This window comes from Lynx canadensis, chromosome A1 (assembly GCF_007474595.2).
Source record: "Lynx canadensis isolate LIC74 chromosome A1, mLynCan4.pri.v2, whole genome shotgun sequence".
Lineage (NCBI taxonomy): Eukaryota > Metazoa > Chordata > Mammalia > Carnivora > Felidae > Lynx > Lynx canadensis.
This window is the reverse complement of record NC_044303.2, coordinates 210,198,452-210,486,809: the sequence shown is the minus strand read 5'-3', so window position 1 is coordinate 210,486,809 and position 288,358 is coordinate 210,198,452. Positions and strand designations below refer to the sequence as shown.

Below are 288,358 nucleotides of genomic sequence, written 5' to 3'. Positions count from 1 at the left end.
TTAAAAGTGTCAGTGTAGGGGTTACCTGGCTGGCTCAGTCAGAAGAGCATGTGACTTTGATCTCAGGGGTATGAGTTTGAACCCCACATTGGGTGTAGAGATTACTAAAAAATAAATAAATAAATCTAAAAATAAATAAATAAAAAGTGTCAGGGTAAAGGAGTAAGAAGGGCTTGAATTATCTTACTGAATTCATTGAAGAAGTGAATCCGAATATTTAAGAATAATTTCAATTCATTACGTATTTTTTAAAGAAGCAATCGAATTATTTTTAAAGGGTTCCCATTGGGGGTGCCTGGGTGGCTCAATTGGTTAAGTGTCTGACTTCAGCTCAGGTCATGATCTCACGATTTGTGAGTTCAAGTCCCACATCAGGCTCTGCACTGGTGGTGTGAAGCTTCCTTGGGATTCTCTCTCTCTCCCCCTCTCTCTCTCTGCTCCTTCCTCCCTTGTGCACATGCTCTCTCTCTCTCTCTCTCTCTCTCTCTCTCAAATAAATAAACTTTAAAAATTCTTTTAAATAAAAATAAAGGGTTCCCACTGAAAAAAAGAAGCATGCCCTTTTTTGAACAGAAACCACCCTCATACAACAGTAACCTTTAGCAAGATATTTCAGAAGTGTTTTGACAATGCAAAAGAAAAGTTCCTAATGAAGCTATAGTTATGTCACAAAAATTATGAAATTGCATTATCCATTCAAATCTACTTTAATGTCCCAAGCCCTAACTTTGAAATTTAAACATTTGAAATGGTATGTGTGTATGTATATGCCCTAAACCCTACCAGCAAAAGTGACCTAGCACTTAGCACAGTGTGGCAACAATAGTTATAGATGTAGAGTGAGTGCCCACTAAATTTCCTTGTATTAATTGATGGATTTATGTAGCTAATGAGTGAGATCCAGCCACCTCAAGAAGAGTGGTATCAGCCTGGCTGGCAATCACTTCAAAATTCATTAACCTTCCAGCTCATTTCACTTGACTTGACTGGTTTTCTTTTATGCCCTAGATGTGTGAGCCCATAACAATTTTCAAAACTAATATGTGGGATACACCATAAGACGTAGCCCACATCCCCACCCCAGCCTGCCTAATAAATGGAAATACTAAAGCATGACAGATAATAGTGAATGAAGTAGGGATGCTGAATTCTAAAGATAAATCCCTGGCACAGGTATCATCAAATTCTTATTACTGATCGTCTTTTTGCAATACTTCATGCGGGTCGGCCTGTACCTGGTTGGCTTCTTGTCAGGCTATTCTTGACTCTTCTTTACTCTAACTACATATATGTAGTTTCCATCTCAAAAGCTAAGATAAATTGTGCTATAATGTAAAGCATTGCATGAGACACGAGTGCATTTGACATGGTTTTAATGATAAAACTGACCTCAACAGATATATGGGGACAACAGATGGCACCCACTATTGAAGGGTGAGGATAAACAAACTTATGTAGACTAGAAAGTGCAAAGCATTTCAGCACTTGAATAGCCTTTGATCCTGAGAATGCTACCAACTGTGAAGGGAGGTATATTAAAACACAGTATGTAGGCACACACCTGTTAATTTCGGAGAATGCAATAGCCTTGACTTACATAAGCCACCCATCAAGAAAGGGAACACCCAAGAAATGAGTCATGGGCCTTTTCTTGACTCTTTGGCTGTATTGGTCAAGTGTGTTGTTTAACACACACACACACACACACACACACACACCCCAATAATAAAAAGTAATCATTTGCTTTTTTCACAAAAGACTATTGTCAGGACATAGATATGAAATTTGAGGAATCTCTAGCAATCATACTATGAATACCATCAATACCTGGAGAAGATATGATGACCATGCCCACAATGTTCTCTCCAAATGACTTCTACAATCTAGTCTTCCCAGTAGGATGAGGCAAAATGATGCACTTGACCCTAACTATAAGGAGGCTTGGGAATAGTCTAGTCTCCAAGAAGAGTTGTGACAGCAATTCTTCTGGTAGCATTAGATAATGACTAGTCCTACAGTCCTCTAATTGTATGTTTAGCTCCTCAGAAAATGAAAAATATGTTTTTAGATCTGACAAGCTTAATAAAAGATGTCTGTAAATCAGATTGGAATGTTTAGTTCACACATTAAATACATATGTTGATTTATTCAAAAACTCTTTACATACCTACAATTGTGCCAGCCATTCTGCTAGGTGATAGGGGCAGAAAGTGGAATAAAAAGATGATAAGACTGAATTCCTCCCTGCATAGGAATTTACAATCATATAAGGGGAAAACAAGGGAAGAAAAAATGGGGGGAAAGTTCACATTGTCCTCCCTGTCACTCTTCAATATATATATTTTATATTTTTTATTTTATTATCATTATTTTAAGTTTATTTATTTATTTTGAGAGAGAGAGAGAGTGCAGGGGAGGGGCAAGAGAGAAGGAAAAAGAGAGAATCCCAAGCGGGTTCCACACTGTCAATGCAGAGCCTGACTTGGGGCTCGAAACCACAAACCGCGAGATCATGACCTGAGCCGAAGTCAAGAGTCGTTTGGTTAACTGACTGAGCCACCCAGCTGCCTCTTATTATTTTTTTTTATTTTAGAGAGAGAGACAGAGAGACAGAGAGAGACACAGAGACAGAGAGAGAATTACAAGCAGGCTCCATGCTCAGCATGGAGCTGGATGCAGGGCTGGATCCCACAATCCTAGGATGACGATTCTAGCCAAAATCAAGAATCAGACACTCAACCCACTGAGTCACCCAGTCGCCCCTGTATATTTTTATTTTTATTTTTATGTTTATGTTTATGTTTATGTTTATTTTTATGTTTATGTTTATTTTTGTTTTTATTTTTATCAAATACACATGGTTGATTCTTTGAACAAGTAGTTCTTCAAGGTTTTCCCTTTCACTTTCCATTTAATAAAGGCAAATGAGTCATTCTTCCAGAAGGCTCATGGAAAAGGCAGCACAGATTTCTGGGGTTTTTTTTTAAGTTTTTATTTTAATTCCAGTATAGTTGACATACAGTGTTATATTGGTTTCAGGTGTAAAATATAGTGATTTAACAATTTTATACAGTGTTCGGCGTTCACCATGATAAGTGCACTCTTCATCCCCTTCACCTGTACACCCATCCCCCACCCACCTCCCCTCCCCAAACCATCCGTTTGTTCTCTGTAGTTAAGAGTCTGTTTCTTCGTTTCTCTCTCTCTCTCTCTTTTTCCCTTGCTCATTTTTGTTTCTTACATTCCACATATGAGTGCAATCATATGGTATTTGTCTTTCTGACTTACACTCTCTTACACTTACACTCTCTAGCTCCATCCATGTTGTTACAAATGGCAAGACTTCATTCCTTTTTATGGCTGAATAATATTCTATTATGTATATATTATATATATCCCTATATATATAATATATTCCAATATATATAATACAATCTATTCATATATAATATATGTAATATATTCCTATATAATATATTCCAAAATATATAATATATATTATATATATTACAATATATTTACAATATTCCAATATGTATAATATAAAATACATATATATTTATCTATCTATAGATATATAGATATATATCACATCTTCTTCATTTATTCATCTATCAGTGGACACTTGGGCTGCTTCCATAATTTAATATTGTAAATAATGCCGCAATAAACATAGGAGTGCATGTGTTCCTTTGAATTACAGATTTTGTATTTTGGGGGTGAATACCCAGTAGTGCAATTACTGGATGATAGGCTAATTCTATTTTTAACTTTTTGAGGAACCTCCATACTGTTTTCCACAGTGGCTGTGCATTCCCACCAACAGGAGACAGCACAGATTTCTAAAATAGGGTTGGTATGGAAAGACATGTTCTGTTTATAGACTCCTGAATAGGAGGGTTTGCTTGGGAATACCATCTGGTCTAGATTTCACTAATAGAAAGAAGAAAGAAACATTAATTTGCACCATACCAAACAGCAGAATCTTTTTTTGTTTTCTCGACATCATCTGGAAGGCACTGATAATCACACAGGTGGAAAATCCCCATGTGATAATCAAGAATTGGCTGCAAATGTATCGACATGTTCCCATAGATGACTGTGATTTTTCCTGATTCTCCTGACTCACCTAAAAAGATCATAATTCAGGAAATAAATTAAGGGTCAATCTTAATGGTCTAAGTGGGAAACTTGTTTTGGATGTCTGCATTGATAATGTGCCCTTTGTCAGTAGTAAAAGTATTAGTATTTTTAAGTATTAGAACTATGCACATATCTTGAGAAGATGATTTGTAAGTGTACATATTTCAATGTTTATAGTATATGTAAAGATGCTATTACAGGGGCGCCTGGGTGGCGCAGTCGGTTAAGCGTCCGACTTCAGCCAGGTCACGATCTCGCGGTCCGTGAGTTCGAGCCCCGCGTCGGGCTCTGGGCTGATGGCTCAGAGCCTGGAGCCTGTTTCTGATTCTGTGTCTCCCTCTCTCTGCCCCTCGCCCGTTCATGCTCTGTCTCTCTCTGTCCCAAAAATAAATAAACGTTGAAAAAAAAATTAAAAAAAAAAAGATGCTATTACAGTTATTCATTTTGTTTTTTCCCTAGCTTTATTGGTATACTTGACGAATAATTGATTTTATTTAAATCAAATGCATTCCATCAACCTGCCTTCTTCACAACAAATACTGTTCTGGGCATTTTGCAAACATCAATCCATTGTATTGTTCTAACAACTCTTTGAATTAGGTATACTTAGGCCTAATTTATTACTCAAAATCTCAGGTTCTGTCTTCTGGGATACGATATAAGATTAGAACTTCTTCAAAAGACTTCTATCCTACTTCACCTAACAGAATGATCCAAAACTTTACTAGCAACCACCAAACAAGAAAAGGGGTTTAAGCTAGTGCTACAAACCTTAACATCAGGTGTTCAAAGAAAGAGAAGATTCTGGAGTTGAGCAGAGAAGTGGCTTAGCTCCTAACACCACCTCCACCACCCAGACATTGTAATGAATTTGAAGAATTCTCACTAATCTCAAGTCTCGAGAAAAGCAAACTGGATAACCACCCTGTCTTTCTCTCTCCTCTTCCTCCTTTGTTCTTCTTCCTCTTCTTCGTCCTTCTTTTCACAAAGCAGTAATGGAGAGGCACCTGGGTGGCTCAGTCAGTTGAGCATCTGATGCTTGATTTCAGCTCGGGTCATGATCCCAGGATCATGGGATCCAACCCAGTGTTGGGCTCCGTGCTGAGTGTGGACCCTGCTTGGGATTCTCTCTTTCTCTTCCTCTGCCGTTCTCCCTTGCTCACGTCCACTCTCCCTCTTTAAAATAAAAATTTTTTTAATGTTTTTTTAAAAAAAGCAGTAATGGAAATTGGCAAAGAAAAAGACAGAATGCTCAAACCCAAAGAAAACCTAATTCAAGGAACAGAAGGAAACTCCCTGAACTTGCATCACTGTATAAAAACTGAATAAGAATATAAACTAAAGAAACCAAGAAATGAATCAAGAAACCAAGAAAGATCAAAATAAAATAAAAAGAGGGCTTGTGAATCGAAGGGAAAATTTTTTTTAATGTTTATTTATTTTTGAGAGACAGAGAGCAAGCACAAGGTGGGGGTGGGGCAGAGAGAGAGAGAGAGGGAAACATAGAATCTGAAGCAGGTTCCAGGCTCTGAGCTATCAGCACAGAGCCAGATGCGGGGCTCGAACCCACGAACTGTTGAGATCATGACCTGAGCCAAAGTCAGATGCTTAACCAACTGAACCACCCAGGTGCCCCGAAGGGAAAACTGAAGACTAAAATAATATAATTAAAAAGCAAATAAATATATAAAAAAAGAATAGTGTCTACTAAAAATTTGAATTGCTGAAATAGAGGAAAACCCTGAGATAATTACAATATATATTGATGAAAATGAAAAGAAGTGGACACAGAGAGAAACTGAGATGGAAAATAAAGACAATCAAATATAAGGATAATTGTTGTCTCTTATTTAGAGAACCAATATAGAATCCATGAAAATACGCCACTCAGATCTCCTACCTTGGGGAGTGTGACTTTCACTATTTTTCCTTCTATGATAAATGTAGACAAAAGCATGGTTATATTTGTTTTGCCTGTGACCTTGTTGTCATCAATATAAATTAAATATGTTCATACAAATTCCAATTAATGCAGACTTGTGAAATATCTTTAGTGCTCATTACAACTTCAAAATTATGGTAGTTATTAGTCCCATCACTAGATCTGATTGTTTAATATGTAATAAAGAAGGACATATATTTCTATATCACAAAATTTTTAAAATATTTTGATTATTGAATATGTTGGACTCCTTTGCCATCCTATGTGTTATACTTTTAAGCTTCTTTAAAATTTTTTTTACTATTTTTGAGAGAGAGAGACAGAGGGTGAGCAGGGGGTGGGGGAGGGGCAGAGAGAGAAGGAGACACAGAACTCTGAGATCATGACCTGAGCTGAAGCCGGATGCTTAACCTACTGAGCCACCCAGACACCCCTACTTTAAGCTTTCTTAAACAGTTATTTATTTTTGAGAGAGAGTGAGAGAGCAGGGGAGGGACAGAGAGAGAGGGAGACAGAGGATCTAACAGGAGAGAGCCTGATGCCGGGCTTGAAATGTGAGATCACGACCTGAGCCAAAGTCGGATGTTTAACCAACTGAGCTACCCAGGTGCCCCTGGACTTTAGGCTTTCTAAAAAACATTTTTCTGAAAAGGGGTCCATAGTCTTCACCAAACTGCCAAAGGGGTCTACAACACAAAAAGTACTCCTACAGTCATATCCCAGAAGCCTGCAGCCCCTACAACATCGCATAACACATGGAAAGGATCCATGTAAGTGAAGGATCCTGAAACTGAATCTTCATTAGTTTTACAATAAATTGATCACTGGTGTAGCTGAATCAGCCATTTTCAACCAAAGGATTAAAACCTGAGTGTTGGGGCACCTGAGTGGCTGTTGGTTGAGCATCTGACTCTTGATTTTGGCTCAGGTCATGATCTTGCAGTTTGTGGGATCGAGCCCCGAGCTGGGCTCTGCACTGATATTGCGGAGCCTGCCTGGGATTCTCTCTCTCTCTCTCTCTCCCTCTCTCTCTGCCCTTCCTGCATGCTTTCTCTCTCTCTCTAAATAAATTAAAAAACTAAAAAACAAAAAACAAATTAAAAAAAAACACTCTCATGTGATAATGTCAGAGTAACAAGATAGTGCTCCTGAAACCATGGCAAAGTCATACTGTCACTAAAATGCCTCTGCAGACTTCTTTGCGAGAGAGAAATAATCTGTCTTGCTTAAGCTACTGTAATTTGGTGTCTCTTTTGTACAGCAATCCAATCTGTTTCCTAACTGACATATTACATTTGCAAATATGACTCCCAAGAGATAAAATTATTCCCCACAACTGGCAATAAAAAGGCAGACGAAGAAGACAGGAGGAGCAGAGTTTGGGGCCAGAAAGGACCTTACCAACAATAGCAACCTAAAATGTGACTCAACCCACAGAAACCTAATAAATGGTAGAACTGGGCAGAGTTATATATTCAGTATTAGTTATTTTCCTTCACAGTATCTAATCTCCTAAAAATATCTAATGTCTTACAAATACGAATATTCAAGTGAAAAATTTTTTCATGTTAACAATGTCCAGTGAAAAGCATTCCTAAATTTTTTAACTTTTTCCACCAAAAGAGAAATGAAGAAGGTTCCCAATATATGTTTGGCTGTGTAACAAAAGTAACACCACCATCCCTTTCTCTAAATTCTCCAAAATCTTCATTTTATAGTGATGCTTTAAGAGAGGAAACAACTTCAGGGCACCTGGGTGGCTCAGTCGGTTGGGCGTCTGACTTTGGCTCAGGTCATGATCTCACAGTTTGAGAGTTCGAGCCCCGCGTCAGGGTCAGTGCTGACAGCTCAGAGCCTGGAGCCTGCTTCGGATTCTGTGCCTCCCTCTCTCTGCCCCTTCCCTGCTCATGCTCTGTCTCTATCTTTCAATAATGAATAAACGTTAAAAAAATTTTTTTAATAAAAATAAATAAATAAAAAGAGAGGAAAAAACTTCACAGAAAATCAGGGGTTTTTAGATGAAAAATCAGGGCCTGAACTGATACATTGCCTAAACTTGTTTGATAATTGCTTTTGGAATTTGAACTCTAGGTATTCCCTCCCTTTAATGAAAAAGCAATATACACATCAAGTTGACTTTGTACTTGTGCTTTGACCCTTGTTAATGTTGCCTGTGAGTATTAATTGCAAATTATGTGGCTTATCCATTAACGTTCTCAACTCATAAGAAACAAATGCCTACATTTTGGGAAGCTATGCATCAAAGATGGTTTCTCAAAGAGGAATTAACTTAAAAAAAAACACTGCTTTTCCCCAAAATACTAACTTTCCAAATGGATTATTTTTCCCCCAATAGCTGTCAAGGAACATATGTGGAGTGTTCAAGTTTGCAAACAGCCCCACAGTGTTTACTTGCCTAAAAATGAAGATCCCCAAGAATCACACAAAGAAGGCATGGTGGTCCTTCCGCCTGAAATGTATCTACAGTCTTCTCGGCTTGGAAATCTCCTCCTAATCTCTCAGTGCCTGTTAGTTCATGCACCTTCAATGGCGCCAGCTAGAGTTAGCAGCTTTGTCTTCTGTTTCCATAGCATGTAAGTTAGGTCCCTATGTTAGCACTTGCTACCTACTACTTGACTCTGATTACATGGCTGTCTCCTCAACCAGATTATGAGTTCCTCAAGGTTCAGGCCAGAGTTGTCAGTTCTCTCAGTGATGCAGAGATAAAATGGGTGTGGAATCAATAAGACAGAAACCAGGGAGAACAAAGTTTGACAGGGAAAGTAGGAGGCAGAGTCCAGAGTAACTCCTCAAGCCAACTTTCACCGGCAGTGGCTTTTTCCTTCCAATGTATTCAGTCTCAATGCAGAAGATGAAATGAGTAGGGCTCATGGCCAAAGAACCTTACTCACTGTAGTAAAATAATTTTCTTATAAGAAAATCAAGGTAATTTAAGGTTTACCTCCAACTGTGCGTTTAACTGAGGCTGACTCATCACACAGTGTATAACCAGCACAAGTGCTCAAAAGTGAAAGCTAGGTCCCAAGTCTTCTCTTCTAGCAATTGCCTTCCACCATTTTGCTTTGCTTTTCCCACATTTGTTCTTTGTTCGCACTACCTACCCTATACCCATCTCAGTTTATCACACCAGAACTTCCTGACTTTTTCTGCTGGAAATCACTGGGAGGGAATTTGAGTCCATTTTCAGGCTTCATAATGCAGCTTTAAGGCTTCAGGGTTGTAGTTGGGGTTGGAGATGGAAGAAAGAACCCTCAGGCAAAGACTCAGGCACTGGCAACTGGAAGTTCAGGAAAGCACACTGAATTTTACAGGGACACGTTTAGGACACTGACAGCATGTACTACACATTGTCTACTATGGGTTCAACTAATACCTTTTTTTTTTTTTTTTGTATAGGAGGAAATGCAGCCATTTTATGCTAGTTCCTTATTAGGACTATTACATGTAATTAGACTATTACATAGATGATAATGGGATAAACAACAGTCTTGGCCCTACCCCATATTATTCTGATCCCAAAATGAGCCAGAGGGTGGAGGGGCAGCCAGAGTATACCTATATTTCTTGTCTTTAGGATTACCGTCTTTATAAATTTGATTACTCTAGGTACCTCACATTAATTGATTCATACAGTTTTTGTCCTTTTGCGACTGGCTTACTTCACTTAACATAATGCCTTCAAGGTTCATTCATGTTGCAGCATGTATCAGAATTTCCTTCCTTTTTAAGGCTGAATGTATATACTACAGTTTATTCATCTGTTGATGGGCATATAGGCTGCTTCCACCTCCTGGATTGTAAATAATGCTACTATAAACATGGGTGTATAAATATCTCTTCAAGTCTGCTTTCAAGTCTTTTGAGTATGTACCTAAAAGTGGAATTGATGGATCACAATTCTATTTTTAATTTTTTGATGAACTGCCATACAGTTTTCTATAGCAGCTGCACCATTTTATGTGCCCACCAACAGTTCAAAGGTGTTTCGATATTTCCGTATCCTTGCCCACATTCATATTTCTGTTTGTTTTTCTGTAGTAGCCATCCTAATGAATGTGAGGTGGTATAGTTATCCTAAACAGAAAAGGAAGTTGATCATTAAAAACTGTTTGAGGCAGTGGAGCAGCAAACTCTGAACTGGTCTTCCAGAATGATTCCGGGAACACCATAAACCAATTCACGAGGGGAGCTATTACATTTGTCACAATCACAAGAGAGGGAATCAAAAGGCTGTTATTGGAACTACTGAGTTCAATAATAAACTACTGCTATTGTGGTATCAGTTAACTATGCCTACAACAATGATGCTTAACAAACAACCACAAATTTTCATTACCCTTACGACAGTAGGTATTTATTTAGCCCATGAGCTAGCTTGTGGTTGGCTGATGCAGGCTGTGCTTGTTAGGGGCAGCTTGATTGAGGCAGCTCTGTGCCATGTGTCTCTCATCCACCTCCTGGGACCAATGGGCTTATGGAGCATGTTCATTTCATGGTGCTGTCAGAAGAATGAGTGGAACATAAAGAAAAAGTGCCAAAACTAAAAGACAGATGTCAACAACAATGCAATGCAAGGCAATAAATATTAGTACAGCACATTAACAAATGGGCTTGTGTAATCAGGTAAAACCCACTATAGCACATGCAAATATTATGTCCAGAAAATACTCTTTATTTTAAAAGAAACAACTTCCAAGCTTTGCACAGTGGGAGTATCGTAGCCAATGAGTTTCATCCAAGGCACGATTATTGCTAATTTAAAAGAAACAACTTCCAAATTCCAGATACTGGTGAAGTTGATCAATATCTTTTTTTTTTTTAATGTTTGTTCATTTATTTATTTGGGGGGGAGGGGAAGAGAGAGAGAATCCCAAGCAGGCTCCACACTGTCAGCACAGAGCCGGACGCTAGACTCAATCTTATGACCTTGAGATCAGGACATGAGCCAATATCAAGAGTTGGACTCTCAAAGAACTGAATCACCCAAGCGCCCCGATTAAGATCTTCTAAAACTTTGTAACAGGGACTCTCCTCTGCAGCACATTCCACATTTCCATTTCTGTCCTTCTTTTTTTTATTTTTATTTTTTTATTCTTTAAGCAAGCTCTGTGTGCCCAAGGCAGGACTCAAACTCACGACCCTGAGATCAAGACCTGAGCTGAGATCAAGAGTCAGTGCTCAATTGATTGAGCCACCCAGGTGCCCCCCATCCCTTCTTGTACAGTGACATTTTCACATTGATGTCATAAAACAGATTCCAGCCTATTTTAGAATATAACCATTTGATCAATACAGGAATGTTCATTTCAATAGCAAGATTCTTCTAGGCAGGGAATGAACGACAGCAGGAACACCTCATAGTAAGACAAAACAACACCCAAAAACCCTGTTGTGTCTGGTACTGAAGATCTAGTAGGTGCTCTGAGATTCAACATTTTATCTTCAAGAAACTACAAATAGGATGGTTTCCAGAGAGAGTCCCTTTGTTACTGAATTTTCTTCCCGACCCAATTTTGCAGAAACCTGGTGGCATGACCTTCAGGGCATGGAAACATGCTGCTTATAAATCTGGTTTTTAATATATTTTAATGTAATGATTACTGCTCTTTTGTGAATGTTAAAATTATGTTCTTTTAAGTCAGACTTTAGGGAACACCAACATTATTAGTTTTCTATATAGAGTAAGGGCTATAACATTCCAACTATATTTAACTTAAAAACAATTTGCCTCTAGACATAATGGTAAACTCTGTTAGCTAAAACAAGCAGAGCAGTCAACCAGATATTCTAGAGTCTCATCTCTCTCATCCATGAACTTTTGCTCATGTTGTTCATCCTCAGCAGAATTCCATATGAATGTCTCTTTGCCCGACCACAAGCTAAATATTTTTAAAGGCAGCTCAAAGTCTGCAGAAGTGTGTGTGTGTGTGTGTGCACATGTGTGTATGCGTACATGGATGGATGCATGATCAAGCACTCAAAAACACAGATATCCAAAGAAGCTAGCCCCAGTGAAGGTAACTTTATGGAAAACATTTTAAAAATTTCATGAAATGTGACGGTGGGAATACCAGACCTGTACAAAACTAGCACTGGGGAGTTGAAAGTTACCTGGAACCAAGGCTATACTCTCTACTTCTCAGGAGCCATGTGACCTACTCTTTGGTCCTCTTTCTCCACCAGAATCTTTTACTCACCAGAACATAGTCATGAACTTCATGGCTTGGCTTCTCAGCTTCAGCGACCACTGCTGGCTAAAATGTCCCTCTGTGTACCTTAGTTCCAGGCTCTGAGAGAGGGATTGCGATTAGGTCAACACTGTGACCTGTGATGAGCCCTCTTTGGGCCCTCTAGAATAATCAGTTAGATCCAAGAAGACATATCACAAACATGGTCACACAGGCATCGTGGGCAAGATGGGGAAAGACACATACATATAGTGTGCCCTCTGTGTATATATGGTTATTACTTGTAAGGCACATTATAGCTTCACAGTGTTACATTTTAAAATTTACCCTTTGTCTTCATCAAAATTCAACCAGAAAACAGAAAACATATTTACATATTTATAATAGAGGGAATTTAACAACTAATAGAGGGAAAATTGATAACACAGATTATAGGAGAGCTGACAGTAACAAAATGGGAGACAGTGAGGCAATCCAGAGATTTGTAAGAGCAGAGAGCTACAAGCACCCCAAGGCTTGAGAGACAAAAGGAAGAGGAACTGGTGCTACTGGGATCCACGATCAGACTTCCCCAACAACAGCTAGAAGCTAGAAGCTAGAATCATGCTAAATACAGGGAGTTGAGGTCATGCAAGAGGCTGGAGATGCTGCTGAGGTAGAGAGAGGGAGAGACATACTCTGGCCTTTCCCTCCCTCCCACTTTTTAGTCTTCTCCTGTATCTGCCATTGGCCTGACCCTCCTGAGATGGAAACCTGCTCCATTAGACAGCTTGGGCTGCCGTAAGAAAATACCATAGACTGGGTGGCTTAAACAGCAGAAATGTATTTATCAGAGTTCTGGGAGCTGAAAAGTCCAGGCTCAAGGTGCTAGCATGGTGAGTTTCTGGTGAGGATTCTCTTTCTGGCTTACAGAAGGCTGTGTTCTTGCTGTGCCCTCAGAGAGGAGAGGAAGAGGGAGAGAGAGGGAGGGAGAGGGAGGGGAGAGAGGGAGGGAGGGGGAGAAGGAGTAGAGAGGGAGAGATTTCTTCCTCTTTTTATAAGGCTACAGCCCTCTTGGATTAGGGCCCCACACTTATGCCCTCATTTCTTATCTCCTAAGGAACCTCTCTGTAGATGCGGTCATCTTGGGGGTTGAGGAGCTTCAATGTATGAATCTGGCAGGACACAGTTTAGGGCAGAGCACTTGGGAAATGCAGCTTCTTGCCACTCCTACTGGACTGTGATACAGAAAACACAAGAAACAGATCTGAGAATATTCTTTCCAGTACTGCAAGATACATACCATCACTCCTACTTTACAAATTAAGGACAAGTTCAATAAACTTGTCCGAAGTCACAAATCAGTAAATGACAGCAGAAGATTCAAATCTTGGTCTTGTAGTTCTGAATCCATCCAATAATAACTTCCATTGAGCCCTCAACATATATTTCAACTATCCTGAGCTCACCTTTCTCTGAATTTTTATACCACTTTTATTCTTTGCAATTCATCAGAGGTTACTATCTTGTTTTCCTCCCATCATTCCTGTGAGGAATATTCCATTATGCTACATCTCTCCAAATGAGCCAGAAGTACCTTAAAATCAGGGATCACATAGCTCTTCAAACAGTGCCCATCCCCTTGTCTAGGCACACAGTAGGTGCTGAATCGCTGAGTGATTTTTCTCCCACAACATTCGCTACAGTACTGTTGAGGAAGATCCTATTACTTCATGTTAATAATTTCGTATTAATAAAATCTTTCATCTAGTTTCCAAAATGCCACAGTTCTCTGCTCACGAGGAAAAATTTTCTGTGACTCAAGGAAATCGTCTGTATAAAGATTGTTTATTCGTTTAGATGCAATCCCATACAATGGCCTATTGGTGTGAATCAGGATCTTTAAACATTTCCAATTTCCCTCTTAACTGAGTTACCCGTCAAGGTTATCTTTTATCTTCTCCATTATTCATCCTTATTGTGAAACCGCCATCCTCTTTTGTCATGACTGTCCTGCAAATATCCGGCTTGGTCGCTATTGATCAGCAGTATGTCGTACCACCCTTTGCAGATAAAACCTACAGAAAAATCACACATTTCCTTGCAAAAGCTCTTGAGGAAAAATGATAGAGATTTCTTTGATTGTCACCATCTGCGTGGTGCACTATGCAATGTATTTTGAAATCACTCGGAATATTATAAGCAGAGTGAGACATAAAACAAGACTAAATTTTATAGTAGTTGCTCAAACTATCAAAACCACGTTACCTTTCAGTTGACTTTGCCTGAGTAATGGAAGTGGTCACAAATAGTAAACAATTTTTCCTTCAGATGTCCACCCCCTCAGTCACCAGCACTTCTTTCCCCACATTACTTCTTCTGGCATGGCCCCATAAACTCTTCACTTCTTCGAGAACTCCAGGGCTACAGCCTCACCACGTTCTCCCCATCCGCTACCACAAACAAACCCCACTCCTTCCTACCCTGACTGCTTTCCTTGTCCCAAACGTTCTTTTCCTGCATCTTTATTCAAGCTGCTGAACATTCTTGGAGAAAATAACATAATCCAGCTAAATGATTTCTGTGCTTTTGCCTTTTGGGGGGGACGAGAGGGGGCAGAGGTTGTTTTGTCTTTGGCTTTTGTTCTTGTTTTGAGGAGGATGAGGGCTGTACCTTCTCGTAAGTTTTAGGGAAGGTTGACGGTTCCTGTCTAACCCAAACCACACTTAATATTAAAATTTCTTTCATTAAAAAATTTAACTTACACCTGCGGTTTAAAAATTCAAGCGACATGAAAAGATACAGAGGACAAAATAAGTCGCCCTCCAGCTCCTCCAAACTCCAATAGGTGCCCAGGTTTTCCCTCCTAGGAGGTTTTCATTTTTCTCTGCCTCCTTTGCAGAATCGTATCATACTAGTCAAGATAGGCTGGGTTATGCTGTGGTAGCAAATTTAACCCAGTATCTCAGTAGCTATATTTTTGGTTTTGTACCAAACTACATGTTTAAGCTACATCACCTTGTGGTGCTGCCATCCTAGCATTTGGCTTCCAGAAGGAGAGAGCTGGAAGGTTACACAGGAGCTTTTCTCTCCTGTTGGGCTCACACTGGCCAGAGCTAATCACATGGTCCACTTAACCGCAAAGAGCAATCTTCTGTGTGCCCAGGAAGCAGAAGAGAAGCAGCTTGTGGCAAGCACTAATAATCTCTATCGCATAAGTACTTACAATGTGCTTTTTACACAAATAGGAGCACATACTAGATACACTTTTCCACACTTTGGCTTTGCTTTGTTTTTTTCACTTACAACATATGTCACATGTGATAGTTTCCTATGTTTGGCCATACTGTCATTTCTTTGCCTAGTATGTAGGTTGTTTGTCATCTTTTTTCACTGCAAACAGTAGCTTTAATCACTATCCAAGTTAAGAGTTACATTAATAATAACTGGCATGCATAGAGACCTCACTATATGCAAGGCACTATCCAAAGCCTAGTGCATGGTTTAATTTATTTAACACTGTCAGCATCCTTATGTGAGACATGATATAGTTCACAGGTGCCTCATGCACAGTGGCAGAACCTGGCCTTACACCCAGGCAGTTGACCCTAGAGCCTATCAAATTCACATACGTGTTTGCATCTATAAGCACAAATTTCTGTAGTATAAATTTCTGTAAGTGAAATCTGTGGATCATAAACTGTTTACATTTTAAATTCTGCCAGGTATTTCCAGAAGTACTAGATACTTTTTGTAGACCCTTTCAATTCCACCCTGTTCTGAAGTAATCCATCCTTCTACAAGCTTCTTGCAGATGCAATCTGACAGCACCTTTTCTTGGCATTCTCCACACTCATGCATGGGAAACCCAGAACCACAGGGAGGTTTAAGGACTTTACCCTTGACCAATGACAGCCAACTGATAAATGCTTCTCTCTTTTTTTCCCCAGGTGGAAACTTCTGTGACACATTTCCTGCAACTCCTCAGATTTCATGGAACTCAGTGGCAGTCTTCTAAAGCAGCGACCAACTGGGTAGCACATCTTTGCACTGGCCTTCCTTCTTCTCTTTTGGCTCTCCTGTCCCTCCCTCTTGCTTCCTGAGATCACTTCCAAATACAATATCTGCTGCAATGCACTTGTCTCAACTCTTCTTTCTTTTTTATTTAGTGTAGTAAATGCAGTGGCTCACCCCCCCCCCCCGAGCTCCCCTCTCTCTTCCTCTCTGCTGCCACTGGGAAAGTTGACTGCTGGTGTTCACAGCTGAGTACCTTTCACGGTGTTGCCCTGACCAGAGGGAGCTGCTTCACCCATGCTGGCAACCCTTCCCACAGCCTAACAATTGACTGGTAGATTTGGGGGCAAAACAGCCTTGCGTCAATCTGAGACATCTCTGAAGGTCAAACTCAGCTTCAGAGATTTCCATGGGATTTGCCAAACCCTTCTACTTCTCCCTCTGCTCACTCCTGCCCTCCTCACTCCCTTACTTGTGGTGTTCTCGAGAACCATACCCAGTAAACCCTCTGCATTTCAATATCTACCTCAGAGTATATTTCCCAGCAAACACAATCTAAGATATTAAACCCAGACCACTGGTACCAGGAGTAGTCGTAGAAGACAGGTGCTTAGGATGGGATTTGGCAACTGGATCGATCAGAGACAGCGATAAGACCCCACTGCAATTCCTGAGACTCTCAGTTGTGAAAGATTGAGGTGAAGTGTGGGTGAAGTAAAGTGTTGGAATATGCCATAAGGATGATACTTAATGGTGGTAATGTTAATTATAATGATTGCGGTGGTAGCCTGAAATGTTTTTATTTGAAAGGTTTTGTAGGGACTTCTCTATTCTCGAATTCTTTATTGTTGGAGGCACTAGATATTGCATTTTCTCTGGACTGTGGTATTACTTCTGATTCACTATGTTGGCTGAGGGATGGGGCGGGGGGAACAGTTTCAGAGGCATATAGAATGACTGGTCTATCAGCACAGCAACTGACACAACTGTCCCCTCTAATGAAGGGACCCATCTTATGGCATATGCGGTATGTCAGTGGGCACATGAGCACTAGATTCATTAGTTTTAGCACATACCTCTTTACTCCAAAGCATCTAGCTTATTAGATGGTTAAATAAACTTTTATAGGCTCGAGTAACTCTCCAATTCAAGGCCAATATTTTGGGAAGGGGGGTGGGGGAGAGCACAGTGCCTGAAATGTAGTGAAAGCTTTAAATTAGAGCTCTATAAATAGTGCTATGTCCCCAGTGGTTGGAATACATAGATCCAGAAAACAAGAAGTGAGATTAATCTCTTTCACTACCATGATCAGTGACATATTTTCAGATTCTGTGCTTTCCTTCTCTGAAACTCTACATTTTGTCAGATTAGATTCTCATTCTCAAGAGAACACTTCTGCTGGAGAACACAGTAAGAATTTCACTGAGCTAGAAATTCTGATTACCAACCAGTCTCTCTGGGCTCCCCATGCCAGTGGGCCAGCAGTCAAAGAAAGAGGTTACTCTACTGTTAGAGAAAATAAACCCTGATTACCAGGAGAAGATAGGCAGGATAATGTTTGGGATTCGTGAGGGCATCTCTTGGTGTTACCTAGAAATAATTATGAACAGGTGATTGCAGCAGCCATAGTCCTCAGTGGGTGATCATGACTCCAACCTCTCGGAGTGAAGGCCTGAGTCACCTGCATCCCCTAACCCAGTCAAGCAAACTGAACTAGCTGAAGATATACAAATGGCCAATAAAACATAGAAAGATGCTCAACATCACTAATCATTAGAGAGATTCAAATCAAAGCCACAGTGAGAGAATTTTCACCCATTAGGATGACTATTTAAAAAAATGGAAAATAACAAGTGTTGGCACAGGATATGGAGAAATTTGAACCCTATGCCTTGCTGATAGGAATTTAAAATTGTGCAGCCACTGTGAAAACAGTGTGGTGGTTTCTCAAAAATTAAACACAGAATTACCATATGACCTAGCAATTCTATTCCCATATATATAAACAAAAGAAAGTAGAAACTTGGGGGCACCTGGGTGACTTAGTCAGTTAGGCATCTGACTCTGGATCTCAGCTCGGGTCTTGAGCTCAGGGATGTGATTTCAAGCCCCACATTTAGTTCCATGCTGGGTGTGAAACCTACTTAAAATTTTTTTTAAAGTAGGGACTTGAACAGATACACCAATGTTAATAGTAGCATTGTTCACAATAGCTGAAATGTGGAAAAACTCACATGTTCATTAACAGATAGATGAATAAACACAATTGTGTGTGTGTGTGTGTGTGTGTGTGTGTGTGTTATAATGGAATATCATTTAGCCCTAAAAAGGAATGAAATTTTAATACATGCTACATCATGGATGAACCTACAAAGGATTATGCTATGTGAAATAAGCCAGACACAAAAGGACAAATATTATATGATTTCACTTACATGAGGTACTTAGAATAAGCAGGTCCATAGAGACAGAAAGGATAAATAGAGGTTATCAGAAGCTAAGAACAGGGGGAAACGGGGACTTATCATTTCAATGATATGAAGCTTCTGTTTGGGATGATAAAAAAAAGTTCTGGAAATAGAAAAGCAGTAATGGGTGCACAACATTGTGAATATACTTAATGCCACCAAATTTGCACTTCAAAATAATTACAATGGTGACTTTTATGTTATGTATGTTTTATCACAATAAAAAATACCCAAAAAAAAGTTTTAAAAAGGAATACATGTAGATAAAAATTCCAGTATACTGATGCTTTATCTATTTGTTATCAAGGATGCAACTAGATAGAAATTTAGAAAAAACAAAAACAATTTACTGTTTTCCATTTTTGTTCAAAATTGAATGGCATAGTCTTCTAGAATATCAGTTGGAATATAGATAAAAGGATTCCACTTACCTTGTTTATCTCTTCATGTGAACACACTCTGTGCTATTAGAATAAGCAATTGTACAGTTCAAGTAGGAAGAGATAGAAACATTAGTCACTGAACCAGTGTGTATTTTATTACTCACTAATCCAGCTATGGAAATTATACATGCCAAATAAATATTTATTTTACCAGTTTTGCACCTTTTAAGGCACTGGCAGTCTTTCAAGAAATTTCCATGGGTAGTTAGTTTTCTTCTGTATTCACATGCTATACGGCAAGTTCTTAGTCTAACTGCATAATTATATTTCCTAGGAATCCCCTCAGAGATTGATAAAAATGATAAACTAACCATTGATGCAAGGTCTGCCATTTTTCTTTTGTGTAATTCCACAGGAAATTTCAGAGACAAAACTGCCATATAACCTGTAATAGAAAATATAATAGTAGAAAATACAAATGCAGTCATAAATTGGTGTAGAAAATGCATAACTAGGTGAGGTGGAAGGACTGATAAGCAATATAAAAATCATGCTTTTATTTTTATTACTTAACTGAAATAGTCACAGTGACACATTCATTGCTTTTGTAATACATGAAAGTCATTGTTTCTGTATTTAGAATTAGTAATATAGGGTCTGGAATTTTGGCTATTATTTCCCCTGAGATTCCATAAGCCTCTCCAAAATGCTGATGTAGTTAATATTTCACTAATGTGATATTTACTTCTTTCACAATTATAACTCTAATACATCCCCTCTTCTAGCATGTTGCTTTGTTGTCTTATTCTGTGAATTTTTCTTTAAAATTACTGCCATCCTTGACTTTTCTGTGACTACACCATCTTTTCTTTGGATTTAACCTTTTTACATAAAAGACATAGAGTATAAAATTAAAGTGTTTCAAATGAATTCTCTAAACAATAGCTTAAGAGTAAAACATATTGATTGATATCCCTAAGGCTCTGAATGCTCAAGCCTAGGAAACCTGGTTCTACATTTGAGGTTTCATGCTAACCGAGAGTCAGCTGTTTATCCTCAAGTCTGCTGATGCCAGTTGTACTAATTATAATTATATAATTCAACTAAATATTACATAAAATGAGAAATGCGAGTGCAAGTGAGTTAGACTCTAATTCTATGAAAACTAAGTCAAATGCTTAAAAATGCTTAAAAAGTGAGTTGCTAAAAAAAATTATCGAATTACATGCAAGTGAGGCAATTGTAAAAAAAAAAAAAAAATCTTTAGTTGTAAAAACCCAGAAAGATTCTGCACTCAGACTGTTCTGCAATGTCTTTATATTCTATTTCCAAGATAATGAAATAGGAACTATAAAATTGAAGATACTGCAAATGAATGTGATTTGTGCAAAAAAAAAAAAAAAAAAAAAAGGAAAAATTCAAAACTTCTAATCAGGAACCAAAAATCAAAGAAAAGAACTTAGTTCCACTGAAGATTTGGTGAATGAATGCACAAAATACAAACCTTAGTTTTAAGAGATGTTATGTATCTTTTGGTATTATTTTCTTCTCCCTTCAGCCACTTTTTAAAAAAATTGAAATATATTTGATACGTAACACTGTGTAAATTTAAGGTGTACATCATGTTAATTTGATACATCTGTATATTGTAATATGATTGCCATTGTAGCACCTCCATCACATCACATAATTACCGTTTCTTTTTAGTAGTTGGAATAATTAAAATCTAGTCTTAGCAAATTTGATGGTTATAATACAGTATTGTCTATACTCACCACACTGTGTGTTAGGTCTCTAGGGCTCATTTACTACTCATTGCATTGACCACTTTTTTGATTAACCGACTAATTACCAGCAACTAATGTGTCATCAAAGAGTGTTCAAGCTATTAAACTATAATCTAGAAGGGCTCTGTTTTCATGGCATTTTAATATTCCTAAAATGTGTCATTAGAAGCTGAAATGTTTTACTAGTACAAGACTTCTGTTATTTGGTTTATAAAATATGAGAATATGGTTGAGTATAGAATAACAGTGCCTAATATCTTAATATGTTGCATTTATAAAATGTTGGTATGGGCTGATACGATTTATGAAATAAATTTCTATTTATTTGCCTTTTACAGTTTTAAATTTCCATTTAAAAAACAGGAGGAGTTGTTTGCTTTCTTGTTTTGTTCTAGTGTGAATTTTTGTTATTGTTATTGTTTTAGTAAAAAATGGGGGAGCGAAGTACAAATGTTAATAGTTCATTTTTCAGACTTTCCAGGAATTAGAAAGCATAAATAGCAACAAAAGAACCTTTCAAAAATATATTTTATGAGGTATAATAAAAATACTTTTATTAAGAATAATTAATATACAATGAACACCACATATGTAAAGTGTACCATCTGATGAATATTGATATATGAATACCCCCATGACATATGAATACATCATCCCCAAAAGTTCCTCCCTCCACTTTGTGATCCAATCCCCTCTACTACCCATCCCCATCCCCAAGCAACCCCAATTTCCTTTTTATCATTATAAATTAGGGGTTTTTTTCTAGAATTTTATACAAACAGATTCCTACAATAAGTACTATTTTTGTAGGGTTTCTTTCACTAGGAATAATTACTTTGCGACTAATCCATGTTGTAGCATGTATCAATAGTTTGTTCCTTTCTATTGCTGAGTAATATTCCATTGTGTAGATGGACAACAATTTGTTTATCCGTTCACCTCTTGATAAAATTTTCGACTGTTAACAGTTTGAGACTATTACCAAAAAGTCATTATGAACATTTATGTACAAATCTTTATGTGAAAATATGCGTTCATTTCTCTTGGGAGTAGGATGGCTGTATCACATAGTAAGTATGTACTTAATTTTTTAAGAAACTGCCAACAGTTTCCAAAGTGGTTGTGCCAATTTTCATTCCCACCATCAGTGTATCAAAGTTCCTATTGCCCCACCTCCTCTCTAATAGTTGGTGTCAAATTTGGTACCTTCAATCTTTTTAACTTTAAGTATTCTAGTGGGTGTAACTTGCACAAGGACAAACTTGTAAGTGGCATAAATGGCAAAGCTGGGATTTGAACTCAGGCAGCCTGGATCCAGGAAGCAAGTTCTTATCCAGCACACATCCTACTCTCTCCATAATTGCCCTATAGCTTAAGAGACTTGTTTGCTAATTTGGGTATGTAATCACATTACATAATATTATTTCTGTGGGAAGATGTATTCTGAACTCCTGCCTTTTCTTTTTAGCAAATTTCTAGGCTACAACCTGTTTGTAAGTTAGCAACTACCCACAGATTAATACACTTCCTTAAATAAATATGGAATTTCTGAGCACATTTTAATAGTAAAATATTTAATAAGTACACATGAATAAAAACTCATCAGTGATGCTCAGGCCCAGCCATTTATAGACAATCTGGGTGTTTTCCTTCTCACTAGATTATTTTTGGAGAGGAAGGAATAATAAGAATATGAAAGCACATTTAACAAAACAAAACAAAAACCCCATAATCCAAACGGGGTCAAAAAGTGAGGCTCTTAGGTAATCAGTGAAAGAGAAAAAGGAGGAAGACAATATATTAGCCCATTTTAGGGAGACTTAGAACTATCCTGTTATTAATGTGCTCACTTGGAGCATGTGTCAAGTTATCTCACTTATGTAATTGTCTCTTTCTTATTACCTTTCCTCAAAAACTAAATGAGCATCTGGGGCACCTGGGTGGCGCAGTCGGTTAGGCGTCCGACTTCAGCCAGGTCACGATCTCGCGGTCCGTGAGTTCGAGCCCCGCGTCGGGCTCTGGGCTGATGGCTCAGAGCCTGGAGCCTGTTTCTGATTCTGTGTCTCCCTCTCTCTCGGCCCCTCCCCCGTTCATGCTCTGTCTCTCTCTGTCCCAAAAATAAATAAACGTTGAAAAAAAAAAAAAAAAAAAACCAAAAAAAAACTAAATGAGCATCTGTTAAGACTCTTGGTTACAAATAACAGAAGCCCAACCTAACACAAAAAGGGAATTTATCAGCTCATTTAACTTAGAAGACTCTGGCTGAATCTACGAACTCAAGATGATGACTCAATTCCACCTTGCTCCATCTTTCAGTTCTATTTTCTCCCATGTTGACTTGGGTCCTTTTCAAGAGGTGTCAAAGTTGGCCGCCAGCAACCCCTGAAGAGAGAGCACACTATTCTCTAAAGAGCTCCAATAACAGCTCCAAAACAACATTCTCAGATGTTAAGATTGGTCCATGATAGGTCTTGTAGCCATCCCTATTCCAGTAACTCTGCATAGTAGCATAGAATACTCCATTTTGGTCCCCATTTACAAAATCAAGGTGATATTACCAAAAGAAGAAGAAAAACATTCTGGGCAGGCAAAAATTACCCACTATTAAATTTCTTTTTTCCCATTATTCCTTGTTATCTTTCCCCTCATTTTCCTTTCTGGGAAAGGACTTGAACCAATCCTCTATGAACTTTTTCAAGAGGGGCTCACTGTTAACTCAATAGTAATAAACAAAAAGTAAGTTCTCTGTTATTATGGATTGAACTGTATGCCCCCAAATTCATATGTTGAAGTCCTAACCTCCAGTATCTCAGAACGTGATCTAATTTGGAGACAGAGTCTTTGCAGAGCTTAATCAAGTTAAAATGAGGTCATTAGAGTGGGCCTCAATCCAATATGACCGCTGTTCTTATACAAAGGAGAAATTTGGAAATGCACACATGCAGGGAAAAGGCAACATATACTTGGGGGAGGGAGACAAGGCAGGGAGTTGAGATAAGAAAAGAATATTTAGGTAGATGTAAATTATCAGTAGTACTTTGGTTCTTGGCTTGGTGACTATCCATCATCCCACCTTTTTGTGGGAGGAGTGGTAAGTAAAAGTAAATGTAAAAAATAAAACTTGGGGCACCTGGGTGGCTCAGTCACTTAAGCATATGACTCTTGATCTCGGCTCAGGTCATGATCTCATAGTTTGTGAAATCAAGCCCCATATTGGGCTCAGTACTGACAGTGTGGAGCCTGCTCGAGATTCTCTCTCTCCCTCTCTCTCTCTCTGTGCCTCCCTTGTTCATGCACTCTCTCTCAAAATAAATAAACCTTAAAAATAAATAAATAAATAAATAAATAAATAAATGTAAAATAAAGAAAATAAAGGGGCACCTGGGAGGCTCGGTTGGTTAAGTATTCGACTTTGGCTCAGGTCGTGATCTCACGGTTCATGAGTTCAAGCCCAGCATCAGGCTCTGTGCTTAGAGCTCAGAGCCTAGAGCCTGCTTTGAATTCTGTGTCTCCCTCTCTCTCTGCCCTATCCCGCTTGCGCTCTGTCTCTCAAAAACGAATAAATATTAAAAAAAAAAGAAAGAAAATAAAGAAGGATCACTTATGGATCAATGATGACAACATATTATGATTAATTCAATTCAATTTACCTGTCATCCAAATAAAATCTATTATGTAGGTAGAAATCAATAAAACAATAAGATCAATGACTTTCAAGGAAAAAAAGTAAAAGTTAAGAGGGAAAAGGGAAAAAGTATCCCCCCCCCCAAATTCATTACTTTTGGGGGTTTCTTTATGTATTTTTTTTTCTTCATTGCAGACTAGAGAAAATTTCTTCATGCACCAGTTACTGGAAACGAGTGACCTAGACTAATCCCCCCAGAGTCCCAAAAGTGTTAGAATCTCATCACTCAATTTCACATACTGTCTTTGGAATTGGGGCAGAAGGTTTTGGTGGGTTTTTTTGTTTTTTGTTTTTCTGTCTTGTCTGAGTCCGTATTCTTAAAAATGAAAATTCCAGTGACCATAAGTATTAATGCTATTGTACCTTAGAAACACATGGCTCAAGATGTATGTTAGCAGAAAACAGTCTGAAGATGTCACTCAACAAAAACATTTCCAGAAGCTTAGCACTTAATTGGTCTTATTAGCACCATCTGCTCATCAGTGTTGCTTGTGGAAAAGTGTTTTCATCAGAGAGCAACAAGTTGAAAACAAGGCAGATCACCACACTTTGTTTTGAATTTGACACCACATTTTGCCTGCCTTTTATCACAGTTTTAAATCGTCAAATTAAGTGAGTGAGTGAATCATAGCACTTGCATCACTTGTTAGACCCTGGTTTTCTGATTCTTCAGGAACACACTCATGTCCAGAAGTCCTCTTCTCCCCAGAACTGCCTCCATCAGATTGCTTAGCCAAACATTTGGAGAAATCTTTTAGTAGTAGTTTCAAGCAAATTTTTCACACGCTCCATTTGTTCATTCTTAAAATCTGGCTGTTCTAACGCATCAGGCATAGAGAGAAGATCATGCTGAAATTAAAATCAGACGCTGGGTGAAGTATGAACAAAAAATTACTCCTATTATAAAAGCGTTTTGACAACTAAGTGCTAATGATAAGAGAGTTCACTGGATTTCCTGCCTTCAATGTTTACTTTAATATTATTAATCTAACCATCTTTTGTTTTAAAGATATTTCTATAATAAAGTAAAAATATTCTAATCATTACCATGCTTATTTCAGAATTTGACTTAAAAAGTGGAAGTTAATATTAAGTTTTTACTTCTTTAGATTTATACATCACTTTTTACATGGATAAATGCAAAAAAAAAATGATAATTTGCCAAAGTGGCAATTTAGCCAAAGCAAACATAACACTCTTAAGGAAGAGAATGTAAATAGCAGCTTTCTTTCTTAGCCATCTCAGCTGTTGGTATAACTGTTTATATTACACTAAATTAATACTTTTTATTGAAGAACAGAATGATAAACAAGAAAAATAAAACTATCCTCAGAGCTCTATTCAAGACATAAAAGACTCTCCCAGGGAAAATAGCAAAAATTAGTTGTACAAAGATGTAAATTTAAGTTTATTCTTTTTTCATAATAAAAACACACATATACACACACACACACCCATCCTGGAGTTTAGAATGCACTTTGGCATCAATCAGTTTTTTTTAAATTCGCATCTTGCTTTTATTTCATATTACAATGACTTATTTCCAACTCATTAAAATTCTTTGAAAACATTTTTATTACTTTAATTATGTGGATAATATTATTACTTATTTTTACATATTTTATATTTCTATTTCTATATACTTATTATTGTTATGTGGATAACATTATTTCCCATATTATTACTTATATAGATTTTTTTTCTTTTTTATTATGTAAATAACACTGAGAAGAAACTCTTTGGATGAAAGCTTTGCCAGCATTTCTGGGTTCCTTAATAAAGCTTCTAGTTAGGAGTGTAACAGATCCTAGGAATGAAAACATATGAACAATCTAAAGCCCTCTGAACATGTTTGTAGATTACTTTCCTGAAAAGTTGACCATCCTTATTAACATTTACTAGTTAATTTTTAAAAAGAGGTAGAAGTAGTTAATATATTATTTTAAATTTGTTTTTATGATCAAGAAAATGAATTCTTTCAAATGTCAGTCATTTGTAATTGTTCCTTTGTGAAAATTTTCATTTCCCTGTCCATTTATTGATAAATCCTCATGTCTTAATAGTTTTTAGGAGATCTCCAATGTACCGACCTTATCCCTTTTTGTTATTTTTCCATTTATTTGCCTTCCGATTCGATTTATACACTTTGCAAAATACAGATCTTTCAAAAGCTCTTTTTTAAAAATCTCTTCACCTTTTCTTTCTTATTTTCGCTCATTGCTTTTATACTTAGAAATGCCTACATCTTATCTCTTTTTACGCCATTCACCTGTGGGTGGTCGCCGCCCAGAGACTTCTCAAGGTCTCAAAATCCCTACGTGCAGAGTGAACCTCTTGGCCCAGGGACTGGCTGCTCCCCAACAACAGCCATTGTTTCACCGGGTTTCCTGAGCACCAGGGGCCTGGGGGGTCGGCAGCGAACAAAGCAAATGCAAATCTCCACCATCCCGGAGCTTCCATCCCCTTCCTGAGGCATCACTTTTTCCCCAATGCCTGGCTTTTTTTGTCACCATAATTTTACTAGTGTGCCATTGCCTGGATGTGTTCCCCTCTTCTGCAACAACCCAAATGTGATACCTCCTCCAAGGGCCAGCTCTCCCAAGACGTTCTTCCTTGAGGAGCCACCCACGTGACAATCCCCTCAGCTTGCAGGCCCTTGGGCTCTTATGTTCTAATCTCCACAAAGAGTTCCTTTGTAACTGTTCTCCACTGGTACCATTAACGTAGCCTAACAAAGCCACCATAATGATGTGTCCTTAGGTGCCACTTTACTTAAGTGTTATGGTTTGTTGTGTGTATGTGTGTTTTAACTTTTACATCTCATTCTAAACCATGCCAAGTGTATTTTGGTTTACAGTACTGGTTTAGAAACAATACTGATTCTTTTTCAATGTTAATCCACTGTTAAAGGCCCAGTGAGAATAACATTCCCTTGCCAATGACTTGTGATAGTTCTTTTATCATGTACTAAATTCTTTCTTAGATCCTGGGTTGATTGCCTACTTCCTATTCTGTTTCAGTGATCTTTCTATTTTGCATCAGAACAACATTATAGCTTAGCTTTATCATATTATTTTGGATACAAAGTAATATGGACTGTTTACCTTACATCTCATGCTGTGGGTATTCCTAGGTATATTATGTTTTTTATTGTTCTTCTGAATGAAATTTTTTTCTGTTCTGTTTTCTGACTTGTTTTTACTGGTGTATTGGAAGGGTTTTTAAAATACGTGTTTATCTCAAATCTGAGCTTTTCATTTTCAATAATTATTAGTTGATTTTGTAGAGTTTGCTGATATCTAATCATAATGTCTGTAAATAATGAAAATTCTCTTTCCTAAAGTTATGTCGTATTGACAGAAATTCCAGAGTAATATTAATTAATAATGTTAATAGTGGGTATTCTTGTCACAGAAAAACTAAAATAATGGCTAAGGAAAAACTATGGTCAACTTTCTATTAACAGTAAAGTTGAAAACAAATCACCCTTAATTATCCTAGCTTAAATTAACTGCTTCGCAAATTTACTGTGGATAAGGTACATCGAGATCCTGGGGACATGTTCATTTCTCCAGGAAGGGGACAACATCTGACTAACACTTCCAAGGTGGCTTCAAAAGGAAAGCAACTTCAGATCTAGATTGCACTTGAGAGGAGAAAGGCCAGAAGGAAGTTAGGTGAGTGAGTCTCTGAATTCCCATACTTCCTTTCCTTAAAAGCAGTTTCTGGAATGGTGGCCAGTGGACTCATCTCTTTTCCAAATGACTATAACAGAGAGCTGAAGGTGAGCATCACTTAAGCATCCCTTAAGGCAAGTGTTTTTATAGACTGATAAAACCAAAGGAACTTAGTATAATGGCTAAAAGTTGCTTTGTTTTCAACCTATAAAATGTAGATAATTATATCTCCCTCTTAAGGTTGTGTGCTAATTGTAGGAGGTACATGTACAATAAACAGCAACCATTATTATTATAAAGCACACATTAAAATTTTGTAAATAAATGTCAAGCTGTCTCAAGAGATTTTCTTTATTTTCTATTTCTATAACAATTTGGCATCTCTTATCAAACACCTTATTAGTTTTACTCCACATTGCAGCAAACCCCCTGAAAAGGGTTTGCATTGCTAGAACTTCATTATAACTAGACAAAAATAGTATAGTGCATTTGTCAGCCTTGTACACAGGAAATACATAAATATTTTAAGCCAATCACATTCACACATTTTAGGTCGCATCACTTGAAAGGGCACTTGGGTGGCTCAGTTGGTTAAGCACCCAACTTCGGCTCAGGTCATAATCTCATGGTTCATGGATTCAAGCCCCTGCATTGGGCTCTGTGCTGACCAGGTGGAGCCTGTTTGGGATTCTCTCTCTCTCCCTTTCTCTGTCCCACACTCACTCCCACGCACTCTCTCTCAAAATAAATAAATAAACTAAAAATAAATAAAAATAAAATTTGTCACTGAAAATATGTAATTTGCTAATCTGGAAAGAATTTCTAATTCATGACACTACAGTACATTTCATCTCATTTAAGTTTTAAGCAAAATTACATCATAAGCAAAGAAAATAAATATTTAAAATGTACATGTAAATTACTGAAATGAAACTTAGTTATGGTAATACATTTATTAAGAAAATCTAATATATATTAAACTTCATCTTATTATCTATGTAGTATGACTGCCAAAAAACGTCTATTGTGAATCTATTCATAAGAGAAAACAGTCATAGTAATCCAAATTGAGGAACAGTCTGCAAAACAACTGGCCTAGAACCTTCTATCAGATAGTGTCATGAAAGATGAAAAAGGCTGAGTAAGTGTTCTAGATTAAATGAAACTAAAAACACTTAACAACTAAATGCAATGTAGGATCTATGATTGGATTCTGAAGCAGAATTAAAAATGATTTATACTGAATATTATTGGAATATCCAAATAATAATAATATTGGGAGAACTTGAAAATAGACTGCATGTTAGATGATAATAATGGATTTAAATTAAATTTGTTAAGTGTAATTATTTGGTTGTTATTGTGTAGAATATCCTTATTCTTTTTTTTTAACGTTTATTCATTTTTGAGAGACAGAGATAGAGTGTGAGTGGGACAGGTGCAGAGAGAGAGGGAGACACAGAATCCAAAGCAGGCTCCAAGCTGTTAGCACAGAGCCTGATGTGGGGCTTGAACCCACAAACCATGAGGTCATGACCTGAGCTGAAGTCGGACGCTTAACCAACTGAGCCACCCAGGTGCCCCAGAATATCCTCATTCTCCAGCATCACTTGCTGAAGAATCAAGACATGGGCAGCTAACTTTTAAAATAAAGAAAAAGGGGCACCTGGGTGGCTCAGTCAGTTAAGCATCTGACTCCTGGTTTGGGCTCAGGTCATGATCTCATGGTTTGTGGGATCAAGCCCCGTGTCAGGCTCCGTGCTGACTACGGAGACTGCTTAAGATTCTCCCTCTCTCTCTCTCTCTCTCTGCCCCTCTCCCTTGCTCATGCTCTCTCTCTCTTTCTGTCTCCAAAATAAAGTAAAATAAGGGGCACCTGGTGGCTTAGTCAGTTAAACTCTGACTTCAGCTCAGGTCATGATCTCATAGTTCGTGAGTTCAAACCCCACATTGAGCTCTCTCCTGTCAGCAAAGCAGAGAGCCCTGTGCTCTCTGTCCCCCTCTGTCCCTGCCTCTCCTCTGCTTGCATTCTCTCTCTCAAAAATACATAAACATTTAAATAAAGAAAAAATATATAAATATCTAGGGAGAAACAAATACGGCAAAATGTTAATTTTGGAACCTACATTAATTGTGTATCATTGTTTGTTGTACTATTCTTTCAACTTTTCTATAGGTTCAAAAAATTTTTTAATGTAAAATTGAGAGTAAGAAAAGCTAAGCTACCTAACTTAAAAAGTGTCTTGTATCTAACGAAAAGTGGGCACTCCCTCCTCCTTTCTTGCCCATGCCCTCCTACCTGCATGTCCCCGAATGATACCAGTTTTCTGTTGGCTAAATTGTCCAGTCATTGCTTGGGGTTTCTGGTGTCATGCAGAAACCACTCACACAATAAATCCACTGCAGCCATTGACGTGTTCTCTTTCATAAGATGGCATTCATTCTCAAGTGCACATGATTTATTTAGTTCAGACCATCTGCATGCATACTTTTGCTTGTCTTTGACTATTCAAAGAATGTGTATGTTACCCTAATTAAAATTAAAATTTTATAAAACTCATGGGGAGGGCCTTTATTAAAAAAAATTTTTTTTTCTTCCTCAGTTTTCTACCTGTAATTTAAGAAACTCCACCTGCTTCCCAGGATTGCTGTGAGGATTGAGTGAACAAATGGATGAAAACACTCACCCAAGAGTCTGGTAATCAGTAAATGCATTGACATACAATAAATTGAGGCAATTATTATAACCTTAACCTTAATTTATGAAGCAGTCTTATCTGTTGTTTATAAGGAAAATAGCTACGTACTATACATGAGAATTCACAACAAAGTTCGAAATTTTCATTTCTGGTGATACAAAGTATAGAAAGTCTTATAAAATATTCTGCTCCGAGCAAAATAACTTCTACCATAGATTTTACCTGGGCAATAGAGAGATGGTATTACGGGAATTTACAGGTGAAATTAAAGTACCATAACTCATTATATCTACAGTCTTTAATCCTAAAATTTTATTTTTTTAATCATTTTTTAAAGTTTATTATTTTTGAGAGAGAGACAGAATGCAAGTGGGTGAGGGGCAGAGAAGAGGGAGACTTGAACTAACCTGTAGTTGGACACTTAACCGACTGAGCCATCCAAGTGCCCCAATCCTAAAATCTTTCTTAGCAAAGTTCTACCTCTGGTCTGTAGGGGAAGTATGCAATGATTCTTTTTTTTTCTTCCATTCCTCCAGCACTGGTAGATTCAAATACTAGATGCTCAATACACATTTCCAGATTGAAGTAAAGATGGGAAAAAAATGGAATGTTTGTATGTTTACAGAAATGACAGTGGAGAGAGAAGGGGGGTGGGAAATGATAATGTAGGAAAGAGAGAGAAGAACTACAACAGGTGCATTTTAATAAACAAGAGAAGATGAGATTGGCCTTAAAAAGGAGCCCATACTATTCATCCAAAAGTAACACTTGACGAGTGAGGATATGAGAGGTGATGCTGAAGGTTTGAAGGGAGACAAGAAGGTATGCAGCTGTCATGTAAGAGAGTGGGGAAGTAAGTGAATGGACTAGGAGAATACAAGACATCTCTCAGAAACCATTAAGGGCCCAATGAGGTTAACTATCAGAGATTTCAAATGAAACCAAAAGTAGGCAATAGCAGGCCTAACCAGGTTGAGCTTTTGTGAAGGCGATATGATGAGGTAAGAGAGAGGGGCACGGGATTTGAAGATGAACAAAAGTTAGTGATTATAGTGCTTGATTATGGAATTTACACTGGGCAAGGAAGGAAAAGTGGTCAACAGGAAGAGGGGAGACGGCTAACAAATAGTAACGTCAATGGACCCAACCATGGTTCTGGTTTGACCCAAGCCTTCTTAGAGTTACAGTCCAGAGAGAGGAGTTAGAAACGTGATTGTCAGAGAATAGTATGCAGGGAACTGAGATGATGAAGCTGTTACAATTATTGGTAATGATAAAGTCTAGGATATAATTATGGAGATGAAGTTCTAAGGTAGAATGGAAGTCAGGATTATTGGAAGAGAGGTGTGAAGGAACTAAGTAACCAGAGTGTTGGAAGGATCACCTATGTGTTTATTAACATTACCAAGAACTAAGATAGAAGTAGCCTGCAGTGGGTCAGGAGATAAACCAAGAGAACAAGCACAGTAACCCAGAGAGCCAGTAGATGGAAGCAAAAGGGAGATAGTGGGGACAGTCTGATGATATGAAAGTCACAGCTGACTATTTTTTTATGGAGGAGGGAATAAGAATATTCTGAAAATGGTGACAAGGAGCAGGGAAAACACATACTCCCACCCCAACCTCAACCTTATGGAAGAAAACAACATCTCACCACTTGATGGTGAAGTAGTAGGCTCCAGAGAGAGCCAGGTTTTGATTAGAGCAAGGAAGTGAGGGGGACTTTTGGAAAAGGATTATTGATGATGGACCACAAGTTCCAAAGGAACTTGGTGTCATCTTGGTGTTAAAGGTTTCAGGAGTCACGGAGAAGTGGGAGAAAGGAATCTGAACGGTGTAAGGATTAGAATGGGAAATGAGTGGGAAGGAGAACTGTGGCTACTTTGCAGTTTTAATATGAAATGAATTTTAGTGGGCTCAAGGCAGATAAGGTAGTGAGCTGTGATCAGGGAGTGGTGGGTTTCCAGGGTGTTCTGGACCCTACAGATGGAGGCAAAGACACCTAGGAAGGGGCAGTCTTGCTGCAAGCACAAGGAGTGCCTTCTTGGTCTCTGAACTCAGTTTACATTTAGTGTCCTTGGAATGCATTATATCTATAAAATGGCTTGGAGACAATGCTAGGTGCTCAATAAATATTCACTGAATGAATGAATAAAATGTGAATGACAGCTTCCTCTCCAATGCCTTAGAGGTATTAGCATGTTTACACCATCAGATATTTCAGTGCATTCCTCGAAGCTACTCCTCGGTTCTTTAACACCATGAGGATCTCTTTCTCTCTTTCTGTTGGATTTGGAGATTTGGGGGCAGGTGAATAGCCCTTAATTTTACTATGCAGATGTCTCCTTTTAAGTAAAACATAATTCCGGAAGGAGAGGAGGAAAGGGAGGGGAAATTTTGTGACTTCCCAGTTCTTCTTTTGAGAAAGATATTAGTCACCGTTCTTTCTGCTTTATTTGTCCATCAGCAGCCCTTGGTCAGAAGCCTAAGAACCAAGCCATCTGTCGAGTTTTCACTCCTCAGGGAAGATGCATTATTTACGCTGCCTCCTATGTCTTTGCTTTCTGAGTTCCTGAGTGTGGGAACAAGCCCATTAGCCAGAATTTCCCAGAACACCAGGTCATGGGAAATCCTTGTGCAGAAGGTAGTGACCTGCAGCACTCCAGATGCTGGGAGGAGTCTTCCTAGTGGTCTCAGCATAATCCTGCACTGCTTAATCCCCTCTCACAGACCCAACCTCTTTCCTGTCCACCACCTACCTTCCAGCCCCTTCCCTACCCACCTCCACTAACCCTAGCCCAATCTGTACAAGGTGAATAATAATTCAAATGGCCATTTTTGTAATCATGTTACTAATGTTGCCTAAAGACCAGGTGGCAACGTACAGTTATTGCTATCATTACATATATATCAGATGCACTTTGAAATAAGATTAATGTGATTACAATACTAAGCTTTGAGTTTAAACTGCCTTAAGGGCATGTCGTGTCAAACATTATTAGAAATAACAATAATAAAAATATGCAGGCCAAAACTGTCTTAACAATTAATATCTTTTGCTGTTTCCCAAGTGTTTTTCTTTATTTCCTTTAAGTATAGCATTGTCAAATAATTGTAATAAAGTGGCTGTCCTTCAGTAAGAGTGATATTGCTATTATTAACAATGTTTGAGGTGTTTATTCATAACTAAGAAGAACTGAATTTGCATATAGCTCTGCTGCCCCAATTAACCCACCATATTCATTTCCAATAAGTATTTATTGAGCACCTACTTTGTGTCAATTACAATTGTATTTTTGCCTTACGTATATTTACCTGAGAATCATGTTAGATCATGAATTTTCCAGTCCTTTTTTCCCTTTCCAAAATATGACTTATTATAAAATTCTCATGTTCCCATAACACTACTAAGTGAAATGATAAATATAATGTACATAAAATAAATTTTGAAGAAAACCAGTGTTTGGTACATTTTAGTGCATTTCTCATTAATATTTAACTCTCAATGGTCACTGCCTAATCTAATCTTCACTTGCCCAGACTTGATTAGAATGCTCTTCTTAAACTCATCTTTTATAGATTAATTTTTTCTGCTATTTGATTTACATGTCTGGTTTTGCCAATCATTAGCCTAAATGATTAAAAAACTCTTGAATAAATAATAACTAATCAGATAGCTATTTCAATTAATTCACTTTTAAGTTCTCCAAAATCATTTAAAGAATTATGACAGGGGCGCCTGGGTGGCGCAGTCGGTTAAGCGTCCGACTTCAGCCAGGTCACGATCTCGCGGTCCGTGAGTTCGAGCCCCGCGTCGGGCTCTGGGCTGATGGCTCAGAGCCTGGAGCCTGTTTCCGGTTCTGTGTCTCCCTCTCTCTCTGCCCCTCCCCCGTTCATGCTCTGTCTCTCTCTGTCCCAAAAATAAATAAACGTTGAAAAAAAAAAAAATAAAGAATTATGACAAGTTTCTCAGATCATACACACATACATATGTAGCTGGAAAAAAAACAAAAAACACCAGTATAGTTTAGGTTGAGTTTGTTTTCCATTATAAAGTCTGGGATGAAGAAAGAATTGATATTCTAACTATTTTGAAATAGTTAGACTAAGTTTTAAGTTAAAAATTTTAAAGCCAGTAACACAGACGGGATTTTTTTTCATTTTTGAGTGGAAAGGAGATTAAAATCTTCACTGTTGTTTAACTGAAAAAAAAATTCCAGTGAGTCCTAATACTATTATTGGCATTTCTTTTCCAAAGGTAAGGCTTTCATTTATTTATTTGTTTGTTTTTTCTTACAACACATTGTTTTATTGCAACATTTTCCTCAGTTTGGAAAACTATGCCCCCTGATTAGATACTTGATAAGACAATATTACACGCTCTTGTCTGTTTCTTTCATATGTCAAGAAAGGGTGATATTGTTAAAACAGTTATTAAAGTTGGAGAGTATTCCACTGCACTAATTATTTTGAAGCAACAGCAATTTCCAGTGAAATGAAGTTCAACTTCCTCATAAAATGCTAATGTATATCTGTTAAGGTATTACAATGTCAGATGAACCAATACCTATTTCTTCAATATTGGTCAGATAGATAGAACTTTTAAATGTTTAAAATACCATAGTTAAATATAAACTCTATTTCTGAAATAGAAATTCAATTTTTACAAAGTAAACATTTAAATACCATTAGGTACATTGGCAGGTATATTAGTGTTCAAGTTTATTATACTGAAATTGATACAAAAGAAACATTCCTTTGTTTGAAATAACTCTAATGAGACAAAGTTGAAAGCAAATACTTCCCAATTACAATAATTTCAAAATAATAATCTTTGAAAGTCTAGCATTAGTCTCCAGAAAAGTTTAAGTTCATTCTCATCATCTTGCATTATGTACAACTTAAAAACAGTAACTTTGTACTACGTAGGTGTTAGGTTGACATTTCCACTTATTATTACCTGTTTGTATTAGGCACGTTCTTTTAAGCCACTTCAAGTATTTTTGGAACAAAGCAAAGCATAAAATAAACAAACGCATTACATATATGGCTGGCATTTTGTTTTCCAACATGTCTAAATACCTTGTGTGATCTCCAGAGTTGAGGATAAAAACAAACACTATATAGTACCATTTACCACAGTCTTTCATGTGAGTTGCAAGAAGCTGAAATAATACTTTGTTTTGTATTTTAATGAACTGAGGTAAGATACTAGAGTATTGCAATAAACAAACTTACAAGTAGGCTCTGAAAATAACCAAAGTTATTAGATTACAGAATGTTACAAGTTTGACATCACTTTTATTTTATTATTCCTTATGGCAATACAAGCTTTACAAACAAACACTTCTAGTTCTTACAAAGACATCCTCAACTAGGGCATGACTGACCAAAATACCCAAAAAGAAAGCCAACTCTTTCTCCAGGTCTTCTCCCACATACCCACTCCCATCCCACCCCACCCACCACTATCCCCAGAAGCAATTCTGATTGTAACCTCTCCCTCCCCCTCTACCCCACTCTGAATGCATTCTGCAACCACTAAAACCCAAAGGATAATTTCAAAACCAAGGAAGATATGATTGGTTGCCTATCTATTGTAATTTCCCCATTCTTTATACTTTACATATCAACTTAAAGGACCTTGAGTTTTTTCTAGCAGCAGCATATTCAATTCAAAGAAGGTAGACTCTCCCTCCAGACCACAGCACGAACCACAGTTGATATAAACCAGGAGTGTAATTCCATTCTTCTTTGTTAATGTTTGGAGTGACCCAGTTCTAGTGAGTTCTGGTCAATGAGACAGGAGGGGAAATCTGCTAGGTACACTTTTGGGAAGGATTTTGCTCAAGGTAAGGTGATCTCTTCTTTCTTCCTTGAATGTTTGAAGATGCAGCCATCATGTGCCAATGTGGTTAAGTCTGGAACAACATGCCAGCATTCTAGGGATGGCAGAGAAGAGTGAGCCTGGATCATTGAACTCCATATCTGGAACCTCCATCTGTAGCTTTCTTGTTTGGTTAGATAATTGAATGTCCTTATGAGTTATGTAATTGATGTTTGGCTACTCCGTTACTCGCAGCAGAAAGTGATCTTAACTGATATTCTGAAAATTAAAAGATGATACCTTCCCTGTTTCACTTATCTTTAAGCACTGTCTAAAGGCTTTTAATGATACCCCTTTTTAAAGAGAAATGTTTTCATCTCCCATTCTTATTCCTCTCTTATGTTGTACACCTATTCTCATTTCTGAGAAGATTTTATTACTATAAAGTAAGCCATATGAAATTATAAAGAATTAAGTACCCACAAAGTCCCCATTTTAAATACCCTTTCCATACATATCATTGTGATGTGCCAACTTTTAAAGTACTCAATCTCCTCCCAAATCCCATCAACATTAGAATGTGTTTTCAGGAAGGGATATTAGTTATATCTTTAGTATGATGCCGGATGCCCTTATGAAGGGATTTTTCAATGTGTATACACAGATCACCTGCATCAGAATTACCTGCAGGCTTGTTAAAAATGCAGACTCTTCAGTCTCATCCCAGAACTGATGAAACTGGGACCCAGAATATGTACTATAACAAGCTCCTCTATTGAAGATTGAGAGCCACAGGCTAAGGTAAATTTTTTTGAATAGAGTTGGGTTGAAGTAAAGGAGATTTTGAGATGAGATGCCTGAGACCCTTATATATACTGAAGAAGTGAGCCAGCTATGGGCTTTCTTGGACATTGGCCATGTTATAATGCTTCCTTTGCAATGAACATGTGAACTTCTATATTTTCATCAGGAGAGCATGGCATAGTAAGGCTTCCCTCTTCTAATGAAATAATTTATATAAATAAGACAGAAATAACATAGTTCATGGACTACTAGTTGGTTTTTTTTTTGTTTTTTTTTGTTTTTTTGGCTTACATTGATTCATTTCTGATAGAAAATCTTTGGTAGAAGCTTTCTCTCAATGCTCCATTAAAACAAAACCATTCAGTTGATGACATTTTAGTGGATTAAATAAAAATGAATCATACACAAACCAAATTTTTTCACATTAACATATTTTGGAAGATGTCACATGGTAAAAAGGAAACAAAAGTAGGAATGCAGTGAAGTCCAGGTTATTAAGCTGAATACAAAAGTGGTTATTAGGGCTAGATAATTACAAAGGTTCTAAAGCTAATTGCAAAGAATACAAATTACATTGAGAATCATTTTATTTATTTATATTTGTTTATACTCTATTTCATTCTACAAATATTATTATTATTTTAAATTTATTTATTTATTTGTTTATTTTGAGAGAGAGAGAGAGCATGGGGAGGGCAGAGAGAGAAGGAGAGAGAGAGAATCTGCTGTTAGCGCAGAGCCCAAGTCAGGGCTCAAACTCATGAACTGTGAGATCATGACTTAAGCCAAAATCAAGGGTTGGACATTGAGCCACCCAGGTGCCCCTACAAATACTATCCAAGGCAGAAAAGGGCTTTAGATTTTAAAAGTCTGCCATTTTGCGATGCAAATAGGAGATAAATTTATTATTTATGAGTTAGTGTTTCTACAGATAAGGAAGACATTTATAGGTGCTTTCTTTCACCAAAAAAAGCACGGTATAAATAATTATTCATGAAATACTCTATTACTTAGTGTTTCTCATCAACAGAACAACGAGAAAAGTATGGTTCTCTTCCATGTAAGCTAATCAAAGAAATTTACATTTTACAGATAGATAGCATATGCCTTTAAAATGGTTATACCTGTGTGGCAAATCTCTCCTGCAAATAGTCTCATTGAAGAGCTGTCCTATGCTTTCAAGAGCTCCAGAGCAGGTGATCTGGAGAGTAGAGTATCTCTGTGCACTCTTCAAGGGTTCCCTGTTGCCACCCATGCCCATAGCTGCTTCTCACCATCTCTGTGGTTTCTAGCCTCTGCTACTTCTGTAAGTACGGCCTTCACTCTCTACTCTTCTCTTTTCTGTTCTTTTCTTTTGTTAATCCCCTGCTTCATGGGTTCAACAAACAGAAGTTGGCATGAAGGCTTTTATAGGCAGGTTTAATCAATCAGAGCAATCTGGTGGGTTTTGCTTTGTCTGTTCGTTTGTTGATTGGTGTGATCAACCCATCCATCATGATGCAGAAGGCTTAAGCTTTGGTTTGACACTTTTCTCTGCAATGTTTCTTTTGTTTAATAATGGGTTCTGAGTTGGTCTTGAAGATTCAGGGTCATTGAAGGATGGATGTTGGGTAGGCAAGGATTTACAGGAATTTTATCAGGATAAAAAGATAATTCCAGATATACTGTTGTGCTTAAAATAGAATCGCACAAGTCCTAATGAAAAAGCTAAAATTTGAACACTTTCCCAATATGAATTGGCCCTGGGATATATACAAAAGCAATGCACAAAGTATCAGTAAGAAGCATGACAGGCATACAGTATAAACCCAAATCATCTTTTTCTTCCTGAATCAGTGTCAGAAAGTAATTCTTCATTGATTAGTAAAGACCAATAACAAGAATAAAAGACGGGTTTTTTTTAAATCAGTTCATTAAAAATATAGGTCAGCTTATCTCTGTAATTTGGTAAAATCAGCTAAAATTGGACTTGAGTTTATCACAACAATTAGCTAAGGGGCACGAACAGAGGCATTCACTGAGGTATTATACAATTCTTAGAAAAAGAAAGCCAGCAATGATACTCTGGACACTATAAAAAGAATGAAAGTGAGGAAATATTTCTTTAAAAATACTGTAGCATGGTCTTAAAGAGATGTAGCCCTAAAAGATAGTGCAACACTCGTTAGATGAATTAAGAGTGTTTCCAAAATTGAGGTGCCTGTGTGGCTCGGTCAGTTAAGCATCTGACTCTTGATTTCAGCACAGGTCATGATCTCCTGGTTTGTGAGATGGAGCCTCCACGTTGGGCTCTGTGCTGACAGCTCAGAGCCTGCTTGGGATTCTCTCTCTCCCTCTCTCTCTCTGTTCCTCCCCTGTTCTCTCTCTCTCTCTCTCAATAAATAAATAAATAAATAAATGTAAAAAAAGTTTCCAAAATAATCAGATAACAATTCTGACTTGGTAGTATATGATAAAAATTATATAATAATGGACTCTTAAATAGTTTTCCTCTGGTCACTGAAGAAAAAACCTAAATCAAGTATTATTAAATTGAATCAAGTGTACACAAAAACTCCTTTGTCATATGGCTTATTATTACCTTACAGGGATTTTAAATCAAACCCCAAGACAATTAAAACAATTTATAGGGGCGCCTGGGTGGTGCAGTCGGTTAAGCGTCCGACTTCAGCCAGGTCACGATCTAGCAGTCCGTGAGTTCGAGCCCCGCGTCAGGCTCTGAGCTGATGGCTCGGAGCCTGGAGCCTGTTTCCGATTCTGTGTCTCCCTCTCTCTCTGCCCCTCCCCCGTTCATGCTCTGTCTTTCTCTGTCCCAAAAATAAATAAACGTTGAAAAAAAAAAAACAATTTACAAATAACAGCCACAACCACTAAGTCAGGCTATAAGGAAGCCCTTCTTCCCAATATCAGCATTATAATAGGGAACATTTTTATTTTTAAAAAGAACACTGTGATTATATAATATTATGTCACAGACACTACTAGCATGGATGTTAATGTCAGTATATACCTAAAAGTAGTAATTTTGAAGATTAAATATGATTTCAGATCAGTACCTTATTGATCATGTGTCCCCATCAGCTTAACAAGCATTTGGTCAATTTGTTGCCAAGTGGTTTAATTAGGAGTGTTACTTATATGGGCCAGATGCTAAATAAAAGACAAAACAAGATAATCATTTTGCACATTCCAATCAAACCTTCATGTATAAAGCAACTTAGTTGAATGGATTTGTCAAACCTATATTTGCGTTACTAACATCTTTGAATAATTAAAATGTAAGCATCTCCAATTGAATTACATTTATAAATACATAATTCCACCTGGATTTTTGCAAGTACTGTCCAGCTGGTACTTGTTTTCTTACATCCCACAGCTAATCCAGTCTTCAATCCTGTCAGCTCTACCTTCAGAATATATCCAGACCCTGACCCCTCTGACACCACCTCCACTAATCCAAACACCTTTGCCTCTCACCTAGATTACCAGATAACTTCCCAATTGGTCTCCCTGCTTCCACCTCTGTCCCCTAAACAAAGCAGACCCAGTGATCCTTCTAAAATGTAAATCATACCATGTTACACCTCTGCTCATAACTCTACACTGGCACCTCATCTCACTGAGGATAAATCTAAAGACCTCCAAGCTCCAAGCAATTCTGCCCCTGGCTATGAATCCAACCTCATTCTTACCATTTTTTCTTCTTGCAAACTTCCATCCACACTCTTTGCCTTTCTCTAAGCATCTCGGGGCCTTTGCACTCACTGTTCTCCTGCCTGTGTCATTCTTCTTGGATATCTGTGTGGTTCACTCCCCCTCTTCATTGAAGATACTGCTCAAATGTTATCTCCTCTCAGGAGCCTTCTCTCACCACCGACCTAAAAGAGCACTTGTTTCTTTCTCCTCCCCCTTCTGATCTGCTCCTTCCTTCATAGCAATTATCACCCCCAACATATATTTATGTGATGGTTGATTCATTTTGTATCTCTCCCTCTGGTGTGATATCAGTTCCGGGAGAACAGGGATTTGTTGTCCGGTTCATTCTTTCACAAACTCTACTCTTCCAGAAACAACATAGCCTTCTTGCTATTCCTGGAACATGCCAAGCTCTTACTTATTTTTACTCTTATTATCCTCTGCTTCGGAAACTCTTCTCCAGACCCTCACATGGCTCACATCTCATTTCATTCACATTTCTCCTCAAATGCTATCTCCACAGACAGAACTTGCCCTGACCATTTGCCATCATTCTCCATCCTCTTAATTTTTCTTCACAATACCTATCACATTTGTATATTCAATATTTATTTGCTCTTTAATTCATTGACTGTTTTTACCCACATAGAATATAAACTTTCGTGTTCACCACTGCATCCCTAGCAATCAAAATGATTTCTCAGTGGGGCGCCTAGGTGGCTCAGTCGGTTAAGTGTCCGACTTTGGCTCAGGTCATGATCTCGTGGTTTGCAGGTTCAAGCCCAGCGTTGGACTCTGTGCTGACAGCTGAGAGCCTGGATCCTGCTTCAGATTCTGTGTCTCCCTCTGTCTCTGCCCCCTCCCACACTCATGCTCTGTCTCTATCTCAAAAAAAAAACTTTTTTAAAATGGTTTCTCAGAAAAAAAATTTAAAAAAAAAAAAAAAAAGTAAAGGGGCGCCTGGGTGGCGCAGTCGGTTAAGCGTCCGACTTCAGCCAGGTCACGATCTCGCGCTCCGTGAGTTCGAGCCCCGCGTCAGGCTCTGGGCTGATGGCTCGGAGCCTGGAGCCTGTTTCCGATTCTGTGTCTCCCTCTCTCTCTCTGCCCCTCCCCCGTTCATGCTCTGTCTCTCTCTGTCCCAAAAATAAATAAACGTTGAAAAAAAAATTTTTTTTTAAATGGTTTCTCAGTAAATATTTGCTAGGTGTTCAATAAATATTTGCTAAGTGAATGAATGAATAACAAATAACTATGAGAAATACTTTGATAATATTTTTTGAATTACAGGCATAATGTATATTTAAATATTTATAAATGCTCAACATGAACATCTGTTATAGATTTATTTTACTTTGAACTACAAAAAATTAGAATAAACTTTCATTTGCATATAACTAAAGCAATTGAAAAGTAAAATATAAATATATTTAACAGTATAGAAAAACAATGGTCATGGGGCGCCTGGGTGGCGCAGTCGGTTGAGCGTCCGACTTCAGCCAGGTCACGATCTCGCGCTCCGTGAGTTCGAGCCCCGCGTCAGGCTCTGGGCTGATGGCTCGGAGCCTGGAGCCTGTTTCCGATTCTGTGTCTCCCTCTCTCTCTGCCCCTCCCCCGTTCATGCTCTGTCTCTCTCTGTCCCAAAGATAAATAAACGTTGAAAAAAAAAAAATTTTATAAAAAAAAAAAAAGAAAAACAATGGTCATCATTATGCCTGTTGGTCCCAGGCTAGTCCAAAGACAAACTGCAAAGCAGACGGAGTTCTTCACCCTCTTCTGTTTCTTCTCCAAGAACTTGCCTTCCTGCCCTCTGCTCAGCCCACTGCTCATAGGCCCCTTCTTCTCTGCATTTATCAGCTGAACCTCTTTTTACAAGTACATGTTGTACTGAAAATTTAACAACTAACCAATAATTGTCAATGACCAGAAAATTAGTCTTACTGACACTTCTCCTACTATTTAATCATTTAACTACTTTTCTTGGAGGGTGCCTTAGGCCCATCAAAGTATATGTTTTTATTTTATTTTATTTTTTTAATTTTTTTTAATGTTTATTTATTTTTGACAGAGAGAGAGAGACAGAGCATGAGCAGGGGAGGGGGCAGAGAGAGAGGGAGACACAGAATCCGAAGCAGGCTCCAGGCTCTGAGCTGTCGGCACAGAGCCCGACGCGGGGCTCGAACTCACAGACCGTGAGATCATGACCTGAGCCGAAGTCGGATGCTCAACCTACTGAGCCACACAGGTGCCCCAAAGTATATGTTTTTAAATGCAATTACCAGCCTAGGGCTGCCTGGCTGGCTTAGTTTGTAGAGTATGTGACTCTTGATCTCTGGGTTGTGAGTTCGAGCCCCACAATGGGTGTAGACATTACTTAAAAAAATAAATAAACCTTAAAAAAATAAAAAACTATTAGCCTTAAGAAAAAAATATATTAATTCAAGCAAAATGTATTGCTGTGGTCAACTTGTGCACAGTATAGACAGGCTAACATCCCCTAAAGAGTAGAGTAGCTCATAAGTTAAATGAACAAATGATTAGGTTCATTTGTCAATGTAGATAAAATTTGTCAATTTATTGAGATTATTAAACCTTTATTGCTATTGTCCCTATATAAAGAAAAATGATAACTGCTGTGTACTGCTTTAAATTTCAATTTCTTTCCAGATTATGTTATCTCTTTTGATCGTCATGACCCTATAATAGAAGCAAGGCAAGTATTACACCTAGAGGTGGATTTACTGTGAAAGGTGAATTCCAGGACCCCTTATCTGCATGAAGTTTCTTGGCAGAAGCCCTAGCTATAGGATTCTGGTTTCTGTATTTTTTTTTTCTTTTCTTTTTCTTTTTTCTTTTCCTTTTTTTTTTTTTTTTTAAGAGACAGAGAGTGAGAGCATGAGTAGGGAAAAGGGGCAGAGAGAGAGAGAGAGAGAGAATCTCAAGCAGGCTCTGTGCTCAGCGCTGAGACTGATGCAGGGCCCAATCCCACAACCCTGGGATCAGGATCTGAGAAGAAGTCAAGAGTTGGACGCTCAACCGATTGAGCCACCCAGACACCCCTGTATTATTTTTCTTTACACCTTTACATGATCTCTGGGTAATTGCCATTTTTTAGGGATCTGTCCTTGACCACCTGTACCAAACCACACAATATTCCAAGAGTCCCCCAAAGAATGAAGATACATTAGTGAAGAGGGTATAGGAAAAGCTTTTAGGCTGAAGGAACAGTGTAGTGGGTGCCAAGGGCAAGAGATTTCCTGAACTAATAGTCAGTATTGAGAGTGAGGGTCACATGCTGAAATTCAAAGAGTGGACAGGGGTCAGATCAAGGGCTGAGAAGCAAAGTTTAAGATCGGGGACTTTAAGTGCTTTAAGCTTGTATATCTAAAAGATAATTCTAGCTTCAATGTGGAAAATAAATTTTAAGCCCAATTCTAAATTTGATTAAACACATGAAATGACTTCAAAGATTAGCAGAAAGTGAATCCAGGGATTGTGGTTAGAATGTATTGTTTTGTATTTTCATTTCTTTTTCTGCTCAAAACCAGTACATTTTCTTTATTTTAAAAATGGAATTATTTCAGGTTTTTCCTACCTATTTTAAATCTCTAGAGATAAAGAGAAATTTAATCATGATTTTTTAAACTCAATATAAAATATACACAAACAAAAATGGAAACCTAAGGCATGTGGAAAAATCAAAGAAATATGAATTAAAACTACAATATACTTCTCTTATACTTAATAAACTAACAAAAATAATTGTTAATAACACTCAAACTATTATAGTTGGAATGGAATAAAAACACAAAACAATTTTAGTGGTATTGTCCATTTGGATAAAAATATAGCACTAGGTAACTAGAGCTATACAAATGTTTACATCCTTTGATCCAATCATCCCACTTTTGTAATTTTTTTCAATGACAACTTAAAAGAAGGAAAAAGCTTGTCATTAAACAGTATTCATGGAGGTGTTATCTAAAACGGCAGCAGTTGACAGTGACTATTAATGTCCTAAGGTATTGAGACACAGACTTCATGATGTTTATCAGGATTTAAAACATTGGCAGGGTCTAGATTTTTGTATGCTTTTCTGGGGCTGGGGGCTTCAGAGTAGGATGCTTTCCTTGGGCAGACTAGAGTCTGTGTGAATGTTCTAGATATCTGGGAAAGGTTGAATAATGTGAAAACTGTCACTTATTGTACGTGAGCTATCTCTGATGAGAGTTACTCTCTGGTTACAGTGTTGTTAGGTCATAACATTGTAATGAAAGTTTGATGGGTAGACTTTTGTAAAAGTACTTTTGGGAGGTTAGAGGATAAGTCAATCAAATGAATCACCCTGACATACCTCAGAAACTGGTGGAGCTGACAATCTGAGGAAAAGTATCTATTTGATAATTCTTTGTATTCTTATACTTTAAAATTCTATAATCAAATATTAAGAGTAATAAAAATATAGATTTGGTAACTTTATGTCTGAAGTAATACACATAGGCAAAATCACAGGGCAAATAACTCAGAAAAACATGCTTATATTTGTTGATATAAACAAGAGGTTAAATTAATATACGAAGTTCTTAGAAATAATTTAAAAAAAAGAAATAAGGGGCGCCTGGGTGGCGCAGTCGGTTAAGCGTCCGACTTCAGCCAGGTCACGATCTCGCGGTCCGTGAGTTCGAGCCCCGCGTCGGGCTCTGGGCTGATGGCTCAGAGCCTGGAGCCTGTTTCTGATTCTGTGTCTCCCTCTCTCTCTGCCCCTCCCCCGTTCATGCTCTGTCTCTCTCTGTCCCAAAAATAAATAAAAACGTGGAAAAAAAAATTAAAAAAAAAAAAAGAAAAGAAATAATTCAGATAGGTGGTTGCCATAATAGAACAATATGCAAATGACATGAAAAATGTCAGATGAAATGCAAATGAACATATAAACACAAGAAAAGATTCAGCTTAATTAATAATACAAAACACAAAAAAGCTAATAAGAAAAAAAACCTTTCCAGATTATAGAAGTTTACAAGGGCTTATAATACTCGTTGACATGGAGAGTGTTGAGAAACGGACATTCTCTTATAATAGATGGGATTGTAAATCTATTTCTGGAGGGCAGTTTGAAAATACACACGAAACTTTTAAAATGGATATATATATTTTTTTGCTCCGGCAATTGCACTTCTAGAAGTTTATTTTAAGGAGAAAACCCAAAAAGGACCCAAGATTATATATAAGGATATTCTCTATAATGTTATTATATGCTATAAAAAACTGAAAGCAATTTAATTGTCCTCCAACAGGGGTTGATTGAACAACTTACTGTTCAACCATACTATCCAGTCATAAAATAATGACATAAGATGTACACAACATAGTATTTCATTAGAAAGCAGTGTACAAAGCAGTATGCTTATAGGATGTCCAGTTATGTAAATTTATGGTATATGTGTGTCTGTGTCAGTGTGTATACATTATAAGATGACTAGAAAATTGTTCAACAAAATTTTAGTAGTGCTTATCTCTGAATGGTGAGATTTCAGGTGATTTCACCTTCTTCTCTTGTGCCTTTGTGCATTGTTTTGCTTTTTTTTTTTAATTTTTTTAATGTTTCTATTTATTTTTGAGACAGAGAGAGACAGAGCATGAGCTGGGGAAGGGCAGAGAGAGAGAGGGAGACACAGAATCTGAAGCAGGCTCCAGGCTCTGAGCTGTCAGCACAGAGCCAGACACGGGGCTCGAACTCACAGACTGTGAGATCATGACCCCAGCTGAAGTCGGATGCTTAACCCACTGCACCACCCAGGTGCCCCTGTTTTGCTTTTTAAAAGAATGGTCATGGGGGCACCTGGGGTTGAGTGTCTGACTTCAACTCATGTCATGATCTCCTGGAATGTGAGTTTGAGCCCCCGGATGGGCTCTGTGCTGACAGCTCGGAACCTGAAACCTGCTTCAGATTCTGTGTCTCCCTCTCTCTCTGCCCCTTCCCCTGCTCACACTCTTTCTCTCTGTCTCTCTCAAAAATAAATAAACATTAAAAAAATTGTTTTTATAAATAAAAGAATGATCATGTATTAAAATTAAAGGCAGAAAAATATAAACTTATTCTCATTTGAAAAAATACACTTCACATTTTATTTTTCACAAACTTTAACTCTATTTAGAAAAGTATTCAAAGAAACCCACTTGATTCATATCATTGGCAGTTATACAAAAATTAAATACTCAAACTGGTTCCTTGTACTTTTCAGTATCATAATGTCAATGCAGTTCTTTTCAAATATCTTCCTTTTTTCATTATTTATATTTTTAAAAATCTCCATTAGAAGGAGTTAACACTTGAAACAAGAGAATTGTCTTCTCTAGGCTATAATTTACAGCCCCTTGCTCTCCTCCCCAATACACACAGCCACCCATCCAGCCAAACACAGAACCACGTTCAGCCAGCGAGGCACACGCGGGGCCACAGGCTGAGCTGAGCCTGGACCACACGGATGGCCAGTGGACACTCCCATTTTCCCGGAAAGGTGTGCGGGCAGGGGGGGAGGGTTGCCGGGGGGGGGGGGGGGGATTTTCTTACAAATACAACTTATTCAGTCCCATATTGAATAAGAGAACTTCACTATCACCGGTGAAATCAATAGAATAGTTAAAATAAACAGACTTGTGAATCTAAGGTGAGAATTTGAAATTGGTGTCCTCTTTCTTTCCCAAATGGCACCTCGCTAGGAGGAATGGTTTAATCCGAGGCTTCCCGCTCGGGTAAGTGGCGTGGCAGTTTTTCCTCCTTATTACTAATTAGATAATTCTGTGATGACACCCAGACCGAGTTACTGCGTCTCCTTTCAGGAATACAAGCATTCATCTGACACTGTTCCTGAATTGCCCAGAACTATCAACAGCTAATAAATAGAAAGGCTTGCTCTGGACCTCGTCCCTCAGGTGTGTAGACGCTCAGGGCTGGGAGGGCACGTGGGATGTGCTCAAATAGTATAAATAGAATCAGCAGTTAAACTCAACACCCGAAATATTTTAGACTCCCGAGGAGCTGGAGTGTACAGTTGGAGGAAAACTGTAGGTCTTGGATTTACCAGCACAGCCCCGGTTTCGTGCAAATGTATTCTTTTCAGTGAAGGTTACTCATTAAATGTGTGATTACATTACCTGCAATTTGATTTTTGTGACTTTTAATGCTTGAAACAAATAGAAAAATATCTACGTGCCCAGATTTTTGGTAACTCGCTGAATTCAGTCCAAAGGAAAAGTCCAGGTTTCGACAAGGAACAAGGGGAAATGTAGATGTGACAGAGTGATACTTTTATTCAGCACCTATCTGGGACTTTACTTTTCACTGGGAAAAAAAAGCCAATGAACTTTCGTTGTGGGAAGTAATTTTCTCAAAGATACAAACTTGGAGAGATTACTGTAGTGTCGGGAGCCCAGATCTGACAACTAAATCCATGCTTCAGCCACAGCAGCATCCTGCCTCTAAGTGAAAAGACCTCAGCAGTTACTTAGGTTATCTCCCTTGTTTTAAGTTGAAACGTTTAACCACAAAGATACATTTAAAGTGGTCACATTACTAGTTCCTGGTAGAGCCAAAATAAAAATGTAGACATGGGATTTAGGTTGCTGTCCCACAATAGTATGTTGTGATTGTATCAGTTTTTCTTTTGCTTTTAACCAAAACAGAATTGAAGATATGTGAAGCGTTTTTTCAAATCTTTTCTTTAACCAATTAAAGCCTTAAGAATATTAGTAACTTTTTTCCTAGAGCATATAATAAACAATAACTAATAATGTGGTAGTACATATACAATTTCTGTGATAATTTGGGTGTAAGTAGCTGTATTATAGCCTGGGTCTTTATTTTATGTGATGATGATTTGCATATTAGGACTTACACAGCTTATTTTTGCCTTGCCATAAATTCTCCATGACTTGGGCTAATAATTTGCAAATAGTTTACATATCAGTGAAATTGATACAATCTTATAGTACTATAGTCATAGCATATTCATTTCTTAGTAAGGCCAAGGTTGTTTCTTGGTTTATAATTGTAGTAACATGGAAAGTATCAGAAAAATCTGTGAAAAGTTAACTGGTAATCTTTATTTTTTGGTAGAGGAGAGAAATTACAGAGGGGAAAGCATTTTTAAATTCTCAAGTGGCACCCAGGGAATTTTTTAAAATATTATTTTTTCATTGCAAAATATTTACATCAGTTCTATGAGCTAGATAGTATTTTAAAAATACAAAAACTGGGTTATTTTGGGTAATTTGCCTAATAGAATCAAAACTTGAGAGACTTCAATAATCACAAACATTTATTTAAAATTGATTATATGCCAGGCATAGTGCTAAAATTTTGCAAGTGTCATCTCCTTTAATTCTTACCCTTAGCCATATTCATTGGCCACAATTATAATGTCTTGTTTATAGATGAGGGAACAAAAGTTTAGAGAGTTAAGTGAGTTACTAGGAAATGGTAATCCCAAGTCTTATCAATTAATTACTTAAATCTAAATGTTTAAGGTGTGTGCTTGATGAAATTCTCTATTTCATGTAGAAATTTCAAATTAACAATAAAGGTTAGATATAAAAATATAACATTTAAGGATGTAATATTTGCTTCTGTTTTATGAAAGTAGGCTAAAAATTGACCCATTTTTACAATATTGCTTTTCTTCTTTCATATACATAACTGCCGCCTAAAAATTTTTTTTAAATCTTATTTTACCTGAATAAATTACTTTATGTTTGCATAAGTTACTTTTAAAAGATAAGGTTTAAGTTGTTAAAATTATTGAAAAGATAAAGGTAAATGTTAACATGTGTTGACTTATATAATAAACATTATATAACAAAAACCCATAAGCTCTAAGAATATGTGGTTAAGAGACTGGTTCTGCTTTAACCAGGTGGGCCTATGTGGTTTAGTTAGGAAACAAACTTTAAACAATGTCTGTTTACTCCCTTTCCAAAATGTCTGCATAATTATTTCAGTTTGGAATTAGGTAATGTGGTTTTCCACAGAAAAGTACTTTAAAATTAAAGACAGTAATAGAGGTTTATGATAAAAGGGTTTCATGATTGAAAACATTAGATTTAACAAAACTTAATAGATTTCTTTATGAAGGAACTTTTCAGAACATTCAATATGTTGATATGCAGAATTTTCAAGAGGGAAATATGGCCAAAGAATTCTTTATCTCTGGATCATTTTGCAAAACTAATGTTCTGTGAAATAATTTGGGTAATAGTGGTATAGTGACTCAGTGTAATTAACCTAATAGTAAAATAGATTTGGTACAGACAACATCATATTATCAACCTGTTCACAAAAAAAGTTAGTGACTTGCCAAAATGTGTAATTTGGTAAGTCTTATCCCAATTTACAGTCCATGGGGTTTCTCCCAAATTTTTATTCCAAGCTATAGGATATTCCTTGCCCTGACAGTGTAGGAGAAGGGGGAAAAAATCCAGAAACATTTAATTTTTAATTAAAATATGATCATTTGTGGGTCATTCATTCAGCAAATATTTATAGAGTGCTAGCGAAGCACTGTGTTGCTAATGCAACTATAAGAGTAGTTGGAGGAAAAGGTACATTTTTAAAAAGAGTAGAATATATTCTTAATATATTAAGAATATATTAACATATTAATATATATATGTTAAGTCCTGCACAAATTACAAAGGAACCACTGAAGGAAGTCTCTGACTTGTCACTTATTATAAAAGTCTGCTTAACTTATACCACTAGGACAAATTTTCTACTTAAAATTTAGATTATATTTGATCATTAATCCAAGAAATGTTGGATTTGGGGCCTATAATTGTAAATATTATAACTTAACTTTTCCATATTCTTTCTTTTAAAAAGTTTTTCTACTTTTTTAAGCTTTGAAATCCTTAATCACAAATTTGGTATAAATCTCTCATATTCTCTTCACAATTTATACTGCTTGATTTTTAATTCTACCTGTTTAAAATAGGTAGAATTATGAATGAGACACTAAATAAATTTTTGGAAATGTCCAGTCAATTTTCACAGTACTAGTTGTTGAATAATTTCCCATCCCCACTGATTTGCTTTCCAAGAGAGCTTACATAGGATGGATATTGAATACCTTTTGGGCATCTATTGAGATGATCATATGTATTTTCTGATTTAACTGATTGATATGATATATTAATGTTGTATTAATAGGTTCACATCTTTGCAGTCCTGTTATGAATATAATTGTTATGATGGATTCTTCAAATTACTATTGAATTAAGATTTTTGGTATTTAATTGAAATTTTCTTCAGTTTCTGTTTTAAGAATTTTTTGGTTATATTTCAGCCTCAGGATCCTATTAGTCTAATAAAAATAAACTGGGTCATTTTCAATCACTTTTGAGTTTGGAATAAAAAATAAAGCATGGAAACTCTCCATTTCATGAAAGTTTAATAAAATGATCTGTCTGTACTCAGCAATATTTCAGTATTTTAGAGTAATTCTTTAATAACATTAAAAGTATGTATCTTTGTTTAGTTGTTCTTGGTCAGTAATAAAAAGTTTGGGTTAAAGAAAAGAAAGTATGGAAAAGAAGATCAATTACTTTTAAGGTCACCTTTCAGAGATAACTTTTTGGTATACTTCTTTCTAAGCAATTTTTAAATTATAGAATTGGAAGTGTATATATGTATGTGTGTGTATATATACACACTATGATTTTTACAGTCTATTATGTGCTTATTCTCCTATAATGTTCTTTAAAGACATTTAATATAATATATAAATTAATATATATGCTTATATATTAATATATATATTAATATATGCTTATATTAATATATGCTTATATATTAATTTATATATTAAAAACTATAAATTAATATATATATTTTTTAAGACATTCAACGGGAAGACATTTAAATTTTTCTTTGATATTTTAAGCAGTGTTGTTTCAGTATTTGTTTAAAAAAAATTGTTCACATCCTGAGTTCTATTAACTTAACCAAGTAATCTATAATTTTTCAAAATTAATTATTTTAACATTTAAAAATTTAAATTTCATCTGTAATTTATTTTAGTGAATATAATATGGGAATCTAGTTTATTTTTCATTCATTTATTCAGTTATGCATTCAGTGAATATTTATCAAGCATGTATTCTTGCTTGATAAACCAGACATGGTCCCAACTGTAGTGGAACTTACAGTTTAGATGGTAAAGACAGACATAAATCAAATAATCACCCCAAAGAATGTATAAATGCAAAGTGATGTACAAGCCCTGAAGGAAAGGAATTGTGGAGTCCTTGGTAGCAGGAAGCATAGTATTGTTCTAAGCACTGGGAAGAGAGCCAGTGTCTGGAGCATGAAATGCAAGGTAGAGATTAGTGTGAGATGAGATTAGAGAGGTGGGCAAGGACACACTATGCAGAGCCTTGCGCCATGTTAAGACTTTTTATCTTTATCTTAAGAGTAATGAGAACCATTTAAGGGTTTTAAGCAGGAGGTTTACATGATCAAATTTATGTTTTCAAAAGATCACTGTGGCTGCAGGAGAAAAAACTGGAGGGAGACTTTGTGTGTGCCAGAAGCCAGTAAGGAAGCTGTTGTAGTAATCGGTGAGAAATGATGGCAGCTAATTCTGGCTACCAGTGATAACTCACGACTAAGTTGTCACTGGAGACAGACAAGTGGACAGATTCAATAGATAATTTGAAGACAAAATGAACAGGATTTGGTGATTGAATTAACAGGGTACTGGGGACATGAAGGAGAGAGGTGTTAAGATTTCTAGGTTTCTGGTTTGAACAAAACTGGATTTACAAGAATCCATTTGCCAGCATCATTTGTTAAATATTCTATCCCTCCCCTTTGGGTTATGACATACTGGAATTTCTTCCAAATATCTGTAAATTCTATGACAATTGTGTTGCAATTACTTTAGTTTTATAATATGTTTTAATATTTAGAGAGACAAGTTTTCTTTACCAATAACTCTTTTTTTGAAGTAAGCTCTATGCCCAAAGTAGAGGCTCTGGGTGGGGCTCAAACTCACAACCCCAAGGTCAAGAGTCACATGCTCTACTGACTGAGCCAGCCAGATGCTCCAATAACTCTTCTTTTATAAAATGTCTTTGTTTCCATCTATTATTCCATATGAATTTTAGAATCATTTTTTCAAGTTCTAAAAAAAAAACCTATAAATTAAGGACAATTCTTGGGGCGCCTGGGTGGCTTAGTCGGTTAAGCGTCCGACTTCAGCTCAGGTCACGATCTCGCGGTCCGTGAGTTCGAGCCCCGCGTCAGGCTCTGGGCTGATGGCTTAGAGCCTGGAGCTAGCTTCCGATTCTGTGTCTCCCTCTCTCTCTGCCCCTCCCCCGTTCATGCTCTGTCTCTCTCTGTCTCAAAAATAAATAAACGTTAAAAAAATTAAAAAAAAAATTAAGGACAATTCTCTTCTTCCAAATTTTTTATAGCTCTCAGTACAAAACTTTCATACATTTTTTATATAGATGTCACATATTTCTTGTTAAGATTATTCTAAGTGTTTTGTTGTTACTGTTGTCATTGTGCTGTTCTAAATGCAATGAGTTTATTTTAATGCAGTTAAGTGGCTAGATTATAGAAACTTGAAGAGAGTTATACTGATGCTCTTTCAAATCTAAAAATTTTGATAATAAAAGGGACCCAACTTTATCCGAACCTGTCTTAGCCATCTTGGGCTGTTGTAACAAAATACCACAGACTGGGTGGGTTAAACAACAAATCTTTATTTGTCACAGTTCTGGAGGCTGGAAAGTCCAAGGCATGGTACCAGCAATTTGGTTCTTGGTAAGGGCTCTCTTCCTGCCTGGCAATGGCTGCCTTCTTGCTGTATCCTCACATGGCAGAGGAGTCTTTGGTGTCTCTTCCTCTTCTGTAAGGGACTAATCCTGTCATGTGGGCTGTACCTTCATAACTTCATCTAAACCTAATTACCTTTCAAAGGCTCTATCTCCTAACAGCATAATATTGGGAAGTAGTGCTTCAATACATGAATTTTAGGGGAGGGCATAAATGTTCAGCCAGTAACAGAGCCCAAACATGAGCTAACATGGTTATAATTCCTGTTTGGTATCGCAAGCAAGGTACATGACTAAACTGAACTTGCGACTGCATAGAAAAAGTAAAAGAACTGATGAGTTGGTGAAGGAGCTATAATTATTAATATTCAAGTGAGAACATGGGGAGTGGGTGGTTATTACATGGAGTGTGCATTCATGTCCCATATCAGAACTGCCTTGTGCTAAATGGAATCACAGAATTTGAAGAATTGCCAAGCTATTTGGTAGAAATAAAGTCAGGATTTCTAAAGAAATTCACAAATTTTCATAAGCATGAATTATGCTTTAAGTTTTTGCAGCTGACTTTAGAATGATGTGTTTGAATGTTTTAAGCATCTGCCTTGTCAAAATGGCTCTAATTAAGAGGAACTGATTGAGCTGAAGGCAAACTATACCTACCAAGAACCTATAGTATTCCCAGGATATTGAAGATGAATCTATACATCACTCATTACTATGCCAGAATTTCTGGCTCTGTGGCCAAATTCTGCCACATATGAGTTTTCCAACTCTGTTAATGTATGTTATATTCTCTTTCCTAAAACCATGGAAATTGAATCTGAGGGCCGCTTTCAGTAATGTAAACTTGGAGTGAAATATGAGATGTGCCCTGCTTACATAGAGTCCTTGTTTTGTTTTTCATTTAACAGCTTTACTGAGATAGAATTCAGATACCATCCAATTCACTCATTTAAAGTGTATAATCAGGTGGTTTTTAGTGTATTTACAGATACACTCAAACATTACTAGAGTCGGTCTTAGAAGATTTTCATTACCACAGAAAGGAACCCGGTACCTTTAGCTATCACCCCTCCCATGCACTCACCACCCATACTCCCCGCTTTAAACAACTGCTAATTTACTTTATATCTCTGTAGATTTCTCCATTCTGGACTTCATATGGACAGAATCATATCATATGAGGTCTTTTGTGATGGGCTTAGCGTAATGATTTCAGGATCCATTCATGTTGCAGCATGTGTCGGTACTTCATTCCTTTTTATGGCCAGATAATGTACCATTGTAGGAATATACATTTTGTTTACACATTTGTCAGTTGGTGGACATTTAGGTTGTTGGCACTTTTTGGTGATTCTGAATAATGCCATTGTAACCATTTGTTTACAAATTTCCGCGTGGACATACATTTTCATTTTTCTTGGGTATATACCTAGGAGTAGAATTGTTGGGTCATATGGTAACTAGATGATTTAATTATTTCAGGAGCTGCCAGACTGTTTCCTAAAGTGGCTATCCTCTTTTATATTCCTACCAGCAGTGTATGAGCGTTCTAATATTTTTACATCTTTACCAATACTTGTTATCTGATTTTTTTGTTCTAGTCAAACTAGTGGGTGTGAGTATTGTGATTTTGATTTGCATGTTTCTGGTGACTAATGATGTTGAACATCTTTATACATGCTTATATGTATGTAAATGGCCATTTGTATTTCTTCTCTGGAGAAATATGTACTTAGATCTTTTGTTCATTTTTAAGTTGGGCTATTTGTTATTTTACTATTGATTTGTAAGTTTTCTTTATATATTCTAGATATAGATCCCTAGATAAGGATCACATATATGATTTACAAATTTTCTTCCCATTCTGTGGGGTTTTCTTCATTTTCTTTCTTGTGTCCTTTGTAGCACAAGAGTTTTTAATTTTGAAATCCAGTTTATTTCTTTTTTATTTTTGGTTGCTTGAGCTTTTGGTGTCATATCTGTGTATCATTTCCCATGTTTTTTTCTAAGAATTTAATAGTTTTTGCTCTTATGTTTAGGTTATTGATCCATTTGGAATTAATTTTTGCATATGGTATGAAGAGTTAGGGTTCAGCTTCATTCTTTTGTATGTGGCCATCCAGATGTCACAGTACCAGTACCAGATGTCACAGTACCAGTACCAGATGTCACAGATCTTCATTCTTTTTTTTTTTAACTTTTATTTATTTTGAAAGGGAGAGAGAGAGAGAGAAAGTAAGAGAGAGAGAGAGAGAGCATGCTCAAGTGGGGAAGGGGCAGAGAGAGAGGGAAAGAGAAAGAATCCCAAGCAGGTTTCCCACTGTCAGCGTGGAGCCCTATGTAGGGTTTGAACTCACGAACTGTGAGATCATAACCTGAGGTGAAATCAAGAATCAGATTAACTGACTGAGCCACCCAGGTGCCCCCAACAGCCCTTCATTCTTGAGCAGAGGTTGGTCTGTTGTATAATAATATCTTCATCGATTTTTCAAAATTGATTGAAGACTAGTAATTGGCCCATAACTGTGCACCTTTTTATGAATAAAACTGATTAAGCTATTTGGACACTATGAAACCAAATACTTTTGAACAGTTTAATGACTAGAATTCTATTGTTGTTATGATTTAAAATGTATGTGGCCCATAGACATAGATTTCTGACAGTTATGGTTCACTATTGAAAAACATGGATATCTCTGGAATATGTTATGTTTTGCATAGTTTTTGTTCCATGCTATGTTAGTTTCTGTCTTACTAGTAGGTGACAGGAATAACGAAAACTGTGATATTATCCTTGACTTTAAAAAAAATTTTTTAGTGCTTATTTATTTTTGAGAGAGAGAGAGAGATAAAGAGAGAGAAAGAGCATGCACACAAGTGGGGGAGGGGCAGAGAGAGAGAGGGAGACACAGAATCTGAATCAGTCTCCAGGCTCCGAGCTGTCAACAAGAGCCCAACGTGGGCCTCGAACTCACGAGCCGCTGAGAGATCATGACCTGAGCCGAAGTCTGAACCGAAGTCAGATGCTTAACCGACTGGGCCACCCAGGTGCTCCTACCCTTGACTTTTAAAGGAATCAAAATGTGGGAGGGGGCGGCGCTCCTGGGTGGCTCAGTCGGTTAAGCATCCGACTTTGGCTCAGGTTATGATCTCGTAGTCAGAGTTCAAGCCCCGCGTTGGGCTCTGTGCTGGCAGCCCAGAGCCTGGAACCTGTGCCTCCCTCTCTCTCTCTCTCTCTCTCTGCCCCTTCCCCGCTCACACTCTGTCTCTCTGTCTCAAAAATAAATAACAATTAAAAAAAAATGTGTGGGAACATTACAAACCAATGGTGACTGGATAGATATTATGAGAGGGTTAGTGGTAAGATAAATGGGGGTTAAAAAGGAATGATTTAAGTGAAGCAGCAAGAACAGTCAGGTAGGAGTGTGGATTGGATTGGAGTGGCACCTTGGGACTAATATGGACAGAAACTCCTTGGAAAGTTTGAAAGCTATAACTAAACATTCTAGATCTGGGTTTGTAAGTATTACGTAATGTTAAGAATTTGCTGCTTAAAAATAAAATGTCATTAACCTTTTCTATTATTCTTTTAGGAAATCCACCTGTTCTACTACTCTCCCATTTTCAAGTAAAAAGTAAGAGACGGGTGCCTGGGTGGCTCAGTCAGTTAAGTGTACGATTTTGGCTCAGGTCGTCATCTCACAGCCTTGAGTTCGAGCCCCGTGTCCAGCTCTATGCTGACAGCTCAGAGCTTGGAGCCTGCTTTGCATTGTGTCTCCCTCTGTCTCTCTGCGCGTCCCCTGCTCATGCTGTGTCTTTCTCTCTTTCTCAAAAATGAACACACATTAAAAAAAAAATTTTTTTTTAAAGTAAGAGAGACAGTAATTGAATAACTTCTAGAATTAGATAAAGTAACATTTTATAGGTTATTGATTTTAGAGCCAAGCTTTTGTTATAATATTTAACTAAATGTCTTGTAAATAAAAAGGGTTCTTTTCAGATATTTTAGGGGGAAAGTACTAGATTATTAAACCATAGCAAACTTTGGTAGCTTGCTTTTTCCTTAGTGCTCCTTATAATTCTTTGGCTCTTTCTCATTTTATAACTCTCCCTGGCTTCCACTCTGTGGCTTCAACTATCATCTATGTGAAGATGACTCTCATATCTTTATCTCTAGCTCTGTCTCCTAAGTATTATACATGTTTTCAACTGCCTACCAGATATGTCTAACAGGGAGTGTAATAGGCAAGTCAAATTTAACTGACCCCAAACTGACTTATTTGTACTTTTCTCTGCCCTCAGCCTACACTTTCTCCTGTAGGTCTATTTCATTTAATAACACGAGAGTCCATCTAGAGAACTAAACCTGAATTATCGGTAATATTTGAGCCCTCCCCTCCCCACTTTCTCTTACCTTACATCTTCATTGATTCAACAAGTCCTAGATTCTACTTTATCTTTTAAATTTACCTCCTCCTTTCCACTTAAACAACTAACTACATTAGCTCACTTAAACAACTACATTAGCTTTCTTTTTGATTCATATTTCTCCAGCCTCATTCACATTCCAGCCTTCCTTCATTCAGTTGCCTAAGCTTCTTTCTGTTTCAATTGAAATTACAAAATATAGCTATATCAAGAGTCCAGATGAGAAAGTATTGTGTCAGAGTATGAATACACAGTATGAATAAAAATATGGATACATGTTTTTAAATTGCATGAAACTTCTGGGTTCACCACACTTTCACTAAGTATTATCTTTGGGTTTTTTTCCTAATGTAGTAGGTACTTCTTTTTAATGTGAATTTGCAGAGTTATTCTAAAATGCAAATTTTATATTATCTTGGATGTAAGATTCTTTGTTTACCTGTTAAGTGTGAGGCAAAACCCAATTTATGCTAGAGTAGCAGATCCCATCCTCCTTTCAAAATCTGCATTCTAACCAAACCAATTTTCAGATTATAAGATATAAGGAACTTTCATGCATCTGTCCTTTTCTGTTTTCCTTTTTTTCTTTAGAATGGTTGATTTCCATCCTTCCTGTCTTTCCCTGCCTGGAAAGATTGTTTATCCTTCACTAACGTTCAAAGTTGACCTATCCTGTGAAGCTTTTCTCAAGACTTCAGGTATCTTTGGTACTTTCAAAGCACTTTTTATTTATTTATTTCTTATTTGCATAGCATTTTTGATACAACTCTTGGTCATTTATCTCACTCTTTTAAATGTACTTGATTTAGTCCTCCTCTGGGCTGAGTTCTAAGAGACAGGTTACTCATTTGTATTCACTGTTTACAGTACATAGGTGCTGGGCACATGCTTGTTGAATGATCTATAGTTTATAATAATAAAAATGTTGTGCATTCATAAGTGAAGAACAACTTATCCCCCAATTTTGGATAAATAAATTCAAAATTTAAGACATTGTATATCAACTATACTTCAGTTAAAAAAAAAAGTAAAAATCTTTATTTATATGGTGAGACTGATAGTATCCTGTGATGGAACCTGGGCTCCTGAGCAGAATTGAGAGTCAGGGAGAGTGAACAGAAGGGAGAACTACAGACCCTTTACAGGACTATGTGACCTTGCTTGCTTGCCCTGATTGCCCCAGCAGCTCTACAAGCATCCACCCATCCACTCACTGCTCTGGACTTGCCCAGAACTTATTAACACCTGACAATCCAAGGCTAATAGACATGCCTCCTGGTAGTCTATTTCATTTTAATTAAAACTAAATCTAAAGAAAAGAAGCACATTATCTTCTGATACTCTTAGAATACAATAATATTCTAAAAATATAGAGAGGGGCACTTGGGTAACTCAGTTGGTTAAGCGTTCGACTCTTGGTTTTGGCTCAGGTCATGATCTCATGGTTCGTGGGATTGAGTGCTGTGTCAGGCTCTGCACTGACAGCATGGAGCCTGCTTGGGATTCTTCCTCTCCCTTTCCCTCTGCCGCTCCCCAACTTGTGCTTGCTCTCTCTCAAAAGTAAATAAACTTTAAAAAAATAGAGAGAATTAGAGACTCATTTATTCAGAGGTCATACTTTTATTATATTGAACATAATAATTACATCATAGAATAGTTTCAAATCAGTTTTCTGGTGAGCATTTCTTAAAGAGCCAGATTTCACAACTCTGCTGTTTTCACAGCAGTGTTGTAGGTACAATTAAAGCTCACAAGATTTCATGTAAGTACAAGATTATACGTGAAATCTTTATCAATTCTAGGCTCCTAGAATAGATATTCCAACATTTTTACAGGAAGCCTGTAAGATGTGAATAACGTTTTCAAATTAAAAATACTTTTGTATATATGAAGTATTATCAAGTATTACTATAGCTCTTCTAAATTCATAATGAAAGTTATTTCCCCTTCAATCAAGCGGAAGTTACATAGTTTTCATGGACATGATCATGAAGAACCATCTGAATATATTTGAGAAAGGTACTGTATGTTGATGGTAGAATTAGAAAGCCAATACTGAGAAAGTGGTACCAGAGAGGTGCTTTAGAAGATACAAAATTCAACAGTGTAAGACAGAAAGAAGCTAATAAATTAGAAACAGGACTATCAAAGCAACTTGGACTCTGGTGCTGTTTTTTCAAAGGGAAAATAAAACATTTCAAAAGTGTAAATAAAGAGCAGTATTGAAAACAGTATTCACATGTGGGTATAAATCTCTGACTAAAATTTTGTATTTAATTTTTTAGGGAGAGCAAAATCCTTTACTAAACCTGATTTTGTTCACTGGAAGTTGCTTTCTTGCTTTTACTAATCTGTCATCATTCTCTACTCTGGAGTAGGACAAGTAATGAACTATTTTCTTTCCTTGCTTTGTTTGGTTTTATTATTATAATCAGAGACTTAGACTATTGAATAAAAGCTATATAAAAAGGAAAAACTTATACTACATATTTTAATTTTATAATGTTGACTTTGGTGACAAAGTTAATAGTTTTTATTGGAACTTGATGAATTAGCCCATTATTCTCATCAATAAAGAAATGGTTCATGGCAAAGCTACTGCCACCTATTAATGTAATTTTGAAAAGATCCTTATAGTATTTTTTCATGGGTGGGAACATTAACAAAATTTAAAATATAATTAGAAAAGGTCAGGCTGTTTATATAATTCTAATAGCCTATATTTATCACAACTTGTGTATAAAAGCAGCACATACTTAGAAGTAATACCGATTGAATTGCTTTTTTTGGCATCAAAATGCTTCTAAGGCTGCCATCAGATGAATTTTATTTCTTGGATATCATTGCCACGATTAACTGATTCGATACCAGATGCCAATACGTATGTCAGTATATTGTAATGTAGCATTATAAAAGAACTGACCTATAAAGTGTACAACCTACCTGCTAGTGCTCAATAGTAAATGATTTGCTTCTAAGTACCATTTCCTTGGATTCAATGGGTTACATATTAAATTTCTGCTTATATATTTTAATGAGATTAAATCTTTCAACAAAAATTTTGTCTAGTTCATAATTGAATATATGCTCCATGTCTTCTGGAGTTAGTATTCAAGAAGTACACGTTTGGAATGATACACACATAAGTCAATGTACCTATAACTAAAATTTGCCTGGGGGTGCCTGGGTGGCTTAGTCGGTTGAGCATCCGACTTCGGCTCAGAGCATGATCCAGCCATGGAACTCCATGGAGCCATGGAACTCCAGTCCATGAGTTCCAGCCCCGCATTGGGCTGTGGGCTGGCAGCTCAGAGCCTGGAGTCTGCTTCTGATTCTGGGTCTCCCTCTCTCTCTGCCCCTCGCCCCCTCATGCTCTGTCTCTCTCTCTCTCTCAAAAATGAATAAATGTTAAAAAAAAAATTCAAAATTTGCCTGAATCCATTGTTCTTCTGTGCTTCGGACAGAATGTTTCCACAAACCTTGCAATTAGTAAGCGGCTAACCTAGCATTATTTAATTATTTGACTAAAATTGTTTGGGTTTTTAAGTTTTTTACTTTGATCCAGTTAGCTAACACCCAGCTTTTACAATTTTATTTCAAATAATCACTGTATCAGGCATTTTGAGGTTCTTAGAAAATACTAAATAAGCTGACAGTACAAGTAACCATTTAGCAACTATATTCCTCCAAACTTCTGTCACAAAACAGATACCACTTTTTGTTGTTTTTATAAAGGGTAGTGGAAACAATTCTATTTCCTAAAGTGAAAAACTATCTCATTATATTATTTTGCTGTAATCATTTTTTTAAAAAAATTTATTCCTTGCTTCTTCGATTTTCAAAGCAAATCTAATGTAAGGTCAATCTGCTTATCAGCACCAACTTTACAATTTTAAAATGTGTCTAGTTAGAGCCTAATTTCAGCTTTAGATAAAAATGGATTTATTAAGAAATGGTTCACTGTTACATCTGGCTTGTAATTCATTGTGGCCCTAAGGTAATGTTTTCTATGGTTTTCCATCTTAGGTTATAATACGGAGACATTTCCACTTTCATATTTCTACTTGAATTTCCTCTGCTTAATTGCTTTGTTCTGATCCACATTAGTTTCATCACCTGTATTAGAAAGAAAATCAGTATCTTACTGTTGAATAAGTATTTTACTTATTCAACTTTCAATACCTGGTTTTTAAAGAATTCTCTTTTATGCCACACATTCCTCCCTGGGTTGTCCTTAATTGAAGCAGAAGTGTTTTCTTTCAGTTGGCTTCATGCAAGGTAATTTTGACAGTTAAAATCGTCACCCTATCCATATCTCGTAGCCTTTCTATCCTTTTACTTGGCTTTGCCTAGACTAAACTAAAAAAGAGAACAGCTGCCAAACAGTCAAACAAACAAACAGGAAGTCATGTGGTCTTTCTTTGTAATCCTACCTTTCAGGACTGACTTGGCTCCCTCTGCTGGTTAGTAATATAATTGCTTTCTTAGTTCAACAGGATATGTATTGCATTTGGTGACATATTTGGTGAGATACAAGCTGTGGTTCAGTAATCAAATTAGAGATTCTTATGTTATTTTTCTGAATTTTGTGTTAAGGTTTTAACCAGACTAGGTCTTAAGTATCTATAATTGAAGGGAGCTGGCATCATATGTTTGGAAAAAAAACTTTTATTAATGCTCTTAGATTTGTGAATACTGAAACTTATGCTGAAATCCAGCGAAACAGTGATGTTTAAATTTTATCGAAATGTTTAAATCCTATTAAGAAATATCAGTGTAACATAATCCTTATTTTCTGATAGTTACTTTTCACCTTATTTATACAGCATATTGCCTCCTTTCAAATCTATACATAATTCTCTTAAAATTTCCCTTTGAATTCTGTACAGAATTTTAAGTACATTTATTTAAATTTTTTTAAATGTTTATTTGAGAGAGAGAGAGACAGAGCACAAGCGGGGGAGGGACAGAGAGTGAGAGCGAGAGAGCTAGAGCGAGACAGAATTGGAAGTAGGCTCTAGGCTCTGAGATGTCAGCACAGAGCCTGATATGGGGCTCAAACCCAGGAACTAGGAAATCATGACCTAAGCCAAAGTCAGACACTTAACTGACTAAGCCACCCAGGTGCCCCTAAGTACATTTATTTAAATATATAGTGAATTGGATGGCAAATTAAGGTTAACTATTTGATAAATTATTTACTTGAAGGTGCCTGGGTGGCTTAGTCGGTTGAGCATCCAACTCTTGATTTTGGCTTAGGTCATGATCCCAGGGTCATGGGATCAGCCCTGCTTTAGGCTGCAAAGTGAGCATGCAGCCTGCTTAAGATTTTCTCTCCCTCTGCCCGTCTCCCCCACTTGTGCTCTCTGTCTCTAAAATAAAATTAAATATATATATATATATATATATATATATATATATATATATATATATATATGGGAGCGCCTGAGTGGCTCAGTTGGTTAAGCAGGTGACTTCAGCTCAGGTCATGATCTCGTGGTTCGTGGGTTCGAGCCCTGCATCGGGCTCTGTGCTGACAGCTCCGGAGCCTGGAGCCTGCTTCAGATTCTGTGTCTCCCTCTCTCTCTCCCCTCCCCTGCTCGTTCTCTGTCCCTCTGTGTCTCTCAAAAATAAATAAACGTTAAAAAATATATATATGTACTTGGGCTAGAGAGAAAAGCCTTCAGTTTGGTTATTTTTTGGAGGGAAGAGGAGTTTCTACCATTTTCAGAGAATAACTTGTTCTTATAATTGCTCTGTGAAGGTCAGCTTTCTTTGCATTCCTATGGCTACTTAAGAAACACTTGTTTTAAGATCGAAGAGAAGGTAGGAAGAAATAGAAATATCTTTTGCCTTATTTTATTTTGCTGTATTGGGCATTTGAGATTAGAAAATGTACTACAACCAATAAGGAAGAAAATAGTTATAGATCTAAACACACCAATCTACTAGGAAATTGATTCCTTCTTACAACGTCAACCATATTTAACATTTCTTTTTTTAAGTTTATTTATTTAGAGAGAGATAGAGACAGTGCCAGTGGGGTAGGGGCAGAGAGAGGAAGAGAGAGAGAATCCCAAGCAGGTTCCTCACTGTCAGCACATAGCCTGATGCAGGGCTCAACCTCACAAACCATGAGATTGTGACCTGAGCCGATACCAAGAGTCGGATGTAACTGAGCCACCTGGGCACCCCTAACATTTCTACATGGTATATTACCTACCCTTTACCTTAAGATCACCTTTCTGAAACCTCTCGTAAGATACCCTAGCACCTCCTTTAAAATTCCTCACTACATAGGCAATCAGAACTGTCTGGCATTCTTTTTCATTTTCTAAGGAGGCAAAGTAAAGGACAACCTGAACTGTAGGTTTTTTTAAAAATGTACTTTTTTCGGCCTATAACCCACAATAAGAAATATATTTTACATGGCAACTCAGCACATGCACACACAAAAATGGAATGAATGCTTATTTAAAAATACAGACTTTACCATGTGTGATGGTACTCTTAGATTCTGTTTTCTCTCTTTTAAATAAAAAATGCTAGTCACAACTCACTAAATTTCATGACCTATAATGGTACGTGACCCAGTTTTAAAACACTGGTCTAATGGAGATGCTTTTAAAAGAGCATCGTAAGCACTCCCTTCATACTTATTTTAGATACTGAGTTTTTAATGGATTTTGTATTCTCCCTTCCTAAAGTAATTTTTAATCTGTTATTCCAGGTTGGTTTAGGATTAAAATGCATGTGTAGTTTAATTATCTGGCTCACATTCAGCATACGTATTGGTTCCATTAAGATTAGGCCTTCATGAAGATGTGATGACCCTAAATAATGAAATCATATTTCAGACATGCATTTTTTAAGGGCCTTACCCTATGCAATGCACATTACAAAACTGCAATGTAGTAAAATTAGTTACTTTTATTTGGAGTATGAAGTATAGATACACAACAATATAAATATAGGAAAGTCATAGGATTATAAGTGGATGGCATGAATAATAAAATCTATGAATTTAAAGAAAATCCGTAGGTAAGAAGGATTAACGAATGACAGGACAAAACTTGTTCTTGAGAGGCCAAGATGAAGAAAGTCACTGGGAAAGACCATTAATTTCTATTATCTTAACAAAAATGGATAAAATATGTTAAATAACCTTCATAGATACTCTTACAAATTTGATTGAGGTATTTACTTTGAAAACTTGAAATAGGAACATATTTACAGACTATTGTTTGATATTTTTTAGCTCACCCTCAAATAAACATCTATTACAAACTTCACTAAAGTTTCTTAAGATCTAAATCACCCTAAAAGTAACTTATTTATCCTAAATATGAAATAATTTTGATAGTGTGAAATAGTCTACAAAACACATACACACTACATGTTCTTTACTTTTCTTTTAAAAAATGATTTTCTAAAATTTTTCATTTCTATCATTTTATGGCAAATAGTACTTATCTTGAAGATGTTTTCCAAAAAATAACAATTCATAATTTCTCAGTTGTACCAATTCCTGCTGATATTAATATTTAATAGTTAAAATCCATTTAAAATATTTTATTAAATCTTATACAATTTATTGACCAAGAATACATATGAGAATATCCAAGAATATAAAATGAATAAATAAAATTAATGCAACTCAGTACTTAAAGCAAGGGGACAATATTAGGTCAGATTAAGGGTTTACTGGGCTATCTACAAACTATTGACAAACCAAGGATATAACAATGAAATATAAAGCCAACTGATTTTGGACATAAAGATTTAAAAATGTAAAAGCAAAATAAATGAATGGTGATGATCAAAATAATTAAGGAAAAAAAACAAAACCAAGAAACAAGACAAATCAAGAAAACTCTAAGATTAGATTAAGAGATTCTACACACGATCTTAACTTGGATACTTAAATTTAGGCAAGCAAAACACTAACTGATTTAATAGAAAAATATTCTGATATGCATTGAAACAATTTCTTTAATTCTGTGGTCTGGAAAAAAATTAATATAAACTACATACAACTTAAAACCCTTAAAGGTAGAGACCTTTTTTTATTCACTAATGTACATAAGAGGTGCTTATCATAAAGCTAATTAGCACCTAGTAAGTCTTTAATACATGAGGGAAGAAAGTGAAAAATAACATATCTGAAATTGTAAATTAAATGCTACAATAATGCCAAGACTTTTGTTTCCTAGACATGCAAAATTATAACTTTACCAGTAACATTTAAGAAAGTATATAGGAAGATAATTGTGCTTCATTAAGCAAATTGAAATACTATTTTGAAACTGAGTGAAAAACATATTCTGAGCCATCTGTATATTACTTAAAGCTGTTCTTAAAATTAATGGGTAAACTTACAATGAACAGACTGTTGGATTTACCAAACAATATATAATTATTTGTATTAATGGTTATAAAGACTGTCTTTTCTTCTCCAAAAATTCAACACATGAAATATTATTTGGGATATCATGGCCAAAATCTTATTGTATAGTTTCTAGTTTACTGGTGTACTTACTTATTTTAAAAGGCCTATTTAAAAAAAATTTTTTTTAATGTTTATTTATTATTGAGAGACAGAGACAGAGAGCGTGAGCAGGGGAGGGGTAGAGAGAGGGGGAAACACAGAATCGGAAGTAGGCTCCAGGCTCTGAGCTGTCAGCACAGAGCCCGACGCGGGGCTCAAACTCACAAACTGCGAGATCATGACCCGAGCTGAAGTTGGTCACTTAACCAACTGAGCCACCCAGGCACCCCATTAAAAGGTCTATTATCCCAGGCAATAATAGGAAATAAAAATCCTCAATTTTTTTCAGTTTTGAAAAATCATAAGTTATTGGTATATCCAGTGCTAGCATAAGGTAAATGTAATGAACAGCAAACTAAAAGGTGAATTAAAATATCCACTCTATCCATGACCTAAGCTTTCAATGAATCTTTTCTTCAGAAGGAAACTGTAAAAATAAATCTCCCTAGCATTTGCTTTGCTTGACAGCATAAATGAATAGCAAGCAAAGCAGCCATATGAGGTCCTTTATACAAAGCCTCAGAAACATGCACTTTTTGAATCACCGTGCATGGCACACATTTTGTGCCCAATCAATATTTGGTGAATGAACTTTTCCAGTAGTGCTGGATTTGGCCAACCAAATTCTCACAGACTTTAATTTAGCAAGTATTTTGCAAGAAAGAGGGCAGACAGGATAAAGAAGTAGTTTGTGATTCAGGAAGAGAGCAAAGCTAATTGGCTCAGTATGAGTATGATCATGTGATCTACCAATCGCCTGTCCTCCAGCAAGCCCATTTACAGAAACCTAAAAACAATTATCACTAGTTTGTGGGCTTCTGGTGTTGTGGAGGGTGAATGTGTAAAGTAGTGCCCTTCTCTAGAACTCTGTAATAAACTTGGTTGTTCCCTAGATTTTTTTTTCAGTTTTCACAAATTTTTCATAAAGTTATCTGTAGCATGTAAGTGTATCTATAAAGGGCCAGAGTACAGAAATTGGTGTGTGTGCATGTGGGGGGTGGAGGTCAGGGCCCTTATAATTGTCATTTATTCATTAACCAAATATTAAGCATCTACTGGTGTGTCAGGCATTGGTCTAGACATCATTTTCTCCACAAAACACCAGTGGAGAAAAACAAAACTTCTTGCCCTCCTGGAGTTTAACATTCTACTGGGGAAAAACAGGTAATAAGATAAACACGTAAGATCTGTAGAATGCCTGCCTGAAGGATAAAGTGGGAAAGGGGGACAGGGGACTCGCAGTTTCCAGAGCGGCCACGGAGGCCCCGAGATGACATCTGAGCAAAATCCTGAAGGTGAGGGAGCAAGCCCTACGTATACTTGGGGGAACGAGACTGGCACGGCGAATAGCAAGGGCAGAAGTCCTGCTGGCAAGGGGGTCAGAGCAGCCTCTCCCCCACCCCATCGCGCGCGGAATTTAGGCCACGGTCAAGACTGGCTTTTCCGCTGAGCTAGATGCAATGCCATTGCGGGGTCTACAGGAAAGGAGTAACAAGAACTGATTTAGTCTCCCGAGTGATTTTTGAGGCAAATGGAATAGCCCAGAGGCAGAATTTCCCTTTAAGCGTATTGGAACATATACGAATACATAAGCAATTCACGTATAATCTAAGTTCATTAAAATAGAACACAAATTTCGTCCCGCCTGAGTAAAATTCGCTTACCTACTGCACTTTCTACTTGAACGAAAGCTCCCCCTTAATTTACACAAACGTAACAGAACTGCGGAACGATAAAGTTTGTTACAACAGGGGACCACAAGCATGGCACTGTACACAATCACACTGGGCTCCAGCCTCGTGCAGTACCTCACTGTTTCAAGTGTAAAGAGGAAAACGGCGTTGGAAACTGGCTGGCCCCAGCCCCCCCACCCCCGGTCGCCCACGACCCGCCCGCAGCCCGAGTCTGGGCTGGCGGCTCTCCCCGCGCGCCCGGCTCCACCCACACCTCGAGGGGGGCGCGGACCCGCGCGCTCCGGGCCCGCGGCCGGCCAGCTCCTCGTTCGCACAGCGTCGCCTACAGGCCTTTCTCCCGACAGTTAGGCAAGAACCAAGACCACCGCCAACAAAAAGACCAGAAAAAGACCAAGTATTTCCAGAAACCAAAGCATCACAACACGATTCCAATTCAATCCGGCCGGGAATCTTCTTCACCTCCAAGGGCTGCGTCCTTACTCCGCAGAAATAATGCAGAGACGGGCGTAGAGTCCGGCTCTCCAGAGGAGAGGTGTACGATACATCCATCCACCAGACTGCAGAGACACCATTTAAAAAATGCACCGTCGCCGTCGAAACGCGTGCGTCCTCTACCTGGTCGCCCCGAGCTCGGCTTCCTAAGCTAAAGACCACCAGCTGGGTTAGCGAGCCTGGCCTGCGAGCCGGTCCGGGCCTGAGCGCCCCTCACGCACAAGACCACCACCGAACTCGGGCCCCGCTCCGGTCGGCCTCCAGGAAAATAAAGACCGGGGAAAGCCGGCCCGTCCGTGCCGCAGCGAAAACGCCGCTCCGCAGGATCGATAATTAAAGGCAACATCCGCAGTCGCTCTGAGGAGGAGAAGGGCGCAAAGGACAGCGGCCGCCGCCTGCTGCCGGCCCCGGCCAGCCCGGGCGCGGGGTGGTGCGGCGCGGCGCGGTGCGGCACGGCCGAGGACGCGAGCCCAAGTGGCGGCGGCAGCGGCGGTGGCGGAAGTGGAGTGGGGAAGAGGGGGTGGTTGTTAGTGTTTGGCGCCGGCGGAGGGAGTCATTCCTGCAGCTGCACTTCCGGTCGGCATTTTGTTCTGAGAGGGAGAGACGGAACGAGAGAGAGACACACACAGGGCTCCTTCCCCCCCCGCCCTCCCCCCCCTCCCTCCGTCGGTACCGACTCACCCGACACCACCAAGCCGCAGGGAGGGACGCCCCCGCCGACAGGAGGATTGGTTCCCGGGCCGGCGGCGATGCCCCCCCGGTAGCTCGGGCCCCTGGTCGGGTGTTTGTGAGTGTTTCTATGTGGGAGAAGGAGGAGGAGGAGGAAGAAGAAGCAGCGATTTGTCTTCTCGGCTGGTCTCCCCCCGGCTCTACATGTTCCCCGCACTGAGGAGACGGAAGAGGAGCCGTAGCCACCCCCCCTCCCGGCCCGGATTATAGTCTCTCGCCACAGCGGCCTCGGCCTCCCCTTGGATTCAGACGCCGATTCGCCCAGGTAAATTCCTGCTCTTTATTTCGGCGGCGGCGGCGGCGGCGGCGGCGCCAGGTCCTCAGCGTCTCTCCTCCTCGCTCCCCTCCCCGCCGTTTCCTTAGCGGCCCCAGGTCTCCTCCACGGGCGAGTCTAGAGTTCGCTCCTCTCCGGTGGCAGCCGCCCTGGGTGGCGGTGGTTTTGTACTCTCTCCCGGCCGGCTCCGGTGGCGGGGACTGGGCTCCTGCCGGGCGGCCGGGGAGGCGTAGGCCCGGCGGAGAGTGCAGGCCGCGGGCCAGCGGAATCTACTTGAGCTCGGGGATTAGGAGAGCTCCGGGCTGAGCGGAGCTACTGCTGGTCGGTGACAGGCCTCGCCAGGGAGAAGAGCCGTAGCTAGTGAGGAGGCGGAAACAATACAACTAACAGCAAATGTGCCCTGTTCGTCCCCATATTTACAACTTTCCTGGTCCCGGAGTGGGGAACGTCCCAGTGAAACAAACAACCCCCCTTCTTCCCCCTGTGACCCCATGAAGGGAGGAAGTAGTTTCAGTTAGTGAGACAAATGTAAATACTCAGACACGGATCCAGTGGCAATTCGTGTCCTGTGTAAAACTTGTTTGGACATTAGAAAGTTAATAAAGACTCATTTTCATTTTTAAAGAATTAAATTGCCCACATGAATATTTAATGTAGAAAACCATAGTGTGGTAGACACTGCATATGCCCCCCCCCCAAGAGTTTTTATGTTGTTGTTTGACAGTGTGTGTTGCACATGGACTTTTTATTCAAAGGCAAGTGTAAAGTACTTGACAGGTTTACCCTGCCACTTTAGATTTGTGTGCGTTATGTAAGGACAATTTTAAACGACTGTATATACAATTCTCAGGTACTTCCTGATCTAAGTGTGTAGAAGCATACAAAGAATATTATCTGTTTTGAGAATTGTACCGAGGTATAGGTAAAACCAATTTTCTTTAAAAGCATAGAAATTAAGTTATGCTTAGAATCCCAGGGAGGTTAAAAAAAAAAATGTAGAAGGTGCCATCCTTTCATGTCAGGGCAGATCTTCTTGAGGTCCCAGGATTGTCATTGGCTGTTTGTGCCCATGATGTTTGACTGTGTAATGAGAGAGGTGTCATTTTAATAGGTCAAATGTATCTGTAAATGCTAGAGAAAAATATCAGTTCTGCCTTAACAAATTCTAGTTCATGAGTAAGTTAAGTGTTCAGAGCTTGTTTATGGAGGCGTTGGTCAGATAGGTTGGCATAAGGGAAGAACAATCCATTTAAAAGTCCTCAGCCATACAAATTGCCTAGAAAACTAAATGTTCCTGGTGTTAGACTATTTTGATACTTTGTCTCATATTCAGGGAAGGAAAACTTTCACTGCTTAGAATGAAGCAACACTGATCAACAAAGTCCCTTGTTTTACTAATGGGGGTTACATTGGTTAGAATTTTTTGTGTCTTGTTAAATTATAGTCATTGTAGAATAAGTAACTTTTCTGAAGGTTATTTTTGAGTTTAGCCCTCTGCTTAAAATAAACTGTTCCACATTTCCCGCAAACGTACGGATAAATGTTAAAAAGAGTGAAGTTAATATAGCTGTCACGTACTAGGCATGTTTTTAATGCTATAAATCCGTGTAGTAGTCAGTAGCGTGTCCGTGATTTGTATTGGTCAGGGAGCAGTTTGAATTTTAAAAAGCCTGAAGCTCCTGCTGAGCCCCAATCCCGGCCTCCCTCCCTCCCACTAATCTCCCATTCCTGTCTTTGTGCTGCCTGCTCCTGTTAGACACTGTTTGCTACAGGGCCTCAGGCCTACACTGGGTGGGGGGGGGGGCATGCCAATGGGGGCTTGTTGGGGAGAGGGAATACAGAAGGGAGGAACACTTCATATCTTAAACAGAGGGTTTGGGGGCCAGCGGCGGGGGGCGGGGGGGTGTGGATAAGGTTTTCAGTGTAAATGTTTGAAAGGCCCTTATATGAACCTGTGATGCCTTTACAACTTTTATTTAAATAAAATACGGAGACATATGTCAAAGGATGAACATATTTCTACTAAAGGTAATGGAAAAGAGGAGTTCTGCTTGTTTAGTTTTCATCAACAGAAGCAACTTATTTTTAGCGTTTTATAGTTAAGGGGAGCCTTCTTACACAGATGTTTGAATCAGTGTGTTAGATATGTTTATGTGATTGATTTTTTTCCTGTGACTTTGGAATTAAAATGAATTAGTTCTTACCAGATCTTATTTTACCAATTCCACATATTTAGTGTTCTGTAAGTAATATAGGTTGTGTGATATCTTTCATTAAAGTAGTATAAACATTTTAAAGTAAGTTGAAAATATTTGTTGTTTGGTCCAAACCAATTAAATAAGTTATTTTTAAAGGAAAAAACATTGTAAAGCTCGAACAAAACCTAAACTTGAACTTAAAATTTTTTGACAATTTAGTTGGAAGGAATAATAATTTGTATTTCCCTGGAGATTATGAATACTCTGCTCTACCTCCCCTGTATTGGTTGGGATAGTCGCTAGTGGCTATTTCTGTATTTCTGTTATTATCATTATTTTTTAATTTAGTGAAAGAAGACACTATAAGTGTTCCAGTAGGCTTCTAATGTTAGTTATATTATTTGGAGAAGTAATTCCTAGTATTTATTCAACAGTGTGGTTTATTGTTTCTCTCGAGTCTGTTGAATTACAAATAACTTATAATAATTACTTGAAAAGAAAGCACTTCTAAAGTGGTGAAAGTCTAGTGAATCAAATTAACATTGAATATTAAATAATTATTTTTAGTGTTTTGAGAAGAGTACATAGGATGCTGCTTCTTGAAAGTCATTCAACAATTTGTTTACTGAAGTTATTGGAAAGCATTTTGAACCTGTGCTAGGGATCTTTATACTGCCCTCTTTAAGAAGTAAAAAGTTACATTTGAAGAAAGAAAGACTGTCTATTTGAGATTATTTTTGAGGATGAAAAGTGAAAGTTTTCACTTAGGATGATAGTAAACCAGGTTTTAGTTTTCTGCAGAGTGATCATTATTAAATTTCAAAAATACTGTGAGCAAAGTTATACCAATTCAGATATGTAATCCTCTTTATTGGGTGCCAGACTACCTAACTCAAACATGTGTTTTTTAAGACTTCCTATATTAATTTCATATTTAATTCTTTGGTACCAATCTCTCATCAGACTGCTGTAGAAACATTTGAACCCATCTATTTCATATTTTGACCTGCTCTATATTGATGTAAAAATTAATGATAGAGTAAATAAAAACTAGAGAGTTTGAATTTTATATGATTTTATTTAACTTTCTCCACCCCATTGCTTATTAGGACAAGGATCATTTATGAGTAATTCTGGAATTTTAAAATAAGATTTTAGTGTTATGTGAAGTGATTGGGAAGAATGAGGTAAATAAAAATTCCTTTTTGAGAAATGTAACTTCAGTGTTGTTGATCACATTTATTTGCTATAAAGTGAATAGGAAATTACTGACTAGGAACTTTATGGAAACCTGGTAGTGAACTGTTTAGTTGAAGATGTTTACTTTAATATCCTGAACATATTAAATTGACTTTGCTGGTAATTTATGGTATTATATAGCCTTTAAAAATCATTTTAAAATATACTTTTTTAGCAAAGAGCAGTTGTTCTTTATAATTGCTCTTTGAATTTTTGAAATGGTTCTTTTTCAAGGTGACCTGAGTTCATTTTTAAATATTCCCATTTCTCTGTGAGAGAAGTGTTCGGCATCATTTCCATTTTTTGATGAAAATCTTGATACTTAGAGGCCATGTGATTTGTGTAGGTTCATGTAGTGAGTGAGAATAAGGGATTCCCTTACTCTTACAAGTTTGTTTATTAGATTATGTTGTTTTAACAAAAGTGTGCGCTCTGGTCACAAAGCTAGGTATTGCTATTGCTCAGTGTTGGCACTGATACCTTATGTGGCTTTTTCAATTATCTGAGTCCAGGGTGATTTTTCCTCTTCTTTTAGGGGAGCTATGATACCTGTCTCTTGGTTGTATTTTCCAGGTATGAAACTAGTACTTTTAAATTAGAAAGCCTGACCTTGTGGGTATGTTTGGTGTTTGAATGACTGAATTTATTTACATTATGTTTCTCCTAAAGAGTGTAAGTCAATTAACCATAGTTGTAGTAAACAATTCATAATTACTCCTGAAAGTTTTTTTTATAGCGTGGAATTTTAGTGTTTTCTAATTGGTTTAAAAGCAATTTTAAAAAGCAATTATCATTGTAATTTTAAAAAGTATTTTATGTGCTTAGAATTTTTTGCCCAGGTAGATAGTAAAAAGTGATTATAGATATTTGTGTTGTACATTGTTTTGTTTGGTGTAAATCTAGAGTGCATTTTAATTGAGTTTTGTCAGATTGCCTTGTTTTAAGGCATATTTCTTTTTATTTCCAAAGTGATATTTTTAGGAGAGATTATTTCTTAATGCAACATTGCCAGCTAGATAAGATTTTGAGGGCTTATCATTTGCCAGAAATTGTGTTAAGTATGACTCTATAATATTACTTCATTTAAAATAATGAGCTCAGGAAATAGAAACTGTTATCCACAATTTATAGATGAAGTAATGGGGCTGGAAAGGTTAGAAAATTGCCCATTGTCTTATAATTAGTAAATGGTCAGTCTGATTTATATTTTTTTCTCAAGAATTTAGGATTCCACATTTCTAGTTTTAGTAAAATCTTCATATTTTTTGGTTAGTTAATTCACTACTTATAAGTCATATATGCAAGGAACTTGTGTAGTTGGGGCAAAGAACTAAAATATAATGCAGACTGTATATCCTATATAATATTTGAAATCAGATCTTTACCATCTTATATTTGTTAGGCAGTCTGTAATTTTTACTTCTTTTAAGTTTTTCATTTTTGAGTTGAAATTGTCATAGCATCTATTTTTAGAAAGGGAAAATTTGGCTTTAGAGAGTGATTTCATTTATAGAAATGTGTGTAATCAATTGTGTAGTAGGTGAATGTATAAATCAGTATGACTGATAATTTTTAAAAACTCTAGCGTTTTATAGCAAAAGAATGTTAATCCTTTCAAAGTCATCAACTTGGGAAATTGTGTGCTTTTTCTAGAGCTTTTGCTATTACATACAATCTTAAGGGGGTTCCTTTAATGATAACCTTTGGAGCCTTTGCGATAGTCTTTTTTTTAATCCTTAATGGCAAATCTTTATCTTTAGGGGTAAATTTGAGTTTTAGAGACAGTAAAAGTAATTTAGAAGTTAGTTTAGGAGAACTTTGATTTAATAAGATCTTTTTTGTGTTAGGCACTATATTGAGTGGTTTACATTTATAATATGTAATGTTATTAGCGATATCCATGTACCATGAATTTTCTCAATTCTTCAAGATATATGAATCTAGTTGTGTTTATTATACTAAGAGAGTTGGGAAAACAGAGGTATAGAATGATTAAATGACTAGCCTAGGCTCCCATAGCTAACAAGTGGAAGAAAGCAGAGAAAGGACTCCAAAGTTGATGCTTTACCTATCACCCTTAACCACTACACTGTGTATCATGATTTGAACCTCCTAGCTGCCCAATGAGGTTAGCGATGTGTTCTTGTTTCACAGACAAGGAAATTGAGGCTCATCATGTTTAAGAACCTCGACCAGGGTGACAAATGTAGCAAGTGTTAGAGGTAGGACTCCAACCCAATGTGTCTAACTCTAAAACGTCTTTTAATTCTACCACCCTGCCTTTTCAAGATTTATAATACATTTCTTTTTTAAAGATTTACTTTTTTTTTTTTTAATTTTTTTTTTTTCAACGTTTATTTATTTTGGGGACAGAGAGAGACAGAGCATGAACGGGGGAGGGGCAGAGAGAGAGGGAGACACAGAATCGGAAACAGGCTTCAGGCTCTGAGCCATCAGCCCAGAGCCTGACGCGGGGCTCGAACTCACGGACCGCGAGATCGTGACCTGGCTGAAGTCGGACGCTTAACCGACTGCGCCACCCAGGCGCCCCAAAGATTTACTTTTTAAGTAATCTCTACACCCAATATGGGGCTCAAACTCACAGAGTTCAGATCAAGAGTCTCATGCTCTACCCACAGAGCCAGCCAGGTGTCCCTGTAATACATTTTTTTGATAAAAAGGATAGACTTGGTTATAAAGCAGTGACACTTTTTCTGTCACAAAGAGGAATTCTGAACTGTTTTGGTTAGTTATAGATGATTGATTATTTGATTACAGTCTTTTCTGTAAAATACCTTGTTAGTTTACACCTCGTGTAATGTACAAAATGTATATACACAAGTGTGCCTTTAAGAAGGATATTTATTTTTAAATATATGCAAGCTATATTTACAGAAATTGGTAAAATGGGAAAAGCCACTTTATTTTTATATTATTGTGATTAAGTTATTTCTTCTAAAAATGTCAAGTATTAAAACATATTACCAAGAGGAGCATCTGGGTGGCTCAGTCGGTTAAGCATCTGACTTTTGGTTTCGGCTCAGGTCATGATCTCATGGTTTCCTGAGTTTGAGCCCTGCGTCAGGCTCTGCGCTGAGAGGACAGAGCCTGCTTGGTATTCTCCCTCTCTTTCTGTACCTCCCCTACTCATACTCTGTCTCTCTCAAAATAAATAAATAAACTTAAAAAAAGAATTCCCAAGGATACATCAAACCTCCAACATAGTTTATGTAACTAAATTATTTTGCCATCTTACGTGTGTGTCACATCAGTTCACTTGAACATACCAAACCTTTAAAGTTTTCTTTTGTATAGATTTGTCCATTGGCAGAAGAAGGAAACATTTTCAGTATGTAAAACCATGGAATTAGTATCAGTTAATTTATTAAAAGTTTTTTGTACTTTTACCTCTCCTGAGAAATTCAGAAGCTGTGACACAATTTTGAAATATTCGATTCCTTTTTGTTGGAGTTATTTGAGTCACTTGTACTTCTCAGTCTTTTGGTCCTATGCTGATAATATGTGCACTTGTTTAAAGAGTACTGTTTTTTAACTGGTCACTGATTCTAGATACCTTAAAAACTTACAGTGCTTGAAACACTAATGAATTATTACAATTTAAACTATAGTTGACTCTAAAAATATTAATCTTTATGATTTTATATTTAATTTTTTAATTTGCAAAACAAAAATTGTCCTTGAAATTAATCCTAATAAGTAAAATACATCACTGACTTTTCTCAACACTTCTACTTGGCAACCTTTTCAGGATTTTTAAACCTGCTTTTAGTTGTCTTTATCTGATAGCATTGTGGCTTGCCAGTTTCCACCAAAAGAAATTGATCATCTGAGTTAGGCTGTATGTAGTTTAGTTTTCCCTTGGTGATGACCAAATTGAAATTTTCTATGAGTATAAATTGGGCATAACTTCCCCCCTTTAAAATACTGTTCTTAAAAAACTGATACACATGACAGTTCCCCCCCCCCCCCCCCCCCCCCCCCCGCCAAGGTTCTGCCCTATGCTTCAGAAAACTCTAAAGTTGAAAGTTGAAGTGTGATGCCCTAAAAGCTATTATCATTCTTTCCCCTTTGAGAAAAGAATTAAGAATGCAGTATTTATGCCATAACCCACCTTTGGGTTATCTTGAAAGACACACATGACATATGCTTTTTACTTAACTTTATTAAGCTAGCTTTTTACTTAACTTTATCAATCTTTTTCCTCTTTCCCTTTTCTTATGTGTTTCTTCCTTTCTGTGTCAGTGTCCTAAGCAAAAAATTTTTATAGCACAGTGAGTACAGGTGATGGTGTTGATGTGGCTAGTTCTGTAATATTTTCCTTGATGAAAACTTGAGCAGTTTGAAAGGCCTCAAATTCTGAGATTTTCATAAGTTCATAATGCTAGTGAGAAAGCATTGATATTAACTGTGAAAATGTATATTTGTGCAGCATTCCTGCTTTCTTCTGTAGACTTGTGTTACTTCTCAAAACATCTACTCACAGACCAGAAATTTCTCTTAAGGAGAAAAAGAAAGCATGCCTTTTTCATGGAAGTTTCTCTGGTTATTCCATGTCCTAGCATTTGCTGGTTTATTACTTGTATCTCTTGGATAAAATTTGTTCCTGTGTCTGTCAGCCATAGTAAACCACCAGCTATATGAGAGCAAGGAGACTTGTATTATTTTTATCTTTATGTCTGTAGTACCATTACGGTGCTTTTCCTGTTTTGTAGATATTCAATACGTTTTTGTTGAACAAAGTAGAACGGAGCTATGTGATATTTCCTAAAGATACATTTCTAAATCTAAGATTAGTGAGTGGCAAGTATATGTTTATGCTAATCTTGAAATATAATTTTCTTAGCTATATATGTGTTCTTAAGGCATCTTGCTTTTTGGGTAAGAATATTTTATTTACATACATCCTTAACAGTACACACATAACAAATTGTGTGTAAAAGTAAATCACAGAAAAACTTAAAACAGGGTTCCTTTTTTAATTGTTAGTAAGGATGGTAAAGTTATAGGAAGGGTTTTTTGTTTCAGTCCTTTGGACAATAGAATTGCGAGTAAGATACTGAGGGAAAGTATCCAAATACTTGTTTTAAACCCAAGGTTGATTTATTACAGTTTTAATTTTCTTTGTTAATTCTAATTTATGTATTGTGTATAACAACAATGTAGATAAGTTACCTGTAATGAGAAATACATATCAGTATGTTAAAAATGTTATTCACATAAAATAGTGATATGATGACTGAAATTATTTTTAAATTTAAGTGTGATTTACACAGTAAAATTCACTGTTTTAGGTATACAGTTTGATGAGTTCTGACAAACATGTAGTCTTGCAATTTCTACCACACTCAAACAATGTTTTCATCACTTCAAAAAGTTGCCTTATGTCCTTTTGTAATCAGTTTCCTACTTCTGTTCCAGCTCCTGGTAACCGCATATAATTTTTGTCCTTATAGTTTTGTCTTTTCTAGAATGTTGTATAAAAGGAATCATACAGTATGTAGTCTTCTGTGGTAGGTTTCTTTCGCTTAGTAAAAGGCTTTTGAAATTCATCCGTGTCGTTGCATGTATTAGTAGTTGTTGGTGACTTCATTTTGAAATTGATTTAGAATACCCTTTACCTTTGGTACTACTGTCAAAAAAGATTAAACAACTTTAGATATTTTTCTCAGATTTTGCAGCTGCTTTATTATTTGATATAATTTTACTTGCCTATTTTTACCCCTTCAAAAAATTTGTAATTGACATTATTATTAAGTGGTATTTGTTTTTATTAGTTAATTCTATCATGTTAGATGTTCCACCAACCAGGTAAAATATGCAGTACCCTCTTTTTCATCAAAATTAAGATAGGTAGTATCATGTATTTTGAACATATAGTACATAAAAACTAGAATAAGATATGAGGGATTGTACAATAATAACTCACCAAAAACTGAGTTTACATTTTACTGTAAGTTTAATGTTTGTTGTTTATACTAAAAGTAGAGCATCGGTTATAGTGAAGAACAGTGGGTGCCTCTCTTTTAATGCTTTAAGTTAGAAGGTGCCTGGGTGGCACAGTTGGTTAAATATCCGATTCTTGATCTCGGCTCAGGTCATGATCTCACGGTTTGTGAGTTTGAGCCCCACGTTTTGTTCTGCACTGATGGTGCGGAGCTTGCTTGGGATTCTGTCTCTCCTCCTGTCTGCCCCTCCCCTGCTTGTGTGCTCGCTTGCGCGCGTGCGCGCTCTCTCTCTCTCTCTCTCTCAAAAATAAATAAATAAACCTAAAAAAAAAAATCAGTGTTGTTTACTGAAAGTTGGGGCAGATAATGAGAAAAGGGCCATTTTCTGGTTGTTTTATTTGACCACCTTTTTTGTTTTTCACCACTCCCTTTTTGAAACCTTTCTTTCCTTGGGTTCAGGATATCTGTCTCTTCTTTTTCTTCCCTTGTGTATTTAATATGTCATTTGTTGACTCTTGCTAGTTCTTCCTCCTCTGCCCACCCCTTAAATCTTGGTATTCCTGAGGTGGTTTTTTATATTCTACATTCTGTTATCCCTTCCTGTTGATCTTATCTATTTATATGACTTTTTATATGCTTGTTACCTGTATGCTGATGACTCAGGAATCTGCCTCCAGAATGATGTATTTTCCTGAGACAGATCCATCTGTCTAGGTACCTCCTAATGTCTTATAAATACTTTAAATTCAAAAGTATATAAATCTGAACTCATCCTTCAGTTTTTCCCTACTCTCACCACTCTCCCCACCCTCCAAAAGAAAAAAACTGTTCTTACAACTATGTGAAGTAAGTGAATGTTTCCATCATCAACTCAGTTCCCTAAATTGGAGATTTGGTGGTAATGCTTCACCCTTCTCCTTTACTGTACCTTCAATCCAGTTGTCCATCCAGTTCTGACATTCATAACACCTCTGCATATCACTTGAATCCATCCCTCTTCTGTTTTAGATTCTTAGAGTAGGCACGTATATATAGCTTATCAGACAGAATAACTTCTCGCATTCATTTTAAGAAGACTTAGAGATAGTTGTGAAAGATGTATTTAGTTAGGGTATTTTTTTATATGCTTGGGCTCTGGTATTTAAAATTAAGGTGTAGGGGTGCCCGGCTGGTTTATTTAGAAGAGTGTGTGACTCTTGATCTCGGGGTTGTGGGTTCAAGCTCCACGGGTAGAGAGATAACCAAAAACAATTTAAAAAACTAAAATTAAGGTATAATCTTTATTAACATTCATGCTTTATCGTCTAAATGAGACTGTCTTCTGTGCACATTTCCACTATATCTAAAAATCTAGGCTTCTGACGGACAACCCAGTATATATTGATTAGAACAGTTTAAATGCCACCTTTATCCTTCCATACCTTATGTTTAGAGTAAAATAATTCATAAATGTGTATGTTTATTTTGATACTGTGTTGATGTGTTAAGGAGCAGAGTCAAGAGTTGAGAAGAAAATGGGACTGTAGGAGGAAAGGGTAAATGAGGACTTTTAAATTAACTTTACTGGGGAGCCTGGGTGGCTCAGTTGGTTAAGCGTCTGACTCTTGACTTTGGCTCAGGTCATGTTGTCTGGGTTATGAGATTGAGCACCTCATCAGGCTGTGTGCTGGACATGGAGCCTGCTTAAGATTCTCTCTCCCTCTCCCCCTCTCCTGCTCAGGTTCTCTCCATCTCCTTCTCTCTTTTTAAAAAATATTTTTCCCCTATACTATAGAAACAAGTTGACTTGAATAACTTTCACTTTTATTGCAGATAACAATATTAAAGAAACAAATAAAATGGGATATGATACCATTCGGTTGCTAGGCATTCAGACATTTTTAATGGCAAGAGTCAGATATAACTATATTACTTGCTTGTGAAGTTATTGCTGGTGGTTTTGTATAATTTACAATGTTTCTTCCTTAGAATAAGAAGTTGTCTCCTTCGTTCTCCATTTCAACAAAAGGATCTACTTAAGAGTTATTGGTTTAAATAACCCTGAGTATCTCTTTTGTGAAGGACACACTACAATGTGATGTTATTTTGAAAAACAAACATGTCTTCACTATATCCAGAGTTTATAACTAAAGAAATAATAGGTGCTATGTTGTGTTGTAGTGCTAATTACCATGTTTTTGAGAAAATGAGATCAATCAAAAGGCAATTTACAAAGACTAACAGGAGAATCCTGTCTTGGAGTCTCTGGTACCTTGTACATTGTCAGCACTCAACAAACAATTGTTGAATAAAAGAATTTGAATTATATTTCAGTTTGGGGATGTAGGACTAATTTGAGTGACAGAAGATGGGTGGGGTTTGTTAAACATTGAGTAAATTTGATGGAAGAAAGAAAACACAAAGCCCAGAAAAGGTGGGAAAACACTTAAAGCAAAGAATTGGTATAATTTAGTTAATTGCTTATATTTGGACAATTAGGTTTGCTTAGCTGGATAAGAGAAAAATCTGTATGCAGGTGGTTTGGATTCTTTCTACTATTATTCCTGTTTCAGATTTGCTTCTGGTTTCAAGTATTGCCTCTGTACTTCTGTCTTCATTGCTATGGGATAAATTTGTAGGCTCAAGGCTAAAATGACTTGCAAAAACCAATTGAGAGTTGGTGGGAAAGGGAGAGAAATATTATAGTTCTTCAGTCTTTTGCAGTTATTCAAGGTTTGTAGTGTATGTCAAAGTGTCATTGCATGTCTTCAGTATTCAGATGAAGGGGCATAAAAACTAGAATTTAAAATGACTTACAATTTGCAACAAGTTTGTTTGTGACTGACCTAGGATGAAATTCAGTATCTGAGTCTCTAATATGCTGTTAGGTGTTGAGCCATGCTGTTACCTACATGAATTATCATATGATTTTAGTGATTCTTTATAAAAACTTCATAGTTCAGCAATTCTCCATTCTCTTAGTTTTCTTGGAAACTAAAACCACTTATAGTTTTCTGGTATGTTAAGTAAGGCTAAATTGTGGAACTTAGAATGTAAAATCCTTTAAGAACTTCAAAGTTAAAGACTTCCCCCTTTTTTCCAATTATAGAAGCAATGTAGGAAAAAGCTACATGCTATTTGGAAAATAAGAAAAATATTTATAATCTCATATTTTGTTTTTCCTACTAGTTTTTTAATAAAAATATATGAATATAATTTTAGTTAAATATGTATTCATGGTTTAAATTATACATACATAGACTTGTTTTGTCTTAAGGTTGTCTCATTAAGATTTTCCTAATTTCCTAATGGTGTTCGTAATTATTTAAAATTTTACCCCAGGGCTCTTGGCTGGCTCAGTCTGAGGACATGCGACAGTGGATCTTGGGATTGTGAGTTCAAACCCCCCATGGGGTGTAGAGATTATTTAAATAATAATAATTTTTTAGAAACTTTAAAAAATGTTACCCAGTATTTTGTCAGAGAATGAACCATAATTTCCTAAGTCATTCTGTTGAACATTTTATTTGCTCTCACTTTTTTTCCTGTATAAAAATAAGACAGTGGAACATCTTTATATGTACTGCCCTCGTGCCCTTTGGGGAGTTTATTCACTTAGAGTTGTAATCTAATAAGTGGAAGTTGGGCCAAAAGGTTTGAACATTTTTATGGCTCTTAATATATATTTCCAAAAATAGTTTTACCTTTCCATAGTCAGTATTTTCATTCATGTTTTAATTCATTCAGCAAATGCATTTTTTTCATATAGATGCAAATTCCCTATTAAGATTATTCTTGGGTCATTTAACTGCTCCTCTTGCCCACTATTGTGGATGTGATCTTTTTTTTCCAAGATATTTTTGAACTCCTTGATGATGAAGGTCCTAAGCTTTTTCAAGCTGGATGTATCATTTGGAGGTATTATATAGTGAAATTAGCATAGAATCTAATCTAAACTAGTTGCTAACCAAGTGACATTCAAGTCATTGAGCTCATTTCTTCAACTATAAGCTTAAGGGGTTATTGGGTGGTCTCAGGTTTTAGGATTTTTATGGATTAGTAAAAACACAAAGGTATAAAAAAGGAATTTAGATAAATGAAAAAAAGGAGTAGTTCCTAGAGATACAGTTGTAGTTAAAAGATCATCAATCTTCTATTAGTAGAAAAAAAAAAGGTAAGAAAATTTCTAGATTGGAATGTACTAGAAAGAAAAATAAATTTTTAGGTAGGTCCTAGTACTTACTCTTAATATTTGAAATAAGAAATATCTAATGTGATATGGACATGGCAATGATCTCATATTCACTTATTCATCAAACATTGAGCATTTCCTGTGTCTCAGGAACTATATAAGATATTAGAGATGCTGAAATAAAAGATGCTAGCCTTGCCTTCAAGGATCTTAAAGTCTAATATAGACAGGTAAACAAAGATTATATTACAATATCAAGATTCACAAAGAGAGCAGGACTGAGGGGGATCACCTAATTTAGACTAGAGATGAGGTGTAAACTAAATTTTGAAAGTCATTAATTAGATTTAAGAGCCTGGGGCAACAGTTCCATTTTGGAAAATGCAGATGCTCAGATTATCGGAGTATGGGGCTGGAAAAGGAGCATGCCAAAAAGATTTGAAGCTACAGAGAGGGACATAGTCCAGATTATGAAGGAATTGTATATGCCTTTACAAACTCTGCATTTTATTTTAAAGGCATTGGGGAATCAAGAAATTATTTAGTAATGAAGTATGTTTTGTATTTGAAAAATATTTTTTTGGCAGCAATGCAGAGATTAGATAGTGGGCAGAAAAAAGGAGGGTAGGGCTGCTATTTAGGAATTGATAAAGTCCTCAGTTAAGTTAGTGAGAATGTGGAGGAAGAAACTTATAAAAAATGTTAAGGAAATAGCCTGGATACAGTTTGGTATATTGGGTAATGGAGAACGTAGGTATATTGGGTAATGGAGAATGAAAAGAGTTAAGGATGCTTCCTTGATTCTCAAGTTTCGTACTTGTGGGGCTTGGAATTTAGAAGTTCCGCTCACTAATGTTAAGAATAGAGGAGGAGAGGGGCGCCTGGGTGGCGCAGTCGGTTAAGCGTCCGACTTCAGCCAGGTCACGATCTCGCGGTCCGTGAGTTCGAGCCCCGCGTCGGGCTCTGGGCTGATGGCTCAGAGCCTGGAGCCTGTTTCCGATTCTGTGTCTCCCTCTCTCTCTGCCCCTCCCCCGTTCATGCTCTGTCTCTCTCTGTCCCAAAAATAAATAAACGTTGAAAAAAAAAATTAAAAAAAAAAAAGAATAGAGGAGGAGAAAGTTTTAAGTGGTAATGTGGAAAAAGGGAGGGAGATGGTACCACAATTTTTAGGCACAGTGACCTGTGGGACATTCAGTAAGGTGGATATGAGAGTCTAAACACTTCAGGTCTTCAGAGCTCAGAAGACATTAGGCTTTTCTTTGGCAAAGAACGTAATTATGAATTGGTCAATTAGAGGATTATTCTCATGTGGAAGACATTTCTAAATCTATGTACACTCTTTAAATGGATATATAAAATTTAACTTTAAAACCATGTTGAGGTGACTCAGTTGGTTAAGTGTCCAACTTTGGCTCAGTTCATGATGTCACATGACCTCACAGCTTGTGAGTTCAAGCCCTGCATTTGGCTCTGTGCTAACAGCTTAGAGCCGGGAGCCTGCTTTGGATTCTGTGTCTCTCTCTCTCTCTCTCTCTCTCTCTCTCTCTCTGTGCCTCCCCTGTTCATGCTCTGTCTCTTTCTCAAAAATAAACATTAAAAAATTAAAAAAGAAAAAAGTTGAAAACCTTGGATTCCTTTATTATCTCAACTGAGAATATCCAATGTAATATTCATTTTATTATTATAGTTCTGGTATATACATACAAATTAGAATTAGCACAGTTTGTGTTTTTAGGTTTGTTTATTTTGAGAGAGAGTGAGAGACTATGTGAGCAGGGGAGGGGCAGAGAGAGGAGAGAGAGAATCCCAAGCAGGCTCCTTACTGTCAGCACAGAGCCCCATGCAGGGCTCAAACTCACGAACTGTGAGAGCCAAAATCAAGAGTTGGATGCTCAACCAACTGAGCCACCCAGGCTCCCTGAGTATTAATACATAGCTTTTAAAGCCAAAATAAGTTTTGCTGCCTATGAATAAGAATACAGTCTACCCAGAGAAAGACAAACAGCATATGATTTCACTTTTATGTGGAATCTAAAAAACAAAACAAATGAATAAACAAAAAACAGAAACAGAGTCATTATTAATATAGAGAATAAACTTATGGTTTCCAGAGAGGAGGGAAGTTGGGGGGATGGGTGAAATGAGTGAAAGGGAGTGGGAAATAACAAGCTTCCAGTTACAGAATGAATAAATTACAGGAATAAAAGGTACAGTATAGGGAATGGAGTCAATGGTATTATAATAGCGTTGTATGGAAACAGATGATAGCTATACTTGGGGTGAGCATAGCATAACGTATAACTTGTTAAGCCTCTATATTGTATGTCTGAAACTAACGTAACATTGTGTGTCAACTATACTTCAATAATCTTTTAATTAAAAAAAGACAAAAAATATAGCCTATGAAACACTATCACTTTTCATATTCTATTTTTTTTTCCATATTATTTTGGGGAGAGTGCACGTGGGGGAGGGGCAGAGAGAGGGGGACAGAGGATCTGAAGCAGGCTCTGTGCTGACAGGCTGACAGCAGTAGCCCTGAGCCATATGTGGGGCTTGAACTCCCGAAACACGAGATTATGACCTGAGCCGAAGTCAGACGCTCAACCAACAGAGCCAGCCAGGTGCCCCCACTTTTCACATTCTAGACAGAACGGGTATTGAAAAATTTAGTGGTTTGGTCAAATTGTTGTAGGCATTAATGGTTATTTGAAAATGACTTTCTTCAAGGCTGACCTAGAAGATCTCTCCAGTCTTAAATCAGAGTTAAAAGAGGTATGGGTGATTTCTATGTGTTTTTGGTTTTGGTTTTTAAATCTTACGTGGTTTAAATTACCAGAAGAGAATAATACCATTTCGTCTTGAGGCTTGCCTTTTCAGAATATGGGTCATATACTACTATGAACTTAGAATAACAAAATGAATGTTCTTGTATGACTTTTCTATTGTATAAGGCTCTTTCTAGGGCCTTCCTGGTGTATTTGTTTATCCAGATTAATCAGAAGACTGCCCCTTTGGTTAGTTTTGTACTGAATCCACACATAGTGAGATCTTTTAGTGAGAACTATGTTACTTTCTCATGAAGGGATTATTTTTACAAATATAATTAAAGGTCTACTTTTAGAATAAAAAAAAATGGCAGTGGCTTATCAAAAGTATTATGTGCAGAAATCATTATAAAGGAATCAAACTGGGGGTGCCTGGGTGGCTCAGTCAGTTAAGCAGCCGACTTCGGCTCAGGTCATGATCTCGCGGTCCGTGAGTTCGAGCCCCGCGTCGGGCTCTGTGCTGACAGCCCAGAGCCTGGAGCCTGTTTCAGATTCTGTGTCTCCCTCTCGCTGACCCTCCCCTGTTCATGCTCTGTCTCAAAAATAAATAAAACGTTAAAAAAAAAAAAAGGAATCAAACTGACTTACCAGAAATGATTGACCAGGTGTCATAATGTCAAAATGAAAACTTGTGTTTTCCTAGAATCTAAGTACATTCACGCAAATGTACTTGGTTTGGTTAAAGAGGTGGCACACCAGAATCACCTAGAGAATTTTTTCAAACTTAAACCTTTTCTGGAGATGTAAGATAAGTTTATAAGCCTCTCCTTTAGTTCTTTCCGTAGGCTTTTTAATCATTTCACAAGAATTCATTGAATACCATGTGCTCACCAATGAATTCTAGGCATTTGCTATTAGGATTTTTTTTCAGCCTCCCTCTCAAATTTTACGTGGCTGCCTAAAAGATCCCTCTTTTTTTCTATCCTGTAAAAACATTATCTGAGAGGCATAAAGGAGCAAGGAACTGTGGTGAGCAGAATTATTAGTAAGAATTAAAAATAGAATGGAGAGATGTGTTGAGTCCTGAAGAATGGAGGGAAGTTGCTGGATACTAGAGAGGACATAGAACTGAGGAAAGAAGTTAGAGTAGCAGATGCTAAAAATGAATTTGGCAAAAGAATTGTTAAGAAATTGAAGTAAAAATTTTTAAATATATATTAGCAACAGTACTTAGAATATAATAAAAAAAGCAGTGAGCTGACTTCTCTGTTCCTAAAGGTGGTTTATGTTTAAAAAGTTTACTCAGAAGTCAAATTGCATTATCTTGTGTATGTTGGATGCAAAGTGCTTAAGAGTAACATGTAAAATGCTTAGAACTATGCTGTACACTTACAGTAGTTGTCCTCAGCAAGTATTTGTTATTTTTATTAGTTGACGGCTACCTTTCTCATTGTGATTTGATGAAAAATATATCCTTGTCAACTCTATTCCTAAATGAAAATAGGCTAATTTGAGACATTTATAATGAATTATTAGGAAGAAAGATATTTGATAAGAAGCAAAGAAAAAATAATTAATTTGGCTCAAGTTAATCTGGTATTGAAATATGAATACTCCTGGGACACCTGGATGGCTCAGTTGCTTAAGCATCCTACTTAGTTAGGTTCAAATCATCTTGCAGTCCATGAGTTTAAGCCCTGTGTTGGGCTCTGTGTTGACAGCTCAGAGCCTGGAGCCTGCTTGGGATTCTGTGTCTCCCTCTCTCTGTCCTGCCCTGCCCTACCCTACCCTGCTTGTGCTCTGTCTCTCTGTCTCTCTGTCTCTGTCTCTCTCTCTCTCTCAAAAATAAATAAGCATTTAAAAAAAAAAAAAGAAATATGAATACTCCTTCCCAATATAACTTTGCTGCATACCCCAGATCCAGGGACATATCCCAAATAATAACTGCCTATATGAGGAGCTTGATTTATCTCGTCTTTAATGTCTAAAGTTAATTATGCCTCCAAAGGTGTTGTGTTATATACTATTATGTATGATAATATACATGTATGGACAGAATATATATATATATATATATCCACTATATTTTGATAACTCATTTTGTATTTTCCTGCTTTACACCTTTTAATCAAGACATTTACCTCCTTTTTTCTCCATGTATTCAAATCCTATCCTCTCTTTGTCAAGATCTTACGGGTTTTTTGGCGGTGATAGAAGAGAGTAGCGTAACAGAATCACCTAGGCTTCCCTCCCCCGCCCCCACCCCCCACCCCAGCTTATACTTTTCCTTTTTTCCCCCCAGGCTGTCCTCCCTTTTCTGCTGCCCCAAGTGATGTGTTCTCTTCCTTTTCTAATATATACCTGTGTGTAGGAGTTAGTTATTTAAGTTATATGTTGACTTCCTACGTTTTCTTACATATTGAACTATGGTTTATTTTGTTTCATTTTGCATTGTTTGTATTATGTGCTTAGAGTGTGAACTATTGGAGGGCAGGCTCTGCCTGTGGTACCTGGTAGAGTGTTTGGCCTGGAGCAGGCTCTTAGCAAGTGTTTGCTTATAACATATGTGGCTCATCTGAACTAGATTTATTAAAAGATTTGAAAAAAATCTCACATTCTCACAAACCGTAAAATTCACTCTTTTAAATTGTGCAGTGGTAAAATTTCAGTGGTTTTTAGTTTATTCATAAAGTTGTGCAACCATCATCATTATCTAGTTTCCAGAATCTTTCATCACCCAAAAAAGAAACCCAGTATCCATTAGCAGTCACTCCCCATTCTTCCCTTCTTCAGCTCGTGGCAACCAGTAATCTACCTTCTGTTGCAACAGATTTCCTTATTCATAAGTGGAATCACATAGTGTGACCTTTTTATATTCACCTTTTGGCTATTATGAATAATGGTGCTATAAACATTCACATATGAGTTTCCATGTGGGCATGGATTTTCAGTTCCCCTATGTAGATACATAGCAGTGGAATTTCTATGGCATATGCTGACTAACTCTGCTGAACTGCCAGACTGTTTTCCAAGGAGGCTATGTGATTTTTACATTTCCATTTTCAGTGTTTGAGATTTACACTTTCTGTATATCGTCACCAATACTTGTTATTGTGTGTTTGAGTATGCAGTGGTATCTCATTGTGGCTTTGATGTGCATTTCCCTAAGGATTAATGATATTGAGCATCTTTTCATTTGCTTATTGGTTTTTTATATATCTTTAGAGAAATGTTTCTTCTAATCTTTTGCCCATTTTTGAATTGGATTATCTGTGTTTTTATTCTTAAGTTATAAATTTTTGATATATTATGGACCCAAGTCCCTTATTAGATATATGATTTGCAAATATTTTCTCTCATTCTGTGGATTATCTTGTCAATTTCTTGATGGTGTCCTTTGAATCACAAAAGTTTTTTATTTTGATAATGTATGATTTATCTGGGTTGTGGTTTGTTGTTGCTGCTGCTGCTTGTGCTTTTGATGTTATATTTAAGAAACTGTTGCCTAACCCAAGATAATGAAGATTTACATCTATTTTTAGTTTTAGCACTTACATTTAATTCTCTGATCAGTTTCAAGTTAATATTTTGCATGTGGTATCAAGTAGGGCTACAACATCTTTCTTCTCCATGTGATTATCCAGTTGTGCCATCACCATTTGTTGAAAAGACTATTCTTTTTCCATTAAATGGTCTTAGCACTCTTGTAAAAAATCAGTTGAATGTAAATATAAGAGTTTCTGTTTGGACTCTCACTTTTATTCCATTCCATCCACCATAAGGGGTCTAACCTTATGCCAGTACCATAGTGTTAATTACTGTAGCTTTGTAATAAGGTTTGAAAATAGGAAGTATGAATCCTCTAACTTTGTTCTTTTTCAAGATTTTTTTTGTATTTTGGATCTCTTGCATTTTCATATGAATTTTAGCATCTGTGTGTTCATTTCTGCAAAATAGGCAGCTGCAATTTTGATAGGGATTAGTCTATGTATAGATTCATTTGGGGAGTATTGCCGTCTTTATAAAAATTAAGTCTTTCCATCCATAAGCATAGGGTGCCTTGTCTTTTTTTTTTTTTTAGGCCTTGATTTCTTTCACTGATAATGTTTTATAGTTTTCAGTGTTCAAGTGTTACACGTCTTTTGTTAAATTTATTCCTAGATATATTTTTTTGATATTATTATAAATGGAATTTTTAAAAATTTCATTTTGAGATTTTAATTGGTTGTAGATGGTAGTACAATTGATTTTTATGTTTTGATCTTGTATCCTACAAGAACTCCTTTATTAGGTCTAATTCATGCTCCTTTTTCTAGGGACAATTTAGAGTTGTTCTTCAGTATTGTTCATTCTGCCCTTCTCCAGCCTTCCAAATACTACATGCTACAAGTAGTTACAAGATAGAATTTTTCCTGTTTGTCCAGTCTGGTGCTGTTGTGACTTGAAAAAACTTGTGCACATATGAAAAGTAAGATTAGATAGTTCAGAAGAAAAGTTGTGGTCACATTATGTCAGAATTTTCATTTAGTCATACCTGACTATAGTATAGGATTGAAAATTGAGTAATTGTGGTGTAGTATTTAAAACAATTTGTTTCACCTGTAGTAAGGGCCAATTTAAATGTCTGTTGCAGAATAAATGCCTGTGTTAACAATATCTATATGTAGAAGTAAAATTAATTCTCTTGGTCAGTAATTTATAAAGTCTTCATCTTCCATGAGTCCGTAAGTGATTTTCAGTAGTGTGTCTGGAAAGTTTAAGTTGTTCAAGAAAAGAAAAAAGGAAAAAATAAGTGGGATTAGGGCAAGGAGGCAAGATTAGTAATTTGAGTTTTGTTAATACAGTGTTATGATTTAAATAGATATCTGCTGATTGGGAACAAAAGAGGAAACAGCCAAAATGGATTATTATTCCTTAAGTTTAAACTTCTGTTTTTTAATGAATCAGAATTGAACCTAAATGGTAAATACATATATAAGTTGTTAAACCTCACTAGCAATTGGAGAAATGAAGAGGTATACTCTAGTTAGATTTATGATGTGTTCTGTTGATCAAAAATGATTAAGTGAAGAAGTACCCTAAAAGGGTTCTTACTTAATAAGTTTTAACTCCCATTCTCACTAATTCTTTTCTTTTCACTCAAGTTTAGGTGTTATAATAGATATAAGGATGGGTGGGGTAATTCTTCCTGTCCCTGTTTTTAAAATAAAACACCGTCAAGAGTTTTCTATATATTACCATTATCATATTTAATACTCTCAGAAAAAAACCTCTTGGAATAGATGTTATTTGCATTTCACAGGTGAAGAAATTGAAGCTTAGGAAGTCAAGGTTACACAGCTTGAAACAGGAAGAAGGCAAATTTTAAACGAAGTTTTTGTGATTCTAAAACCTAGGCTTGAACTCTTAATTGCTATACTAATACTGCGTTTCCACTCCCTTTGAGGAGCTTACACCCAGGTTGATAATGTTATGCATAATACTTCCTGGATCCTTAAACTATTAATAACTATTACATAAGATTTAAAGCAGAACCTAAAAAGTGAATTTTTATTTTACTTCAGAAAAGTCTCAAGTCTTTGCTTTTGAAAATGAAATCAAGTATTTGCCCATTCTTTTAACGCTGTGTATTACCCAAGTGTCATGGCTTCAAAAATTTCCTTGGTATCCTCACTTTGAAAGTTGGTTCTTGAAACTTGTGGAGTAGGAATTTGGGTCCAGACTCAGTAAAAGAGGAAGTCCTGGGAGAGCTTCTTGAATAATTTTAGGATAAGAAATTATAGCATAAAGAGAGGGTGGACAAAACTTAAGAGTAATAACTCCCAACTTGTTTTCTCTGTGGTGGAGACTTTTGTTTTATCTTAGATCCCACCAGTATATAAAAATAACTGGTGTAACATAATTGCCTTATGGGTACTTAACAAAATAATATGAATTGTATTTATTTTTGATTGAGCCTATATGGAAGATATATATATATAGATATATATATATGCGCATATGTATGTATACAGGATTCCCCAAGAAAGGTATAACACATATTAAAAAAAAGTTATTTATATATATATATACACACACATATATATGTATATATGTGTGTGTATATATATATATGTAACTACAGTGCAAACCTTTGTATTGAGTTTGGTTTGTTCAGTTTGAACAGTAGGATTTTATAGAAGGAAATCTAACTTTAAAAAAATCATCTAAAACCTTGGATGGTGTTGTGCCCTTTAAAAAAAATTTTTTTTTAAATAAGTTTAAAGTAGCCAATTACAGACTATTTCCAAAGGATTCCTTCCAAAATCTTGGATCAGAGACATGTTTAGCTCCTAGTTTTGTGAACTTTTTCAATTTTAAACCTCAGCCACCCTTTCTATGATTATTTATTTCTTCATGTCTGGTCACCTTTTTTTCCCTTTCTTTTTACATCATTAACTGCAGATCTCTTTCTTCATGCCTTTCAGAACATCCTTTCCATGTATATCAGCTTATTATTTTTCATTCTTATTATATTTTAGGCCTAAAGTGAAGTAAGGCTTTCTGCCTGAGTTCCTGGATGTATACATAAACAGAGTTTAAAATCCTGCTAGTACTCAAAATCAACCGTAGATTGTATTATTAGAGACTGTCTACTGATAGATCACATGTTTTCAGTACCCCCTTTGGGGAGGCATTATGACAGACTAGGGTACCTAATACTTTAGTTGATCACTTATAATGTGTTTATAGAATCGGGAAGGAGCTAAGCAGAAAGAAGAAAGGAGTCCTTTATGATTTAGAAAACAAAAGAATTCTTCACTAAAATCTTTAATTGTGTTATTCTTAGCAAATGATGATGATGACAGTAGTAGCAATAACGGCTCATATTTATTGGGCTCACTGTTTTGAATATTTTACTTGCATTATTTAGTCCTCACTGCAATCTGTTGAGGTTTATAAATAATATCCCCACTCTACAGAGTATGAAACTGATGCTTACAAAGAATGTGACTCACCCATGGTATAATAGAGGGAAATCCCATAAGCAGTTCAGAGTTGGCACAATTAAAATGAACTTCTCTAAGTTCAATTAGACCGTAAGCTCCCTGAGGTCAGGAATTTATTTATTTATTTATTTATTTATTTATTTATTTATTTTAATGTTTATTCATTTTTGAGACAGAGAGAGACAGAGCATGAGTGGGGAAGGGGCAGAGAGAGAGGGAGATGCAGAATCCAAAGCAGGCTCCAGGCTCTGAGCTGTCAGCACAGAGCCCGACGCAGGGCTCGAATTCACGAACTGTGAGATCATGACCTGAGCCGAAGTTGGGCACTCAACCGACTGAGCCACCCAGGCGCCCCCCGAGGTCAGGAATTTAATGTAATGTTTATTGCTTTATTTCTGTTACCTAACAAAGGGTCTGAGTATTGCAGAAGTGTCAGGCATAAGATATATGCTTAGGGGTTTTTTTTTGTTTGTTTTTGTTTTTTATGAATAAATGAGGTTGGAGAGGCTGATTCATTAGCCTTAGCCACGAACCTTCTGGAGGAATCCATACTAATCTCATTTGCATTGCATGACTTATTCCTCTTCCTTGGACTACCATTTTTACGATCTCTGGCAGGACACCTGCCAAGTTACTATTCATTCTTCAACTTCCAACATAATTCCATCTTTTCTGTAATGACTTCTTGTCTCTTTTAGGAAGGATTTGTTCTCTTTTCTGTCCTCCCACTTTTTTCCTTTAAAGTTTATTATAATACCTATTATATTATAATTATCTTCTTCCCCTAGCCTGGGAATCCTTGATAGGTCAGGAGAGGGGGTAGTGGTGGACTGTGTCTTATTCATCCCCAATTCAACATTAAGTACATTTTTTGGCACTGTTAAGTGCTCACTAAATGTTTGGCTGAATGAATTCATACAAACAAGCTAAAAATAGACTTGTAGGTGAGCGTTGAGACACTATTTCAGTGTCCTCTCTGAATTAGTCATTGCTTTGTGATTTTAGTATATTCCTTAGATTATGAAAGATCATTCCTCTAGGCTGCTGTCTTTCAGAAATATTAATTGAGGGGATCCTATAGCATCTCAAGATTGCTACTAGGGTTTTCTACAGAGTTCTCTGATATTCTTATCCTTTTGGGGGGAAAATTTTTTAAGAAAGGAAGAAAAAAACTTAATAAAAATGTGATCATAGATAAGCCAAATGTCTAAGAATGAACGACCCTATTCTTTAAGTATTTGAATATTGAAAGGAGCATATTAGATTAAATTTTAGGATCCTGGGGCACCTGGCTGGTTCATTCGGAAGAGCATGTGACTCTTGACCTCAGGGCCATAAGTTTGAGCCCCACGTTGAGTGTAAAGATTACTAAAAAAATAAATAAATAAACCTTCAAAAAAAATTCTGGGATCCTTAAATACAGAGTATAAGTCAATTGTATGTGCTCTTATATATACCGCATACTGTATAGGATTGTTTATGAGGAACAGAAAAGGTGATATGAATAGAAATGCTTATAAATAGGATAGTGCTGTTTCTGCAGAAGGAATTTTATTAAACTATTGGTATACTGTAAATTAAATGATTATTAAGAATTTTTTCAAATACTGTATTAGTTATCTATTGTTATATAAAAACTTACTCCAAGATTTAACAGCTTTAAACAGTAAATGTTATCTCACTATTCTTGTGGGCCAGGAATCTGGGTGCAGCTTAGCTGGGTGCCCTCTAAACTCTGGTGGTCTCTCAAGGCTGCAGTCTTCCTGTGGTCAGGGTATCAGTGAGGGCCGCAGTCATCACACACTGGGGGAGTGGTATAAGGATTTGAGTATGGCAAAAGTAAAAAATTCAACAAAAATAAGAGCAGGATTCAAGTTGAGATTTTTTAAATATACTTTTAATGCTTAAAGTGGAAGTTGTATAAAAATTATTAGTCAAGGGGGGCCTGAGTGGTTTAGTTGGTTAAGTGTCCAACTTTGGCTCAGGTCATGATCTCACGGCTTGTGAGTTCGAGCCCCAATTTCGGCTAACGACAGCTCAGAGCCTGGAGCCTGCTTTGGATTCTGTGTCTCCCTCTCTCTCTGCCCCTCCCCCGCTCATTCTCATTCTCTCTCTCTCTCTCTCTCTCTCAAAAATGAATAAACATTAAAAATTATTAGTTAAGAACAGAAATAATGCAGTTTGTCAGGAGTTAGTTGGAAAAGGTAATGAGTGAATTTGAACAGTGTTAAGAGACTACAAAGTGTGTCTGCATGGGATAAGTTCACGCTTGCAGCACATTTCTCATTTCTGTGTTGGTTCTGATATGGAAATCTTTGTATTTGAGGGAGATTCACTAATGGAGGATAGTATTTGAAAATTTAGGACCTAATAGTGGGTGGGTGATTAAGCAGGAAAGCCTGCAATTTGCTTATAGGCCAGGATTGGACTTGAATATGGAAGCACTTCTTAAAGGGCAGTTTCCCTGTGCTTTTCTCTTTCCTGACTCAATCTTAATGAATGAATGTGACATATAAAGGAAACTTCAGAACTTTAAAAGGCAAATAGAGAAAATATTTTAAAGATGTCTATTCTTGAAGTAATTACTGGTTTAATAAGACAATTATTAATTTTTAAAATAATTAATAATTATCAATACAACTTATAATAATATGATATATATTGTGATATATATATAATATGTACTATATATGATACATAATAATGTGATAATAAAATTATAAATTATTAATAAAATAATTATTAATAGTTTTAATAATTTTAATCAAAATTTCAATGAGATATGGGGAAACTTGAAATAATGTTTCTGTAATTTATCTAAACACATAAATTTCTGAAAACTGAGTTAATGGGGTGGGAAAAACAGGCCTTACCATATGTTAAAATACGTCATTAAGCTACAGTAGCTACAATGTATTGTGATAGATGAGTCAGTGAAACAGAGCAGCCCCAAAACAAATCCTGCTTTCAACCTATTTCTGCAAATTAAAAATATAATCGGTGTCATAATATATGTAATATATAATATGTGACAAATAATACATAAAAAATATAAAGAAATTGTGCATTTTTAGACCTCTCAAAACAATTTTTGAATAATGATATGATATTTTGGGACTCTTTGTTACAAGATTAAAGAAGAATGTGGTTTACATTAAGTATAGTAGTCTTGGGAGCTGCTTACACAATTTTTCATCTTGTTAAAATCATTGTGTTGCCTTTATTATTAGTCTTTTGACTAAGAATGACTTTTTTCCTATCAAACTAATGCAGTGGCTTTTAAAAAATTATTTGTGTCTGTGTCCTTTGAGTGAATCAATGAAAATAGTCAGCCTTGGTGGTTTTAAAGTCTTTGGTGTGCTATTCACTGTGATTTTATCTCCAACTAACTTAAAAAGTTACCCAGTAAATGATTTTTTTGGCAAAATTAGATATTAAGGAACCAGGGTTCTACCTGATTCTGCTCCCTCCATTTTGCTCCAGGTTTTACTTCAGTGGGAAATCTCTCTATACTGATAAAGTGATTCAGGGCTTCAGTCTTTAAAGTCTCACCTCTGGCTCACAGCACAAAAGGATGCCCGTTCACACTCCAAGGATATAATAGCTTCATCAGTGGACTCAAAATGATCTTAGAAGCTGAAGCCAGTAGCCCTCCTAGTTCATCTTTGTTTTAATATAATCTCAGACCCAAGGTTTTCTCCTCACCTTTCTTAAAAAAACTATTTCTGATACCTAAAAAGATTGTTTTGCTTGTTGATAGCTAAAATTGGTTTACAGAAGGAAGTGAGGTGAAACTTTGACTACAGGTGTATGGACTTTCCTCTCTACCTAATAATTTTCCTTGAAAGTAACTACCTCCATTGGTCAAATAAAACAGTTTATTGATGGTTTCATCCTGAGTTTTTGTTTTGTCAAAACGTTATCATTCTCCTTAAGCTTTCAGTAGGAAGTATAATTAATATTTAATGATTTCCAAATTTGACTGTTGGAGAAAAGGGCACCAAATTCAAAAGTTGTAAATTGTGAATATTTTCTGGAAGTTAAACCTTTATGTTCTTTTGAGGGAATGGTAGCTTTTTAAGCACGATCTTGGTGTAGGAAAATTGATCCACAAGAAATATGAATAAGTTTCAAAGTAGTGCTAAAAATGCTGTGGTATATTTGTTTGCACAGGTGGTGACATAAACTGTGGATTTTATTCATTTTATTGTGTCACTTTAGGTGTCTGTGTTCTAAAATAGTGGTTTCAAACTTTGTTGCATATTAAAGTCATCTGGAGGGTGACTTTTAAATCTTGATTCCCAGCTCTTACTTTTTTGACAATGAAATCAGTATTTCCAGGGATGGCACCCAAGGCATAAGTAGAGTTTTCCAGGTGATTCAAGTATGTAGTCAAGTTTAAGAAGCATTGCTGTGAGTTCACTGAGCATCATTTTAAAAGCAGATTGTGTTTCATTAGATCTAGAATAGGGTCTGAAAGTCTGAATTTCTAACAAACTCCCAGGTGGTATGGTATTCCCGGTCATTTTCCAAGTTAGAGTAGCAAGTTTCTAGAGTACTGAATTGCTCTTTAGTTGTCATGATGTCTTTATTAAAAAAGAACTTTATTCTGTTCTTGGTCTCATAATTGCAGAATATTTTGTTGGGTGAATTTCATGTACTTCTTCTCTTTTAACCCTCCCAACACCTCTGCAAGAGTGTATGTAATATGTGTTCTTTATGGAAGATTCAGTTAAGTGATAAGAAAAATAGGATTATGTAGCTATCAGAAATTAAAATATTTATTTATAGTTTTATTTAAGATTCCAAGTGAAGGTTAAAGCTTTAAGAAGTGTATTATCATATGCATTATCCCACCTTACTTACAAAACAAAATATTGTGGGAGCAATATGATTAAAACAGAAATGCATTTGCTCAGAAAAGGCCAGAAGAAGATATGCCAAAACATACTGTAGTTACATTAGAGTGACAGGATTATAGGCATTTTCTGCTTTTATCTGTATCCTAAACATATTTATAATGTGCATATATTACCTTTAGAATAAAAAGGAAGAAGCATTAGTTCTCAAAGATGCCTCTGAAGAACAGGCCTAAAAGGTAATAACTAAAATAAATACTTGATAATTCAGATGAAAATCATCAAGATTTCAATAGAAAGATGAGCAAAGAACAATTAACACAAATAAAAGTACAAATTATAAATGAACAGTTGAAAACTAGTTTTTAAAATCTAAAACAATTTTGATAAGACATTTTACCCGTAGCCAAACGGGGACCTACCTTCTACAAGAAAGACGTGCTTTAGAGCTAATACCCGATGTTGACAAGGCACAGCAAAACCAATATATTTATTTCGGGTGGCATTAGGCAACCTTTTGAAAGGCAATATAGTTAACACAAAGAAAGATTACATTTAATATAATGTACATAATATATATAATATGTATATAATACAAAAATATTATATACCCTTCAACTGCCACTATGTAAAATGTTTACATGCTGAAAGACAATTTTTTAAAATAAAAGTCCTTATTTGAGTGTAAAGAGATGAGATCACAGGATGTTATAGTATTTGCTTAAACATTCTTTAATCTCACTGTCTGCAACTAAAACAAATCAAGTATATCTAAGTTAACTTTACATATGGTAGCCCTTTGACTATGGGGAGAACAAACCACATTTTTATATATTATAGGTGTTTAGGTTTTATTTGCTTTTATGTTTTTGGCCCTCTTCAGATTATGTCCTATAGAAGATTCCTAAATCAGAAACCAGTCTTCATTGAGATTTGTTTTTAAAATTTCCTAGTATTAAAGCCAAACTTGTATTCAAAACTTACTGAGCTGTCCTTGTATATTGTGTAGTTGGTTACTGTCCAGGTACTATAGGGAACATAGAATTAGGACCACAAGGAAATTACGATTTTAAGAAATAAAAAGGCATTAAAGATACCACTTTAGAAGAAATAACTGAAGGGGTGCCTGAGTGGCTCAGTCAGTTAAGCATCCAACTTCAGCTCAGGTCGTGATCTCACAGTTTGTGGGTTTGAGCCCCGTGTTGGGCTCTGTGCTGACAGTTCATAGCTTGGATCCTGCTTCAGATTCTGGGTCTCCATCTCTCTGTACCCCTCCCCTGCTCACACTCTGTCTCACTCTGTCTCTTAAAAATAAATAAACGTTAAAAAGAAGAAATAACTGGGGCGCCTGAGTGGCTCAGTCGATTAAGCGTCCAACTTCAGCTGGGGTCATGATCTCACAGTTCCTGAGTTTGAGCCCCTCATTGGGCTCTGTGCTGACAGCTTAGAGCCTGGAGCCTGCTTCGAATTCTGTGTCTCCCTCTCTCTCTGTTCCTCCCCTGCTCGTGCTCTGTCACTCTCTTTCCTTCAAAAACAAATAAAAACATTAAAAAAAATTAAAAAATAAATAAAATTTAAAAAAAGAAGAAATAACTGAAGAACTTCAGTCATCTTTTTAAAAATTATCTGTGAATTCTGTTTTCAATTTCCTTTTTTCAGTGTCCAAAATTGCATCCAGAATATAGTAGGAGCCATTGCCAAACCTGTGTATTAAATCTTGGAGAGCAAAAAAAAAAAAAAAACAAAAAAAACAAACAAACAAAAAAAACAAACCAAACAAAAAACAAACCCAATGTATATCAGTAAGCCACAATATTACACAGTTTAAGCAGAGAATTTCAGAAATAGTCAGATGTGAGCGCTTTAGTAACTAGAAGCTTTACCTAAGAAATGAGATAAAGGAAAGGAAATTTCTAATATTGTAAATACTTCACGGAACTATTACTTTATGTGTATCTCATCCTGAAAATTGATACCATATCCCCACGTCAGCCTGTTGACTGTCTTTCCAGACTTTTTACACTTGGAACTGAGCAGCGTACCCTAATTGTCTAGTTCTGTATTTCCCAACCAAAGGTGGGTGAGTGCTGTTGGCATTTTGGGGCAAACATTCATTGCGCTGGACTACTCTGTGGTTTAGTGTTCCACTCACTACTGCCAGTTACAACTCTCAGGTATTATGAATACCAAAAATGCTCTCACAGTTTTCTGCGGTTGATGAGTGAGTACCACCTTCCATTGAGAATTCAGTGGTATACTATGGAAAAATGCCAGTTAGCTCTTTTATTTAAAAAAAAATTTTTTTTTTAACATTTATTTATTTTTGAGACAGAGAGAGAGAGAGAGAGCATGAACAGGGGAGGGTCAGAGGAAGAGGGAGACATAGAATCTGAAACAGGCTCCAGGCTCTGAGCTGTCAGCACAGAGCCGGATGCGGGGCTCGAACCCACAGACCGCGAGATTATGACCTGAGCCGTAGCCGGACGCTTAACCAACTGAGCCACCCAGGCGCCCCCAGTTAGCTCTTTTAAAAATAGGTTAATTTCATTTTGTAGTGTTTAGATTGAAACTTCACAGTGGACATGAGTGAAGAGGATTAGGGTTCAGTGTTATTAGGGAAACAAATGGGAGGGATTTGGGTCCTTTTCATTCCAACAATTAATGGCTTATAAGTGCAGGAGAGGACTTGCTGCAGTCTTTTTGAAGGGTAATTTTGCAGTATTGTTTCAATCAAAATTTAAAATGCTCATGTCTATTTCTCATTAACCCCACTTTAAGGAATGTAGCCAATAGGAATCTTGGAGGGCATACAAATTCATGTTTTAGGATGTGCATTTGCAATATTATTGGTAGTAGCCCAATGTAAATAAATAGAAGTCAAACAAACAAACAAAAACAATCAAGAGTAAAACCCCACCCAACTGGTTATAAATAGTGATTAAATACTTTGTGCTGCATAACATACATCTCTTTTTTTTTAAGGCAGTAGGACTACATTTACTGGATAAATTGTTAACAAATAATATATTATTAAAGAAAAAGTGCAAGTTAGAATAGTATGATTATTAGTATGATCCCAGGTTTGGAATAAAAATATGTGGGGGAACACCTCTGCGGCTCAGTTGGTTAAGTGGCTGACTCTGGATTTTGGCGAAGGTCGTGATCTTGCGGTTCATAAGTTCCAGCCAGGCCTGAGGCTTTGTTCTGACAGCACACAGCCTGCTTAGGATTCTCTCTCTCCCTCTCTCTTCGCCCCTCCCCTGCCCTCATGTACTCTTGCGCTCTCTCTCTAAAAGTAAATAAATAAACATTTAAAATGATTTAAGTGTGTACATGCATGTGTGTATGGGTAAGTGAGGCCTAGAAGGTGATTTTTAAAAAATTTTTAGTGGTTCCTGAGTGGCTCAGTCTTTTGAGCCTTTGTCCTTGGCTTAGGTCATGATCTCACAGTTCATGGGTTTGAGCCCTGCGTCAGGCTCTGTGCTGACAGCTCAGCTTGGAGCCTGCTTCAGATTCTGTGTCTCCCTCCCCTCTCTGCCCCTTCTCTGCTAGTGCTCTGTCTGTCAAAAATGAATAAAAACATTAAAAAATTTTAAGAATAAATATTTTTAAATGAAAATATTAAAAAGTAGAACCAAGACTTTCAAAGGTTACAAAATAAACAATAATACTTTGTTCTTCTAGCACAGTTAGTTTCTCCATCATTAACCTTTATTTCTTCCTTTAGACAACCCAGTTGCACTTAAAAAAAAAAAAGCCTACCTCTTGAATCTGTCCCCAGAAAGACTTTGAAAAAAACCTAGTAATTAATGACACAATAAGCCATACTATCTTCACGGGTACCCTAGTCTCAAAATTTGTCACGTTTTGATTGTTTCTCTTTTCTCCCATGTTTTCACTTTAGTGGTAGGACCCAACCTGCAGAACTTCTTTCCCATATATAACTTTGTTGTTCTTTCTGCTTTTACCGTAGTTCATATCCTCATTACTTCATCCTCAGATTATTATAGTAGCCTATGAAACTGGTCTCCTTTTGTCAGCTTTAGCCTGTTCCACTTCAATGCTAAGCAGTGTCTTTTGAGCATATGATAGTCAGGATTAGTAGCTATTATCTTAAATGTGCTGGCAGAAGCAGTTTTGTGTTTATATATTTCCATTTGTAGACCGTATACCCCAATAATTTGCACTTTGTGTTTCTTCACTCTGTAATGAAAGAAACTTTCATCCTAACTTTTTTTTTTTAGTAGGTAGAGAAGGTTAAAAGAAAAGGGAGATACAGGAGCTATTACTACTGTGTTTCAGTACTGTGGGCTAGCCATAAAAAATTATCATATAAGCTGTACACTGATTCAACTCTTCCAGGAGGGAGGATTTTATTATAGCGAAGGTTTAAAATGGATTTATGGGAAGAGCTTGTGTGGTGAGTTGTGTTTTCGTATAGGAATTCTATAATGAATAAGCATGTCTGCTCTTTTAATATCTGCAAGTTCTTGGTTTGTTTTATTCTTTTTTTTGTCACTCATCTTCCCTTTGAGAAATTCTTAGCTGAACTAAGATGAAAAAGATTTTGTTATTTTGATGTATGTCTAGACTACCATTGTATTGAGACTGTAGAAATCTGGAGAAACTTGCTAGAATTTGGTCAGGTGTCCTCTTAAGAGCAGAGGTTCCCATTTATAAGAAGTAGCACCAAGGGCAAGACACCTTGAGAGTTTTTTCCCAAAGGATACTCATGAGATTCTGAGAGGTCATCCGCTTATTACTATTCTCCCTTTGAGAATCAGGTTGGTTTTTTGTTTTTGTTTTTTTTAGATTTCAGGGTTTTTTTTTTTTAATTTTTTTTTTAACATTTATTTATTTTTGAGACAGAGAGAGACAGAGCATGAACAGGGGAGGGTCAGAGAGAGGGAGACACAGAATCTGAAACAGGCTCCAGGCTCTGAGCTGTCAGCACAGAGCCCGACGCGGGGCTAGAACTCACAGCCCTCACGGACCGCGAGATCACGACCTGAGCTGAAGTCGGCCGCTTAACAGACTGAGCCACCCAGGCGCCCCAGATTTCAGTTTTTAAGTTACACCCAATGTGGGGCTTGAGTTGACAGCTCTGAGATCAAGAGTCACATGCTGTACAGACTGAGCTAGCCAGGTGCCCTGAAGAGTCATTTTTTTTTTTTTAATTTTTTTTTCAACGTTTTTTATTTATTTTTGGGACAGAGAGAGACAGAGCATGAACGGGGGAGGGGCAGAGAGAGAGGGAGACACAGAATCGGAAACAGGCTCCAGGCTCCGAGCCATCAGCCCAGAGCCTGACGCGGGGCTCGAACTCACGGACCGCGAGATCGTGACCTGGCTGAAGTCGGACGCTTAACCGACTGCGCCACCCAGGCGCCCCTGAAGAGTCATTTTTAATGAGCCATTATTACTAAAGGAAAGTGTCATATTCCTAATGTGTGTGGGGGCAGAACAAATTTAGAATAGTTGCCTTGCAGAAAGTGAGTTGGCAGTAACTATGATTATTTCCCTCACACTCATACCCAAACCTTTCACATTCTTCAAGGCACTAGCTGCCACCTCCTCTAGGAAATCTTCCCTGATTTCTTTCCAACCTTTTGTACTCAAAGATAATTTCTCCTTTGTCTGAACTTCTTTGGATCTTGTTATGACCCTTGTGCTTTTCTACTTACCTGTAATTATATATGTACCTTTTAAAAAAATTACATTCACTGGAAATTTCCTAGAGCAGGGTACATGTCTAAATGTTTTTGTATCTCTCATAGTACTTCATAGAATACCGTGCCCCTAGCATAGGGGCTAAGCAAATATTTCCTGCTCAAACTATTTGTTGTGAAATTTACATAGGAAGAAGTAATGAACTTTAAATGTCATTGTTCTTCTACCCCCATGAAATATCTTTTGCCCCAGAGGGAAATTGGCAAAAATTATAAAAATGATATCCAGTGATTAAAGTTAGGAATAATAGTATAACTGAAAAAAAGCATCAAGAGCAAGTCAAGAAGTAGTGGAGATGTAGATAGCCAATCAGTTTTGTAAAGCCTTGTAGGCTATGCTGAGTTTGAACTTCATTCTATTCTTAAAGAGGACCCATTGAAGCATTTTAAGAGTGAGCTATTTGATTAAATTTGTGTTTTGAATATATTAGTCTGGTACAGTGAGAAAGCTACATCTAAAGATTGTAAGACTGGAAGGTGGGATCCACGTAACCTATTGTAAGAGTCTAGGAAACATATCCTAAAATACTAGAGCAAAGGCAGTATAGTAAGAACGAAAATGGTATTAAAAATACATATTAAACTGGTAGGTCTTTTTGGTGTCTTGTGTGATGTGGGGTAAGGCAGAGGGAAGTGTCTTGACTAGGCTTCAGAGATTGGATAAAGTGCTGATACTGAATTTATTTTTATTTATTTTATTTTTTAATTAACATCCAAGTTAGCATATTGTGCAATAATGATTTCAAGAGTAGATTCCAGTGATTTATTCCCTGTGTATAACACCCAGTGCTCATCCCAACAAGTGTCTTCCTTAATGCCCCTTGCCCATTTAGCCTACCCCCCCCACCCACAGTCCCTCCAGCAACCCTCAGTTTGTTCTCTATGTTTAAGAGTCTCTTATGTTTTGACCCTCTCCCTGTTTTTATATTGTTTTTGCTTACCTTCCCTTATGTTTATGTTTTGTATCTTAAATTCCACATGAATGAAGTCCTATAATATTTGTCTTTCTCTGACTAATTTCACTTAGCATAACACCCTCTAGTTCCATCCACGTTGTGGCAAATGGCAAGATTTTATTCTTTTTTGATTGCCAAGTAATACTCCTGCCAAGTAATACTCCAGTGTGTGTGTGTGTGTGTGTGTGTGTGTGCGTGTGTGTGTGTGCGCGCGCTCACGCGCATACCACCTCTTCCTTATCCATTCATCTGTTGATGGACATTTGGGCTCTTTCCATACTTTGGCTATTGTCGATAGCGCTGCTGTAAACATTGGGGTGCATGTGCCCCCTTCAAAACAGCACACCTGTATCTCTTGGATAAATACCTAGCAGTGCAGTTGCTGGGTTGTAGGATAGTTCTATTTTTAACTTTTTGAGAAACCTCCATACTGTTTTCCAGAGTGGCTGCTCCAGTTTGCATTCCCACCAGCAGTGCAAAAGAGATCCTCCTTCCCTGCGTCCTTGCCAACATCTTTGTTGCCTGAGTTGTTAATTTTAGCCATTCTGACAGGTATGAGGTGGTGTCTCATTGTGGTTTTTTGATTTGTATTTCCCTGATGATGAGTGATATTGAGCATTTTTTCATATGTCTATTAGCCATCTGATATCTTTTTTTTTTTTTTAATTTTTTTTTTCAACGTTTATTTATTTTTGGGACAGAGAGAGACAGAGCATGAACGGGGGAGGGGCAGAGAGAGAGGGAGACACAGAATCGGAAACAGGCTCCAGGCTCTGAGCCATCAGCCCAGAGCCCGACGCGGGGCTTGAACTCCCGGACCGCGAGATCGTGACCTGGCTGAAGTCGGACTCTTAACCGACTGCGCCACCCAGGAGCCCCTTAGCCATCTGATATCTTAAGAAAAGTGTCTATTCATGTCTTTTGCCCATTTCTTCACTGGATTATTTGTTTTTTGGGTGTTGAGTTTGGTAAGTTCTTTATAGATTTTGGTTACTAATGCTTTATCTGATATGTCATTTGTAAATATCTTCTCCCATTCTGTTGGTTGCCTTTTAGTTTTGCTGATTGTTTCCTTCACTGTGCAGAAGCTTTTTATCTTGATGAGGTCCCAGTAGTTCATTTTGCTTTTGTTTCCCTTGCCTCCGGAGATGTGTTGAGTAAGAAGTTGCTGTGGTCGAAGTCAAAGTGATTTTTGCCTGCTTTCTCCTCTAGGATTTTGATGGCTTCCTGTCTTATGTTTAGGTCTTTCATCCATCTTGAGTTTATTTTTGTGTATGGTGTAAGAAAGTGGTCCAGGTTCATTTTTCTGCACGTCGCTGTCCAGTTTTCCCAACACTATTTGCCGAAGAGACTCTTTATTCCATCGGATATTCTTTTCTGCTTTATCAAAGATTAGTTGGCCATACGTTTGTGGGTCCCCTTCTGAGTTCTCTATTCTGTTCGGTTGATCTAAGTGTCTGTTTTTGTGCCAGTACCATATACTGTCTTGATGATGATAGCTTTGTAATACATCTTGAAGTCCGGGATTATTAGGCCTCCAGCTCTGGTTTTCCTTTTCAGGATTGCTTTGGCTATTCAGGGTCTTTTCTGGTTCCATACAAATTTTAGGATTGTTTGTTCTAGCTCTGTGAAGAATGCTGGTGTTATTTTGATAGGGATTACATTGAATATGTAGATTGCTTTGGGTAGTATTGACATTTAAATAATATTCTTCCAATCCATGAGCATGGAATATTTTTCCACTTTTTTGTGTGTCATCTTCAGTGTCTTTCATAAGCTTTCTATAGTTTTCAGTGTATAGATTTTTGATCTCTTTGGTTAGGTTTATTAGGTATTTTATGGTGTTGGTGCAGTTGTAAATGGGTCGATTCCTTGATTTCTTTCATGACTTCATTATTGGTGTATAGAAATGCAACCGATTTCTGTGCATTGATTTTATATCCTGTGGCTTTGCTGAATTCATGGATCAGTTATAGCAGTTTTTTTGGTGGAATCTTTTGGGTTTTCCATATAGAGTATCATGTCATTTGTGAAGAGTGAACATTTGACTTCCTCCTTGCTGATTTGGATGCCTTTTATTTCTTGCTGCTAAGGCTAGAACTTCAAATACTGTGTTGAATTAACAGTGGTGAGAGTGGACATTCCTGTCTTGTTCCTGACCTTAGGGGGAAAGCTCTCAGTTTTTCCCCATTGAGGATGATATTAGTGGTGGGTCTTTATCATATATGGCTTTTATGATCTTGATGTATGATCCTTCTATCCCTACTTTTTATCAAGAAAGGATGTTGTATTTGGTCAAATGCATTCTCTGTATCTGTTGAGAGGATTATGTGGTTCTTGTCCCTTCTTTTATTGATGTTATGTGTCACATGGATTGTTTTGCAGATATTGAACCAGCCCTACATCCCAGGTATAAATTCTACTCCTTTTTAGTGGGGTCTCTGTCTGGTTTTGGAATCAAGGTAATGCTGGCTTCATAGAATGAGTTTGGAAGTTTTCCTTCCATTTCTATCCTTTGAACAGCTTCAAAAGAATAGGTGTTAACTCTTCTTTAAATGTTTGGTAGAATTTCTCCTGGAAAGCCATCCAGTCCTGGACTCTTGTTTTTTGGGAGATTTTTGATTACTAATTTGATTTCTTTACTGGTTATGGGTCTGTTCAAATTTTCTATTTCTTCTTGTTTCAGTTTTGGTAGTTTCTATATTTCTAAGAATTTGTCCATTTCTTCCAGATTGCCCATTTTATTGAAATATAATTGCTCACAGTATTCTCTTATTGTTTGTATTCCTGCTGTGTTGGTTGTGATCTCTCCTCTTTCGTTCTTGATTTTATTTATTTGGGTCCTTTCCTTTTTCTTTTTGATCCAACTTGCTAGTGGTTTATCAGTTTTGCTAATTCTTTCAAAGAACCAGCTCCTGGTTTCATTGATCTGTTCTGGGTTTTTGTTTTTGTTTTTGTTTTTTGATAGCATTGATTTCTGGGCTAATCTTTATTATTTCCCATCATCTGTTGGGTCTGGATTTTATTTGCTGTTCTTTTTCTAGTTCTTTAAGTGTAAAGGTAGGTTGTATATCGGAGACCTTTCTTCCTTCTTTAGGAATGCCTGGATTACTATATACTTGCCTCTGATGACCGCCTTTGCGGTGCTGATACTTAATTTAGAAAAGGAATATGGGAGGGGCGCCTGGGTGACTCAGTTAAGCATCTCATGATCTCACGGTTTGTGAGATCGAGCCCACATTAGGCTTTGCACTGACAGTGAGGAGCCTGCTTGGGATTGATTCTCTCTCTCCCTCTGTCTGTGTCCTGGGTGCATGTGAGTTCTCTCACTTTCCCTCTCTCTCAGAATAAATAATTAATTTTTAAAAAAGAAAAGGAATGTGGGAGGAAGGAGAGTGGTTGCATTAAGCTTTGTGGCTGAGATGAGTTGTGAACATCTTAAGTTTGAATTGTCTGTGGGACAGTCAGTTGAAGATGTCCAGCAGTCAGTTGATAATATAAGCCTCAGGTTTAGGGAGAGGTCAGGACTGAGAGTCATCAGCATGCAGGTTCAAAGTAAGAGTGGTTAGTGTTTGCCATGAAGAGTATGTCTTATAGAGTTAAAAAACCCATTCCTTCCTCAGGGGTGCCTGGGTGGCTCAGTCGGTTAAGCGTCCGACTTTGGTTCAGGTCATGATCTCACTGTTTTGTGAGTTCGAGCTCCGTGTCAGGGTCTGTGCTGACAGCTCAGAGCCTGGAGCCTGCTTCAGATTCTGTGTGTGTGTGTGTCTCTCTCTCTCTGCCCCTTCCCCACTCACGCTCTGTCTCTGTCTGTCTGTCTCTCTCAAAAATAAATAAACGTTAAAAAAAAATTAAAAACCCATTCCTTCTTCATTGCTTTTGGTGATGTCCCCACTAGCCAAGATTTGTTGTGGTTTACTTTCTATAATTTTTAAAAATTTTAACAACACAGTTTCTTTTAATCTGAACCTAATCATGAGGGAAAAAAATCAAAGCAACTCAAATTGAGAAAGACTGCAAAACAATTGGCATTAAGTCTTCAAAAATATCAGTGCCTTGAAAGATTAAAAACATTAGATTGAGGAACTGTTCTAAAAGAGATGTGATAATCAAATATAGTGTGATCCTTGATTAATTGATTGAGTGATCCTGGATGGCCACTTTTGAGGATGTTATTGGGATAATTGAATATAGATTATATATTAGATAATTGTATCAGTGTTAAATTTAAGTGTGGCAGTTAATTATTCTGGAGGAGAATGTCCTTTTTCTTAGAGTGCAGTGTTATAATGCAGTTAACTCGGTGGTTTAGCACACACATAAAAGTAAGTACTGTATATGTAAAGAGAGAAAGGAATAAAACAAAAATAAGGTATAAAACAAATGTGAGGGGCGCCTGGGTGGCTCAGTCGGTTAAGCGTGACTTCGGCTCAGGTCATGATCTCGCGGTCCGTGACTTCGAGCCCCGCGTCGGGCTCTGTGCTGACAGCTCAGAGCCTGGAGCCTGTTTCAGATTCTGTGTCTCCCTCTCTCTCTGACCCGCCCCTGTTCATGCTCTCTCTCTGTCTCAAAAATAAATAAATGTTAAAAAAAAAAAATTTTAAAACAAATGTGAGTTTGTATTACAAGAGTTTTTTAGTTAAGTGAAAAGGTCTAGTATTCTTAATATACTTTTTAGTATGGTTACATATTAGAAGTTGGATAAAATTGTTTTTATTAAATGTTTGTGTTTTATCCATTGATTATGGGAAATAGTTTAGACATAAAGCAAATGGCCTATCATGGGGTTCTTCTCTTTGAGCCAAGCCTACTAAATAAATGGACCAGAATTATTGTAATTTATTATTAATAAACACTGTAAGTCAGAATAGGGTAAGTTTACACTATAATCCACAACCAAAGTTTATTCTTGCTCATATTAGCCAATACAATTTATCAACACAATTTATACACTAAATTTACAGTTTAGTGAAGAGAACTGCTTCACCCAGTAGCTCAAGAAGCCAGAGTGATGGGAGTTTCTGACAGCATGTAATGGCACATCTGGAACATTTGACCTCCACAGTGACCACCACAGGAAAAGAAAGAGCTGGAGGGTTTTCCCATTGTCTCTTAAATATTTCAGCTGTGAAATGACACACAGGTCATTTCCACTTGTGGTGCATTAGCCAGAACCAGTTACATGGCTCTGCCCTATTGGGTAGAGTCTGGGTCATGTGGAGAGCACATGGATATTTGGTGACCAATAAATGTCTGTCACATTTTGTAGTTCGTCTCAAAGAAATAGTGTTGATAGTCTTAAAATCTATGGATAATGCTGACTGTTGCCATAATTCTGCTTATTAAATTGTAAGAAAATATTTTTTTATCAATTTTAGTGCCAGGAAATGGCTTATTGCTATAATATTGACTATTTCTCACATAACCCATTTTTTATTTATTATCTTCAAAACTGTATAGTAAATGTAACCTGAATTTGAGGGAAGTTTAGTAGTTTGCTTATAGAATATTATCATTTGGAGAGCTTATGTAGTTTTCAGATTTTGCTTTGCTGTTTTAATTTTAACAATAGCTACTTTTAAATACTATTTTAAACTCAGAGCTTTTTTGAGATTTTTTTAAAAGGGGTTTCCTCAGGAAGTTTTTATTTTTCTTTCAAAAATTTATATTATTTGCCATTAAAATAGCATTGGGTAGTATTTTTCTGAGTGTGGTTTATCAAACACTTGTATAGAACCCAGTATAGAACCATTCCCTTATTCTTGGGCATTTATTTGGACATTTTTCAGAGGTATAAATTCTAATGTATTTCTAAACAGATATCCAAAAAATTTTGTTTGTCTTAAACACATGTGAAATGTATATATAGATTAATTAAACCTGTATAAACTTTAGTAACATTTATATTTCTAAGGTATGGCTCAAAATTAATTTCTAATAAAAATTTGAATAGAACTACAAACAATAGAAAACTTCATTTTTAATATTTAATGTTAGGATGTTTGATCTAAATCTATTAGGCAAAATCAATTAACCATATTCCTCAAATTGACTTGATTCCTATACAGACTCTTCCCACATAGTTCTTCTTTCAACGTTTATTTTATTTTTGGGACAGAGAGAGACAGAGCATGAACGGGGGAGGGGCAGAGAGAGAGGGAGACACAGAATCGGAAACAGGCTCCAGGCTCTGAGCCATCAGCCCAGAGCCTGACGCGGGGCTCGAACTCACAGACCACGAGATCGTGACCTGGCTGAAGTCGGACGCTCAACCGACTGCGCCACCCAGGCGCCCCCTACATAGTTCTTCTTATCAAGTTTGGTAAATTATAATACTTTTGTATTATCTTATTAGATCACGTTCTGAGGTCAGTATAGACAGATTCAATAGTTTTTTTTTTTTTTTTTTGCTCCAGTAATTCTTGATGGGAATTTTTTCAAAAATAATACCGTTATGAAAAAACACTGAAGCGGTCTCTTAACTAGAGCATCAAAGGGAGAGGATTACATTTTATTTATTTATTTTTCTTTCTTTAAAATTTAATTTTTTTCAAGTCTGGTTAACATAGTGTTATATTAGTTTCAGGTATATGATTTGATGAGTCAACAGTTCCATATATTACTCAGTGCTCATCAAGATAAGTATGCTGTTAATCCCCTTCACCTATTTTACCCATGCCCCCACCTACCTCCCCTCTAGTAACCATCTGTTCTCTGTAGTTAAGAATCTGTGAGTTTTTTGGTTGTTGTTCGGTTGGTTGGTTTGGTTTGTTTTCCTCGTTCCCTTGTTTTCTTTTCTTCAATTTCACATGTGACTAAAATCATATGATATTTGTCTTTCTTTGGCTTATTTCACTTAGCATTATACTCTTAGATCCATCCATGTTGTTAGAACTGGCAGGATTTCTTTTTTATGGCTAAATAATATTCCATTGTATATACATACTACATCTTCTTTATCCATTCATCTATTCATAGACACTTTGTTGCTTCCATAATTTGGCTATTGTAAATAATACTGCAATAAACATAGGATGCATAGGGGCATCTGGTGGCTCAGTGGATTGGGCATTTGGCTTCGGCTCAGGTCATGATCTCACGTTTTGTGAGTTCAAGCCCTGTGTCAGGCTCTGTGCTGACAGCTCAGTGCCTGGAGCCTGCTTCAGATTCTGTGTCTCCTTCTCTTTCTGCCCCTCCCCCACTTGGCTCTGTCTCTCTCTGTCTTAAAAATAAATAAATGTAAAAAAAATTTTTTTAAACATAGGGTGCATATATTTCTTTGAATTAGTGTTTTCATATTCTTTGGGTAAATACCCAGTAGTATGATTCCTGGATCGTAGGGTAGTTCCATTTTTAATTTTTTGAGGAACCTCTGTACTGTTTTCCACAGTGGCTGCACCAGTTTGCATTCGCACCAACCATGCAAGAGGGTTCCTCTTTCTTCTTATCCTCTTCAACACTTGTTGTTTCTTGAGTTTTTGATTTTACCCATTCTGACAGGTGTGAGGTATATCTCATTATGGTTTTGATTTGCATTTCCCTGATGATGAGTGATGTTGACCATCTTTTCATGTGTCTGTCAGCCATCTGTATGTCCTGTCTGGAAAAGTGTCTGTTTATGTGTCTATTTTTAATTGGATTATTTGTTTTTTAGGTGGTAAATTGTACAAGTTCTGTATATATTTTGGATACTAATCCTTTATCAGATACGTCATTTGCAGATATCTTCTCCTATTCCAAGTGGGTTGTCTTTTAGTTTTGTTGATTTTTCCTTTGGTGTACCGAAGCTTTATATTTTGATGTAATTCCAGTAATTTTTGCTTTTGTTTCCCTTGCTTTAGGACACATATCTAGAAAGGTGTTGCTGTGACCAATGTGAGAGAAATTACTGTCTGTGCTCACTTCTAGGGTTTTTATGGTTTCAGGACTCACCTTGAGGTGTTTAATCCATTTTGAGTTTATTTTTGTGTATGGTAAGAAAGTGGTCCATTTTCATTCTTGTGCATGTAGCTGCCCAGTGTTCCCAACACAATCTGTTGAAGAAAGTGTCTTTTTTTTCCATTGCGTATTCTTGCCTTCTTTGTCAAGGACTAATTAACTGTAAAATTATGGGTTTATTTCTGGGCTTTCTTTTCTGTGCCATTGATCTGTGTGTCTGTTTTTGTACTAGTGTACCATACTGCTTTGATTACTACCGCTTTGTAATATAACTTGGAGGTCTGGAATTGTGATCCCTCCAGTTTTGTTTTTCTTTTTCAAGATTCCTTTGGCTATTTGGACTCTTTTGTGGTTCCATACAAATTGTAGGATTATCTCCTCTAGTTCTGTGAAAAATGCTGTTGGTATTTTGATAGGTTTTGCATTAAATGTGTAGATTGTTTTGGGTAGTATAGACATTTTAACAATATTTGTTCTTCCAATCCATAAGCATAGAATGTCTTTCCATTTCTTTGTGTCAACCCCAATATTTTTCATCATTGTTTCATAGTTTTCAGAGTGCAGGTCTTTCACCTCTGTAGTTAAGTTTATTCTTAGGTTTCTTTATTTTTAGTGCAGCTGCAAATGGGATTGGTTTTTTAAATTTCTTTTTCTACTGCTTAATTATTAGTGGACAGAAGTGCAATGGTTTTCTGTATATTGGTTTTGTATCTTGCAACCTTAATGAATTCATTTATCAGTTGTAGTAGGTTTTTTGGTGAGGTGTTTACGGTTTTTAACATATAGTATCATATCATCTGCACATAGTGATAGTTTTTCCCCTAACGTCAACAACAAGACAAGGATGTCCAGTCTTACCACTTTTATTCAGCATAGTATTGGAAGTCCTAGCCACAGCAGTCAGACAACAAAAAGAAGTAAAAAGCATCCAAATTGGTAAGGAAGAAGTAAAACTTTCACTATTTGTATGATTACATTTTAATATTAAGAATCTGTGTAAAGGTTGACATGTCTGAAACAGTTATTAAGTCAGTAACTTTCTTTAACTTAACTTTTGTTCAGTTAAAGTCAAAAGAGGCTTAAAAAATTGCCAGCTCCTGTTCATCAGTCTCATCTGACCTTTGTTTTGATACATAAAGACAGTGTAAATCTTACCACATAGTGGTATGTGGTAACGCATGCCTAAGAATTTCCAAAGTTGCCTTCATTTTTTGTAAAAGTGGTGCTAATTGAACACCAGAAATTCTTTGCACAGCATCAAATTCCCTAAGGATCTGGCTGTTAGCTTATAAGTCAATGAAATCATACTTCATCATTTATTATCATTGGTAGAACACAGACATAAAGAAATGCATCTGGTATCCATTTCTTTACCACATCATTATCTCCATGGAAAAATATATGTGGAATAACTGCACTCTGTTGTTGCAAATGAATTGCCCTTGTCATTTCATTTGTGGTAATTTTCCTTTCTTTTTTTCCCATCTATTTCCTGATGAAAAAAAATTAGTGGAATTTCTTTTCTCAGTATACTTTATCCAAATTTGAAGTAGATTCTGTAGTAAAGGTGGATAATTACCGTCTGGAAGGTTTCTTCTTTTTTACAAGTTCCTTTAGATATTTGGATTTTTTTTCTGGTAAGTTAGAAGGTGACTCTTGTTTCCAAAATTATTTACTAAATTATTGATTTAGTTAGGAAGAAACAGACAACTTTCTCTGAAACTTTAACGCCATCTCGTTTTTGTATTGGAACTGTCAGCATGTTTAATACCAGTGTTTTCACTAAAGGTGATTTTTTTTTTTAAGTGAATTTTACCAACCAGTTAAATTTTACTATGGGACTGCCAACTTTTTATGTTGCTTAGAGGGGACATTTTAACTTTACAAAAGGATAAAGTAGGAAAGATAACTTCAGAATAAAAGATAGCCTTTCCATCTGTCAGTTGTCAGTATCACATTAATATATTTATATCTTGCATGATCTCTATTACAGGTTCTCATCATTTTTAAGTTATTACATCAAGCAGCTTCTCTGGGAGGGATAAGGTATACAAATACCAGAAAAATAAAACTATTGCACATTACACCCCTGATCATGGGTAAAAAGGAGAAGTTTGAGAAAGAAAAAGCATCTCAAGTGACACAAATGCAAATGTTTTCAAAGACTAAAATGGCATACATTGATGATAGGAGAACTGAAGGGCATATAGGTTTGTGTCATTTGAGAAGCACTTGTTATAAGCATCCTATTTATCAGAGCATTTCAATAAGTAGCCATTTTAAAGAAAAATATTAAGTAAATAATGGTACACAGATGATACTTGAATGTGGTGAAATCACACAAGTAGATCTTGAATGAGTCACGATCAAGTTGTTAGGACACGTGTGTCGCTCAACTTTTGATACCTGAGTGCGTAAGTCTAGAGTTGATGCTTTATATTTAGTAAGCTGAACTTGTATTCTTTGATGATAAAAAACATTACTATAGCACAAGAAAGAATGTTCTTAAGTGATAATTACAAATCTGTTTCATATGTGTTCTATAAAATGGACATAGCATATTATGTTTTCTTTGCTACTAGTGGCTATTAAAATGGTCTCATTTTGTAATTGTTTTCCAGCAAAGAAAAGTGTTGCTTGTGGATGCCACCTCCCCCCACTGCACTCTTCGTCTCTGTAGCCTGGCTACCTTACATACTTTTCAATGGCATCTTTAACCTGTGTCTGGGATGTTACGTACCTTTTTATTAGGTACGTAATACCTAATTTTTTTCAAAGACTGAGCTTATTCTCTCATCTTAAAATACTTTATTGACTAGTTTTCAGCAACTTCTTAAAAAGTTTATACTGTTTAATAATGGTTTAACCATAATATTTAGCCATAATGTTTATATCAAACTTTGAAGATGTGTATCATACCTAGACTCAGAAATAGAGATCTGTATTCCCCAGCCTCTTCTCTGTAAGTCACTATGGCCACTTTGCTCTCCATTCCAGTTCTTTGCTTTGACTGCTGCAAAATATTTTGCTCTTGCTATTTTGATCTTATTGTTCAGGACCTATAAATTACATTTTAGAGTGGGTCAGTTTTATCTCGTCTTTAAGAAACTTTCCGATTATCTTATTCTTTTCTCAATGCCAACTACTACACTCTAATTCTCTAGCTAATTTCTTAGTGCCTCCCTACCCCTTCACACCCACCAAAAGAAACTCATTCCATATTACATTTTATCCTTGGGCCTAAAGTGCACTATATGTACGTTGAAAAATAAGATTTCATCTCCTGTAAAAATCGTTACTGATATTTCCATGAGTACATACTGCTTCTGGTTTGAGTACTATTTTGAGAATGGAGTGAGAGATGTAAAAATCTAGGCTAAAATCTTAAAACTATAGCAAAATTACCATTAGAACCATAATGGTCTGATGACATTTATCCTGTTATAAGAGTCACACCAAAGCAAAGTAAAAAGGACTCTTCACTTGGAACTATCTGGTAATACTGTGCCTGCCTTCTTCCTTACCATGGAATGAAGATAAGCATTCTACTGAGGATTAATTTGCTTTATGTTCTTGCCAAGTTAGAATCAAAAGTGATGATTTAGAACTTGAGAACTTAGGAAGATAAGCCTGTACTATCACTAACTTTTACCAATTTTGCAGCCCCACACATACATAAAATAGCAAGGATTTTAGTTTGCTTTCAATTAGATAAAGGAGAACTCATTTACCACAGAGTAAAATCCTATAATTTATAAAGCTCTTTCATGAAAATGCCAGCTTTCCAAAATGAATGTGATTAGTACAAAAAAAATTAAAAAATTTGTAATGTTTATTTTTTTGAGACAGAGACAACGTAAACAGGAGAGGAGCAGAGAGATAGGGAGACACAGTCAGAAGTGGACTGCAGGCTCCAGGCTGTCAGCACAGAGCCTGACGAGGGGCTCGAACTCACAAACAGTGAGATCATGACCTGAGCCGAAGTCGGAGCCTTAACCGACTGAGCCACCCAGGTGCCCCCCAAAAAATTGTTTTTAAATTTATTGGGGTGCATGGGTGGCTCAGTCAGTTAAGCGTCCAGCTTCAGCTTAGGCCATGATCTCGCAGTGTGTGAGTTCAAGCCCTTCATCGGACTCTGCCTTCACAGTGTGGAGCCTGCTTGGGATGCTCTTTCTCTGCCCCTCCCCCACTTGCTCTCTCAAAATAAATAAATAAACTTAAAAAGTAATAATAAAATAGGGGTGCCTGGGTAGCTCAGCCAATTAAGTGTCTGACTTGGGCTCAGGTCCTGATCTCATGGCTTGTGAGTTCGAGCCCCGCATCAGGATCTGTGCTGACAGCTCAGAGCCTGGAGCTTGCTTCAGATTCTGTGTCTGTCTCTCTGCCCCTCCCTCACTAGTGCTCTCTCTCAAAAATAAACCTTAAAAAAATTAAAAAGTAATAAAATAAAGTACTTATTTATTTTGAGAGAGAGTGCACATGCAAACAGGGGAGGGGCAGAGAGAAAGGGAGAGAAAGAGAATCCCAGGGAAGCTCTGCACTGTTAGCACAGAGCCGGAGGTGGGCTCGACACAGGGCTCAAACTCAAGAACCATGAGATCATGATCTGAGCCAAGATCAGGAGCCAAACGCTCAACCAAATGAGCTACCCAGGCACCCCTAGTGCAAATTGATTAATGATTAATGCTTTACAACTTTTTATTTAATTTTATATTGCTTTGATAAAATGTAACTCATTAGTAAAGTGAAATAAATGATTCTTTTATTGCTGAAATACAATGTTTTCCTCAGCATGGTTCTTAAAAGTATATTACCAGTTTTTTCTACTGCCTATTTCCTACTTCCTTGTTTTTCATTTAATAACCTTGGATTTTGACCCATTTCTTAAAAATTGGATCTTTATTATAATTTCCATCCTCTTGTAATTCTTACCCTCAACATATCTGTTAGCTTGATATTTGAATAAGGAAAACATGCTATTCTTAGGATAGGTTAAATAGCATTTTGAGGTTGCCCACTTTAGGAATATATTCTTTTCATTCTTTCTGTTTTTTTTAAAGTAAGCTCTGTGCCCCGTGTGGGGCTCGAACTCAGGACCCCAAGATCAAGAGTTGCATGCTCTACTGACTGAGCTAGCCAGGCACCCCAGGAGTATATTCTTTGAGAAGATTTTTTTTGAATCTGTAAGATCTGTGTGTTGGGCGCCTGGGTGGCGCAGTCGGTTAAGCGTCCGACTTCAGCCAGGTCACGATCTCGCGGTCCGTGAGTTCGAGCCCCGCATCGGGCTCTGGGCTGATGGCTCAGAGCCTGGGGCCTGTTTCTGATTCTGTGTCTCCCTCTCTGTCTGCCCCTCCCCCGTTCATGCTCTGTCTCTCTCTGTCCCAAAAATAAATAAAAAAACGTTGAAAAAAAAATTAAAAAAAAAAAGAAGATCTGTGTGTGAAACAAAACTGTGGTTAGAATTTCCTTTAGTTATTAGTGTGTATTCATACTTTTAACCTAGTATGTACTATGGGAAGTACCAAGCACATATCTTTCTAATTTCTCTGAGATCACTTTGGCTTTTTGACTGTGATATTTGGGATTACTACATGGTAATATAAAACCTATGGGAGGTTTTATTCCACAGAGTCCTGGATTTGACTTTCCTACTTACTCATTTTATGAAGTTAGGCAAGTAAGAACCTCTCTGAGGTCCACTTTTTTGCCTGGTGTTCATATTTCACTTAATTTATCTGATAGTGTTATTATGCCTAGACTTGATAATTTTATGTGCCATGGCAATTTCATTGAGAGGATAAATGACATGTCAAAAAGCAAACCCTTGTAAACTGGTTTACCTTTCCTTACCTTACTTTTGGTAAAGGGAATTTTAGTGTGAGTGATGATAGGTCAGGCAATATATTTGTAGATTTGAACTACAGCTTTTTATTCCACCACCTTTAAGGACTTTTAGGTACTTTCCAGTAATATTTCTATAGACAAAGTTAAAGAAAAAATACATTTTATTTTTGAGAGAGACAGAGCACAAGAAAAAATACATTTTAAAGAAAAGATGTGTTGCAACTAATCCAATTGAAGCTGGCTTCTGTGAGCCAGTGATGCTACTCTCTCAGGTAGAAATTTTACATTTTTTTTTCTTTCCCTGAATGAATAAGTTGAGGACATTATTTTTATTGATATCTCTTAATTTAGTAACTAGGGTAATCTTTAAATCTTCTTGATAAGGGACGCCTGGGTGGCGCAGTCGGTTAAGCGTCCGACTTCAGCCAGGTCACGATCTCGCGGTCCGTGAGTTCGAGCCCCGTGTCAGGCTCTGGGCTGATGGCTCAGAGCCTGGAGCCTGTTTCCGATTCTGTGTCTCCCTCTCTCTCTGCCCCTCCCCCGTTCATGCTCTGTCTCTCTCTGTCCCAAAAATAAAATAAACGTTGAAAAAAAAAAATTTTAGGGGCGCCTGGGTGGCGCAGTCGGTTAAGCGTCCGACTTCAGCCAGGTCACGATCTCGCGGTCCGTGAGTTCGAGCCCCGCGTCGGGCTCTGGGCTGATGGTTCAGAGCCTGGAGCCTGTTTCCGATTCTGTGTCTCCCTCTCTCTCTGCCCCTCCCCCGTTCATGCTCTGTCTCTCTCTGTCCCAAAAATAAATAAACGTTGAAAAAAAAAAAATTTAAAAAAAAAAAATTTTAAATCTTCTTGATAAATAATTTTTTGTTAGAAACTACTTACTAAGATCCTTTGCAGAAATTGACCTGTTTCATACCTTTATATTCATTCTTTTTTCTGTGACCTGAAACTTGAAATACTTCTATTACTTTACAAATTAGGTATTTTGTTAAATACTCTTGTAAAATTTTATTTCTAGGAGAAGTTTTTTCTGGAGGCATGGAAGTTACTTATAACTTAGTTTAGTCTTGAGAATTTTGGGCTTTCTGTGTAAAGTCTGTATTAGATATTAACTTTCTGGCTTGAATATGATTTAAAGGGTTGTATATTATTAAGCAGTAGGACCCAACTAATACTGGTAGGAGTGAAATATAGTTATATAAGAATTACAAATTGAGTCCTGCCAATTTCTAGTCTTACAACATGTAGGTAAGGTCCAGTTTTGAGGGTTTTATTGATGATTAATTTTCATTCTATAAATTCCTAATGAAGATGGTTAAGAGTTTGCAAGTTCCAGTTAGTTATCTGCATTCTATTAATTGTCCTATAGATGGCATTGTTATAATTTGTTGCTCATGTTTTTGCTTTCTACAAAGATCTGTTGTTTCTTTAGAATTTTTAAATTTGTTAATAGTCTGATTGTAATCAATCAGACTAGATCAGATAATGTAGAAGTCTATGAATATAGCTGTTAACTTTGGATAACAGCTGTTTTCCTCTTGAACTAATATCCAGGTTTTTAATCCTTTAAGTGTTGTAACTGCATTTAGTATGGGATTATTGAATTAGAATTAAATAAAATCAATTATTCATAAATTATTAACGAAACACTAAATGTGATGGTTTTTATTTTTCTTGAGGAAATTTTATATCACTTCTTACAGTTTTGTAGTTTGTCAGCATTACAGAATTTATCTTTTTATTGTATTGAGGCAGTAAATGTAGTTGGTAAGAGGTTGGGTTTTAGATTTCAGTCCATATCTTCACTCTGTTCCTTATTAGCTGTGTGTATTTAGGCAAACTGCTTAATCTCTTGGAAGAATTTCAGTTTCTGTAATAGTCTGCACACTGTGGACAAGGCAAGAACACTGTTATTATCTTGTGTACAGTTGTATTAACAATACCTGGCACATAGTAGGTACTCAGTACATTTTTGGTGAATGAATAATATTTACGTTGTAAGATTGCCAGGACAGTTAAATTTTATGAATGTAAAGCAGCAAGTAACATGCATATCAGGCATTAGCCACTGTTACTATCAATAATAAAGAAAAAAAACCTAGTCTAGCTAATGCCTCCAGAAGCTAGTCTAGCTAATCCAGTCTGCTGTTACAAAAACCTTTAAAAACCTTAAAATTTGCTATCCTAAGCACATAAAGATTAAAGTAGTTATATGCTGTCATTTTTAAGTTTTAAAGAGTGAAGTGGAAAATAAGGTTAAAATAAGAAATAGATCTGGTTTCCAAAAAAAAAAGGAAAAGAAATTACAGATTGTATTAAATCTGAAATGAAAACTTTTGTTGCCCACTTAATAAAAATGTTTCTGAATGTTCCATTCATTTGTTGCTCTGTAACAAAGTACCCCATAGTTAAGTGTGGCTTAAATTAACAACCATTTTCTTATGTCTCATGATTTTGTGGGTCAAGAATTCAAGTAGGGCTCAGCTCTATTCATGTAGTGTTGATGGAGATTACTTGGAGGTATTCATCTGACTGGTCTGTGTGGTCCAAGGTGGTTTCATTCAGTGAGTGCCACCTTGGTGGGGATGGCCAAAGGCTGGGCTCATCTGGGACATCAAACAGAGCATAGAATCACAGAACACAGAATACCTGCATGAATGTGTGGTACTCTGACATTTGACGTGGTGGATCAGGGCTCCCAGAGTGTAAAATGATTGAATGAGAGCTTCAAAGCTTCTTATGACTTAACTTTGGGAATCCCAGGTCATTTCTGCTGAATTTTATTCACCGTGAAAGTCAGTGAGGTCAGTCCAGATTCAAAGGGAGAGAAATTAGACTTCACCTCAGTGTGAGGACCAGCAAAGAATTTGTGACTGCTTTTAATCCGCCACAGTGAATCACACCAATTGTCCTAGACAGTATAAATTCAAGTGAAAAATGAATTGGTGGTAGAGTGGGCAAATGGGTTTCATGTATTTCCTACCATGAACAGATTTAAACAATTATTGTTAGAATCAGAGCAGCTATAACTGAAGTTGATCTTTTCCTGGAACTCAAGCAGAGTGTTTATTGGTTTGATTTGAAAGGAGGAGTAGGTCTTGTTAATAACATTAGAACTGTGAACGTTTTTTCCTCTAAATATGTATATTATCTCTCTAATACTTGTTTTATGATTAACAATATAAAACCATTTGCTTTCATCTGACATTTCTTGAGTTCAGATATAAGTATATATTGTAGTAGATGTATGAGATCTGAGGAAAGACAAAGAATACCTTGCTTAATTTTTTAGCTTCCAAGCAAACATTGCATCTTTTCTTACCAACTTATATACTTAAATTACATAAATAATGTTTTCTAAAATAAGATACAGGCTCTATTTTACTGAGGGGTAAAGAATTATCAAAACCAATTTCTGGTTAAGAAATATTATAATTCATATTCAAAACTTATAGATCATTTTAAAGATTTTAGCATTTATTCTGAATGAGAAAGGAATGTATTGAAGGATTTTGATCAGAGAGGAGTGACATGATCTGGCTTATATTTTAACAGAATCTCTGGCTTCTGTGTTAAATTGCCAAGGAGTGAAAAGGGTAGAAAAGACCAATTAGGAGGCTATAGGGAGGAAGTTTGCTTGGAAATGGTTGAATTCCAGACATATTTTGAAGACAGAGGTTCATGATCCAAAAGTGGGGTGAGAAAGATAGAAATCAAGGATAATAACAACATTATTGGCCAAACCAACAGGAAGAATGAATTGTCCTTAACCAAAATGGGGAATGTTGCTGAAGGATCTAGTGTGAAGAACAATAAAAGAACTCACTTTGAAAATATTCAAGTTTGGAATGGTTGTTAGACATCCAGATGGAGATGTCAAGTAAGTAGTTGGATATACCAGTCTGGAGTTCAGACAAGAGGTCTGGGTTCAGGCAGGCATCATTAGCATATATGATATTTAAAGAGCTTGAGGCAGGGAAATCACCAAGGGAAAGTAAAGATATAAAGTGTTTGAGGAGATGCAAATGATGAGTTAGGCTAAGAATGTGAAAGAAAGTAAAATAAAAGAAAATAGGAATGCTATTATTAATGCCAGACAGGGTAGAATTTAAAGTTAAAATACTAACTCAGGTAAAGAGAGTCATTGGGAAAATGGGTAAATAAAAGGAAATCTGTCAAGAAAACACAATAGGCAAAAACTTTAATGAATTCAACAAATGGCTAAACATAAAGCAAAAAATATTTTGAAATGTAAAGACAGCTTGACAAAATACAATTATATTGTGTATGTGTCTGTGTGTATTAGATTTAACACAACATTGTTAGTACTAGACAGATCTACAAGACATAATAGATTAGAGGTACTGATAGAGTAGTTAAGCTCAGTAAAGGTATATACAGAAATTTGAATAAATAATATACTTTTTTTAAAGCAAAAATCTCCCCTTTGATCCCAGGGAAAGGTTCAACTTTTGCTTTTACTTAATTCCATTTCTTTCTATATGATAGTAAGAAATGAACCTTTATTCCTTCCTTCAAATACTTAATCGACGTATGTTACATTGCTGTGCTTGATCAGCATACAGTAATGAACAAGATACACCCATTTCCAGCCCTCTTAGAACTTGATGTCCAGTGAGGGAATTTGTTACTACACAACTAGTTACAGAAATGGTTATTTCATTATAGTTTACAAGTGCTTTTGGGAACAGCACAGAGTGCCTGAGAATATGTTTAACTGAGGATATATATCTAGGAAAGGTGGGGGGATGCTTCCCTGAGGCAGTGGTCAGAGTAAGAATTAGAGCCTGAGGGATTAAGGAAGGGATAGTTTACACTTGAGGAAGTAGATAATTTTCCATGCTGAAGGTTTATAAAGGCAGCAAAGCAGGAAGACTTTCTGGAACTAAAAGCCAATGTGATTGTATTATACTGAAAGATAGAAAGGGTTGCATGGATATGAGCCTGAGGAACAAGGCAAGAAGAAGCAAATTTAAAAAATCAAAGTAATATTTGGATTCCTTGAGCCAAACCAAATAATCTGTCATCATCAGTTGAACAAATTACATTCTTTTCAGAGCTCACAAACTGATGCCTTACAGGCCAAATCTGTCCGGCAGAGTTCTTTTCCTTGACTACAATATTTAAAACAAACAAAACAAAACAACAAGAAAGAAAAGAAATAGACAAGAAAATGGCCAAGATTTAAAATTAGTAACCCCTGTGCTGAGTGTAGAACCTGCTTGGGATTCTCTCTCCCTCTCTCTTTGCCCCTCCCTGGCTCACTCGCTCGCTCTCTCTCTCTCTCTCAAAGCACAAAATAAACATTAAAAAAAAACCCACAAATTTAATAGAGGAATTAATGAAATTAGAAATACAGGAGTTAAAGCTTTTAAATGAGGGTAAAGTATTAAGAATAGAAGAAAATTTCAAAGGATATGATAGTTCTGAAAAAATATGGTAGTAGTAGCCAGAAGAGTGGTTTCCAAAATGGTATATATCTACTGGAAAAGATGAGGTAGGTGAAATGGGGTGTGCAAGATAATTTAGCTCATTGTGCAAAGGAAATTAGAACCGTCAGACATACTTTTTTAATCTTTTTAAGTGTCTTGTGACTTTTCGAATAAAATTTGTAAATATTGGACACAAACAATATTTATTGAAAAGGATTGTTTTGGGGGTCACTGCTTTAAAGTATCTGAAAGAAGTGTGGGAAAATGGACATGGGCTTTGAAATCAGATAAATTTAAAGTTCTGTCTTTAGAAGCTTTCTACCTATCACAAGTGGTAAATTCTTTTAAACCTTAGCTTCTCCATTTATTAAATAAGGTAACAAAGATGCTTTCATGAGGATGTTATGAGTATTAAGTGATATAAATATACAAAAGGCTCTGTAAAATTTTCTTCCTTTTTTGTAGAATATAAAAAGAACCAACAATTGGAGTTATGAGAGATTTGTTCATATGATGAAAAATTAATCATCTTTGCTATTACCTGGATATTTCCCTGTGATTATTCTTTATAATCTTCTATCATTTTCTTCTTTCAATATAACCACACTGCACTGCACAGAAAGAGCAAGAAAGTCAGAAGACTTGGAAAGATTGGGAAGCTTTGCAATTAACTTTGAAAGTGTGCTGTTGGGGTGCCTGGGTGAATACTTATAAAATACCTTTCTACCCCTGTATGTCAGTGATTCTGTCCAAAACAAGGTAATTATATTGAATATAACTGCCATCCTAGGGTAAGTGAAATAGTCTTTAACTATATGCAGGTGCCAGCATTACGAGCTGGCTTAAATAACATGATTGCTTTCTCTGTTCCTCACAAGTAATTTTAGTCAAGTCCAAGTTACAGTTAGTTAATAGCAACAAATCATAATGTTTGTGTTTGAATTCCCAGATGTTAATATATGATTAATATGTACAGTAAGTTCTTTTATTATATATTATCTTTTTCAAGAAAATAATTGAATTATGGAAAAATGTGTATTGCTAGCTAAAGAAGGGTAGTCTCTCCAATTGCATTTTTCAACTTTATTGACTATATTAATTTTATATAGTGTAAAATTAACCTAATGTAATTATACAGAAGACTGGTTTTTAGTAAATTTATAGAGTTGTGCAACCATCAACACTATCCAGTTTTAGAACTTTTCCATCACCCCCAAAATTTTTCTCAAGCCTGTTTGTGGTCAGCTGTCTGCTCTGAGCTCCCACATCCCTTCTTCAGCCTCAGGCAACTACTGATCTACTTTCTGTTTCTATAAATTTTTCTGGGCATTTCATCCAAAAGGAGGAATCATGCTATATGTAGTCGTTTGCATCTGGCTTCTTTGACTTGGCATCGTGTTTTTGAGGTTATCCATGGCCTACATGTATCAGTATTTTGTTTCTTTTTATTGCTGAATGATACTTCATTGTATTGATATACCCTATATGGTTTACTTTTTTACTGCTTGTTAGACACTTAGATCATTTACAGTTTTTACTTTTATGAATGATGTTCCTTTGAACATTCATGGACAAGTCTTTGAGTGGATATATGTTTTCATTTTTTTTAGGTTCCTAAGAATGAAATTGCTGGGTCATATGATAAATTAACTTTTAAGAAACTGCCTGTTTTCAGAAGTGGCTGTACTATTTTACATTCCTACCAGCAGTGTATAAAGGTTCTGGTTTCTTTGGGGGGAAAAAAGGTCCTGTTTCTTTGCATTCTCACCAACACTTGATATTATATATCTTTTTTAATAGCCAATTTAGTGGGTTTGCCTTGGTATCCCATTGTGGTTTTAATTAGCATATTCCTAATGACTAATGATGTTGAGCACTTTTTTGTGGTTTTAAGTCATTCATGTGTCTTTGGGGAAGTCTATTCAGGCAAGTCTTTTGCCCATTTTTAGATTGGATTTTTGTCTTATTCAGTCGTGAGAGTTCATCTATATTTTGCATACAAGTGCATTGTCAGATATGTGATTTGCGAATGTTTTCTCCCAGTCTGTGGCTTGTCTTTATTTTTGTGTTGGTGTCTTTTAAAGTGCAAAAGTTATAAATTTTAGTGAAGTCCAGTTTAGCAGTTCTTTTATGGCTCATGCTTTTGTTGTCTAAGAACTCTTCGTCTAACTGAAGACCAAAAAGATTTTCTACTGCATTTTCTTTCAGATGATTTATCATTTTATTTAAAAAAAATTTTTTTTTTCAACGTTTATTTATTTTTTTGGGACAGAGAGAGACAGAGCATGAACGGGCGAGGGGCAGAGAGAGAGGGAGACACAGAATCGGAAACAGGCTCCAGGCTCTGAGCCATCAGCCCAGAGCCCGACGCGGGGCTCGAACTCACGGACCGCGAGATCGTGACCTGGCTGAAGTCGGACGCTTAACCGACTGCGCCACCCAGGCGCCCCCAGATGATTTATCATTTTAGCTCAAACATTTAAATTTCTGACCCATTTCAATTAATTTTTGTATGTGGTGTGAGAAAAGGGTCTAAGTTCATTTTTTTAACATATGATATCCAGTCGTCCCAATATTGTTTGTTGCAAGACTGTCCTGTCTCCCATTGAATTATGTTGGCAGCTTTGTGAAAATCAATCCAACATAAATATAAGAATTTATTTTGGGGGGCTCCTGGGTAGCTCAGTTGGTTAAGCATACAACTGTTGGTTTCAGCTCAGGTCATGATCTCAAGGTTCATGAGATCGAGCCCCACACCCAGAAGCACAGAGCCTGCTTTGGATTCTCTGCCCCTCCCCAACACTCATTCTTTCTCTCTCTCTCTCTCTCTCTCTCTCTCTCTCTCTCTCTCTCTCTCTCAAAATAAACGTAAAGAATTTATTTTTGAATTCTTGGTTCTCTTTGTTGATCTTGTCCTTACACCTAGACTTTTGCTACTAATGTACTGTTGTGATTACTGTAACATCTTACCATGTTTTGAAATTGGTAGTATCAAGTCCTCTTAATTTTGTTGTTTTTTTTTTAAATTGTTTTGGCTATTTAGGTCTTTTGATTTCCATATAAATTAGGATCAACTTCTTTAAAAAAAAAAAAAAGCCAGCTGGGATTTTAAAAAGAATTATGTTGAATCTGTAGATTAATTTGAGGAAAATTGCTATGTTAACAGTATTGAGTCTGCCCCTCCAAAGCATGTAATGTTTCTCTGTTTATTTAGATGTTTTTCTCTAAGCAGTGTTTTATAACGTTGTACAACTCTTCTACTCTTCTACCTCTTAAAAAAAATGTTTTTTCTAAGTGGTGCTATTTTAAATGGAATTTTCTTAATTTCATTTTCACATTTTTTGCTAGAATATAGAATTGCAATTGATTTTTGTATATTGATCTTTTATCTTGTGACCTTGATAACCTTGTTTATTGGCTCTAGTAGTTTTTTGAGTGGTTCCTTAGGATTTTCCACATATAGGATAATGTCATGTGGTAATAGACAATTTTACTTCTTCTTTTCTAATCTGAATGCATGTAATATCTTTAATTTTTTTAATTTTTAAAGTTTATTGTTTTTGGCGTTGGCCAGAGCCTATATTAGAAGTAGTAAGAACAAACATCCTTGTTCTGGTATTTGGGGGGGAATCCTTTACCTCTAAGTTTGATGTTAGCTGTGGACTTCTCATAGGTGCCCTTTAATAAATTGAAGATGTCCCCTTCTATTCCTAGTTTTTTGAGCATTTTTATAATGAATGGGTATTGGGTTTTGTCATGTGTTTTTTCTGCATCTGTTGAAATGATCATGTGGGTTTTATTCTTTATTCTGTGAGCATAGTATTTTACATTGATTTTCAGATAGGTAACCTACTTTGCATTCTCAGGATAAATTTCACTTGGTGATATAATATTTTTTATATGTTGCTGAATTTAATATGCTAATTTTTTAAAAAGGATTTTTGTATTTATATTCATGAGGGATATTGATTTATAGTTTTCCTGTCTAGGTCTGGCTTTGGTATCAAGCTAATACCTCATAAAATAAGCTGTTTCTTATATATTTCATAAGCTTCATCAGTGGAATTGTGTCTTCCTAAGCCTTACTTGAAGATTTTTAATTTGTAGTTCAGTGTCCTTATTTGTTACAGATCTATTCAGATTTTATATTGCTTGTAGTCAGTTCTGGTAATTTGTGTCCTTTTAGGACTTTGTTGTTTTTAATATAAATTCTCATAATTTGTTGGTTTAAACTTGCTCATAATATGCCTTTATGATCCTTTTAATTTCTAAAAGGGTCAGTGGTGATGTCCTCTTTTACATTCCTGGTTTTGGTAATTTGTGTCTGCTTTTCTCTCTTATTTTCTTTTCTAAGGTTTCGTCAGTGTTGTTGATTTTTTTTCCCCAAAGAGCATACTTGGGAATACATTGATATTTTTCTTTAATTTTTTTTGGTTTTTATTTCATTTTTACTCTAATGTTTTTCTTTCTTTTTGCTTTGGATTTAATTTGCCTTTTCTGATTCCTTAAGGTGGGAAGTTTAGATTATTCATTTGAGACTTTTCTGAGATAAGCCTTTAAATCTGTAAATTTCCCAATAAACACCACTTTAGTGTTTGATAAGTTGTGTTTTCATTTTTATTGAAAAAAATATTGGGGCGCCTGGGTGGCGCAGTCGGTTAAGCGTCCGACTTCAGCCAGGTCACGATCTCGCGGTCCGTGAGTTCGAGCCCTGTGTCAGGCTCTGGGCTGATGGCTCGGAGCCTGGAGCCTGTTTCCGATTCTGTGTCTCCCTCTCTCTCTGCCCCTCCCCCGTTCATGCTCTGTCTCTCTCTGTCCCAAAAATAAATAAACGTTGAAAAAAAAAAAAGAAAAAAATATTTAATTTCCCTTTTGATATCTTCTTTGACCCATAGATTTCCCCAGATTTCTTTCTGTTGTGGGCTTTTAAATTTTATTTTGTAATTGTTAGGGAACATCTTTTTTTATGATTCTAAACTTATATAGATTTGTTTGTGGCCTAGCATGTCATCAATTCTGGAAAAAGTTCTATGTGTGCTTTAAAGAAATGTGTGTTCTGAACAGTTTTTGGGTAGAATGTTCTGTAAGTGTAAGGTTAGGTCAAGTTGATTAGTAGTATTGTTTAAATCTTTTACATGCTTGCTGATTTTGTTTTCGTTCAGTTGTGTCATATATCTGTCATATATCTTCATATATTTGGTGGCTGTGTTTTGTAAATGTTATATATATTGCTGACATTGACTCTTGTCATTATAAATAATCCCTTCTTGCCTTTAGTATTATTTATCTCAAAGTCTGTTTTATCTGCTTTTTCTGTAGCCAATTCTGTGTTCTGATTGTTACTATGGGTATGGAATATCTTTTCAATTCCTTTATTTCAACCTATTTGTGTCTTTGACCTGAAATACAGCTTTTGTAGAAGTAATGTCCTTGGATCAGTATAATCTCTGCCTCTTGAGTGGCATGTTTAATCTATTCCCAGTTAATATGATTATTGATATAATTGGATTTATGTCTGCCTTTACTGTGTTCTTTTGTGTATTCTTTTAGTGTACCATTTAAATTCCTCTGTTGACTTTTTTTTTCTTTTCTTTTTTTAACCTTTTTTTAAAAGTTATTTCCTTAGGAGATTGCTATAGGGATTATAGTATACATCTGAATTTATCATAAACTACTATTTAAATTGAATTTTTATCCCAAATAGAATGGAAAATGAGACATAAACTAGATTTATCTAGAATGGTGGTACTAAATTTTTTTAAAGTATTATTTTCTAAATAATCATAAATTTGTATACACTGATAATTCTGTTTATATTTTTTATATGATATTGTCAGTTCTCATGTGTCTTCTTTGATAGTTAACTACCCATGCCGGTATTTAGTAGAATTTGTATCTAACTAAATGTGGTTATCAAATCGTATATTGAGTTTTGTTTTTATGTCAATTTCATAGTTACAGTAAATTCCCAGTTTCTTCATCTTCATTACATTAGCTGTAGTAATGCTATTTTTCCTCACTACTGCTCCCCCAAAACTTAACAAGCATGAAACATTCCTGTTTCTTACGTAAAATAGGCAAGTTGGACTAGTAACTATAAATTTTCTTCTGCCTTTAAAATTCTGTGATTGTATTTGGACAAAAGCATCTGTAGAAATTATATTTAATTTTATATGTTTGCATAGTGGTTATTTAAAACTTAATCATTGTTGGCTGACATCTGATCAGATAGTACAGACATTTTTCATTTCTGGGTTTTTGTGTTGAAGGAATGAGAATCTAGTGGATTTCAAGAAGAAAAAGGAGATTTGTTAAGAGGATAACATACAGGAAGCAGAAGTTTGTTTGTAATATCAACTTAATGGTAATATTTGATACAGAATTTAATTTTTAATAATTGAACAAATCTGAGCAGATTTTTAATTACGGTTTCAGAAATCAAGTAAAAATTACCAGATTCTATTTGATTTAGCACAGATAAAATACCAGCTGGATTTTATTATTTCACCTTTCTTGTTTTCACAGCATTTATGTTTGATAAGTAAGAAGTTAGTAACATATTTAGCTTTTCTATGTATCTGTTTTGGGTTACATGCTGGATTTCTCCAGGAATTTTGAATTATCAATCTGTTTAAATTTTAATTCCAATTTTTTACCTCTTTTTTTTTTATGTTTATTTTTATTTTTGAGAGAGAGACAGAGCATGAGCAGGGGAGGGGCAGAGAGAAATGGAGACACAGAATCCGAAGCAGGCTCCAGGCTCTGAGCTGTCAGCACAGAGCCTGACGCCGGGCTCGAGCCCTACCAAGCTGTGAGATCATGACCTGAGCCAAAGTGGGACGCTTAACCAACTGAGCCACCCAGGCGCCCCTCCAATTTTTGAACTCTTTTTTTTTTCTTTTTTTTTTTTATTTTAAATTTTTTTTTTTTTAACGTTTATTTATTTTTGAGACAGAGAGAGACAGAGCATGAACGGGGGGAGGGGCAGAGAGAGAGGGAGACACAGAATCAGAAACAGGCTCCAGGCTCTGAGCCATCAGCCCAGAGCCTGACGCGGGGCTCGAACTCACGGACCGCGAGATCGTGACCTGGCTGAAGTCGGACGCTTAACCGACTGCGCCACCCAGGCGCCCCTGAACTCTTTTTTTTTTTTCAACGTTTATTTATTTTTGGGACAGAGAGAGACAGAGCATGAACGGGGGAGGGGCAGAGAGAGAGGGAGACACAGAATCGGAAACAGGCTCCAGGCTCTGAGCCATCAGCCCAGAGCCCGACGCGGGGCTCAAACTCACGGACCGCGAGATGGTGACCTGGCTGAAGTCGGACGCTTAACCGACTGCGCCACCCAGGCGCCCCACCAATTTTTGAACTCTTAATAAGAGTACTGAAAGAAGAGAGAAGGGAATTCTAGAATGTAACTGATATAGAGCTCTGTTAAAATGTGATTCCCTTTCCAATAGAAAAAAACATGAGGGGGGTGCCTGGGTGGCTTAGTCAGTTAAGTGTCCCAACTTAGACTCAGGTCATGATCTTGTGGTTCATGGGTTTGAGCCCCACGTTGGGCTCTCTGCTGTCAGTGCAGAGCCTGCTTCAGATACTCTGTCCCCCCACTCCACTCCTCCCCTGCTCATTCTCTCAAAAACAAACATTTAAAAAACAAACATGATGGGGCGCCTGGGTAGCTCAGTCGGTTAAGCGTCTGACTTCAGCTCAGGTCACGATCTCGCGGTCCATGAGTTCGAGCCCCACATCAGGCTCTGGGCTAATGGCTCAGAGCCTGGAGCCTGCTTCCAATTCTGTGTCTCCCTCTCTCTCGGCCCCTCCCCCATTCATGCTCTGTCTCTCTCTGTCTCAAAAATAAATAAACGTTAAAAAAATAAAATAAAAATAAATAAAAAACAAACATGAGGCTGCTAATATAAGCTTAATGTGAAGACTGTAGCTTTAAGATCACCTGATTATGTTCAGTTATGACTTCCTGATGTTATCACTTTAAAAATATGAACTTGCTTAGCATTCATATTTCAGACTCTTTTACCTAGTGCTTGTATAAGGCCTTGAGTTTTTTTATCTAATACCATTTTCTAGCAATTTCTTACTGTTTTCATGTCAGTTTAACCTACTAAACATATGGCCATCATTGTGCTAGGTATTATAGGAAGATGAAAAAAAATTGAGACAAGATTTTGCCATAAGGGTGCTAATGAAATGGTTAGAGAATATGATTATGCATGGCCAGATCCTGACTTGTATGCATGTAACTCAGGAGTTTATTAGAAGAAAAGATTGTGAAGTATAGTAGTGAGGAAGTTTTCAAGGAATTGGTTGGAGTTTGACAGACAGGTAGAATTGGTTTAGGTATAGAAGGAAAAGGAACATTGTAAGGAAATGTATTGGTGCAAGATTTGAGGATAGCATGTTTGAGGAACAGTGAAAGGACCAATCTGACAAGAATGGGGAGTTTATATTGGAATCAGGAGAAATATAATTGAAGAGAAAGTGTAAGTTATGGAGGAGATTGAATGTAAGAGTCAACTTTAGAATTAAATTTGTAGATTGTTTTTATTATTAATTATGAAAGTAAATAATAAAAACATTTGTTTAAGAGGAGTTCATTGCATACCTGCATGAAGGACGGCTGATTAAAAAAACAAAAATCCTAGGGGCACCTGCGTGGCTCTGGCTGACTCTTGATTTCAGCTCAGGTCATGATCTCTTGGTTTGTGGGTTCGAGCCCTGCACCACGGTCAGCACTGACAGTGGGGAACCTGCTTGAGACTCTGTCTCTGCCTGTCCCTTGCTCGCGTGCATGCATTCTCTCTCAAAATAATAACTAAACTTAAAAAATTTTTTTAGATCACAGTTAATTAGTATTTACAATAATTTAGGTGCCTGATAGATTTTTAAATTTCGGATTAGAGCAGTAGAACAGAAGAGGAAAAATGGACTAATCATATAGGTGATAACAGGGATTTTTTAAAAATATTATTACCTGAGTGTTGAATTACTAATAAATGGGAATAGTGATAGAAATTGAAGATTGCAGGCAGTGATTTTTATTTCAGAAATGTTACTTGTAAACATTTAGAAATGTTTATAGCACTTGAAAGGCTGACATTGTTGAATGTCAGCCATATTGATACATTGGTACTGTAAGAGTTAGTAGTGTCAGTGAAGAATCATGAATTAACTCTCACATAATGAAGCCATACCAGTCTCTCAGAAGCCATGAAAATGAATGAATTTTGGAGGAAGTATACATAGGGCCAAATAGCTAGACTTGAAAAATGGTGAAAGATAATAAACCATTGGATAAAGTGGAATCAGTGAAGAGTCCATCAGTAAGGTACAAGAGGGAAGATACAGCTTCAGAAGCCAAAGGATTAAATTGTTGCAGGATAGAAGTACTTATTCACAAGTACTGAGTGTTGCAGTACTGGTTTTCTTCACCCCTATATCCTTATTTCTCTCCATGTGCCTTAAATTCATAGGTCAGTTATAATCACTCCCTTGCATATATCTTCAGTTCCTTTGCCCCTCTCTGTCTTCGCAAAACTATAGCTGTGGTTAAATTTCATTCTTGCAGCCGAATGGGACTGAAGAAAAATAATACATTTCAAGATTTCTTTCCAAATTTTGGTGAAAGGTCTTATATCACCAGGAAATTGGCTTAAGCTTTGCTTAGCATTTTGTTAATAGAATTTCACTAGTATTTATTCTAAGCTCTGTGAGGACAGAGGTATTGTCTTTTTTTTTTTTTAATGTTGTTGCTTACTCACATATCCCCAGTACCTTACATGGTGACATATGGTAGATGCTTAATAAATATAAGTGATTGAATGAAAAAAATAAATACTTCTTTTCTATCATTTATGTCCCTAGAATATATCCTGGTGTATATGTTTTCTAGGGCTGCTATACAAAGTTGCCACAAATATGGGGACGTAAAACAACAGAAATTTATTCTCTTACAGTTGTAAAGGCCACAAGTCTAAAATCAATGTATCAGCAGACTCCTTCTGGGCTCTAGGAAAAAGTCCTTCCTTAGCTCTCCCAGATTCTGGTGGCTTCAGGCATTCTTTGGCTTGTGGCTGCAAAAACTCCAGTCTCCATCTCCATCTCCATCTTCACATGGCTTTCTTCTCTGTACCTTCCATTTCTGTCTTTTATAAGGGCATGTTCATTGGACTTAGGGCTCATGCTTAATCCAGGATGATCTTTTTTTACATCCTTATATTTGCAAAGACTCTTTCCAAATAAGGTCACATGAATAGGTTCTGAGGGGACATATTTTGGAGGGGGCCACAGTTCATCCCATCACACCCTGTAATGGCATATAATCAGCATACTGTGGTCAGAATTACTTAGATTAAATTTTTGTTTGATTATATTATTGATAACACAGTTTGGTGCATTTGTGGCTGTTTGTATTCAATATTAGGATTTGCTTTTTTATCCATTTTGATCTAATGTTTTTTTGAGTATAACATTTACATGGTTCAAAGTCAAACTGTATTAGGAAGGTCTGCTCAGAAGTCTCACTACCATTCTATTCCAACCTTCCCTGTGGGTAAGCATTTCATTACTTTCAAGTTTATCTTTCCTGATTTCTTTTTGTGGTTAAGCAATACCTATGGTGTGTTCCTGTTTCTCCTTCATTAGAGAAAGATTGTACTCTGTATACACTTTTTTTTTTGCAGTTTGCTTTTTTCACTTAGTATATCCTGGGGATTATTCCATATCAGCTCATAGTTAGTTCTCATTCTTTTTAACTGCTACATAATATCCCATGACGTGGATGTACCATAGTTTATTCAGTTTCCTACAAGTAGGCATTAAATTGTTTACAAAATTTTTCTATTGCTAATAATACTGTAATTAACATTACATGATGCATATGGTCTTCACATTTTTGGAGGGCAAATTCCTAGAAGTGGGATTACCAGGTCAAAAGTTTACATAAATGCATATATAATTTTGTTCAATATTGCTAAATTCAACTCCATTTTGCATTCTAGCCAACAATGTATGAGAGTGCCTATTTCCGTATAACCTTAACAATAGAGTGTCTTACTATTTTTCATTTATCAGGTTGGCCAGAATTGAAAAGCTTGCTATATAACCCAGTGTACTTTTAGTTCACATTTCTCATATTAAGAGTAAGGTTGAGCATCTTTTTTTCTCTTTGAGAGTCCTTTTATAATTTTTGTTTCTGAGTGATGACAAATTGGTTCAGAATCCTTATTTCACATCATAACTAATTATTATACTTCAGGCAATTCATTAAAGTTTGTTCTCTTCCCATCTTTAAATGAAGATGAGAATTATTCATTCGGTTATTAAGAAGAGTAAATGGGAAAAAATATATATAAAGCAACTAGCACAGTGCCTGGCACATAGCTGGCATGTATACAGATTCCTTTCTCCCCCTGTGTAACTCAGAATATAGGCCACACACTGCCTATAATTAAGCAGCCTAGTAAATTTATACATACATAGTCTTCTTTATAAAAGAGAATTTGTGGTGTGTAAAACAGTAGAGACAATACAAAGTATTGCCTAGAGTAAGATGTTTTATCAACTTTTGGGCTTTCAGGTTATGAAAATTGCAATAGATAGCATTTACCTGTAATTAGTAGCACTCAGTTTGAAATTTGGAGCCATGATCCACTCATTCATCCATGTTTTAGAGTAGAATCAGACTTTTTTGGAAGAAGATGCTAACCTATCTGAGGCTTCTGTGTATAAGTGGAACATATTTTGGGTAGGCTTCTTTAAACTTCATAAAATTAGCTTCTCTGCATTTGCCTTGCCTTGATTGATTGATTGATTGGGAAAACATATATTTCTGTTCTTAGTAATACCAAATGTTTGCATTCTACCATGTATTCTGGGTTATCTCAATTTTTCAGAAGCTCAGTTAGATGTATTAAAGGAGGACTGACCAGTAGGTGGCATTCTGACCATTCCCCTGAATATTGTATATTTTACTCTGAGGTTAAACCACACCATTAGAGATTTGTATGCTTAGATTGCATGATTTTGGCCCCTTTTAGGCTTGCTTTTACTGACTTGTATATTTAGGATGCAATTTTTAAAAAGGAAAGAAGAAAACGAAGAGTGACCCAAAATAGATTTTTGGTTTCTTAGGAACGCTTTCAAGAACTTTCTCTGTAACATATACCATCCACAATCTTCTTTATGAGGACTAACTGGTGAAATTTCTCTCAGATTACAGTTATCTTAGAAAAGCTGTACTTCTCCTGAATAACTCATTCACTCTTATTTTATAGACACTGTGTATTTTCTTCTTTGTCTAGCTAACTAGGAAGCTTAAGCCACATTTGATGGGCAATTCTTGGGAGTTTTAGAGAGCAATATAATATGCTTTTCTCTGTGCCATTCTTATTTATCCAGATGTATCCCTTACCCTGAATCCTTCACCTGTTTATTTTTTATCCTATGTATTTTTCTGGTAAACTGCCTCAAAGCCTTACAGATTGAAGCAGGTTTTGATATGTATGTTTAATAATGTATGTGTATGTGTGTATTACACTTTTGGCTGCCCAAACCAGAACCTGACAGTTGTCTTAGATGCTTTTCTCTCACTTACCCTCCACATTCAAGTTGTCACCAAGTTCATCTCTTTTATTCCTGTATATCTCTTTCTTGCTGTTAGCTTCCCCTGTCTTGGTTCAGGCTCTCATTGCTTCATTGGTATGTTCCCTACCTTATTGTTCTTCCTACCTACAGTCTAGTACCTTCTACTCGTCCATTGCTGCAGGATCCACTTATATCATTTTCTCAGTATGAAATCCTTCCATGGTTGTCTGTAGTGTTCAGTCATATTTGGACTCCTTAATACTTAAGGCTTTTTTCATGATCTAGTCTCTGCCTACTTAACCTCCTCACTGTCCACACCTTTCGCTGTGTTCATGCTGAAGTACTTGAAATATCTTAAAAACCGTCATGCATTTTTCTACCTTTCTATCTATGCACCTGCTTTTCCCCCTGTCCGGAACACCCTTACTAGTCTTCTTCATCAGACAATTCCTGCCAAGCTTTCAAAATTAATTACAGAGGACATTTTCCTCAGAAGCCTTTCCCTATCTCCTAACCCAGTATTTATCAGTGTGGTCCCTGGGACCAGTAGCATTTGCATCATCTCAGAAAATTTTTAGAAATGTCAAATCCTTAGGTATTACTCAAGACCTAATGAACTAGAAACTCTGGGAGTGAGGCCTAGCAATCTGTAGAGCCCAGTCGCTTTCAAACTTGAGCATGCATCAGAATCACCTGGAGGGCTTATTTTTTTTTGTTTTGTTTTGTTTTATTTACGTTTTACTTTTTTTTTTTTATGAAATTTATTGTCAAATTGGTTTCCATACAACACCCAGTGCTCATCCCAAAAGGTGCCCTCCTCAATACCCATCACCCACCCTCCCCTCCCTCCCACCCCCCATCAACCCTCAGTTTGTTCTCAGTTTTTAACAGTCTCTTATGCTTTGGCTCTCTCCCACTCTAACCTCTTTTTTTTTTTTTTTTCCTTCCCCTCCCCCATGGGTTCCTATTAAGTTTCTCAGGATCCACATAAGAGTGAAAACATATGGTATCTGTCTTTCTCTGTATGGCTTATTTCACTTAGCATCACACTCTCCAGTTCCATCCACGTTGCTACAAAAGGCCATATTTCATTTTTTCTCATTGCCACGTAGTATTCCATTGTGTATATAAACCACAATTTCTTTATCCATTCATCAGTTGATGGACATTTAGGCTCTTTCCATAATTTGGCTATTGTTGAGAGTGCTGCTATGAACATTGGGGTACAAGTGCCCCTATGCATCAGTACTCCTGTATCCCTTGGATAAATTCCTAGCAGTGCTATTGCTGGGTCATAGGGTAGGTCTATTTTTAATTTTCTGAGGAACCTCCACACTGCTTTCCAGAGCGGCTGCACCAATTTGCATTCCCACCAACAGTGCAAGAGGGTTCCCGTTTTGGAGGACTTATTTAAAAACTACCACCTTCCATTCCTGAAAATGGATTAAGTGAGAGTGATAGATTGCATTAATAGCCACAGTTTTTTGCCCATCCCTGTATCCAAGTTATTTCCCATGTGATTGTGTAGTTCCTCCCACTCCTAAAAAGGCAGAGACTATTTCCCTACCCATACTAGACTTTGCATTTGGCTATAGGACTTGGTTTGACCATTGGAATTAGTGGATGGATATGACAGTACCAAAGGCTTGAAAAGTACTTGCAGGAATGGGCTTGCACTTCTGTGCCTCTGACATCTCGAAGAGACCAGCATGTCCAGCCTGGCCACTGGTTCTAGGAGGAGGTTAAGAGACTTGTTTTTTAAGTTATTGAGTTTTCTATTGGGTATATATCTAGGATAGATAATGGTTAGTTACCCAAAGCAGTTATACCAATTTTGTATATTTCCACCAATATTGTATCAGAGTTCCTGTTGTTTACCATGCTCTCTTTCCAACAGTTGAAATGATTAGTCTTTTTTAATTTTAATGTAGTGGTATCTCATTATGGTTGTAATTTGCATTTCCCTAAAGACATGAAATGAAGCAGTTGATCCAGTTTTCCGTATTATGATCTAAGCTTTGTGAGGGCACAGAGATTAATGTCTTTTTTTTTGGTCACTGCTATATATCTCTAGCCACAACAGTGCATTGCACATTGTAGGCACTCAATAACTATTTTTTTAATTAATAGTATAAGAGCAGAACTTCATGAACATTGAATTGAGACTTGCTGACTTTGGCTAATAATTGCTTCTGTGACCTCAGTCAAGGTATGTACCATCTCTAGGGTTTGGTTTTTGTATTTGAGAAATAAGAAAGCTTAGCTATATTATCCCTAAGATAATTTTCAACTATAAAATTGTGTGATTCTAGAATTTACAAATTGCTGTTCACATGTTTATATTATTTTGAGATCCATGCTTTCACACACTTATTTTTCTCTTGGGTCTCTTCATTTAATGTCCTTGCTTCGTTTTCATTTAACTTTATTTTCTTTTCAAACTAAAACTTAGCCTACAATGAGATACCAGTAACAGAGCAAAACTAGCACTATATCTAAACAATATTCTCCACTAAATAGAACCAGAGCTCCTCCCTGAGGAAAAGGCTGATTTCCACTACTCAGGTAGGAAAAGTATGAGATAAGATTAAAACATCTTACTGCCTTGAAAGTAAGGAATTGCTTAAAGGAGGATAGGACACAACAGAAGGACACAGAAGTGAGCTTGAAGGAGCTGCTACTATCCAAATCTGGGACCATTTGAGCATCAAAATAAATGATGATAATAAAAGATTGTAACCCATTGAATAAAAAAGAAATCTCAAGGGGCACCTGGGTGGCCCAGTTGATTAAAAGTCCAACTCTTGATATCAGCTCAGGTCTTGATCTCAGGGGTTGTGAGTTTAAGCCCTGCAGAGCCAACAAGAAGGAAGGGAGGGAGGGAGGGAGGGAGGGAGGGAGGGAGGGAGGGAGGAAGGAAGGAAGGAAGGAAGGAAGGAAGGAAGGAAGGAAGGAAAGAAAAAGAGGGAGGGAGGAAAGAAGAGAAGGAAGGAGGGGGAGGGAGGAAGGAAGGAAGGAAGGGAAAAAGAGAGAAGGAGAGAAAGAGAGAAAAGAAAGGAGGGAGGGAGGAAAGAAGAAAGAAAGGAAGGAAAGAAAGAGGGAGGGAGGGAGAAAGAAGGAGGGAAGGAGGAAGGAAGAAGGGAAGGAAGGAAGGAAAGGAAAGGAAATCTCAAATCTACACTGATATGAATGAATGAAGAGAGAAGGGGAATGCTCCATTACAGTATAATGCTAAGTAGTAAATATAACAGATTGATAGAAAATCATTAATGGTGTTAAAATTAGGGAGTAAAAGTTTAATTAGAATCTGATATTTATATAGTCTCAAAATCTCCACAAATTTCTTATTAACTAACTGGAAGAGTAATGGAGGAGAGCATGGCCCATACCATCTTAAGTAATCAAAATTAACATCACCAATATTAGGAAAAAACTGGTATCAGATGCTTTATTATGTGATGCATTAAGGAGGATATAAAATCCACTTCTGTGGTATTCCTACCAAAAATGCATCACCTGAATCTAATAATAACATCAGGTAAACCCAAATTGATGGATTCTACAATACAGTATGCCCATACTCTTAAAAGATATCCACATCAGTAAATGAAGTCTAAGGAGGTATTCTAGATTCAAGAAGACTTAGGAGACATGAAAATTGAATGCAGTATGTGATCTTGGATTGGTTCTTGAAGCAAGAAAAAAAAAATAACTGTAAAAGAACATTATTGGAACAATTGATAAAAGAGGGACTGTGGATTACATATTTTATTTTATTTTAAAGTTTTATTTATTTTGAGAGGGAGAGAGAGAGAGTGTGCACAGGAGGGACAGAGAAGGAATCCCAAGCAGGCTTCTGCACTGTCAGTGTGGAGCCCTGTACAGGGCTCGAACCCATGAACCATGAGATCATGACCTGAGTAAAAATCAAAGAGTTGGACACTTAAGCCACTAAGCCACCTAGGCACCCCTAGATATTTTTGATTATTTAAGATTTTTAAATTATTGTTAAGATTATTTAGATTATATTTCTTTATATTAGATATATTTAGATTTTATAAATGTTACATTTCCTGATTTTGTTCATTCTGATGTGATTACCTAAGAGAATGTTCTTGTTCTTAGGAAGTACATAGTAAAGTATTTAGAAGAATGGACCATATCTTCAACTTGCTCTCCCATAGTTTAGACACACACACCCACACCCTAGGGCAGGGAAGAAGGAAGGTTTGTGAGTGTTAAAGCAGATGGGGCAAAACGTAAACAATTGGTGAATGTGGGTAAAGGTTATGGCAGCTTCTTGTACTTGTGTGGTAGTTTTGCATAACTTTGTAATTAATTTGCAAAATTGAAATTAAATCTTTAAATCAGAATTTACAGTTATCTCCCTAACCTAAAAAATTTAAAACCTTCAGAAAAAAATTTAAATAACTTTTCAAAGTTTTTAAAAATAAAAATTTAAGAGGGACGCTTGGGTGGTTCAGTCAGTTGAGTGTCTGACTTCAGCTCAGGTCATGATCTTGTGGTTTTAGTTGTGGGTTCAAGTCCGCATCCACTTCTCTGCTGTCAGCATGGATGGAACCTGCTTCAGATCCTCTGTCTCCCTCTGTCTCTACTCTTTGCCCAATCGGTTTCTCTCTTTCAAAAGTAAATAAGCAGGGCGCCTGGGTGGCGCAGTCGGTTAAGCGTCCGACTTCAGCCAGGTCACGATCTCGCGGTCCGTGAGTTCGAGCCCCGCGTCAGGCTCTGGGCTGATGGCTCAGAGCCTGGAGCCTGTTTCCGATTCTGTGTCTCCCTCTCTCTCGGCCCCTCCCCCGTTCATGCTCTGTCTCTCTCTGTCCCAAAAATAAATAAACGTTGAAAAAAAATTTTAAAGTTTATTCTGAGGCAGTTATTTTCATACCTTATTTGTGACAAATTCTTATTTCTTCTAGAATTTTAAAGCGATGAGTAATTATGCAGAAACTGATTTTAAACTCAAGTTAATATTTTTAAGGAGTATATGCAGGCTGTGTGAAATAGATTCCAAATAAGCAGCTATAGATGCCATGTTCAGTAGCTAAGACATATATATATATATATATATATATATATATATATATATATATATATATATATCAGTGGCTAGTAGATTACTTTTTTTTTTATGTGGCACGAAATGAAATCGAAAGCCCTTGAACAGTCCATCATTATATACCAGCCACATAATCTTTTCCTTTTTCCTAGGTTCTGTCATTCTTTAGAGACTAGAACATACTAATCATTCCCTGTCCCCATTTCTTCTTCCCCTTTTGCCTAACTCTTCCTCATGAGATTTCCTTAATGAGACATTCTGTGACTTCTTACACTACCCCAACGTAAACTTAGTTATTATCTTTTTTTCTTTCAAAGTGCCCTGTTCTTTTCATTTAGAAAAAAGCATGGACTCTGGAATGTTAAGAGCAGGGACTCTGGAATCAGACCTCTGGCAAGTTACTTAACCTTTATATTCCTCAGTTTTTATTATCTTAAAGTGAAAGTAATAGTAGTGTGTATATAATAGGATAAGCATTAAATGAACTATAATATGTAAATATGAATTAAATGAACTCAATATAAATTAATGTGAAATTATGTAAATTCTTTAGAACAATTCCAGGCAGATATTAAGTGCTATTATTTATTATTGCTATTGTTGTTACGGGATTTATCACAGTATGTAATTATATGTTACATGGCGATTATTTATAATATCACTCCTACTGGACTGTTAACCATGTCTGGTTTTTTACCATTATATACACAATACCCACTATCTGTCAGGTCCTGTTCAGGTATTAGGTGCTAAGTGCATGATTATTATATATACATAAAGTTTTACTTCTTTAAAAATTAGGAAGTCAGATAAACAAGAAAAAGGAAATTAGTCACTTACAAATTTCATCACCCAGTGATAAGCATACTTAGTATTATCAAGCACTGGTAAGGAGAAGTTAAACTACTTCCTCAAGTCCTGGCAGTTCAGTGTTCTGATCAAAATTGAAAGTGTTTTATTTCCATTTTTAGTTTGCTTTTGAGTTTATGTTTAATAGTTAAGTGTGTTAAAACATTATTTGAGAAACCTTTTTATATCCTTCTTTTGTATACACCTCAGTTTTACTTAGATTTCTTAAATAGCAGTGAAAGTCCTCTGTAACATGAGATGAGATTTCTCAACCATTTCTTTTAGGTACTTTTTTTTTTTTTAATTTTTGTATTTTTTAGAGACAGAGAACATGAACACAAGATCTTTTAGGTACTTTAAAATATCCTACTGCTATCATATATTCTAGTCATAGGAAATCACTATCTAGTTAATACCCCAAGATTTTCTAAACCAAGAAACCAAAGAAAGAAAAACAGTGAAAATATTGTTTTGAGAGTTTAAGATTTAATTAAAGAGTTCAAATGCTGTTACTGTTTGAAATCATTATCTTGGAGATTATACATAACACTCAAAGTCATTTGATTCTGCATTTCTATTAACCTATCTGAGTATATAATTGCTGTTATGTTTTCTTTTAATATTCTGAGTTTCATAGAAAGTTTACTTTTTTTTTTTTTTTCAACGTTTATTTTTGGGACAGAGAGAGACAGAGCATGAACGGGGGAGGGGCAGAGAGAGAGGGAGACACAGAATCGGAAACAGGCTCCAGGCTCCGAGCCATCAGCCCAGAGCCTGACGCGGGGCTCGAACTCACGGACCGCGAGATCGTGACCTGGCTGAAGTCGGACGCTTAACCGACTGCGCCACCCAGGCGCCCCGAAAGTTTACTTTTGTGTAACTGTGATTATTAAATAAATTAGAAATCTCATATAAAATTTAAAAATTCATTTCTCCTAGTGAAGGATTGATAGTGACAGAATTTAAAGAGCTATTTTGTTTTCATTTTATATACAAGAAGAATATGGCATTTAATGGTATGAAATCTGTATTTTATGATTAGTTCATTGAACATGAGCTTATAAATTTAGAAAAATATACATCCTCAATTTATATATTTATATCCTATAAAATAGTAGAGGGGTCTGGTGGAAATCATCAAAAGGTTACTATAGATAACATGAATGAGAAATCACTTCTCTATTTAGAACTCCTTTCCCTGTAAAGCGAACTATTTAAAATAATTTTGAAAGAAAACTCCTCAGTAAGAAGCTGTTAATGATTTAAATTGACTTTTAAAAAGTTTATCTTTCCTGAAAAGCTATCCCAATATGTTTTTCTGCATTCATTAGTTATATTATTTAATGGCTATGTTTGGGTCTCTTGAATTCTTTAATGGGTTTTTAAAATCAATTGTAGAAATAGAGCCTGAAGGACATACCATGTCTTTGGCCATTCGAGCAGTAACAACAGAATACCATAGACTGGTGGCTTATAAACAACAGAAATTTATTTTTCACTGTGTTGGAAGCTGGGAATTCCAGGATCTAGGTGCTGGCAGATTGGTGTCTGTGAGAACTCACTTCATGGTTCATAAACTGGCTGTCTTCTTGCTGTGTCTGTATATGGCAGAATGGGCAAGGGAGCCCTTTGGAGTCTCTTTTATGAAGGCATTAATCCCATTCATGAGGACTCCACCCTCATGACCTAATCACCTCTCAGAGGCCCCACCTCCAGATACCTTCCAATGGGAAGTAAGTTTCAACATAAGAATTTGGGGGCGGGGGACGCAAACATTTAGCCTATAGCACATTGCTTAGCAGTAATAGATCCGGAAAAAAAGGAGGCTTTAATTAATGCTGACCTCCTATGAGACTATTTTTCACCTAACAAAAAAAGTTCCCTTAAAAAAAAAAAAGCTGTTAATTATGGAAAACTTTAAATATATGCTAGGTAAACAAGAGTATAATGAATGCCCAGTACCCCTCACCCAGCTTAATCAACATGTTGTTGAAATTTTAATTTCATCTGTACTTCTGCCCATTCGTCAACCACTGCTCATTTATCGTTATTACCTTTACAGTTTTTTGGAATTTGGTAATATTTATATATACCAAAAAACCGAAATCTTAACTTTATAATTTCGACAAATGGAGATATTCATGTAAACAGTATCCCTTTATGATGTAGATAGAACATTTCCATCACACCAGAAAATTTCTACATGCACCTTTGTAGTCGAATGCCACTACCATCTACCCATGATCACCGCCATGAAAGAGCAAATTGATATATTGGACATCATCAAAGTTTCAAAAGATAATATTAACAGGAACTGGGATAACATATTTGCAAACACATACCTAATAAAGGAATTATCTAAAGGATATAATTCAGACTCTTAAAAGTCAGAATCAAGATTGCTAAGCTCTGTTCTAGACCTGTACTTACTGGGCATCAGAGCAGAGGTGTTGACTAGGCAATTGGGTATATGAGTCTAGTATACAGGGGAGAAGTCAAAGTAGGCGATACAAATTTGGGAGTCATCAGCATACAGGTGCTATTTTCTTTTTAAATTTATTTTTGAGAGAGGGAGGGGGACAGTAGATCCAAAGTGGGCTCTGCACTGACAGCAGAGAGCAGAGTGCAAGCAGGGGAGGGAGGGAGGGAGGGAGGGAGGGAGGGAGAGAGAGAGAGAGAGAGAGAGAGAGAGAGACAGACAGACAGACCCCAGAATGGAATCCGAAGCAGGTGGCAGACTCCGGGCTGTCAGTATAGCGCCTGATGTCGGGCTCAAACCTATGAACCACAAGATCATGATCTGAGCTGAAGTCAGGTGCCCAAACGACTGAGCCACACAAGTGCCCCTACAGGTGCTATTTTAAAGTCATGAGATTGAATGAGATTAAAATATGGGAGGATAGGACGACGAGAAGAAACCAAAACAGGATTCATGGGTGGCCAATGCAGTATGAAGAAAAACCAGGAGTATATGTTGGAAAAACAAAAGAATTGTTCAAACTGTGTTGAATGCTAGGTCAAATCACATGAGACCTGAGGCTGTCCATTGTATTTATTTAGCAGTATAGATACTGTTACTAATCATGGCAAGACACCTGGTGGAATGATGAGAATAAAAACATATACAGTGTCATTTCAAGAGAATGCAGGAAAATTAGAGATGAATGTAGACAACCGAAGGAATTTTGTGTGAGCAGAAAAATTAAGCAGTTGTTAGAAGGGTCAAGATAAGGTTCCTAGGAGTTCCAAATAAGGGGTTTTGTTTTGTTTTTATGGGAGTAGGGGAACTTACCAGTATATAGATGTTTACATGCTGATTGGAATGATCCAATAAGAGAGAAAATTGATGATGAAGACAAGAGAGTTGCTGGAATGATATCTTTGAATGGGTTAGGGCAGAAAAGGGATCAGTAATGCAGATTATGTGTAAGTGATTATGATTTTTTTTTTTTTGCATATCTTCCTCTGCTCTTTCTTAATTAGTCTTAGATATTCTAAGTAAATGATCTATTGAATTGGAAAAATTTCCTAAAGTATAAAACAATCCATTTGTTCTAAGTTGTCTTGAAGAATTCATTGTTCCAAGGGACTGTATCACTTAATGAGGATCAAAAATTAAGGTAGCCAAAATTTCTTGAAAAGATTTTTAGGGCAGCCAAATTCAAATAGCTAACAGAAACAAAATGACTAATACAACTATTACATACTTTTATAATTTAATGTTAATGTAAAAGTCTTGATGTATCTAGGCCTTTCTTATATTTTATAGTCATCAAAAAAAAAAAGTTTCCTGTGTGTGTTTAAACAAAAAAAATTGCAAACTTCAGAATCTTTTGCTTTCTAGTGGTACCAAATAATCAATTCAGAAGAACCTGGCTAACCTTTGGTGGACTTAGTAAAAAAAAATGTGAATTTTATAAAAATAAAATTAGTATGTGACCCAGTAATTCCACTACTGGGTATTGATCCAAAAAATAGGAAAACACTAATGCAAAAAGATATACACCCTTATGTTTATTGCAGCATTATTTATAGTAGCCAAATTATGGAAGCAGCCCAAGTGCCCATTGATAGATAAATGGATAAAGAAGAAGTGGTGTGTGTGTGTGTAGGTGTGTGTGTGTACATACACACACAATGAAATATTAACCATAAGAAAAATGAAATCTTAAAAAAGAATGAAATCTTGCCATTTGCAACAACATGAATGGATCTAGAGAGTTATAATGCTAATCGAAGTAAGTCAGAAAAAGACAAATACCATATGATTTCACTCATATGGAATTTAAGAAACAAAACAAATGAGGGGCGCCTGGGTGGCGCAGTCGGTTAAGCGTCCGACTTCAGCCAGGTCACATTCTCGCGGTCTGTGAGTTCGAGCCCCGCGTCGGGCTCTGGGCTGATGGCTCAGAGCCTGGAGCCTGTTTTCGGTTCTGTGTCTCCCTCTCTCTCTGCCCCTCCCCCATTCATGCTCTGTCTCTCTCTGTCCCAAAAATAAATAAACGTTGAAAAAAAAAAAAAAGAAACAAAAGAACAAAGAAAACAAGAAGCAGACTCAACTATAGAGAACAAACTGATGGTTACCAAAGGAAGGTGGGTAGGGGATAGGTGAATACTCTTGATGAGTACTGAGTAAGGTATAGAATTATGGAATAATTATATTGTAAACTAATATAACACTGTATGTTAACCATACTGGAATTAAAATTAAATAAGTAATCTTTATTTCTTAAAAAAACAAAACAGAGGGGCGCCTGGGTGGCGCAGTCGGTTAAGCGTCCGACTTCAGCCAGGTCACGATCTCGCGGTCCGTGAGTTCGAGCCCCGCGTCGGGCTCTGGGCTGATGGCTCGGAGCCTGGAGCCTGTTTCCGATTCTGTGTCTCCCTCTCTCTCTGCCCCTCCCCCGTTCATGCTCTGTCTCTCTCTGTCCCAAAAATAAATAAAAACGTTGAAAAAAAAAATTAAAAAAAAAAAACAGAAAGAAACAGGGAATTTTACATTTTTATGGTAGTTGAAAGTATGCCCTCTTGTGGATCCTTCAGTAATTTCACATAAAAGCACTTTTCTTTTATATTTCATATTTAATTAATCATGTATTGTCAGATATCTATGGTCAGAAGTTGAGACCTACATCTGAATGTTATAGTTCTTTAAGACCTAAACCTCATTTAGAAAGAAAAAATCTCCAGTGTGATTTTTTTTTTTTTTTAATTTCTAATACCTTTGTATAGTATACTAAGTAGTCTCATGGTGTAAGGTACAGTTTCAACCTCAATGAGGGGCTTAAGATAGGCTGTTTCTTCTGCAGTGGACAGGAAGTGAGAAATGAAATTTTTGGTGTGGCAATGGGACTAGTAACCCAAATAATTCATAGTAGCACTTGGAAATTTCCTCCATGGCCTATTAAAAAAAAAAAAAAGAAAGAAAAAAGAAAGAAAAGAAGAAGAAGAAGAAGAAGAAGAAGAAGAAAGAAAAATTAAATATTAATTCCAGGACTCAGGAAAGTTTTTTTCCTAATGCAGCTTGTATTTTTGCATATTTGTTAAGATTAGACATTGTAGGGGCACCTGGGTGGTTCAGTCAGTTAAGTGTCCGACTTTAGCTCATGTCATGATCTTGTGGTTGGTGCGTTCAAGCTCCATGTCAGACTCTGTGCTGTCAGCTCAGAGCCTGGGGCCTGCGTCGGATTCTGGGTCTTCCTCTCTCCTCCCTTCCCCCACTCACACTCTGTCTCTCTCTCTCAAAAATAAATATTTTTTAAAAATTAAAGAAGATTAGACATTGTATAAGTACTCACCAGGCCTCTGTAAGTCAGTTTAATAATCAGCTGAGACCTTTTAAAGTAATACAAGCTTTTGTTAAAGTTGATTTATATAAAAATGCATGTGAAACAAATTGATACGAACAATGAAGAAAACTGATTATTGAAATACATAGTTTTACTAATTGTTTTACTTCTGAATGAATGTATACATACTCTTTAAAATGAGACATCAGGGGCACCTGGGTGGCTCAGTCAGTTGAGCGTCCGGCTTTGGCTCAGGTCATGATCTCACAGTTTGTGAGTTCGAGCCCCACATCAGGCTCTGTGCTGACAGCTCAGAGCCTGGAGCCTGCTTCGGATTCTGTGTCTCCCTCTCTCTCTGTTCCTCCCCTACTCATGCTCTCTCTCCTTCAAAAATAAATACCCCCCCCAAAAAAAGATTTTAAAAAATAAAATGAGACACCATACATTTCAACCTGATTTGTGACTTCTTTCTCTTTATAATCGTACTCAATAATGTAACTGTATTCTTCTATTGTATATTATATATATTATGATATGGCTGCACTATTGGAACACACACAAGAATAACACACATTTATTGGTTTCCAGCATGGTGGCTGCAGAGAGCTCAGGCTTCCAGAAGCAAAGCATATGTACAAAGAGAGCATTAGAGCTTTGCCTTTTTTTTTTTTTTTTTTTTGCTTTTATTTTGCATTTCTGTTATTTAATAGAAATAACTTAGAACTATAGAAAAAGAAATGTTTTAATGAAGTGAAAATTTTCACAGTGTGGCTGATTGGGAACTGTTTTTGAGCTAGGATTTAAGGAACATCTTTTGGAAGTATCTTAAATAGAATGTGAAACTCTTGTTCTTGGATACATTTTAGGCAGTTTGAAGGGATCTGAAGGGAGCTTGACTAAAGTGGAAGGATTCTCTTTGAGGGGCACCACTCTTAAGGGGGCCACTGTTACCTGCTTAAATTAGTAAGTAGTGCAACGTACGTGTATTTATTCACTTCCTTACCTGTTTGTTTAGGATTTTTATTCCATATGTTTCCCAAAAGAATTTGAGGCAACTTATACTATTAAATGTAATATAAACTGTATTTATTCACTTCCTTACCTGTTTGTTTAGGATTTTTATTCCATATGTTTCCCAAAAGAATTTGAGGCAACTTATACTATTAAATGTAATATAAACTGAGATAATAAAAATATACTAGTTTTAAACCCCCTTTGTCTCCCCACCCAAAAATAATATGTTATTACCAAAGAAGAACGGTATTAATTAGCTAAATATTCCACATGTAGGAAATCTTAATTCATTCAAAATAATGTTATAATTATGCAAGATGACAACATAAGTATAAAGAATACTGAGCTATAAATCCAATGTATTCTAGACTTGATTCGGTTAGTTACTATGAGACCTTGAACACACATTTAGCTTCAATTTCCTTACCGTTTATTGGTTTCCCTTTCTGCCATGGCAATGTAGATGTTTCCTGGTTTTATGTCCTTTGGATATACATGAGAATATAAGATTTGGTTAGAAACATCTGAGTTCAAATCCCAGCTTTGCTGTGTGCTATGTAAAGCATTTAGGCTCTGAGCCTTCGGTTTTGCAACTGTGAAATAATCTTCACAACCCTCTGACTTTGGTAACAGTTAAGGAAAGGTATATGTTAACGTCTCACACATAAGAAGTGTTAAAAAAAACAAACAGCAAAAAAAAAAAAAAAAAAAAACCTTCCCCCACAATGTTACCTTGTCTTGCCTATTTCCTATTATTATAATTTAACTGTTACCAACCCTCTGGATCATTTTCATATCTATAGCTGTAATTCCAACTGCTTTTGTCAGTTCTGGAATTTCCAACTTTAGATTATCTCCAACTGGATGTTACGTTGGCACTTGAATCTCTGAGTACATTCGAAATCAGAACATGTCATGTTACATGTCATTGCAGTATTCAACAACTTTCTGCCTCCATTCTCTTTCTGCCACTCCATCTTCCTTATTGTTTACATTAATCTTACTGAAACTTTTTCGCTTACAACAAGGATATGTGAAAAATAAAAAAGGTCACCACTTCATACAAACTCCTTTGCAGGGTCCAATTCACCTTTCTAGCCTTGTGCTCTGGCGAAAGTGTCTGTGAATGCATCCTGCATATTCTGTTAGTCTTAGCACCTACCGCAGCACTTTCATACCATAGATTCATAACATAGGTTTCATAGGTAATTATTTAAATATTTAAATTATTTAAATATGTATTTATGTATACATATAGCAGCAACTAATAGAAAATTCATTTTGGAGCACCTGGGTGGCTCAGTTGGTTAAGTATCCAACTCTTGATTTCGGCTCAGGTCATGATCTCGGCTCAGGTCATGATCTCATGGTTTGTGGGTTCGAGCCCCACACTGGTCTCTGTGCTGACAACACACGGAGCCTACTTAGGATTCTCTCTCCTGCTCTCTGCCCCCCTCCTCAAATAAATAAATAAACATTTTTTTAGAAGATTCATTTTAGTATTTTCCATTTTTGTACATGTTTATATCATTGTTTTTCTAAATCAAAAAGTAATGTTCTAGTAGTTTTAAGAAGTGCTCAAGTAATATAGATATAAATACTACAAAAATGGGAATTCCCCCAAATCCCAGAATACATATATCCGACCCCCTAACCATTGTTAATGGTTTAAATTAAAATATATTCTTAAAGAATGTTTTTCATGCCTAGACTGTCATTTGTATAAAAATGTGTTTTAAATAAAAATAGACTTGAACTGCGTACACATTGGCATTATTTTCAGTTAGCAATATATCTTGAATATCTTTTCATGAATTTTAAGAATCTTTGCCTTTGTTTTTAAATAAATTTGATGCAGATTGTGGAAGGATTAAAATATGGAGTACTCAAAGTAAAATTGGTTCAGATTTTAATTCAGTGATTCTTCCTGTGTCCTCTCCCTAGATGATTTCCCCTTTACAGCATGCCTGTGGCCAAACTCCAATTTTGAGGGGTAGAGACTGTTTCCATCTTGTTAACCACTGAACTTTGTTTGCCTAGCATGGTGTTTGACACCGTGTTACAAAATAAACATTATTGGGTGCATCATAATGAAGGACTAATAAATACTATCAAAAGGTAGGGAGAGCTTGGATTCAGACCCAGGCAGGTGTTCTCTTTATTCCTGGGCTAGATACTGTGACTGTTTCTTTCTTCACATCTGTATTGACTGTACAACATGATTTTTAATTGTTGTAATCTTTTGTGGATGTAATGTCAATTGTATATCAGTCATGTTAAACTAATAATATTGCTGTACATTTTAGTTGTTATGTAAAATGTCCATGTACCAGACAGCCTGAGTTTGATTTCTCCTGTATGACCTTAGGCAAATTATGTATCCTCTGTGTATATCACTTTCCTCATTAAATAAAACTGTAATATGAGTACTTCAGTGTCATATAAGGATTAAATAAGAGTACCTTTAAGGGATGCCTGGGTGGCACAGTCAGTTACGCGTCTCACTTTTGATTTCAGCTCAGGTCATGATCTTTGGTTTGTGAGATGGAGCCCTGCATCAGGCTCTGGGTGGGAGTGAGGCTCTCCTCTCTCTCTCTCTCTCTCAAAATAAATAAACTTAAAAAAAAAAAAAGAGTACACTTAAAGTATTTTTTATTAGGTACTAGGTGCTCAGTAAATGTCATTTCTAACAGTTTTTTACTACTAAAAAATTGAAGTTATTGAGACAAGATTGTACACATTTCTTGGCTATAGCGTACACACTGGCTGCCCAGGAAAATTCATCTACCATCAGTTTATGAAAGGAACTTTTATTCCAAATACATCCCAATTTGAGTTATTATAACTTCTACCAATAATGTTTTATTTGCATTTCTTTTGTTTGTGTGAAGAAACCATAAATTTTAAAGTGAAATTAAATTAAATGAACAAAGAACCAGAGCCTTTAAAAAATCTTGTCAAGGGACACCTGGGTAGCTCAGTTGGTTAAGTGTCTGACTCTTGATTTTGGCTCAGGTCATGATCTCATGGTTGTGAGATGAAGCCCCGTGTCCGGCTCTGTGATAAGCATGGAGCTTGCTTGAGATTCTCCTCTCCCTATCTTTCTCTGTCCCTCTCCAGCTTACACTCTCTCAAAATAAATAAACATTTTTTAAAAATCTCGTCGCGGTGCCTGGGTGGCTTCTGATTTCAGCTTAGGTCATGATCTCATGGTTCATGGGTTCAAGCCCTGTGTCAGGCTCTGTGCTGACAGCTCAGAGCCTGGAACCTGCTTCAGATTCTGTGTCTTCCTCTCCCTGTCCCTCCCTTGCTCGTGCTCTGTCTCTCTCTCTTTCTCAAAAATAAATAAACATTAAAAAAAAAAGTTTTAAATCTTGTCAAGAGTGCTTGCTTCGGCAGCATATACACTAAAATCTTGTCAAGATTTTCACGTCAGATTCATTATAATGGATTGAAATGAGAATTTGCCGTAGTATCTTCCAGTAATTAAGAATTATTGTAATTAAACCAGGCCATTCTAAAATAAGCCATAAATGCGTTCTTACTGAGTGTGTGTGTGTGTGTGTGTGTGTGTGTGTTTGTGATTTAGTTCTTAGTATTACAACAGTTAAGTTTTTCCCCTACTTTTCTTTGCCAGTATTTGTTTTGGCTACCTTACCATTTAAGTAATTATAGGTGGGCCTGCCTAGGACTAGTAAACATATATGTGATACTATGGTGAAATATATACTGGAATTTCAAATAATAACTTACTATATATCTTTTGGAAGTAAAGATTATGTATATTATTGAAAAGACCCCTTTTCCCTAATTCATCTGTGTTTCTCCTCTGTTCTCCCCCCCAAAATTTTTTTTTTCAGTTAGCACTAACACTGCTAACTTTTTGGGTCACTTATTATATGCCGGGTAGTACGTCAAGTTGCATTATTTTTTGCATTCTCATCACCACTTAGGAGGTGGGCTTCTTCGTCCACTCTTCCATTTCTTTTAGTCAGCACTTTTGAAACTGCTTTGCTTTAGTGACCCACAGACATTTTACCTGGAGTCACAAAGCAGTATGCAATGTAAACTTGTGTTTCTATTCCTTCCATCCCTCTCAGTGTTGATCTCAACCCACTAATTCTATTTTATAATCTACTAATTGGTCACCATTCACAGATTTTAATTGAGTAAAGTACTGCCTTCAGTGACAGTTTTAAACACTCATTATAATCTTTCCCATTTGGTTACCATTTCATTCCAAACACATTGTTCCCCAGAGATAATGACTTTCAGCTTCAGTTTCAGCAGTTTCCTGAAAGATAGTATACTTTCACAGAGCCAGGTAGACCAAACATTGCCCAATGCAGAGCCAGAAATGCCATGTTAATTAGTTAGAGTTCTGCATATTGATTTTTAGAATTTTAGGAATGCTCTTTCTTGATGGACTCTGGTCACTTTCCAGCATAGGCAGCATTATTTCCGCAAATTACTCATATTCATCAACATCTGTGACTTTAGCTAAAATTTAAGTCCATTTCTAACAAAGTCTTTGCTGTTCTTCAAAAGCTTGGCTTCCAATGAAACCAGCATAGTTCAGCAGTGAGGTATAAATAATATTTGTCAGTAGTCACGTACTCAGTCTGTACACTAAAGCACTTTAAACCAAACAAGCATTGTTGCTCTCTTTTCTTTCCCCCACTTACTCCCAGTTTTCAGTTGACATCAGAGTATTAACATGCCTTATTATGTCACTAAGAAGAAAAGCACAATCTTGTGGTTAGGTTATTAATCTCCTAATTCATATGTGACAACTAATTAAATCATTTTTAGACTAAAAAACTCCAGCTGGAATTGGGTCTACTTTTACATGTTACATGGGATTTAGGCAAACAGAATAAAGTTGGTTAGCCCACGATATAACTCTCTAGCTTATTCTTTATTGGTTCCTGTCCTCTGAACTAAATAATATGGACACTTGTTACTTAATCTGTTGGAGTATGGCAATTTACATTTACAACGATGAGTCGTATAAGAATAACAAAATATTTTTGTGCTGTTTTATACATAATTTGCATGCAATTATTTTTTCCCATTAATTATTAAGCATAAACTAACTTTTTTATTAGCCCAAACTTAGAAAAAAAAAAATCCGTCATGTTTCATGTTTTGGTGACTTCTGTCAGGTTTCAATTTTTTTTCTTTTTTTACTACTTGATACAACTTCGTAGTAACTTGATGCTAAATTTGCAGTATTTCCTTAAATTTCTTTAGTGTTGTTAAAGAATCAAATTAATAACTTCAAAGAGTAAAGTCCATATTTAGCAAGAGAACAAATGTAAGATAGCCAGTAGTCTTTCCTATACTATTTCTTGTGCTATATCCTTTCAGTGGATTCTACTAGCAAATTTTATGTCAGTCATTCAGCAAAGGGAAGTGTTTTTTCCTTGGCTGGCTACTAGAAAAGAATGTACATATAAAGGACATAACTGTAAGGGGGGAAAAATAATTACCAAAAAGACAAGACAGTTGTTACTTATAAAGGGGAACAAAATCACCCGAAAGACAAGGTAGTTGTTACCTGTGGTAGGAACTAGGGTGCTAACTTTCTAGATGGTGGTTCTTTGGATGCTTGCTTTATAACTCTGTTAAACCATACATATATGTTTTATGAATTTCTGTCAACATATATCTATAATTGTGTTTGTGGAAAAAGAAAATTTGTAATTTTAACTACCTGTATACTTCTACTTTTAAAAAAACACTTGGAAAGATACATTAAGATACATGAGAGAGAGAGAGAGAGAGAGAGAGAGGAGTTATTAGTGTTATATCATTTCACTGTTTTGAAGTTTACAACTCAAAAAACTTAGAGGTTCTCTTAACAGTGACAACCAAATACAACGTTTCAAAAAAAGAAACATTTAAAGTGAAAATTACAATTCAAGTTTCTATTTTAGCACTGTGTCTTAGTTGATATGGAGTAGACTTCTATTTACTGAAGAGTTTATGAAGTTATTTAATAAAGGCATATCTTTGACTAATATGCATATTATTAAAATGTATTATGTACTTCAGAAAAAGGTTCTTACACAAGTATTCTATTAAAGATAAAGATTCCAAGAGCCACAAGATAAAATGAGAAAAATTGGGGGACACTGAACAGAATTAGAAAACATGTCAGGAATTTAACAGAATGTCTGTACACACAGACACAGAATTGCATCATAAAAACTGAGTCAACAAAGTCATTGTAGAGAAATGTTAAAATGTTAACGTATTTCTCTGTCCTTTATGGGTTGTGCATTAATTAGTGATTGGTTGGTATTAAGAAGCATGTAGTGATAATTGGGAAAGCAAGGTAAGTACATTAACATAAAGTAATTCTGTAAGGATGAAACAAGGCAAGTTTCCAAAAAATATTACAAAGGAATGTATAATTATTTACAAAAGTATGTTAGGCTGTAAGTGTTATAAGTGAAAGTCAGATTAAGGTAAAGCTTTTAGCTGAATTTGTCTGAGGTTTCATGAGGTAGTGGGAACTTGTCCTAGATCTTGAGGAATTACAGGATTTGGATTAAAGCACAGATGGGCTACCTAGGTAGAGAGATATAGAAGGAAATAAATAAAAATGCAAAAACACAAGGTGAATTCAAGGTAATCTGATCAGCTTGTTTGAAGAGGATGGTTTATGTAGAAGAGTAGTGAGAAACCTAATTAGAAGGGCAAGTTACCAGCTAGATTTTAATGTGCTTATGATATAGAAAAGAATTACAGTACTTGTCAAAATTGAGTATCCCAGGTTAGTAATACAGTCTACTGGTTACACAGACTCTTGAGCCAGATTGCTTGGGTTCTAATCTTTCCTCCACAAGTTACTTTAAACTCCCTGTAAATAAATTTCCTCATCAGTAAAGTATAGAAAATAATAGTACCTACCTTACATTGTTGTTGTGAGAACTAAATTAGTTAATATATGCAAAGCACTTTGCAGTGCCTGTTGTATGGTAAGTATAAATGAATGATAGGTATTGTTGTTGTATAGGTTGACAAACAAGGAAAGCAGAAAGTCTTATTTTTTATAGGCATTTCCCTAATAGTATTATATTTGACATATTTTTACAAATAATTGTCTGTTTTCTGTTGCAGTGTTTGGGAAATGGGAAGTAATGACAGCTGGCACCTGAACTAAGTACTTTTATAGGCAACACCATTCCAGAACTTCAGGATGAATGGGGATATGCCCCATGTCCCCATCACTACTCTCGCGGGGATTGCTAGTCTCACAGACCGTAAGTTTGGTCAATTTATCTAATCTGTGTTCTCTTCTGTGTTAACAATGATTTTTTAAGAGACTGTAGAAAAAGTTATTTGCAGTTGTCATAAATAAATTATTTGAGATTTAAAAATTTTAATGACAAATATCATTATTTCCTTTGGTTTATTGGCATGCATGTGAAAGTAACAAAATTAGAGTGGTCAGCTAGTAGATAAGACCTTAATTTCTGTTTCATCCTAATGACCAATTAAGAAATGGTGGCCTTTATTTAAATGTCTTAACACGATAAAGGAATCAATACAAAAGTAAGGACAAAAGAAGATGAGACAAAGCATTAAAAAAAAAAATCAAAACTGAAGAAGCATGGATTTGCATATAGGAACAAATATAGACTTTAAAAAAAGCATTTCTAGAAATGGTAATGGAAACTGCCCTTCAGAGAAGAAAGATTGATAGCCTGACTTAATCTAATTTCTTAGTGATGTTCATTTTGGATGTCATTTTCAGTAATCTTTTGGAGTTTGTCATAGATATTAGCCCATTTTATTCTGAACATTTAAGTTCAAAGAATTTCATCATTCTTTTGAGATTTACTTAGTGTAACACAGTTTTTAGGGACTCGTTCTTGTGGTAGCTAGCTCTAACTCTAATTCTTAGTCCCTGGGTAATGGTGCAAAAAGCTACCTACAATGTCAGTCCACGTGTCATCCTACTTGAATAAATAAAGGGAAAAAGAGGTAGGAGAGAGAAGGGTAGAAGGTGAGGACGTTGCATTATGCAGGCTTTGGGGCTTTAAAATAAAGGAGCTATGAGAAAATAACTTCAAGAAGTGTTTGGTTTTTGTGGTTGGCCCCAGCTCATTTCTAGTTGAGGGGTAGTTTTAATAACTGTCAAGGTTTCCACACTTATTTCCCCATCAGTGTTGTCCTTGTTTATTTAAATTAAAGTTAGTTAACATACAGTGTGGTCTTGCCTTCAGGAGTAGAACCCATTGATTCATATCTTATGTACAACACCCAGTGCTTATCCTGAAAAGTGCCCTCCTTAATGCCCATCACCCATTTAACCAATCCCCCACCTACCTCCCCTTCACCAACCCTCAGTTTGTTCTCTGTATTGAAGAGTTTCTTAAGCGTTTTTATCTGTGTTCAGCAGTCCTTTAATACTGTTTTTCTGTTGTTGATTTCCACTGGTTTTATTGGGAGAAAAATAGTTAAAGGCTGATAGCTTTGAGGTTAGGAAAGTAACATGGCTAGTTTATGAAGTCTGAGATAAGAAAGTAGCTGGTGGGGTTAGGATAACTCAGGTAAGAAAACTTGTCAAACTCTTTAGGTTTTGTTTTCACTTTGTTGTAAGACATAAACAATATAATACATAGGAGTGCCAAGTCAGATATACCACCAGGGATTTATTTTTGTTTGTCCTCCGTATTCTCTCAAATGTACCTTATATTTTAAAAGCTTGCCCAGTAAATTCTATTTATTAAGTAATAATTTGTTTCCTGTGATTTTACTAATAAAAAAAACAAAACCTGTTTTTAGCCATTGGGGCTGTGAGCCTGATAATTACACTGTATAAGTGATTAGAAAATAAGCCCAAAACAAAGATACTTTAGTTAACTTTCTTAACTTTTACTTTAAGCAAATAAACAAATTTCCATTATGTGAAGAAACTGTAAATAACTGAATTTAAACTACTGTAAAAACATATCAATTTTTTGCTGTTACACTAGAATGAAGAGAGAACTATTTATTTAGAAATTTAAAATTGATAGCATAATTCCTTAGATATTTGGCTTCTTCCAGAATCCTTATTCTATGAATGTTCTTTTGCCAAAGTGAGCTATTTATTTTTTATATATACTCAAGCGTTTTAAAAACCTGTTACTTGAAGAGTTGGGTATTATTACTTGGTTTATTTATGTGAGATTACTAGTGATTCTGATAAATCTTAGAAGCAAAAATAAATGCGATTAATTAATGTATTCTCAATTCTTAGAAGTTACTTTTTAACGCTACTTGTTTTGGCTACTTTATTCATTTATTAAGTGAATAAAAATTTTAAGATCTGAAAAATCATGCGTATAAAGGAGTTGAGTTTTATTCTTAGTAATAAAATCTGTTATTGCCCAAGTGATGTTTTGGGGTTTTGTAGACTTGATTGGGGTTTTTGGGGGGAGAGGCAGAATGCCTTTTAATAATTTGTCACATTGATACTTACAACTTGTTTTTAATCCCAGAATATTTGTAAGCAGATACTGTAAAGAGACTTCTTACACTCAGTTTCTAATAATCTGATTTTATTCCAAATAGTCCTGAACCAGCTGCCTCTTCCATCCCCCTTACCTGCTACAACTACAAAGAGCCTTCTCTTTAATGCACGAATAGCAGAAGAGGTGAACTGCCTTTTGGCCTGTAGGGATGATAATTTGGTTTCACAGCTTGTCCATAGCCTCAACCAGGTATCAACAGATCACATGTAAGTATAATTTAAAAGTGAAAAGTTTTGGTCTTACTAAGAGAGTCAGTATTCCTGGTTTTACTCTTTATTTCAGAAAATTTATATACATAGTTTAATTTTAAAATACATGAATATCCAGGGGAGCCTTATGATAAGATTTAAATAGACCCTGTAGTTCTGTGAAGGTCTTTTCAACTCTTTTGGAATAATCTTGGTTCATCAAGATGCCGGGAGGTCTAAAGTTGCTCAAGAAGCTATCTCCCCCTTGATATTGCTAAAGTGGTTAGAATTCCCAAGCACTAGGGACTATACTGGTAGCTTTATTTGGAATAGGCTCACATGCTTTCCCTGGGAAGTTAACTAAAACTCAAGGACTGACTCCATGCATAGCTACTACAAAACTGAGAGGAATTTTTCCCAGAATTTATCGTACCATCATAAGTGTATGTTTTCACACAATACACTTTTTTAAGTAATATAAACTTAAATTATATAGCTTGTTTATAAAATCTTTGCATATGAGTATACTTTAAAATTTTTTACTATAAAACTTGTACATACTTATAATTATAACATCTTAATACAAAAATTTATAAAAAGTTAAATCTCTTGGGGCATCAGCCTGGCTGTGTCTGTAGAGCATGTGACTCTTGATCTTGGGATTATAAATTTGAGCCCCACATTGGGTATGGAAATTACTTAAATAAAATCTGTAAGGGGCACCTGGGTGGTTCAGTTGGTTAAGTGTCCAACTTCAGCTCAGGTCCTAATCTCGTGGTTTGTAAGTTTGAGCCCTGCCTGGGGCTCTCTGCTGTCAGCACAGACCCCGCTTCAGATCCACTTTCCCCCCGCTTTCTGCCCCTCCCCTGCTTTCTCTCTCAGAAACAAACATTTTTTTTTTAAATAAAATCTTTTTTAAAAAGTTACAGGGGCGCCTGGGTGGCGCAGTCGGTTAAGCGTCCGACTTCAGCCAGGTCACGATCTCGCGGTCCGTGAGTTCGAGCCCCGCGTCGGGCTCTGGGCTGATGGCTCAGAGCCTGGAGCCTGTTTCCGATTCTGTGTCTCCCTCTCTCTCGGCCCCTCCCCCGTTCATGCTCTGTCTCTCTCTGTCCCAAAAATAAATAAACGTTGAAAAAAAAAATAAAAAAAAAGTTACATTTCTCTTATTCCTTCACATCTCACTATACAGCAGTACTCATGTATCCTTTCCATCTTTAATTTTTGCTTTTTAATTTAAAGATTCATTATTTATAGGAATGAGGATAAAGCACTATACAATGGAGTGGTCTCTGTCATTAGATACAGTACATACTTTGAAGCCATTTTTAAAGCTGATGAATGTTAAGGTAATATACATGTGAATTTTCTGATGGGGAAACTGAGAAATAGTTGGTAAAATCAGAAGGAAGTCTAATACTAATATTTTGTCACTCCAGAAATTCAACAGTGACTAAATATTTTGTCACTTGTTATATCTATACATACTTAATCAACAGTTATCACCAAATATTTAAAAAGATAAGGTAAATAGCACATATACAGTTATGATTTATTTTATGGAGAGCTGCCTTAAGATTACCTCCAGAAATTCATTGAAATTTATCATTGGACACCATGTTTATAAATCTTTCTTATTAGATTTAATGATGAGCAGAACAGAGACATGTAGAATATAAAATTAAAAACACTGCCTATATTTATCATTTCTGTTCCATAGTTGTAAATTTAATTTGGTACTTACTTTCAAGTTTATTGAAAATTGCAACTATCCATAACCACTTGCTTGGTGTTTTTTTGCTCACTGATGACTTTGAGAAAAGAATATTAGATGGAAAAATTACATGATCTCTAGGTCTTGTCTTAACCAAGTGGCAACAGTATTTCATTCAGAGGACATTCTCAAAAAGGCAGACTCACTCATATTCAAATGTAAGAGAGAAAATATATTCCAAGCCCAACTACCAACTTCTGTGCATAATTATCATCTCTGTAACCTTCCATTATTTTGAATAGAGTAGTCTCTGTTTTCTACTTTGAAACTAATGTGAACATTTTTTTCAGTTTCCTTATTTATTTTAAGAGAGAGAGCTAGAGCAGGAACACGTGTGCAGATTAAGGGCAGAGAGAGAAGAGCATTCCAAGTCATTGGAGCTGAAACCAAGAACAAAATGCTTAACCGACTGAGCCACTCAAGAGTTCACTAATGTGAACATTCTTTTTTTTTTTTAAGTTTTTTTTAATGTTTATTTATTTTATTTTTTAACTTGTTTTATTTTTTATTTTTTTAAATTTACATCCAAATTAGTTGGCATATAGTGCAACAGTGATTTCAGGAGTAGATTCCTTAGTGCTCCTTACCCATTTAGCCCATCCCCCTCCCACAATCCCTCCCATAACCCTCAGTTTGTTCTCCATGTTTATGAGTCTCTTCTGTTTTGTCCCCATCCCTGTTTTTATATTATTTTGTTTCCCTTCCTTATGTTCATCTGTTTTGTCTCTTAAAGTCCTCATATGAGTGAAGTCATATAATTTTTGTCTTTCTCTGACTAATTTCACTTAGCATAATACCCTCCAGTTCCATCCATGTAGTTGCAAATGGCAGATTTCATTCTTTTTGATTGCAGACACACACACACCCACACACCCACACACCCCACATCTTCTTTATCCATTCATCCATTGAGGGACATTTGGGCTCTTTCCATACTTTGGCTATTGTCGATAGTGCTGCTATAAACATGGGGGTGCATGTGTCCCTTCGAAACAGCACACCTCTATCCTGTGGATAAATGCCTAGTAGTGCAATTGTTGGGTCCTAGGGTAGTTTTTTTTTTTAGTTTTTTGAAGAACCTCCATACTCTTTTCCAGAGTGGCTGCACCAGCTTGCATTCCCATAACGTTTATTTATTTTTGAGGGAGAGAGAGACAGAGCACAAATGAGGAGGTGGCCAGAGAAAGAGGGAGATGTAGAATCCGAAACAGGCCCCATGGTCCAAACTTTCAGCACAGAGCCCGACGCGGGGCTCGAAATCAAGAACCGGGAGATCATGACCTGAGCCAAAGTCAGATGCTCAACTGACTGAGCCACCCAGGCGCCCCTTATGTGAACATTCTTTTTTTTTTTTTTTAATTTTTTTAATGTTTATTTATTTTTGAGACAGAGACAGAGCATGAATGGGGGAGGGTCAGAGAGAGAGGGAGACGCAGAATCTGAAGCAGGCTCCAGGCTCTGAGCTGTCAGCACAGAGCCCGACGCGGGGCTCGAACTCACAGACCGTGAGATCATGACCTTGAGCCGAAGTCGGCCACTTAACCGACTGAGCCACCCAGGCGCCCCTGAACATTCTTAAGTAAACTAATAGTTCCATAAAATGTTTTGGCCTTTTTTTTTTTTCCCTGTTTAAAATGGGAAAAAAAGTTGTCTTTAGAAGAACTTCTCCCTGTCATTTTTGATAATTCTGTTTCTTCCAGGAATAGTGTCTTCAAAAATCCATGAAATTGTTCAACATCTTTTGTGAATTTTTTTTTATATGCCATAAGTTCTTGATTTTCTACCTCAGTCCTTTATGAATTTCACTAGTAAATTGCTATCTAACTAATGTAGAATAGGGAATTCTTAATCACTATTTTCATTTTTGATATTTGTTTTTTTAATCCCAGAGAGTTGAAAGATAACCTTGGCAGTGATGATCCAGAAGGCGACATACCAGTCTTGTTGCAGGCTGTCCTGGCAAGGAGTCCTAATGTTTTCAGGGAGAAAAGTATGCAGAACAGATATGTACAGAGTGGTAAGGTTTTTAATTGAATTTCATATTATATTTTTTTGTGGGTCTTCTATCAGAGATTGTTTCATTTGTAAATTCAAGTGTCTCCTTTAATAAGGTAGCCTATCATCTATGAATGCTATGTTGATACTTTGAATCAAGCCAAGAATAAGAAGGAGACCAAATGAATGTTAATATTCTTGAAGTTTAATATGTAACTAAATTCCTTGGAAATTAGACAAAGCTGAAGTGTATTTTGTTATATATTTCAGAATGCATTCATTTACTCAGAGAGCTTTAAAAGTCTTTTCTTATATCAGAAAATCATGGAATTGATATAAAAGGAGTCTTTTCATTAATCAAATAATAAAAATACTTGCAGAGCTTTTCAACATGCAGTACTTACATAAATAATTATAACAGGTTTTAGTGTTAGTACTGATAGTGATTATATTCATAGTTCTGTAGCAATTGGTTTCACTCTTTTGCTGCCTTAGCAACAGAAAAGTAGGTTTATAAGTATTATTATTAAGGAAAAATTTATTTATAATAAATATTATAAAAAGCATAAAGATATGATATTCAATATAGATACAATTTTTATGTAATCAAGGTGTACCCAGGAGCATTGTACTGAATCTGGCAAGCCCAAGTATTTATTTGGCTCTCAAGATTAAAATAGTTAGAAAGGAATAGTTTAGACAGCTCAGGAAGGTCCAACTTAATTAACTGATGAATTGTATTCAAGAATATTGGCAGATTTATTGACAGTACCTCCATGAAGCCCTCCATTCCCTTTCCTAGTTTTGTCTTGTTTTTTTAAATAGTATTTGTTAATTTTATGTATTTGTGTGTGAATTGTGTTTTTTAAGCAATTGCATAGTTACTATCCATTCCCCAAAGTGAGCCCATGGACATGCCTCTGCCCAAACTCCCCTTCAGCAAATTGAAGGCAAGTCTGCAGGGCGACACTGTATCTTCACTAGAACCAAGAAGCTAGATTGCAGTAGGAGGAGACAGATAGGAATGCTGAAAGTAAATCTAGAATTACAAATGCTCTGGAAGAATGTTGAATGAAAGAAAATATGGAGAGATCATTGATTAGAAGAAAAACTTACAGGAAAGGAGCATTAAGTATAAGATAATGTGAGTGGATATAAAATTGAATAAAGGAAGTCTTCCAAAGCTATTTATACTACATTTTGTAACATATTTTTAAATACTTAATTTGGGTAGTAAATTACTCTAATAAACTTTTTAGAGTATTCATGTTTAAATCACACATTTTGTATTTTATACTACATACACTTATATTTTAGCCCAAAACGTTAATTTCTCCATATCTTACTTTGTGAAAACAAACTAGCATTAAAAAGTGAATTGACACGTTGTGTGTTGTGATTTTTTTTTCTAAGCGTTTCCCTGGTGATATTTGGCTTTATAATTTAGAAAAGTGATTCTTGATTGCTAAATGTAAATGTGAGTCACACATATGGAGAAAATTTAATAATATGCAAATCACTTTATTCATAGTTGTTTGGAGCTTTGAGATAATCAGGAAGGACTATTAGGAATTTTATTTGCCCCCCCCCCCTTTTTTTTTTCTTTTTTAATAAAACCATTGCTTTCAAACTAGTAATCCCACCTTGTTCCAGCCTGTTAATTCAGGGGAAACATTTTTTAACTATCATCTCATAGAGGATTGCTCTCCTGCTCAAAAAAAAAAAAAAAAAAAAATCAACAGTAATTATAGTACTTAAATTATTAAGCTATGGAACATATGACTTACTACTGAATTTGAGTTGGAAGAGAAAGCTCAGAAGTTAATTTAGACTATATATAGAAGAAAACACACTATTAGTGGTAGTTTTCCAGGCGATTTTGAGCCCTCATTTTATTCAACTACTGTCCTAGAGCTAGAATCCCTTCTGAAGTATTCCAGGCAAATGAACATGTAGCTTCTGTTTGAATGTTTCTGGTAAAAGGAACTTTTCATATCAATAGCAGGAACTGGAATTTGGGAATGTGATATGATGTGTAAAGCTTCCAAAAAGATTGGCTATACATATCATAAGAAAGTTCAGGTGTAATCATAGATTTTTATTTTTGATTTTACAATGCCTAAATAACTGGATTTTTTTGCATCTCCTATGTAAAAAAAATGCCCCTTGTGTAATAATTGAAGGAACAATGTCTAGCGTGAAAAGAAATATGAGAATCTGAAAGCTGTCCTCCTCACATTTTCATTCTTTAGTCAAATATTCATTTAATCCTTACTGTGGCAAAGAATTATCGGAGAAGAAAGAATAGGAGCGTTCTGTTTTGCATCAAAACATTCTGATGGAAATGGCAGCAACTCAAACTTTGGGCCCCTCAATAAAGTAGTACTTTTTAAAACTGAGGTCTGAATCTCAGTGAAACAGAATGAAATGAAGCTCCTGAAGACTGGGGATGTATGTAATAAAGTATGTCCCATATAATGGAAAAACCACCAAAGGACCTATTGTAGAAGTAATTGTGTAGTATTTGGTCAGGGGTTAGAAAAGGTGACTTCTAAAGGTTCTTTCAATTTTAAGGCTAAATGATAGGACATTAAGTAAGCAAGTAGAATTAAAAAAAAAAAATCTCTATCTCTGGTCTTGCATTAGTTATATGGTAAAAGGATGTTTTAGTAAAATTGGTTGTGCTTGAAATTTAGTTTCTGTGTTTTGCTCTTCAAAATGAACCTGTGAGTCAAAAAAAGGAAAGAACAGAAAGAACTTTTGAATGTTTGTGATAGAGCAATTGCTTTAAATCATTTAAAGATACTTTACCATTAAAAGAAAAAACACATTTTCCATTCTTATGTGTTGTGTAGGAATGATGATGCCTCAGTATAAACTTTCTCAGAATTCCATGCACAGTAGTCCTGCATCTTCCAATTATCAACAAACCACTATCTCACATAGCCCCTCCAGGTAATATATGCATCATTTTATTAAGTACTATTTTCTGTGATGAGCATGCTTGTGAATTTATGCTGTATACATACAGTTAGGTAAAGGTGAATTATATGTAGTTAAAAAGTTGAAATGCTTAGCCTTAAATAGTAACTCACACAAACATTTGTCTTAAAATGTTATATGCAGAAATGCTCTAATATACTAATTGAAGTAGCTACCATCTTGGTAATTTAATTTCATACAGACAAAAGAACGTGTTAAAATAATGTGTTTGAGAGGCACCTGGGTGCCTTAGTTAAGCATCTGATCTTGATTTCAGCCCAGGTCATGATCCTCAGGTAGTGGATCTGCATTGGGCTCGGTGCTGAGGGTGGAACCTGCTTAAGATTCTATCACTCTGCCCCTCTCCCTTGCTCATGTTCTCTCTCTCTCTCTCTCTCTCTCTCTCTCTCTCTCTCTCTCTCAAATAAATAAATAAATAAATAAATAAATAAATAAATAAAATGTGCTTGAGATAAGAAAATTTGTAGAGTAGAATTTAGGGAGCATGACTTTATCTTAAGTAGAGGGATACTTTTATGCAAGTGAAATAAATTAATTACCTGTTTAGTTTAACTGTTAGATTATCAATTGGGGATAATTTTTATATTATCTACTTTTCAAAATTTTCTGTTTGCATAGGTATTGTTTTATACAAATCAGAGTTGTGAGAATTTTATGACCATGAAATTTTAAGGAATAGCATATTTATTTCATTTCCTGATTTGTTTGTTTGGGTTTTGGGTTTCAGCCGGTTTGTGCCACCACAGACAAGCTCTGGGAACAGATTTATGCCACAACAAAATAGCCCAGTGCCTAGTCCATATGCCCCACAAAGCCCTGCAGGATACATGCCATATTCCCATCCTTCAAGTTATACAACACATCCACAGATGCAGCAAGGTAAGAAAGTTGATTATTTATCTACAGGGAATGCCTGTAATTTAAGCAAATTAATTTTTTCTTTTTATAGTTTTTGAAATACAAACTAAAACAGGACCCTGAAATTCATCATTTGGGAGATAAAAGGATCCCTGTCACATGACTCTTTGGATTAGATTATTATACAACTGAGTGTATCTAGTTATGAAATTAGGAATACTTTTTTTAATTGGGCCGTGTTCTTACATAGCACTAAGCCAAAGAGAATTTTGTTTTAATTGGTGAAGTATGTATAGTGTGAAAATTTTACTATAAAGTAAATACAGTGCTGGTAGAGAAAGTTCTGGGATTATGTTACTAGTTCTCAGTTGAAATTAGCTGATAATGTCTTTGTAAGGTTATATTGCCTTGGGATGTATGTCCTGGCTTCTAAATAGTTTTTTGTTAATAGTATAAATTTATACTTTTTTTGAGAAATTATAAAAAGTGTAGAAGAGACTGTTAACAAATACCTGGTTTTGTCCCCTATAAATAATAGCAAATTTTTAACATTTGCAGTCAATTATTAGTTCCTGTGTGTATTCTTCTTTTCTATCATACATGGAATCAAGTGTCTTTTATAAACTTTTCAACTTACAAACTGTTAATGTAGTCATCAATCAAAACCACCAACTTCTGATTTCTCAAAGCTAGATAATGAAATACTAGGTTGAGATTATTTCATACACTAATTCAAGGGAAAACCAGGAGGTGGATCACACATTTGGAATAGACAACTCCAAAATTACAGACTTTAGTGTGAGTGCTGAATATAAGTATGTATGTATTATATAGGTTCTTGATAATTGTAAAATATTAGTATACTCTGGCACACAAAGATATGAAGAACATTTTAACTAATGAAAGGGAAATGTTAAAAGGATGCATTGGTTTCTTATGGAAATATCCATATACACATTTGTATGTGTAGGAAAGAATGTAAATTTTTACTCTGTTTACTGTTGTTTTTTAAACAAGATAAATCCAGCTTTTTCAGAAGAAAAGTTGAAATCACAAAATCAAAAGAAATATGATTTGGGCATCTTCCTATTCGGTAATGAGTCATTTCTTGGAAATTCTCAGATATTTGAGCAACTAGAAATGTTACTCCAGGATTAGCCCCACCTAGATGTTAAGGTTAATTAGAACATGTAGAGTGGTAAGAAACAAACGGATAGGTAGATGGGACAACACAGAATCCAGAAATTAGGCAAATATATATGGGAATTTAGAATATGTGGAAGGTAACATTTGAAACATTTTTTTTCAACCTTATGTTATAAAAATTTTAGCCATACAGAGAAGCTGAAGGATGAGTACAATGAACCCCTTCATCAACAGGAATAATTCTTTGCCATTAAATACAGTTGCTAGGAAAGATATTTATATAAACATCAAATATAATTATTCACTTCTAAAAAAATTAAGGACAGTGAATTAGTAATTCACTTCTTAAAAAATTAAGGACAGAAATGAAGAAACAGATTAATATAATTTTTTGTATAGTATATATTTTGTATTATAATTTTAATATAAATGTTTGAATATAAATAAGGACAAGTAAATATGGGGAAATTATATTTTCAAAATTTATTACGAACACAAAGTATTAAGTTTTAATATACCAAGATTTTATACAGATTGATACGAAGAAGACAAAAAATAGAATTAAGAAGAAACAGACATACTGAAAAAGAAAACAAATTGGACACCAGAAAGATTTAATGCCTATATTAAAATATGGTCAACCTGGGTGACATTAAAGAGATATGAATCAAAATTACGATGAAATGTATTAACCAGATTAGTAAACATTTTTTAGTTATACCTAGTATCAACAAATGTGCTGGGAAATTTGAACTTCCTACATTCTTATTGGGATATAAATTGGTACAATCTTTTTAGAGAACATTTTGACAATATCTATCATAATTTTAAATGCACATACATCCTTTAGTAGTTCAGATTCTCTCTCCCTTAAGAGAAGCAGAGGAGATAAAACATAATCAGACAGTTTTATCTACAAGTTCTACCAGGCATTCAAAGGAGGTATTCTAATCTTCAAACATTCCAGACAGAAGAAAAATGTCAACACTCTCCTACTTCATTCTATAGAGTTAGATAATCTGGATACCAGAATCAGGTGTAGTGAAGAAACTGTGAAAAAGGAAAATTATAGACCAATTATCACCTAAAATTTCTAAATAAATATTACCAAACCAAATAAGCAGTGTTGGTAGCCTGTATGATAAGATTGGATATATTATCGGGAATACATGGATAATTATTAGACAGTTAACACAAATTTAAGAGGTTGGGGATGCTGTGTGCCTCATAATAGGTACCTAAGGAACATTAAAAATTTTTAGCTTTTGTTCATGATTTAAAAGCTTTTCACTGAATAGGAATAGACTGGTACAACCTTATCCTGATCTTTCCACCTAGGGGTGCAAAATGAGAAACATTCTCCTTGAAGTCAGGAATAGGACATGAGTGCCTATAATCATCCCTTTTACTTAGTGTGGTAGTGGGTGTTTTAATACAGGAAGATAAGCGAATATATGCATATATATATGTATATATTTTGTATGTATAGTTATATGTCTAATTATTGGTAAGGAAGAAATGAAAGTGTTAGTTTTCAAGTGATTGTCTTCATAGAAAATCTAAGAGAAGCTGCAGATAAGATAATAGAACTTAAAAAATATTCCACAGTTACTAGATACAAGATCATTATAATAAAATTTAATTGCATTTTTATACACCTAAAATAAGCAATTATAAGTATAATCTTTCTTTAATATTATCAACAGCTTAAAGGAAAAAGCATAAGATATCTAAGAATGTATTTAACAATGTATAAGACCTTTGTGAAGAAAATTATAAAACTTTCGAAAGAGCTAAAAGAAAACCTAAGAATATGAAGTTATGCCATCTTCATGGATGGAAAGACTCAGTAGGGTAAAGACTGAAATTTTTCCAAATCTGTAAACTCAATACAATACCAATAAAAATCTAAAGCAGGATTTTGTGCAACTTAAACTTCTTCTAAAAATTCATATGGAAGAATAAAAGTCCAAGAATAGCAACATAATTTGAAATGGAATGAGATGTAGAAGCTCAGTCTGGCAGTTACCAAGATTTATTGTATATTATTGTATATTTATTGTATATTATTGGTCCGTGGAGGAGTAGAACATGGGGAAATGGAATTTGATAAAGAGCCTAGGAACATACCCAGGAACAAATGAAAACTTGATACATATGGTATTATATCTTAATTGGGAAACACTGGTTTCTTTAATAAATTGTGTTGAGACAATTAGTCATCCATGTGGATAAAGGTAAAATTGGATTCCTGTCTCAGCTACACGTAAAGATGCATTAAAGACCTAAGCGTGAAAAAAACAAAACTGTGGAATTTTAAAACAAAATGCAGAAGACTGTCTTCATGATTTTGTGTTAAGGAGGGAATCCGAATGGCTAGTACACATAAAAAGATACTTGGTTTCACTATTAATAAAGAAAATACAAATATTAAATTGACAAAGAGCTTCCCATCTCAGGATGACAAACATTGTTGACAAGAATATAGATTAGTAGTAGCAACTCTCATACACTACCAGTGGAGTACAAATGGACATAAGTAATCTGGAAAACTATTTGTTAATATTCAGTAAGTTTTAAAAAGTGGACATATCCAGCAATTTCACTTCTAGACACATTTGTAAAAACGTCAAGAATATACATTATATACAAATATATGTATATGTACATGTATACATGTACAAGAATATGCATTGTTTATGACAGCAAAAATACTGAAGCCATCTAAACATTTGGACTTAAGAATGGAAAACTGTATGCATTATGCAGCAGAATATATTTATTTAAAATAAGTGAATTTAATACTACATGTATAAAAATGGATACATTTCAACATAACATTGAAATAGAAAGCAGGGTATAGAAGGATATATACATATAGTATACCATTTTATATAAAGTTATATGTGAAACAATGCTATGTATTATTTAAGACTATATTCATTTATAGGAAAGGTATAAAATATTCATAGGTAGAGCAAAGTTTGAATTCAGTGCGGTGGTTACTTTTATAGAGTAAGGGGGAGGGAACAGAGGAGAGGAATATGCAGATACATGGAGAGTTTCAGCCTTATCTAATGGTTTATTTCTCTTCAAAAATAGATCTGAATGATATGTGACACAGTGCTAAGATTTGATCAAGCTCTGATAGTCGTACACAAGTGCTTATTATATTTTCTATAATTTCTGTGTGTTTAAAATATTTTGTGAACAATTGTTATTTTTCTCTAAGAATTTTATTTTTATAAAGCTTTTTGTTTTTATTCTTGTTAATTTCAGCATCAGTATCAAGTCCCATTGTTGCAGGTGGTTTGAGAAACATACATGATAATAAAGTTTCTGGTCCGTTGTCTGGCAATTCAGCTAATCATCATGCTGATAATCCTAGACATGGCTCAAGTGACGACTACCTACACATGGTGCACAGGCTAAGTAGTGACGTATGTTATATATTAGTTATCATTAAGGTAATAATATAGTTCTAATACTTGTTTCGTAACCTAGTATTTTGATCCCACAGTTTAATTGATATCTACTGTGTATCAAAGGTTATACTAGGTCTGAGAATCTTGCTATAAACAATGTGATTCCTATACCTACAGAGCTTGGTCTAGAGCAAGGTTGATAAACTGGCCATTAGTTTGACCTACAAACTAAGAATGGCTTTTACATTTTTAAAAAACAACAACAACAAAGCATGTGACAGAAACTGTATGTGGCCCACAACCCTAAAATATTTATCTGTCCCTTTACAAGAAAAGTTTGCCAACCCTTGGCCTAAAAGTTTTGGTTCTTAATGAAATCTAGTTTCATTTTTAAATACTTGTTCACACAAAAATGTTTTTAAAATAATGAACCTTTATTTATTAGTATCAAGCTCTTTTTCCCTGTAAGACTTGTACAAATCTTTATTCCCTGAAATTTAGCATTGCTTTGATGTTTTAAAATATTCCACATACTGGAACTGGTTTTGTGGTATTATCAGATAAGTTATATGTTAATTGGTTTGGCAGTGAGTTATGTGTATATAAGGATAACAGAGATGACTGTGAACTCTGCCCTCAAGACGTTTACAGCCTCGTATGGCCTTCATAGCTCCTCTTGTAGAAAATAGTAAACAAAAATGGAGCCTAGTAGTAATACCAGTTTTCTTATTCATTGCCATGCATAGGCTGTTGATTCTTTTGGATACAGTTTCAATTCTTCTAAGATTTACCATGAGCAGAACAGGAACATACAGAAGAATTATGCTTTTGAATACCAACACTTTACCTGTCAGTAGTTTCTATATTTTATTGATCTGTTTAAGATTTCTCTAAAGCCTCTCCAATCATTTAAGATAGACATTTTATATTCTTTCCAGGATGGAGATTCTTCAACACTGAGGAATGCTGCTGCCTCTTTTCCCTTGAGGTCTCCACAGCCAGTATGCTCCCCTGCTGGAAGTGATGGGACTCCTAAAGGTATTGTTGTAACTAAAGTTTCCTTCAGCAGTTGAGTGAAGAGCTCAAACTTCTTAGTGCAGATACCAAAAGCTACACTTTATTGTTTTTCACTTATTGTAGGAAAGAAACAAACCTGTACTCATCCCTGTAAACTATTGGTAATGTTTTCAAATATATACAGTATTGTTCTCACTGATAAATCCAATGATCTTTTCAGACCACAGCATTTATCAGCTTTCCCTCATCTCCACCTCCCCCAAAAAACTTACTTCATATCAAGTCCACCTGTTTTCTTCATGTTTCTTTCATTGATTTTTTTTTTCTTCATTAGCTCTTCTGTCTGCTCTCTTACTCCTCAAGATTTCTATCATTAGACTTTTTAATCTCCCATTGTACTTTTTCCCTTGGTTATTTCATTCAGTTTTGGTAACAGCATTAATTACTTTTGTGAATAGGATTGCCAAGTCAATGTCTTTGGCTCCAGTCCTGTGTTCTAAGTTGTAATCTTTTGTTTCCAGACAAAATTTCCTCATTTCTAGCTGGTATTTCAAATTCATTTTCAAAGTTATTTTCACTGTTTTCTGCCATTTTATTTCCTTTTAATGCCATCCTAGTCCTGAATCATAAAGTTGTCTCTTACCTCTCATGTAGTCACTTATCAAAATCTGGCCTATTGTATATTCTCTCTCTAAATCTCTTACACATACTTTCATTTCTGGTTATTAAAATCCTGTCTATTTAAGTTCTAAGTTAAATGGGTCACCTTACGTGGACTCTTTTCTTTTAACCATCTCAAGCCATTCATTAGTTTATATTTTTTCTAATAACTTATCCTGTAGTATCTTATGGACATGAATTTTATTTTCTCTTCAAATTCCCAAAGAACCTTGTGTGGACTTTTGCATACACTAGATTCATAAAATTGTGAATTTAAGTCCCAAGTTCAGGCCTTTTGAAAGTACTTAAAATTAAAGTGTGATCATTTGAATTACCAAAGTTATTGGAAGAGAATATTATATTCCATATTAAAGAATTAACTTGTAATTAATTACAATATAGGTGGTTATTAATAATGTTTCTCTATCCATGAGAATTTCTGACGATAGCTATCTAAATCATGGACTGGTGTGCCTCTTATTATAAAGACAATTTTTTCACAGGTTGTGTTCCAACTCTTTGATCAGAGACATTCTTCCCAAGGTGAAAGTTGAACTTTTATGGGCCATTCTTATTCTTTAATTCTGTGAATTTTCAGGGATAAAAATAACTCAGCTTTTGAAAGAGCAGCTTCCAGAATAACTCTATTTGTAGGTTAGGCATCAAAGTTAGGTACATATCTCACAAGTATTGTCAAAGTGAGAAATTATTCAGACTGCCAGGGAGGAGATACAGTGAGATAGCTAGTTGATCTAGATAATCAGCCCATTTTTCCTCAAACTCTTGAGGATAGATAAATAACTTTAGATAGAAAGAAAAAACTTTAGAACACCCTTACAAACACATTATTCATCAGAAACCACTACTTCTGTTCATGAAGTTGTTTTCCACCTAGTTTGGAAGGTTGAATGCATCATCAGTCTAATTTGATATTTTAGGTGAATTGTTGGAATTTTAAGTTCTAAAATATATACAATTTGGGAGCGCCTGGGTGGCTCCATGGGTTAAGTGTCTGACTCTTGATTTCTGCTTTTAGGACATGATCTCATGGTTCGTGAGATCAAGCCCCATGTCAGCTCTGCACTGACAACATGGAGCCTGCTTGGTATTCTCTGTCCCCCTCTCTGCCTTCTCCTGCTTGTGCGCACACTTTCTCTCTCTCAAAATAAATAAAAATAAAATTTAAAAAATAAAATACACATAATGTGACACAAATTTTAAATACAAAGGCAATATGGTATGTTATAATTCAAATGTTAGAAAAATCTGGATTTAAACGTTTCAGGTTTGCTAGCTATGTAACCTTGGGCGAATTTCTTAATCACTATAAGCTTCATGTTCCTTTCTGCAAAATAGTGATAATGCAAATCAAGGTTGTTGTAAATTATTGAAATGAACTGATGTGCAGAGCACCTTGCACAAGCTCTGACACAAAATAAATGGTCCAAAAATATTAGTTTCTTTTCTTTTTAATGTCCCCATAAGCTGTTTAAAAACACTATCTGTTGGTATAACCTCAAACTAACATTTCTAGTAAATTGCTTCAGTTGGATCTTTATCACATTTTAGATATGTTCTCTAAAAAGTTATATTTTTATTTATCACACTTTAAGGTTTTTTTTAATTAATTTTTTTTGAGAGAGAGAGAGAGCGACAGAGCGAACGAGTTGGGGAGGGGCAGAAGAAGGGGGAGAGAATCCCAGGCAGGCTCCACACTCAGCATGGAGCCAAATGCAGGGCTCCATCTCACATTCGTGAGATCATGGCCTGAGCCAAAATCAAGAGTTGTGCGCTTAACCCATGGAGCCAGAGCCACCCAGGTGCCCCTTTGTATATCATACTTTAAATATTAACATTGCTAATTGAAAGGACAGGTTTATGTATCATGGAAAAATCATACATATGTTTAAACCCTGAAACCTTAACTTAAGACAAGTCTAGGTTTAGGTTCTTTCTTTAAAGCACTTTTACCCTGACTGATTTTTATAATTTCCTACGGGTTTTTAAACTTTTTATAGTCTAATGATAAGCAGTGTAACAATCATACTTTTATTTTTGAAGCATATCAATGCATTTTTCCTCATTTAACAGTTTGTTAACAAAGAATTTTTCCATTTGGTTAGCTTATTTTTACCACTTATTTGTATCATAAAACATTTGTTAAATTAATGGGATCTGGGCCAAAGATATTTTATTGAGCCTTGAAATTTGCTGGACTTAAATTTTTTCTAATAGAAGGAGGATTAGCAAGCTGAAGAGAATGTGTGAATGCTATTTAAGTGGAGGGAGAAAGAGAACATCACATAAAGGTATAAATCAGTAATTTACCATCAGTTTGTAAAGGAAGTAAGGATTCTAAAAATTTTCATTTTTCCCACTTTCTTTTTCTTACACCAGTAAGTATTCATGTGAGTGTAGTTTCTAGGATTAATTTGTTATTTTGTAATTTAATAGATTTATTCTTACTTTAGATTTGTTAGTTTTCCTAAATATTAAGTGAAAGAATAGGAAATATTTGCCCAAAATATTTGTGTTGTATCATCTTTAGAAACAATGAACTCCTTTGCTATTTTCAAACAAAGTATTTATATTTTATAAGAACAAAAATAGAAATAACATAATGCTGGTCTGGCAGATGGAATACTCATACTTCAGTTAAACCTGGATCATCTACCAGCAAGCTCAAAGATTATGGGACAAGTCTTTAGGCTTTCTTTTCATATTTTGTAAATGAGTTGCTGAGATTAGATAATTCCTTAATATTTTTTCTAGCATTACTGTATTGTCACATATTTAGTATTTCTATCAGTGTACGAACACATAAAACTAGCACAATTGTTCATTCCTGTTGAATTGCTTTTCTAGGATCAAGACCACCTTTAATCCTTCAGTCTCAGCCTCTACCTTGTTCATCACCTCGAGATGTTCCACCAGACATCTTGCTAGATTCTCCAGAAAGAAAGCAAAAGAAGCAAAAGAAAATGAAATTAGGCAAGGACGAAAAAGACCAGAGTGAGAAAGCTGCAATGTATGATATCATTAGTTCTCCATCCAAGGACTCTACTAAACTTACATTAAGACTTTCTCGTGTAAGGTCTTCAGACATGGACCAGCAAGAGGATATGCTTTCTGGTATGGAAAATAGCAATGTTTCAGAAAATGATATTCCTTTTAATGTGCAGTACCCAGGACAGACTTCAAAAACACCCATTACTCCACAGGATGTAAACCGCCCACTAAATGCTGCTCAGTGTTTGTCGCAGCAAGAACAAACAGCATTCCTTCCAGCAAATCAAGTGCCTGTTTTACAACAGAACACTTCAGTTGCTACAAAACAGCCCCAGACTTCTGTGGTACAGAATCAGCAGCAGGTATCACAACAGGGACCTATATATGACGAAGTGGAATTGGATGCATTGGCTGAAATTGAACGAATAGAGAGAGAATCAGCTATTGAAAGGGAGCGCTTTTCAAAAGAAGTTCAAGACAAAGGTAAAATAATCTCATTACTCCCACATCATACTCTGGGCAAATATGTAATTATAATGTAAAAAAGGTTTTTTTTTAGGTACTCTTTTTTTTTATTATATTTTATAATTCTTTATGTCTCTCAATTATGTTTTTATTACTAATGCTCACACCTCAGAAGTTAAATTCGTAATTTCATTTTTTATCTGGAACAACTGTCTGAGATTTGGTAATTCTGTATCACAGGTCTATCACCTATTATGTACCAAGTGATATTATCTGTGATTGTCTACTAAATTGCACATTAGTGTTTCTATCATCTGTATTTTCCATAAGTTATGTTAGTTTTGCATCTTCACCTTTTTTTCTGTCAAAACGAGGGTAACTGCTATAAAACTATTTTGAATCAGTACATTTAAGAAAAGTTTGTGTGTATGTTTGTTCAGTTAATAATCCTGTTTCAAATTAGTTAATTCAGTCAATAATCAGTTTCAAATCCTACTGTCTTTTAATATAGTTTGGGGGATTTTTGTTGTTGTAAAAAATTATGGGAAAGAATTTTAAATTTATATTAAGTAGCAAATCTTAAGGATCAAGGATCTTTTCTTGGTGATTAGAGTTAAGTGTTCCCTTTTGTCTGAGTAGTATATTAGGATGGAGTTTCAAGACACCTGTTCATTGAATTTATGGACTTTTTTTGTGCTTATAAAAATTATAATTAAATAAAAGAAAGTCCCTATTAAATTATTGATTATTTGGTGAACTCTATGTATAAAACTCTTAAAATTTTTGAGAGACTGATGAATCATTAATTGAAATTAGTAATGTAATTTATGGATTTGGTGTTATTTACAAATTCATATACATGTTTGACTACCCAAACCAAAGCATACTATATGATTCAATTTTCTAGTTAAATATTCTAGATTGACATATAGTTCTCATATTTTCTTTTTGATAATTATAAAACAAAACTTCTTCGTGTTGGTTAGAACTCTTCTTTATATATGATCTTGTTCATTATATGACAGGATCATTTCTAGATAATTATGTTTCTACGCTAAGAAACATGCTGAAGATTTTTATTGTATTTCCTGTCTCTCATGATGGCTCTTTTTAACATTATTGAAAAAATAGACCTTATTTAGTAATTGTTGTTCTATGATGCTTTCTAAGTGCCTGAATCACAGATTGGTGCAAGTAAAGAGATTGGTGGAAGTCTTTATTTTTTTGGCTAGGGCACTGGAATTTTTTTTTAACTGCTAAACTGTTGATGTTAAGGATGAAATGAAGTGTTGCTTATTCTTCTGGTTTAGTAATGTGTGGTTCAGGAAATAGTAACCATATGGGTTCCAAAATGTATCTCCTCTTCTAACCTCTTATAAAAGTATATGCATGTCAAGTAAAGACAGCAGTATTATTTATCTTCTGTTGGTAATATTAATCCCAAATTCCTGAATCCTATGACAGTTTTATAAGAAACAAAATTGTAATTTCTTGACTGAGAAATACTAGTTGCCTTGAGAACTGAATTTTTGTATGACATTTTAATCTGTGTTTTGGGAAATTATGTTCTTAAAAAGGTGCTTAATTTTTTAAGTGATTTTTTTAAATAGTTGGTAGGAACGAAAACATAGGAAATGGTGAACTTGTTTTTTCTTTCCTGAACTTTTATTGTATCACATTTGTTGAAGCCTAAGTTTTTACTTTCAAAAACCAAGTGAAAATAAGGATAATAAATAAGGCTAACTGCTTAATTGCAAACTTATTTTAGACTGGTAACTTTTTTTAGGGAGAATAAAACAAATTCAGCAAACAGCATCCTGTTCTTTCAGAAACTTATAATATATATTTTACTTTTAATTATCTAATCAGTTTTCTCCATAATCTGTGATAGTGTGGCTCTAACAAAGATAAATTGAAAAGTTGAGTGAACAGAGCTGATTTACAATTTTGAACTTTGTAAGTTGACTTACAGAAGTATCTGGTGCTATAAGGATTAAAGGATAAATGTTCATTGGAACTACTCGGTCTTTAGTTTGATATAGATGATTTAGTATGTGTATTTTTCCAAATTGGTTATACTGATTTTGCCGACCTCGTATTCGTACTGTCATTCTGACTTGTTTCCTGAAAGCCATGTTCCCATTATTTCATGGCTTTATTTGCACACCTTTGGAATTTAGGTGCCACCAAACACCTGTGATTTGAATCCTGTCATTTTATATTCAGTTTCTACATTGTGTGATGGGACAGTGTTTAATGTATAAGCAGTTATCTTGAAAATTTGGGAAGATTAAAGGTCTGGTGTATTGCTCTAAGATCATAGGTAAGATCGTAAATAAAAGCAACATTGTCTGAAGTGGTAGTAGTTTTATAGTCAGGCCTTGAGAAGTGAAATATTTCCTTGAAATGAATTTATTACTAGTTACCACTGCGTTTTAGGGTTAAACTGCGAAACTGATAATTACCTTGCATTCTAAGGTATGGCACTGAGAACTTTTTTATAACCATTGTATTGGTGGTGGTATGGAATACACAACACGACTTGTTTTACTGAGAGCACTGTTCTGGGGTCTGAGCTTGTTTCCATTTTATTCATTTGTTATGAGAGAAGCATTCCTTTCAATAGATCAGAAATGGAAAAACTATACCTTGTCAATAAGATTAGAAAGTTTAACACACATGGTTGTTTGATAATTATGGAACTCAAGAATAAGGATAGAATAATTTTAAGAAATACTTTACCTAAGCTGTGGCAGACCTAATGGACCTCTGTTCCACGTACAGAGGACACTTTTCTGGCTGCTAGGTATTGATGTCCTGTGGCCTTTTCTCCCTTCTTTGGATAGTTTTATATACACTGATAGGTTAATTCTCTGTAACCTAATATTTTATAATATTCTCAAAGGACCTTTTTGTTCCATCTTTTGCTCATATTTCCAATGTCTATAATTACATAAATTAATTTTAAAAGGCTATTCATCTTTGCTTCTGGGATGATCTATCATAGACATTAATATCTCCTTCGTGTGCTGAAAATTCCTGCTTTCTTTTTTCAAAGAGAGGGTTTCTTTGTTCATCTTTGCCTATTTCATCTTTTCCCAAGGTCCACTTTCCATGTTAGCAAGTATGAGGAATGGCCTAGCCTAGCTACTAATGTTTTTTAGAATGTTACAATATTCTTACACTATAACCCTTATAAAAAGTAAATTACCTACTCTTATTTGGAATAAGAGAGGAGACAGGAACAGGACAGTTAGTCACTTAGTTTATACTGCATTTTAGGGATGGGATGTTTTCATTTTTCATAATTGGCTACCATGTGTATAACTGCTGTTTTAAGTGTTTTCAGTTATCACTTGTAGATTTAAGCAAGTGTTATAGTTTGTTTCTTACAAGCATAATCAAGTTCAGAATTTCTCTAATGGCTAGATCTTATTTTCATTTCACATCAGCATCTAGATGACAAGTATTGTTGGTTTTGAAGATATTGTATCTTTTTGTATGCATTTTCTTCAGGACTCTGTGCATTCTGATAGCTAAACTTATGGTACCCAGTGCTGAAGAGGGCTTAAAGACAATCAGCGTCCTAAATATTGAAATTATTCTTCATAGAGATGGCTTTCCATCATTAGGTGAAGGTTATGATGTAATGAAGACTGATAACAAAAGTGGATAGACAAAAGTGACATGCAGATTCAGAGCCACTTTACAGGAATAAGTTCATGGTGGAACTGAATCAGATCAAGTGAATCAAACCTGCGTGCTCTTAACATATTCAAGAATCCTTGCAGCAGTAATGGAATTTTTCCCGGTTTTACAGAAGAGGTGAAGTACTTTTCAATAGTTGAAAAATTAAAACTTTGTACTTAGCAATATATTGTGCATAATAGAAAAAATTACAACATCTTTCCCAATCTTAATATATTACTCACGTGCAAATGCTTTCATACATTTTTATTATAACCATAGCATCTATAGTTTAAGATAAATAAGTCAAACATGACAATTCCTTTGAAATTAAATTATGCCCAATTTTAATTTTACTGATAAATTACAAATTGAAATGAGGTTAATGATCTATAAACTCGTTTAAGTATTTTGTAATCCTTTAAAATTTAGCCTTCAAGATATTTTAATGTTAATGTTCAGAAGAAAGACTGATTGCTCATATTAATAAAAGGACAAACCACAGATTTCTTAAGAGAAATTCTCAGATGCCTGAGATCTGTGATGTCATTACAGTACTTAAGTATCCTTAGGTTACCATTTTAATAACTTTCACAAGCATGTTTCATTGAAAAATATGTTAAAAATCTTCAACTAGATTATACTATTTAAATTTCTAGATTCTTGTCCTAAAGATTTAAGGGTATAGGTTGTAAGGCATCCCATTTATGAGGTAGTAATTATTTGGTATGCCCTATGGTAAGATATAAAGATTATTTTGTGTGGCAGAACATTACAAAATAAAATTATGGAAATATAAATTTAGTATTCTGAGTGCTTTCTTCTTAAGTACTGATGCAGAAAGTTTCATATAAGTTCTTGCCAGGGTAGTTTTTACTGGGGAAAATAGATGATAATATACTTTATTATTATTATATAGTTATTTTACAAATGGAGCTTATGTGATGGTAGACTTGACTTCTGAACAAGCAGCAGAATGACTTGTACAAAAATTACTAGCAAATATTTGAAGTAAATTTTAGTAAAATATTTTACTAGATTTTAAGCTGGAATGAACTGCCGCTTCTCACTTTGAAAACAAAATGACAGAACTTTGGTGTATAAAAGCAACATTACCACTATTATTTTTTTTTTTCCACAACTTGGTTTTCTAGCAATAAGGGATTGTGTTTTAGTGGTCAGTTTGTCTTTTAACCTTGTTTTCCTTCAATGGTTTTATATCACATTGATGAATATCATAAGAGAAATCTAGAGGTTCTCTTACAAAGATGAGTTAAAATGACCTTTAAAACATAGCTAGGTAATTCAGCAAGTAAATATTAAAGCAGACAAAACCTTAAGGTACTATAATATAACTATTTCCAAGAACTAACTAGAGATTCAATTTATAGAAAATGACCTAGCAGCCTCTTGAGTCAAGTGGAATCATGCATAGAAGTACCTAACTGTTAAAAATACCTTGGCATTTTATTGTGGTGGTAGAGTTGTGCTTGTGTGTATTTTTGTCTTTACATTTCAGAATACTGTAAATTGTTTCTTAATGAGGCCAATATATAGATCCCTAGAACTTTACATGGAAGAGCCAAAGCATTTTTCTTAAGTGGAAGTTGCTATTAAGACAGGATTTATCTAAAGAGTCTTTATATGTGTCTCATTTTTTTATACTTATAGTATTAATGTATTTCCTTATTTTAAATATACTTCTGATTGTGTGTTAGCTTTTAAATTCCATTTGTGCTGTTGACACCTTGAAGGATTTGAATCCTGAATCAAAGGTTAATGACAAGCTGTTTAATTCTTTTTTCCACCTTATTCTCATTTATCTTTTTTCAGTGGCATGATTTCTATTTTCTTTTGGGTTTTATTCTTTTCCATACTTCTCTTACATGTTGTAAAACCTTATGTTTCCTGTTTAGTATGTCAGCAGATTTGCGGTACTTAGTTTTTGGTTAATGGTTAAAATGATCTTAAATGAGAACATATGATTTATAACTGGTTTCCTTATTCTTATGTAAAGAATCTGGTTTACCCTTTATATATACAAACATAAATATATGTTTGTATTTAATGTATTATACGTTCTGTTTTTTTATACTCTTGGGCTTATTTATATACTCAACAAATACGCTGTTAAATACTTGTTACTGTAGTCGTGAATATTTATTGAGGTACTGCACGCATGAATATTTCCTTAAACCTTGGTTTAATAGTATTGTCATTCATGCCTGCTATTTTATACATGCATATTGACATTTGCATTCACCACATTAAAAAAAAACATTGCGACTTAAATATCAAAGTCTTTATGGCTTTTAGTAAGATAAGAATATGTGTCTATTACTGATACTGAATATTTATCTTTAAATTTCAGATAAGCCTTTGAAAAAAAGAAAACAAGATTCTTACCCACAGGAGGCTGGGGGTGCTACAGGAGGTAATAGACCAGCTTCTCAGGAGACGGGTTCTACGGGAAATGGGTCAAGGCCAGCATTAATGGTTAGCATTGATCTTCATCAGGCAGGAAGAGTGGACTCTCAGGCTTCTATAACTCAGGATTCAGACTCCATAAAAAAGCCTGAAGAAATCAAACCATGTAATGATGCACCTATTTCTGTTCTTCAGGAAGATCTTATTGGAAATCTTAAATCTACACCAGAAAACCATCCTGAGACTCCTAAAAAAAAGTCTGATGCTGAGCTTTCAAAGAGTGAAATGAAACAAAATGAAAGCAGATTGACAGAATCTAAACCAAATGAAAACAGATTGGTGGAGACAAAGTCAAATGAAAGTAAGTTAGAAGCTAAAATTGAGACACAAACAGAAGAACTGAAACAGAATGAGAGCAGAACAACTGAATCCAAACAAAATGAGAGCACCACAGCCGAACCTAAACAGAATGAAAATAGACTGTCTGACATAAAACCAAATGACAACAAACAAAATAATGGCAGATCAGAAACAACAAAGGCAAGACCCGAAACCCCAAAGCAAAAGGGTGAAAGCCGACCTGAAACTCCAAAACAAAAGAGTGATGGGCGCCCTGAAACCCCAAAACAGAAGGGTGATGGACGGCCTGAAACTCCAAAGCAGAAAGGTGACGGCCGACCTGAAACTCCAAAGCAAAAAAATGAAGGTCGGCCTGAAACACCAAAACATAGGCACGAAAATAGGAGGGATTCTGGAAAGCCATCAACAGACAAAAAACCTGAAGTGTCTAAACATAAACAGGATATTAAATCTGATTCACCTCGGTTAAAATCAGAACGAGCTGAAGCCTTAAAGCAGAGACCTGATGGGCGATCTATTTCTGAGTCCTTAAGACGCGACCATGATAGTAAACAAAAATCAGATGACAGGAGTGAATCAGAGCGACATCGAGGGGATCAGTCTAGGGTTCGAAGACCAGAAACATTGAGATCTTCTAATAGAAATGAACATGGCATTAAATCTGATGGTTCAAAACCTGATAAACTAGAAAGAAAACATAGACATGAATCAGGGGACTTACGGGAAAGACCATCTTCTGGGGAGCAAAAATCAAGGCCTGACAGTCCTCGTGTTAAACAAGGAGATTCTAATAAATCAAGACCTGATAAGCCTGGTTTTAAATCACCAAATAGTAAAGATGACAAAAGGACAGAGGGCAATAAGAGTAAAGTAGACAGTAACAAAGCTCATCCTGACAATAAGGCAGAATTTCCAAGTTATTTGTTGGGGGGCAGGTCTGGTGCATTGAAAAATTTTGTCATTCCAAAAATCAAGAGGGATAAAGATGGTAATATTACTCAGGAGACAAAGAAAATGGAAATGAAAGGAGAGCAGAAAGACAAAGTAGAAAAAATGGGATTAGTTGAAGATCTAAATAAAGGAGCTAAGCCTGTAGTTGTGCTGCAAAAACTGTCTTTGGATGATGTTCAGAAACTTATTAAAGATAGAGAAGATAAATCAAGAAGTTCCCTTAAACCTATCAAGAATAAACCATCAAAGTCAAATAAAGGTAAGAATACTTACACTGATGTCACTTGTATTCTAATTAGTTTTCAAGTTATAGGGTTACTAAGGATTAAAAAAGTGGAAATTTACAAAAATTGAAGCACTGCTACATGAAAACATAACATTTATATAAAACAATAATGAATTGTTTTCAGTAATATAAATAAAAAGTTCTCAGTGAAAATTCTTTGTCTTCCACCCCTATTTGAACTACTTGGTGTAGTCATGATTTTTACTTTGGTACTCAGAGATAAGTTCTTTTGCTGTTTAGTTATTTCATGTATTTTTGAAAGTTGCTTATTAATCAAATGAATGATTAGGATGGATGTATGTAACAACTTCCTAAAAAGTTATTCAGACTGTAGAAGTATTCCATTCTGTAAGGAGGTAGTATATTGAATTTTAATTTCTAACATCTCAGGAAAGCTATATGGTATACAAAAATCAATGTTATAAGCTCTTCAGAACATTGTGTCTCAATACTATTTTCTTACATACTTATGTATGTTAATTATTGATGCATAGTTTAAATTTATATAATTTAGAAAGTTATATAAAAGGTTATTATCTTTTTGTGGGAGAGGTGGTTAGTTACAGACGTTTTATTTAAAAAATATAGTTTTGTTCTTTTCTAGGGAAAAGTAATAGGGAATAGTATTCACCTCTTAAATTGGGTTAAATCATTAGTTTTGAGGTTTGGGGTGGGTTTTTTGTTTTGTTTATTATATGGTTGCTGAGTTAAATCCTGTGGTTACTTGAGTAGTATTATTTCCAGGAAAAAGAAAGTCCTAAGTATTGAGAATACAATGGCAGTTTGTGCAGAAAATATAATTTTGTATTCCTTTGTATACTGCTTTAAAAATATATAAGTATATATACAATATATATGTATATATAATTTGATGATGGTGTGTGGCAAGACCTATTTAGCCCATGCAGTATAAATACATTAAGATACAGATTTTAAGACAATAGAGGTGAAAGTTTGATTTTTAAGTTCTCCTTCTGTAAAAGAGGTTCATTAAGAACTTAGATTTATATTTACTTATAGGACTATGAAACTCTTGAATTGTGCTATTTAGTAGGATAGCCAACTAGACTCTTAGGCTATTTAAATGGAAATTACTTTAAATAAAATTAAGAAATTCATATTCTCAGCAGCCACATGTGGCAAGTGGCTCCCTTATTTACACACATAGAGGACATTTGCATCATCATAAAAAGTTGTGTTGTATAGCACTGCAGTGTACTAAGAGATCCAGAAGGTGTAATGGTTATTATTATTTTTGTAAAATGTTGTATCTTGTCTATCAAAAAAAGCTCAATGAAAACATAGTATTACTGTTAAGAACTCTTTATTCAAAGAAGTCGCTTCTCATGACTGATCTTTTTTTTTTTACTGTTACTTGGTCTTTATCAAATGTTTATTTTTTCACTATTTAATTTTATGTTTCAAAAATGAAAAAAGATTGTCTTTATCACTAATATTTATCCTTTTGTAGTGAAGCTTTAGATTTTAAATTATAGCAGTCAGACTTAAAAAATTAAGACTTCAGGTGTAACTAACAGTCTTTATTATTTGACTTAGATGCATTTCTTCAGAATTACTTGCTTATGTAAAAGAGGTTGTTAGAATGTAGTGGCCAGCACTAGAATTTAGATACAGATTGTTTTTTAAAATTTTCACTGAAACTTTGGGAATGGCTTATACATAGTATAAGCTACAATTTTAGAAGAGTCAGAAAGATGGAAAGTGGTACCCTCTTGTCCCTTGATCTGGACCGTCTTTTTCTCCCCTGCCCTCTGTCAGCTTATGCTAGCCTTGCTTTCTAAGCTCTGTCCTAACAAAGAATCTTTACAACTGAACATCAAGAAACGAATATAGCTCCTAATATAGTACTCCTAATAGTAACTGCTGTACTATTTCCCCTGGTTTTTTCATTGCCTGTGAATGTAAACTTTTTAGTACTAATTCATGTTCCTCCTAAATGTACTTTTAACATGAATGTATATACTTGACATATTCATGTTAGTAAGTAGGCTATCTGGGTGTGTCTGCCTGTTAGAGTAGGCTGTGTGTGTGTGTGTGTGTGTGTACGTACACATGTGCAAGTACATATACACACATATATTACAGATCTGCAATTATTATTAAGTGAACATTTCCATTAAAAATATTATTTTAATGCTTAGATTCACTTCAGGATCCCATGTATATCATTTGGCTTTATTTGTACCTTAGAATTCATATCTGTTATTTTTTAGTATACTAATTTTGGTTTTATCTTAGATGTCTGCTACTAAGTTAGCAATAGCACAGTTACATAATTGTGAATTTTTTTTAATTACATAGGAAGCATAGTTGTGGCATAACTACCCTTTGTGTAGCACACATTACTTGAGACTTTCTTTTGGAGAGTCACAGAGAATCACATATTCTGACATGTTGGTGTTTTTCTAAGTAAAGGAATTGTATTGAGTATTGCTGAGATACTTTTGTGGTTGATTTCTAAGGCCAAAATTCTTGGTAGGTTTTCTTGGAAGAGTCATGAAATTCTGTCTTTTACATATTTTTACCTGATGTCAATATTTAAAATATCCATTCTTTAGGAATAGTTTAAAATTCCTTGAGTATACTTTAAGCTGATCAATTTTGAATGGTAGGCATATAGATTTATAACTTATAATAAATATTATTTATATTTGTTGTTTGTGTGACCATATTAAATGTAAAGTGACATTGTTTTATTTCTATGGGGATATGTGTGTATCCCAGTACCTAACATAATACCTAGTGCTTAATTAGCATATTAAATATCTGTTGAATGACTGTTGCCACCATGTTTCAGAAGAGGATTTGTGTGCAGATTAAAAATGTGTGTTCATTTTTTATGTTCCTACCAGTAGACCCTAACCCAAGAGCTACACAATTTTCAACTTTGTGTCCCCTAAAATTTGTTATAACTTGTTTTACACTGTCAACTACCTACTTTTTGTTAAGATCCCAAGAAAACTTACTCATATGTATATCTGTTTAATTTACCCTTTTTCTTATTTTGCTCTATAGCTGTTACAGATTGGCTCAGTATGACTTCTGTTCTCATCCTGCTTCTTTCATCTTCTGTCTTACCATCACTTTGTTTCTTCTTTTTCAAGTGGGGGATGGGTACAGAGAATCAACATAATCTTTTAAAACCTTTAAAATTTTTAAAATATCTTCTATTATACTTCAGTCAGTATACTGAAATGCCAAAAATAGTATCTTTATTGTTAAAATATTCTTAGACTATTGTCCTGATATACCCTAATGTATAATATGTCTCCAAATTAAAATAATATGAAGTTAAGAGGTCTTTAAGATTGGCATGTTCATCAGCTAGCCTGCCTTATGTGTTATTAGCAGCTTAGTATCTGTAATCACACACATTAACAATTTGATTGGTTATTTACAATTCCAGAATGTCTCATGATATTTTAGCTTTATGTCCAAGGAGATAATTTTTTTTCTTCCTCCACATACTTCCTTCCAACCAGTGTATCATTTTGTATCACTTAACTCACTACTTTTAAGAAATATCCCATACCATCTATATTTGAGATCATGGCCCTTAAACCATGAAACAGTTACTGAAAATGGTTTTCGCTGGGAATGTGTACTTCTCTAACAGCTCAAATAGTCAACAGTGTTTAAACCCTAGGGTTCATTTGGTTAGGTAATGGTTGCGGTCATATTGGGAGCAGTTATTTCACCTCAGTTATTACTGTACCAGTTAAACTACTAAATGTTGTTCGCTATAATACATTGGTTGCTTCTATAAAGTTTTCCTATATGTTAGAAATAGGTGTATGTATGATTGAGGGGTGAGAAGATAGCAAATAATTACTTGTGAGAGAACCTTCTATTTATGAAGAACACACTGAATTCTCTCTTACTCTAAAAAAAGTTACTGAAATCCTCCCCTACAAGAGCCTGATACCTATACTAAGATAATGAATACCTACTTGATAGATCATAGTATACTATATCATAGTATAATAGTAAATCGTTAATATAATATTGTAGTAAGTTAATTTTATTATATAGGTTAATGTATCATAGTACAGTTGACTCTTTAACAACATGGGGGTTAGGGGCACTGGCCACCACACACTTGAAAATCTACGTATAACGTTGGACTCACAGAAACTTCTCTGCCAGTAGCTTACTGTTGACCGGATGCCTTGCAGATAACATAAACAGTTGATTAACGTACACACACACACACACACACACACACACACACACATACATATATATACATATATAACAGATATGAATTCTAAGGTATTATATACTGTACTTTTACAATAAAGTAAGCTAGAGAAAAGAAAATTATTAAAATCATAAGAGAAAATACATCTATAGTACTATACTATATTTATTGGAAAAATTCTGTCTATAAGTGGACCTGTGTAGGTCAAACCCATATTATTCAAAGTCAACTGTATGTATAATATAATACATAGGATGATTTAGTATAGTATAATATCAAGTAGGTTTTCATTATCTTAATATCAGTCTCTTGTAGAGGAGGGTTTCAATAACTTTTTTTAGAATAAGAGAATTCACTATAGTAAGAGTAATATATCAGAGTAACAGTATATAATACTATACTCTGATATAATATGATACAATATAATGTGGATTTTTAAATCTGGATCCCCTCCAGATTAAAAAAATTAGCCTTCTCTGGCTTCTAATGTTGAAAATTGAAAATTCTCCATTAAGTCCATTATAAATTATAATACAAAGTGCACTGGAATCAGAATCTCGAATAAATTGTAGCCTTGGTTCATTCACTTTATAATGGAGAAACCAATTTTCTTCCTACCTCATTCATTTATGAGAACCAAAAGGAATCTTGCAGTAAGAACCAAGAGCTGTCCAATTTTTTATATGACGAAATGCAGTCATGCCATTTTCATTGAGTTTATCTAATGAGAGTATTTTTGAAAAACTTTTTATGTATATATACTTTATATTCACAGTATATTCGAAGACACTGCTACCACCATTTCTTGTCAATTTTTTGAGATGTATTTAACATAATAGCATTTCATTGAAGTGTACAAAATAATAATTTGATGTATGTATATATCATGAAATAATTACCACAATAAATTAGCATTCATCACCTCACATAGTTCTATTTTTTTTTTCTTATGAGAACTTTTAAGATTTGCTGTCTTAGCAACTTTGAAATACACAGTATGGTACTGTTAACTGTAGTAACTATGGTGTACATTATATCCCCAGAAATTATTCATCTTATAACCAGAAGTTTATACATTTTGAACACCTGTACCCATTTCACCCAACAACCACCACCCCCCTCCACCCCCGTGTCTGGCAACCACCAACCTGTTCTCTGTTTCTGTGAGTTCAGTTTTTTTAGATTCCACATATAAGTGAAGTCACACAGTATTTGTCTCTCGCTATTTGACTTATTTCTCCTAGCATAAGGCCCCGCAGGGTACATCCATGTTGTTGCAAATGATATGCTTTCCTTCTTTTTTGTTACTGAATAATCTAGTGTGTGTGTGTACATATACATTTACACCACATTTTTCTTTACTCATTTGTCAATAGACTAAACAACTTAGGTTGTTTTCATGTCTTGGCTATTGTAAATAATGCTTCAGTGAACATGGGTGGGGACAGGCTGTGGAGATATCTCTTTGAAATAGTGATTTCATTCCCTTTGGGTATATATCCAGAAGTGAGTATTGCTGGATCCTATGGTGGTTTTATTTGAGACCTCCATACTATTTTTCATTGGCTAGACCAGTTTATATCCCCCCCCCCAACAGTGCACAAGGTTACATTTTCTCCACATTCTCACCAACACTTGTTGTTGCCTTTTTGATAATAGCCATTCCAGCAGGTGTACCTTCTTCCAGTTTTGATTTGCATTTCCCTGATGATTAGTGATGTTGAGCACCTTTTCATACACTTGTTACACTTGTTGGCCATCATGGTTCCTGAGATCGAGCCCCATAGCAGGCTCTGTGCTAATAGCTAATAGCACAGAGCATGCTTTGGATTTTTTTTCTCTCTCTCTCTCTCTGCCCCTCCCCCACACATGTACTTGCACTTCTCTCTCTCTCTCTCTCTCTCTCTCTCTCAAAATAAATAAATACACTTAAAAATTTTTTTCTTATTTTTGTTAAATCTTTTTTTTTTTTTTAATGTTTTTATTTATTTTTGAGACAGAGAGAGACAGAGCATGAGCTGGGGAGGGGCAGAGAGAGAGGGAGACACAGAATCCAAAGCAGGCTCCAGGCTCTGAGCTGTCAGCACAGAGCCTGACGCAGGGCTCGAACTCACAGACTGTGGGATCATGACCTGAACTGAAGTCGGACGCCTAACCGACTGAGCCACCCAGACGCACCTCTTTATTTTTGAGAGAGAAACAGAGTGTGAGCAGGGGAGGAGCAAAGAGAGAGGGAGACACAGAATCCGAAGCAGGCTCCAGGCCCTAAGCTGTCAGCACAGAGCCCGATGCAGGGCTCGAACTCACAAACCTCTGAGCCGAAGTCGGACACTTAACCAACTGAGCCACCCAGGTGCCCCTTAAAAATTTTTTTTTTTAAATTTTTTTTTTCAACGTTTATTTATTTTTGGGACAGAGAGAGACAGAGCATGAACGGGGGAGGGGCAGAGAGAGAGGGAGACACAGAATCGGAAACAGGCTCCAGGCTCTGAGCCATCGGGCCAGAGCCTGACGCGGGGCTCGAACTCACGGACCGCGAGATCGTGACCTGGCTGAAGTCGGACGCTTAACCGACTGCGCCACCCAGGCGCCCCTAAAAAAAATTTTTTAAATGACCATCCTTTCTTTGTTGAATATTCTTGGCTGCTTTTTTGTAAATTAATTGACCATATATGCATGAGTTTATTTCTGGGCTGTCTTATCTGTTCCATTGATATATGTGTTTATTTTTATGCCATTATCATACTGTTTTGATTACTACAGCTTTGCAATATAGTTTAAGATCAGGAAGCATGGTGCCCTGAGCTTTGTTCTTCTTTCTTAAGATTGCTTTGGTTATTTGACTATTTTGTGGTTCTGTGCAAATTTTAGGGCTGTTCTATTTCTGTAATAAATGTCATTGGAATTTTGACAGGGATTGCTTTGTATATATAGATGGCTTTGGGTAGTGTGGGCATTTTAACAGCATTAATTCTTGTAATCCATGAGCACAGAACTTTCTTTGCATTTATTTGTCTCTTTAGTTCCTTCTATCAACTTTTTCTAGTTTTCAGTGTACAGATCTTTCACCTCTGGTTAAATTTATTCCTTGTATTTTGTTCTTTTGGATGTAATTATAAATGGATTTTTTTCTTAATTCTCTTTCTGATTATTGTTAGTATATCAAAATGCAACTGATTTTTGTATGTTGATTTTGTATCCTGCAACCTTATTTACTTTATTAGTTCTAACAGTTTATTGGTGGAATCTTTAGGTTTTCTATATATATCATGTAATCGGGCAATAGCGGTAGTTAATTTTTCCTTTCTGGTCTGGATGCCTTTTATTTCTTTTTCCTCCCTAATTGCTCTGCTCTGGCTAGGACTTCTAGTACTATGTTGAATAAAGATGGCAAGATTGGGCATCCTTATCTTGTTCCTTATAAAGCTTTTCACCATTGAGTAAGATATTAGCTGTGGGCTTGTCATATATGGCCTTTATTATGTTCAGGTACATTCCCTTTGTATGCAGTTTGTTGAGAGTTTTCATCATGAATAGATGTTGAATTTTTTAAAATGCTTTTCTGCATCTATTAAATAGATGATCATATTATTTTTATCATTCATTTTGTTAATGTGTATCACATTAATTGACAGATTTTAAACCATTCATGCATTTCTGCAATAAATCCCACTTCATCATGGTATATAATCCTGATTCTTTTAATGTGTTATTGAATGCTATTTGCTAGTATTTAGTTGAGGACTTTGAATCTATGTTTATCAGACATATTGGCCTGTGATTTTCTTTCTTGTAGTGTCCTTTTCTGGTTTTGGTATCAGGGTAATGCTGACTTCAGAAGTGTTCCCTCCTTTTCTTCCTCTTCTGTTTTTGGAAGTGTTTGAAAAAAATTAATATTCTTTAAATGTTTGTTGGAATTCATCAGAGAACTTGTCTGGTCCTGGGCTTTTCTTTGTGGGAGGATTTTGATTACTAATCCAATCTCCTAATAATTGGTCTGTTCAGATTTTTTATTTCTTCATGAGCCAGCCTTGGTGGGTTATATGTTTCTAGGTATATGGATCCTTTGTATTTATATGGTACCAGTTTTAATGCGTCTTCTTTTGTTTTTAATTTTTTTTTTGAGTCCTCTTCCTTTTTTTCTTGGTAAGTGTAGCTGAAGGTTTGTCTATTTTGTTTATTTTTTCAGAAATTCACTTCTTAGTTTCATTGATCTTTTCTGTTTTTAGTCTGTTTCAATTATTTCTTCTTTAATATTTTCATCCTTCTATTAAATTTGGGCTTTGTTTTCTTTTTTTAGTTCCTTGAGATTAAAAGTTAGGTTGTGCTTCTACTATTTATTTTTTCTCTGTGTCTACATATCAAGGAAAGGATCATTTGATCCCTGCTTCCTACTTTCTGTGTTGATTAGTAGTAAATTGTCATTTACATGATAAACTTACTGGAAAGCATGTTTCTTTTTATCGTTCTTCCCCATAGTAATATAGTAGCTGCACATTGATGAGATATTTGTAGTACTAGTGTCAAGATCAAAGCTGATGCTTAAAGCCAGATTTTTCTTGGAATCTTTTCTTCTGCCTGCTTCATTTGTAATAGTTTTTTTTCATTTGCTACAAACCAACTCCTTGGTTTTTGTCTTCATTAAATAAACCAATTTTCAGTGATCTAAAATGTACAGAATATAGTGACTGCACTGGCGAGGTGGCTGGCACTTTGTTCCAATTTGAAAAAACTATGACAGGATAGAGATCAGGGGTCAGCAGACTTTTTCTGTGAAGGCCCAGATTGTAAATATTTTAGGCTTTACGGGCCACTTTTTTTTAACATTGCAATAATACGAAAGCAACCATAGACAACATGGAAATGATTGTGTGTCACTGTATTCTGATAAAACTTAATATACAGAAATGTGTGGTGGGCATATTTGACTCCACAGGCTGTAGTTTGCTGAGCCTACCTACTGTAGATATATAAAATTAAAATTGTAATGTAGGTTAATCTGATAAATAGATTATTCTGTAGCAAAGGAGACCTAAAATTTGTAATGTCCACTGTTATTTGAGTATTTATATGTGTATGTAAAACGATTCATCTAGAATGAGTTTTGAAATAGTTTTCTAGTTCTCTAGTATTTATGTAGTGTGAAGTTTGCCAAATATAGTATTTCAAGAAGGATATTTAATATCTGAGTACCTCATTTAGTGGGGTTATATAAGTTATTAATATATTAATATTTAATATATAAAATATATAACAAGTAAAATCAGATTTCAATTACTTTTAATATATTTTACACTTGTCACACGTCAGTTATGATATCTTTTCACTTTGTGGATAAACTTCCTTCAGGATTTAGAAAAGAATTTTCATCTGGAAAAAAGCTGTTATAATAGATAAAACTGATCTAAACACCTTCATAGAATTTTTTTGTTGTATAGATTTCCTTGGAATAAATTTCTATGAATAGTATAAGTAATGAGTTAAAGGATTTTAACCCCATTTGCTCTGTTATATATTCTATACTAGTCAACAGATTCTGAGTATATACATTTCAGTCAACTACAAGCAGACTTAACAGAACTCAGAAGCAAAGGCTGAATCATTTCATATCATCTCAAACATCTCTGCATAGCAGTTAATTCCTAAAGACATCGCTGTGTAAAGCATTGTAGAAAATTTGATCTTTTCAATAATGATCATGAGTCAGGAAGTTGACTTGTTAAAAAAAAAATGGACACAGTGCTTTTAAGAAAAATTTACATCAAGAATAGAATATTGGGACACCTGGGTGGCTTAGTTGGTTGAGCATCCAAGTCTTGATTTCAGCTCAGGTTGTGATCCCTGAGTCATCATGGGATCAAGCCCCATATCAGCTCCACACTGTGCATAGAGCCTGCTTAAGATTCTCTCTCTCTTCCTCTGCCCTCTCCCTGACTCGTGTATTCTTTTTCTCTCTCAGTCTCTCTCAAATTAAAAAAAAAAAAAAATTTTTTTTTAAAGCAATAGAAGAGTGGGGCACCTGGGTGGCTTAGTCAGTTAAGCGTCTGACTCTTGACTTTGGCTCAGGTTAAGATCATGCAGTTTGTGGATTTGAGCCCTGATCGGGCTTCTGTGTGGGCAGCAGGGAGAGTGCTTGGGATTCTGTCTGCCTCTCTCTCTGCCCTTCCCCCATGTGCACATACACCTTCTCTCAAAATAATAAACTTAAAAAAAAATAAGTTGAAAGTATATTGACTACCTTGTATCAGAGAGCTTAATTATCTATGCTATAATTTTGATATAAAAGTTGCTGTTTCATATTTTAAGTTTTTTTGTAATCCTGAGTAAGTAGTATTAGGCCTCCAGCCAGTACCTGGGGTCTCTCTGCCTCTTTACCAAAATTAAAGCAACTTTATACTAGATTATCTCATTATGCATCACTTCCATTTTTCCTAAACCATCACAAACAAAAGCAAACCTATTTCCTAACCTTTTCCTTTTAGAGAAGGTAATCTACCTGATGTTCTCTTCCCTTAAATTAAGACCTCATCCTCAGTTATAAATAGATCCTCCCTTCTTATTACTCTGATGACTGTTAACTAACATCTATAGAAAGCTGTGAGTTTCACTTCCCTCATTTTCACTCAACCAAAGAGCCTTAGCGTTACTAAAAAGGAGAATGTCCTTTCTCCTAGTTAGCTACTGCTCTTTCCAAATTCAGTTGATCCTTGAATAACATGGAGGGTTCTTCCTCTACACAGTCAAAAATCCATGTATAACTTTTGACTCCCCCAAAATTTAACTACTGATATAGCCTAATGTTGACCAGGAAGCTTTACCAATAACATAAAGTCAATACATATTTTGTTTATTACATGCATTATATACTGTAAAAATCATAAGAAAAAGAAAATACATCTACAATACTATACTGTATCTCTCAAGAAAAATTGGCATATAAGTGGACCCATGCAGTTCAAACATGTTAAGTGTCACCTGTAATTGCTAAAATGTACGTGTCAAAGTTTTTCCCCTAAGGTCATTGTTTTGTGACCTCCAAAATTTTTTTTTAATGTTTATTTATTTTTGAGAGAGAGATATAGAGTGCAAGCGGGGGAGGGCAGAGAGAGAGGGAGACACAGAATCCGAAGCAGGCTCAAGGCTGTGAGCTGTCAGCACAGAGCCCAACGCAAGGCTTAAACCCATGAACCACGAAATCATGACCTGAGTCAAAGTCGGATGCTCAACCCACTAAGCCACCCAGGCACCCGACCTCAAAACTTTGGACAGCAATCTTCTATGTCCCTACGTTCACTGCAGATTTTGGTCCCTAGTGCACAGTCTTCCTCTTTATCCGTAGTACTGCCATCAGGTTAGGTAATCTTATGGTCCCTGTGAAAGGAACATTCAGTGTCCTGGTCTCATAGTTGAACCATACTTTTTTTTAGTTTCTCTTTAGGTTGTTGCTTTTTGTTTCTACCTCCCAACTGTTGCCATATTTCAGGGCTATGTAATCCACAATTTATGCTACTTAGATGCACTTCTTAATAGTGGCTTTAAGTAAAGAAGTTGGCTTGCATTTAGGAACCATTTCTACCAAAAATATGTATCTTCTTCAAACTGTATTAACCCACTTAGGGTTACACGACAGGCAGATTGCCTGTATTTGGGGTTAAAGATCCATTTGATGCTACTCCTTTGTAATTTGAGTAGGTTATTGGAAGAATTGTCCCTGAACTACATTATGCCTAAGATGTTTTTATGACTTACATAATTTGGAGTTTTATGTGAGTTTCTTGGTTTGTTTCTGAACATGACTGGTTTCCACTGTCTGAATCTTTAGTCCCAAAGAGTTCATTTATTTTAATCTCGGGGTTGTTTGTTTCACTTAAAAAAACAAATAACACATTTTTTTTTAATGTTTATTTATTTTTGACACAATGTGAGAGACAGAGTGCAAGCAGCGGAGAGGGAGACATAGAATCTGAAGCAGGCTCCAGGCTCTGAGCTGTCAGCACAGAGCCCGACACAGGGCTCGAACTCACAAACTCACGAACCGTGAGATATGACCTGAGCCAAAATCGGACGCTTAACTGACTGAGCCACTCAGGCACTCCCAAATTATACATTGTTATCTAATCAGTGACTCTTTGAGACTTTTAGTAGTCTGGTTTTAATAATCTGCTAAATGTGCTAATATAAGTAATTTAGACTAGAAATCCAAGGTTCCTAAAATGTACCATATCTAGAAGTAAATGTATTCTTTTAGCCTTATTAGAGCTAGAAAATAGAGGTGCGCTACATCTAATGGAGTATATACCTACAAAAGCTGAAAGTGTGATATTCACAAAATTGTGACTAAATGACATTATCCCCTCAAGCCAGTAACTTAAAATTTTGTGGTAATTCAAACACCTGATTTAAACAATAAAGTAGTTGGAATGGGAGAAGTGAGGTGAGAAAGATAATCATCAGGTACTAGCAATCTGAATTTTTTAAGAACAATAACCCTACAAACAATTTCTTTTTTTTTTTTTTTAATGTTTATTTTATTTTTGAGAGAGAGCACAAACCAGGGAAGGGCAGAGAGAGACAGAGAGAGAGACAGAGACATAGAATCCGAAGCAGGCTCCAGACTGAGTTGTTAGCACAGAGCCCGATGCGGGGCTGCACCCATGAACTGTGAGATTGTGACCTGAGCCAAAGTCAGACGCTTAACTGACTAAGCCACCCAGGTCCTCCATAAACAATAATTTCTAAAGTCTAGTTTCTAGTTGTGTTAAGAAATAGACATTATTTTGCAATTAAACAATTGCTAGTTCCTAATTTAGGGGAAAGAACATAACCAATACATCATAGGCATCATTTGACGTACTCACTGTTTATTCAGATCTTTTGAAGCTGAGTCAGTTATTCAGTCCTTGATAATGTAGTAAAGAACCCGAATGTGAGTATAGGAAAGTCTAACATTTTATCTCTTATTCTTTATAATCAAGGGACCTAGCTGAGTCAGTTTATAAAGTGTTTTATTAAAAGGAAGAAAGGATGTGTTTAATTGAGAAAATGCCTAAACCTTTGGAATAGATGTTTCTATTCAAAATGAAACAGAGGTTACTTTTGGAGGATGATACATTGAGAGACATTACCTGTTGCTGGATTCGTTTTTTCTTAAGTTGGGTTATCTTCAGAAATTAAACACTTGGTCTTTGAATTATGTTGCTGTACCATTCAGTTATACAGAGGTTAAAATGATCGACCTAATAGAAAAGCTCTTAAATCTGATTGTATTTTTATGATTTAGGGAATAAGAGATGGTAAACTACAATGAATAAACTTTGGTGCCTGCTTTAACATATACATGATATTAAGTTTTCTATGTCTGGCTATTGTGAGGAGTTTTTTAAAAGAGAGAAAGAGAGCAGAGTCCTTGCTCTGGTGATCTCACAAACCATTGTAAAGAGACTACAAGTACCAATACATATATTGACCCTTGATTATCTATTGTATACTTATCCATAGGATAATTTTTATTCTGGGATATGTATCAGGTCAGTATATGTCTTTGAGAATGGGAATTTAAGCAGAACATAATCAGGTAAATTGGCTTTTTAAAAAATGTCATGATGGATTAAAGGCCAAATACTTTGGCGCTATCTCTACTTATTTTTTTTTTTAATGTTTTGTTTGAGAGAGAGCGAGAGCACACAGGAGAGAGGTAGAGAGAGCAGGAGAGAGAGAATCCCAAGTAGGCTCTGCACTGTCGTCATGGAGCCTGACATGGGACTCTATCTCACAAACCGTGAGATCATGACCTGAGCTGAAGTCAAGAGTTGGATGCTTAACTCACTGAGCCACTCAGGCACCAGGGGCTATCATTATTTAAATACCCCAAAAGCTTATAACATTTCAGGAGTACAAAAAGGACAGTACTTCCATTTTTTTTTTTTTTAATTTGGGAAATGTCTTCATTTGCCTCTAAAATCTAGCAATTCAGAAATTATACAGGAAGTTTGTAAGTGATCATAGGAAATTGTGAATGACAGGTAATCAGAAAGCATTTATTGAGCATTTATAAATTATTAAAATAAATTAAGATAAATTATAGGCCATGTGGAAAGGGGAAGGTAAATACTAGAAGACATGATCCTTCCATCAAAAAAGAACCACACATTTAATTAGAGGTGCTCAAGACGTTAAGGACTTTTACATGAGATGTATTTTGTATTTACCTTTGGGCTGAACATATGGACAATCCAAAGCTAAAGTTGGTTTCTTTTACTTGTAGCAATATTCTGAAAAGACCTCACTGATAAAGTACAGTTAAATTAAGAAAGCCAGCACAGAGTAATGTTACATGATTTGAAAGTGACACAGATAAGTTACACTCAACATTAGTCTGTCAGGATTCTCAGCAATGAATTCTTTGGAATACTACCAGTCACAAGTATTACATCTTTATTGGGTAAAATTTTTGCTATGCGTGTCCTTAGAAGAGTAAAAGACTAAAGGTTACTGAAATAACTCTTTCATGATGTTCAATAAAAATTGCATGAAGAATAAAAAAAAGATTATTCTTCCATTGAGATTAATAAGCTATGTTTTATATTCTTAAATTATTGGGATTGAATACTGAGGCTTTGAAATTATCTTAATCAGTACCCATTCATTTTTGTCATGATTTATTTTTATCCTTTACATAAGCACTATTAAAATTCAAATGTTGTAGTGTTAATGTTGATTATAGTTACTAATACTCCCCGTTATAATCCACTAAAGTACTCTTTGCTCCCAGTTTCTAAAATTTAGCAGCTAAGACCTCATTTTTGTACTTCCACTAAAAAATTTACAAGGGTAAGTAAAGTAAGTTAAAATTGTCATCATCAAGGACAAATTATCCTGAATAAATAGCTTTTGCTACTTCTTTATTTTTAAGCTCTCAATAAGATGTTAAGAATTTATTTCTTCATTTGTAGTGTTTGTGTATTTGTGTGTATGTGTGTAGGATTAAATAGTAAATATTATGTTAATGTTATTATGCTGATATATTTTTATTCCGTCATTACTTTTTCATGGGAAAATATGAACTTATTTCATGACAGACTTGAATTTACTATTTTCAATTATAGACAATTATATTTTAAAATATTTTTGTTTTGTTTATCCTGCCTTTCATGTTCCTTTATCTTCAGTTAAATGCATATATTGGTTTATCTGTTTGAGGAAGTTCTTTGGAATACTAAAGGCATTACCATGCCTCTCGAATAGACAGTGATAGGTAAAAGCATGTAAAACTCTAGTCTCAGCCATATCACACAACCACCAAGATCATAGATGAAGAGAAGGAGGTGCTAAGTGTCTTCCAACTCTTCTAATCTGCACGGAGAGAGAGCCTTACTTTCAAACTAACGGGTATAGACCTCTGTAAAACAAATGGGGGTGCTACCAAGAATGCAAAATGAATCCCCTAGTACAAATACGCTAGTCAATGCCAGTGGATTCATAGTTTTAGAAAGTTTTTAGTCTGTGCAGACAAATGAAGGCATTATATCAAAAACTGATGATATAACTACCCTTTTTATATTTTTTAAGTTGTTATATAATGATACATGTATAAAAACTGCATTATCAGGTCAGGGTTGAGCCTATTACAGTTTTAAATATGTGTTTTATTAAAATACAAAGCTGACTTAGAAAACGTATATAAATACTAGTATTTCATTTTCTTTGTTCTAATTTAGTTAAAATTTCCCTTTTATCTTCAGATTTAAATTTTTTTCTTACCTTTCATTAATAGGTAGTATAGATCAATCAGTGTTAAAAGAATTACCCCCCGAACTTCTGGCAGAAATTGAATCCACCATGCCACTTTGTGAACGTGTGAAAATGAATAAACGCAAGCGTAGCACAGTTAATGAAAAGCCAAAATATGCTGAAATCAGTTCAGATGAAGATAATGATAGTGATGAAGCTTTTGAATGTAAGTATCCCATAATTTTATTATTACTTTAGAATTAAAACGCAGGTTGATATGTTTGTCTCATTCATAATTTGGGGGGTTAGGAACAGTACAGTGATCTTAATTCTCAATAACTTAGTATAGCAAGGCTTTTTCTTTATACTAAAAAACGTGTGACAGATGAGATCAGTTGGCACCAAGAAAAAAAAATTTAATGAGCTATGATTAGTGTCAAATAACACAGGTATGTGTCTGTATTTAGCAAACATTTATTGAGTTCCTACTATATATGTTAGGCACTGAGATTAAAAATATAAATAAGATGTGGCCCCTGTCTTTAAAGAGCCTTCAGTCTAATGGGGGAAATATGTAAACAGTTGTAGCACAGTGAGAAAAGTACAGTGATAATAAGTAAATCCAGGGTGCTATGGGAGCACATTGGATTGACATCAAAATTATACTTGGGTTTCAGGGAACGCTTACTGGAAGAGGTGACACTTGAGTTGAGTCTTGAAGGACACATAGGAGATAGCCAGGTGAAGAAATATTTAAAACCATACTATCACTAAATTATGAATGGATTAGCCACATTGCCAATTATCTGTGTGGTTTGGACCTGGCTTCTCCTTTTTGCCCAGCTGTGTCCTGGAATTCCTCCCTTGTTTCACTGTTTTCCAGAGCTGGCTTCTTCACTACACAGCTACCTCTCTACAACACTGTGATCACCTGTCTTTGCACTAGACTTGCTATACCTCGCCTGTCTTCCTACTGGTCCACTGAAAAAGTTCTTCTCTTTTATCCCTATCTTCCTTCTTCTGGAGCAAGAGAATTGAGCCTAGCCAAGAGGGGTCAGCAACCTTGTTTGACTTAAACGGCATTCAGTGGAAACAGACTATGGGAGATCTTCACTTGTGTGCCAACTGACTTAGTCATTTTGACCAAAAGAACTGGGAAGACCTCCAGTGTATTCTACCTTTTCCACCTAGTTTCCATAGATTGAGGTGTGACAAGCAAGGGCAGGAAGGACAGATGCATGCTGCCAATTTTAAATGTATATTGCTGATGGAAATCCTTCACCTCCTCCAAAGTTTTTAATGTTCATTTACTCTGATTTTCTTTAAATTGTGAGCTCTTGAGCTATGAGCAGTAGGCTATAAATACTGAACAAATCTGAAGAAAGTTTTAAAATTGAAATAAAATATATAGCAAAGTTAATCTGACAATTATATGTACAATTGTTATCATTTGTATTCTCATGAGATGTATTTACATGGAATATATTTCAATGGCTAAACTTAACACTTTTTTATTATAATCAAACATTTTGGTCATATGGGAACATATATTCTGGAAAGGGATAGGAGAAAGGAGATCTGGTGGCTCATAAACTCACTCCCCTTTATAGACATGCCTCTCCTTCACTCTCTCTCCTGCTCCCTAAAACATCACCCATTTCTAAAGGGAGTAGTTAAGAAGGAGGAGTTCTTTAATTGCAGACTGATTGCAAATCACACTTCAACTCCCATTTCACTGAGAGCGGCTGAACTCCTCTCATTGCTAAGCTGAGGAGAATTTTGAAGCTACCTTGCAGTTAAGTAGAAAGGATGGCACAATCAGAAATGGCCATCAAGTGTAAGAGAAGAGAGCCACACATGCCTTATGTTTGTCATGAGTGCAGCCACTATTCTTTTCCTTGCTTTCTCTTAGGAGAGCTCTCATTTTATCTTATGGAAGCACTTAGTGTCGTCTTAAAGCCATGAACCCTGTTATATCTGTTTCCAAGTGTACTGAAAGCTCGTATCAGAGAACCTCAGCTTCAGCCCTTGCTAGGAAGAAGAAAAGTTTCTCTGGATTTTTTAAGAGACTTCAGAGTAGCTTCCTGTTTTTCTAATTTCTATACAAGTAACTATAGAAAAATTTACTCTGGAGCCGCTGATTTGAGAGATGGAGGAATTGCAATTGGTAGTTTACATAAACACATTGTCATTATACCACAACAAAAACAATGCAGTGAGAATATAGTGTAGTACAAAATGTAAAAGTAGTATGAGAACATAAACACGAGCATTATGCTGCTTGGAGAGAGACCGTTTGAAACTTAAGGTTTTACTGCAGTTTAATCAAATTGCACTCCTGAAAATCTAAAACTAAGGCAATTGTTTTGTTGAAGGATGGGGGAAAGGTTGAGGGGTAACTTTGAAAGTTGGGCCACATAGATCTGGATAGCCATAGCACAACTACAAGGTCAGTGTGTTGCTGGGGAAGGAGGGAAGATGTAAGCTAAAGAGCAATGTAGGTGAAAGTTAGGGAAGGTGGAAGACACTCAAGTCATATTTTATCTACCTGTCTACTGAGCTCCTCCCCTACTTCTTGAGAGTAATAGCAAAAGAATAAACTAGTAACAATGAATTGGGATCCTGATAACCTTATTACAACACACTGTATCATAGAAGTTGGGTAGGAATTTTTTCTAATTTGCCATCCTATTTTTATCCAAATTTCCTAAAGTTTAATGGATGTGAAAAAAAATCTTCAAGGCCTATAAAAATTATCACCGGTATGGTATTTTGTATGTTCTTGCTAACAACTGTAAGATTTTTCAAGCGTTTTCTAATCATAGAATTGAATGCTTGAAATGGATTTCGTATGAAATTAAGTTTCAAAAGGACTAGGTCATATTTGAGGTCATAGAATTCTTTCTGAACAAGTTTGCTTATTAGTTGTTTTTCCTCATGTTTGATAGGTATGTTAGTACTTGTTGAAAAAGTATTTATTGAATGCTAAATGTTTCTCTGACACACACACACACACACACACACACACACACACACACCCCTTATATTAGTTTATAAGGCAGCCTCTCAACTAAGAGAACGTACTGGGGCATACCCTAATTGCAAAAGGCGAGAAAGTCCTACTTCTTCCTCATATTTCATAGTCAAATTTATGCCTAATTATGAAGAAAATCATTGGAGATTTAAATATATGCATTTACATTTGTCTTTTTTTATGAACCATCTTTCTGTGCCAAGTCTATGACCAAAAAGAGGAAACAAAATTATCTTTTTCTGCCATACTGTCAGTAGATTGGACAGAAGGGTCCAGAACCAGAAACCAAACTAGATTCTCGAATAGGAACAGCTAAGGCAGCGTGTAAGGGTGAGATTAGCCAGAGTGTAGGCATTGCTTATTCACACATAAGGGCACCAGTACAAGCGTAGTAGAATACATCTATCTATGCTAGTAAGATTGGCATCCTTAAATCTAAGAATTTAAGGGGACTCAAGTGTTATTTTTGTCTTAAGTATTTGAGTATTGATCATAGTTAGGGATTTGAAATAGAAGTCAGCTACAAGAAAGCAAGGGAGTCACATTTAGTTCAACGATTAGAAAGTATTTCATTGTCAGCAACAAGTGGTCAAAACAAGAATCCCAAGATGTAGGACACATTACTTCTCTAACCTAGTTTTAAGTTGTTGGTACTGCATGCAAGAGCAGGTATGGTAAATATTTGTCACTTGTACTGCCCTCAGGCTCTCACAGGACAGACATTTCTAATCAGTCTTTCTTGCTGAAATATGATGCTTTCTCAAGGAAATATAATGTTCTTGGCAGCTATTACCATTTGATCAGAGTTGATGTGTCAGATGAAATCTGTTTGCCAGTTCTGCCTAGAAGTTCCTGTCAATACTGGTGATTTTAGCAGAATGCTTAGACCCTTGGAAAGATGGGGGAGGGACTGAAGGTAACATACATAAATTTGTTTATATAGCATTTATAAGCTTAAAAGCTTTTTTCTTTGGGTTTAAGCAAATATGTTATTGGGGAACTGAATTCAGTGTGAGTATTTGCAACTGTATGGATTTATTCTATCTCTGTAGGCCTGTGACGTTAGATTATCAGTCTGTTGAATTTTACCTAAATTGTGGGCTTAACTTGACTTTTAATTGTTGGTATACATGGTTACCCCATATTCTATAACACTTTCTCAAAAGTTTACTTTTCCTCCAAACCCTACTCCCCATCAGTAATCTAAATGCTTTAAGGTGTTTCTGTTTTTCATCCAAATCCTAAATAAAGATTGTTTTGCATGCCTTAATTCATCCTGATGGTTAGATATTATCTTTACTGACTCGCTGATTATATCTTTCTTTGAAATGAGCGCTGTTTAATTCCCAGAACATTCCTATCTATATTTGTTAGCAAACCAAATTCATGTAAAAATATTTAAATGTAGATAGATATTGCTAAAATAAGTGATACTATTTCTATACCATAATTCATATTTCTGATTAAACAGAAAAACTCAGAATTTCCTAGACCCACACAATGATTTTCCCCCATGTGGTAAATTTGTGAAGTACAAGCTTTAATAGTCTTTTTAAATGAGGTAAATTATTTGTCATGGGGATTTGCTTTTAGCCTCTAGGAAACGACATAAAAAAGATGATGATAAAGCTTGGGAATATGAAGAACGTGACAGAAGAAGCTCTGGGGATCATAGGAGAAGTGGCCACTCTCATGAAGGAAGAAGGAGTTCAGGTGGTGGTCGTTATCGAAACCGAAGCCCATCAGATTCTGACATGGAAGATTATTCTCCTCCTCCCAGCCTTAGTGAGGGTAATACATCAGTATCAACGGATTTCTTACATAAGCCACCTTAAATTTAGGGGTTTAACTTTGAAGACTCTTTGATACTTTTTTCTGAGTTCATTAACAACTCCTAATTGTTAATCAAGACAAAAGTATGTATTTAGTTTGGAATGGCAGTGGTTATTGTTTAAGTATTTAATGTTCTGGAAGAACCTAAGCGCAAGAATAGAAATATTTTAAGTTGTCTTTCCTGTATTTCAATATTTCTTTTGTTTGATTTAGTTGCTAGAAAAATGAAGAAAAAAGAAAAACAGAAGAAGAGGAAAGCTTATGAACCAAAACTAACACCTGAAGGTAAATTTTTGTCTTTGTTCATAGTGTTCAACTTCAGTATTCTACTTGTAATATGATCATAATAAGTTTTTATTTTTTCTTTTTGTAGAAATGATGGATTCTTCAACTTTTAAGAGATTCACAGCCTCAATAGAGAATATTTTGGATAATTTAGAAGATATGGATTTTACTGCATTTGGTAAAATCATTTTAATATATATTTACTTCTAAATATAAAATCAATTTTAAATGTATTTATTTACCTATGTGTCTAGCTTTCTGCCAGTTATCTAGTAGATACAGAGGCATGATTAAGTGCTCTCAAGCAACTTGAAATCTGGTTGTAGAGTCAAGTGTAGTCTATATTGTCAAGAAATTGAAAACTTTAGTATAAAAATCAGGTATTATTAATTATTGATAGTGTCTTAAGAATCCTGAAAGTGCAGTTACCAAGGTAGGTGAGAGTAATTAAGGAAACCTTAACGCAGGTAAGACTTGAGTAGGTCCTAGATAAGGACCTAAGTACTAATTTGAGCAAGGATGCAGAAACAGGAACCCATGCATCTGCTCATTTATTCTTATAGCCAATATTTATTGAATACTTGCTCTTTGTCAGTAATATATTAAGTGCTAGAGATGCAAAGATAAATATCCCAGCTCCTGGTTTCAAGTAATACAGAATCTAATACGGAAAACAAAATAGTAAACCAATTAACATACAATAGGATTAATGTAATATTTATATATTCCTTTTATAATAGTATGTAAAGATCATATCTGTAAATATAAAAATGTAATGTGCTTGCAGTGTTTAGAGCTATTCTCAACCATTTTATGCCACCTTCAGCTGGTACGAACATTTTACCTAATTTTACAAAAGCCATGTGATATACAATAATTTCTGATATGAGTCCATCTATTTGAAAATGCCTTAAAAGGTATATTACCTTTTATATTATATTACCCTTGATTTTAAAAATATTTGTTTTGTCAAAGTTACTTCCCTAAGTATCATTAATGCATTTCTCCATTATTTGGAGTAGCAGTTTTGTCATTTATAAAACTCCAGTGGTATGCTGAGAAACTGTCTCCCATGTCATTGAAGATCCCAACCAGAAGACAGATGACACTCTCAAATTGGGATAATTTGAGGAGGACTTACTTACAAAGAGACCAGTTTCAGAGTTAGGGACAGAATAGTGCCAGAATCCGGGGTTAACAACCATGAAACTGTTACCATCGCTGCTCCGAAAGGAACAAGGGTAAAGAGAAGTTACCAGAGCTCTCACTCTGTAGGGAAAAAAATATCGTAGACTGCCTTGAAAAAAGGCAATAACCTTTTGGTCAGAGGACATAGGCAGCCTGAGGAGACCGTACAAGGAAGGAGTCACGGATATAAATACCCTGACCTCACTCTCCTTCTCTTTAGATCTTCTGACAGGGCACCCCACTAGCTGTACCCAAACAGAAGCCAGAGAGCATGAGAGACTGTTATGTAGTGCACACAGGTCAGCCCCCTGGGGCAGAGAACTTGGTTGAGAGTGAAGACACGAGATCTGAGTCCTCTTTCCATCCCAGTCAGAGCTCTAGTTTTAATCCCTGTCCTCGCTTGTTAGGGGTGCGCTTGAGGTGTGCAGAAGCCTCTTAGGTTGTTATTTGTTTGTTTGTATTTGTCTATGTGTCCAGAAATTTTATTAAAAAATGAAACTTACTATTTTGAGCTATGTATTCTCCCTTAATTGTTTGGTTTGGTTTTTCAGGTGATGATGATGAAATTCCTCAGGAACTTCTCTTAGGAAAACACCAGCTTAATGAACTCGGCAGTGAATCTGCTAAAATTAAAGCAATGGGTATAATGGATAAGGTATCTCACTAAAGTAAATTTTATATATTTACTTAAGGTCTGATCTTTGAAATTAAAGTTTCCAAGGCAAATTACAAAGTTTACATAAAGTAAATAATACTGAAAACAATTTCTGGTTGCCTTCTGAGAGGCTAACTGAATTTTTTTTTTTTTTTAACTTGAATCAAAGAAGTATTCTGTAAATTATTCTAAAGAAAACTGTATCTCGGGGCGCCTGGGTGGCGCAGTCAGTTGGGCGTCCGACTTCAGCCAGGTCACGATCTCGCGGTCCGTGAGTTCGAGCCCCGCGTCGGGCTCTGGGCTGATGGCTCAGAGCCTGGAGCCTGTTTCCTATTCTGTGTCTCCCTCTCTCTCTGCCCCTCCCCCGTTCATGCTCTGTCTCTCTCTGTCCCAAAAATAAATAAGCGCTGAAAAAAAAATTAAAAAAAAAAAAGAAAAGAAAACTGTATCTCATTGCACCGAAAGAGGCATGGGCCTGGATTTTTTTTCCCACTGTTTTTCTTGTTATTGTCTCAGATATTCAGATTATTTAAATGTACAAATACACTAAATTTTTCCTTGGCGTTTGCTTTAGCCATTTAGAGTGGTAAAAGGGTAATGCTACAGTTTCAGCACATTAATTGTTAATAAGTACATAGTCTCATTGCTGTAGGCTTTATAATAATTTTTGTGAGTTGTCTTTCCTGTGAGCTCTCTGTTGCTAAATAGTCTCATTCTTTTCTAATGAAATAGCAGAGTATTTTTCATTGATAATAACTTCAGACAATAGTGACAGCATCAAGGGATGGCTTCCTATAATCTTTATGAGCCACCATTCACTTCCTAAACTACTGCATGATTGCTGTGCAGATACAATTCCAAGATGAATCCTCTCTCCTCCTCTTCTCTCTTTTTTTTTTTTTAAATTTATTTATTTATTTTGAGAGAGAGCGAGAGAGAACGTATGAGTGGGAGGGGCAGAGAGAGAGAATCCCAGGCAGGCTCCATGCTGTCAGCACAGAGCTAGACGCTGGGCTCGATCTCACAAACCATAAGATCATGACCTGAGCCATCCAGGTGCCCCTCTCCTCTTCTAACCAGGGCAGGTTCCCTGTTGTACAGAATTATCTGTTCTCTGTATCTGTGAATTGGGTTGGTTTTTGTTGGTTTTAGATTCCACAGGGGAGATCATATGTCATTTGTCTTTGACTTATTTCTCTCAGTGTAATGCCCTCAAGGACCAATCATGTTGTCACATATGGCAAGATTTCCTTTTTTATGGCAAAATAATATTCCATCATGTATATACCACATTTTGTTTGCCCATTCATCCATCTCTGGACACTGTGGATGCTTCCATGTCTTGGCTATTGTAAATAATGATGCAGTGAACATGGGGGTGCATATATCTTTTTAAGTTAGTGTTTTCTTCTCCTTCACATAAATACCCAGAAGTGGAATTGATGGATCTTATGGTAGTTCTATTTTTAGTTTTTTGAGGACCCTCCGTATTGTTTTCCATAGTGGCTGCACCCAATTACATTCCCACCAGTAGTGCACAAGGGTTTCCATGAATTTGTGTTTTAAAGCCAGACATATCACATAGTTAACCAATAATTAATGTGCTATTAGTTCATAGTATTGCTATGTCCAGAGAGAGAGATTGATTTATTGTATAGGAATATGTCATCAGTTTTCTGAGATGACACTTCCAATCCTAAGTTTATTTCATAAATTCTGTTATTATATATAGCTATTATTTCTGTTTCACAAAGTGAATTTGCTGAGTATTTTCAAAGTATGGGAAGTTTACCAAAGTCTCAGTAGTTTAGGGGCACCTCGGTGGCTCAGTTGGCTGTGTTGGACCCTTGATTTTGGCTCAGGTCATGATCTCACAGTTCGTGAGATCTTGCTCTGTGTCAGGCTTTGTGCTGACAGTGTGGAGCCTGCTTGGGATTCTCTCTCTCTGCCCCTCCCTGACTTGTGTGCCCATTTTTCTTCCCCACCGCTTCTCTCTTTCAAAATAAATAACCTTTTTTTTTTTTTTTTTTTTTTTTTTTTTTTTTTAAGTCTTGGTAGTTTGGGGCCCCTGGGTGGCTCAGTCGGGTTAAGCATCCAACTTTGGCTCCAGTCATGATCTCACGGTTCATGGGTTCAAACCCCGTGTTGGGCTCTGTGCTGACAGCTTAGAGCCTGGACCCTGCTTCAGATTCTGTGTCTCCCTCTCTCTCTGCCCACTCCCACTCGCACTCTGTCTCTCTCTCTCTCAAAAATAAACATTAAAAAAAAAATTTAGGGGCTCAGTTGGTTAAGCATCCGACTTCGGCTCAGGTCATGATCTCACAGTTCATGGGTTCAAGCCCCACGTCCTGCTCTGTGCTGACAGCTTAGAGCCTGGAGCCTGCTTCAGATTCTGTGTCTCCCTCTCTCTCTGTCCCTCTCCCGCTTGCACTCTGTCTCTCTCTCTCTCAAAAATAAACATTAAAATAAAAATTTAGGGGCTCAGTTGGTTAAGCATCCAACTTGCTCAGGTCATGATCTCACAGTTCATGGGTTGGAGCCCCACATGCTGCTCTGTGTTGACAGCTCAGAGCCTGGAGCCTACTTCCGATTCTGTCTCCCTCTCTCTCTCTGATCCTCCCCCACTTGTGTTCCTTCTCTCTCTCTCCAAAAAATAAACGTAAAGTCTCAGTATGCGTGTGTGTTCGTTCGTTCATATGCATGTTCAGGGTCACTGCCACAAGAACAGGGGCCAGGCATCAGAACAAACTCAATCTTCACAAGCTATATGTTAAGAGTAGTAATGTGCATTTGTGCCCATTCTTTGTTTGCTTTTCTGTCCTTGAGAAACAAGGGATTAATTCTCTACATAATTCAGATTTAAATAGAGAATCTAAGTGGGAAAATTTTCTTTTCTCACTCTTTAATATATTCTGTAGCCCAAAGGTGATAATTGTACACAATGTTTCTTGAATAATTTATTACTTTTACAAATGATTGATTTTAAAAAATTGTGTTGCTATTTCAGCTTTCCACTGACAAAACTGTGAAAGTCCTAAATATCTTGGAGAAGAATATTCAAGATGGGTCCAAGCTTTCCACTTTGTTAAATCATGTAAGTTTAAGATCCATATTATTAATTTTACCTTTACCTTTACTAAAGTTTTTTCAAAAGAACTTTGATTTGTAGGGAAATCCCAAATTTCATTAATTTAAGCTAAACTACCATTTGCTAGTTATGTTCATTAGTGCTGCTGCTAAATTACATTTAGTAATTCAAAATTACATTGTCAGTTCACTGCTTTGACATAAGCAACAGATTTAAATTCATTTCAGTTTACAGAACTGATCTTTAATCTTACATTATGCTCTTCCTTGTGTAAGTGGATGAGTGTGTTTAAAATATTTTTTCATTTATGAAATGATAGTAATTCTTTTTCTTGACCTTTCCTGAAGAATTAAATAGTTAGAAACTTTATGTTGATTTCCTAATGTATCCTAAAACAGGAATCCTTATATACCATTTTTATACCTTGTTCAAATGGTCATTGAAAAGATTAAATCAAATAATTCATGTTAAGTACTTAACAGTGTCTCCACATCTTAAGTTCTCAATAAACATTAGCAAATGTTAATGTATTTTAGTACCTTTATGTGAAAAGCAGTAGCAACATAATGTAATGGTTTATAAACTGATTGAAATAAATGACCTGGAATCTACCTTCCTAGCAGTGTAGCTGACTTTCAAAATCATGTCTATATTTGAATTGATCTTGATAGCTCTACCATTAATAAATAGAAACACTGATGCTTATAGGCATTTATTATGAGATAAGAATTTGGGAAAGTTTTGATTTACTGAATTTTCCTTATTTTTAAAACCTGATTACAAAACTATTGTATTTATTATAGAAAATTTCCAAAACACAACAAGCTCAAAACGGTCCGTCCATATTCTCATCTAGCAGTAACCACTATTAACACTTTTGATGTATCCTAAAACACTTAGTACATGCACTGGATCTTATGAGAGAAGTGTTCTTGGTATTTGTAGAAGCCACAGGATTGCTAAGTGATCTACATGGAATAAAAAATCTAGAAAATTAATCTCACGATATTTCTATTAAATATATCTATATTTTTCCAATGCCCTTTTTAAATTAGTTTTTGAATGAGAAACAGAGGGCCTAGAGAAACCTATAGTGGCAATCTACTACGTCCTTAATCTACAAATTTTTTTAAAAGACTTTGACAAGAAATTCTAACAAATGTCAAGAATCTAGAGTTCTGGAGAGCTGGCAGACTCAGTCTTACTGAAATTATTCTACTTCCTGAAGCCTTAGCATTATTTAATGTGTTGCGGGTAGCCTTAACATTTGGCATGAATGATGAACGTTCTTAACTGACTGTTCCATACAACAATTTTATTGTCTAAGAAAGGCTACTTTATCTTATTTTTTTGAGTAGGTATGTAAGCAGTAAAATGAAAAAAAGCTTAGAGAAGTAGGAAAAAATAATGGAGTTTTTAGGCATTAGTGATTAGAAAGCCCTTCTCTGCTTTACATATATCATGATTTTGTTTGTTTCATTTCCCAATGTATATAAGCTTTGAATAACATGCATTTGAAAGTATTCCTGGAGTGTAAAGTTTGTATTTCATAAATTAAGGATGTGATAGGATTCTCACTCTCAAAGTAAGATTAAAAGCACTCCTTCCCAATTATAATGTAAGTTGCTAGTATGTAAATTAAAATGCAGTCTTCTGTCAGTTGAATTATCCATTTCAGAAAATAAATTATGTTTTCAGTAGTCTGCATAATAACCACTTTAATCTCTGTTTCAAAAATATGGTGATGTTTGAAAACAAGTAATAGGAATGAGACTATTACATTTTACTACTTTTAAGTGAGGTCTACTGTTGTTTTCATATTTGCTTCGTTCTCACAATAGCAAGCAGAACTTAACAAAGTTTTGACTGTCATAATGTTTATATACCAAACACAAAATTATTTATATAAATTACAGTCTTTAGCTAATAAATCTTAGGTTTGGATAAAGTACATAGAAGATAAAGATAACTATAATTTTGTCATTGGAGTGTCATCTAGTGGTGAAATTAGGAGATAGAGTATATTATGTTTGAAAACTTTGAAATAAAAATCTTAAAAGTAATATCAGTTTTGTACTTCATTCCTGATGTTCATGCATGTACACGCACTGGGGCACTTGACTGGCAGTAGAGCATATGACTCTTGACCTCAGGGTCGTGAGTTCAAGCCTCACATTGGGTGTAGAGCTTACTTTAAAAAAAAAAAAAAGTACATACATAAAAATATTTAATATGTTTCCACTAGGGAAAATCAAATATCCCTCTTTTTTAATATATATTTTAACCTAAAAATGTGTTTGTTTCCATTTCACTAACAATGTGCTATTTTATAGAATAACGATACTGAAGAAGAAGAAAGATTATGGAGAGACCTTATTATGGAGAGAGTTACAAAATCAGCAGATGCCTGTCTTACAACTATCAACATTATGACATCCCCTAACATGCCAAAAGCTGTATATATTGAGGATGTAATTGAAAGAGTTATACAATACACTAAATTTCATTTGCAGAATACGCTCTATCCTCAGTATGATCCTGTTTACAGACTAGATCCTCATGGAGGTTGGTTTGCCTTTTTATATTGAAAGCTGTTGAGTATAATGTCAAATTATTCTATAATTTTATTATGTTGGATGGGTCAGAATGCAAGAACTTAAAATGGCTAAAAATTATTACATCCCATAAGTTATAATAAATACTGGCTTTAATTTACCTAGAGTATAGAACTTTTAGTTAATCTAGTACTGTTTAAGTGTAATTTCTTTAGCAAATATTTACATATATTAGAAGCAATTTCTACTGGTTAGGGAAAAATCCCAGATAATATGAGCTTTTGGTTCTATTTATCCCTTCCCCCTAATTTTATGCAGAATATAGGTTATCCACAAAATGAATTGATTCAAGATGTATATTCTTTGTCTTATTTATAACCTTTATAAATGAACAGTGAAATAGTTAACGTATATATATTTAAAAAGAGAGGAGGGCACCTGGGTGGCTCAGTTGGTTAAGCGTCCAGCTTCGGCTCAGGGCATGATATCATGAGTCACGGGTTCCAGCCCTGTGTTGGGCTCTGTTCTGACGGCTCAGAGCCTGGAGCCTGTTTCCAATTCTGTGTCTCCCTCTGTCTCTGCCCTCTCCTGTTCACTCTGTCTCTTTCTCTGAAAAATAAATAAATGTTAAAAAAAATTTTTTTTTTAATAAAAAGAGGGGGATATACTAGGTGTTCATGAATAATCTATAATTAATTACTTATTGTTTAATAATTGCAAGTTAATGGAAAGGGAAATAGAATCTTACCATTCTGCACCAATGAGAAAAAATAGAAAGGTAAGTATTTTATAAGAATTTTGGTAGCCACTGAAATGTGCCATAGATTATCTGTTACAAGAATGATTACTTACAGGGCGCATGGATGGCTCAGTCAGTTAAGCATCGGACTCTTGGTTTTGGCTTAGGTCATGATCTCACCATTCGTGAGATCAAGTCCTGCATTGGGCTCATGCTGATAGTGCAGAGCCTGCTTGGAATATTCTGTCTCTCTGTCTCTCTCTCTCGAAATAAATAAACTTACAAAAAAAAGAACGACTACTATCTAAATATCCCTAGAGAATAAATTTCTTTTTTTTTAAATATTTGTTTATTTTTGAGAGAGAGGGAGCAAGGAGGGGAGGGTCAGAGAGACAGGGAGAGATAGAATCCCAAGCTGCATTGACAGTGTAGACCTCCACGTGGGGCTCAATCTCGCAAACTGAGATAATGACCTGAGTCGGATGCTTAGCCAACTGAGCCACCCAGAGGCCCCGAGAATATTTCTGTTTTAATAAATACCAGCTTTATTTGCCATGTTGTATATTTATGTGCCACCCCCTCCCCCTAGAAAAGTGTTCCCTTAATTCATAAAACAGTTTTATTACTGTTTATTAAAAATTATTAAAAGTTGATAAATTACTTGTTTTGAATTTTTTTTCATTTTAGGAGGCTTGTTAAGTTCAAAAGCAAAACGGGCTAAATGTTCTACCCACAAGCAGAGAGTAATAGTAATGCTTTATAATAAAGTTTGTGACATTGTTAGCAGCTTATCAGAATTGCTAGAGATACAACTTCTCACAGACACAACAATTCTTCAGGTAAGTGTTTTTTGAAGCATTTTGTTACATTTCTAGACCAAATGACTTAAGAATACAGGGTCTGAGTTCAGTATAACCTTGCTTACTCAGTAATAATGGCATCACTATGTTAATTTTTTCCATTCAGAGTATATCTACAGTGAAGAAATACAAGTCTGGGGAAGTTTTAAAAAGAAACATTTAGGGCACAGGATAGGTGAATGTAGAATTTAAATTCTAGAATTTAAAGTTTAGAGATAAATGATCATTTCCTTTGAAATATGCCAGGATATTTTCATCCAGAGTAGCAAAATGTTTTGTTTCTTTATATTCTTGTGAGATTTATCAACCCAACATGGGGAGATCAGAGGAATGGCCACTATAAAGGAAGGTATGTGCTGATGTGTTTGAGGGTGAAAGGAGCAGAAACAGAACTAGGTAGATACTGATGATTAATGAGCGTAAAGAAAATGCTGTCTCAGTTTTTTCTGGTAAGTTTATGAATGTTTTGAAATTTAGTTAATGTAGACTGTTTCTGAAATTAACTAGAGATGTATACTGATTACTTTTTTATGTGTACAGGTATCATCAATGGGAATAACACCATTTTTTGTGGAAAATGTCAGTGAACTACAATTGTGTGCCATTAAGTTAGTCACTGCAGTAAGTATAATCAATTCATACTTTTTGTTATCCCCCCCCCCCCCAGAAAAATATATCCAAACTTGCCAACATTAATGCAGATTCAAGTTTTCCATAGATTTATTTCAACATAAAGACTGTTTTTGTGTGCCTTACATTTTAAACACTTCTAAACTTTTAAAAATACTTCAGTTAATAATTCCTGAATATCTACAATTAAATCAAAATTATTTAAAATCACTTAAATCTTGTCTTTCATCTCTAAGGTAGCATACTCCTATAAATGAAACTAGTATATTCTAACTTCTACAAGAATGTTATTATAATTAATGATGGAAAAGTTGTACAGATTAAGTCATTGTCATTGAAGATGTTGAAAACATTTTTATTTTAAATGGCAGATATTTTTTATCACGTGATATAGTATTTCTGTTTTCAAATAATTATAATAATTTGAAATCTTATAATTACTAAACAGGTATTCTCAAGATATGAAAAACATAGGCAGTTAATTTTGGAAGAAATTTTTACTTCACTTGCAAGATTACCAACCAGCAAGAGGAGTTTGAGGAACTTCAGGTAACTAATTATAGCAAAGACCAAGTACAATGAAGAATTACATTATATTATAATCCTTATATATTTATTCCTCATCATCCCTGATTTTTATTTTAGTGATCAGATAAAAGCGAGGCAATTCAGTCAGAGCAGCATGAAGAATAACTCAGATATGTGCAAAAACAGTGCATATTTGGGGGACTTAAAGAAGTTCCTTCATCCTCAAGTGTAAAAATCTATGATGAGGTTTTTCAGTCTTGGTGCTGTGGACATTTTGGATAGATAATACTTTATTGTACAAGACTGTTGTTGTATACATTGCAAGATGCTTAGCAGCATCCCTGACTTATACCTTCTAGGTGACAAGAGAACCACTGCCTCCCCTTCTAATTGGCACAACCAAAATTTTCTCCAGACACTGGCAGATGTCCCCTGAGGGTCAAAATCATCCTTGGTTAAGCCATAATAGAAAATAGGGCTTGAAAAAGTCAAAGGCAGTTCCAGTGTTTTATAGGCCATACTAAGGAACTTAGATTTAATCCTTTTATAGTAGGAAGTCATGGAGACTAAAGGCTCTTAATTCAGTAAGCACAGAGTAACTGAGAAATGTTATATACTGCTGTGGTCAGCATGATTTTCTTTGTTGTCATAGGGTATCATTATCATAACTATCATTATAATATTCCTGACTGATTAAGTGTATTAACCTGGCATATAGGATTATGTTTAGATTGCTTTGAAAGCTATCTTACATAAAATAATTATTTTTACCTTAATTTTTTAGCCTCATTGTGTATAGTCTTATTAAACCTAAAGAAAAACTATCAGCATATAAGAGAAGTCTTACACCTTTACCGTATCTTTAGAATTGAAGATTTAGAATTTGATTTTTTACATTCTGTGCCACTGGCCTCGTACCCTAGGATAGATGATCAAGAGCTGACTGTGTAGCAAATTTTAATAAGAAAATGAGTACCAGAATGCATGGGCATTTGGAAATCTTGAAGACTTTCCTCATTTTAAAAATCATTTTGAGAAATGTTTGATACTATCCATTTATAAATTTTTATCTGCAGTGCATATAAAGTATAGAAATTTGTATTAAATATTGTATTTTTCCTTTGACCACTTTAATTAAGTATTTATAGGCATTGAATTGGTATTTTTTCTAATTTATTAAAAACAGACATAAGGACACTATTGTAAGCACTAAAGATAATGTCTAGAAATATTGGTAAAGCGTCCTGAATTTTCAGATGATAACATGACGAGTCAAGTTGAACTTCTCTTCGTTCTTTGTATGATTTAAATATTTTCTTCTTCATTAAAGGTTAAATAGTAGTGATATGGATGGAGAGCCTATGTATATTCAGATGGTTACAGCACTGGTTTTGCAACTAATTCAGTGTGTTGTACATTTACCATCATCGGAGAAGGACTCTAATTCAGAAGAGGACTCAAATAAAAAAGTAAGGAATCTTTTATAACTCCATACTTTTATAGGAAGCAGCACCTAAATTCTCTACGATTCTTGTAAAACTGAAGTTCTTAATTAGGACTTTTAAGACTGGTCTTTAGGATCCTTATATAGAGCACAGGATTAGTTTTTAGGAAACCTGAGTTCTGGTACTGACGATTTTATCTACTAGTCACAAAACATATAGATCATTTTAATATGAGTTTGTTTGCTCAGTTGTAAATTGGGTATGATAATACCTAACAAGCCTTTTGTATCACCTTGTAAGTTGAAGTGAGATAGTGGATGTGTAAGTGATTATTATAACTGTCTATACTAATGCATACATATAATTGTAATAATATGTAATAAAATGTAATTAATTTTCATGCAGAAGTAATGAACATTCTCACTGTTGAGTAAATTATAGCTAAGATTTGCTTTTGGTTTTATGGCTTTTACCTATCAATGCTTATAATTTTTCCAGGTTCTTATAGTATTACCATAATTTTATATATATATATAAAATTAAGTAAATGAATAAGTGAAAAATGCAGATCAAGAAAGTTGAGGTCACTGTCCCAATCTGATTTTTCTCTCCTGTCTTTCCTTCCTTATCTTTGGTAACAGGTATCATGAGAATGTTTAGCTCCTTCCATATATTTATTTATTTATCTGCATAAATTTAATGTAGAATTTTTTTATTTTACAGAAGTGATATAGCTAATTTTTTCAGTCAACATTGTTATTAATACGTAAAACTAATACCAGATTCCTTTTACTTAAACATATATAACTGTATCACAACTTAAGAGTTTCTCTAGGTATACTTAGAAGTAGAATATTAAATAGTGTACATGCATTTTTAACTTGTCAGTTTGCTCAACAAAGTGGTATTTTAGCTTTCTTTCTGTTGGATTTTATTTATTCTGGTCAGTCTGAAATGATACCATATTTTATTTTGTATATTCCTGGTAACTAGTGAGCTTTTTCATGTATTTATTCACCATTGGATTTCTGAAACTTTGAACAGACTGTTTATATCCCGTTCTTTAAATTTCTAATAAAGGAATTGAATTTTCTTTTGCATTATATTTCACCATTTCATAAACTTTGAGCTTGGATTGTCTTTTTCTAAATTCTTTTTGTATTTTCAGTCAGTTTCTGCTCACCTAGATCATAAGAAATTATTGATACCGCATTTGCTTAACCACATTTGTTAGTCTTGCATATTTTAATAAATTAAAATGAAGTCAATATTTTTATTTAGTTTTTATAAGGTATTTAAATGTGTTTACTAAGGGTGCCTGGGTGGTTCAGTTGATTGAGTGACCGACTTCCGCTCAGGTCACAGTCACGCAATTTGTGGGTTCGAGCCCCACATTGGGCTCTGTGCTGACAGCTCAGAGCCTGAAGCCTGCTTCAGATTCTGTGTCTCCCTCTCTCTCGCTACCCCTCCCCTGTCTCTTTCTCTCTCAAAAATAAATAAACATTAAAAAATTTTTAAGAAAAAAAATTTTTTATTTAAAAAAAATTTAAGAAAATGTGTTTGCTAATTGTAGCTTATTTCTTTATATATAAAAGAATAGTCTAAGCTTCTTAGTGTTTAAATGTATCACCCCTATTCAGTAGTAACATGGCAATAGCAACTGAACTAACCTTTTTTTTTTTTTTTTTGGTTATTTTTTATACCTATATAAATTCATTTTTCTCAATCTAGGTTGACCAAGATGTTGTCATTACCAACTCTTATGAAACAGCCATGAGAACAGCCCAAAACTTCCTTTCCATCTTCCTTAAAAAGTGAGCAAAATTAACATAATCTGATTTTTATTTCCCCAGGATAGAAAATAGTTCCTTTATTGTATATAAATGGTTAATCCAGTTTCCTGCCGTAACCTGAACCTTGAATGTGTCACCTTGGCCCTTGAATTCCTGATGTTTAAAATGAGGCAGTTGAAATATTAAAAATCCTAGGGGCGCCTGGGTGGCGCAGTCGGTTAAGCGTCCGACTTCAGCCAGGTCACGATCTCGCGGTCCGTGAGTTCGAGCCCCGCGTCAGGCTCTGGGCTGATGGCTCGGAGCCTGGAGCCTGTTTCCGATTCTGTGTCTCCCTCTCTCTGCCCCTCCCCCGTTCATGCTCTGTCTCTCTCTCTCTGTCCCAAAAATAAATAAATGTTGGAAAAAAAAAATTAAAAAAACAAAAAAGAAATATTAAAAATCCTAAATCTTGTGAGCTAGCTTATATGTTTGACTCCACAAGTTAAAGTACCAGATTGAAATTCTATAATTTTTCTTCAGTAAATTTGGGGGCATTCTAATTGATAGGAAAGTTTGTGGAGAGAGGTTTACTTGGCCTTCATAGGAATTTGTGGTAATCTCAGAAAAAGAGTAGTCATTTTAAAAAATGTGGTGTACTTGCCGGAAAGTTAATGTTTATAATAGTCAATAAATGAATTACCTATAATAGAGGGAAGAATGAAATTTGAGAAATAGATTCATTTTAAGCCATGTTATTTATATTTAATGTACTCTCTTATACCTTATTATTAGATATGGGGAAGAGAAAGCTTAGTTAACAAAATTTCAATCATATTGATGGACAAGTCACCTAAATTCACAGGCTTTTCCTTATTTATCTTTGAACAGATGTGGTAGTAAGCAAGGTGAAGAAGATTACAGACCACTATTTGAAAATTTTGTTCAAGACCTTCTTTCAACAGTCAATAAGCCTGAATGGCCAGCTGCTGAACTACTCCTTAGTTTGTTAGGGAGACTGTTGGTAAGAGTATAGCATTTAAAGATTATTAGATTACTAGAAGACAACATAATGAGGATGTACTCTGATTCACAGATGATGAATTCTTTAAAAATGTGTAAGGAAATATGACCATTGCATCTTTATTTTTGCATGTGCATAACTGTACACAATACTGTCAATATTTGGTAGAAAACTTTGAAATCTTGTGACTTTTGGTGCTTTCATTTCATTACAGAAGATAACAGTACTTTAAAAACTTTGGGGTGGGGTTGGAAGTATATTGTTAGTTAAAAGCATCTCAATACTCAATCATAAATTATTATAGTTAATTCATTTCAAAGCATGAAACTGATTAATGTGAATTCTTTTTTATCATTAAGAATATCTAAAAACATGACACTTTCTAATTCTCATGTAATACAATAGGAAAATGCAAAGAAATATTATGATTTCTCTTTTTATTTTTAAACTATATTTAGACTTCTGCAATACAAATCGTTACAAAGCTTTTGGGACCCTTACATTCTGTGAACTGGAAAACATACAAATAAACAGTTGAGCCTACATTTTTAACAAACATGACTGTGTTCTTAGGTTTAATCTGTACTTTTTTTTAATGAAAATGTTCAGAAAGCAACCACTTCATGGGACAATATCACAAGAAAAAATACTTAAATTTCAAATAATACAACATAGATTTGGAATTTGTATGATAAATTGCTATTAAAAATGTCATAAATTGATTAAATAAAGATTATTTTGATGTTTAGGTTCATCAATTCAGTAACAAGTCAACAGAGATGGCTTTAAGAGTGGCATCTCTTGATTACCTTGGAACTGTTGCTGCACGATTAAGGAAAGATGCCGTTACAAGCAAAATGGATCAAGGGTCAATAGAACGAATTTTAAAACAGGTATTGAGATCAAGGATTAAAATTATGGGAATAAATATTAGTTAAGTACTTTCTTTAGGTATTCTTATATTAGTGTTACATTTCATTTTATAAATTCAAAATAAGATCATGCATTTCCAAAAGTGGACTTTTCAAAAACCCCACAGAGAAAGTTAATACCTTAGAGTGAATTATAGTGTCTAACAGGAAGTTTTAAGTGATTTATATAAATCATTAGTCTAATTTCTTTGTGTGAACTGCTTTTATGAATGTATGATGCTGTTTTCTATTTTATTTAACTAAGTTTTATTTAAGTCTTTAATTTACTAAGATGTTGATTTAGCACTCCCAAATTGTTTTCTACCTTTGAAATTTGTGTATCATTTTATATTGGGGAAGGGTGAGGAGGAAGACTTCTTTTCATTTTACTATATTAGTTTTCATGTTTGGCAAAAAAAAAATTATTGTTGCTTCACTTATTTTTTTAAGTGTGAACGAGGTGGTAATAATGCTAAAAGTTACTTAAGAAAATTGGTAAATGATCTCTAATCCTACCATACACAACTGTTTTCATTTTCTTTATACCTTTTTTTTTAACATTCATAATCATATTCATGCTGGCCATTAGAAATGCCTCTAATATTTTTTATTATACTTTGTATTTTGAAATAATTTTAAACTTACAGAAAAGTTATAGGAATAATGCAAAGAGTTCCCACAAACCTTTCACCCAAATTCCTTACTTGTCAACAATTTATAACATTGCTTTATCTTTATGTAACATTTCTTTTTCAAAATATACATGCTTGCATATCTGTTTGTCATTTTTTTTTAACTATTTGAGCACACTTACTGCCTCCCAATACCCTTGAATTTCAAAGTATGATTCCCTAGACAAGAGGTACTAATATTAACATCACCTAAGGACTTGCTGGAAATATAAATTCTCAGGACTCATCTACTAAATCAGAAATTCTAGGGGTGGGGCCCAGCACTGTTTTTTGATAGACCCTCCAGGTGATTCTAATGAATGCTGAAGTTTGAAAAACACTGTTTAGTGTATATTTTCCACAAACAAGAACTCTTGCTTAAATATCCACAATACAGTTCTCAAAAGCAAGAAATTACCATTAATGTAATACTACCATTTAACACTGCCATTCCCATTCTATTTCCTAGATTATAATTTATTGCTATCATTATTTTAATGTTCCATTTATCCTAGAATTGACCTGTGAGAGCCCCTTTTAGCTGACTTTTGTGTCTTTTTGATATGTTACCATCTTTCTTTGAGAACTTTACTTTGTGGCACAAGATGTTTCAGGAGCTCTCTTACTTTCATTGCCTCAGCCCTGGAATCTGCCGTTTCACCAAATATTACTGTTCTTTTTGTTGGAGAATGGTAATTTAGAAACCAAGATGTAGGTGCCAGGTGCCTTTCAGTATTTCTTAGAGTGAACCTACAACTTATTTGTTACATACGACCATGTAGATTGTACACTGTAAAACTTGAGGGGAAGGGTCATTTGTAAGTATTCTTACGGTTCTTGACATACATCCACATTGCTCTTGGAAGTTTACAGTGTACTAGTTTACAGTGCTATGATGAATTTCTCCATGGACCATTTCATCACACTCTGAGAACAAAGGTTATTAAAATCTTTGTTTTCTACTTAGAGATATTCTAAACCATTTTGGCATTTCATGTGGTAAAGCTAGAGTATAAAGCTATAGACATGAATGCCAGCTCAGTTCATTTCTGGCTGTGTCTTGTTCTTGACAGGAACTAAAGATTCTATTCCTAGATCAAGTGAACAGCTCACCTGCTACTGTATATTTAATATCCTACATGAAATAAAGTACTATTTTTATATTACAAATAGAAGTATTTCTCTTCTAGAATGTTTTAAAATATCCCAAAGAAACCTATAACACATAGTAAAACAGATAACAGTTTCCATTTTTAAATTAAAAGTTTGGAATTGCCTCTTTTTTTCCAAACAGAAAACCAATGTGTAGGACCTTCCTGTCTCTGAATACTTAACACGTTATTCTGTTAATTTTTATGTCAGCTACCTATGCACCTCTTTCAAAGCAAGATGACGTGTAATTCATAAAAATAAGGGCCAGTCTCAGCTATGAGTATAAATTTTTTTTGTGAAGTAGCATTCTTCTGTTTTTTTTTTTCCTTTTAGTTGCTATACTTAACATTTTGATTTTTTATCATTTATCAGTTTTTTCCCTAGATTTGTATTTACAACTAGATGAATTATTAAAATACACTAGTGATGTAATTTTTGTTCTTCCTTGGTTTATTTTGTAGGTTTCAGGAGGAGAAGATGAAATACAACAACTACAGAAAGCATTGCTTGATTACTTGGATGAAAACACTGAGACTGATCCTTCACTAGTGGTAGGACTCTTTTCTCCCTTTTTTGGAGATAACACATCAAATTCAAATTGGGTCTGAAAGAAAATTGGGAAGTGTCATGAAGAGGAAGGTTGTTTGGAATCCTGATCTTTTATTTAAGACAAAGGGATACTTGATGATATAAATTAAAGAGAATGGTTATGGATTGATTTGTCTTACGGAATTTTGGTACAGATATGTATTATATAAAAATGGTGTGAGAGGGGAAATAGTTAGAAATCTTTCCATAAGTTATCTTTGAGACTGAGGTAGGTCATTGCTCTTCACAATGGACATGGCCCAGGTGGTGCTTGAGATGATTTATGAGCATATAAAAAGAAGCTATTAGAATTTTATGTGTATATTTCTTTTTAAATATAATCCTTAGTTCTATTTTTATGTATATTGTGCATCCAAATTATTAGGATAATAGGCTCATATATAAGATTTATAAACCATATTAGGAAACACTGTGCATGTATTAGGGCACTTTGTTTTGTTTTTTTAATGTTTATTTATTTTTGAAGGGGAGAGAGACAGAGTATGAGCAGGAGAGGGGCAGAAGAGAGGGAGACACAGAATCTGAAGCAGGCTCCAGGCTCCGAGGTGTCAGCACAGAGCCCAATGTAGGGCTCATACTCACGAGTTGTAAGATCATGACCTGAGCCGAAGTTAGATATGCTCAACTGACTGAGCCACCCAGGCACCCCAGGGCACTTTGTTTTAAGTTTATTTATTTTGAGAAAGAGAGAAAGAGAGAGAGTGTGGGGGAGGGGCAGAGAGAGGGAGCAAGAGAATCCCAAGCAGGCAGTGCAGAGCCCAGTATTGGACTTGATCCCACAAACTGCAAGATCATGACCTGAGCCAAAATCAAGTCAGATGCTAAACTGAGTGAGCCACCCAGGCACCCCAGTGTACTTTTTAATTTTTTTATTTTTATTTTTTACTGATGGGATATGTAGGATAAAGAGGTTGGAGGTAACTAAGCTATTTAGTCAACTACTGCACGTTTTTAGTCTACATTGAAAGGAACAAATAATAGATGTGCCTTCATGTTAAAATGTTTCAGTAATAATTGGCTACGTATTTCTTGAAGAAGTAAGGTGGTTTTTGAAAGTAAATGGAGGGGCGCCTGGGTGGCTCAGTCGGTTGAGCGTCCGACTTCGGCTCAGGTCACGATCTCGCGGTCCGTGAGTTCGAGCCCCGCGTCGGGCTCTGTGCTGACGGCTCAGAGCCTGGAGCCTGTTTCACATTCTGTGTCTCCCTCTCTCTCTGACCCTTCCCCATTCATGCTCTGTCTCTCTCTGTCTCAAAAATAAATAAACGTTAAAAAAAATTTAAAAAAAAAAAAAAAAAAAGAAAGTAAATGGAATCTTGTACCTTTGGCATCTTATCCTATTCTAAACTTTTCCAGTTGATAAATCATCTGTCTAATTTTAGTGACCTATGTGTGATGCTTTTTTCTTTGTTAAGTAATTGATGCTTGTCTTAAGTGTTAAGACAAAGCAAAATAATAAGTTTTGTATCATTCAGATATTCAAACCTTTTGGCTTTCTTAAAATTTGTTTTTGTTGGGGCGCCTGGGTGGCGCAGTCGGTTAAGCGTCCGACTTCAGCCAGGTCACGATCTCGCGGTCCGTGAGTTCAAGCCCCGCGTCGGGCTCTGGGCTGATGGCTCAGAGCCTGGAGCCTGTTTCCGATTCTGTGTCTCCCTCTCTCTCTGCCCCTCCCCCGTTCATGCTCTGTCTCTCTCTGTCCCAAAAATGAATAAACGTTGAAAAAAAAAAAAAATTTAAAAAAATTTGTTTTTGTCTGCTACAAGTTGCTTTAAAGTACACCTGTATATTTATTCCTGATAGTGAGCACTTTATCAGTGGGTTGGAAATTTCATTTAAAAATTCTCTTAATTTTATCAAGCTCAGATCTTACCTATTTTCTTTTTAGTTTTCTCGTAAATTCTATATAGCCCAGTGGTTCCGTGACACAACTCTGGAAACAGAAAAAGCAATGAAATCACAAAAAGATGAAGAATCATCTGAAGGAACACATCATGCGAAGGAAGTTGAGACAACTGGTCAAATCATGCATCGAGCTGAAAACCGGAAAAAGTTTCTTAGAAGCATTATCAAAACCACACCTTCTCAGTTCAGCACATTAAAGTAAGATCCAGAGAGAAAGCATCTTTACTTTTTCAGTTATCTCTTTGATATCTATCTACTTGGCAAAAAACTTAAAAAAATAATTTAATGACTTTTTGTTGTAGGATGAATTCTGATACTGTGGACTATGATGATGCTTGTTTGATTGTTCGATACTTGGCCTCTATGAGGCCGTTTGCCCAGAGCTTTGATATTTATTTGACACAGGTAAACTAAACCAGAATTCCTTGTACAATGATACTGATTTTTCTGATTATGGATATTTGTGGAATAGCGTATGATGTCTATTCACTGTTGAGAACAGATATTTTAAAAGATCATGAGAGTAGCATTTGTTTCTGTGTTCCATATTTGTTAAGATGTCTTTTTTTACATGCCTTTTACATACTGATTCACATTTTACAGATAAATGGATATATGTATAAATATACATATATGGTATAGGTAGACTGGTTGATGTTATAAAAATAAATTACTCAATTACCAAATTATTACTTAAATAATACTAAATATTCTGAATTAGGTACTCATAGCAAGGTTTTAGTGGGGCTACACGTCCTTGCACATGAGCATAGCAATGAAATAACAGGTTTAATTGAGAATGCCAGGATAAAGAAAAGGCCTTAAAGTATAGAATGCCTCAGTTACTATACTGACCTGTAAGTTAAAACTTTGGATCAGTAAGATAACATCTTCTACCCATATAAATATTAAAGGGAGGTAAATCCAATATTTATTTTCATTTCTTTTGCATGTTTTCATGTATATTTTGTTAAATGTTGTATGTTCTAAAATTTGTGAAAATACCGATGTTTGCTCGGCAGATCCTTCGAGTTCTTGGTGAAAACGCAATTGCCGTTCGAACAAAAGCCATGAAGTGTTTATCTGAGGTTGTTGCTGTAGACCCCAGTATTCTAGCAAGGGTAAAGAAGAGCACAAATGATTCTTCTCATTTGACTATTGCATTCAAGTTAAGATATTAGCTCTACTTAGTAGTATAAATTATATTTTCTTTATTTTCCTTTAGCTTGATATGCAGCGAGGAGTTCATGGACGATTAATGGATAACTCCACTAGTGTTCGAGAAGCAGCAGTAGAATTATTAGGTCGATTTGTTCTTTGTCGACCTCAGCTTGCTGAGCAGTATTATGATATGCTGATTGAAAGAATTTTGGTATGTTGTTTGGTCATTTTTATTATGATTCATAAATATAATTTTGCCTTTCTTGTATCACATTTTTTTAATTATTAAGCTAGAAAAGTAAGTGTCAATTACTTATTTATATTGCCTAATCTCTATACTATAGCATCTTTCTAGAGGAGGACATGTTCCCCACCTCACTCCTCACCCCCAAAAACCTGTCCATGTTTATTTTACACACACACACACCCTAAAGATAGTTTAAACCAGAATGAAAATTAAAAGCTAAGGTTGTAACTCTATAGTGCTGATTCAGTGGGTTGGAAGGCAAGGGAAAGCCTACAGGTAGGTACTCTTGGTGCCAAGAATCAAATCTAGAAAGTGGTGGCTGGACAGCAGAACATTGGGCAGATTCTAATCTCCAGTCTCCCAGGTTTAGAAAGTAGGAAAAATGTTCTCCATTCCTACCCTACCTTGAGCTAAGCTAAGGATCCTAACAATTGGACAGAGTACCAGCAGGGGAAGGGGACACAAATTTCAAGCCCAGCTCAGCCATAGGCCCAAACAAAGAACTGAGGAAGGACAAGTTTCTTTTTTTTCTTTTCTTTTTTTTTTTTTTAATGTTAATTCATTTATTGAGAGCGAGACAAGAGCACAAGTTGGGGAGGGGCAGAGAGAGAGGGAGACACAGAATCTGAGGCAGGCTCCAGGCTCTATGCTGACACGGGGCTTGAACCCATGAACTGTGAGATAATGACCTGAGCCGAAGTTGGACACTTAACCAGCTGAGCCACCCAGGTGCCCCAAAGGACATATTTCAAGAGGAGGACTGCTCGATACTATAAAACAAGTCGTTTTTGAAAATTAGGACTCCTTTTTTTCAGTTAACTCCTCCATTTTAATGATGCAAGTTTACAATGAGTAAATGATAGGAACTACAATGGCATAAATATTTTGGACAGGAACCTAGAATAAATTTATATGAATGTATATAAATAGGAACAATTATTTTGTTGACAGCTAAGTGCAGAATTTTGGTATCTGACAATATGTTTGGATCCTTTGTGTGTTATCTGCATGTTTCTTTAAAGCTGAATTATGACAAGATTTAGATACCTGCATTATAAACCAGAAAGCCATTTGAGTCTTAAGAACAAACTAAAGAAATACTATTCTAAGATAATCCTTTCTTGTATGTCATGGAATTCTCTGGTCCTGAAGCCTTTCCCTGGAAAATAAAAGGAAACAGGAAACACTGATGTTACAAAATATCTGTGGAATCTCCACATCACTCACTGCAAGCATACTGACTTCTGTAACTCAAAAGAAATGCATTAGGCACAAGATTAGGTATTCCCACAGTGACAAGAGTTTATCACCTTTAGTCTAGTGTCAGAATATTATATGACTAAGAGTTAAAGATAATTGCAGCTTCAACTAGCATAAAATCTTGATTGAAACAAAGAATTTAAGGAAAGAGTGCAATAAACTTTTTCGTGTTAGTGCTTCTTTTCAAGAATGAAAGGCAGGGGCGCCTGGGTGGCGCAGTCGGTTAAGCGTCCGACTTCAGCCAGGTCACGATCTCGCGGTCCGTGAGTTCGAGCCCCGCGTCAGGCTCTGGGCTGATGGCTCAGAGCCTGGAGCCTGCTTCCGATTCTGTGTCTCCCTCTCTCTCTGCCCCTCCCCCGTTCGTGCTCTGTCTCTCTCTGTCCCAAAAATAAATAAACGTTGAAAAAAAATTTTTTTTTAAAAATAAAAAATAAATAAAAAATAAAAAAAAAAAAGAATGAAAGGCAAAATCAATAGGATTCTCAAATTTGGAGGATCAATAGGATTCTTCAAATTTAATGAAATCCAATAGCATCTACCTAAGCGATATATCCTAAAATATTTTAGTGATTGTCAGACTATATAATGGAAATAAATATGCACATTAAGTGTCCAATGCTTTTTATTTCTAAAACGCTTTAATTATTGAAAATTTGTGAAGAGTGTTAGTGCAATGAACCCTCATGTATCTAACACCGTATCTATATTTTTTGCTAAATTAGTTTAAATTAAATCACAAACATTTTGCTACTTCCTCCATGTATACTTCAGCCTGCCTCTCCAAAAGTGTGGGTACTGTTCTTATAAACAAAACCTGTTAATCTCACCCAACCAAATTAACACTCCCTAAATATCCTGTAATAACCAGTTGATACTTGATTCTCCAGTTGTCCCAAAAACTGCAGGGGGAGTTTCTAGTTTACTTTTTTTTTTTTGAACAGAATCCAGTCAAAGATCATACTTTGCATTTGGTGATCAAGTTTTAAAATTTAGAGTACTCTCTTTTATAGACTTCCCCCATTACATTGACTAATTTAAAAAGACCAGGTCAGGGGTGCCTGGGTGGCTTAGTTGGTTAAGCCTCTGGCTCTCGATTTCAGCTCGAGTCATGATCTTGTGGTTTGTGGGATCGAGCCCCTTATTGAGATTTGTGCTGACAGCGTGGAGCTTGTTTGGGTTCCCCTCTCTCCCTCTGTCTCTGCCCCTCCACCCCGCACCCCCCCCACCCCCCGCACATGCTCCTTTCTCTCTCTCAAAACTTTAAAAAAGAAAAAAAAAAAAAAAAAAAGACCAGGTCAGTCTTGTTATTTCCTCATGGCTTTGTTTAATTTGTTTTTTTGTTCGTTTCTTTCTTTTATTTTCTATGAACTGTAACATAGCGACAGTGGTTTGATTAGATTTAGGTTTAACATATTTGTTAAAAATACTTCATATGCTGTTTAAGTGCCAGGCACTATTCTAAATGCTTTTAATTTGTTATCCCATTTAATTTTGACAAGTTTATATTCTAGTGTCATGTTCAGTGTTATTCAGTATTTTTGCATGTATTGGATATCATATTATAAAAGTAAAGCAATACAGTAATCCATGTTTGTAGTAACATTAATAAGAAAGAATATAAAGAGGAAATATATAGACCATCTTTATCACGTTAATAAGTATTCAACTGGGGCGCCTGGGTGGCGCAGTCGGTTAAAGCGTCCGACTTCAGCCAGGTCACGATCTCGCGGTCCGTGAGTTCGAGCCCCGCGTCAGGCTCTGGGCTGACAGCTCGGAGCCTGGAGCCTGTTTCTGATTCTGTGTCTCCCTCTCTCTCTGCCCCTCCCCCGTTCATGCTCTGTCTCTCTCTGTCGCAAAAATAAATAAACGTTGAAAAAACTGATATTATAAAAAAATAAGTATTCAACGTACTGCTTGTTGGTATTTATTTCCTGATTTCATTTTATCACATTTCTTACACCTGAGCATATTGAGCTTTCTGATATTTAAAAATACTTTTCTATTCTTAGGATACTGGTATCAGTGTCAGGAAAAGAGTAATAAAGATTCTAAGAGACATCTGTATTGAACAACCAACGTTTCCAAAAATTACAGAAATGTGTGTAAAAATGATTCGCAGAGTCAATGATGAAGAGGGCATTAAGGTAAGATGAAATGATGACTGTTTTAAAGTTCATTTTTCATTAACATTTTAAATAATTTAAATGTTTATTATAGCTAAATTTTGTAAAATGTGTAACTATGAAAAACCTTTCCAAGGAAATCAACATTTTTAGATTATCAATTCAAAAATGACATACTTCCATACATTTTTATTTCTAAATCTTGTATTAATAAAATCTGATCTTTCTCAACCAGTTCAATTATATTTAATGCCATTGTAGTGATTACATTATATGCAGCAAGTTTATTATCAAATTAAAGTTATTTTATTTTTTAAATGGTATGTACTTGGTTTTCTAAGTTAAATACTTTGTTGAAAGTATAAACCTCAGTTCATTTGTGAATTTATACGTATATGATGGTCCCAGTATTTTTTTTGTTTGTTTTGTTTTGTTTTTAACAGCTTCCCCCCCCTCAAAAAAAAGTAAGAAAAATGTTTTTTAGTTTGATCAAAACATTTGTGGGGCACCTGGGTGTCTCTGTCATTAAGTGTCCAACTTTGGCTTAGGTCATGATCTCACAGTTTGTGAGTTCAAGCCCCGCGTTGGGGTCTATGCTGACAGTGCGAAGCCTGGAGCCCACTTCAGGTTCTGTGTCTCCCTCTCTCTCTGTGCCTCCCCTGCTCATGCTCATGCTCTTTCTCTCAAAAATAGAATAAATATTAAAAAAAAAAAAACCTTTGTGTACTATGCAGATATCACCTATTTAAAATTTTTACCAATTGAAAAAGATTATAATTTTGAAAAATTAATTGATGATTGTTTTCAAAAATTGAGGAATTTGTGCCAAAAATTTCTGGTAGTTTGTGCTTTGATTCGTTATTTGTAGCTTTGTTTTTGGCTTTTTTTTTTTTTTTTTTCTTCATGAACAGAGATCATGCTCTACCAATAGAGCCAGCCAGGTGCCCCACCTTTGTTTTGGATTTTATTTTTTATTTAAAAAAAAAAATTTTTTTAACGTTTATTTATTTTTGAGACAAAGAGAGACAGAGCATGAACGGGGGAGGGGCAGAGAGAGAGGGAGACTCAGAAGCAGGCTCCAGGCTCTGAGCCATCAGCCCAGAGCCCGACGCGGGGCTCGAATTCACAGACCGTGAGATCGTGACCTGAGCTGAAGTCAGACGCTCAACCGACTGAACCACCCAGGCGCCCCTGTTTTGGATTTTAATGAGAATTTGGGATTGAGAATTTTGCCATGTTTGTTGTAGTTGTGTAGTTTGAAATTTTCTTTTTTCTAGAAATTAGTAAATGAAACATTCCAAAAACTCTGGTTTACTCCAACTCCACACAATGACAAAGAAGCAATGACGAGGAAAATTTTAAACATCACTGATGTGGTAAGGACTCGAACAAGGGTGTGGTCCCTGTGGGTACAAACCTAGTTGAGGCCTCCCTCTCTTACACAGAGAGAGACAATGATGAGATATTTGTTAATCTTGACATTTAATACTACAGTTGACCCTTCAACTGCACAGGTCCACTTATACATGGATTTTTTTTCAATAAGTACAGTATAGTACTGTAAATGTATTTTCTTTTACGATTTTTAAATAACATTTTCTTTTCTCCAGTTTACTGTAAAAATACAGTCTGTAATTCATATAACATATGTGTTAATCAACTTTATGTTATTGGTAAGTTTTCTGGTCATCAGTAGGTTATTAAAAGTTAAGTTTTTGGGGAATCAGAGTTATGTGCAGATTTTCAACTGTGCAGGGGGTCAGCATCCCTAACCCCTGCATTGTTCAAGGGTCAGTTGTACTTCCCTTCCCTTACATTCTGGAGATACTCAAGGGATGCAAGGAAGATGAGATTGGTGTTTCTGCATTGCCCTCCTTATTAGCATTTGTTGACTTAAGCGCTGATACTGAAATTCTCCAGATTCCTCCAGTGATTGAAAACTGACAGGGGAAGGAGAAGTAGATGAATAGGTAACAATAGCCCAGGGATAGCAGCCTAAAATGAGATAGTACTTTTTCAGAAAACGTGAATTAAGATTAGTTTCATTATGTTTAATTATACACATGAGCTATAAATATTTTTTGCCCAGAATACTTTTTATGTTTTGAACATAAATTTTCTATTATCAATTACAGATTTATCTCTCTTTCACTCATATCTTTATATCTGCTATCTAGAAGGAAAATAATAAGCAAACATTTCTATTTGTGTTGTTTTAAACCTTACACGTGTTTCTGACCAGTACAAGTTACTATTCAAAATGTAACACCATGTTTTTAAGTTTCTATTTAAATTCCAGTTAGTTAACATACAGTGTAATACTAGTTTCAGTTGTACAATATACTGATTGAACACTTCCATACGACACCTGGTGCTCATCACAAAAATGCACTCTTTAATCCCCATCACCTATTTCATTCCTCATCCCCCAACCCCCTTTCCCTATAATACCGTATTTAATTTCAATATATTAAACTAGTTTCTTGAATGTATTCTAAGATATTTTTAGAATAAAATTATTTAATATTGATAAATTATTGGCTTACTTAAAGAATAGTTTACTTTAAAATAATTTTTTTTAATTGAGACATTTATTTACCTCACACTAAATCATACCAAAGTTTTTGTTTTTTGTTTTTCAGATTTTTAAGTAAATTCTTAATTTTGATAGTTTCACCATATTTTCCCACTTAGGTTGCAGCATGCAGAGATACTGGCTATGACTGGTTTGAGCAACTCCTTCAAAACGTGAGTGTTATTTTGACTCTTGATAACAGATAACATGAAATTTAATAGAAAGGCAGTTCTTTGTAGATTTTATGATTTAAAAGAACCTTTTCAGTTATTTTTAAGTATTTGCCTTCTGGTAGGGAAAATTTATTTCCGTTTATTAAGCTGAATGTTTTGGTTAATATCCCTATTTAAGCAATTATTCCACTGACTGTTGTAAATAATTTTTCTAAATCAGTAGTTGAAATTCTATCTTCACTTCCTTCCAGATATTTTTTTCTTATCCCTTTAATCTATATGATCAGATTTACACATTGCATTAACTATATATTTGCATTATTTTGCTTGTTATGAAATGTGTAGAATTTCCTGTAATAGTGCAGAATTAAAGCATAATTAGTGTTCTTGAAAAATTTCATATATGGGAATATTTATCTCCCAATGAATTTTTTTATTTCACAAATTTTTAAATAGAAATACCCATCACCCAGCTTCAAGAACTGTCAGCATTTCCCTAGCCTTATTTCATCTCTAATCCCTCTCCTTTCGTTTTTTTATTATTATTTTTTGGCTGTAATACTTTTGAAGCAAATCTCATACTTTATATCATTTCACCATAAATGTTTTAGTATCTATCTCTAACAGAAATTACTGTAAAAAAAATAACCAGAATATCATTATCATCTGTATCAAAACAAATATTAATGTTATTCCCCCCAACTCTAATACTTATTTCAATGTTCATATTTCCCTAATCGTCTCAAAAATGCATTTGTATAGTTAGTTTGCAGTTGCTTTGGTTGATACGGCTCTTATGTCTCTTAAATCTATGCTAGTCGATCCCTCATGCCCCCCTTTTCCTATAGAAATGGAAATGTGTTTTCCTATAGAATGTCCCACATTGTAGATTTCATGGATCTTTTCCTTCTAATGTCATTTAAGTTGTTCCTCTATTCACCATTTTTTTCTGTAAACTCTTCATTAGATCTAGAGCCTTAATAATATTGAAGTTCAATCTTGGGAGTAGGGGACAAGAATACTTCATAAATGATGCGAATAATACAGCGTCACAGTAGGAGGCACATAACATTTAGTCATCCATTTTCAGTGATCTTTCAGTTTAGGTGTTGTCAACCTGGTGCACCTATTATAATGAGTCTATTCATTTTTTAATATTAGTGTGAGTGAATAGATTTGTATGCCTTTGTATTTCAATTTATCTTAATCATAATTCTTTTTGAAGTTTAGATTGTCCCATCTTTGCCCAGTGGTAGTCCCTCCAAGTTGGTCTTGTATCCTTTTGATATAACCTTGTTACTCTTTTGTCACCTGATTACTTTTTGCCTCTACAAGGTGACCTGACTTAACTTGTATATTTTCTGCCCCAAACCTGAAATCAGCCATTTTTCCAAAGAGCCCTAATCCCTTTGGGTAGAAGAATCTGGATGCCATGGATGTCCTTTGCTAATCGGTTATCATAGCTTTGGGCCTTTTCCAAAAGATAGAGCTAGAAAACATATATTTTTTAGAAAGGCAAAAATAAATCAAGAATTTATATTGATTTTTTTTTAAATTCAAATTTAAGATCATGAAAGTCTCCTTCTTTGATTGTATTATTCTTTCCTTTAGGCTAAAAATCTTAGTTCCAAAGGAAAGGAACATAATTTCTTATTTGCTTTGCTCAACTAATATTAACAGTAACATTATTGGATACAGTTTAAGATTTCTTTGCATTTATGTTTATGTATAGCCCACTAAAAATATATTATTAAGTCTATCTTGGGGTGCCTGGGAGGCTCAGTCAGTTATGCATCCAAGTACTGATTTTGGCTGAGGTCATGATCTTGTAGTTGTGGGGTCAGGCTCCATGCTGGCAGTGCAGAGTCTGCTTGGGATTCTCTCTTTCCCCATCCCCCACTTATGCTCTCACTCTCAAAATTAAAAAAATAAACATTAAAAAAATACTTTAAAAAAATTAGTCTATCTTGAAATAAATTTTTTCTGTTATATCAACAATCTGCTGTCTAGTTAAGTCCATTTGTTTTTGTTCACTTCTGTATGTTTTGCAGTATTTTTAGTAATAAAACTAGTGATATTTTTAACAGTCAACCAAAATTGTTTTATTGAGGCACAATCAAGATAAATATAGAATATCACCCTTAAAAGCTTCTTCGTGCCTCTTTGTAATTGTTCCTCCTCCCTTGGCCATAGGAAACCACTGGTCTACTTTTTGTCGCAGTTAATACCTTTTGTCCAATTTCATATCAGTGGAATCATGCAGCATATAGTTTTTTGTGTGTTTGTCTTGTCTTCTTTTAATTAACAGAATGTTGCTGGTATATTAATATTTTTATTGCTGGCTAGTATCAATAGTATAGATGTATTATAATCTCTTTATGAATTCACAAATTTATGGACTTTTGTGTTCCCAGTTTGGACTATTCTGAATAATGCTGCTAGGAATATTTGTGTGCCGAGTTCTTATGTGGATGTGTGTTTTCATATTTCTTGGGTAAATTCCTGAGTGATTGCTGGATCATGTGGTGAGTGAGAAACTGCCAGACTTTTTCCAAAATGGCTGATCCATTTTGCATTTCTACCAGCAACATTCCATTTGCTCTACATTCTCACCAATACTCTTGGTTTTTGTCAGTATTTTTAAGTTTAGCCATCTGATGGTGTGGAGTAATATGTTGCTTTAAAAAAATTTTTAAGATGCCTTTTTTAAACATATCTTCATGGTATTTGCTTATGTTCTTCAATCTATGATATCTTAGGCTCTCTTCCTAAATCATCTTCCATAAATCATCTTTTATTTCATAATTTTACATAATGTATTTGGTATCATTTCCCTCCTAAGTCAAATAATTAGCTCTGTATTACAGAGCCTTGTAACTATCTTAGTTACATTTATGTCAGCCATTATTCCAAAGGGGACATAATAATTTCTAGAAGACTCTACAACCACATATTTCATTTAATAATTACAATAAATGAGTAAGAATTAATTGTAGCTGTCAGAAATGTCATTATTTAGTATTCCAAAAAAGGATCTAAGATAATATCTGTATATATTATTGGCAAATTGAAAACAGAAAGGAGATGACTAGATTTATAATCTCTTAGCAGTAAGTTTTATGTTTCTTATATCTTTACTTTCTAGTCTTCTTTAGCTAGTTGTTCATTCAGTCCTTTAATCCTTTCTCAGTATTATGTAACTTCTTTAGTTTCTGACAAGTTTAGTTTGCCAATGACACTGTGACTTTGTGATAGTTATTAGACTAGCAGAATTTAGTTTAATGAAAGAAGTAAAGCTAAAAAATATTTATTATAGATACACGTTAACAGAGACGTAACCACTCTTAATGGTTGTAGCAACATACATGCATAAATTTTGAGAGGCTAGGAAGGATATAGAGAATGTACTACTAGAAGAATCATTGGAAATTCTTGAGTCAAGAATAATTAGCACACATGGGGGCACCTGGCTGGCTCAGTTGATAGAGCATGTATCTCTTGATCTCAGGGTCATGAGTTTAAGACCCATGTTGTGGGTAGAGTTTAAAAAAAAGGTTTTTTTTTTAATTTTTAAATGATTATTTTTGAGAGAGAGAGTGCAAGCAGGGGAGGGGCACAGAGAGAGACACAGAATCTGAAGCAGTTTCCCGGCTCTGAGCAGTCAGCACAGAGCCCAACACAGGGCTCAAGCCCATGAACCATGAGATCATGACCTGAGCCGAAGTTGGACGCTTAACCCACTGAGCCACCCGAGCACCAAACCCACCCCTTCTTTTTTTTTTTTTTCTTTTTAAAGAATAATGAGCACCAGGATGCCTGGGTGGCTCATTCCATTCAGCATCTGACTCTTGATTTGGGCTCAGGTCATGATCTCACGGTTCATGGGATTGAGCCCCATGTCAGGCTCTGCACTGGCACCATACAGCCTACTTGAGATTCTCTCTCTTTCTCTCTCTCTGTGCCCCTCCCCTGCTTGCGTGCTCTCTCAAAAAATAAACGTTTTTCTAAAAAAGAATTAGCATACTTAACTATTTCCACATGAGCTCATTTACATATTCCATTCTCTTTAGTTTCTGCTATTTCTCATTTTTATTGTTTTTGTGTTGAGTGAGTTTCTTATAGGTCATTGATTTCCAATTCATGGAAGTTTTTTTTCTTTTTTTTTTTCTTTCTTTCTTTCTTTCTTTCTTTCTTTCTTTCTTTTTTTTTTTTTTAGGGAAACAGAGTACTATATGAAACACCTTCAAATTCAGACATGCCCCAAACTCTGTCTACCAACTAAATTTTGTTAGTATGCTATGTATACAATAAATATATGCAGATTTGTTCCCTATAATTTATAACCTTTAATGAATTCATAGTTTTAAAACTTTTAATGATTCCATAGGTTTTTGTCATTTTTCAATAGCACATAAAAGAAAAATTTCTATCATGAAAGTCCTTAGGTAGATAGATTTTTTCTTTTTTCTAAACAGTAGTCCATTTAGTTTAAACCACTATGACAGGGTACACAGAAATTGAATTGATTTTCTAGTGCCACTCAATGGTCCTTTTTTAGTTTATAAGAAAATATAAGCAATGAAAAACCTTGAATAACCCATATTTCATGCATTCCTGGCCTTTGTAATCTAAAATGAGATCTTAAAGTTTACAGTCAAATACTTTAACAACCAATGGATGATTAGGAAAACTAATATATTCATATAATTTAATAGTACTCCACATCATAAAGGAACAGACTACTGAAACATACAGCAACTTAGATGAATAATGAAAACATTACACAGAGTAAAGTAGACTTACACATAAGAGTCATATTCTGATTCCATTTATATGAAGTTCTAGGAGAGGCTAAAACTCATCTATATTGGAAAAACTCAAAGGAGTCGTTTCAGAGGGCCAGGAATTGACATGGAAGGGACATGTATTGGGTTCTCCAGAGAAGGAGAACCAATAGAATACTGAGAGGAGGAGAGAGAAAAGGATTTATTGTAAGGAATTGGTTCATTCAGTTATAAAGGCTGTCTGCAAGCTGGAGGCTTAGAAGAGCCCCTGGGTATAGTTTAGTTTGTATCTGAAGGCCTGAACCAGGGTAGCTGATGGTATAAATCCCAATTTGAGTGCAAGATGAGACTGATGTCCCAACTCAGGTAGTCAGAGAATAGTTGATTTCCTCCTTTGTCTACCTTGTGTTCTATTCAGGCCCTCAGCCGATTGTGTGATGACCACCCACATTGGAGAGGGTGATCTGCTTTACTGAGTCCACGAATTCAGGTGCGAATCGCATCTAGAAACACCCTCACCAGTACTCAGAATTTTTTTTTTTAACCCAGAAGTGATGTTTAACCAAATAATCAGGTATCCCTTGACCTAGTCAAGTTGACACATAAAATTAACTATCACACATCCCCTTTGTCAACATGGCACCTGTGTATATCTCTTTAAACCATACTTCATTTCCAAATAACAATAATGAGATCATAGTTCCATCTAACATGATACAGCTATCCTGCATAGAACTGAAAATGCACTAACATCTTTCCCATAAGAAAAAGTAAAGTCCTTGAGTGATGTTTACTCTTCTCCTGATACCAGTAACTTAAATACTATAATTAACAACACTTAACTACTATGATATGAAGTCCATACTTTTTATGTCATATGGTAGGGGAATAAAAGGGGAGAAAAAGTGAGCAGTGGGAGGGAGCCATGGTGTCAGACTGGGGTAAAAAAAGGCGGGGAGGGGGCGTTATTTGCTGTTTCTCCACTCCTCTTCTCTTCTCCTCTGTCTCTGGACACACACACACACACACACACACACTATTCATAACACAATAAGTAGGAAATGCTTATGACAACTAAAATTCTCGCTTCTATACCTTGTAATGTGGTCATAGCTACCTTCTTCTACTGCCTACTCTCTGTATTCCCTTCGTCTTCAACAAGTACCTCACCTGGTCTTCATTATGGTGGGGTGACCCATACCTTCATTCATGAAGGGTCTGTACCATTAGTAGTCCTGCCTGAATTGGGTTGTTATAGTTTTCCATTGACTTTAATCACAGAAGATGGTAATTCTAAGAGTTGTCCTAAAGGATCTCCTGTATTCCAGACAGACTCTTCCTTACTTCCATTATAGAGTATTAGTCCAGTCTCTCCTTGGTAGTCAGGATCAGTCACTCCAGATAGTACCCTAATTCCTTTCTTTGTCTGTTGATTCAGAGGAATGAGGAGCCCAAAGTAGTTGTGTCACAGTCTTGACTTCCAGTTCAGTGGGATTATTGTTGTGTTTCCCAGTAGAAGCTCCTTTTGGAGCTAAGACCTATAGGTCAGCAAAGCATAAAGTTGCCAGAAGTGAAAATTTTGCTAGTGGGTCACTAGGAGTTAATTGTGAGTGATGCCCCTCCCATTTCCACCCCTTGAAAATTCCTAGACTGTGAATCCTGGTAATGGGCTAAACAGCGCCATATATTGGATGCTGATTCAGAGCATATAGAGCCTCCTGTAGAATCTTGCCTCATCCATGCAAGATATTGCCACCTATCTGGTGCTATACCTGAGTCTTGAAAAGGCCATTCCATGTTCTATCAAGCCAGCTCCTTGATTGATAAAAAGTAATGCTGTGTAGAATACCATGACAGTGGATAAGGCATTCTAATACAGCTACAAGTGGTAGTTTTGGCAGAAGCACTGCATGAAGAGAAGGCAAATCTGTATCCATCGTAAGCATCTGTTCCAGTAAGAACAAAATGCTGCCCCTTCCATTATGGAAATCTGCCAGTGTAATCAACGTGCTTACAAAGTAACTGACTGTTCATCCAGGGAATGGTTCAATGGTTCCACATCAGGGATTTGGTGTTGGTCTCTACTGCTGACAGATTGGCACTCAGCAGTGGCCATGGGCCAGCCACATTGGCCTTCCCGAACAGAAATCTGTGTTCCTGAATCCATGTGTAACCACCATCCCTGCCACCATGGACAGTTTGTTCATGAGTGCATTGAGCAAGAACAAGAGTAGTTGGGCAGAGAGGCTGATATCCTCAGAGAAGGTACCTACAGAATGAGTCCTCCAGTCCACTTAATTATTTAAATCCTCCTCTGCTGAGGTCATCTTTTGGTGAACATTCGTGTGGGACATAAATATCCTTATATTTTATATGCATTCAGAGATATCTATCCACATGCCTCTTTCCTAAATTTCCTTGTCACTAACTTTCTAATCATCTTCCTTCCAAGTCCCTAACCATCCAGCCAAACCATTGGCCATAGCCCATGAACCAATATGTAATCACATATCTGGTCATTCCTTCTTCCAAGCAAAGTGAATAGCCAGGTGCACTGCTCGTAGTTCTCTGTTCAGTGGGGGAATTTCCCTTCACCACTGTCCTTCAAGGATGTCCCAGACAGAGGCGATGGTGCTACAAAATGTCCACTTTGGAATGGTCCTACATATTGTGCAGACCCATTTATAAACCAGGCCTAAGTCTTCTCTTCCTTGTGAGTTGATCTCCGGGAACTCCCCATGAAGCCATAGGTACAGGCTGGAAGAGAGAAAGGCAGTATAGCAGGAATAGGAACCCATAGACATTTGGGCTGCTTCTTCGTGTAATTTACTTATACCCTTTAGATGTGCTCTCACCCAGTCACATATATACCACTTCCGTTTGATGCTGTTGCTGTGCGTACCCAATTTTATGTCTTGGTGAGTCAGGTAATACCCAGTTCATGATGGGCAACTCAGATCACATGGTAATTTGGTGGCTCATGGCTAAGCATTCAGTATCTGCTAAGGCCCAGTAGAGGCCAAGAGCTCTTTTTCAAAAGGAGAGTAGTTATTCATGGAGGACGATAATGCTTTGCTCCAAAATCCTAAGGGCTTGTACTGCATGCAGTCCACCTATGGGGTCCTGCCAGAGACTTGAAACAGTATCCCTGTCTGCCACTGACACTTAAAGTACCATTGGATCTATTGGATCATCTGACCTATGCTGCAGAGCAACTTGCATAGCAGCCTGGATCTCTTGCACAGCCTTCTTCTGTTCTGGGCCCCTCTCAGCACAGGCAGCATCTTGGGTCACTCAGTAAATGAGCCAGAGTAATACACCCAAATGAGGAATTTGTTGCCTCCAAACTCCAAAGCCCACTAGCCATTGTGCCTCTTTTTTTTTGGTTATATATAGGAGACGCCAGATGCAACAACTTATCCTTCACTTTAGAAGGGATAGCTTAACAGAGCCCACACCACTAGGACCCCAGCAATTTCACTGAAATAGAAGACCCCTGAATTTTGTTGGATTTATTTCCCTGCCATCTGACACATACAAGTCTTATCAATAAGTCTAGAGTGGTTGCTATTTTTTGCTCACCAAGTATAGTCAGCATAATATCATCAATGTAATGAACCACTGTGATAATCTTATTAAAGGGAAAGGTAATCAAGATCCTGCAAACTGAATTATAACATAGGACTGGAGAGTTAATATGCCCGAGGTAGGGCAGTGCAGTGTATTGCTGGCCTTGCCTGCTGATAGCAAAGCGCTTCTGGTGGGCTTTGATGGGGATGGAGAAAAAAGCATCTGCCAGAAGGTGCCAGGTAACCAAAGAATGTATTAATTTGCTCAAGTAATAATACCATATCTGGTACAGCAGCTGCAGTTGGAATCACTACCCGTTAAGCTTATGCGAATCCACTGTCATTCCCCAAGATCCATCTGTCTACTGCCCAGGCCAAATGAGCGAGCTGAATGAGAATCTGGTGGGAATTATCATCCTTGCATCCTTCCAGTCTTTGATGATAGCACTAATCTCAATAGTCCCTGGTGTAATGTAGTATTTTGACTTACTGTTTTCCTGGTTCATGGTTTCCACTTGGCCTTTCCCACCGGAATAACCCTCACTACACAGATCAGAGAACCAATGTAGGAATTCTGTCAACTGCTGAGTATATTTATTCCAATTTTGTGTTTTGCTACTTGGAAATAATCATAAGATGAGTTTGGGGATCCACTGGACTCACTCTGAAACAGACAAGAGTTATACCTCCATTGACCACCAGACCTCTAACCACCCACCCTTCACTCTGAGCCACAGCGATCTTTAGGGTCTCTTGGAATTAGTGTCAGTTCAGAACCAGCATCTAATAATCCCTAAAAGGTCTGATAATTTCCTTTTCTCCAATGTACAGTTAACCTGATAAAGGACCATAGGTCCTTTTGGGGAAAGTTGGGGAAAAGATTAACAGTATATTTTCCATAGAGTATGGGACTCTTTCCTCAAGAGGATTTCTCAAAGAATGCTATGGACTGAACGTTTATATGTCTCCAAACTTCATATGTTGAAACTTAATCCCTAGTGTGATATTAGGAAGTGGAGCTTTTGAGAGATCATTAGGTAATGAGGGTGGAGCCAGCATGAATCAGAATAGTACCCTCCTAAGAAGAGACACAAGAGAGATCTGTCTGCTCTCTGCCAAATGAGGACATAAGAAAACAGCCATCTGCAAGCCAGAATGAGGATCTTCATCGGAATATGCTGGCACCTTGATTCCAGAACTATGAGAAATAAATTTCTGTTGAAGTCACCTAGTATGTGGTATTTGTTATAGCAGCAAAGACAGAAATCGGAAGCTAAGACCAAGCTAAGACAGAAATTGGAACCAAAAGTAAGATGCTGCTGAAACAAATAATGTGAAAGTGGCTTTGGAATTGGGTAATCAGTAGAGACTAGCAAAGTTTTGAGGTGCGTACTAGAAGAAGCTGATACTGCTATGAAGAGACATTTAAAGGCAGTTCTGATGAGGGCTCAGAGAGAAAAGAAGCTGTAGGGAAAGCTTTTGTCTTAGAGAATAAATACAATCTTGTACAGAATGTTGGTAGAAATATGGACAGTAAAGGCCATTTTGATAAGGTCTCAGGTAGAAATGAGGAACTTGCTATTGGACAACAGAGAAAAGGCAGTCCTTGTTATAAAGAGGCAAAGAACTTGGCTGAGCTGTGTTCTTGTTCTAGTGTTTTGTGAAAGGTAGAACTTCAAGCATGAAATTGGATATTTAGCTGAGGAGATTTCTAAGTAAAGTGTTTAAGGAGCAGTTTCGTTTCTGTTTATAATCAAATACTGTCTCTGTCTCTATCAACCAGTGAATGGATAAAAATAATGATATAGCCTCACAATTTAATAGTATTCACATCGTAAAGAAACAAACTGATGATACATACAACTTGAGCACAATAAAAATATTATGCAGAGTGAAGGAAGCCTTACACAGAACAGTACATATTCTGATTCCATCTATATGAAGTTCTAGGAGAGGCAAAATTAATCTGTATCTGAAAAACTCAGAAGAGCGATTGCTGGGTTCAGAGATTGACTGGAAAGTAACATGAAGGAACTTTCTTTTTTTCTTTCTTTCTTTCTTTCTCTTTCTTTCTCTCTCTCTCTCTTTCTCTCTCTCTTTCTTTCTTTCCTTTTTAATGTTTTATTTATTTTTCAGAGAGAGACCGAGAGGGAGTGGGGGAGGGGCAGAGAGAGAGGGAGACGCAGCAAAGCAGGCTCTAGGCTCCAGACTGTCAGCATAGAGCCCTATGTGGGGCTCAACCCCATGAACTGTGAGATCATGACCTGAGCCAAAGTCAGGCGCATAACTGACTGAGCCACCCAGGTGCCCCAACATGAGGGAATTTTCAGGGATAATGGTAATGGTCTATATTAGTGGTTCTAAAAGTTACTGAAATTACCTGCAACTTGTTAGAAATATGTGTTCTAAGGCTTTACCTTAATAACTCTAAGGTGGGCCCATCATTCTGTGTTTTAATGGTCTCTCCAGATGATTCTGATATAAGCTAAAGATGTAGATCACTGTTCTGTATTTTTTTTTTTTTTTAAGTAAGCTTCACACCTAGCGTGGAACCCAGCATAGGGCTTGAACTCACAATCCTGAGATCAAGACCTGAGCTGAGATCAAGAGTTGGACACATAACCAACTGAACCACCCAGGCGCCCCTTTTAATGTTTTTTGTTTTTTTATGATCTGTATCCTGATAGGAGTTTGAGTTGTAATGATGAATGCACTTAACAAAACTGAGCAAATATATAAGTCATTTCATGTAAATTTTATCTCGAAAGGGAAAAGGAGGGGGGGGAGTATATTGTCTACAATTTACTTTGAAATGTATCAAAAATAAGATGTATAAAGATGTGTGTGTGTGCACACATCTTTTTATGTATATACATGCATTTATGCATGTGTAAGTGTAATGCTGGTTTAACATCAGTGTGTGTGTGTGTGTGTGTGTGTGTGTGTGTGTGTGTTTGTGTGTGTGTGATTTAACACTAAAGAAGAAGAAATAAGTCATTTCAGGGACACAGGGAAAATTTTTGATAAAATTTAATGCCTTTGAATGATAACTTCCAATAAGCTAGGAATAAAATATGACAGAGTAACTACAAACTAAAATGAAAATCATGCAAAATGGAAAAATGTTCAGAGAGATCTCATAAAAAAAGAAAAAAAAATAGTCATCAGGGGCCCCTGGCTGGCTCAGTAGAGCATGTGGCTCTTGATCTCAGGGTCATGAGTTCGAGCCCCACATTGGGTGTGGAGCCTGCTTAAAAAAAAAGAAGAAGAAAAAGAAGAATACCATAAAAAATGAAAAAGAAAGGAAAAATAGTCATAAATATGTTGAGATGATTGTAAAATATATGTGGAAAAGCAAAGAACTGAAGACAGTTGTCATGTCTGAAAATGCAGGAGCACTACCTTGCCTTACCAAATATAAGGACTTAGTTTTAAGGATACGGTAGTTAAGATAGTGTGGTACTAAATGGACCAAAGGAACAAGATGCAGAGCCCAGAAATCAGCCTCCACATAGAAGGGGTATACTTACTATAAAACAGAAGTGGCACTGCAGTTAATGGGGGGAAAGATAGACTTATCAGTAAATAGGGCTGGGAAAATTGGCTTATCCATAAGGAATTTTTTTTTTTTTTTTAGATAGAACTACCTTATGACCCAGCAGTTGTACTGCTAGGAATTTATCCAAAATATACAGAAATGCTGATTTGAAGGGGCCCATGTACCCCAGTGTTTTATAGCAGCACTATCAACAGTCACCAAATTATGGAAAGAGCCCAAATGTCCATTACCTGACGAATGGATAAAGAAGATGCGGTGTGTACACACACGCACACGCACACACAATGGAATACTACCTAGTGATGAAAAAGAATGAAATCTTGCCATTTGCAACAACATGGGTGGAACTGGAGGATACTATGCTAAGCAAAATAGTCAGAGAAAGATATATGATTTCACTCGTGGAATTTGAGAATCTCAACAGATGATCATAAGGGAAGGAAAAATAAGATAAAAACAGGGAGGCAAACCATTAAGAGACTCTTAAATATAAAGAACAAACAGGATTGCTGGGCAGGGGGTGTTGAATGGGTAACAGGCGTTACTGAGGATACTTTTTGAGGGCCGGGTGTCATATGTAAGAGATGAATCACTGGGTTCTATTTCCGAAGCCAAAACTACACTGTATGTTAACTAACCTGAATATAAATTAAAAAAGAAAGAATTGATTGCTACTTTAACTCAGTAATCACATCATATAGATTAAAGAAAATCTTTAAAACTTTTAGAAGAAAATATATGTGAATATATTTTTGACCTTTCTGTAGGGAAAGATTTCTAAAGGATTTCTTAAACAAGTTTCAAAACCATTAACCTTAAAAGATTGATGAATTTCATTGCATTAGAATGAAGTACAATTTTTTAATCAAAAGACATCTTAACACAAGTCACAAACTAGGAAATGATATTTGATACACATGTGTAAGAAAGGATCCTTAGAGTATGTGAAGAACTCTTCTCCTACAAATCAACATAATTTTCCAAGTAGGAAAATAGGTAAAAGTCATGATTAGGCATTTCATACAAGAAATAGCATATATGGCCTATAGGGTGTTCAACCTCGTTATTAATATGGGAAATACAAATCAGTACTATATCTTACACCCATTTCATTGGCAAAAATTGAGAAATCAGGTGATAACAAATGAGGGAGAAGAGATGGATTAAACAATATCTCTTTACTACTAACTGAGAAAATACAACCAAATTGAAAAAATATAGCATTATTTCATAAAGTTAACATTTATATATCCTGTGACCTAGCAGTTCCACTTGAAGGTATATACCCAAGAAAACCTCGCATATGTGTGCCAGGAGACAGATAAAAAGAGTGCTCGTGCTAGTGCCACTAAAAAAGTGTAATTAACCTGTCTTCAGAATAGATCAATTAATTGCAATATTGACACACAGTAGCTGTTGTATAGCAGTTCAAATGAATAAAATGTAGTCATTTGCAACAACCTAGATTACAGTTAGGGACATAATGTTGAGTGAACAAGGCAAGACTACAGAAGACTACGTCCACTATAATACCTTTTAGAAAGTTGAAAATGAAGCAAAATTATGAACAGTATACAGCTGACACCATTTTTTAAGCAAAAAAAATTATAAAGTTCCTGATAATGGTTACCTTGAAGTGAAACAGAAAGATGGAATAAGGGAAAGGGGAGTGCATTGGGAAATAAAGGTTTATGGAAATGTTTTTGAGTTGGGTTCACAGTAAGTAAATCAATTAAAAGGGCACATAGCAATATGTATTTATACTATTGTGTACACTTTATATCTTGGAGAGGAAAAAACAAGAGGGGATTATTTTCTGCTCCTGCCTGGAAGAGGCTAGCATGCAGTTTTAATAGCTGCTTAAGGAATTGAGTTATAGAGCAGGACAAGGAGAATTTGCTGTACAGAGACAAACTAAAAATTGAAATTTTCTTTATTTCTTTAAATTGAAGAGGATGAGGGCAGTGTATGCATTATGTTATTCTGATTGCTGTCAACTGTTTTAATCATTCATGCATCTTGTAGTGAAGGTTTAAACTTGAGCTTTCCAATATTAGCCACATGTGTTTTTTAAACTTAATTTGAATTTTTATTTGTATTTAATTTTAACTCCTCAGGCGTACTAGCCACATTTCATGTGTTCAGTAGCTGCATTTGTCTTGTGGCAACCATATTGGACAGCACAGATACAGAACATTTCCATCACTGCAGCAAGTTATATTGGACAGCACTGGAACTCTTCATGAAAATCACATATACACTTCAACTTCTTTATAGACCAAAGTTGTATTTGCTAATCTGTATTAAGAAAACATATACCTTAGATGACTTTACAACTGACCTGTGATTGTAAAAGTTTGAATTGGTTTTACTTTTTGGCCATAGTTAGACCGATCTTTTCTCCGCATCTCATCATTCCCAACACTTTTCTAACATTGTTTATTAATAGTTTGGCAAAGGATAATACAGAAAAGAAATCTAGCCTTATGTTTTATAATTTTATAATTTTAAAATTTAAGATGCAATTCAGATGACATTATAATTATATAGAAAGTATAATTAACTCTTACTTTTTTGAGATATCAAAGGATTTGAAATAATGAGGAATAGAATTCTAATTCTTTAAAATATTTCAACTAGCATTGGGCATTAAGGAAGGTCACCTTTCTCATTTCTCTCATATCGTACCTCAGTTCCTACACACAGCAATTTAAATACTCCATACTAACATCGCTTGAAAGTATTTATAAATTACTGGTTTTAAGATATTTTAAAACATTTGCTATATATTTTTGTTTATTTGCATTTTCCATATTGTTAATGACAAATTGAAAAGCTTATTACTTATGGACACATTTAATGCGTTTATATTATTATTGCCTAATGAATAATTATACTGGGATTTTTTTTTTATATATATACATATATAGTTGTTGAAGTCCGAAGAGGATTCCTCATATAAACCTGTGAAGAAAGCTTGTACTCAACTTGTTGATAACCTAGTTGAGCACATTCTTAAATATGAGGAATCTCTAGCTGGTAAGACATTTTATATATTGGTCATTAAGTTGATTTTATAAGATACTTTAAAATACTTTGGGCACATTTCTCAATTTTGCCTCTGGTTCTGCTTAGCCTAATAATTACTTAACTTTTAAATGAAGGTGGGTTTTTTTTGTTTGGTTGGTTTTTTTTTGTGTTGTTGTTCATTTGGTGTTACATCCTAGATTATATTGTTTAGGTTAACTAAGATTACCTAGAGCAGTATAATAAAAGCCTAGGCCTCATCTCTTCTACATATCTTTTAGATGTCATGTTGTACAGACGTAAAAGTCCAGGGGCTAATATGTATTTAGTTAGTTGCACTCATCCTAAAACTGTTTGGTATCTTTTAAATGTTAAAAAACTTTCTCTCAAAATGAAACTGTTTTAACTATTATAAAAATGTTTTTAAAAGATTTGTAGTACATTCCTAATATCATTTATAATTGTTATGTAAAATGTGCTTAATCTTGAGCTAGATAAAGCAGCTAATATTTTTTAAATTGACAAATTCCTTAAATGCTTAATATTTTATATTATCTATTACATTATTTAACAGTCACAAATCTGAAGCTATTAATCAGATTATAAGTAAATATATAAAACTGTAAAAGCTATAATTGATAATCTCTTACTTAAAGCACCCAAGACTAACATTACTTCCCATCTCCTAATGTACATTGATGAGGAACAATAGTCAGCCTTGGTCATCCTCCAGAATTGGGGGCCAGTTGCCTCTTGCAGAGGTACCATGATGGCACCTAAGGAAATTGTTGGTATCCTTTATATTTTTATGCCTTTTTTTTCTTTAACTTTTTTTTTCATTTTCCATGTGTACCTCTTTTTCTTTTTATCTCCTAGTTCTGTTTCCCTTATTTTTGCCTCTCCTAGATTTTAAGGGTGATACTGTTGTCACTTAATGTTGAAAATTGTTAATCTCTTCTAAAAACTAATTTGCCTCCTAAGAACCATTGTATCTCCTAACTAACAGCATTTTCCTCCCACTGGAGCAGCAGTGGGTTTACCTTTCTGATGTAGCCCTGGTCCAGCTTCTTAATTTGTCACTCCAGTCTTTTAACATTCTTCTCCCGCTGCAGCGTTGCTTTTTTCCCAGTGCCTTCAAACACGGTATCACCTCAGCTAAATTGCTTTTGTCCTGCTTTGCTAACTTGCCCATACTGACTTCCATCCATTTTTAGATATAAGAAACACCATGTTTATTCCCAAAAGCCCATTCCTAAACTTCTTAACTCATTCTATTTTTTTTTAACTTCAGTCCTCCACCACTCAGTGTAAAATTTGCCTTGCATAGTGGAGCCTCTTTGGTCTTTTATTCTTAATGTATGTAATGTGTATAATAAAAAAAAAATGTAGGAAATCTAGTATCATAAGAAATGCTAATCTTTTATTGAAGTATGTACTGAATCAGTTCAGGGGATAATATTGAGTAATTTAAATAATCTGTATAATTTCCACTGCCTTGTCGTATTTTAGTATCTTATTTCTCTGTTTTTCCAGACTCTGACAATAAAGGTGTGAATTCTGGAAGATTGGTAGCTTGCATAACCACTTTGTTCTTATTCAGCAAAATAAGACCTCAGCTCATGGTTAAGCATGCCATGACTATGCAGCCATACCTTACCACTAAATGTAGTGTAAGTATAGAGCTGTCCTCTTTTTTTATGTCTTACCATGTAGTATTTTAAATTTAGAATTCACATTGTGTCATCCACATTTTAAATGATCGACTGTGTCATGTACTCAAATATATGTTCTAATATTTGTGGCAAGTTATATAAGACATCATTTTTCTGATATATTAAAAATGAAGTTCTGACTTCATTTCTCCATAAGCTCCTCAAGTTAAATGCTTATTAAATGCTTCCTAAATGTTGTAACTATTGTTAAGACCTCAAGAGTGAATGAGGCAGAGTTCCTCTCATTTAGAAATTTACTCTTTTAGATTCTGAATTTGCTTTTCATTTGTCATTTCAATATATTTTGAGTATATTTATTTTCTAATACATCAGTAGGTTGAATATGGAAAATCTAGTATATCAGAGATGTTAGGTGGCTGTTTTAAATTAATATTGCACATACTCTGTTATTCTAAGATAAAATGTGAAAATCAAATAAAACATTGCTTATATAAAATAATCCAGCAGTTTATATGACAGCATGGTGAGTTAAATGGCTTGTTACAAACACTAAATTTTGAAATATTCTAAAAACTTTAAAATGTAAAGTTTCTTTTACTTACTATGTCCCCAGTGTCCCTAAGGAGCTAATTTTAACTGTTTTCTCTACAAGATTTGTTTTGCTGCTGTGGTCGGGTTTTCTGGTGATCTAAATTAGGAAGTTCTAGATGAAAAACCTCAGGATGTCCTGAGAAATTTTAAGAACCAGAAGATAAATATGTATAAAAACAACATTATAATAATTTCTGAGACCCTAATTCTATCTTTAGGGTTTGTATTAAATTCAGAAATAAATTGATTAATATGTATTCTATGGCCAATAATAATGGCTAATATTTATTGAACACAGTGCCAAATACAGTGAAAAATTTTACGTACATTATATCATTTACCTTGTGAAGTATTATCATTATTATCTCAGCTTTATAGATAAGGAACTGAAGCTTTGAGAATATAAATAACTAGCCCAGTATCACACAGCTGACCAGTCCCAAAGCTAGAATTCAACCCCATGTCTGTTTGCTTCTAGGACTATAACGAAACTTGCATAAATGGCCCTTGTTTGAATCAGTATTTTTTTTTTTTTTTAGCAAGATTACTTTGAAAACATTTTGTGTAATCTCTGTGTGTGTGTGTGTGTGTGCGCGCGAGTGCGCACACTCGCATGCAGACATACATAAATGTTCTTTTTATCATGTCAGATGGGTAATGTGCCAAGGTCGTAACAAGGTTTGAGAGGCACATTTCACATAATAGCATGAACACCCACCCAATCATCACACTTATGAACTACAAAAGGATCTATAAATATATTTTTTATTTGACCCTGTAGGTATGCCAAAAGGAAGGATGAATGTTAGAAAGTTTTATACACACACATGAAGTTTTTATATAAATAAGGCCATCTCCTATGTGTTAGACACATTTAAATGTTTGTTTTTTGTACCCTACCTCCATCTTTATTCTTCTTCACCTCAGGAGAAACAACCTGGATTATCCTACATACTATATCCATGCTTCTGTAATTGTGCACATGCACACATATATAACTGGTTGACTGGGTTTTTAAAAATCAGGTTATGGAGTGCCTAGGTGGTTCAGATAGTTAAGGGTCAGACTCTTGATTTCGGCTCAGGTCATGATCTCATGATTCATGGGATCCAGCCCTGTGTCGGGCTCTGGGCTGAAGGTGCAGAGCCTGCTTGGGATTCTCTCTCCCTCCCTCTCCCTCTGCCCCTCTTCCGCTCATGCTCTCTGACTCTCTCAAAATAAATAAACTTTAAAGAATCCGATTATGTTATATACCTATCATACATATACGTATTGTATGTGTATAGATTATCCATTTTATGGATATTCTATGATACATTTAACCATTTCCCAATTTGGCAGATATTTACATTGTTTCCTATTGATAGGGACTACAAAACAATTCCTTAACAAACATTCCTATTCATATACCTTTAAATACTGGTGCTTTTTATTCTTTGGGATACATCCTACGGGATGGACTTGCTAGATTAAGGGAATGTTCTTTTGGTTCTGGTTTTGGGTTTTTAATAGATTTTTCCTGATTGCTGGTGGACTTGTTTTAGAGCCTCTTTGGAAACCAGTGAAGGACCATCTGTGTCATTTTTACACTCTTTGCCAGTCAGGTGCAAAGCAATAGTTCATTTTGCTTCATTTTCCCTTCCTTGATTTCCAAGAAGATTGAGCATCTTTTTTATGATATTAACCAGTTGTACTTAATTATCTGTGATTTGACTGTATGTGTACATGTATATTTATATGTCATTTGACCATTTTACCTTTGAATGGTGGGGCTTTTTTTCTTTCCTTTTTTTGGAAACTCTTTAGTCTAAATTTTTTAGATGTTGAAACATCTTATGTTATAATCATTTCAGATATTTATCTTCATATTATGTTCTTTTGTTCTTTTCCTTCACGATTTCTGTCTTTAAATTTTTCTTCTAGATTTTAAGATACTTCTTTTACTTGATTTTCTAGGCTGATAAGAGTAATTCAAAGTAAAATTTTAGCTGTGATTCTCAGATGAATTTATTTTGACAAAAACTCTTCGTTCCCTAGACCCACTGTAACTCATCCCTTGTTGCTTAAAGCACGTGGGAGTGGGAGACAGCAAGGAACGACAAGGTTTCTGTGCTACTTAGAAGTACTCATTTTATTTTTTTTACTTAATCCTATGGGTATGATGAGAGGATGGATGAATGTCAGGTGGGCACGTGTTAATCAGCTCAAAAAAGTTCAAAATGAATGTCAGTAACCTGTTGCTAAGAATAAAGAGTGATTAACTTGACTAAATAAAAACATATATTGAATGTCTTACTTCACAAAAATAACTAGTAACTGGTTGCCTTGGGGCAGGGGTGCTGGGTAACAAGAGGATAGGGGGGTGGGAAAGAGATTTTTTTTTTGGAAAGAGACTTTATTATAAATTCTTTAATAAACTTTTGGTTTTTTAAAATATTCTGCCTATTTTTTAAACTGCCTAGTTTTTAATAAAAGTTTTAAACTTTTTTAATATTAAAATTTAATTTTTCAAATTTTAAAATAAAGAAGTCTTATATCTAGTTCTGGGATTCTGTATTTTCATCTGTCATAAAAAGGGTTAACAGAAGACTTCTCAACCTGAGCACAATTGACATTTAGGATTGGATTATTATTCTTTGTTGTCAAGAACTGTTCTGAGCATTACAGGATGTTTGTCAGCATCCTTGGCCTCTGTCCACTGGATGCCAGTAGCACCCCCCAACTCCCCTCTTGGGGCAACAAAAATGTCTCCAGACATTGCCAGATATCCCATGGGGACACACTCACCTCCAGTTGAGAACTACTAAGTTAACATACTCCAGTTTGAAAAATACTGATCTTGAAAAACAGTATCAGTCTTGGTAAAATACTCAGTTAAGAGTTAAACATCTTTGTTCAGAATTGGCTTGTGTTAACGTTTTCGGGGAAAAAAAGAATAACTGTACCATTGTGATTAAGTGACTGAAAGGTTACATGGTAACTTAGTGGCAGAGCTAGAATCCAGGTTCCTGATACTGGCTTATGCTCTTCCTTACGTAGATTAAAAAAACTTTTTAAGTCTTTTTTTGGGACACCTGGGTGGCTCAGTTAAGTGTCTGGCTTTTGGTTTCATGTCAGGTCATGATCTCACAGTTCATGAGATCAAGCCCTGAATTAGGCTGTGCGCTGACAGCACAGAAATTGCTTGGGATTCTCTGTTTCCCTCTCCCTCCCTCCCCTGCCGCCATCCCTGCCCCACTCACTCATTCTCTCTCTCTCTCTCAAAATAAACATTAAAAGAAAAGCATCGGGGGGCGCCTGGGTGGCGCAGTCGGTTAAGCGTCCGACTTCAGCCAGGTCACGATCTCACGGTCCGTGAGTTCGAGCCCCACGTCGGGCTCTGGGCTGATGGCTCAGAGCCTGGAGCCTGTTTCCGATTCTGTGTCTCCCTCTCTCTCTGCCCCTCCCCCGTTCATGCTCTGTCTCTCTCTGTCCCAAAAATAAATAAACGTTGAAAAAAAAAAATTTTTAAAAAAAAAAGAAAAGCATCGGGTAGTCTTTTTTTTTTTTTTTTTTACTGAAACCTGACGTTCATAATACCTCAACCCTCAAATTCATAAAAGTGTATAAACTTTCTTGTCAGACTCTGATATTCATAAAACACTGATTTTATCCTTGTAGACACAAAATGATTTCATGGTTATCTGCAATGTTGCAAAAATCCTGGAGCTGGTTGTACCACTGATGGAGCATCCAAGTGAAACTTTCCTTGCTACTATTGAAGAAGATTTAATGAAGCTTATCATCAAATATGGCATGACTGTAAGTATTCAGTGTACCATCTCTATTGATGAGTATAAAATTCACAAATGCTAGCTAAATCATATGGTTTACTTTTGTCTTTAACTCTTGCCTAAATGGTAACATTTTGTTATCTTTTAGGTAGTGCAACATTGTGTGAGCTGTCTGGGAGCAGTTGTAAATAAAGTGACACAAAATTTTAAATTTGTGTGGGCCTGTTTCAATAGATACTATGGTAAGTTCAGTGCCTGGGCTTTGAAATTATTCTGATGGATCCTGTAGTGCGTCTAGCTCCTTTTTAAAAACACATCTGATAGGGGCGCCTGGGTGGCTCAGTCGGTTAAGCGTACAACTTCGGCTCAGGTCATGATCTCGCAGTCCGTGAGTTCAAGCCCCGCATCGGGCTCTGTTCTGACAGCTCAGAGCCTGGAGTCTGTTTCAGATTCCGTGTCTCCCTCTCTCTCTGACCCTGCCCCATTCATGGTCTGTCTCTGTCTCAAATAAACGTTGAAAAAAATTTAAAAACACATCTGATAAAGACAGCATCAAGCGAATTGTTAAGAGGTGTGATTGTCTCAGAAGCAATATTTTCTAGTATCTTTTGTATTTCCTTAATAACTGAATATAATCACTTCAGTAATTTACCTCATAAGTAACTATTGGTCAGTTTTCTGCCCACTATGTAAAATAAAATTTAAATACCATTTTTTTCTTATATTAATTCTTTTAGGCTGTAAGGTATTCTGTCATAATTCTAGATGTGTGTGACTCTTAAGAACATTAGTAAAATTTAACTCTAACAACTTAGCAATAATTATTTGAAGATAATTAAACATTACTTATCTTTATTAGGTGCCATTTCAAAATTAAAAAGTCAGCACCAGGAGGATCCAAATAACACTTCACTTCTGACAAACAAACCAGCACTTCTTAGATCCCTTTTCACTGTTGGAGCACTATGTCGGCATTTTGATTTTGATCTAGAAGATTTTAAAGGCAACAGTAAGGTACGATTCTAATATTAATTACTTAGTATGCTATAAAAAAATAGGACTGTGTGACCCTGTGAACTGAAAATTACTAATGACCCAGGATGAAAGCAGCTTTATAGTAGTCTGGTTTAATGAGAATTCTGAAGCAGTGCTACCCAAAACCTGGTCCTCAGACTAGCCTCTGATCAACCAGCTGTTTGTTACTGATTTGTCATAAGAAGCTTACACAAGTTATATCAGCTTTGTAACAGTAGACACATGGGTTAAGCAACTGACTTTTTTTTTTTTTTAACTTCCTCAATGAAGGAGCAGTACATTAATTTGCATTTTACACAAGCTTCTTTGTCACACACTTTTATTTTGAATGTCACCATTCTAAAATTTATGTATTTATAAACTTGTGATTTATTCTTCAGTAAAGTTCACATGCAGAAATTCTCATTGTTTGCTTTTAGGCTTTTTCTTTTATAATTGAAAACTGAGAGAAGTTACTCTTCTTCATACACATTAAAGTGTTTTTTTATTCCCCTTAGGTTAACATAAAAGATAAAGTACTTGAATTACTGATGTATTTTACAAAACATTCAGATGAAGAAGTACAAACAAAAGCCATCATTGGTCTAGGTAAGTTAAGTCTAAATTTCTTTATAATTTTAGTTGTTTGAGAGGTTGAGCAAATTTGGAAATATTGTAAGTCTACACTGTTTTTTTATTTAAGTATGTTTCTACTCACAGTAGGATTTGGTATATAGACTATAGGATTGGGGATTAAGACACCTGGGTTCCATTCTTGGCTCAGCCAGTGACTTTCTAGGTGACCTTGAGCAAGTCATGTAACTACTCTGTTCATCAGAGAAATTTTATTTTGGTAGCATTAACAATGTTTATAATTTAATATGCATGAACAGTGGTCCATATTAGTCTTTTGAACAAAAATGAGAAATAAAATTTTAGTTACCCAGACCTTATTAAATGTTTACTGATTTCTTTAAATAAACTTAAATCTTAGAATCTTAGTCCTCCTTCATCCCTTTCATAGCAAATCAACTAAAAATTCAGATATCACTTACTTTAGGGAAGTTCTATTGAAATAGTGTTAACTTCAAGCCAATGTGTACCTTTGAATATTAAGTCTGGACATATGTTATATGAAGTGGGTAAACTTACACTGTTAATCCAGAGAACAAATGGTGCAAATTTTAACTTGAAGAAGTAGCACTGTCTACAAAATACTACCTCTAGACCAGTTAATAAATGACGTCTTGCTTGTGTGACCTTGGACTAGTTATCTGATCACTCTATGCTTTGAGTTTAGTTTGTATTTGGCATCAATAATACTTGCTATCATTAAGGATCTTCATCTTGTTTTACATAAATAAGTGTTTTGTACAAATAAACATGAATAGTATTATTTTGCTACTTATCAACTTATGGTTATAGAATTCAGCATTGTGGCTTCATTATAATGCCATAAAAATAAATGGAAGATATTATTAGCTCTAGTTTATTTTAGAATTTTTCTGTTTCATCAAATGGATATATATATACACACACATTTATTTATTTATTTTTTTAATAATGCCAATGTAGTACCTTCTAGGGATCTAAAAAATGTTTACAGACGTTACCTCTTAAATCCTGATAACGTCCCTTTGAGGTAGGTGGGTGGTAAATATTATTGTCCCCATTTTACAGATGGAGAATTGAGGCACAGAGAGATTATGTGACTCACCCAAGGTCACACTACAAGTCAGTGGTGGACCAGGAATAGAACCCAAGACACCTGACTCCTAATCCACTCCCCTAGCCACTAGGCCCTGCTCCCTCCTCAAGGTTTCCTCTTGTGTGAAATTCTCCTTTGAAATGCAATTTCTTGTTTTTAATTCATGGGGAAAGAAGTACCTGCTCTAATACTTCTCTGGGTAAGGCCACTAGCATATATTCTTCTGGTCATTTTAAGTTTTAATGTTTGAAAAGGAGCTCTTTCATGTAAATTATAAACATTTTCATTAAGTATTACATTTAATTTTAATATGAATATGTCAAGACATTTTTTTTTGTCTCTTTAGGATTTGCCTTTATTCAGCATCCAAGTCTAATGTTTGAGCAAGAGGTGAAAAATCTATATAATAACATTTTATCTGATAAGAACTCCTCAGTAAATTTAAAAATACAAGTGTTAAAAAACCTCCAGACCTACCTACAAGAAGAGGATACACGTATGCAACAAGCAGACAGAGACTGTAAGTGAAGATGTATTTTTAAATTTCACATTGTGGCTAGAGTTAGAATACTGTCCGACTCTTTTAATCCAGACACCTGAATTTCCTTATCTGTTATATGATAGATACGAATGTATCTATATACATGTGTAATGTGTATACATAATATGTATTATATGATGTAACACATGTTCAGATATTAACATTTTGCAGGAGGATAGGGGTTGTAATTCTCATCAGGTGCCTCTCACAGAGGCACACGCGCGCGCGTGTGTGCGTGCGTGCGCACACACACACACACACACACAAGATTAAGAGCCATTGAGCCAGAGTACTACCTATAATTTTGTACTTTTGGCTGTGGCCTAATTTGGTGTAATTCGTAAAGTTGATACACATGTTCTTAATATGTTTACTTCCTTTTGCAGGGAAGAAAGTTGCAAAACAGGAAGATCTAAAAGAAATGGGTGATGTGTCCTCAGGGATGAGTAGTTCCATCATGCAGCTTTACCTCAAACAGGTGCTTGAGGCGTTTTTTCACACCCAGTCAAGTGTACGCCACTTTGCCCTGAATGTCATTGCGTTGACGCTAAACCAGGGTCTTATCCATCCAGTTCAGGTGAGTCTGTTTGATAGTGGCAGCACTTACTGAAAGAACCAAATTTGTTACCATTTGATGACATTGTGATTATACAATACTAGTTCTTTATTCATCTTAGTTGTTAATTTTTTATCCATTCAGGATAAAAAAGAATCCATCTCCTAGGTTGTCGTTACTGTAAAATACCCATATGTGGGGCGCCTGGGTGGCGCAGTCGGTTAAGCGTCCGACTTCAGTCAGGTCACGATCTCGCGGTCCGTGAGTTCGAGCCCCGCGTCAGGCTCTGGGCTGATGGCTCAGAGCCTGGAGCCTGTTTCCGATTCTGTGTCTCCCTCTCTCTCTGCCCCTCCCCCGTTCATGCTCTGTCTCTCTCTGTCCCAAAAATAAATAAACGTTGGAAAAAAAAAATAAAATAAAATAAAATAAAATACCCATATGTTCATAATATTGTCTTTATCGAACACATTTCCAGTTTACATTGGTAGAATATGTACTTGGAATCAGTTTTCTAAGTAGGGATCGTTTGTTTTAATCCATATTGACTCTTATCCCTAAGAACCAATAGCCTGTAATGTCAAGAGAGTTAACTGGGGTTCAGAGTATTATCTGTTAACAGGGTGGATTGTAAGTCCATAGAAAAGTAAATCATATTACCTAAGCTCAGTTCCTTCATCTGTAAGTTGGAGGTAATACCACCTACCTAATACCTCAGCACACTGATGTGAGGACTAACTGACATAATAAAGATATATTAGCATCACTGAGAATTGGCAGCTGATGCTGACGTAGTAGTGTATAACTGTGTGACATGTTCAGGAGAGTACCATAAGCTACAGAAGGGAATTTACTAGACAACCAAAAGCCTGTATCCTTTAAAATTTTTTTTTCAACGTTTTTATTTATTTTTGGGACAGAGAGAGACAGAGCATGAACGGGGGAGGGGCAGAGAGAGAGGGAGACACAGAATTGGAAACAGGCTCCAGGCTCTGAGCCATCAGCCCAGAGCCTGACACGGGGCTCGAACTCACGGACCGAGAGATCGTGACCTGGCTGAAGTCGGACGCTTAACCGACTGCGCCACCCAGGCGCCCCTAAAATTTTTATTTTGCCTGTTTTTTGTGGAACTTCTTCTAAAATATGCTATATGTGAGTATGCTTTGTTCTTCCCTGTATCCTGAAATAAAACACACTGATGAATTCTAAGAACAAACAAGGACATTCTCTTACGACACCATAATGCAGTCATCAAATTCATGAGATTTAACACTGATACAGTGTTATCTAATATATAGTCCATTTTCAGATTTTGCCAGCTGAGCCAGTAATATTCTTTATGGACTTTCTTCCCCCAAGTCAGGGTTTAATCCATGATCATCCTTTTCAGTTAGTGCTGTGTTGACATTTTTTAAGCTGTTGTTTGTTTGTTTGTTTGTTTGTTTTCAGGTCTCCTCACTGCTGATTCAGATTCACTTAACATAGTATTGGTGTTTCTTGACCTTAGAAGTCCAGTAAATATGGCTGTTACCAGAACACTAGCTATCGAACTGTCTGATCATTGAAGCCCTGTATCAGTGTTGCAAAAAAATTTATATTTTTCTGGTTTTGAGTATGAAAGGCAAAGTATATTTTGCCCTATATTATCTTTACATAGCAAATTCAGTCAAGCTTGGAAAATTACTGGATTATACATTTGCATTATATATCATAATCTTAAGTGGGTATTCTTAGTGTAGGAGCCCTTTATGTATGATTAAAGAACCTTTACTTCACATAGAAATTGTTTCCTTTTCATCAGTATTTTTGCTGATGCTTCATTTTTTTTGTTGTTGTTGTTTTGTTTTTTCCTTTAAGGTAAATCTAAGGGAAGATTAATCATTTTTAAAAGAACACTAAAACATGACATTTATAGGAAGGCCTATAAAGCCGAATTCATATATCCCAGTTATATAGCAAGTTTTAACATATGTCATGAGACATACAGAGCTTTTACTACTGTGATGTCTTATAAACTCTTTATTTTTATTTTTAGTGTGTACCATATTTAATTGCTATGGGAACAGACCCAGAACCAGCTATGAGGAACAAGGCTGATCAGCAACTGGTGGAAATCGACAAAAAATATGCTGGATTCATTCATGTATGTATTTTTAAATTGTATAACCTAAATTTAAACATCTTTCTTCGGTATACCATTTCCTTGATAAAGGTCCTGCCCATCTTCGTATTAGAGTAACATATTTTGCTTAGTACAGTAAAACCTTGGTTTGCGAGCATAATTTGTTCCAGAACCATGCTTATAATCCAAAGCATTTGCATATCCAAGTGAATTTCCCAATAAGAAATAACGGAAACTCAGGTGATTCATTCCACATCCCAAAAATATTCATATAAAATGATTACAATACTGTAATATAATACAAAATAATAAAATACAAAATATAAAGAAAAATAAATAAATTAACCTGCACTTACTTTGAAACCTTCGTGGCTGGTATGAAGGAGACGAGAGAGGAGGGTTATTGTGTAGGACAACTTTCACTATCACTGACGGAATCACTGCTCTCTGTTGGCTCATTGGAATCTTTTTCTGTATGGGAGACATTGTGTACACTCACACGGATGTTGACTACGGTATGGTATTAATGAACTCTTGTCATATATTGTAATGTAACTGGCAATAAAACAGCAGAGGAAAAGGGTCTATCTGCAAGCAACCTGACCTAGAATGAAGCAAAGCATTCCTAGGCTTGCTGTTGTATGGAAAGCAAAGGACTGTCCATAGGTGCTTTGAAGTGACCAAAAAATACACTAGTGCCAGTTGTGGGCACCTTCCAACGTTCTGAAAAATCACTGATTTCTGCCAAACACAGAAGCCTGAGACTGAGCATCCAAGCATGGGAGATGATCACCCACGATCCCTTAGTGAGAGAGAGAGAGAGAGACAGAAGAACCATTGGCTCAGTTGTGATCATGTGATGTTTGGCATCATGTACTACTCGTATTACAAGACATTGTTCGTTTATCAAGTTAAAATTTATTAGAAATGTTTGCTCAGGGCATCTGGGCGGCTCAGTCAGTTACACGTCCAACTGCAGCTCAGGTTATGATATCATAGTTCATGGCTTCGAGCCCCACGTCCGGCTCTGTGCCGGCAGCTCAGAGCCTGGAGCCTGCTTTGGATTCTGTGTCTCCCTCTGTCTCTGACCCTTACCCACTCACCCTTTGTGTGTCTGTCAAAAATAAACATTAAAAAAAAAAATGTTTGCTCATCTTGCAGAACACTCACAGAGCAAGTTAAAATCCAAGGTTTTACTGTATTTACTTCTAAACATGCAACTGAGTTTGTCCCCCAAGCTTTTTATTCTCATTTAAAATTAACTCTTAAAACTGAGCTAGAGGTGATAGTCCAGCAAGCGTGCTGGACTAAAAGTAAGGATGCCTGGGTTCTAGTCCCTACAGTGTGATCTTGGCAGTAATGGCTTTCTGGGTCTTGATTTTTTCTTATATAAAACAAGGGGGTTGCAGTAGATGATCTCTGATGTTCCTTACAGCATTTGAGTTCCATGATTTTATGATTTTTAAGTAAGAAAACTAAACAGTGGAGTTAGCCTCTGCTTATAATATTCAAAGTATAGTTTTAACTTGACTCTTAATTTCCATTACAAAAATGAGCCTTTTATTGATTTCAGATGAAAGCAGTGGCTGGTATGAAGATGTCCTACCAGGTACAACAGGCAATCAACACATGCCTAAAAGATCCTGTGAGGGGTTTCAGACAAGACGAGTCCTCCAGCGCTTTGTGTTCACATCTTTACTCCATGATCCGTGGAAATCGCCAACACAGACGGGCCTTTCTAATTTCTTTACTCAACCTCTTTGATGACACAGCAGTAAGCATAAAAACCTTTTTATTTTAAGAAAATAAATGTTCTATAAAATTTTATGCCTAAAGTAGTCAGCATTTTGAAAATATGACCATTTTAGTCAATAATAGTGACTATATTAAATATGTTTCTTTACATCTTCTTATATTAATTACAAGGTATATAGTCAAATTTGGAGGGGAAGTTTCACATGGAATATAAATACAGTGACCGATAAAGTATAACTGTGTCTCCATACTGAGTATCTTATAAACTTTGATAATAGTTCCTTTAAGCATAACTTTAAATAAGGTACAGCACTTAAATTATCACTTTGGAGGATAAGTTACTTCAATAAATAAGGTCAGACTTCACTTATTCCTGCTACAGTCAAATATTATTAGAATAACTGTTCCAGGTTTTTGGCTACTGAAGTCCTTATTTGTTCAACTTGACTTCCTTAATAAAGAGCCCACTTGTGTGTAATTACAATTTTGACCCTTTGGGCTATTGCACAAGTTGCATTGGCCAGGACCATAAATGAACAAAATAGAAGGCTCTGTTATTTAAGCTTACCTCTTAATTGATTCATTCATTTTACACACATATTTATTCAGCACCTGCTACGTGTGGTAGTCATTGTGCTAAGAGATGAAGATAAAATGGTGGATAGGACAGATTTAGTATCTGCCCATATAGAACTTTACCAGTTAGTCTGTGTGTGTGTGTAAAGCTTTGAAAAGAACAAAAGAAATATTTTTTGTATTTAATCACTTACAAGTTGATTGTTATTATCCCAAAACCAGATTTTTTTCAATAAAACAAAATTTAAATTACCAGAATGTAGATACCTTACTAGGCCTCTTTTTTTAAGTACTACATGAAATTTTTTGATATGTGATCTAGTAGATAAATATTACAAGCACTTATTTCAGAAGTACTTGGACTATCATTTAATCATCACCATGACCATCATCATCATCATGTCATCATCAGTATTAAGTTTTCATGGTATGTAGGACATCATGCTAGGAGTGGAAAATGGTATGATATAGTGCTCTTGCCCTCAATGGATCTTACCTCCCTCCAGTTGTGGAGACATGATAAAGGAAATAAATAAGGTTAGCGTATTTTGAGTGCCAGGTGGTTTATACTGTTGATACTGCTCTAGTCCCTATCTCTTCTCCTGAGCTTCATTCCTGTGTGCTTTCATTGCCTGCTGTGTGTCTGTCACTAGCTCGATGTTCTGTCACCCCAGCATGAGCAATGCTAAGCTGGAAATTCAGCTGTCATAATGTAGTGCCGTCTCCTGTTTCCAGGAAAGGATGTCAGAGGAGGAACAAATCACTGAAGGCCTGGGAATTAGATGAGATGGACCTACTATTTAAGGCAGGAGTAAAAACATAATAAAGGCACAAAGATAAGAATGTGTGGGAAATAATGAATAGATTGTTATTCGACTGGAGCAGAAAGGTCATAATAAGGCATGGTTTATGGAAGATCTTGTAGACAGTGAAAAACCAATAAAAGCATTTGAATGAAAGTAATGAGGACAGGTGCCAAAGAACATTTTTAGGAACATGGATGTTTTAGCATTGTGTTCACACTAGAGGTAACAAGGGACTGATCTATTATGATGGTGGTAGGAAAGGAAAGAAGCGTGAAGAAGTAATAAATGAGGCTGTGTAAGAATAGTCGAAGGATAACTGGAATATTCTCGTCCTGAGCACCTGAGAATAATAATAGGATTGCTGAAAAGGAGTTGGCTTGAGAAGGACATAAAAAGAGGAATAGTCAAAGAGAGAACTAAGGAAGAAGAAATTTTCAGGAAGGAAAGGGTAGAGGGTAGTGTCCAGTGCTACTCACAAGTCAAGGAGAAGAGATTTTTTAAAAATGGGAAGCAGTCAAGCAGTGAGGGACACAGGTCTGATTGTGATTGAAGAGTGGTGGGGAAGACAATGGGGGAGCAGCTCTAGAGTATTCTTTTAAGAAATTTGATTTTCGAAAGGGAAGAGCAATACAGGACTTTTTTTATGACCAGAGTTGAAGAATTTCAGTTTTTAAAAGGTTTATTGAGAGTAGTCCTGAACATTTGCAGCTTAGGAGGAAACGGTATATATAAATTAATGTTAATAGATGAGGTAGAGTTCTGTGTTTGCGTTTCCCCAACTGTAACATGTAGATGTTGACACATATTTAAAAATAAAAAAATAGAGTGAAAGCAAGTTTATTCCATCTGTCCTACTGGATTTTGTTGTTGCTGTTGCCGCTGTTGGGTTTTATGTTGCTTGCATGGCAGGATAGGTGAGATGGTAGAAGGGAGTATGTTTTGATTGCTATATATTTTTCACTTTTTTTCCTAAACTGTAAATGTTTTAAAGGAATTTAAATATTAATGTGCCTTTCTGTTTATATTCTGTATGATTATGAAATGCTGAAAATCTCTGTTACTTCTTTTTAAAGCAAACAACCAGTAGTAACCCTAATTTTTGCTTACCTCAGTTTTTATAATGTGGGACTATGGTAGCACTGTCAGAACGACTGATATTCTAAATTATGTATATGTAGGAAACTGACAAATGTTTTTTGAATACGTGAGCTTTGATTTTTTTTTTTAACCCACATGTTAGTACTATTATTACTGCTTATTGTTGAGGGCAGAATAGTAACTGTGTGTAACTGATCTCCATATGGGTTAAACTCTTAGAAGCACAATGACAAATCATTATGATTCATATGTATACTTTCTGATGCGGTATGGATTTATCATAAAGATCCCATATACTCTATAAGAAAACTTGAGGGAATTCCACTTGGGTGCACTGAAAAATTTCACCTCTTCCCTTCTTGAGGTCCATGGTATACTTCATTATGAAATCTCTTAAGATGGGTATAAGATTACTTTATAAAATCCATTTCTGTTACCCCTCATCCGTTTTTCTTACCTCCTTTCCCTGCTCTCTCCTTCCCTCCCTCCTCCACCCTTCTCTTTCAGAAGCATTAACTGAGGTGAAAGTGCCCTCTAATATTTTTTCTAAAAAGGATTTTTGGATGGATTTCTAGATTATCCACTAAACATGTGTACCTTTTTTTAAAATTTACAGAAAACAGAAGTGAATATGCTCTTGTATATAGCAGACAATCTAGCCTGTTTTCCATACCAGACACAGGAAGAGCCGTTGTTTATAATGCATCATATAGACATTACACTCTCAGTTTCTGGTAGTAACCTACTGCAGTCATTCAAGGAGGTAAGTTACACACATTACTATTCTTAATGCATCTGTCAAAGTGCAGGCATGCTATTTTCACTGTTTTGTTTCCATTGTTCTTTTTTTTCTTTTCACAGGTATATAAAACCTTTCTAAATAATTTAAAATCTGGGCAGTGCTTGAATTGGGGAGAAGAAGTGGGTTGCTGTTTCATTTCTATTAAGAAAGACCTAAAACCATTCCATTTCAGATCATTTAAGTGGAATACATACATCCATATATATGTGTGTGTGTGTGTGTGTGTGTGTGTGTGTGTGTGTGTGTGTATATGGATGTATGTATTGTTCTTTTGATAAGCCATCCCACTTCTTTTTTTCCTCTTACCTTAAGCACTGACCTTAAGTGTTTGGTGTCCATTCATATATCCATTTAAACCCCATTTTAAAGCATCTTGCGATTCTATAAATCTGGTAATGCTGTAGATCACAATAGTATACTTGAAGAGATATAACTAGAGATGGAGATAGAGAGCTTACTTACAAGGAAACACAGAAAATGTATAATGTTGATTTCCTTATCTCTGAACACCAGCATCATAATGGGGTTGGCATATTGTATGCCCAAAATCTTTACTGAGTTTCTTATTATAAACCTTATGTCTTCTCTTTTGTGGTTTTTTTAGGAGAAAATGTAATTGGTTTCATTGTAATGGCACCTAGTATAGCACTTGGAAACATAGTAGGCCCTCAGTAAATTATTTAAAAATTAATTGGAATATTTTCATGTGCCTGATGACACAGTAGATCTCATTTTACAAAATTGTTGCACTCAGAACTCAATATGATCAAACTAGTAAATCAGGGAGATTATTATAATACCCAAGGGTTGGAATTACCGAGGGATCTAAACCCTTCCTGCTTGAAGTTTGCACCAAGACCCAGCCGCAGTGGCCTCACTTGAGAATTTGTGAGAACTGCAGACCCTCGGGCCCCACCCTCGACCTACTGAAACAGTCTGTTTTTAACAGAATCCCTAGGTGCACCTTAAAGTTTGAGAAGTTAAATAATTCCCCCAGAAACTTAAGCCATAATGTTACCTTATTTTCTCTCACTGTTGTGGATATACTTGTAAATGTTTCTCCCATTTTATTTCTTCAACAATTACATTTGAATAATTGCTTTGTAATTTAGTCTTTTCTCCTCTCTTAAATCTAGCTGACTTTACTTCTTTTTAAGAGTCAACTGTTTCATGAAATACAGAAAAAAATAACTGTTTAAGAAAAGTTCCATATTATCTTGTTGAAAAGCTCTTAAAAGGGAGAATTTGATAGATGCTGGGATGTTCAAACCTATTAAATGTTCCTCAGTTAAGTTATATTTAGCACTTTTTTTTCTTTTAAGTAGTCTCTATGCCCAGTGTGGGGCTTGAACTCATGAACCTGAGATCACGAGTCATATGTTCTGCTGACTGAGCCAGCCAGGCACCCCTCTCCTCGGTTAAACTATATTTACTACTTTTCCTGTGTAATGGCTTACCTATGTACCAAATTTATACTTTTATAACTAACTTATTTTCATTTCTATCCTATAACAAAATTGTTTCCCTTTGATATTTCAGAAGGGCTTTTGGGGAGGGAGAGATCAGGGCAGTGGATTATATACGATTTTATTAAGTCTTGGAACCTGTTTATGGAAAGTCAGAGGGTTTTAATATATAAAATATTAATTTAAAGATGCTTTTTTGAAGTTGTTGAATGGAGCATATGTATTTATTAGGGGTATTTTGTTACTATTTTTCCTTTTTTTTCACCCCCCCAGTCAATGGTAAAAGACAAAAGGAAAGAGAGAAAATCATCACCTAGTAAAGAAAATGAGTCAAGTGAGAGTGAAGAAGAAGTTTCCAGGCCTCGGAAGTCACGGAAACGTGTAGATTCAGATTCAGATTCAGATTCGGAAGATGACATAAATTCAGTGATGAAATGCTTGCCAGAAAATTCAGCTCCTTTAATTGAATTTGCAAATGTCTCCCAGGGTATTTTATTGCTTCTGATGCTAAAACAACATTTGAAGAATCTCTGTGGATTTTCTGATAGGTAAGGTTACGTAAGCAGTGAGAGAAAAAAATTTACCTGGTTCAAATTATAAAGAAATATGAAACTCAGTTTTGATTGCATGCTTATTTTCATATTAAAAATGTTCCTTTTTAAAGAAGGAACATAGTGTTGCTATATATTTTGTTGTGTAATATATCACAGTTTGTTCACTTTGTTCTTGAAGAGAAGACAAACATTTCATAGTCATAATGCATTATAAATCAAAGGACTTAACTTTGTTGATTTCCTTAAAAAGACCTTATTAGAGAATTAGGCTGATCTTCATTTAGATTGCAAATTTAAGTGTTCAAAGAGCTGTGAATAAAGAATAGATGTAGACCAACTAGACTGAGCTCTCATAGAACCCAAATATCTCTAATGTAAGAAATAGTAAAGTACTAATTATTTGTGAATGCCCTATAATTTTACCCACAATTAGTCACTGTAGGTATCTTTTTTCTGCCTGTACCCATGAAACTTTGATCATTTTTTTTTTTTTTTAAGTTTAATTCATTTTGAGAGAGAGCATGGGAGGGACAGAGAAAGAGGGAAAGAATCCCAAGCAGGCTCCGTGCTGTCAGCACAGAGCCTGATGCAGGGCTTGAATTCATGAACCGTGAGATCATGACCTGAGCAGAAACCAAGAGTCGGACACTTAACTGACTGAGCCATTCAGGCACCCCTTGTCATTTTTCATTTCATTAAAACCTTACATTAGGAATCACAAAGCTGGGGCACCTGTGTGGCTCACTCAGTTAAGCATCCTACTACAGCTCAGGTCATGATCTCATGATTGGTGAGTTCGAGCCCCACGTCAGGCTCTGTGCTGACAGCTCAGAGCCTAGAGCCTGCTTCAGATTCTGTCTCCCTTTCTCTCTGCCCCTACCCCACTCATGCTCTGTCCCTCTCTCTCAAAAATGAAAAAACATTTAAAAAAAGAAAAAAGGAATCACAGAGCCAAATGTTCATAGGAGATAGATCGTGAAACGGAACAAAGGGGATTCAGGAGAAGGTCACTGGCAAACTGGAAAAAACATGTTTTATTTAAAGGACTCAGGTATTACTCAGATGTCCATCAATGTTTTGCCATAGAAGAGGGTAGGCATAATGTAGCCAAGAGCTTCTACTTTTGCAAGAGAAGCTAGACAATCCAGGTTTTAATGGACATATCTTGATGTTAAATGTTGGCAACTAATTTAACGTAAAACCTTGTAAGGCCTTGAGGCGATGCTAAGGAGTTGGGGAGATGTTTTTTTTTTTTAACTTTTATTTATTTTGAGAGGGAGACAGCACACGTCTCGTGGGGAAGGGGCAGAGCGTGAGGGAGGCAGAGAATCCCGAGCAGGCTCAGAGCTGCCAGCACAGAGCCAGATGCAGGGCTCAAACCCACAAAGCCAGGAGATCAAGACCCGAGCCAAAACCCAGGATGCTTAACCAACTGAGCCACCCAGGCACCCTAAGTCGGGAGAATTTTTAAGCCAGAGTTGTTAATAATATGAAACAGGTTTTGGCTGCTGTGTAGAGGATGAATAATTGGGAGGGCAGGAAAGTAGGAGGTAAACTAGTTACATAAACCAGTATTATATTGAAACTGTTCTACAATCATGATCATATCACTCAAAAACAGACGTGAGAAATACTTTCATTTAAATGATGCCTCTATTTCAGACAAATGCTGATGGAAACAAGAGAATATTATTCTTGTGAATCTTTGTCTTTATGTCTTTATTTCCCTTTTGAAATTATGTTTATTTTTGTGTACAAGTTCACTGGCTGAAATCTGTATGATAAAAAGTTTAATTATTAGTAAATTAAATTTAACTGCAATCACTTTAAATATAAATGCCTGAAAAAATTTTAAAGTTAATGACTTTGTTTTCCCAAAACAGTAAAATTCAGAAATACTCTCCCTCTGAATCTGCAAAAGTATATGATAAAGCGATAAACCGGAAAACAGGAGTTCATTTTCATCCCAAACAAACACTGGACTTCCTGCGGAGTGATATGGCTAATTCCAAAATCACTGAAGATGTGAAGAGGAGTATAGTAAAACAGTATCTAGATGTGAGTAGTAAAACCAAAATCTGTTTCTTTTTAATAGTGACTTTCTTGAAAAGTAAATTATTTCCTGGGAGAAAGCAGTCCCCCTTACATTGAAGCTTCATAAACCACCAGGATGATTTTTCTGTATGTGGTTTTAATGAGTTCCTTGAAGCTTGCCTTTCTCATTTCACCCATTGCATCATAATTATTTTTTCTTAGGAAAGGCCAGCCCCCTGCTCATTTTATTTCAGTAAGAATGAAAGCTTTTAGGCAGGTTTTAGGAAAAAAGCCATGCCCATATGTGTATTTTTCTTAATTCAGTAGATTACATAGTTTATGGTTCATATAAGGAGAAAATCATGAAAAAGTCATCCTCCTGCCCTCCAGCCATCCTGTTGCTCTCCTTCCTGGCAACCAGTATTAGTACTTTTTTACGTATTCTTACAGAAGTGTAATACAGGCTTATATATTTGTATGTCTCTTACATATGTACTCTGTTAACAAGTATGTAAGAATATGTATATGTACAAAAAGTGCTTTTAAAATGTCTTGGAGTGGCTGGATGGCTCAGTCAGTTAAGCATCGTCGGACTCTTGATTTTACCTCAGGTCATGATCTCACTGTTGGTGAAATCAAGCCCCACATCAGTCTCTGTGCTGATAGTGTGGAGCCTGCTTGGGATTCTCTCTCTCCCTCTCTCTCTGCCCCGCCTCTGCTCATACTCTGTCTCTCTCCTCTCTGTCTCTCTGTCTCTCCCTCCCTCCCTCCCTCCCTCCCTCCCTCCCTCTCCCTCTCCCTCTCCCTCTCCCTCTCCCTCTCTCCCTCTATTTCCCTCAAATAAGCTTAAAAAAACACTTAAAATGTCTTTAAGACTAGGCAAATTCATAGAGACAGAAAATAGAATAGAGGTTGTTACCAGAAGGAATGAGGAGCTATTGTTTTAATTTTTTTTTTTTTAACGTTTATTTATTTTTGAGACAGAGAGAGACAGAGCATGAACGGGGGAGGGGCAGAGAGAGAGGGAGACACAGAATCGGAAGCAGGCTCCAGGCTCTGAGCCATCAGCCCAGAGCCCGACGCGGGGCTCGAACTCACGGGCCGCGAGATCGTGACCTGAGCTGAAGTCAGACGCTTAACCGACTGAGCCACCCAGGCACCCCGAGGAGCTATTGTTTTAATAGGAACAGAATGAATTTCTGTTTGGGATGATAAAAAAGTTTTGGAAATGATGGTGGTGATGATTATACAACATGGTGAATATACTTAATGGCAATGAATTGAACACTAAAATCTAGAATGATAAGTTTTAAGGTATATTTTACCCCAGTAAAGTTTTATGTTTAAAGAAATATTTGGGGGGAGGATTGTCCCTCAAAAATAAAAATAGTTTTTTGTTTTAATCTACTTCAAGCAAGTAGCTAAACATAACTAATAATGATATTTTTGACCAAGAATGAAACCTACACGGTAGTTTTCATATTATTCATAGACTGTAAACCTTATACTCTAAAACTGAAAATTATTTTAATTCTCATTTAAAATTCTTTAACATTCTTTTTATCCTCTTTTATCTTCTTACTTTTGGAGAAGGCAAAGGGGGACAGAAAATGGGGAAAATGTCTATCAGTATTCAATTATTAATCACTTGGTTGCTTGATGACTTGGACCAGGGTCAGCAGACTCCAACTTATGGGCCAGATCTGGCCCCCACTGCCTGGTTTTTTTTTTTTTTTTCCCCTACTGCCTGTTTAAATAAACTTCTCTTAAAACAGCCATGCCCACTCATTTATGTTGTCGCTAGATGCTTTCACACTACAATGACAAGAGTTGTATTAGTTATGACAGAGACCGCATGGTGTACACAAGCCAAAAATATTTACTGTCTGGCTCTTTATAGAAAATATTTACCAGGCCCTGATGCAGACAATAGCTAAAGTCTATTTAGCAATTAAACTAGCACCCACACCCAATTACTGCTGTAGAAAACATTTAGGGAAAAAAATTTTAAAGGAAACATTTAAGGATTTAACAATCTTGCTTGAAATTATGTACATAAAATTCTAAATTCGTATCTAATTTTTGTAGTTCAAACTTCTCATGGAACATCTGGACCCTGATGAAGAGGAGGAAGAAGGGGAGGTGTCAGCTAGTACAAATGCTCGGAACAAAGCAATTACCTCGCTGCTTGGAGGAGGCAGCCCTAAAAATAATGCAGCAGCAGAGACAGAAGATGATGAAAGTGATGGGGAGGATAGAGGAGGAGGCACTTCAGGGGTGAGGCGGAGGAGGAGTCAACGTATTTCGCAGCGTATTACGTAAAATGATTTTTATGTGCTTATATATGTCAGTCTATTAAATGTACACCAAGTAATGTAATACTTATGAGAGAAAACATTTTGTAGATAGAGATTCTCTACTTAACCATTTATACATCCTTTTGTAGAAAGTTTAACATAAAAGACAATAAAAAAGAAAAAACAGAAATGAGACCCAGCATAAAGGGTTATTAATTTTTTTTGGATTGTATTAATGTGTGTTATCCTTTTTTATTGTTGCTAAGTTTTATGTAGCTTTATGGTTCATATGTATATATAATTTTATATATCAATAAGAGTAAAGACACGGGTACAAATTAAGAGTTATATGGTTTTACAAGTATATGTTAACCCCTTGGCGCTGGCGGTCACGGTGCGTCTCATTGCCGGCAATGGAAGTGTGCTGGGAAATCCCAAACTCCCGGCGTCAAGGGATTAAAAGCAATAAAAACAAAAATTTCACTAAAATTCTTTTGTGTAACACTTCGTCTTTTTTCCCCCCCCCCAATGTTTTAGTCATTGAGAAGGTCAAAACGAAATTCAGACTCTACGGAGTTGGCAGCACAGATGAATGAAAGTGTTGACGTCATGGATGTCATCGCTATTTGCTGTCCAAAGTACAAAGATCGACCACAAATTGCAAGAGTAGTACAGAAAACCAGCAATGGCTTCAGTGTTCAGTGGATGGCAGGCTCCTACAGTGGCTCCTGGACTGAGGCTAAGCGCCGTGACGGCCGCAAACTGGTGCCTTGGGTAGACACTATTAAAGAGTCAGACATTATTTACAAAAAAATTGCTCTAACGAGTGCTAATAAGCTGACTAATAAAGTTGTTCAGACTTTACGATCCCTGTATGCCGCCAAGGATGGGACTTCCAGCTAATGAATTTGTACATGCAGCCAAATTTACAGGAATTTTTTTAAAAGGCAGAAAAACTTGAAATATCAACATTCTGGCAAAAAAAAAAATCAGTTTTATGAAGAGTAAGAATGGAACCTGGGATGCAGGAACAAAAGAAGGAAATGTTGGGCAAACATTTTTGTGGGAGCTCCCTTCGCTGTTGTGCAGCAGAAACAGATTCTCAGTTCATTTTTACTCCCACTGTATTATAGTTTAACAAAAATTGTTTATATCTTGGAAAAAAACTTTCTGTTTAAAAAATAAACAAGTGAATGTTGGAAATTAGTCTGTTAATGTTCTTAATAAAGTGTTCTTGGAGTTTAACCTAGCAGCGGATGGCTTTCTTTAGCTTAGCCCAGTTTCCAGGGAAGCATTGTTTTTTCCAGGCTGTAAAATGGCAGACTCTCCTGGATATATAATTTATTCTGTTGAAAAAAAAAAAAAAAAAAAAAAAAAAAAAAAAGCATGCAGTATCTATGACCTATCTGCAGAAGGAGTTTTTGTAAATGTAGATTTTGATGTATTAGGTCACCCTGAAAACAATACAAGAAAAGGGATCCCCAGGCAATCTGGTGGAGCGAATACTGCAATAAATTTTTTTACTTCTCTTTGTTACTTGTCTGTTTCCATTTGAATTTCTTATTGTAAAGATCTGTTTAAATCCATTTATATTATTTTGCAGTCTTTTATGTAAAATTTATTATATCACTGGTTTTCAAAGCAAAACATAAAATATTGTTTATACAGTTTGTATAGGCTGACTTCTGAATAATTGGTATCTATTATTTTCATTCCCATAAGAGGGTGTAAACAGTTAACTCCAGGGTTTTATTGTATCCTGCAATATTTAGTATTAACTATATATGATTTAGCACTGTGCCAAACACATTTTCAAGAGTACATTTTGATATAAAAAGAAACTATAGTTTATTCCTTGTATGCTTCAATTTCTTTCTAGTGATGTCATGATGGTAATATTTATTTTTTAAACCTGGGGAAAAGGTAACGGTCATGCTATTTTGGGAAACTAGCATTTCTCTTAGTTAAAATTATGCTGTGTGTTATTTTAGAAATAGAGTGGAGTATGACATTTCGTATTTACATTACATTTTTCACAAGTTATTTTTTAATGCTGAAAAAGGAGTAATTTTACTAGTTGAGATGTTTATTCATTTTCTATTCTAAACATTTTATACCTCTTTGGAGAGCGGTTGTTATTACAAATGGGGAGAGTGGGTATTTAATCAGTTGATCTGCATAGTTGATGCTCAGAAATAGTAATGGCTAAAATCGCAGGGGAGAAGGTGTGTTTCAAATTTAAGTCTTTTAAAAACAATGTGTACTTACTTTTAAGTTCATTTTTAAAAGTTGACCTCTAGAATGTTAAGTTTTATGAAATTGGCCAATAAATGAAGATTCTCAATTTGTGAGGAAAAGTGACATTGCCACAAAATACCTTTTTGTGAACACTTATTAAACCACAATGAAAATAACTTTTCAGGATCTATTTCCGATGTGGAATTCTTTCCGAACATTTTCTTGAAGGAAATGTTTTCCCACTCTTCTTCCACTTAATTGTATGTTTCCTCTTCCTTTTTACTGTGAACTCTGTAGAATAAAACTAGATTGGCTTTTTTCCCCCATGGAGTAGTATGTTTAATCAGAAAGGACTTGAGGTAGCTAATGAAAACAATAGAAATTCATCAATAAGAGTAAAATACTAATGTAGAAAAAATATAAGAAAATAAAGTCAAGCCTGTAGAGTTCTAAAGAAGATGTAGTAAAACTGATCTTGAATGCTATGAAGCTTGACAATCGTGCATGCTGTTATTTGATTCTTAAAATTTTTTTTTTTCAACGTTTTTTTTTTTTTATTTATTTTTGGGACAGAGAGAGACAGAGCATGAACGGGGGAGGGGCAGAGAGAGAGGGAGACACAGAATCGGAAACAGGCTCCAGGCTCCGAGCCATCAGCCCAGAGCCCGACGCGGGGCTCGAACTCACGGACCGCGAGATCGTGACCTGGCTGATGTCGGACGCCCAACCGACTGCGCCACCCAGGCGCCCCTGTTATTTGATTCTTAAAAAAACTCTGCTAGTTAAATGTTTTATCCCCATTTTGTAGATGAGGAAAACTGAGTCTCAGATTCAGTAATTAGTTTATAAATGTTGTAGGGATTTAAATTTGGAGTTGGAATAATTGTGTCTCACTATTCTAAGCTAATTAAACAATTAAAGGAGATGATCCTTATTGAAAGTAAACCAGTTCCTAAAGGATACTTAGTGTGTTTATACTTCGAGACCCTCTTCAGAGTGAGCTTTAGGGGGTAGGCACACAGTAGATAAGGCTTCTCTTGCCAGGTGAATTTCTGTGTTCAGGAATTTTCCATACATTCTGAGTTCCGGTATTTTAGCTATTAATATAAGCCAAATGTTGATACAATTCCTAAGCCTTAACCCTTAAAATATACTAACCAAAGTTTTCAAAAAGTAGATTTCTCAAATGTGAATTTTTTAGGTCTTAACAGTAAAATAGGTTAAGGCCTTGACGGTCAAATCTACAAAATCAAACTTTCCGTGTATATTAAGGGTTTACAAAGTTCAATCTTAATCTGTAGTTTGTTGATACTGTAATATGCCAAATCATGTTTTATTGATTTGTATTGAAAAGAAGGTGTGTTCTATTTGATATAAAAAGCGCCAAATACCTCTTCACTTTAATATATTACGAAATTTTTGTATTTTCTTAAGTTGTTTACTATTTTGACAGCGAATGGGTAGTTTAAAAAATTTGTATCAAAATACAAAGGCAGAAAGCAGAAAACAATTTAGTAATCTCTAGTGAGAAATTCTAAACTTTTAAAGAAAAGTAGTACGTAGCTTACTTTGTTGATATGTTGAATATTTGAACCATTAGCAGGTAACTGAAGCACACAGTTATTGACGACTGTAGTCTATCCATGAAGACAGGTAAGTCCAGCTTTTCTGTCCAATGTGGATTTCATGAGCAATGAGCAAAGTTATCATATGTTCATGTAGAAAGTGAACTTACCCAGGAAGGTATGTGGTTTTCTTCACCCGTACTCCGCTTTTGGTTGCACAAAGAACTCAGTGTGGTCACTAGTGCAGCACCCAGTTGGTCTGCATCTCCAAAGCTATTGATACTAAACTGGAATAAGGGTACTTTTGCTAATATAAAATCCATCAGATCATTCACTTGAAATGATCATGTAATTTGAGACACTTGACAGTAAATTTTGCTCTACAGAAATCCTTGTTTGAACCTTTTGCTGTTTTGCCTTGCTCATTTTAAAACTGAAGTTGGTTTAACCCCTTAGCTAATTTTTGTCATAGGAAGCATATTATTCATTACACAACTTGGTGTAATACTTTTATTTGAAAATTTTCCTAACCACTCAATGTTCTGTTGGTCCTAACAGTTTAATGTAAATTTGGTGTAATAGGTCACTGACCAAACAAGTTCCCATTTGCATAGTTTATTGACCAAGTGGTCATAAAATCCCTGTGTGTTTTGTGTGATAATCCAGTGAATACCACCGACCCACCCCTCTTTGTGAGACACCACTTGTATATGGCTTCATTGCCCACACTGTTGCAGAATGCACACATTCTTTTATTCTCATCAGGATTTTTTTTTTTTAATGACTTTAACTTTTTGTTAGAGAATCACCACAGACCCATCACTCAGTTTCAATCATTCTGAATTTCTGACCAAGCTTATTTCAGCTACACCCTCTATATCCTCCTCTATATTTTTCTGAAACCCCAGATACATTATTTCGCCTATAAACACATCATCTTTAAATATTAATACTCCTTGACATCAAATATCCAGTAACTTCAAATTTTCAATGTCCTCAAAATGTCTTTTTTAGTTTTAGGTCTTAATCTATAGATGTCTTCATCTTTTATTCTTTACAAATTTTTTAATGAAGAAACTGAATCTTGTCCTTGGGTTCTTAAGAAATAGTTGGTTCTAAATAGAGGAAGAACAGTTATTTTCCGCTTTGTAATCCTCTTTCGTAACTGAATTTATTTTGGGTTTGAGAGACATTGTCTCTCTCCCAAACTCCTGTGTATTGATTCTTAAGCCTGCGTAACCAGAATAATGGTGCCATTACAGAGATAATGAAGTAAGGAGGTAGGTCAGTTTTCAGAAAGATGGTGATAAACGTTTGTTTAATCCTTTGAATTTTAGTTGGCAAATGCCAAACAGGCAATTAGAGATGAAGAACTAAAGTAAGGAAACACAAGTTTAAACAGATAACAGAAGTTGCCCTGTGATTAAAGTTCCTCCGTTAGTCAGAATTTTGTTACCTACTGTTTGAAATAAGTGGACAATCGGTCGTGGTTATTTTTTATTATATAGTTTGTAGGCATTGCAGTTTTGTTGAATGTAATTTTGCTTCTATTTGTGACTTTTTTTTTCAGTCATTAGAACCTTAGAAATGAAAAGTTATCTTGTGTTACTTTGTCATATAGTTGTACTGTCTGCACCCTTTTTTCCCCACAAGAAATGGCAGTGTTAAGTTTGCCATGATCATAACTTGCCTAGAATTGTAATTTAGAACAAAGAACAGGAAAATGTAATCATAATCTAAGTTTGTCATAAAACCTAAACTGATAATGGATCTCCACATTCCATAGTTTTAAAAAAATTTCTATAGAGTCTTAAAATATGAGGGATCTGACAACTCATTTAATCCAGATATTCATGAACCTCTTTAAGTATCTAATCAAAGCCATGAAATCTCTACTTAGGAAACTAAACAAACCCTTCTTAGAAGACTGAACAGAATTGTGCATATAATTTCAGGGGATTCCCAGTCACTCCCACCAGTGACATGTATAAACTGCTTTGGAAATCCATTAACTACAGGTGAAGAGAAATTGAGGCTCAAATAGGTGAATTGATATCTACAAGCTACAGTTGACCCTTGAACAACATGAGTTTGAACTGTGCAGTTCCACTTATATGCAAATACTGTAACTTACTTTCCTTGTGATTTTCTTAATTTTTTTTTTTTGCTAGCTTACCTGTAAGAATACAGCATATAATACATATAACGTGTTTATTAACAGTGTTATCAGTAAGGTTTCTAGTCAACAGTAGGCTATTAGTAGCCAAGTTTTGAGTCAAAAGTTACACATGACTATGCGGGAGGTCTCGGTGTCCCTAAACCCTACATCATTCAAGGGTTACCTGCGTATACCTACTTAGTTCCAAGAGCCAAGAGCAACCCTCCAGGCTCTTTCTTACCTCCCAGATCAGTTGCTCTTACAAAGAAGATTCATCTGGAAAGTCTTTATTCAGTCGTAAGATATGAATGTAGAGAAACTAATGACTAAATGTTGTGGATTTTTTTTTATACCTTTTCAAAAGATCCACTTTATAGCTTCAGATTTTGAGATGCCTACTATCCTGTTAGATAAAGGGAGAAGGTAAAATGTGAACATTTTATGGGTCCCATTTTTATTTTAATTTTTTTCCATATTACCTGGCTAATCTTGAAGATGGGAAGGATCCAGAAACCAGGGAGGGATTAGAGAGTTTCAAGGAAGAAGTAGAGAGCAACATGTGAAATGCAGTAAGATCAAAACACAAAAATTATTGAACGTGGCTAATCTTTAGTAGAAGACTAAAACTTGGAGTGGTGAAAAGAGTATTAACTTTGAATTCAGAACACAGCCTGAAGCCATGTGATTCTGAAATAAGTGTGATGAAGTTTGGTAAATACAACCACTTAGCATGTTATGTGGGAGCTTAAAGAAATCCATAATTGGAGTATTTGGCTGGCTCAGAGCATGCAACTCTTGATCTCAGGGTTGTTTTTTGTTTTTTGTTTTTTTTAAATATATTAAATTTATTGTCAAATTGGTTTCCATACAACACCCAGTGCTCATCCCAGAAGATGCCCTCCTCAATACCCATCACCCACCCTCCCCTGCCTCCCACCCCCCCATCAGCCCTCAGTTCTCAGGGTTTTTTTTTCAATATATGGTTTATTGTCAAATTGGTTTCCATACAATACCCAGTGCTCATCCCAAAAGGTGCCCTCCTCAATACCCATCACCCACCCTCCCCTCCCTCCCACCCCCCATCAACCCTCAGTTTGTTCTCAGTTTTTAAGAGTCTCTTATGCTTCGGCTCTCTCCCACTCTAACTTTTTTTTTTTCCTTCCCCTCCCCCATGGGTTCCTGTTAACTTTCTCAGGATCTCAGGGTTTTGAGTCTGAGCTTCACACTGGGCATAGAGATTACTTTTTAAAAAATCTGTATCTTTTGTGCATATTTGGATTTGAATGTTTGGTTGTGGGGGAGATATGGGCCACAGAATTCTGAAAGTGTAGATAGTACTGTGCGGAGGAACCAGCATGTGAGTAGTAGGGTTTCAAAAGATGAAGCTACGGAAAGTAAGGACAGCTAAGCATACACTGCCCAGAACTTAAATTTTAATGCATAGGCACTGGAAGAATTGTAAGCAAGGAATTAGTGAAAGCTCACTTTGGCTGCTACGTAGAGGGTAGATTTGAAGGGGTCAAGAAGAGGACATTGACGCGACAGTCTCAGAGATGGTGAGAGCCTGAACTAGGATGATGATTGCAGTAGGGATAAAGAGAAGATTGGAGAGATTGTAAATGTATGTAGGAGATAAAAATGGCAGGACTTGACAGTTGACTGAATGAGGTAAAGGAAGACAGCGGTGTCGAGAATAGCTATCAGGTTTTTCTACTTTCCATAATTAGGTTTAAACAAGCTGGAAGGTAGTATCTGAGGGCTTTTTGGATGATGTCCAAAAGGTGGGAACATGACACCTTCAGTAGGGAACTTTGGACTGAGCCTGCTTTGGGGACTCATCAGCATGTAAGCTGTTCAGTGAGCAGCACAGAGCCGAAGGAAGGACCTTGGAGACTACCAACATTTAAGGTACAGCAGGAGGACAATGAATTTGTGGAGGAGATGAGAAATGATTAGAGGAAGATGGGAAGAATCCAGAAACCAGGGGTTAGAGGGTTTCAAGGACGAAGCAGAGAGCAACATGTGAAATGCAGTAAAATCAAAGTGGAGAAAGTATTGATCCTGCCATTCAGGATGTAAATGGAAACCTTTAGAGAGAGTAGTTTCAGAAAGAATGAGAACAAAATCAAACACTATAGTTGAGAAATGAATGAGAATCTTGTCAGGAAGAGTGGCCAGGCAGGAAGAGAGACAACAGAGTACTGACATGCTGAGTAGTGAACCTGGAGAGAAAAGCAGATAAAAGGGCCTGAGAAGCCACATTCAAAAGTTTGGAAGGGCTTTCACTCGGTATAATATACTCAGAGTTGTAGTTCAGAAAGATCACTTGCTGGCTGCATTGTGGGGAACCATGATGATGCCAAAATGCATAATTGTGTTATTTTTCTCTAGTGGGGCCAGCTGCACAGCAAGGAAGGTGATCTGCCTCTGGGCCAGGACTGGGAAACCTTGGGTGTAATTGAGCTAGGCTGAGAGAAAAAGGAAGGATTAAGGTTTAAAGGCCTCCATCAAATGGAAAAGCAAGTGTAATGAGAGTAGCAGAAATGGAATAATGGGGTGAAAAGGTCAGAGGAATGTGTGAGATGCTGAGGTAGAGTGGTTCTGGAAACAAGGTGTAAGAATGTGACCCTAAGAATGAATTAGTAAAGTAAAGAGGTGACGTTTGGCATTGGAGAGAGCGAGAAACCACAGCTACATTCTGCACTCCTTTCCTGAGCTTAAAACATGGATTCTTCTTTCTTTCCTGTCATACTAACAGTTTGTCTTGGATATCACTTGGTACTGACACTGGTTATTTTTAGTTTTTGCAAAATCAGTCACTTGACAGGTATTTGCTAAGTGCTTACTGTAAGCAATGAACTGTGCTGGACCAATGGCAGTAAGTTTGTGTTCCAGTGGCAGAGACGAAATGAATCGCAAAGTACACAATTTTACAGCTATTAGGTTACAATTGAATTGTGTTCTTGAGAGAAAAAGTAACATGAGAGTATGTAGCACTGGAGTAGTCTGGAAGGCTGGGGGAGATGAGAAATGCTTCCTTCTCCAAGTGAAACTAATCCTCAGATAAAGCCTGACATGTAATATAGATAGATACCAAATAATGTTGGTTGAACCATTAAGAAATGGGAAATAATTTTTAATGGCTCTCAGCAGTTCATTCCTTAGGGACATGATGGTTGAGGTCTGAATTCTATGGGGAAAAAAATTGTTGGGAGGAAAGGGATGCAAGGAGAATCTGATGGCACGGTATATGCAAAGGTGCCTTCAGAAGCTTCATGGTTCCAGGAAATGGCAGAGAACAAGACAGTAGAATGAAGCTGATGATGTAGGTGGGCCAAATCATGCTTTTGTAGACCAGACCATGGTAAGGATGTCCGAGGAGCAATAGGAAGCCATTAAAGAAATAAAGATGGGTGAGAGTAGAATAGAGATTTGCATTTGTGAAATCAGATTTGCATTTTTAAAAGATCACTGGCTACAGGCTATACAGTAATTGAGGAGGCCATAAAGGTCCATATGAATGAAAGGTGATGATAGCTTGAGTTGGGGTGGTGGTGGTCAGAGAAAAGTGGCCTCATTTGTAAACGGTTAAATTGGTCACATAGTTTTGCCTGGATATTGTGTAAATTGTAATAAGGAGAGAACATGAATTTCCTTAGTAAGATGCAGTGAGACAAGTCTTCCTGGGTAGGTCTCCACATAGAAGACAACATGGCTTACACTTGATTCATCTGAAGGACAGCCCAGGGGGAATAACCACAGTTTGAAGGAAAGGAATCAAAAGACGTGACATTATTCAAAAAGGAGAAAAGTAGGCTTAGTGGATTTCTGCGCAGCTTGTAACTGCTGATTGAATCTTTAAAATCCTGCCTTTTATACAAAGTAATCCCAAGATAAAAATTTTAACAAGATGGGCTTTTAATGTGATAATACATACAGTTTCTGTTATTTATGGTTTAATTTTTCTAATTAAATTTAAAGAAATAATCCCTTGTTCATAGAAGCAACCACTTTGAACTCTTTTAGGTTTTTCTTTGGGTAGCTATATTTCTAAATGTACTATTATAATTTATTAATTGTAATAGAATTATTAAGTCTAGACTTTATGTTATCACGATTAACTTTTTTATGAAAGATAAGGACTTAGTTCTTATGCCCTCCCAATATGGATATCGCTATATATAATGAACATTTATGTAATATAACACTATGTAAATAATTGCTAAATCACAGCTGGCATTTAGTGTACTAGATGAATGTTTCCTTTTTGTGTATATGCTCATTTCCCTTTAGTGAAATTGCTTTGCTTTTCACTCACATAAATTCCACACAGTAATCTGTAATTCTTTTTTTAATTTTTTTTTTTTACATTATTTATTTTTTGAGAGACATAGAGAGACAGAGCACAAGTTGGGGAGGGGCAGAGAGAGAAGGAGACACAGAATCCGAAGCAGGCTCCAGGCTCCGCCGAGCTGTCAGCACAGGGCCCAACACGGAGCTGGAACTCACAAACCGAGAGATCATGACCTGAGCCGAAGTCAGAAGCTTAACCGACTGAGCCACCCAGGTGCCCCAGTAATCTGTAATTCTTGTAGAGTGGTCTGTTTGAGTCTCTTCCCCACTTCCCCTCCCATCCCCCACCCTCGTTCTTCCATCCAGAAACTCCTTCCTGGAGCTGCTCTAACGTTTCGCACCAGTACGGACTGATTTTCAAGGACTGCTGCAAAGGTGCTGTACCAGACTTTTCCTACCCCTCTTTCGGTTGGATCCAGAACCCATGTCTGGAATCCATGCCTTCCTCCTTTTTGCCTAAAAATGTTGTTTGCTTGAGCATAAACTGCCATGGCTTTCTAAGAATGGACACATAAGGACAAACTTGTTGAGTCATTAGAGGTCTGAAAAGGTCTTTATTCTCACCTCAGATGTGATAGCTGGGTTTAGAATTCTGAGTTAAAATCTAGCCTGTGCTGTTGCTGTTAAAAGGGCTGCTACCATACTGATTTTGTTCCTTCGTAGACAACCTGTGTTTTCCAGCTCTAGAAGCTTTTAGGATGTTTTATGTATTTCCCATATTTTAAAATTTCACTTTGATTCCTTAATGGGAATCTTTAAAAAAATCATTTTGCAGAGTACATGGACTTCTAATCATTGAATCTGTGTCCTTAACTATGGAGAATCTTGATAGTTTCTTCCCTGTTAGTTTCTTTAATTTTTTAAGGAGGCTCCACGCCCAACATGGGGCTTGAATCCACAACCCTGAGATCATGAGTCACACACACTACAGACTGAGCCAGCCAGGTGCCATGCCCCTTAGGTTCTTAGTTTCTCTGTGGTTTCTGTTAATTCAGGAACTCTTCTGGACTGATCTCAGTTGGTGTTTTTGCCCATTTTGGGGATGGGGCTGGTCTTTTGGGTGTTTTAACTCTTCCATGAAATTTTTTATTTGGCTACATTTTATATTTCAGAGTTTCTTCTTGTTCTCTGATTGTTCCTCTCATACAATTACTTGTTCTTATTTATGAATGCATATCTCCCTATATCTATCAGATTAGAAAGGAGATTTCTCACTTGCCATTTGGAAACCTGAGCTCAAGTCACAGCCAATGATGCGTCATGTTCAGATTTGAGGAGGCTGATAAATCACATTCCTCACTCCTTCAAGTTCTGATTAGAATTATAAGCTAGAGTCCAAAAGATGGAGGTAAAACACACAGCTTTCTTGTCAGTAGAGCTGGAGTAGAGAACATATTGTTATTGTAGTCTGGACCTGCAACCACAACCAAGCTTGCTGCCATTTGCCCCTAATCTAGGCCTTGCTGTGTGGCTATTCTGCAAAGTAAATATTTAATCTGCTCAGCCTGCTGAAGGAGTCATTGCTGCCCCTCGCTCAAAAGCACCAAGAACAGGGGTGCCTGGGAGGCTCAATAGAAGCTTCTGACTGTTGATTTCAGCTCAGGTCATGATCTCACAGTTCTTGGGACCAAGCCCCACATGGGGCTCTGCACCAACTGTGGAGGAGCCTGCTCGGGATTCTCTCTCCCTCTCTCTCTGCCTCTTCCCCCCTCCCTCAAGATAAATAAACATTAAAAACAACAACATGGGAATCAATTGGTGTAGAATTCTTGCCTTTTACCAATCAGAAATAAAAATCCTCTTTAATAGAAATAACATCATGGAAATGTGGGAATAGGGTTTCCTCTGTCATTGAGCATTCCAATTTGTTAAAAAAAAAAAAAAAAAGAAAAGAAAACATTTTTTAAGGGGTGCCTGGCTGACTCAGTTCATCTGGTGGAACTTTTTCTATCAAAGGCCAGAAAATAAGTATTTTAGTCCTTGCAAGTTATACAAGTCTATGTAGCAAGTATTCAGCTCTGCCACTGACTAACAAAAGCAGCATAGATAGTGTGTAAATGGGTGGGCAGATTGTACGTTTTGGTAAAACTTTATTTCTGGAACCAGAGAGTAGGCCAGATTTGCTGAGCTCTGCTCTAAGGTGATCAGATGCAAAGCCGGACTCCGGCCTGGGACCTAACAACTGGGAGTTCTTTGCAGAGATGAAGAGCTTTAACTGTCCTACATAAGACTTAACGACCATGATTCTCTCTCCCCTTTTTGTGCCTGTCAGTTCTGAGTCTTAAGTCCACTGTTTATCAGTATCCTCTTTTGCACAAATTATGCCATGGCTTCCTCCATCCTCTTACACTGATTGCTGTTTCTCTCACCCAGCAATATCTCTTCTCCCATTTTCTTCATATTGATTTATATATTTTAAAATTCCTTTATTATCCTTTCACTTGGATCTTGAGAGAGAAGGAATAAAAATAATTTAGCAATACACTATCAAGAAACCATTTTAAAATTCTTAATGCTGCCATTATTTTCATTAGCTTGTTTTTACATTTACTGGGTGTGAATACATTTTAAGTACTTCTTTTTAAATTAGTATCATTGTTTTTTAAAATCCTATATAGAAATTTTCCCTTCAGCTAGGCAACTTGTGTCACAGATCTCTGCCCCAATCCCACATATATAGATAGGAACAGGCTGGGCCATTCATTCCCAACTTACAAACCAACCTTACCTAACAAGGATTTTTTTTCTTCTCCCTTATTACCTAGATTTAGTATTTTTATGGAAATGAAAGCATTAGTTTCCAGCAGGGTCTCCTTCATTACATAGGGCCATAGTCCAGATGCTGAACACACAAGAATGTTCAGGGTATAAAAAATGCTTAAAGGAAAGTGGGAATTCTGGAGGGCTACCCAGTGTGACTTCTGAGCAGTTAAAAAATACTTTTTCTCGTATTTCCTCAGCAAGATCCAAGATTTGATTTCTAGACAAAAGCTAAGCAAGACACAAAGCATGGTATGTAATAATTTGAATTATTGAGAAATGGAAAATTGTATAAGCAATAATGGCTTATGATTAGTCCATCCAACATTTATTGAGTATAGAGTCTGGCTGGAAACAGTGCTGAAGTGAGAAAGTAAGGAAGTCTGAAGTCAGTGTTTTAAATCCAGGTACATATATATAAATTCTTGGCAGCTTGTTTGAGCTTTCTTTGCTGGTGGATTCTAAACTTAGCCAGAATACTTTGGTTTAGTGATACACCAATGCTAAATGCTGTATAACCTTTTAAAAAAATTTTTTTTCTAATGTTTACTTATTTTTGAGAGAGAGAGAGAGAGAGAGACAGAGTGTGAGCAGGGGAGGGAGACAGAATCTGAAGCAGGCTCCAGGCTGAGCTATTAGCGCAGATCCCGACGCGGGGCTCGAACTCACGGACCATGAGATCATGACCTGAGCCAAAGTCAGACGCTTAACCGACTGAGCCACCCAGGCGCCCCTTTATAACCTTTTCTAATAAAACTGTGAGCAAAGATTCAGTTTTGAGAAATTGGAGAACACTTCTGATGACTGGAGGTATTTCCCAAGCATGGTAAGTGTCTAAAATCTATATATAGAAACTGATGCTTTTAATCTATGTGTGGAGGGCATGAAGTGGGTCTGAAACATTCATTTGCATGATTCCTCTGTGTTAAGATACACTAGGCAAAATAATCATATTGCAGCGTTCTTTTTAATGTTTACTTAGACAGAAAGCATGAGTGGGGGAGGGGCGGAGAGGGAGGGAGAATTCCACGCTGTCGGCACAGAGCCTGGCGTGGGGCTCGATCCGCCGTGAAATCATGACCTGAGCCAAGATCAAGAGTTGGAGAGAGAGAGAGTGTGAGTGGGGCAGGGGCAGAGAGAGAGGGAGACACAGAATCTGAAGCAAGCTCTGAGCTGTCAGCACAGAGCCGGACATGCGACTCGAATTCACAAACTGAGATCATGACCTAAGTCAAAATCGGAGGGTCAACAGACTGAGCCACCCAGGTGCCCCTTTAAACACCTTTTTAAAAAAAAGTATTTATTTTGAGAGAGAGAGCGTATGTGCCCGTGTGACGTGGGGGAGGGGCAGAGAGCTAGCATCCCAAGCAGGCTCCTCATAGTCAGCTTGGAGCCCAATGTGGGACTCTGTTTCACGAACCATGAGATCATGACCTGAGCCAAGATCGAGAGTTGGACGCTTAACTGAGCCACCCACGCTCCCCTAGAGATAACTCTTTTAGCTACCATTGTAACTGGGTTATTTTTGTGCTCTGACCCCTCAATCACATGTGCATGCAACACGTCTCACGTTGTAGTTGCTTGTAAACTCATGTCCTATGCTTGACTATATTTTTTGAGGGTAGCAACACTCTCTTCTTTATCTCGTACTCTCACACTGAACAAATGAAATAATTGAATACTTGGATAAATGAAAACAATGGCTATTTAGCTTTTCTGCCTAAAAATAGCTTTTTATAAACTCCTGTCCGGGAATACCAGTGGGTGGGTATTGCTGTATTTATATCAGAGAAGACCAGTATATGACCAGCTGTTACCCCAGCTCACCTGTCACTTAGCTTCCCCAGAATGTGAGAGACCAAAGCAACTTGAGGGGCTGGTGAACAAGCTGGCTTCTCTCTCCAGGTCGTGCCTACATGTGGCCTCTTCCACACCCAGAACCCAGCCATTTCCCTTGGCCGCATTCAGAGGCTTAGACACCCCAATATTGTGGGGCAGTGGGAGAAACCCATGCATAGCTGATCCCAGGTCCTATCCTAGTCAGTGACCCATGTCACCTGGGCCCACGTGGGGCAAGTGCTGTCATTGCACAGATAGGGAGGGAGAGCTCATCAGGATTTTAAAATTCATTATAGCTTATTTTGTGAAAGAAGAGTTGTTCTGAAGATACTGGTGAGTCTTTGTGTTGTTACCTGTCTTGTAAAGCAGTGTGTAATTTCTGGCTAATATCTTCAGCTCTGATTGCAAACTGTTACCCTTAGTGATCGCCCTGCCTTTTTTTTTTTTTTTTTTTGCTTGTTTTATGTTTAGTTTCATCAAAAGCAATATAAAGGCTGTATGATAAGTAACTAAGAAGCATCAAAGGCAGAGTTCTAGCCTGTGGAATCATGCGGGCCTGTATTCATAACCCAGCGCTGCGGCTCACTTTGTGCCCTCAAATATGTTATTTACAACCTATCTTATAGAAGTGTTGAGATAATAAGGAAAGCATTTTGGGACACCTGGGTGGCCCAGTCAGTCGAGTGTCCAATTTTGGCTCAGGTCATGATCTCACAGTGTGTGGGTTTGGGTTCCCGTGTCGGGCTCTGTGCTGACAGCTCAGAGCCTGGAGCCTGCTTCGGATTCTGTGTCTCCCACTCTCTCTGCTCCTCCCTGCTCGTGCTCTCTTACTCTCTAAAGTAGATAGATAAGTAAGTATTTTGAAAAGATATGGAAAGTACTTTGCATACTATAAATAGTAAATGGTGTTCTTAACCCTGGAACTTTCTTATCATTCTTGATCGTTCTTTCCATACAGTGTAACTTGGCATCCGTCAAGGTGTTTACTGCTAAGAGGCTTATGTGCCTGGCTCTTCCGGTTGTCAGAGAGGGTGTCCAGGCACATTTGCCGTTTTGAAAAAGGACCATGGTTGTGCTGTGACGGCCCCAAGTTTCAAAGCAGAGTTTTCCTTTCCTTCCTCTGCACTTCTGTTTTGCTTTCTTGGTTCAAATCGACTACCGTGTATCGGGTCCTCTTAGTCACAGGTTTCTGTCCTCAAAGAATTTCTAATACGATATGTATACAGAAGGTTAAAGAAGTTTGCCTGCTTTTCTAGGAACTGCTACTTTTACCACACAGAATAAAGGCGATGGAGCCAAAGTGGCAGTAAGAAAGCCTGTGCTGTCTCCAGTTACCTTCCACAAAGGTAATGGGAAGTAAAGTTCTTTTTTTGTTTTAAGTAGGCTTCGCACCTAGCGGGGAGCCCAACGTGGGACCCGACCCTGAGGTCAAGACCTGGAGCTGAGATCAAGAGTCAGATGCTTAGCCGACCGAGCCACCCAGGCACTTCAAGAATAAAGTTCTTTTTAAAAAAATTTTTTAAAAAGATCTTAGTTTTGAGAGAGAGGGGGAGACAGAGTACGATCAGGGGAGGGGCAGAGAGAGAGGGGGAAACAGAATCTGAAGCGGGCTCCAGGCTCTGAGCTGTCAGTATAGAGCCCGATGCGGGGCTTGAACTCGTGAACCGTGACCTGATCATGACCTGAGACAAAGTCGGATGCTTAATGGACTGAACCACCCAGGTGCCCCAAGAATAAGGTTCTCGAACTTAAATTTTTAAAAATCATAAGACACGGGGTGCCTGGGTGGCTCAGTCAGTTAAGCGTCCTACTCGTGATTTTGGTTCAGGTCATGATCTCATAGGTGGTGAGTTCGAGCCCCATGTCAGGCTTCGCATCGTCTCTCCCTCTCTCTACCCCTCCCCCGCTCAAGTTCGCACTCTCAAAATAAACTTAAAAATTTTCTTAAGTCATAAGACACTCTTAGAAATTTCAAATACAGGGCACCTGGGTGGCTCAGTTGGTTAATTGTCTGACTCTTGGTTTTGGCTCGGGTCATGATCTTGTGGTTCGTGGGTTTGAGCCCTGCCTTAGGCTCTGCACTGTGGAGCCTGCTTGCGATTCTGTCTGTCTCCCCCTCTCTCTCTCTGCCCCTCCCCTGCGCTCGCTTGCTTGCTCGCTCGCTTGCTCGCTCTCTCAAAATAGACAGACTTTAAAAAAAATTTCAGATACCGATTTCAGAGTGAAGAGTATGGCTGTGTGTGCAGCAG

The 288,358-nt window shown here is 36.0% G+C and overlaps 1 protein-coding gene and 2 non-coding genes across 6 annotated transcripts; 2 read left to right on the top strand and 1 right to left on the bottom strand.

Annotated features, from left to right (window-relative positions):
• The first annotated feature begins 10,801 nt into the window (after nucleotides 1-10,801).
• LOC115526064 lies at nucleotides 10,802-10,939 on the top strand. The gene has a single exon (XR_003972529.1). It is a non-coding gene; the product is annotated as a U4 spliceosomal RNA (small nuclear RNA).
• Nucleotides 10,940-69,865: 58,926 nt separating this feature from the next.
• NIPBL (NIPBL cohesin loading factor) lies at nucleotides 69,866-272,732 on the top strand. Of its 4 annotated transcripts, none has more exons than XM_030331102.2 (47): nucleotides 69,866-70,306; nucleotides 156,879-157,021; nucleotides 159,321-159,486; nucleotides 163,129-163,256; nucleotides 166,090-166,189; nucleotides 166,965-167,116; nucleotides 171,521-171,681; nucleotides 172,605-172,704; nucleotides 176,209-176,835; nucleotides 182,876-184,501; nucleotides 200,524-200,706; nucleotides 205,108-205,305; nucleotides 205,561-205,632; nucleotides 205,721-205,810; nucleotides 207,372-207,475; nucleotides 210,483-210,569; nucleotides 212,897-213,128; nucleotides 214,545-214,696; nucleotides 215,258-215,338; nucleotides 215,796-215,896; nucleotides 217,206-217,344; nucleotides 219,052-219,134; nucleotides 219,981-220,113; nucleotides 220,863-221,006; nucleotides 223,309-223,398; nucleotides 225,339-225,553; nucleotides 225,658-225,760; nucleotides 226,378-226,476; nucleotides 226,581-226,727; nucleotides 230,033-230,167; nucleotides 231,424-231,522; nucleotides 232,841-232,894; nucleotides 247,737-247,845; nucleotides 249,367-249,503; nucleotides 253,758-253,898; nucleotides 254,019-254,112; nucleotides 254,730-254,884; nucleotides 255,403-255,493; nucleotides 256,939-257,112; nucleotides 257,520-257,710; nucleotides 259,722-259,829; nucleotides 261,382-261,582; nucleotides 264,660-264,806; nucleotides 266,585-266,859; nucleotides 268,749-268,923; nucleotides 270,988-271,176; nucleotides 271,734-272,732. In XM_030331102.2, exons 2-47 carry the CDS (start codon nucleotides 156,958-156,960, stop codon nucleotides 272,097-272,099), a joined length of 8,418 nt encoding a protein of 2,805 aa, XP_030186962.1. In that variant the 5' UTR covers nucleotides 69,866-70,306; nucleotides 156,879-156,957; the 3' UTR covers nucleotides 272,100-272,732. The 4 variants fall into 4 exon arrangements, with proteins under 4 accessions (XP_030186962.1, XP_030186979.1, XP_030186972.1 ...); XM_030331119.2 differs by having other exon boundaries at nucleotides 270,988-271,217; nucleotides 271,734-271,825; XM_030331112.2 differs by lacking the exon at nucleotides 226,378-226,476.
• LOC115526964 lies at nucleotides 250,742-250,847 on the bottom strand. The gene has a single exon (XR_003972810.1). It is a non-coding gene; the product is annotated as a small nucleolar RNA U13 (small nucleolar RNA).
• Nucleotides 272,733-288,358: the final 15,626 nt, after the last annotated feature.

What these genes read in the sequence shown, in the direction of transcription:
- NIPBL (XM_030331102.2), top strand. Translation starts at nt 156,958, where the DNA reads ATGAATGGGGATATGCCCCATGTCCCCATCACTACTCTCGCGGGGATT. An exon ending in CAGACACAACAATTCTTCAG is followed by an intron (nt 214,697 to 215,257) that starts GTAAGTGTTTTT and finishes TTATGTGTACAG; the next exon opens with GTATCATCAATGGGAATAAC. An exon ending in TCATCAAATATGGCATGACT is followed by an intron (nt 253,899 to 254,018) that starts GTAAGTATTCAG and finishes GTTATCTTTTAG; the next exon opens with GTAGTGCAACATTGTGTGAG.